General features: G+C 38.0%; 4 protein-coding genes across 21 annotated transcripts in view; 3 read left to right on the plus strand and 1 right to left on the minus strand.

Annotated features, from left to right (window-relative positions):
- Nucleotides 1-998: 998 nt before the first annotated feature.
- Nucleotides 999-97532, plus strand: GOLGB1 (golgin B1). Of its 16 annotated transcripts, none has more exons than XM_026494470.4 (22): nt 999-1155; nt 18798-18892; nt 19923-20075; nt 20282-20434; nt 29328-29456; nt 32036-32161; nt 34330-34452; nt 35504-35617; nt 37251-37653; nt 45034-45143; nt 49994-50108; nt 53796-53869; nt 56705-61893; nt 62917-64831; nt 77414-77592; nt 84987-85152; nt 85354-85491; nt 92733-92876; nt 93665-93762; nt 94256-94390; nt 95771-95876; nt 96143-97532. In XM_026494470.4, the coding sequence occupies exons 2-22, from the start codon at nt 18800-18802 to the stop codon at nt 96275-96277; spliced, it is 9798 nt and encodes a 3265-aa protein (XP_026350255.2). In that variant the 5' UTR covers nt 999-1155; nt 18798-18799; the 3' UTR covers nt 96278-97532. The 16 variants fall into 16 exon arrangements, with proteins under 16 accessions (XP_026350255.2, XP_026350293.2, XP_048071169.1 ...); XM_026494499.4 differs by having other exon boundaries at nt 1022-1155; nt 56864-61893; XM_044382477.3 differs by having other exon boundaries at nt 1022-1155; nt 34345-34452.
- Nucleotides 97533-98552: 1020 nt separating this feature from the next.
- On the plus strand, nt 98553-125134 carry HCLS1 (hematopoietic cell-specific Lyn substrate 1). Its single transcript, XM_026494521.4, has 15 exons — nt 98553-99098; nt 99422-99614; nt 102051-102134; nt 102747-102820; nt 113227-113356; nt 115425-115535; nt 117503-117557; nt 120418-120528; nt 121166-121221; nt 121783-121852; nt 122510-122721; nt 123293-123397; nt 123925-124153; nt 124291-124359; nt 124556-125134. The coding sequence occupies exons 3-15, from the start codon at nt 102051-102053 to the stop codon at nt 124690-124692; spliced, it is 1443 nt and encodes a 480-aa protein (XP_026350306.2). The 5' UTR covers nt 98553-99098; nt 99422-99614; the 3' UTR covers nt 124693-125134.
- A 957-nt stretch (nt 125135-126091) lies between these two features.
- Nucleotides 126092-145727, minus strand: FBXO40 (F-box protein 40). Of its 3 annotated transcripts, none has more exons than XM_026494535.4 (5): nt 145442-145727; nt 145220-145330; nt 134597-134629; nt 131823-133736; nt 126092-129372 (listed from the first exon to the last, which is right to left on the minus strand). In XM_026494535.4, exons 3-5 carry the CDS (start codon nt 134597-134599, stop codon nt 129157-129159), a joined length of 2133 nt encoding a protein of 710 aa, XP_026350320.1. In that variant the 5' UTR covers nt 134600-134629; nt 145220-145330; nt 145442-145727; the 3' UTR covers nt 126092-129156. The 3 variants fall into 3 exon arrangements, with proteins under 3 accessions (XP_026350320.1, XP_048071182.1, XP_044238451.1); XM_048215225.2 differs by having other exon boundaries at nt 145220-145360; nt 145442-145630; XM_044382516.3 differs by having other exon boundaries at nt 145049-145330; nt 145442-145552.
- Nucleotides 145728-179652: 33925 nt separating this feature from the next.
- POLQ (DNA polymerase theta) overlaps nt 179653-288358 on the plus strand; it is a 120153-nt gene continuing 11447 nt past the window's right edge. Inside the window, exons 1-27 of the mRNA XM_026494458.4 lie at nt 179653-180338; nt 180793-180972; nt 183026-183156; nt 184664-184820; nt 186953-187061; nt 189489-189708; nt 191708-191855; nt 193954-194100; nt 196718-196930; nt 199983-200125; nt 206193-206397; nt 206714-206856; nt 219969-220162; nt 221484-221608; nt 222877-223120; nt 233866-236972; nt 239629-239772; nt 240781-240977; nt 249747-249987; nt 255937-256130; nt 259837-259974; nt 261204-261378; nt 263970-264096; nt 264712-264830; nt 270201-270385; nt 272590-272701; nt 277176-277300. Coding sequence (XP_026350243.2) covers nt 180158-180338; nt 180793-180972; nt 183026-183156; nt 184664-184820; nt 186953-187061; nt 189489-189708; nt 191708-191855; nt 193954-194100; nt 196718-196930; nt 199983-200125; nt 206193-206397; nt 206714-206856; nt 219969-220162; nt 221484-221608; nt 222877-223120; nt 233866-236972; nt 239629-239772; nt 240781-240977; nt 249747-249987; nt 255937-256130; nt 259837-259974; nt 261204-261378; nt 263970-264096; nt 264712-264830; nt 270201-270385; nt 272590-272701; nt 277176-277300 — 7404 coding nt within the window. The 5' untranslated portion in view covers nt 179653-180157. The remainder of the gene's footprint in view (nt 180339-180792; nt 180973-183025; nt 183157-184663; nt 184821-186952; nt 187062-189488; nt 189709-191707; nt 191856-193953; nt 194101-196717; nt 196931-199982; nt 200126-206192; nt 206398-206713; nt 206857-219968; nt 220163-221483; nt 221609-222876; nt 223121-233865; nt 236973-239628; nt 239773-240780; nt 240978-249746; nt 249988-255936; nt 256131-259836; nt 259975-261203; nt 261379-263969; nt 264097-264711; nt 264831-270200; nt 270386-272589; nt 272702-277175; nt 277301-288358) is intronic.

Raw genomic sequence — 288358 nt, forward strand, 5'->3', positions numbered from 1 at the left:
GGTGATAATCATATGTACTTCATGGATTCAAAAGATACTGAGTGCTCTACTGTATACTGTTCTTGGAACTGGAGGTACAGCTGAGATGGAGAGACAAAAATTCCTGTCTTTAGGAAGTAATAATTTAATGAGGAGAGAGAAAATTAAGATAAATGAAATAAAGATGGCAAAGTGCTTAGGGAAAAAATAAGCAGAGAAAGGGTATGGTGCATGCAGGGGATTGCTATGAAAAGGTGAGTAGCCAGCGAAGGCCTTAATGAACTGATGTTTGAATCTCAAAGAGTTACGTAAGCATTAGGGTGAGGATGCATATAGTGGGCCAGCAATAAATTCAAACTAACAGTCTTATTGTCAAGAGTGCCTGAAGTCAAGGCAGCTGGCTTTCCCCACCCTTTCCTTAGGCCTTAGGGAGAGCATGCCTGATTTCGGTGACTCTTACTGGAGCTTCTCACTGACTCCCATTCCAGACCTGGGCCCTAAGTCTCACCTTTTGCTTAAGTCCCAGCTCAAACGCCACTTCCTCATTTCTAGTAGTAGTCACTATTCTCTCACTCATGTCCTTAGAGACATCTCTGATTCTCTTTCATAAAGCCGCCAGGTTCTAGTCCGAGTTCTAATCGCTATTTGTCTTTGGGTGACTTTAATCCGGTTCTCATTTTTCATCAGTAAAATGAAAAAATCATATGAGCTACCTACTTTCGGGCTCTTAATATTTTACGATTTTAAGAGCAAAACCCGTATCCCTCCACACTGTTTAACACCTGACCCACCGCAGAAGGCCCGCCCTCCCGGCATTTCCGGTTCTTCCGCCGATCTCCTTCCGGAACACTTGCTCACGTCTGACTCCGCCCCTCCTCCACTGTTTAGAGACCATTGGCTCTTTCTTTGAGGAAGCCGAGAATTTCCCGGCGTTGATTGGTTTCCGTCATTGTTGATGGGTTAGTTACAAACAAGGCGTGCCTGGTTTCCCTGGTAACGCTCTGCCGATAGCCCGGATTGGTTCGCGTCCTAATCCCATCTTCCGTCCCAACTGCGAGTGGTTGAGTCCCTTGACGGGGCACGGCGGTGGTAGGTGTCGCGGACGGGATTCCCGAGCTGACGTGGCTTAAATTTGGGAGGGGAGCAGCTGGTGCCTCCGGCCGCAGCCTCTTCCAGGTGAGTGAGGGATACTCCCCAACTTCTCCCTTCCTTGAGTCTTTTAACGGTCACCCCCTGCGCAGGGGCTGCCGAAGCGGCCACACTCGGGTCCCCTCCCTGCCCCTCCTCTTCCTGATTCAGTCCGGGATCCGGCCCTACACACGCCTCCCTTCACTTACCAGGCCTAGTTCTAGTTGCTCACAAGCAAGCTGGTCCCGTCGAAGGGCTTCGGAGTCTTCCTGCGCGGCCTCGGGGCACATATGCCCAGTCTGCCCCTGCTCAGGACGTTTCTTCTCCAGGAGCGACGTAGAGGTCTATCGGGTCAGACCTGTCCGCTCGGCCTTGTTCCCTGAGCGGCCTGCTCAGGCCGCCCTAGGTACGCAGTAGCTGACGTCGGAGAGAACCTGCCCGGCCCCTGCGCACAGGCTCTAAACAAACTTAGTGTCCGGAAAGGGAGGCGGGACCCAAAGGAATCAAAGCTCCTGAAGGCGTAGAGCCCAGAAACAGTGGAGTTATAACACAAAAAGGGGGCCTGTCAAACGATCCTGCTAATGAATTGCTGGTGAGATTCGGAGAGAGGAATGTTCTTGGCGATGCCATCAACACTAAAATCCCAGGTATCAGAGGTGGGCAGGCAGACAGAGGAAAGGGAATCCTGAAGAAAGTTCTGGAGGAAAAAGAACTTGATTTGATGGTGTGCAGGATATTTATGTGCTTAACCCGAGTGCTATGTAGGGGAATGGCAAGGGTGAGTCCCTTGACAAATGAGGAATATATTTGTCTGACTTATGTAAAGAGTTCCAGTTGGTCTATGGGAAAAGGACGGTTTAAGAGTAGAACAGAGATATTTAAAGTCACTGGATAAGTACTTTCACTTTTGGATAGTTGGAAGCTTTCCAAGCTTTTAAAGAATCTTAACAGTTCTTTGCAAGATGGCAGTGGAGTACTCCTTACAGAAAGGCTCGGAGGCCTTTCCAGAAACATGAAGTAATTAAATTTGTATGGTCAGAATGACTATGAATAGTCAAACCCAGTAAATGTTAACCTGGAAATGGCAGGATTTGGTCCTGGAATACATATAGGAAGAAGTTGAAGAGAACTAAAAAGTTGCAAACATTATACACTGATAGTTTCACAGCTTTTACTTTTCATCCCTGGACCATGGAATGAACATCTAATGCTTTCCTTTTCACTGCATTACATTTGTTTGACCATATCAGTAGTTCCCAAACATTTTTGCACACCTTATCAGTAAAACATTTTTGAGCAAGCATATCCCAGATATGTTATATTTAATTGTGGATAACGGTGTGCATAGTACAGTAAACATATACAAAAACATATTTAAAAGGATGAAAAAAAGTTCTTGCCTACTCTCTAGGACACTCCCAACCCAATTTGGGAATCACATAAAGTTGTTTACTTATTTTACAAGAAGGCTGTTTACATTTCTAAGGACCTTCAGGCTGGATGGGGGAACCTTTTTTTTTTTTTTTTTTTTTGAGGACCTCCATTCTGGGATAGAACTTCCTAAAAACCATCTTTACGAGATAATTCTTTCCCCTTCTGTTGGACTCTTAGAGGCCCTCTCCCTTTTCCCCCTTTGCATTAATGGATTAATTAAAAGAATATTGATTTTACTCATTTATAAAAATAGTAAATCATTCGTAAACTTCTTTTGGTTAAATACCGTTGGGAATGCATTTCATCACTGATCATTACATACCAGTCTGTTGTTAGGAACCACTATATAAAAGGAGGGTAGGCTCAATAATACTATATTTTAATTAAGCCATGTAAAAATGAGCAATATGTACTTTTGGTAAAATGAAATTCAATACAAAAGGATGTAATATAACAACAAAAATCTTTCTCCTCTAGCTACTGACCTTTTCCCCCATTCCCCACTTCCCAGATGTAAAGCGCTGTAGATCATTTCTTGTGTCTTCTTAAGAAACTTTCTGATCATACTCAAGCACTTATATATCCTCCTCCTTTTTCTCTCCCACAAGTGGAATCATGATACACATACTGTTCTCCCCCTTTCTTTTGCCATGTAAGATATTTTTCTCTATCCATAAGTATTAAACTACCTCATTCTTTTTTTTTTCAAATATCATCCCTTTTATTTTTTTAAAAAAGATTTTATTTATTTGTCAGAGAGAGAGCACACACAAGCAGGGGGAGCAGCAGGCAGAGAGAGAAGCAGGCTCCCCATTGAGCAGGGAGCCCGATGCAGGATTTGATCCCAGGACTCTGGGATCATGACCTGAGCCAAACGCAGGCACTTAATCAACTGAGCCACTCAGGCATCCCTAAACTACCTCATTCTTTTAAAAACCTATACAGCATTCCCTTGTGGAAATATCAAAATGTATTTAGCGTGTCCCCTATTGATAGACATTGGATTGTATTCAGTTATTAGCCATCACAAACACTGCTGTACATCCATGTACCTATATCCTTTTGTCCTTGTGTGAACCTATCTGTGGTATAAACGTGGGATTCTTTGAGCCATACCACTCTCAGTCATTTTAGTTTAGTTTATGTACTGCTCAAAAAAGAGTGCTTATAGAACTATAAGTATATATAAGTATATGAGTGTTCTCTTCTTTCAGCCCCAGTGAAGAATGTTGGGTGATGAGGTTACTGAGAAAATAAATTATCTTTGGTATATCTCCTCCAGCCAAGAAGCTTTGTGGAGCTCTGTGACTAGTCAAGTTAATCTCCCTTATGCTGTAGTTTACTCATCTTAAAACTGGGGATATTGATAGTACCTCCTTGTTGGGGTTGTTTTAATAATAAAAAAAGTAATGAGGATAGATTAAGTTTTTATACATAAAGCTATTGAAACAATACTTAGTGTATAGTGCTGTGTATATAAATTATAGCTACCATTTACTTTTAAATTTGTTAATGAGAGTAGTTTTTTGTGTCATGAAAATCAGCTTTTCATTTTGTAATTGTAAAATTGTGTCATAATATTGGATATGCTTTTCCCCTGCTATATAGCACCATTTCCTCTTAGCTCTTCAAACTGATTGAGAATCACATTGAGAATTAAGGAAAACTACAAAGGTTCAGCCAAGTACGCATTAAGTAAATTTGAGGAGTGGGTTGGAGATCTCACCGTTTCCCGTGTTGTTTCTATGGGAAAATGTGATTTAAATTCCAAAGCAAACAGATGTGCACCCAGGCATGCACTGTCTTCAGTTAGTTCCTTTATTTTGCCATGCCTTTTGTACTAAGTTCTCTGTGCTTAGGGATATGCCTTTTTTATGTTTTTGTGGCTCCTGGCATTATGTTCCTTGCCAAGTGGGTATTTTGAAAATAATTATTTATAGCAAGCAGTGAAGACTGTGAGAAAATAATACTTATTAAATTCCAGGTGCCACCTCATCATACAAGTGTTGAGATCCTGTGGCAGCGTTTGTGGAAGGTGTAGCCAGCATTGACTTTGGAAGATTGTTTTATTTGCCTAAGTGTTTTATTGAAGGTTGGCCTTGGCATGAAGCCCTTTATTTTTTTCTTTTCCCAGGTTGGTACTCATGATGCTGGTGCCTTATAAAACAGTAGCAAGACCTTTTTTTGTCTAACAGTCACATATATTCCTTACATGAATTTATTACTGTAAACATGAGTATTTTTCCCTTTACTAATTTTTATGTGTGCATTTGCCCATTTCTGTCCTATAGTGAGCCTAAACAGAAGGGGAGATCCATCCTCCTTCATTTAGCTTAAGCAGGCTAGTGTCTCTTTTGCCTTAGAGTTCTCAACCTTTGAACTACATAAAGCACTTAACTGTGCTTAAGATGCCCTTCCCAGTTACATTTCCATATTATTCCATTTATATCAACAGCTATAAAAATCACTCTTGAATCATGGAGTCATAATACTGGTCATCAGAGGGCTTCTTGTCAGTCTTCTTCATTTGAAGACGAGGAAACTCTAAAGTAACTTACCCAGCAGAGCACAGCCTCTTTCTGTGGAGCCAGGAACTGAAAGGTCAGTTCCTGGCTCCCGATTTGGTGCTCTTTCCACTATACTACCTACTTTCTCATGGACCTCTTGGATTATTGAATCAATCAATGAAAAAGTCCTTTTACTTTGACCTGAAATGGTACATCCTCAGTACTGATCTTTTTTCAGATATATATATTTTAAAACAGTTATGTGAGAAAAGTAACCCATTTTTCATTTGAAGAGCTTTTTATCTTATTCAGTAATGCTTATTTAGCAGAGACTTTGAAATGTATTAATTTCTCTGAGTGTCAGTTTTCCTTATCTTAAAATGGCGATAATACTGATTTTGCAGATTTTGCGAGGATCATGGAGAAATGTTTGTAAAGTGGTACATATTGCTCAGTAATTCTTACCATTAATATTATCATTGTCCTATGTTCATCTGTATGTGTCCTTCCTGTGCAGTAGTTATTGGTAGGATGCTGGTGGAGGCAAACACTCCTAGGGAGAATGAATCAGAATCTCATGCATGGTAGTGGTGGATACCAGTTGGGGGGGAGGGCGAGGAAGATGTAGTTTTAGTTTGAGAAAACATTCAGGATTTTAATTGTGTATTTGGAAAATGAAAAAAATACTTTCCCAATTGAAATTACAAAACCATAACAATGTTCTTGGCTAATGGTGATAGACAGAAAATTTTATTTAGGGCATACCACCTTGGATGTGTGTACATATGTGCATATGTTTGCCCACACATGATAGTTTTACATTTCTCTAAAGGGCCTATGGTTTTAAAATGGTTGAGAACATTGCCACAGTATCTGAAATCTCAGTACTTTTCTATTTAGCCCTAAAGGTAGTAGCTGTAGCAGTAGGATCCAAACTCCTTAGAGCAGAAAGTGTGAGTGCAAACAGCAGGGCTATGATAGAGGAGAGTATGGGGTTGGTTGGAGAATCTGAAGTGAAAATCATGGAAAATGGCCAGTGATTAAGGTATTTATAGGTCATGGTATGTGACCAGTCCAGGGGTTCAGTCCAGTAACTCCCTTATGGACAGCTCTAGCTGTTAATTGATTTTTTAAAGACCTTTTTATTGCAAAACAAAACTCAAGTACAAAAAAAACACACCAAAAATATATAATTTGATGAATTATTAGGAGGTGAGCAGTCTTGTCATAACTATAAGGTCAAGAAATGTACCTTTGTTAGTCATCTGAGAAACTCCTCCATGTGCTCTCTCCTTTTCATAGAAATTACATCCTTGTGGTTTCTCTCTGGTTTTATCATCCAGATGTGAATCTTGTCCCCTCCTTTCACCCTTTATAACTTGTTATCTCTTAAGTCTTTTCCTTACAATTTCTGTTGAAGAACTTAGACTTTTTGACCTGTGGAGTTTCCCCCATTTTGAGAATTTCAGCATATTCCCATCTCCTTTGCATTTCTTGCAAATTGACAGCTGGATCCAGAGGCTTCCTCAGACTGAGGTTTGATCTCCATCAAGACTATAGGTGGTGGTATATTCTTTTATCAGAAGGTTCATAATGTTTGGTTTTGTTCTTTTTATTGTTATCAGCTGTTGATGCCCAATGTCTACATCCTTGAATTCATAAGGAGATGTAAAATAGTAGACTAAATATTCCAATTCTACCATTTTGTTTTCATTTATTAGCTGGAATAATTTTATAAGGAGATAGACCCCATTTTCTACTATTTGGTTCCTGAATGGTAAAGTTAAAATAGAAAAGACCAGATAAATCCCTGACTTGGCTAGTTGTCAAGATACTCGAGTTAGATGATGACTAGTTTAATATTATGAACTTGTGGATTTAAATATTTTTCATGGGTTTCAATATATTGCAATTCATATTCCTCTTAGAAACTCACTTGTTCCTTTGGCCTGTGAGAACCAACTCAGTTTGGCTCCCAGGTCTCTTAACATGGCTCTAGTTAATTTTTGATAGCGTCCTTGCTCTTTTATATGACAAGATGTTTCAGGCTCATTTTGTACATTTCCTACTTCAGAACTGGAATTAGCCATTTCTCTAAGAAGCTCTGCTATTTAAAAAAAAATTTAATGGGAAATAGTATTGCAAGACCCCAATCGCACTAGAGATATTCATTGCTTCTCACTTTGTCATTATTTTTAAGCCTTTTCAGTGGACAGAGCTAGGAAAATAGATATACTAAAGTAAAAGTACCTTGTAAGTTCATACTGATACTTTCAATTCAAATTCAAGATCAATTTTTATCTTGAGATTCTTAATTTCTTCTGTTTTATACCTGTATTTCCTTTGTTCATACTGAAAATCTGATAGAATTACTGTGCCTGTTAATTGCTCTTTTACTTTATTTCCACATGACACACAATTGTCAAGGAATAACAGTACTGATAAAACCACCTTTGTTTTGCATATGTTATTCACATTCTTCCCAGTTTCTCTTTATAGTAGCCCTATGTATTGTTAGAGCATATAATCATTAAATATTATGTTCTCTCCATCCCAGTCTTAGTTCTACAAGTAACTATATATTTGGTGCTTATCACCAGTCTTTATGATGATGTTTCTTTTTTTTTTTTTTTAAGATTTATTTATTTATTTGAAAGAGAGAGAGAGCGTGAGAGCGAGAGAGAGTGCAAACAGAAGGAGAGGGTGAGGGAGAAGCAGACTCCCTCTGAGCAGGGAACCTGATGCAGAGCTCTATCTCAGGACCCTGAGATCATGACCTGACCCAAAGGCAGATGCTTAACTGACTGAGCCACCCAGGCACCCCATGATGATGTTTCTTTAGTCATTTTGGTTGTCTCAAGCTTTCTCTTTAATATGAGCCTTTGGAAAGGCTCATGAGAAAATTTTTCATGAATTTTCTTACTTGCTTTTAACATTCTCTTCTGTGCTTTTTATATCTGAAGGTCATTTTTACTGAAAATAAAATCCTTGGCTCACATTTTCTTTCCTTGAATATCTCAAATCTGTAACTCCAGTTTTTGGGTTTTTTTTTGTTTTTTTTCTGGCAAAAACATTGCTTTTGAAAAGTCTGAGGGTAGCCTTTTCTTTCTTTCTTTCTTTTTTCTTTTCTTTCTTTCTTTCTTTCTTTCTTTCTTTCTTTCTTTCTTTCTTTCTTTCTTTCTTTCTTTTTCATTTTACACATGATGTTTTGGCCTAAATCTCAAAGAATTATTTTTAACTCCATTAATTTTACTGGAATGTCTTTTTGATCATTCTGGGTTGATATTCTTTGCTACGTGGTGGGCTTTTTCTATATGTAGCTTCAAACTTCAGGAATTTAAAATTTCAGTTAAGTGTTCTTCAACTTTGGTTTTTTTGTGTGTTTTTTCTGTAACTTTGCTTTGGTTTTCTTCTTCAGGGAATTTGACTGGCCACATTGATTATCATCAATCTTTATCACTTTCTCCTGATTCCTTTTTTTATGGCCTACCTTTAAAAATTTTTTTAAGAAATAAATTATTAAGAATAATTTTAGGTTTATTATAGAAAATATGCAAAGATAGTTTAGAGTTCAGGATACTCCTGACCCAGTATTCCCTAATGTTAACATGTTACTAGCAAAGTGTGTTTGTCGAAACTAAGAAGCCAGTATTGATTCAGAGCTAAACTCCGTATTTTCTTCAAACTTCATTAGTTTCTCCATTAACTATTCCAAGATCAAATTGTAGGACATCCCATTGCATTTGGTTCATTTCTTTTTCTTTCTCTTTCTTTTTAAAAATTGAGATGATTATAGAGTCGTATGCAGCTGTAATAAAACAGAGATCCCTTGTATAGTTTGTTTTGTTTCCCTCAATAGTTAAAATTTTAGAAAACTATTGAATAATATCACAATGAGGATACTAACATTAATACATTCCCAGTTTTATTTGTATACATGTCTGTGTGTGTAAGTTCTGTACAATTTTATTACTTGTGTAGGTTCATGGACACCCCACACCACCACCACAGTTAAGATATTGAACAGTTCCAACACTACAAAGACCCCTTGTGTTGCTTTTTTTTTTTTTTTTTTAACTTTGACCACCTTCTACCCTCCTACCTCCAACACCTCCCTAAGTACTGGCAACCACTAATCTGTCTTCCATTTCTAAAATTTTGTGATTCCAAAAATATTATATAGGTATAGGACTGTATAGTATGTAACTTTCGGAAAATTGGCTTTTTTTTTTTTTATTCAGCGTAATTGGAGACCCATCTAATTTATTGGGCGTATCAGTAGTTTATTACTTTTTATTGCTGTGTAGTATTCTGTGGTATGTATATACCACAGTTTATTTAACCATTTTCTTGGTGAAGGACTTCTTTGATGATTACAGTTTTGGGTTCTTACAACCGAAGCTGCTATGAGCATTTATTTATAGGGTATTGTGTGAATTTAAGATTTCATTTCTCTGAGATAAAATTACTGGGTCATAAGGTAGTTGCATGTTTAGCTTATAGGTAATTTCTTTTTGATTTGTAAAATTATCCTTTATCTTAACTTTCTATTTTTCTTAAGGCATGATTTATTATGACTGTTTATTTTCCTGTTTTTTTTTTAATTTTTAGTTTCATCTTCTTTTCCAAAATGATTTTTTAAACATTTCAGTTACTTCTTGAGTTTCCTCTTCATTTCTGGGTTTTTCTACTGCAGGAGGTAAATTGATAAATTTATTTGTTTTATTTCAGATCAAAGAAAACATATACATGTGTTCAGCAAAGTTTGCAAGTAAATATGATACATATCTCTATCATATACCTACTGTTTGTGCTCTGCTGTTAGATGGTGTATAAAATTTATAGTTAGCTATTAATTTTTGTTAAGAATGTTTTAATATTGGAAGTAGATATTGTCATTGTTATTTTTGAGCTTTATTGAGCTATAATTGACAAAAATGTATATATTTAAGGTGTACAATGTAATATTTCACTATACATATACATTGTTAAATGATTACCTCAATCAAGCTAATTAAAAAATGGAGAATACCCATCACCTCACATAATTGCCCTTTTGTGAATGTGGTGAGAACATTTAAGATGTACTCTCTTAGCAAATTTCAGGTATACAATGCAGTGTTATTAAGTGTAATAACTATGCTATACATCAGATCTCCAGAATTTATTCTTCCTGCATAACTGAAAGTTTGTATCCTTTGACAAACCATCTCTTTATTTCCCTTACCCACTTTTCCCTGGCAACTGCCATTTTACTGTTTGCTTCTACAAGTTTGACTCTTTTAGATTCCAGCATAAGTGAGATCGTGCAGTATTAGTCTTTCTGTATCTGGCATTTATTTCACTTAGCATAATGTCCTCCAGGTTCATCCATGTTCTCTTAAATGACGATTTCATAATTTTTTTAGGGCTGAATGATATTCCATTGTGTATATACAACATATTTTCTTTATCTGTTCATCTATCAATGGACACTTAGGTGATTCTATGTTTTAGCTATTGTGAGTAATGCTGCAATGAACATGAGATTGCAGATATCTCTTTTAGATACTGCTTTCCTTTACTTGGGATATATACCCAAAAGTTGGATTGCTGGATCACATGGTAGTTCTATCTTTAATTTTTTGAGGAACCTCCAGACTGTTTTCTGTAATAGCTGTATCAATTTATATTCCCACCAACAGTGTACAAGTGTTCGTTTTTCTCACATCCTGGCCAATGTTTGTTATCTGTTGTGTTTTTGATAATAGCCATTCTAACAGGTATGATGTGATATTGTGGCTTTGATTTGTATTCCCCTGATGATTTTTGGTGTTGAGCATTTTTTTCACATACCTTTTGGCCATTTATATGTCTTCTTTGGGGAAATATCTGTCCAGTTCCTTTGCCCATTTTAAAGTAAGATTGTTTTCTTGCTATTGAGTTGTTTGAGTTTCTTATATATTTTGGATATTAATCCTTTAACAGATGTTTGCAAATATTTTCTCCCATTCTGTAGGTTGTCTCTTTATTCTGTTATTTCCTTTGCTGTTTTTTAGTTTGATGCAATCTCATTTGTCTTTTTTTTTTTTTTTTGCTTTTGTTGTGAGTAATTTTGAGGTTGGATCCAAGAAATTATGTCAAGATCAATGTCAAGAAGCTTTCCCCCATGCTTTCTTCTACTAGTTTTACAGTTTCAGGTCTTGCATTTAAGTCTTTAATACAGTTCGAGTTGATTTTTTTGTGTTGTATGAGATAAGAGTCCAGTTTCATTCTTCTGCATATGGATACAATTTTCTTAGCACCATTTATTAAAGGGACTATCCTTTCCTCATTGTATGTTCTTGGCAACGTTTTTGAAGATCAGTTGGCTGTAAATGTGTGGATTTATTTCTGGGCTCTTTATATTATTCCATTGCTCTGTATGACTGTTTTATGCAAATATCTTAATGTTTTATTACCATAGCTTTATGATATATATTTTTCCTATTTCATTTTATTTACTTTGAAAAAAATTTTTAATTAAAAAAATTTTAGGTAGTTAACATACAGTGCAATATTAATTTCTAGAGTAGAATTCAGTGATTCATCACTTACATACAACACCCAGTGCTCATCATAACAAGTGTCCTCCTTAATACCCATCACCCATCTAGCTATGGTATATTTTGAAATCAAAAGTGTGTTGCCTCCAGCTTTGTTCTTGCTCAAGATTGCTTTGTCCATTCTGGGTCTTTTGTGGTTCCATATGATTTAATTTTTTAAAAAATTTCTGTGGAAATAAAAGGCATTGGAATTTTGATAGAGATTGCATTGAGTCTGTAGATTGCTTTGAGTGTTATGGACTTTTAATGTTCAAGTCTGTGAACATGGATATCTTTCCATTTATATGTTTTTTCTGAATTCCTTTAATCAGTGTGTTATAATTTTCAGTGTATAGATCTTTTACCTCTTTAGTTAAATTTATTCCTAAGTACTTAATTTTTTAAAATGCTGTTACAGGTGGGATTATTTTCTTAATTTGGGAGGGATAGTTTGTTGTTAGTATATAGAAACATAATAATTTTTGTATATTGATTTTATATGCTGCAACTTTATTGAATTCATTTATTAGTTGTAATAATTTTTTTAAAGATTTATTTGAGAGAAAGAGAGAGAGAAGCGGGACAAACAAGCAGAGGGGCAGAGGGAGAGAAACTCAAGCAGACTCTGTGCTGAGTGCAGAGCCTGATGTGAGGCTTGATCCCACAACCCTGAGATCATGACCCGAGCCGAAATCAAGAGTTGGATGCCCAACCAGCACCCTGGCACCCCTAGTTGTAATAATTTTTTCATGGACTCTTTAGGGTTTCCTATTTGCATGGGATATATTTTTCCATCCCTTCACTTTCAGCCTTTCTGTAATCTTAGGGCCAAAGTGAGTCTCTTGTAGGCAGCATATAGTTGGATATTGTTTGTTTATTTATTTATTTTAAAGATTTTATTTATTTAGTTGAGAGAGAGTGAGTGAGAGAGAGCACAAGCAGGGGAAGTGGTAGAGGGAGAGGGAGAAGCAGGCTCCCTGCTGAGCAGGGAGCCCGATGCGGGGCTGGATCCTAGGACGCTTAAGGGACTGAGCCATCCAGTCGCCCCTGGATATTTTTTTTTTAATCCATTCACCACTCCATGTCTTTTTTTTGGATAATTTAATCCATTTAAATTTAAAGTAATTATTGAAAGGACTTACTATTGCCATGTTAATAGTTTTCTGACTACTTTGTGGGTCCTTTGTTCCTTTCTTCTCTTGCTTTCTTCCTGGGTTTTTCAACTTCCATGTATGGCTTTTCACATCTTATATCATTTTTAATGCCTTTCAGTCCTTTTGGTTGATTAGTAGGTTGTAGTTCTGAGTTATTTTGAGTATGGCTCTTTGATGCTTCCATTTTCTGTATGGATATTATTTTGCTCTTTTTCTTATAATAACTTTGTATGGAAATTGTGTTACTTTTCAGGTGCTCAATTTTATGTTGATTTAATGTTGCTGAATTTTTAGGAGATATATTTTAGATAGCTTTTCTAATTTTGCAGAGCTCCCTCTTACATTGTTTTCCAATGTTGGTTCAAAACGTGGCCACTGGATTTCTGAGATTTCCAGACTCTTTTTCTACTACCCCCAGCTCACTCTCTATCTGGGTTCTCCTTCATTCTTTGTTGACTCTGTCTTCCTGAATTTTGATTTTACTCTCAGTAGAGGACTGTTCTGAGAGAGAGCCCTGACTCTTCACTTTTGAGAGTTCATGGGGCCCAGAGTCTTTAGTCATTTCAGACCTTACAGGTTCCTTGCACTTAGGTGCTGTTGGAGTAAGGATATACCTCTTTTTCAGTTGCTGTTCTTTAATTGGCTCAGCACATTTTCCAGTGAATGAATACCCACTAGCTCTTTTGTGGTTCTCTTGGTATCCTGTCTGTCACATTCGTATAACTTCTGCAGGGGAGCATTATTTTACCTCTATCCCCTTAAGGTTTTTCACTGGGCCTGAGAATTAAATTTACATGGGACTGATTGACAGGGAAAGCATACAGATTTATTTAGTATAAATTTTAATTGACACTGGACCCCTCATAAGGAAATGAAGACCAAAAGAAACAGTTAGAGTGGAACACTTATATATTGAGTTGGACAGAGAGCAGTAAATTGTGATAATGATACAAGGAAAAGGGGTAGTTAATCATGGAGAAGTGACTAGGAATATAAGGATTCACATACAAGGTTTGTTTGTACAAATTCCTCTTGGCCTCAGCTTCCCACCCCTGGAGATAAGAATGTTACTTTCCTCCTAATATAGGGAGGACATCATCCATATGGGGTTTTATATCTTGCTTTCAGGAAGAAAAAGGGGAGCTCAGAGCATTCTTCTTGTACCTGCTGTTTTTCAAGTCCCTTTAACTCAAAATAATCTTTATGCCAAAATGGCATATTTGGGGTGGAACATTCTGACCCCCCCTTCACTTCCCTCTTCCTCCCACATGGACAACAATGACATGCAGATCTTGTGGCTATTGGTGGTTTGTCTATACCCATGTTTATTTTAGAGTTTGTGGGAAACTTTTTCACATAGTTTTTGTTTTTTTGTAAAGGCTGTATATAGGTTTTTGGTTTTGTTATTTAGTTGCTTTGTCAGTTTTTATGTGGGAATTCAGGAAGATCCACAGTCAGTGCTGCCTCCTACTCCCATCTTCTCAGAGTCCCATCAGTTGGGTGATTTTGTGTGTGTGTGTGTGTGTGTGTGTGTGTGTGCTTGTTCCTAATGTGGTCTGAAAAATCTGAAGATAAAGTCAATCTGTTTGATAAATTAGGTTCTGCTATGACTTTGATTAGTATAAATCTCTGTGCCTTATAAAGACTTTAGTTTTGGTGTTCATTTCCTTCATTAATGATTACTATAGAAAATTCAATCTCTGGAGCTGAAAAGAAAGTTTAGTCTACGTAATGGTGAGTTGTGATTTTTTTTTTAACTGACTATAATTATGAGTCTCACAGCTTGAATTAGTGGTTCTATGTGGTCCTATATACTTAAATGTGACCCTATGTTGTCTTTCTAGTAGATATCTATCTATCTATCTATCTATCTATCTATCTATCTATCCAGCCATCCATCCATCCATGGTCCTGTGTTGCCCTTGGAGGAGTGGTTTTCTTTTTCCTTTCCTGTTTCACACATCTTTTCTACATGTTATATGCTAGTTAGGTTATCCAAGATAACCTGTTTTAGAAACAAACTCCTCACCACTTCTTCCTTAATTAAGGACCATGATTGCCCTAAACATTATTACTACTCAGAGTAGAAGAAAACTTCAGCAGAAATTGATTTTATTCAAGTGCTTATTTTGTACAAGAGCTCTTATATTTCTGCCTGCTGAGGCTTTTAAAGGCCAAATAACATTTTATCATTAAACATAAAATTTAGCGTAATTACTGATACTACTGCTATGCACAGTACAGTTCTGTTTTGATTTTTCCTACCAAAGTATTAATTTCACTTTCAAAGAGTTTATGGACTAGCCATTGACACTGATCTGAATGAATAAATAAGTAAGTAATAAATAAGGGATGTGTGAGTGTGTGTGTGTGTGTGTGTGTGTGTGTGTGTATTTAGGTTGTCTTTTTCTTCTTTAATGAGTTTTGTTAGCTTGTGTCTTTTAAGGAATTGTCCCATTTCTACTATGTTGATGAATTTATGGGCGTAGAGTTATTTGTAGTGTTAAAATATTTTAATGGGTGTTAGATCTGTAGTGATGTTGCCATTCTCATAATTGGTATTGATAATTTGTGTCTTCTCTTTTTTTCTTGGTCAGCCTGACTAGAGATTTATCAATTTTTTTGATCTTTTCAAAAAACCAACTTTTAAAAAAAAAGTTTATATTTTAATTCCACTTAGCTAACGTAGTGTTATATTAGTTTCAGGTGTACAGTATAGGGATTAAACAATTCCTTACATCACCCAGTACTTATCACAGCAAGTGTACTCCTTAATCCCCATCACCTAATTAACCCATCACCCCCCACCTTGCCTCTGGTAACCATCAGTTTGTTCTCTATAATTAAGAGTCTCATTCTTTGTCTCTCTTTCTCCTCTTTGCTCATTTGTTTTATTTCTTAAATTCTACATAATAGTGATATCATATGGTGTTTGTCTTTCTCTGACTAACTTATTTCACTTAGCATTATACTCCCTAGCTCCATCCATGTCATTGCAAATGGCAAGATTCCATTCTTTTTTATGGCTGAATAATATTCTATTTTGTGTGTGTGTGTGTGTGTGTGTGTGTGTGTATCTCACATCTTCTTTATCCATTTATTAATTGATGGACACTTGGGCTGCTTTCATATCTTGGCTATTGTAAATAAACAAAGGGGTGCATGTATCATTTTGAATTAGTGATTTTATATCCTTTGGGTAAGTATCTAATAATGCAATTGCTGGATTGTAGGGCAGCTCTGTTTTTAACTTTTGAGGAACTTCCATACTGTTTTCCAGAGTGGCTGCATCAGATAGTATTCCACCAACAGCGCAAGAAGTTTTCTTGTGCTCCGCATCCTTGCCAACACCTGTTGTTTCTTGTGTTGTTGATTTTAACTGTTCTGACAAGTGGTACCTCATTGTGGTTTTGATTTGCATTTCCCTTATGGTAAGTAATGATGATCATCTTTCCATGTGTCTGTTGGCCATCTGTATGTCTTCTTTGGAGAAATGTCTCTTCATGTCTTCTGCCCATTTTTTAATTGGATTATTTGGTTTTTGGGTGTTGAGTTTAGTAACTTTTTTATATATTTTGGATACTAACCAAAATACATAACCTTTATTGGGTATGTCATCTGCAAGTATCGTCTCCCATTCTGCAAGCTGCTATTTAGTTTTGCTGTTGTTTCCTTTGTGTGCAGAAATTTTTTATTTTGATGCAGTCCCAATTGTTTATTTTTGCTTGTTTTCCCTTATCTCAGGAGACATATCTAGAAAAAAGTTGCTATGGCCAATGTCAAAGAGGTTACTGCCTATGTTCTCTTCTAGGATTTTTATGGTTTCAGGTCTTACATTTAAGTCTTTATTCCATTTTGAATTTATTTTTTTGTATGGTGTAAGAAAGTCCAGTTTGTTTGTTTCTTTCTTTCAAGATTTTTTTCCCCTTTCAAGATTTTATTTAGATTCAAGTTGTTAATATATAGTGCAGTATTAGTTTCAGGGATAGAATTTAGTGATTCATCATTTGCATATAACATACAAGTGCCCTCCTTAATGCCCATCATCCTTTCACACACATACTGTTCCAGTGTGTCATTTAAAGCCATTGTTTCCTTCTTGATTTTCTGTTTAGATGATCTGTCCATTGATGTAAGTGGGTTGTTAAAATCCCCTGCTATTATTGTATTATTATGGATTAGTTCTTTTATGTCTGTTATTGTTTATGTATTTGGGTGCTCCTTGGTGGGTGCATAAATATTTACAATTGTTATGTCTTCTTGTTGGATTGTCTTCTTTATTATTATATAGTGTCATTCATTGTCTCTTGCTACAGTCTTTGTTTTAAAGTCCACTTTGTCTGATATAACTATTTCCACTCCAGCTTTCTTTTGACATCCATTTGCATGACAAATATTTCTTCATTCCCTCACTTTCAGTCTGCATTTGTCTTTAGATCTGAAGTGAGTCTCTTACTGGCAGCATATAGATGGGTTTTATTTTTTCTATCCATTCTGTCACCTTGTGATTTTTGGTTGGAGCATTTAGTCAATGTACATTCAGAATAATTGTTGATAGATATGTATTTATTGACATTTTATTACTTGTTTTGTGGTTGTTTCTGGAGCTTTTCTATGATCCTTTCTTGTCTTTCTCTCTTTTATGGTTTGCTGATTTTCTTTAGTGATACGTTTGGATTTCTTTCTCTTTATTCTTTGCACATTTATTAGTGGTTTTTGATATAAGGTTACCATTAGGTTTGTATATAATCTCTTATTCATATAGCGGTCCATGTTAAGTTCTAGGTTGTTTAAGTTTGAGCCCATTCTCTAAGGACCAACTTTTGGTTTTACTGATTTTCTCTATTTTTCTATTTTCAATTCTATTAGTTTCTGCTCTGATCTTAATTTCTTTTTTGTCTGATTATATTTGTTTTAATTCACTCTTTTCTGATTTCGTACAGAAGCAGCATAGGTTGATGTAAATCCCTTTCCCTTCTTTCCTAATATGTAAATTTAATGCTGTACATTTGAACAAATATTGTATTTAAATTTTAGCAAAACCACATGGTTTATCAGGAAACCCTCCTGAAAAAAATGGGGCTCATGGGGGCACATTAAAAGAAAAAATTTGCTGTATCATGGGTTTATTTGACAAAGTAGGATGGAATAACATTCTGTCGGGGGAAGAATGTTAGAAGTTCATGTTTGTAAGAAGTAGGAAGATCGGTAGGAGAAGGAAGGGAAGAATGAAGGGGGGGGTAAACAGAAGGGGGAATGAACCATGAGAGACTGTGGACTCTGGGAAACAAACTGAGGGCTTCAGAGGGGAGGGGGGTGGGAGATGGGGATAGGCCGGTGATGGGTATTAAGGAGGGCACATATTGCATGGTGCAGTGGGTGTTATATGCAAATAATCATGGAACATTACATCAAAAACTAAGGATATACTGTATGGTGACTAACATAACATAATAAAAGATTATTTAAAAAAAAAAGAAGTTCATGTTTGTAAATGAAGTTATGATCAAAGAAAAAGTATTAAAGATAACTTTAAAAATATTATTTGCTTCTAAACAATTATATATCTGTATTTTATTTAGAAAATGTTAGTGGTGGGGCGCCTGGGTGGCACAGCGGTTGGGCGTCTGCCTTCGGCTCAGGGCGTGATCTCGGCGTTATGGGATCGAGCCCCATATCAGGCTCTTCTGCTATGAGCCTGCTTCTTCCTCTCCCACTCCGCCTGCTTGTGTTCCCTCTCTCGCTGGCTGTCTCTATCTCTGTCGAATAAATAAATAAAATCTTAAAAAAAAAAGAGAAAGAAAAGAAAATGTTAGTGGTGGTTATTAAAGTGCAATGCAGTTGCCACTGAAAAGAACACTGTGTGACTACATTGTACATACTCAAATGTGTTTTTAAAGACATCATCATGCTATTGTCTGTGTCTAATATATATCACCTGTACAGTTTATTTCACTTATAGATGATATAGTTACCAGTACAAGAGTAGCCTGTATCCATTTTACTGATTGTTATGTTTTCTTTTCTTGCAGAAATGCTGAGCCGATTGTCAGGATTAGCAAATGTTGTTTTGCATGAATTATCAGGAGATGACACTGATCAGAATATGAGGGCTTCCGTAGACCCTGTGAGTAGCTCTATTCTGGATTAAACTAATGACACATATATTCCGTGTTTTTTTGAGGGCAAGATTTTAAGATAGAGGGTTTTGAGCAGCCTCCATTTTGCTAGGTGGAAGAGAGGATTAAGAAAATATTGATACTGGGGTGCCTGGGTGGCGCAGCGATTAAGCGTCTGCCTTCGGCTCAGGGCGTGATCCCGGCGTTGTGGGATCGAGCCCCACATCAGGCTCCTCTGCTATGAGCCTGCTTCTTCCTCTCCCACTCCCCCTGCTTGTGTTCCCTCTCTCGCGGGCTGTCTCTATCTCTGTCGAATGAATAAATAAATAAAATCTTAAAAAAAAAAAAAGAAAGAAAAATATTGATACTTTATAAATGATCCTTCTCCTGTAAGTTTGTAGCCTATGAGCCACAGTGATGGGAATCAAGTCCTGGATGAGATTGGAAAGATCTTTCTCATTTGTCCTTTGAGCCTTCTTTAGTGCCAGATTGTTTTAACTTCTCCTCAGGTGTATATCCTGTTTCCTAGAAAAGGTTTGAATAATAAGTGGCAGAACTGGGGCACCTTTCAGGTTTGAAAATATGTTTGCTATTGTAAATTAATCTACAGTTCTCTTATAGTTTATATTATATTTTTTGATAGCTACATGAGGAATCAAAAGACGATCTTTAGTTTTCTGAAAGACGAGCAGTATTGCCTAGTGGTTAAGAAAATTTTATTCAACGTTCTTAAATTTAAATTTTGGGCTCTTCCACTTAATAGTTTGTTATCTTTGCTTCCTTTTATTTTTCTCTTTGGTAAAATTAGGATAATACCATAAATGAGATAATGTTTTATTTGTGAAATGCGTAACATTTCCAAAATACTCAATATATTTTAATGGCTATGATGATTATTATTGGATCAGAGTTGGAAAGATTTCCTAAGTATGGAAATGAGACGGGCAAAAGATAAGATGAAGTTGGAATGAAGAAACTCTTTTTTGGACACTAATATTTTTTCCCTGATGTATTGGCAACTTTTTGTCTAAATACTAGGCATTACCCCAAGAATCTGACATGGAATTTAACGATAGGGCACAAGAGGATGTTCTGGAGCGCCTGGCTTATGCTGAGCAGTTGGTGGTAGAGCTAAAAGAAATCATTAAAGAGAAGGACATTCAATTGCAACAAAAAGATGAAGTTCTACAGGTACCATGGTTTTTCTCCTTTCTTGCTAGGCATTTGGTAAAAGACAGTTACAACATTCACATAGATTTTTCTTTTCACTTAGATATTGGAGAGTGTGATTCTTATTTCCCTAATATTATAAAATGATGCCTATTGAAAATAACATTTGTTATATACTAGGTATGTGATAAATAAACATTTATGTATTTACTGTCGTTCTCTGACAGGAAGAAAGAAAAGCTGCTGATAACAAAATAAAAAAACTAAAACTTCATGCTAAGGCCAAATTAACTTCTTTGAATAAACACATAGAAGAAATGAAGGCACAAGGAGGGACTGTTTTGCCTACAGAACCTCAGTCAGAGGAGCAACTCTCCAAGGTATGGTAACGGATCGACCAAACATTTTCTGAGTGGAAAAGCCTCCCATGATAGCAGATCTTCACTAATCACAAAAATTTATGAAGCTAAAGTAGTACAGCACTAAATGCTGTCCTTTCTTATTGAGCTTGCAGTCTAGCTGGGCTCTGGGCCACACACAGAGAGAATCAAAGGCCACCAGAAAATGTAGAAAAGAAATGTGACCCTAGACTTTCAGAGAATTAAAAAAGGCTAACAGGACAAGTAAATACCTCAGTGAGGCATTTAGATAGGAGAGGCACATACTTTATGGAGGAATTTCATCTTTGGTTAGAAGATTAAACTAATGTTCTGTAAGGTTTCTGCCAGTTCTGAATTTTTTAATTCAGTGACTTGACACAGAATATCCTGTGTCATCATATGGCCCACATAGTAGCGGATTAAAGTTTCATGTGTTGTAACTGAATCATCTAGATTGCCTTGGGCTCCCTGTAAGGGGTGCTTTCTAGGTTTATGATTGCAACCAGCAAAATAATTTAAGGTTGGGGTTAGAGAAGTAAGGAAAGTTGGGCCTTCTGAGAAATAGAGTATTGTCCCAGTATTCATTTTCATTACTTTCCTATATGGTTAAATTCCAAATATTCACATTCAGTCAGCCATTTAGTGAATAAGAATCTCCAGTTTTTTGGAGTTTGGTATAGAATATATGGAGGCTGGCATATCACATGTGCACACTGCAGTTGGCCTAGACTTAACTGTGCATAAGAAATCTATTTTTTAAAAAATTATACCTTGTTTTACTCTTTGATTCACTAATATTCTTTTATTAAAATTTAAATTCAGTTAGCCTACATATAGCACATCATTAGTTTCAGATGTAGAGTTCAATAATTTGTCAGCTGCATATAACACCCAGTGCTCATCACATCACATGCCCTCCTTAATGCTCATTCACTAGTATTCTTATCTCAATGTTTTAAGTTCTTAGGAAATAAGGTTGTAATTGATTCTCTAGGCACAACAGTGGGGTCACTAGTTAGTTTCCTAGTAACTTGATTAGTCTTTCCTTTCTGGGCTTAATGCTCAGAAGACATTACTTTTCCTGCATTAATAACTTTATTTAACTTCTCAAAGCTTATTTTAGAAGGTTTTCTCATTCTTCTCAAATAACTTGTTCATCTTGATTCTTATCTTACTTCTTGGTTTTTCCTCTGGTAATTCTTCTTGTAGCTGTGGTACCAGCCTGTCTCTCCCCATGTTGCTTTGTTTCTTCTACCTTTCCCCCTACTATGATTTTTAAATTATCTATTTTATTTTATTTTATCTCTTTTTAAATTTAAATTCAGTTAGCCAACATATAGTATGTCATTAGTTTCAGATATAGAGTTCAGTAATTCATTTGTTGCTTATAACACCCAGTGCTCATCACATCACATGCCCTCTTTAATAACCATCACCCAATTAACTCATCTCCCCACCCACCTCCCCTCCAGCAACCCTCGGTTTGTTTCTTGTAGTTAAGAGTCTTTCATGGTTTGTCTCCCTCTCTGATAACTTCCCATTCAGTTTTCCCTCCCTTCCTCTATGATCCTCTGCGCTGTTTCTTATATTCCACATGAGTGAAATCATTTGATAATTCTCTTTCTCTAATTGACTTATTTCACTCAGCATAATACCCCCCCCCAAGTTCCATCCATCTTTTCTGATGGCTGAGTAATATTCCATTATATTCCATTGTATATGTATACCATATCCTTTATTCATTCATCTGTTGATTTACATCTTCTCTCCTTCCATAGTTTTGCTATTGTGGACATTGTTGCTATAAAACATTGGGGTGCATATGCCCCTTCAGATCATTACATTTGTATCTTTGGGGTAAATACCTAGTAGTGCAATTGCTGGGTTGTAGGGTAGCTCTATTTTTAACTTCTTGAGGAAACTCCATACTATTTTCCAGAGTGACTGTACCAACCTGCATTCCCACCAACAGTGTAAGAGGATTCCCCTTTCTCCACATCCTTGCCAACATTTGTTGTTTCCTGACTTGTTAATTTTAGCCATTCTGACCCATGTGAGGTGGTATCTCATTGTGGTTTTGATTTGTATTTCCCTGATGCTGAGTGATGTGGAGCATTTTTTCAAGTGTCTATTAGCCATTTGTATGTCCTCTTTGGAGAAATGTCTGTTCATGTCTTCTTTCCATATCTTGACTGGATTATTTGTTTTTTGGGTGTCGAGTTTGGTAAGTTCCCTATAAATCTTGGATATTAGCCCTTTATCTCATATGTCATTTGCAGATATTTTCTTCCATTTCTAGGTTGCCTTTTAGTTTTGTTGACTGTTTCCTTTGCTGTGCAGAAGCTTTTTATCTTGATGAAGTCCGGTAGTTCATTTTTGCTTTAGTTCCCCTTGCCTTTGGAGCCATGTTTAGCAAGAAGTTGCTGCAGCTGAGGTTGAAGAGGTTGCTGCCTGTGTTCTCTAGGATTTTGATGGATTCCTGTCTCGCATTTAGGTCTTTCATCCATTTTGTGTATGGTGTAAGAAAATGGTCCAGTTTCATTCTTTTGCATGTGGCTGTCCAATTTTCCCAACACTATTTATTCAAGAAACAGTCCTTTTTCCATTGACTATTCTTCCCTGCTTTGTCGAAGATTAGTTGACTGTAGAGTTGAAGGTCCATTTCTGGGTTCTTCATTCTGTCCCATTGATCTATGTGTCTGTTTTCGTGGCAGTACCAACTGTCTCGATGATTACAGCTTTGTAATTTAACTTGAAGTCTGACATTGTGATGCCACCAGGTTTGGTTTTCTTTTTCAGCATTCCGCTGGCTATTTGGGGTCTTTTCTGGTTCCATACAAATTTTAGGATTATTTGTTCCAGCTCTATGAAAAATGTCAATGGTATTTTGATAAGGATTGCATTGAATTTGTAGATTGCTCTGTGTAGCATAGATATTTTAACAATATTTATTCTTCCAATCCGTGAGCATGGAATGTTTTTCCATTTCTTTGTGTCTTCCTCAATTTCTTTCATAAGTATTCTATAGTTTTTAGCATACAGATGCTTTACCTCTTTGGTTAGGTTTATTTCTAAGTATCTTATTGTTTGGGGTACAATTGTAAATGGGATTGATTCCTTAATTTCTGTTTCTTTTGTCTCATTGTTAGTGTATAAAATGCAACTGATTTCTGTGCATTAATTTTATATCCTGCCACTTTGCTTAATTCTTGTATGAGTTGTAGCAATTTTGGGGTGGAGTCTTTTGGGTTTTCTACATGGAGTATCAGGTCATCTGCAAAGAGTGAGAGTTTGATGACTTCCTTGCCAATTTGGATGCCTTTTATTCCTTCTTGTTGTCTGATTGCTGAGGCTAGGACTTCTAGGACTGTGTTGAACAGCAGTGGTGATAGTGGACATCTCTGCTGTGTTCCTGACCTTAGGGGAAAAGCTGTCAGTTTTTCTCCATTGAGAATGATATTCACTGTGGGCTTTTCATATATGGTTTTTATGATATTGAGGTATGTTCCCTCTGTCCCTACATTGTGAAGCATTTTAATCAAGAAAGGATGCTGTACTTTCTCAAATGCTTTTTCTGCATCTATTGAGAAGATCATATGGTTCTTGTCCTTTTGTTTATTTATGTAGCGTATCACATTGATTTGTGGATGTTGAACCATGCTTGCAGCCCAGAAATAAATCCCACTTGGTCATGGTGAATAATCCTTTTAATGTACTGTTGGATCCTATTGGCTAGTATTTTGCTGAGAATTTTTGCATCCATCTTCATCAGGATTATTGGTCTTGTAATTCTCCCTTTTGGTGGGGTCTTTGTTTGGTTTTGGGATCAAGGTCATGCTGGCCTCATAGAAGGAGTTTGAGGTTTTCCTTCCATTTCTATTTTTTGAAACAGCTTCAGAAGAATAGGTATTTGTCTTTCTTTATATCTTTGGTAGAATTCCCCTGGGAAGCCATCTGGCCCTGGACTCTTGTTTGTTGGGAAATTTTTGATTACTGCTTCAGTTTCCTTTCTGGTTATGGGTCTGTTCAGATTTTCTGTTTCTTCCTGTTTCAGCTTGGGTAGTTTATATGTTTCTAGGAATGCATCCATTTCTTCCAGATTGCCTGATTTGTTGGCATGTAGTTGCTCATAATATGTTCTTAATAGTTGTTTGTATTTCTCTGGTGTTGGTTGTGATTTCTCCTCTTTCATTCATGATTTTATTTATTTGAGTCCTTTCTCTTTTCTTTTTGGTAAGTCTGGCCTGGGGTTTATCAGTCTTACTAATTTGAAGAACCAGCTCCTAGTCTTGTTGACCTGTTCTATTGTATTTTTGGTTTCTATATCATTTATTTCTACTCTGATCTTCCTTATTTCCATTCTCCTGCTGGGTTTAGGCTTTATTTGCTGTTCTTTCTCCAGCTTCTTTAGGTGTACAGTTAGGTTGTGTATTTGAGACCCTTCTTGTTTCTTGGGAAAGAATTTTTTCTTTTAATAGTTTTTTTAATAGTTGTGGTTTCATTTTCATTTGTTTCCATAAATTTTTTAAAATTCTTTAATTTCCTGGTTGACCCATTCATTCTTTAGTAGGATGCTCTTTAGCCTCCACGTATTTGAGTTCTTTCCAAATTTTCTCTTGTGATTGAGTTCCAGTTTCAGAGCATTGTGGTCTGAAAATATGCAGGGAATGATCCCAATCTTTTGGTACCAGTTGATATCTTATTTGTGACCAGTATATGATCTATTCTGGAGGACGTTCCATGTGCACTTGAGAAGAATGTCTATTCTGCTGCTTTAGGATGAAATGCTCTGAATATATATCTGTGAAGTCTATCTGGTCCAGTGTGTCATTCAGTGCTCTTGTTTCCTTGTTGATCTTCTGCTTAGATGATCTGTCCATTGCAGTGAGTGTGGTGTTAAAGGCCCCTACTATTATTGTATTATTATCAATTTGTTTCTTCAGTTTTGTTATTAATATAGCTTATATAATTGGCTATTCCCATGTTAGGGGCATAAATATTTACAATTGTTAGATCTTCTTTTTGGATAGTCCCTTTATTTTGATGAGCGTCCTTCCTCATCTCTAATTATTACAGTCTTTGGTTTAAAATCTAATTTGTCTGATATAAGGATTGCCATCCCAGCTTTCTTTTGATGTCCATTAGCATGATAAATGGTTTTCTACCCCCTCACTTTAAACCTGGAGGTGTCTTTGGGTCTAAAATGAGTCTCTTACAGATAGCATATGGATGGGTCTTGCTTTTTTATCCAATCTGATACTGTGTGTCTTTTGATTGGTCTGTTTACATTTACATTCAGAGTGACCTTTGAAAGATGAATTTAGTGCCATTGTATTACCTGTAAAGTCACTGTTTCTGTATATTGTCTCTGTTCCTTTCTTGTTTGTGTTACTTTTGGGCTTTCTTCACGTAAAGGATCCCTTTAATATTTCTTGTAGGGCTGGTTTGGTGATCACAAATTCTTTTAGTTTCTGTTTGTCCTGGAAGCTTTTTTTTTTTTTTTTTTTTTTTAAGATTTTACTTATTTATTTGACAGAGATAGAGACAGCCAGCGAGAGAGGGAACACAAGCAGGGGGAGTGGGAGAGGAAGAAGCAGGCTCATAGAGGAGGAGCCTGATGTGGGGCTCGATCCCATAACGCTGGGATCACGCCCTGAGCCAAAGGCAGATGCTTAACCGCTGTGCCACCCAGGAGCCCCATGTCCTGGAAGCTTTTTATCTCTCCTTCTATTTTGAATGACATCCTACCTGGATAAAGTATTCTTGGCTGCATATTTTTCCCATTTAGCACCCTAAATGTATCGTGCCAGTTCTTTCCGGCCTGCCAGGTCTCTATGGATAGGTCTGCAGCCAGTCTAATGTTTCTACCCTTGTAGGTACCTCTTTTCCCAAGCTGCTTTCAGGATTTTCTCTTTGTCTCTGAGATTTGCAAGTTTCACTATTATATTCAGAGTGTTAACCTATTTTTCCTGATTTTGAGGGGGGTTCTCTGTGCCTCCTGGACTTGGATGCCTGCTTGTTTCCCCAGATTAGGGAAGTTCTCTGCTATAATTTGCTTCAGTGTACCTTCTGCCCCTCTTTCTCTTTCTTCTTCCTCTAGAATCCCAATAATTCTAATATTGTTTCGCTTTATGGTATTGCTGATCTCTCGAATCCTCCCCTCATGGTCCAGTAATTGTTTATCTCACTTTTGCTTGGTTTCTTTATTCTCCATAATTTTATCTTCTGTATCACTTATTCTCTCTTCTGCCTCATTTATCCCTGCAGTAAGAGCCTCCATTGTTGGTTGTATCTCATCAATACCATTTTTTATTTCAACCCGATTAGATCTTAGTTCTTTTATTTCTCCAGAAAGGGATTCTCTAGTGTCTTCTATGCTTTTTTCAAGCCCAGCTGGTATCTTTATAATCGTTGTTCTGAATTCTAGCTCTGACATCTAACCAATATCCATATTTATCAAGCTTCTGTCAGTGATTACTGCCTTTTGTTCTTTTTTTCTGGCAATTTTTCCTTCTGGTCCTTTTGTCCAGAGAAGAATAGATGAATGAGAAAACAAAAAAGAAATAAAAAATAAAAATATCTACCATGACCCCAGTGAAATATACACTAGGTAATTGGGAGAGATCAGAAACCAAAAAAAAAAAAGGGGGGGGGGAGAGAGAATATAATCAAACAGGTAGACAGAACAGGGTGACACATGTGGTTCTGGTTGTATTTTGGTCTGTTTGTTGGAAGTCACTTGATCCCAAAATTGTAAATAAAGAAAAACATATATATACTAAAATAAAATTGAAAATAGTAAAAGGAAGTAAAAAATGAATATATCTATAAAATGTAAATGTAAAAATGAAAATTAAAAAACGATTTAAAGAGAGTTATTAAAGTAAGCTAGTTGAAAAGGAAAAAAAGAAAAAGAAAATTTTAAACTGAAAGACTAAAGAAAAAAACCTTGAATTTTATATACCGTTTTCCCCTAGTGCAGGAGTTTTTCAGTTCTGTGTGATCCGTAAACTTGGTTTTACCCTGTTGTTCCTGCTGGTCCTCTAGGGGATGGGCCTTTCACACTGATTCTCAGGTGTCTTTGCATGGGTAGAGTTGCACCACCCTTTGCCATGGGGCCAGGCTCAGTGTAAGCTGCTTTGGGTTGCTTTATGTGGCTTTTGCTCCCTGAAGGCTTTTCGTGCTGCTTTAGAGGGTGAAAAAAAAAAAAATGGTGGCACCTGGATCTCCAGCCCCAGAGTTGAAGATCGGGGACCCCACTCTTCAGTGCACCCTCATGGAAATGCAGTCAGTCCCTCTTGTGTGCGCCAAACTGCACAGATTCCTGTGGTGCACCTGTGCACCAGTCCGACCTGGGGAGCGGGTGGTGGTCTCACTGGGCTGGCTGCTTTCTGGGCTCTTGCTCCACAAGCGGTTGCCCCATTATGGGTGCACCCGCGCTGCTCCTCCCTGGGGACGAAGCAGGGTCTTGCAGCAGTTTTGCTGCTTGCTGCACCCCTGCTTGGAGAGCCACGGTTCAGTTTATGGCAACACCTTGCTGAGAGGCCACTCTGGGGCTCACTAATTGTAGCCAGCTTCCCTCCGCCAATGCTTGGGAACTCTGCTGCACTCAGGCACCCACGTTCTTTCAGTGATCCTAGGATCCTGAGGCCGCACTGTCCTATCTAAGATTTTGTCCCACTTTGTCACCTGAACACCTTTCAGGCAGGGACTTCCCTCACAGGAGCAGACTTCTAAAAGTTCCGATTTTGCACTCTGCTGCTATATCACTTGCCAGTAGCTGGCTTCCTGTGGCTCCCTCTCCCTTGGTTTATCTTCTGATATATCCCGATTCACTTCTCCACACCTGCTACCTTGCAGAAAGTGGTAGATATTCTATTTGTAGAACTGCAGCAGTTCTTTTCTTAGATCTCAGGTTGAATTCACAGATATTCAGAATGATTTGATAGATATCTAGCTGAAGTCAAGAGACCAGATGAAACGAGGGTCCTCTACTCTTTACCATTTTCCCTCCTCCTCTTAAATTATCTATTTTATACTCTGCTTTTTTTAAGGCCTGAGACCTTAAACAAATCAGCACTTAGAGCTTAATTTCCTCTCTCTGTTAAATAAGAGGGTCGAATTAAATGATTTCTCTGAGCAATTAGTCGTAGCAGCTTTATACTCTTATATACCCATTACAGAGCTACATATCCTCTGAAAAGTGTAGATGAGGGCAATCTTCAGATGCTTGACCAACTCTTATGTAGAAGAAAGTAAAAAATTATTTTGTATAGTTCTAATAAGCAGACTTGGTTCATTTGAGGGTGGTGAATTCAGTAGGGAGGAAGCATCTGGTTCAGTCTAAGGAAGAGCTTTTGGGGAAAAAAAATAGACTGGAAAGATTTGGATTTCCTCTTACTGGGTCTTGTATGATGTTTTGCTCCTCACTTAACAGCTCCTGTGCTTTCCTGAATTCTGTCCTCTGGTTCTTCAAGGCATTGGGACTAAGTTTTCTTTTCAGTTTTATTCCCGTGTGGTGCCGACTGGTTTTGTCCTCAGACTAAAAACCATGATAAAGGGAAACTTGGTATCATTTCTTCCAAGTATTGACTCCCTTCTAGTATCTTCCTGCTTTTGATTTCCCTCTAGCATTGTCTAGTAGCTATTTTTCTGTCTTGTTCAGAGTTGATAGCTGTTATCTGAGGGAGGATGAATCTAATAGGAGCTACTTGGCAATACTAAAATGGGAAAACTCTTAAAATTCCTTCCTGGTTCTTAGGTCAGGTGTTATTTCGTGCTCCCATTTATAAAACCATAATCAGATGGTTATATAGGGCAAGTTAGAGCAAAAGATCAAATATGTATTAATTATAGTTCTTTTAAGTAAATGATTTATCTCCTTCATTTTCAGCATGATAAGAGTTCTACAGAGGAAGAAACGGAAATAGAAAAGATAAAACATAAACTCCAGGAGAAGGAGGAACTAATAAGCTGTTTGCAAGCCCAACTTTCCCAGACACAGTTAGAGCAAACTACACAGGTAGGGGTGTTAAGTCACCTCATAGTCATTAGGTTGATGAATCACTAAGGCCTAATGAATTATTATATGACAAATACATTTTTCTAGATGGCCAACAGATGCTTATCTAAGTATGTATCAATTTACTTTCTTCTTCCCTTTCCTTCTCTCACCAACTTCCCTTTCTTCCTGCCTAAGTCTAGTAATTGGTGTTTGCCATTCTTGGTTGATATTTGTGGATACCCAATATACTCTTTTAATATATGGCTTCACATATTTTTATTTCAGAAGAGTTTTTCTTGAATTATATAGCTTGTGGTATTTGGTCTGTTTTCTTCTCTAGGGACTTCTGTATGTTCCTTCTTTGATTGATTATCTTTAATATTTGTCACTTACTTTCAGTTACTTTTTATTTCTTTCTTCATTTTAAGGTTTCTTCTTTTTTGTCCTTCACTTATGGCATTCTGTTTTGTGTTTATTTGTGTTCCTTCTTGTTTAGACTTCTTTTTCTGAAATTTTTTCTTATAGATCAAATTTTTCCTAATTTTAGCCAACTCATTTCTGATTTTTCTGATTCTGATTATGCTGTTTTTCTGTGTCTTGTATAATTTTCTTAATTTTTAAACACCTTTTGAGATAGATTACAGTTTTGATTTGTTTTTTGAAAATGCCTCTGGTCTGTTATTATCACCTTTAAGTATGTTGTTCTGCTTCTTAGCTTTTTTTTATAGTAACTTTGTATGAAATTTACTATAAATTATATAGTAATTCATACAATTAACTATAATTGTATAAATCATAAAATTTAATTATACAATATATAAATTATATTGTATAAATATAATACATATATTATTCCTTATTTTCATGGGCAATTTATTTTTCTAAACTTTTGGAAGGAGGCTTGGTTTAGGAAAACTTTTCTTTACTTAACAGACCTCTCTCTTCTGTTGTTTTTTTTTTTTTTTTGCATTGTGTCCAAAGATCTGGCAGCTGGATTTCAGAGATTTCCTGGTTTTCTTCCTCCTGCCCTTCACTTTGGCCTATACCAACATTGTCCAATAGTAATATAATGTAGGCCACATATATAGTTTAAAAATTTGTAGCAGAAACAGGTAAAATTAATTTTAACAATATATTTCATGTAATTCAATATATTCAAAATATACTTTTGAGATTAATTATTTTTGTGTTATTTTACTTTTTTTTTGCACTGCCTGCAATTTGGTGTGTATTTTTACATTAATTTGGATTATTAAATTCTCATTGGAAATACTTCTTCTTTGTTTAGATTTCATAAAATTTCCAGTTGAGAAAATAGATTCATATACTCAGATTGTTCCAGACATATTTAAAAGCTTTCCAATAACTGAACCAAGGGCTGAAACGTCATTTTTTAATGATCTACATAAGTATCAATTGTGACTCATGCTATCTGCATAAAGTATTCAAATAAATACATTACAATGTTACATGAATGTGTAGGAAAAAACATTCAAACGGAATGAATCCACTGACACTGACTACGTAGGCAGTGTGTTTATTGTAATACTAGGAACAGCATGCACACTTGTTACTTGTATAACAATTTAGGAGTATTTGACATTTTGCAATAAAGTGAAATATAGTTGTATTTAATGGGAAGATAATTTGTAGTTCAATTAATTAAAATTAAATAATATTAATAATTAAACTCCTCATTTGCATTAGGCATATTTCAAGCCCTCTGGATCCATATGTGGCTAGTTGATAATGAATTAAACAGCATGTGTACAGACCTTTTTCTTCTGTTTCTCTTATCTCTGTTCTGCATAATTTTTATTTCACTCCTAGAGGTTTCTTTTTTTTTTTTTAATGATTTTTTATTATATTATGTTAGTCACCATACAGTACATCCCCGGTTTCCGATGTAAGGCTCGATGATTCATTAGTTGTGTATAGAGGTTTCTTCTTATTTCTGGTCCATGTCTTAGAAGACAGGCCTGATGAGTCAGTTTTGAGAATTCAGAGGAGCTAAGTTGTTCTAGCCTTTTAGTCCTTTTTACTGTGGACCCCTTGCATTTAGCTGATATTGGAGAATGGGGAAGCCCTGCCAATTTAAGCTGCTGTTCTAAGATTGGCCAGCTGTGCTTTCCAGTAAGAACTTGTTGGCTGTTTGGGGGTTTTCCTGTTCTTAAGGCCATTAATGTTGCTCTGTTGCTGCCTGCTTCCTCTTTCATAGACCCTAATACCATGCAGGTCTTTTGCCTTTTGGTGGTTTGTTCCACCTGCTTGTATTTTGGGCTTTTGGGGACCACCTTCCTAATTTTATTATAAATATTGTCCATGGGTTTTTGGTTTTACTATTTAGTTGTACTGACTGTTTCTATGTGAGGATTCAGAGAAGTTGAAAAAGTGCTGCTATTGCTTCTGTCTTTCTCTGACAAATAATTCTGATAGTTACTTTTTAAAAACCCCAATGCATGCAGTTCCCTTTTGTGTTAGGTGCAAATTAGAAGGATATTGATAGGTATTTTGGGCAACTGAGAAAGGGAAGTCAGAGAATTAATAGTGTTAATTCTTTTGTTTAAATAAATAGTTTTTTCCTTCTATGCCTTCAGTTTGATAAGAGTTCAACAGAGATGGAAGAATTTTTAACAATGAAGCAACAGCTCCAAGAGAAGGAGGAACTCATTAGCACTCTGAAAGCCCAGCTCAGCCAGACACAGGCAGAGCAAGCTGCTCAGGTAGGTTGGAGGGTACCTCATAAGCATTAGAATAAAGAATCATGAAAGTCTAATGGTGACAAGCCAATTCAGACAGTCATTTTTTAAAACCTTAGTATATAAAAGTATAGTAGCTAGAATGTTATAGTAGAAATTAGAAGGGTATAGTAGTAGAAGAAATTAGAAGTGTTATTTACCTTGATGAATTTGCCATAACCTATTTTATGGCTGTTTCTTAGTTCTACAAGCCTGAAATTTGGTTTTAATAGCACACAGAAATTCAGTTTCTTAGGAGTGGACTCAGTGTTGTTTGAAAGAGACTGATACATAAACCAAAAGAAATACAAGTGATTAGGTCCATTCATTCCCTATAGTAAAACCTTAATAGGAAGTTAAATTATAATCAGAAGACTACTTGGTGGGTATATAATGAGAAAGTGGTATAAGTTACATGATTCAATATAAATGGCACTAGAATGTAATATCCCTCCTATCTATTTCTGACACCAGGACCGGACTGTTTGGCCTGGCATTCTCAACTCCTTCTGTCTTATTATTTTTCTAAATTTCCAGTTTGACTATCCACCTCTGTATTTTTCCTTTGAGGATGCTTTTGACTCACGAAACTTTTTTCCCCTGATGTATCTTTGCATGATAGCGAATCTTTCCCATTGAGTGCTTCATTTTTTGGTAACTTATGGTATTAATGATGTTTTCTGCTCATGGATGGCCTGCTGCTCTGTATACAGTTAAAATTATATATCTTGACATCCTTACTTTTACCTATTAGCTTTTATTGTGTCCTTTTTATGTACAAGCACTATATACAATGTATGATGGAGAAATACAAAATAAGATTTTTACCGAGTAGCTTAAAACATGGAAAGCCAAGAATATAAATATATTAACAGATTCATCATAATGCAAGCCATTCAGAATATGTGAATATAAGCATCAACACAAATGGAAAGTATTTTGAAAGGTGAAAGAGGTTACCATGAGTGTGACATCCAGGAAGGTACATGGAAAAATTAGGACTTAGGCAAAGCTGTGATGGATAGGTAATAATCTCAACAAGATGGTTGGAAGTATTCCATTTGTGGGAAACAGTCTGAGCAAAATCACAGAGAAAAAAAATAATATTGGTACATTTACGGGAAAGGATGTGTAGATGCATTTGGCTAATGAAGGATGCCAGTGCCTGTAAACTTGTAACACAGGATTCCAAATGCATAGTAATGTCAGAATTCAGATAATCAAAAAAATTGTGATGATTTTTTTACTACCTAGAAGGAGAGCCAAGGTCAATTCAAGGTGTTAAAAATTGAGAAATTAGCAATAGTTGAAGGACCAGTACAAAATGGGCAAGCTACGACCAGGTCAGCATGCTCAGCTATAGATCTTAAGGAAATAAATAAGCAGGCGTTCACAATGATACTAAACAGCTCACAGTCAATTTATTTCCATTTTACTCCATTAAGAGCCAGATATAAGTGAGGGTAATCTAGAAGCCCACAAGTAATGACAACTGAAAATAGCTGTTTGGGGAGATGGTATGGGTTTGAAAATATACCAGGTTCTTTGGTAGAAGCAGTTCTTTGAAGATAAGACTAGCCAATATCCCTGATGAATATGGATGCAGAAATTCTCAGTAAAATACTAGCAAAACGAAGCCAACAATACATTAATAAAAATCATTCACCATGATCAAGTGGAATTTATTCCAGCTGTAGAGAATTTTGAATAAAAGATCTATTAATTCGAAGTTTGACTTTATAGGGCATAGCAATTTCACTGAAAGTTTTAGACCCTGGATGTGCTATTAATGTGCCTAGGACTTAACAGAAATCTAATTTCACTTTGTAGGTTTAATATTCTAATCTCTGCAGAACTTTTAAAAATATATCTCTTGTATATTTAAACATTTCTAGTAATCATGCAAATATAATTTTAATCAAAATTTATATTTGGGCTGATTTCTGAGTTTGATAATAGGATTTCTCTTACATTTGGAAGTTACCGTCAGGCCTATCTCTCTTCCAACATTCTCATCCTTGACATTAAAAATTTAATTAAAATATATTGCCTATCAGTTCTCAGTGTCCATCTTTGGAGAATAGTGTGTGAGTTTTGTTTGTGCAATATTCGGGGAGTGTAACGTGTATAGTTTCTTTGGTGTGTGTCTTTAGTTGAGTTCCATGCAGCAGGTGGTCCGAGAGAAAGATGCCCGCTTTGAAACACAAGTTCGTCTTCATGAAGATGAGCTTCTTCAGTTAGTAACCCAGGCAGATGTGGAAACAGAGATGCAACAGGTGTGTTGCTAAAACTTAGTAGAATGACTGTCATTTGGTTAACATTTAATTAAATGATCACAGCCACTTTTCTACTCTCATACACTGTTCTCCACTTGGTCTTAGTGTGCTCCTTAATTGGCTTCTTTTTGGTGATCTTGTCTTCTGTTGCATATTAATTATTTATTTTTTCTTGTCCTTACCTTGCTTTTATGCTTCTAACGAGGTTGATGGTACTCAAAAGCTGGATTTAATTGGCAAATGTATGTGGTAGTCAGAAATAGGTTTCTCTTCAGTTTGCCAACTGTAGCTGTGTTAAAGACCTGATGCAAAGCTTCAAATCAATGAAGCCAGTTTTAAACTTTCAAAAAATTTAAGATGAAAAGGAATGATTTTGAAGCCATAAAGTCTTTTATTAAATTGAATATTCTTAAAAAAATAATTGAGTATATTTTGGAAATTGGCTTCATTGTTTTTATCATCTACTAACTCAAAGGTATTTGTTTTAGTGTGTTGTGCAGTGTGGTAACCAAAAGTGCTCCAGTGGTATTTCATGGTTGATCCGTTTAATTGTTTTTGAGAGAAAACTTCTTCCAAGTTCTAAGTAATCCTTCAGAATACACTTTTTGAAGTAGAATATTAATGTATACATGCATTACTGATTTATTTATCCCCCCGAGTGCATGTCCTGTGCATGAAGCTAGAAGAGAAATGGTTCTTGCCTACAGAGAATGTTCTCTTTGGTGAGTGAGATATACATGTACTTATATTACTTAGGTGTAGGACGTTGCCTATAGAATTTTAAAAGCAGATGTATCATTTTCTCTAATTATTAAAAAGACTCCCTAATTCAGGGGCTGGCTTGTGTCTCAGTTTAGTTGCTGTCAGTGTACTGGAGAAGGCATTTTTGGAGATTGTTTTTTGCTGCTGGATGGGGAGTATGGCATGCTGGTGTTCCACTCTTTAATCTGCCATCCTCAACATTCAGAAACCTTAAGTACACAAATCTACGTGATATTTTGAAAGGTAAACAGATAATGGTGCTCATTGGTTTAGCACATTTCCTTCTCAGAAATTAAGGGTGCTGCAGAGGAAGCTTGAAGAGCATGAAGAAGCCTTATTGGGCCGTGCTCAGGTCGTGGGCTTGCTGCAACAGGAGCTGACTACTGCCGAACAGAAAAACCAGGTACTGCCTTGTGATCTTTACTGTCCTGCCTTGGGAGTGGAGTATTCATTTCCACTTTATTTTTATTTATTTTTTAGAGAGGGAGAAACGGGGGTGGGAAGGGGCAGAAGGAGAGAGAAAGAGAGAATCTGAAGCAGGCTCCACACCCAGGGCAGAGTTTGACACAGCCTCGATCTCACAACCCTGAGATCATGATCTGAGCCGAAACCCAAGTCTGAGCCACCCAGGTGGCCCCATTTCCACTTTAGTTTCCCAGGCAGCATGTATAAAATCATAAGTCTTCTGAGAATTGCTGCCATTTATTCATTCTTTCAACAAATACCCTGTACTTAACTTGTGGTAATACAATGATGAGCAAAACAGATATAGTTCCTTCCCTGATGAAGCTTGTATTTCACAGCTTTCATTGTGGCCTTTTCTTTGTGCTTTTAGGTCTAGGGCCCTAGTTTCTCTAGAATGCCATACGGTCCTCTAGTGAGTTTCCTTTCTGTCAGTTTGCTCCTTTGCTCTCGTGAATAAAGAATGTGCTTTATGTACTATCCCTTGTTTGTTTTGGTCGATTCTCTGTTGGCTTGAAGTAATTCACCATGCAACATTCCCTGAATCTAAAGTGGTCAGACACTGATGTTCTAAAATCTTAAGTTCAAGTATCCCATCCCAGGGTGTAAATCATCCTGTCATTGACTTTCTCAGACTATCCTGACCTTCATTCACATTGAGATCCCTCAATCCTTTCACTTTGTTCCTCTGGTGTATTAGAGAGTTCTTTCTTGGCCTCTCTCCTTTCCCCATCTGCTATTGCCCCATGTTTGACCATTTGGACTATACTTCTATCAGCCCATGGATTCCTCGTGTCCTTGTCTTACCACATCCAAGTAGCCAAGTACTAATGTGGAATTGGAGCTACAGTCCACATCTCTGCTTTTTCGTCTGGGTGCTACATGCTGCTGAAAAAGTCAATCATCTCTTTCTTAATTTTCAGCTCTCCTTGAGGAGGACTTTTTGCATAGAAACATTTTCCCATATCTCCCATCCTAATAAAACCTATATTCTGATCCCAAGGCCCCTCTCTCACTGTCATTAGACAGTTGGGTTCAAATCTCAGTTGTGCCTCTTACTAGATAGTTATATATAAATAGTTACACCTATGTGACTTTTGGGAAATTTCCCTTCTTCTCTGCTCCTATTAATACCTTATAATTATCTCTCACATGGCCTCTACCATTTTTGTATTATAATTATCTGGTTAAGTGTGACCATCCCACTGAACTCTGAGTTCCATGAGGGCAGGGACTGCATTCATTCATTCATTATTTATTGAGCACCATGTACTCAGTATGACATGTATTGTGCTAGGTGCTGGAGAACAATGATGATAAAACAGACAAAGTCCCTTTCCTTAGTGAATTTATTTTGTAATGGGAGAGACAGAAAGTAAGAGATAATGGCACAAATAAATATGTACGAATATAAATTGTTAAAAGTATCAAGAAGTGAAAACAGGGTCTTACACAATTGTAGGTTAGGTCCTGAGTGTCTAGCCCCATGCTTCACCTAGAAGAGGCATCTCAGTATGCTTATTGAAATGAAAGAATGAATTTATGGCTCATGAGGTTTTGCATTTTTTTCTTAGATTCTTTCTCAGCAGTTACAGCAGATGGAAGCTGAGCATAATACTTTAAGGAACACTGTGGAAACAGAAAGACAAGAGTCCAAGATTCTGATGGAAAAGATGCAACTTGAGGTGGCGGAGAGAAAATTATCCTTCCATAACCTACAGGAAGAAATGCATCATCTTCTGGAACAGCTTGAGCAAGCAGGTCAAGCTCAGGCTGAACTACAGTCTCGGTACAGTGCTTTGGAGCAGAAGCACAAGGTGGAAATGGAAGAGAAGATCTCTCACATTTTGAGTCTTCAAAAGACTGAGCAAGAACTACATTCTGCCTGTGATGCTCTAAAGGAGGAAAATTCAAAGCTTGTCCAAGATATGAGTGAACAGGCAGTTCGTTCAGCCCAGGCCATTCAACAACTGGAAGGTCAGTATTTGACTTTCAAGTCCTCTTTTTTTTTTTATAATAATTTTTTATTATATTATGTTAGTCACCATACAGTCCATCCCTAGATTTTGATGTAAAGTTTCATGATTCATTACTTGCGTATAACACCCAGTACACCATGCAATACGTGCCCTCCTTAATACCCATCACTGGCCTATCCCATTCCCCCACTCCCCCACCCCTCTGAAGCCCTCAGTTTGTTTCCCAGAGTCCATAGTCTCTCATGGTTCATTCCCCCTTCTGTTTACCCCCCTTTCTTCTTCCCTTTCTTCTCCTACTGATCTTCCTATGTCTTATGTTCCATAAATGAGTGAAACCATATGATAATTGTCTTTCTCTGCTTGACTTATTTCGCTTATATTATCTCCTACAGTCCTGTCCATGTTGCTGCAAATGTTGTGCAATGGTTCGTTCTGATGGCTGAGTAATATTCCATTGTATACATGGACCACATCTTCTTAATCCAGTCATCTGTTGAAGGGCATCTTGGCTCCTTCCACAATTTAGCTATTGTGGAGAACGCTGCTATGAACGCTGGGGTGCATATGGCCCTTCTCTTCACTACGTCTGTATCGTTGGGGTAAATACCCAGTAGTGCAATAGCTGGGTCATAGGGTAGCTCTATTTTTAACTTCTTTTTTTTTTTTTTTTTAAAGATTTTATTTATTTATTTGACAGAGATAGAGACAGCCAGCGAGAGAGGAAACACAAGCAGGGGGAGCGGGAGAGGAAGAAGCAGGCTCATAGCGGAAGAGCCTGATGTGGGGCTCGATCCCATAACGCCGGGATCACGCCCTGAGCCGAAGGCAGGCACTTAACCGCTGTGCCACCCAGGCGCCCCTATTTTTAACTTCTTAAGGGACCTCCACACTGTTTTCCAAAGTGGATGTACCAACTTGCATTCCAACCAACAGTGTAAGAGGGATCCCCTTTCTCCACATCCTCTCCAACATTTGTTGTTTCCTGCCTTGTCAATTTTTCCATTCTAACTGGTGTAAGGTGGTATCTCAATGTCATTTTGATTTGAATTTCCCTGATGGCTAATGATTTTGAACATTTTTTCATGTGTCTGTTAGCCATTTGTATGTCTTCATTGGAAAAGTGTCTGTTCATATCTTCTGTCCGTTTCTTGATTTGATTATTTGTTTCCCATGTATTGAGTTTGAGAAGTTCTTTGTAGATCTTGGATACTAATCTTTTATCTGTAGTGTCATTTGCAAATATCTTCTCCCATTCTGTGGGCTGCCTCTTAGTTTTTTTGACTGTTTCCTTGGCTGTGCAGAAGCTTTTTATCTTGATGAAGTCCCACAAGTTCATTTTTTCTTTTGTTTCTCTTGCCTTTGGAGATGTGTCATGCCAAAAGATGCTGTGGCCGATGTCAAAGAGGTTGCAGCCTATGTTCTCCTCTATGATTTTGATGGATTCCTGTCTCACATCGAGGTCTTTCATCCATTTGGGGTTTATCTTTATGTATGGTGTGAGAGAGTGGTCAAGTGTCATTCTTTTGCATGTAGCTGACCAATTTTCCCAGCACCATTTATTGAAGAGACTGTCTTTTTTCCACTGGATGCTTTTTCCTGCTTTGTCAAAGATTAGTTGCCCAAAGAGCCAAGGATCCATTTCTGGGCTCTCTATTCTGTTCCGTTGGTCTATGTGTCTGTTTTTGTGCCAGTACCATGCTGTCTTTGTGATCACAACTTTAAAACAAATAGGCGTTTATCACAGAGAGAGAAATCTAGAAATAATATAGAACTGATACATTGGCTCTTTGATTCATCAGAGACCCACACTTCTATAATTTTTCTGCTTTTCTGTAGTATAGCTTGAAATCTGGCAATGTGATGCCCCCAGCTTTGTTTTTCCTTTTCAACAATTCCTTGGCAATTCGGGGCCTTTTCTGGTTCCACACAAATTTAAGGGCTGTTTGTTCCAGTTCTTTAAAAAATGTCATTGGTATTTTGATCGGGATGGCATTGGAAGTGTAGATTGCTCTGGGTAGCATAGACATTTTAACTATGTTTATTCTTCCGATATATGAGCATGGAATATTTTTCCATTTTTGTGTCTTCTTCAATGTCTTTCAAGAGTGATTTGTAGTTTCTAGAATATAGATCCTTTACCTCTCTGGTTAAGTTAATTCCAAGAGAGCGTATGATTTTTGGTGCTATTGTAAATGGAAGGGATTCCCTCATTTTTCTTTCTTCAGTCTCATTGTTCGTGTATAGAAATGCAACTGATTTCTGAGCATTGATTTTGTATCCCGCTATATTACTGAATTGCTCTATAACTTCTAGTAGTTTAGGGGTGGATTCTTTTGGGTTTTCCATATAGAGTATCATGTCATCTGCGAAGAGAGTTTGACTTCTTCTTTGCCAATTTGGATACCTTTTATCCCTTTTTGTTGTCTGATTGCTGTTGCAAAGACTTCTAGTACTATGTTGAATAATAATGGTGAGAGTGGGCATCCATGTCATGTTCCTGATCTTAAGGGAAAGGCTTTCAGTTTTTCACCATTGAGAATGATATTCACTGTAGGCTTTTCATAGATGGTTTTTATGAAATTGAGGAACGTACCCTCTATCCATACACTCTGAAGGGTTTTAATCAGGAAAGGATGCTGTATTTTGTCAAACGCTTTTTCTGCATCAATTGAGAGGATCATATGGTTCTTGACTCTTTTCTTGTTGATATGATCAATCACACTGATGGATTTGCGAATGTTGAACCACCCTTGCATCCCAGGGATGAATCCCACTTGGTCATGATGGATAATCCTTTTAATGCACGGCAAACCTACACCATGTTACGTCATAGTGCAATTCGCAAATATTAGATCCAAGGATACAGAATTGAAAGAGGCCAGGGCGAAGAGATTTCTCACGTACAGAGGCAAAAATATCAATATAACGTCAGACCTGTCTACACAGACCTGGAAAGAGAGAAAGGGTTGGCAGGGTATTTTTAAAGCTCTATCCGAGAAGAACATGCAGCCAAGGATCCTTTATCCAGCAAGTCTGTCATTCAGAATTGATGGAGAGATAAGGACCTTCCAGGATCAGCAGAAACTGACCGAATTTGCAACCACCAAACCAGCCCTACAGGAGATATTAAGGGGGGTTGTATAAAAGTTAAAAGGCCCCAAGAGTGACACAGAACAGAAATTTACAGTCTATAGAAACAAAGATTTCACAGGCAACATGACATCATTAAAGTCATATCTCTCAATGTGAATGGCCTAAATGCTCCCATAAAGTGCCACAGGGTTGCAGATTGGATAAAAAGACATGACCCATCCATTTGCTGTCTACAAGAGACTCATCTTGAACCTAAAGATACATCCAGACTGAAAGTGAAGGGATAGAATACTATTTTTCATGCCAGTGGACCTCAAAAGAAAGCTGGGGTAACAATTCTCATATCAGACAGACTAGATTTTTTTTTAAAAAATATTTTATTTATTTATTTGACAGGGAGAGATAGCCAGCGAGAGAGAGAACACAAGCAGGGGGAGTGGAAGAGGAAGAAGCAGGCTCCCAGCTGAGGAGCCTGATGCGGGGCTCAATCCCAGAATGTTGGGACCACGCCCTGAGCCAAAGGCAGATGCTTAACGACTGCACCACTGAGGCTCTCCAACAGATTAGATTTTAAACTAAAGACTGTAGTTAGAGATACAGAAGGACACTATATTATTCTTAAAGGATGGATCCAACAAGTGGATATGACAGTTATAAATATCTATGCCCCCAGTAGGGGAGCAGCTAGATACACAAGCCAGCTCTTAACCAGAATAAAGAGACATACAGATGATAATACATTAATAGTAGGGGACCTCAACACTCCACTATCAGCAATAGACAAATCACCTAAGCAGAAAATCAACAAAGAAACAAGAGCTTTGAATGACATACTGGCCCAGATGGACCTCATAGATATATACAGAACACTACACCCCAGAACAACAGAATACTCATTCTTTTCGAATGCACATGGAACTTTCTCCAGAATAGATCATATACTGGGTCACAAAACAGGTCTCAACCGATTCCAAAAGACTGAGATTATTCCCTGCATATTCTCAGACCACAATGCTTTGAAATTGGAACTCAATCACAAGGAAAAATTTGGAAGAAACTCAAACACTTGGAAACTAAGAACCACCCTGCTCAAGAATGGGTAAACCAGGTAATTAAAAATCAATTTAAACAATTTATGGAGACCAACAAGAATGAAAACACAATGGTCCAAAACCTATGGGACATTGCAAACGCAGTCCTAAGGGGAAAATACATAGCCATCCAAGCCTCCCTCAAAAGAATAGAAAAATCTAAAATGCAGTTTTTATATTCTCACCTGAGGAAGCTGGAGCTGGAACAGAACAGGCCTAACCCATGCACAAGAAAGCAGTTGATCAAGATTAGAGCAGAGATCAGTGAATTAGAAACCAGGAGCACGGGGGCGCCTGGGTGGCACAGTGGTTAAGCGTCTGCCTTCGGCTCAGGGCGTGATCCCGGCGTTCTGGGATCGAGCCCCACATCAGGCTCTTCCACTATGAGCCTCTCCCACTCCCCCTGCTTGTGTTCCCTCTCTCGCTGGCTGTCTCTATCTCTGTCAAATAAATAAATAAAATCTTTAAAAAAAAAAAAAAAAAAAAGAAACCAGGAGCACGGTAGAGCAGATCAACAGAACTAGAAGCTGGTTCTTTGAAAAGAATAAATAAGATCAATAAGCCACTGGCCAGACTTATTCAAAAGAATAGAGAAAGGACCCAAATTAATAAAATTATGAATGAAAGAGGAGAGGTCAGAACCAACACCAATGAAATAGGAAGGATCATTAGAAACTTTTATCAATAGCTTTATGCCAATAGATTAAATAACCTGGAAGAAATGGATGCCTTCCTGGAAACCTATAAACTACCAAGACTGAAACAGGAAGAAATTGATTATTTAAACGGACCGATTAATTATGAAGAGATTGAAGCAATGATCAAAAACCTCCCCCAAAACAAGAGTCCAGGACCTGACGAATTCTCCGGGAAATTCTACCAAACATTCAAAGAAGAAATAATACCTATTCTCCTGAAGCTGTTTCAAAAAATAGAAACAGAAGGAAAACTACCAAACTCATTCTAGTCAAGTATTACCTTGATCCCCAAACCAGGCAAAGACTCCATCAAAAAGGAGAATTACAGACCGATATCCCTGATGAATATGGACGCCAAAATTCTAAACGAGATCCTAGCTAATAGGATCCTTTTAAGTCCTCTTGTCTAGCACCTGAGTGACTCCTACTTCCAAATTGCTAGGATCTGTTAATGACATGATTTGCTCAAACCAACTGAATCAGTAGAAGAATTAAGAATTCATCTCTTCTGTACTCTTTGTCAAATCTCTTGTCTCTGGCTGAAGTTAGAATCTGGCTTAATATTATAGTTATCATTACGGTAATAAAAACTATGGCTAGTGATGTGTAATATATTAAAAAGAATGCTGTGTGAAACATGACTTCCATCTGAAGGGTTCAGTGACTAAAATGAGTAGGATTTGAATTAATTTTTGGAAAACTTGGGCTAGATCTAGGTACATAGGTAGGGAGACTGAATTGCTTGGAGTCATCTTTACTTCTAAAGATGGATTTGAATACTTTTCTTATAGGTGATAAGTTCTTTTTAAGGAAAACTTTTATCCTTTAGGAAGGTTTAGTGAAAACTAATTTTTAAGAAAAGTGTTAATATCGGGGCGCCTGGCTAGCTCAGTCGTTAAGCATCTGCCTTCAGCTCAGGGCATGATCCCAGAGTCTTGGGATCGAGCCCCACATCAGGTCCTCCACTGGGAGCCTGCTTCTTCCTCTCCCACTCCCCCTGTCTGTGTTCCCTCTCTTGCTGGCTGTCTCTCTCTCTCTGTCAAATAAATAAATAAAATCTTAAAAAAAAAGTGTTAATATCAAAGTAATACAGGGGTACCTCCGTGGCTCAGTTGGTTAAGCATCTGACTGCAAGTTGGTACAGCCACTTTGGCAAACAGTGTGGAGGTCCCTCAAAAAGTTAAAAATAGAGCTACCCTATGACCCAGCAATTGCACTACTGGGTATTTACCCGAGAGATACAGACGTAGTGAAGAGAAGGGCCATATGCACCCCAATGTTCATAGTAGCATTGTCCACAATAGCTAAACTGTGGAAGGAGTTGAGATGCCCTTCAACAGACAAATGGATGAAGATGTGGTCCATGTATACGATGGAATATTACTCAGCCATCAAAAAGAACGATTACCCAACCTTTGCAGCAACATGGATGGGACTGGAGGAGATTATGCTAAGTGAAATAAGTCAAACAGAGAAAGACAATTATATGGTTTCATTCATTTATGGAACATAAAAATAGCAGGGAGATCAGTAGGAGAAGGAAGGGAAGAATGAAGGGGGTGTAAACAGAAGGGGGAATGAACCATGAAAGACTGTGGTCTCTGGGAAACAAACTGAGGGTTTCAGAGGGGAGGAGGGGGATCGGCTAGCCCGGTGATGGGTATTAAGGAGGGCACACATTGCATGGAGCACTGGATGTTATACGCAAACAATGAATCATGGAACACTACATCAAAAACTAATGATGTACTATATGGCGACTTAACAGCGTAATAAAAAATTAAAACAATAACAAAAACATCTGACTCTTGGTTTCATCTCAGGTTCTGATCTCCTGGTTGTGGGATCAAGCCCGACATTGGGCACCACACTCAGTGTGTAGTCTGCTTGGGATTTTCTCTCTCCTCCCCCTCTACCCCTTCCCCACGAGAGTGCACATGCTCTCTCGCTCTCTCTCAAATAAATAAATCTTTAAAAAAATAGAGTAATGCATGCCTCTAATTTAATTTAATTCTAAGAGATTGGCATATATTTCAAGGAGTTAAGTTGAAGATCTGTATTGAGGAACTGAACATTAACCAGAAAGCCTTGAGGGGCATTACATGGAATTTTTACATGAGCACACTGTCCTCTTGACTTATGTACATGTTTAGAGTTGTGCTATATTATCTCAATGGGATTCATAATGCTTCAGTGAAGAGTGAAGAAAATAAAATTTAAAAATCCCAAAGGCATTTTCAAGGGGGAAAGGAAAAATGACTTTATGAAAAATTCTAAGCCTATTTTATTTTACCTTTTAAGAAAGTGGTTTACTGAGATGCCCTTTGGTCTTTCAGAGCATTTAAACAGTTGAAAACATGTTGTCATTAGTATCATAATTTTAATTAAGATAACTGACCTAGAGTGAGTGGTGTATCTCTAGAAGGTAATAAATAGATTATGAAGTTTCAGACTTGCACAGAGATCATTTCTATTTACTTACTTTCTTTTCCTTAGATCAACTCCAGCAAAAATCCAAAGAAATTAGCCAATTTCTAAGCAGACCAACCTTACAAAAACATGAAACAGCATCTCAGACTTCTCTCCCTGATACTCAGAATACACAGGTAATTAAATGTATACTTCTAATGAATATGATCTGTTTGTCTTTGCTGTATCATACTTGGGTGCTCTAATGAGAATTTATTCCAGAAAGTAATATAAGCTTTCTTTTATCCAGAAGGTAATATAAGTCTTTTCTGCTTGATAAGTTGCTTTTTTGGCAGTGATTCCATTTGAAAGGAATCATGAAAACCATGAATTTATGTCTCAACAATGATTAATGAGAAAATAATAGATAACAAGCACCATGATCTCAGGAGCCTTTCTGATTCTAAGGTCTTAGAATTCTGTTTTAAAAATAAATCAGGATAAAGAAAGTGGGGGTAAGCAGAAGGGGGAATGAAGCATGAGAGACTATGGACTATGAGAAACAAACTGAGGGCCTCAGAGGGGAGGGGGGTGGGGGAATGGGATAGACTGGTGATGGGTAGTAAGGAGGGCATGTATTCCATGGTGCTCTGGGTGTTATACGCAACTAATGAATCATCGAACTTTACATCAGAAACCAGGGATGTACTGTATGGTGACTAACAAAATATAATAAAAAAAAATTAAAAAAAAATAAAAATAAATCATTGCTTTTGATCGTATAATCAGTTTTCTCAGCTGAGAAGTCAGTTTTGTTTTTGGTAGACTGAAATTTGATCAGCTTTAATGCACACAATTCAGTCTAACCAGACTTAAAAGTCTATTATAGAAATTATAATCCTCCCATTAATTAACAGTAAAAACTTTAATTGCCAATTAGCTGTTGTTTGGTCAGTATATTCTCTTTTCGTTCTCTAAAAATTTCTGTGGGAAGCTAGATTATAATCACCGGAAGGCTGTTTATAGAGCATGATTATAAGAACAAGGAGAGTTCGTTTGGTGATCTTAATTGGCTAGTGTTAAGCGGGGATAACTGGATTTATTCATCCATTATAAGATTATACCATTCCAAACTGACAGACACTATGATCAGGAGAGTTCTGTGGTCCCTGGGTAGTACTGTGCACTGATAAAATTTTTTGCTTCCTCGTTTCTAGCATCTAGGCTTTCCAATCTCTTCTCAAAAGCACAGCTTTTTCCTCCAGTGTTAAAGAAAAATTTTCAGTAATTGCAAAAAAATTGAAAGAATTTGATACTGAACACCTATATATCCACTATCTAGATTCTATAAACATTTTACTCTATTTGCTTAATCAAATATCTATCTGTGTATCCATCCTCCAGTTCATCTTAATTTTTTATGTGTTTCACAGCAAGTTGTAGACATGAGAACCTTTTTCAGCATGCATATCATTGACTAAATTTAAATATTTATTAATAGTTCTTTTTCCTTTGAAGTAAGATTTACAAAACATGAAATGTATAAATATTAAGTGTACCATTCATTTAGTTTTGTCAAATGCATACACCTGTGTTACCCACATCCCTATCAAGATATATCACTATCACCCTACAAAGTATCCTCATACCCTTTCATAGCCAATCACATCCTAACCTTCTAGAGCTAACCAATGTTCTATTTTTTCACCATAGATTAATTTTGCCTGTTTTACAACATCATGTAAATGTTGTTGCTCTTTTGTGTAATATATATGCTCTTTTATGTAAAGCTTCTTACACTCAGCATGTTTTGAGTTTCATCCAGATTTTTGCATATATCATAATGTACTCTTTTATATTGCTGAGAAGTACTCCATTTCGCGAATATACTGCATTTTCCTTTTGCGTGATTGTGCTATAATTTACTGTTGATGAATTTTTTTCAAGTTTTGGCCATTATGAATTAAGCCGCTGTAAGCATTTTTGTGCAAGTATTTATGTGGACATATGTTTACATTTGTCTTCAGTAAATACTAGTTGAGGAATTGCTTGGCCATAGAGTATGTATTTAGCTTTATAAAAACTGACAGATCATTTCCCAAAGTCGTTGTATTATTTTATATTACCACCTAAAATATATGAGAATTCTAGTTGTTCCACATCTTCTTCAAGATTTCAGATAGTTTAAAAAAATTTTAGCCATTCTAATGGGTGCATGGTGGTATCTCATAATTTTAATTTGCATTTCCCTGATGACAAATGGTGTTGAACATTTTTTCTTGAGCGACTTAGCCATTTGTGTATCTTCTTTTGATGAAGTGTCTTTTCAAGTCATTCTTCCACTTAAAAATCAAATTCTTTGTCTTTTTATTATGAAGTAGTAGGGGTTCTTTATACATCCTGAATGGCAATTTATTTTCAGATCTGTTTGGTGACTGTTTTCTCCCACGCTATGGCTTGCCACCTGCTCATATTCTTCATGATGTCTTTTAATTAGCAGACATTTTATAATTCTGATGAAATCTAGTATTTATCATTTTTTATGGATGTCATTTTCTTTGTCCTAACTATGAAACCTTTGCTTAATGCCAAATCATGAAGAATTTTCTCTTCCGTTCTTCCACAAACTTTATGGTTTTACCTTCCCTAGTTAAGTCTCTGAACCTCAATAAATTTTTGTGTGTAGTGTAAGGTAAGGGTCAAGGTTTATTTGGGTTGTTGACAGTTTTGGGCTGTTACAAATAAAGCTTCTATGAATATTCTTATACAAATATTTGTTTGGACCTCTGCTCTCTTTACTCTCAGTAAGTACCTGGAAGTGGAATGCCTGGATCGTGTAGGTATTTAAGAGGTTTTAAGATACTGCCAGACGGTTATACGCAACTAATGAATCATCGAACTTTACATCAGAAACCAGGGATGTACTGTATGGTGACTAACATAAAATTAAAAAAAAAAAAAAAAAAAAAAAAAAAAGATACTGCCAGACTGTTCACGAAGTGGTTGTACCATTTTCCATTTCCCCCATCAATGTATGAGAGTTCCAGGGATAAGCCTCACTTGGTAATGATAAATTATCCTTCTATTTTGTTGAATTACATTTGTTAAAATTTTGTTTCAAAGTTTTGCATCTGGGTGCATGAGGAGTGTTTGTCTTTTGTAGTTTTTTGTAATTTCTTTACCTGGTTTTGTTGTATAAGTAATGCTGGCCTATTAGATGAATTGGGAAGTATTCCTTCCTTTTCAGTTTTTTGGGAAGATTTTGTGTAGACTGGGTATTATTTTTTCCTTAAATGCTTTGTGGAAATTCACCAATGAAGCCATGTAGTCCTGGAGTTGTCTTTGTGGGTGCAATTTTCTCTACTAATTCCATTTGTAGTTATATGGCTATTCAGGTTATCTATTTCTTATGTTTGGGAAAATTTTTGCCATTATTTCTTCAAATAATTTTTTTCTCTCCATTATGTCCTTGCTCTCCTATGGTACTCCAATTACAAATATATTGACACTTTTATTTTTCTCACAAGTTCCTGAGGTTCTGTTCACTCCCCCCCCCCCCCGCAAACTTCAGATTGGATTATTTCTTTTGATCTGTCTTCAAGTTCACCAAGACGTCTTCTTTCATCTAGATTCTACTATTAAGCATACCCATTGAATTTTTCATTTCAGGTGTTTTGGTTTTTAGTTCTAGAATTTCTGAGTAGTTCATTATTTTGTAGTTTCTTTGTACTACTAAGATTTCCTATCTTTTCATTCATTATAAGCATATTTTCCTTTATGTCCTGAACATACTTATAATAGCTTCTTCAAAATTCTTTTTTTCTAGTTCTAAAATCTGCATCATTTTGTGCTTGGTCTTTGTTGATTACGTTTTATCTTGAGAGTAGGTGACATTTCCTTGTTTAAATGTGTGATGAGTGATTTTGTATTGTAACCTGAATATTGTGAATGTTTTGTTCACAAGATTCTCTTCTGTTATTTCTAAAACTCTGAAGAGTTTTGATTACTTTTTAAAAGCCAGTAATTTAGATTCAAACCACAAACTTTGGCCTGTGGAAGGCAGCATTCAAAACTCAGTTATTTTTGCCTTAGCTCTTCTATTTTGAGTCAGCCCTGCAAATGCATAGTTCATTGTTCAGCCAGAGATTGGGCTAAGTTTATACATAGAATTTAGGGCTCCCTCTTGCTGAATTTTTTCTCCTTTCTTTGATTTTTCCTCTCATTGTATGGCAGCTGTGGTTCTCCCAAAGTCTGTCTTCTCATTTCCCAAGTTCTCATTCTGTGGCTTTTCTGTCAGTGTTTTACTTGCTCTGTATAATGCAAACTGGGAACTTCCCTCAGAATAAAAGTCATAGAATCCTTAAACTAATCTCTTGCCATTTCTTAAAACATTAAATGAAGATTTAGGACTGAGCTATAAAGACCCCCAAGGCTCAAAAATTCTACACTTTTATGAAGAATTATATAGAATTAATCCCCTTGGAGAAGAAAAACATAAAATGATATACAACTAAGGATGTGTCATAATTAGATATATACCTCACTAGCAAAACCAAATCAATATGGATGCGTAAATGAAGCACAAGATAATTTTTATTATCCTTGTAAAAAACAAAAACAGAATGGCTCTCCTTCCTTTCTTAAAGGTTACATGTTAACTTTTGTTCCTATTCTTCTTTGGGAGTCTCTCTTCATGTTTAGTCTCCTGTAAGAGAGTGACCTTATTAACAGGTGGCGTTAATCAAACTTTGTAATATTACTTATGGACCTGAAAATCTTTTTTCTTATGCAATAGACTTGAGATTTCTGTCTTTGTAATCCAGGCTGTATTTTTAAATTTGAAAGCCAATGAAGTAGAAGTTTGTGTGAAAGATTTTCTATCTTCTGATAAAAAGCCTTACTTTAAAGATGCAGGTAAGTAGATGCCATTTTTAAAGTATTTTCATGCTAGAGAACTTCTAGAAGACAAAAATGCCAGAGCCTGTGTGAGCATTAGTGTGAACGTTTTCACTGAGAATCATTAATTTGTTGTCTTTCCACAATTTAGGCAGTCACTGAGGAGAATATTGCCTTTTTGCAGAAGAAAGTGGTAGAACTAGAGAATGAAAAGAGAGCTTTGCTCCTTAGTTCCACAGAACTGGAAGAGCTGAGAGCTGAGAATGGTACGTATAAATGAAAACCATAATTCTCTGTCTTTTTAACCCACATGTGCCTCTACTTTTATCACTATATATATATATATATATATATATATATAGATCATGTAGATTTTCTGATTCTATGACAATGAAGATCTTAGCACAGCTGGTAGTTATTGAAGATAGGATTAATACACAATAAACAATTAAAGCACCATACCAGTGTTTATGTAAGTATAACATTTTGCATTATGGGCTATAAATGCTGCAGGATATCTGTATTATATTTATTTTGGAGTAGTCAGGGAATCTTTTCAGGAGCATGGCTTGAATAGGACCTTAATAAGATGACAGATTTTTAAATAGGCAAAATGAAGAAAGAAAGGACATTCCTGGTAATCAATATTGGGAATGAGGTAACAGATCAGTATAAATAAAAGTCCAAACGTAGAAAACACTTTGGGTCTTGCTCATGCTGTGTACTGCTTACAACTGTATCCCTTTCCTTTAAACAGGCTAATTCTTACTCATCTTTCAGGGCTCAACTAGAGTATTATCTTTTTCAGGAAGTTGACCCTGATTCCTGTCAGTTGGGTTAAATTTTTGTGCCTCTATAACATTCTTGAATTTGTTTAACATTATCTTAAAATCATCTGTTTATATTTTAAACTATAAGTTCTTCAGAGATAAGCCTTTCAGTGTAGGAACCATTTGTCTTTTTCATCTTTGCTTTACTTTTTATGAAGGACTAGTATAGTCCCTGGCAAATAGTGGCTGCCAAATAAAGTTTTATTGGATTGAACTAAAGTTAGCATTTTATTCTGGTAGACTGTGTGTGAATAGTTAGTAAAAATAAATACTTCCTTCCATTTATCATTTACTTCACAAGAACCTTGATGGTTTTAGTAATACATAGTTAATAGTGCATTAATGATCTATTTTTTCCTTGATAAACTGGACTATTATGCTTTATCTTCTAAGAGTGAGAATGAATTTGTACCATTTTTTAAACTCTAAAGACAGTATTTCTACCTTAATCATTTTTCAGTTCTGCTTAGCTCTAAATATTTAATATCTTTATTAGACTGTTCCCACCTTTGCTGATACATAACACCACAAATTCAGCTCATTATTCAACCCATTTAAAGCACTTCTTTGAGATACAGATGCAGTGAAGAGAAGGGACATATGCACCACAATGTTCATGGCAGCATTGTCCACAATAGCTAAATTGTGGAAGGAGTGAGATGCCCTTCAACAGATGACTGGATTAAGAAGATGTGGTCCATATATACAATGGAATATTACTCAGCCATCAGAAAGAACGATTACACAACATTTGCAGCAACATGGACAGAACTGGAGGAGATTATGCTAGTGAAATAAGTCAAGCAGAGAAAGACAATTATCATATGTTTTCACTCATTTATGGAACATAAGAAATAGGAAGATAAGTAGGAGAAGGAAGGGAAGAATGAAGGGGGGGTAAACAGAAGGGGGAATGAACCATGAGAGACTGTGGACTATGGGAAACAAACTGAGGGCTTCAGAGGGGAGGGGCATGGGGGATTGGGATAGGCCTGTGATGGGTATTAAGGAGGACACATATTGCATGGTGCACTGGGTGTTATACGCAAATAATGAATCATGGAACATTACATCAAAAACTAAGGATATACTGTATGGTGACTAACATAACATAATAAAAAATTATTATAAAAAAAAGTACATAAATGTGCATTTGTGTTGTAGAGTCAAAAAAAAAAAAAAAAGCACTTCTTTGAGACCTTATCCATGATGCTTATTTTGCAGTTTTGCGAACAGTGCCTATCAATGTCATGTAACTCATTATAGTCTAGAGGTGTTACATGAGTTTCATTCTCTTTGCATTTTCCTCCAGGGATCACTGGCCTTAAGATTTTCTGTGTTAGTTTTGTGTTTGGTCTCAGATTACTTTTGCTTTACGTGTCATATTCTATTCAACTCACCTTTTGTACTTCCATTTCTACTACTGTACCTCTTTCTCAAATAATCTTGTGAGGTGTCTGAATTCATTTGTTTCATGAATTGTTATCCATTCATTTAGCAGATTTCTGTGGTACCTATTCTAGTGCCAGGCAATAATCTAGTTGCTGTGGATACTGCCCTGAACATATTAGAGGGGAAGATGGTCCATAAACAGGTGTATAAATAAGATCATTTCAGAGAGTGATAAGTATTAGGATAAGAGTAAAATAGGTAAGTGCAGGGTATGCCTGGGGGAAGAGGAAAGCAGCATTAGGGTGGTCAGGGTAGGCCTCTCTGTTAACTTGAAACCTGAATGATGAAAAGGGCACAGCCATGCAAACAGGCTGAGCAAAGAGCATCCCAAGCAGAGAAAAAAAGCAGGGCAAATACAGTGAAGTCTGAATAAACTTGATTATGTTTGCACACAGAAGTAAGACCAGTATTTTGGGAGTAGAGTGAACAAAAGGGCAATGCAGAAGAGGAGTTTGTAGAATAAGTGGGATCAACTCATGAGAGCTCATGTAGGTCATGTTAAGACATCTAGATGTAGTGTACAAAATATGCTTTTTTCCCCATTAATATATCAGTCTTAGCTTCTCAGAAAGAGTATAAGCTTTTTGGGGGCATGTTAATAATCAGTATTTTTATCCTCCAAGGTACTATTACCCTTTTTATATATATGCATTAAAATAGAACATGGGGTAGAACTTGGAAGACTGGATTATGATCCCAGATATCCGTGAACTAGCTGTAGGTCATGTCATTCTTTGTTTCCTCACATGATCATTGAGGAGATTGGGTAGCTCTGTTCTAGTGCTGAAGTTTGCTGTCTATATGAATATATGTGAAAGAACATTGAAGACATTTAAGTGCTATATTAATGTAATATATATATATATTTAAGATTTATTTATTTTAGGGGCGCCTGGGTGGCACAGCGGTTAAGCGTCTGCCTTCGGCTCAGGGCGTGATCCTGGCGTTGTGGGATCGAGCCCCACATCAGGCTCCTCTGCTATGAGCCTGCTTCTTCCTCTCCCACTCCCCCTGCTTGTGTTCCCTCTCTCGCTGGCTGTCTCTGTCTCTGTCGAATAAATAAAATCTTTAAAAAAAAAAAAAAAAGATTTATTTATTTTAGAGAGAGAGGGAGAGAGCATGCGTGAGCAGGGGGAGGGGCAGAAGAAGAGGGAGAGAGAATCCTCAAGCAGACTCTGCACTGAGTGCAGAGCCCAACACAGGGCTCAATCTCAGGACCCTGAGATCATGACCTGAGCTGAAATCGAGAGTTGGCCACTTACCTGACTGAGCTACCAATGTAAGATGTATATTATGAACACAGTAGGGTTATGGAAAACCAAGGCAAATTTATTGCCCTAGGAGTCCCAAATAATGCCACAGAAATAGCTGCTACTTGGTACATGCTCTGGCGTCCTTCTCCTTTAAAGCCCTCCACTATTTATGTACTTCACTCAGATTAATTATTATCACCTAGCACTATTCTTTTTTTCCACTGTTCTGTCTTATATCTCATCTTCTCTTGCCACTTCTTTTTAATAACATAAATCTTTTATCTTCCCCAAACTATTTTATTTCTTTCCTCCTCTTGATTATTTCATGCATCTCAAATAGCCTCACACATAATCATGCCTCTGTTTTCTCAAACACTCTACATAAATCATCTAAGGATATTTATTTTGTGACTTTCAGAAAAACTATCTTCTCAGATTACTCTCTTGGAGGCTCAGAAAAGAAGTGGAGAGGCAGATAGAGAAGTCAGTGAGGTAAGTAATATGTTCTTAAAATAACCAGAATCTGAACTAGATCAAGAGGAGTTAGCTTCAAACCTAAACATTTCTGCAGTTTTCTAATGTTGACCGAGCATTATATTACCTAGAAAGTGAGATCTATTTAAGGAAGTCATAATGGTTATTATTTCCCATTTAGTCTCATTCATTTCTGAATATTTTGATTTTTTAAATTTGTCCTGAACCAAAATGCAAGTACAGTAGCCATTTATTTGAGATTTGATAATCCATTTCTCATACTGGTTTATTATTTATAACAAATTCTTTGCCCATCTCAGAAAAGTTCCTCAGTGAGATTAGATGAAATCTCTAGTTCCCCTCTACTAAATTGGCATAGGTTCATTTCGGATTGTATTAAAAAGGGAATTTTTGAAGATTGGGTTTTTTTATGACCTGAAAATTACTATAAGAAATGTGCGGTTCTTTAATATTCTGTTGATTTAAGATTATTGTTAGCTGTATTTTGTTTAACTGGCTTTATTCTTCCAGTCAAGATGTCCATGATAGAGTCATAAATGGACTTGAGGAATAATGTAACTTTTTAACAGAAGTATGTGCTACCAAAAAAAAAAAAGTATCTGCTTAGTTATTATATTAGAGTTCTTTAGAGAAACAAAATAGGGAGTATGTATATATGTAGAGAGAGATTTATTTTAAGGGAATCGGTTCATGTAATTGTGGAAGTTGGCAAATCCAAAAATCTATAGGGTAGGTAGGCCAGTAGGCTGGAGACCCAGGAAAGAGTTACAATTTCGAGTCTAAAGGCAGTCTGCTGGCAGAATTCCCTCTGTTTGGAGCTGGTCAGTCTTTTTCTTGGTTAAGGCCTTCAGCTGATTGGATGAGGCCCACTTATATTATGGAGGGTAATCTTCTCAGAGTGTACTGATTTAAATGTTAATCTCACCTAAAGAAAAGGCATCTGGAATAATGTTTGACCAATTATCTGGGTACTATGCCCTAGCCAACTTAACAATAAAATTACCACCACACTTATATTCAGTATCTTTTCTTGGGTCTACTAATGCTCTGTTCACAAAATTGGCAAAAGGAAACTAAATTTTGAAAGTTGTAGCATTATATGTAGCAGAGTAAAAATGAATCTTGTTAGGCAAGCAGGTGCCTAATATTTTAAGATGCTTAGCAGTAGTGTCTAGTGAAAATAACATAACTTAGATCAAAAAAGAACAGATAAGAAAGATGATAATCTCTTAAGAAAAAAGAAAAACAATACCAGAAGGGAGAACAAATAAACAGAGAACAATGGAAAAGAAAGGGGAAAAAACACACACAGAAATTGCAAAAGGAAGGGTACCTAAGATAATCCTTTGGGATAAAAGAAAGTGACTAGAAAAGGTTCATAGAATGTGTAAGCTTAGCCTAGATGAAAGGGGAAGACTAGTATTGGCAGAAAAAGTAATAGAGTGGCTGGAAAAGCAAAGTTCTTGGTTCTCTGTTCTTTCATTGTGGATAACATTGATTTTTCACTTGAGCCAAAAAGTTGATTGAATTCTGTAGATATCATAGGGACCTGCAGAGGGTATGACCAAGGGAAGGAGAGTGAGTGAAGTGGCATGACAAAAAAGAGGAAATAAGTATAATTAAGGTGAGAGAGAGAACAAAAAAGGAGTTATATTGAAGTCTTCTGGCGGAAGTGATACTTTGACTATATCAGGTCTTTAATGTGTATAGGGATGGATAAAATAGGAATGCGATACGAAGAAATTCTAAAGGAATTTTTTCTATGTGCTTAAATAGTGTGTTCAGTTTTAGTCTCCAGAAATTTGAGTATGAATAATGCAGAGAACAAAGAATTTTAAATGATTAAAAATAATGCTCATGAAAAATAATCTTTCTTAAAATAATTTTAAAATTCTTGCTCAGTGGCTGAGAATGTTATCAACATAATATCAAATACTCATTGAATACTTACTGAATACAGCTTTTGCTAGTAAATGGCAGAGCTAAGATGTGAATTTAGGCAGTTGGGTTGCAGAGCTTGTATTCTTGGCCGCTACATTATTTGACAGTCCTGTGGGGATTTTTTTTTTTTTCTCCTATCTAATTGGAATTTTTGCCTGGGGAAAAAATGGTGCTGTTGGCAAAGATGGAGATTTTATTGTGTACACTGTCCCCAAACTCATTTAGTAAAATTCTAATGAAATTTATCAGGAGATTCACTGATTTTTCCCCCAGGAAGACAATTATAGAAATAATGTATATGGGTTGAGCAGCCAAAGCAGTTGTCTTTGTACTAATAATAGTATTTTGTCAAACAAGTCTGTAATTTCATACTCAAGCCTCAGCAGAACTCCTTTTTTATTATTTGATCGTGGTAATTTATCTTAACCTACTTGTTTGATAATCTACTTATCTGGTAATGGCTATCTTATCTAATAGTTCCCGTTTCAATGGATAGTTTAAGAAAAAGAATTATAACTTCCTTTTTTGGTGTGGGGTGAAACAAAATTTAATGCATTTCCTGCCTCCCTTTTTATTTTTAAGTGGTTCTTAAGAGAAACGTAGGAATTTTAATCCAAAGAAATAGTTTCCCAAGTACAGGATATCTGGAAAAGGAGTTCCAGGTTACCATAGGTTTTATGAATGTGGTTTGACCTCAGTATATGATTGACAGGGTACCCTCAGAGGCCCCCAATTTGGGAAATAAAAACTGGTTTTAAAAGTATTTAGCAGTTTTATGGTAGGTTTGGACTAGTAAGTTGCAGGTTTTGAAAAATGCATGAAATATGGGTTTTTAGGAGGCTCTTTCTTAATAAGATGTCTGATTGAGGCTTTTCTTTTTTTAAAAAATAGATCAGCATGGTTGATATTACTGGGCTCAATAGGAGCAGCTCTTCTCCTGAGGAGAGTGGACAGGATGTCCTAGACAACACATTTTCTCAGAAACATAAAGAACTGTCAGTTTTATTGTTGGAAATGAAAGAAGCTCAAGAAGAAATTGCATTTCTTAAGTTGCAGCTCCAGGGGAAAAAGGCCGAAGGGGACCCTGAGGTCCCTGACCAGAAAGAAATGACGCAGACAGAGAGTGAAGGAGTACCTACAGTTTGCATGAAAATATTGCCTGAAGATACAGGGCAACAGTTTCCCTCAATGCCAGATGAAGAAAGCAGTCTTCCAACAGTTGAAAAAGAAGAGCAGATGAGTACTAAATGTCAAAATAGAACATCTGAGGAAATATCTTTAAATGACACAGGGATGGAATTAAAATCAACCAAGCAGGATGATGTTGATAAACCATCTTCTGCTGTACCAGGAATTTGTCAGTGTCACCAGGATGAGTTGGAAAGGCTAAAAAGACAAATTTCAGAGCTTGAGATAAGCTTTTGTAAAGCAGAAGAAACCTATGAGGAAAATTTAGATGAGAAAATTAAGGAAATCAGCAGCCTAACCCAGTTGATTGAAGAGTTTAGAAAAAATGCTGAAAACACCAACAGTGCATTCACTGCTTTGTCTGAAGAAAGAGACCAGCTTCTTTCTCAAGTGAAGGAACTTAGTGTGGTCACAGAACTGAGGGCTCAGGTACAACACCTGGAAGTGAACCTTGCAGAAGCAGAAAGGCAAAGACGACTTGACTATGAAAGTCAAACGACTCATCACAACTTGCTTACTGAACAGATCCACAGTCTCAGCATAGAAGCCAAATCTAAAGATGTGAAAATTGAGGTTTTACAGAATGAACTGGATGATATACAGCTTCAGTTTTCTGAGCAGAGTACACTGATAAAAAGCCTGCAAAGCCAGCTGCAGAAGAAGGAAAATGAAGTGCTTGAAGAGGCAGAACGTGTGAGGGATATCTCAAATAAGATGGAAGAACTTTCCCAGGCTCTTTCACAGAAGGAACTTGAAATAGCAAAAATGGATCAACTCTTATTAGAGAAGAAAAGAGATGTGGAAACCCTCCAACAAACCATCCTGGAGAAGGATCAGCAAGTGACAGAAATCAGCTTTAGTATGACTGAGAAAATGGTCCAGCTTAATGAAGAGAAGTTTTCTCTTGGGATTGAAATTAAGACTCTTAAAGAGCAGCTGAATTTATTATCCAGAGCTGAAGAGGCAAAAAAAGAGCAGGTGGAAGAAGATAAAGAAGTTGTTTCTGGCCTTAAACAGACTTATGATGAGCTGAGCCCAGCAGGGCTCCTAAGTAAAGAAGAGCTTCAGCATGAATTAGACCTTGTGAAGAAAGAAAGTGAACAGAGAAAGAGGAAGCTCCAGGCAGCTCTTATTAACAGAAAGGAGCTTCTACAGAAAGTCAGTAGATTAGAGGAGGAATTGGCCAAAGTGAAAGATGAATCTATGAAAGAGATCCCGCTCAATGAGTGTGAGAAGAGGGAAATGGAGGAAGATAAAGAAAGCAAAGAAGACTCAGAAAAATGTATGACTGCTAAGTGCCAAGAAATAGAAGTTTCTTTAAAACAGACAATATCTGAGAAAGAGGTGGAATTAGAGAATGTAAGGAAGGATTTAGAAGAAAAGGTAGCAGCTGAAGAACAGTTACAGGCTGTGATCAAACAGATGAATCAGAGCTTGCAAGAGAAGACAAACCAAATAGATTTGCTGCAAGCAGAAATCATTGAAAACCAAGCAGTTATCCAAAAATTAACCACAGGTAGCAAGGATGTAGGTGACGGAGACTCAGCAGCACCTGTAAAAGAAACAGTGGCAATTGGTCCACCTGATACAGGTAGTGGAGAACACTGGAAACCAGAACTGGAAGAAAAGATATTGGACCTAGAAAAAGAAAAGGAGCAACTTCAAAAGAAGCTACAGGAAGTGTTAACCTCTCGAAAGGCGATTCTACAGAAGGCACAGGAGAAAGAAAGACATCTTAGGGAGGAGCTAAAGCACCAGAAGGATGACTATAATCGCTTACAAGAACAGTTTGATGAGCAGAGCAAGGAAAATGAGAACATTGGAGACCGGCTAAGACAACTCCAGATTCAAGTAAAGGAGTCTATAGACAGAAAACTCCTGGGCATTGACCAGCAGGATCCAGGCTCTCCCACTCCAAGTTTAAAAGAACCTTTATTCAAAACCACGGAGCAGCAACCTGCTCAGATTGTTTCAGAGTCTGACTTGCTTTCTCATCCTAGAGATGCAGATGCTCTGCAGGGCAGTATTTCTGTTGCCCAGATTAAGACCCAGCTGAAAGAGATAGAGGCCAAGAAAGAGGAGTTGGAATTGAAGGTTAGTTCTGCAACAAGTGAGCTTACTAAAAAGTCAGAAGAGGTATTTCAGTTACAAGAGCAGATAAATAAACAAGGTTTGGAAATCCAAAGTCTGAGGACAGCATCCCATGAAGCTGAAGCCCATACAGAAAGCCTGAGGCAGAAATTAGAAAGCAGTCAGGTAGAAATTGCCAGATTAGAACATCTAAGAGAATTGCAGCCTGAACTAGATGAACTGCAAAAACTCATAGGCAAAAAGGAAGATGAAGTTAGATACCTTTCTGGACAGCTTAATGAGAAAGAAGAGGCCCTTACAAAAGTACAGACAGAGATAATGGAACAAGAGGATTTAATCAAGGCTCTGCATACACAGCTAGAAATGCAAGCCAAAGAACATGATGAGAAGATAAAGCAGTTACAGGTGGAACTTTGTGAAATGAAGCAAAAACCAGAAGAGACTGGAGAAGAAAGTAAAGCAAAGCAACAAATACAGAGGAAACTGCAAGCTGCCCTTATTTCCCGAAAAGAAGCACTAAAAGAAAACAAAGGTCTTCAAGAGGAGTTGTCTTTGGCCAGAGAGACCATTGAACATCTCACTAAGTCTCTGGCAGATGTGGAAAGCCAAGTTTCTACTCAAAATAAAGAAAAAGATATATTCTTAGGAAAGTTAGCTCTTCTCCAGGAAGAAAGAGACAAGCTCATTACAGAAATGGACAGATCCTTAATGGAAAATCAAAGTCTCAGTGGCTCTTGTGAAAGTCTGAAATTAGCTTTGGAGGATCTTACTGAAGACAAGGAAAATTTAGTGAAGGAAATTGAATCTTTGAAATGTTCTAAGATTGCAGAAAGCACTGAGTGGCAAGAGAAACACAAAGAGTTACAAAAAGAGTATGAAATTCTTCTGCAGTCCTACGAGAATGTCAGTAATGAGGCAGAAAGGATTCAGCATGTCGTGGAAACCGTGAGGCAGGAGAAACAAGAACTGTATGGCAAGTTAAGAAGCACAGAAGCAAACAAGAAAGAGGCAGAAAAGCAATTGCAGGAAGCTGAACAGGAGATGGAGGAAATGAAAGAAAAGATGAGAAAGTTTGCCAAATCTAAACAGCAGAAAATCCTAGAACTGGAAGAAGAGAATGACCGGCTTAGAGCAGAGGTACACTCTGGAGGAGGTACACCTAATGATGGTATGGAAGCACTTCTTTCTTCCAATTCCAGCTTGAAGGAGGAACTCGAAAGGGTCAAAACAGAATATAAAACCCTTTCTAAAGAGTTTGAGGCTTTAATGACTGAGAAGGACTCTCTAAGTGAAGAGGTTCAAGATTTAAAGCATCAGGTAGAAAGTAATGTGTCCAAACAAGCTAGCCTAGAGGCCACTGAGAAGCACGATAACCAAAGGGATATCATTGAAGGGGCAACACAGTCTGTCCCAGGTGAGTCTAATGAGCAAGACTCTCAGAACATGAACACTAGGCCTGAAGATTCAGAATCCATTCTGTCAGAGAACAGTGCGAAGAAGCCTGATGAAGGTGAGAATGTCAGCTCACATGATGAAATTAATAACTACCTTCAGCAGGTTGATCAGCTCAAAGAAAGAATTGCTGAGTTAGAGGAAGAGAAGCAGAAAGAAAGGGAATTTAGCCAGACTTTAGAAGATGAGAGAAGTGCTTTACTGAGTCAAATATCAGCAAAGGATGGTGAACTAAAATTGCTTCAGGAAGAAGTAACCAAAATAAACCTATCAAATCAGCAAATACAAGAAGAACTTGCCAGAGTTACCAAGCTAAAGGAGACAGCAGAAGAAGAGAAAGATGATTTGGAAGAGAGGCTTATGAATCAATTAGCAGAACTTAATGGAAGCATTGGGAATTACTATCAGGATGTTACAGATGCCCAAATAAAAAATGAGCTACTAGAATCTGAAATGCAGAACCTTAAAAAGTGTGTGAGTGAATTGGAAGAAGAAAAGCAGCAGTTAGTCAAGGAGAAAACTAAGGTGGAATCAGAAATACGAAAGGAGTATTTGGAGAAAATACAAGGTGCTCAGAAGGGACCTGGCAATAAAAGCCATGCAAAGGAACTTCAGGAGCTCTTAAAAGAAAAACAACAAGAAGTAAAGCAGTTGCAGAAGGACTGCATCAGGTACCAAGAGAAAATTAGTGCTCTGGAGAGAACTGTTAAGGCTCTAGAATTTGTTCAGACTGAGTCCCAAAAAGATTTGGAAATAACCAAAGAAAATCTGGCTCAAGCCACTGAACACCGCAAGAAGGCAGAATCAGAATTGGCTAGCTTCAAAGTAGTGCTAGATGATACTCAGAGTGAAGCAGCAAGGGTCCTAGCAGACAATCTCAAGTTGAAAAAGGAACTTCAGTCAAGCAAAGAATCAGTTAAAAGCCAAATGAAACAAAAGGATGAAGACCTGGAGCGAAGACTGGAGCAGGTAGAAGAGAAACACCTGAAAGAAAAGAAGAACATGCAAGAGAAACTGGATGCTTTGCGCAGAGAAAAAGTCCACTTGGAAGAGACATTTGGAGAGATTCAGATTACTTTGAACAAGAAGGACAAGGAAGTTAAGCAACTTCAGGAAAATTTGGATAGTACTGTGGCTCAGCTTGCAGCTTTCACGAAGAGCATGTCTTCCCTCCAGGATGATCGAGACAGGGTGATAGATGAAGCCAAGAAATGGGAGAGGAAATTCAGTGATGCTATTCAAACCAAAGAAGAAGAAATTAGACTCAAAGAGGAGAACTGCAGTGTTCTAAAGGATCAACTTAGGCAGATGTCCATGCACATGGAAGAATTGAAGATCAATATTTCCAGGTAAATGGGTAACTTTTTTTGCCCTTCTAAAAGTAACTGAAAGCAAAGAAAATCTCTACTTAAACTATTTTTATTCCCTTTAATATTATGGGAATAATTTTGGCTTAAATTTCCCTAGAAGCTACATTCTCTCTCACTTTTGACTCTCTCTTTTTTTGTCAATAACTTTTGGCTCATATTAAGGTGAAAAATCCATGTCTGCTTCTCTTTCCATCTTTCTGTTGAGAGCTCTCTTTGATTTCTCCCTTCCTTTTCATTTTTTTTCTTTTTCTTTTTTAGGTTATTTGTGCATCAGTGGATAGTTCTTTTTTTTTTTAAATTATGATATGTTAGTCATCATACAGTACATCATTAGCTTTTGATGTAGTGTTCCATGATTCATTGTTTGTGGATAACACACAGTGCTCCATGCAATACGTGCCCTCTTTAATACCCTCATTTCCACTACCTTTGTCTGGATTTTTACTGTGGTACTCCCAAATGATTGCTTTAGCCTCATAAATGATCTCCTCTTTTCTATTCCCCATATTCCACCTCAATTCATACTGCATGAGAGCTATTTTCCTCTAACTACAATTTTATATCATTTTTCAAGCACAAGAACTAACAGTGTACCCATACTGGGTACTTCTCCACTTTTAATAGGATTTTTCTGCTCTGAGACAGGCTTCCTCATTGTCTGTCATACCAAGATTATTCCTTTCAGGAGCTAGAGATGAGCTTGTCTGGAGCAAAGTAAAGCAAAATAGGAGAAAATATTGCTTTCTAGAGTGTGCAAAGTCATGTCACTAAAATAAGCAACATGGCTTTGGAGTTTTAGGACTTAAATACCCTTAGGTGCAATATACCTTTAATACAGAGCATCCAATAGAACTAATATCTCTTCGTTGAAAAGATGAGCACCTTTAATTATGAATACTGATTCATCTGTAGTTCTGAGTAATGTTGTCATATATGTTCCTTAGGCATCAAATAGTGTTCCTTTGAAATCTGTGATGAATGACCTCCTCTCTTTTTTTCCAGGCTTGAACATGACAAGCAGATTTGGGAGTCCAAGGCCCAGACAGAGGTTCAGCTTCAACAGAAGGTCTGTGATACTCTGCAGGGGGAAAACAAAGAGCTTTTGTCCCAGCTAGAAGAGACTCGACAACTATACCACAGTTCTCAGAATGAATTAGCAAAGTTGGAATCAGAGCTTAAGATTCTCAGAGACCAGTCGGCTGATTTAAATAACTCTTTAGAAAAATGTAAGGAAAATAAAGAAAACTTGGAAGGGATCATAAAGCGGCAAGAAGCTGATATCCAGAATTGTAAGTTCAGTTATGAACAGCTAGAGACGGATCTTCAAGCGTCCAGACAACTGACCAGCAGGCTGCATGAAGAAATAAACATGAAAGAGCAGAAGATTATAAGCCTGCTTTCTGCCAAGGAACAGGCAATCCAAGTAGCTGTTGCTGAACTGCATCAGCAGCATAATAAAGAAATTAAAGAATTGGAAAACCTGTTGTCCCAGGAGGAAGAGGAGAATATCGTCTTAGAAGAGGAGAACAAAAAGGCCGTTGACAAAACCAACCAGCTTATGGAGACACTGAAAGCCATCAAAAAGGAAAACTTGCAGCAGAAGGCTCAGTTGACTTCCTTCGTTAAATCCATGTCTTCTCTCCAGGATGACCGAGACCGCATCGTAGGCGACTACCAACAGCTGGAAGAGCGACATCTCTCCGTCATCCTGGAAAAAGATCAACTCATCCAAGACGCTGCTGCTGAGAATAACAAGCTTAAAGAAGAAATTCGATGCTTGCGAAGTCATATGGATGATCTCAATTCTGAGAATGCCAAACTCGATGCAGAACTCATCCAATATAGAGAAGACCTGAACCAAGTGATATCAAGAAAGGACTGCCAGCAAAAGCAACTCCTTGACACTCAACTTCAGCAGAATAAGGAGCTGAAAAGTGAATGTGCCAAATTGGAAGAAAAGCTGAAGGAGTCTGAGGAAGCAAAGGAGGATCTGCGGAGGTCCTCTCTTGCTCTAGAGGAGGAGAAACAAGGTTTGTCTAAAGAAATTGAGAGCTTAAAGTTGTCTGTATCCCAACTAAAGAGACAGCTGACAGCCTTGCAAGAAGAAGGAATGTTAGGAATATTTCAGGCCCAATTAAAAGTAAAAGAAGAAGAAGTACAGAAGTTAAGTACTACCCTTTCCTCCTCTCAGAAGAGAATTACAGAACTGGAAGAGGAATTGGTTCATGTTCAGAAGGAGGCTGCCAAGAAGGTGGGTGAAATTGAAGAGAAACTGAAGAAAGAATTGAAGCATCTTCATCATGATGCTGGGATAATGCGAAATGAAACAGAAACGGCAGAAGAAAGAGTGGCAGAGCTGGCAAGAGATCTGGTGGAGATGGAACAGAAATTACTCTCAGTCACCAAAGAAAATAAAGATCTCACAGCACAAATCCAGTCTTTTGGAAGGTCTATGAATTCCCTACAAAATAGCAGAGATCATGCCAATGAGGAGCTTGATGAACTGAAAAGGAAATACGATGCTAGTCTGAAGGAGCTGGCACAGCTAAGAGAAGAACAGGGCCTCTTAAGCATGGGGAGAGATGCTCTTGTCTCTAAAGTTGCTCTTTCGGTGAACTCCTCTGAGGATAACAGCTTTCCTCACCTCGAGAAACTTAACCAACAGCTTCTGTCCAAAGATGAGCAACTGCTTCACTTGTCCTCACAACTAGAAGATTCTTACAACCAAGTGCAGTCCTTTTCCAAGGCTATGGCCAGTCTACAGAATGAAAGAGATCACCTGTTGAATGAACTGGAGAAATTCCGCAAGTTGGAGGAGGGGAAGCAGAGATCTGCAGCCCAGCCTGCAACCAGCCCAGCTGAAGTCCAGAGTTTAAAGAAAGCTATGTCATCACTCCAAAATGACAGAGACCGACTAGTGAGTGTTTGGTTCTCTTTCTGATCTTTTGAGAGTTTTTGAGCCTTTCTTTAAAATTTTTCATTTCTGTAGAAAAGGATGAGCACATTCTGACACATATCACCTGGGCATTCTGGGACAATATTATACACCCCACAGGTGCTGTTTGGTCTTAGAGAAACACACAAACGTTATTTAAATTACTGTAAATCTGCCAATACCATTTAAAAATAATTATAGATTTTCTTTGCACAAAACCTCCATTGGTTATAAAAGGACTAAGAGATGGAGGTTGTTTTATATATTTTATACACACGTAAATATTTCCAGAATTTGTCATGGTTTAATTGAACGAAGGTATAGGGATCATTCAGGGCCTTCTTTTTTTTTTTTTTTTTTTTAAGATTTTATTTATTTATGTGACAGAGAGACAGCCAGCGAGAGAGGGAACACAGCAGGGGAGAAGGAGAGGAAGAAGCAGGCTCCCAGCCGAGGAGCCCTGGGCCGAAGGCAGACGCTTAACGACTGCGCTACCCAGGCGCCCCATTCAGGGCCTTCTTATAGTGACAGTTTAGCCTTAGGTCATCTGGTAGAATTAATGGTAGAGAGGGCTCGGCCTATCTCATGTATATGTCAACCCTAATTTGTCACAAAAAAAGTTAAATGTAAAAGGGGTTAATTTTAAAAAGTTTAATACCCAACTTTTTTTCAATCTGAGAGAAAGATAAGGAGGATCTCTCATGCTAAAATTTTGCTTTTGGTAGGATCCAGTAGTTTAACCCAGGTCTTTTTTCTTAAGAACTTCCAGGTTTTCAAGATTCAGAAGCAAAAACTGGAACTGTATGAGTCAAGCCAGGTTCTACTTTGTGAGGTTACTGTCTTTACTTTCGTGACAGTTCTTAACTCTGTCAAGGCCATGTGCTTAGGCCAAATAGGAAATAAATTGAGCCTCAAAAGGCTGGATTTTCCATTAAAAAGTGACCCATGTCCAGAATATGAAACTTCTAGTCTTTAAGATTATCCTGAATAAAAAGGTCATTGCCCCTAACTATAAAGTCTTGTTCTGATTTTTCTTTTTCTTTGTAGGCAATGTGTTCATTCATATTACACTTAATATCCAGGATTTATAGATAATTTTTTCACTTTTGTAATCTGAACAAAATCCCTCTTTTCAGCTGTGTTTTGACAGCAATATAATGTATACATATTGTTTATATCTTAAAAATAGTTTCAGTTCAGGGGCGCCTGGGTGGCACAGCGGTTAAGCGTCTGCCTTCGGCTCAGGGCATGATCCCGGCGTTATGGGATCGAGCCCCACATCAGGCTCCTCCGCTATGAGCCTGCTTCTTCCTCTCCCACTCCCCCTGCTTGTGTTCCCTCTCTTGCTGGCTGTCTCTCTGTCAAATAAATAAATAAAATCTTTAAAAAAAAAAGTTTCAGTTCAGCTGACTTTTCCTAGGAGCTAAACCTTTTTTTGTTGCTTTCAGAATGCAAATGCAAAAGGTTTTCATCAGGACAGTATATACCTCAAAGCTGTAGCTTATAGCATCCAGGACTTGATTATCTTCAAAGTCAAATTCTTTTTCCTGGAAGCTATTAGGTTAGGTTTTGAATTGACAAAGTTTCATTTAGTGAATTTCTTTACTCTTCTTATCTGTTCTAAACACTGGGGATGAAACTTGCTATCTCTCAACGCTTTCTATCTCTCAATCCCCATTCCACATTTTTGTCTGCTGGATATTTACAAGCCAAGTCAGCATGTTTTTACTTCTGTATTTCTATATCCCATAGTAATGTTCTTCTGTTCCCTAAGGCTCTTAACTGTCCATGATTTTATTTCATTTATCATCAAGGTGTGTCACTTTATTCCCAATGGGCCTTAATGATCTCTTTTCCTTTCCATCATCATCATCTTAGGCTAAGTTCTTAACACTGTACACTTAACTGTTGTGATACTGCTTCTCCCAGTTTGTCACCTTTCCAATATATTTTATATACCATCACTGAATAATCTGAAGCTCTGCTTCCTTATTACTGTACTGCTCAAAAACCTTTGAAAGTTGTATTATCTCTAGAATAGGCTTAGGATTCAAACCTCTTAGTCTGGCATTTGAGATGCTGTAATTTGTCCAGTTCCTCTTCCCAGCCTTCCTTGTTACTATTCCCCTACTCATACTCTTCATTGCAGCCAAACTGATCTACTCATTATGCAATAATCCTATCTAGTACTTCGCATTACCATCCTCTGAACCAAAATGTCCTCTCGATTTTCCTTTTTTGGGCAAATATTTCCCACTATTAAACATCACCCTGGAGTTCAAATTCTCTGGTTACATTTCTAGATCACTTAATTGTCTGTTACCTTCTGTACTTCTTTAGTACTTTCATTTGTCCCATATTGTCTCGATGTGTGTATGTATATACGTCTGTGTGTGTTAAGTGTCATGTCTTATACTTGTTCGGATTTCCTATGATTTTAACATAGGAGTAGTTAATTATATGGTAGATAATCAACCGTTGGTGGCCATTCTCTATTTTTATGGTTGTTGAAAGCACTATTTTTTTCTGTCTTGTAAAACTGTCGTGTAGGGGAGTTCTGGAAACATTTGCTTTTACATCTGCCATAAATGAAAGCCAAGGCAAGGTTATAAATCACATGAAGGCCTGACATTCTGACTTGGTGGTATTACATATGAGGTCTACTGCAGTCGGCGGAGGCCCTCCTGCATACTTTTGGAATGTATTGTTAACTGTCCATCAGTTCTTTTCCGCATATTTGTTCTTGGTCTGTGTTGTGGGCATTGAAGTTTATAGTCTTTCCATCACTGGCTGCATGTACAATAAATATGGGAGCTGTCTTAGGTCAACCACTATCAGTTGAAACATTCAGCTTAGGCCAGCAGTTTATCACCTCTGCCTGCTCCTTTCCCTCAGGACTACCCCAGAAATGATTTAGATCTGAAAGGGATTTAGCTTACTTTGGTTCTCTTCTTTACTTAGTTATTTAAGGGGAAGTTTCTCAAAGTCTGAGGGTCCAAGTGGCAGAGAATTAGCCCTGGGGATTCTACTACAGTGTCACAAACAACTCTGAAAACATTCTGGAGTTTTCATATCTGTTCGAACTTTCTTAGGACTTTCCCATAATCAAATACGTACTTGGGCAATTTCTACCTAAAGGATAGAAAGCAGATCTCCAGAGCTGCATGTATTTATCTATACTCATTTTGTTCTTTTTAAAAACAATTTGTTTTTAAATTCCAGTATAATTAATTTACAGTGTGACATTAGTTTCAGGTATACAATATAGTGATTCAACAATGCTGTATATTCTTCAGTGCTCATCAGGATAAGTTTACTGTTAATCTCCTTCTCCTGTTTCACCCATTTCCCACCCACCTCCCCTTTGGTAAACATCAGTTCTCTATATTTAAGAGTCTGCTTTTTTGCCTCTTTTTCTTTGATCATTTGTTTTGTTTCTTAAGTTCCACATATGAGTAAAATTATATGGTATTTGTCTTTCTCTGACTTACTCCACTTAGCATCATACACTTTAGACCCATAGAAGTTGTTGCGAATAGTGAGATTTCATTCTTTTTTATGGCTGAGTGATATTCCACATCTTTATCCATTCATCTGTTCATGTACACTTGGGTTGCTTCTATAGTTTAGCTATTGTAAATAATGCTGCTATAAACATAGGAATGCATATATCTTTTCTAGTCAGTGTTTTTGTATTTTTTGGGTAAATACCCAGTAGTAGAATTACTAGATCATATGGTAATTCTATTTTTAATTTTTTGAGGAAACTCCATATTGTTTTCCACAGTGGATACACCAGTTGCTTCTAGTTGCATTCTCATCAACAGTGCACGAGGGTTCCTTTTCCTCCATATCTTTGCCAACATTGTTGTTTCTCGTGTTTTTTATTTTAGCCATTCTGACAGGTGTGACGTGATATCTCATTGTGGTTTTGATTTGCATTTCTCCAATGATTAGTGATGTTGAGTATTTTTTCATGTGTCTGTTGGCCATTTGTATATCTTTTTTGGAAAAATGTCTGTTCATGACTGTCCCATTTTTAAATTGGATTTTTTTTTGGTGTTGAATTTTATAAATTCTTTCTCTATTTTAGATACTAACCCTTTAGTGGATATATCATTTACAAATACCTTCTCCCATTCAGTAGGTTGTCTTTTTTGTTGCTGTTGATTATTTCTTTTGCTGTGCAGAAAGTTTTTATTTTGATGTAGTCCCAATAGTTTATTTTTGCTTTTGTTTCCCTTGCTTCAGGAGACATATCTAGAAAAATGTTGCTAGGGCCAATGTCCAAGAAATTACTGCCTGTGCTCTCTTCTAGGATTTTTATGCTTTCAGGCCTCACAATTAGGTCTTTAATCCATTTAGTATTTATTTTTGTGTATGGTATAAGAAAGTGGTCCAGTTTCATTCTTTTGTATGTAGCTGTCCAGTTTCACGTTCCAGTCCCATTTCAACATTTGTTGAAGAGACTGTCTTTTTCCCTTTGCATATTCTTGCCTCATTTGTCGTACATTAATTGACCAATAATCATGGGTTTGTTTCTGGGCTCTCTGTTCTGTTCCAGTGATCTGTGTGTCTGTTTTTATGTTAGTACCATACTGTTTTGATTACTACAGCTTTGTAGTATAGCTTGAAATCTGGGATAGTGGTACCTCCAGTTTTGTTCCTTTTCAAGATTGCTTTGGCTATTCAAGATCTTTAGTGGTTCCACACAAATTTTAGGATTATTTTTTCTAGTTTTGTGAAAAATGCCGTTGGCATTTTGATAGGGATTGTGTTTGATTATGGGTTGCTTTGGGTAGTATTGACATTTTAACAACATTTGCTCTCATGAGCAATCCATGAGCATGTAATATCTTTCCATTTGTTTGTGTTATCTTTAATTTCTTTCACCAGTGTTTTATAGTTTTCAGAGTACAGGTCTTTCACCTCTTCGGTTAATTTTATTTCAGATATTTTATCATTTTTGGTTGTAATTGTAAATGGGATTGTTTTATTAATTTCTCTTTCTGTTGGTTCATTAAGTATATAGACATGCAACAGATTTCTGTATATTGATTTTTGTATCCTGCAACTTTGCTGAATTCATTTATCAGCTCTAGTAGTTTTTTGGTGGTGCCTTTAGGGTTTTCTATATAGTATCATGTCTTCTGCAAATAGTGGAAGTTTTACTTCTTTCTTACCAATTCGGATGCCTTTTATTTCTTTTTCTTATCTGATTGCTGTGGCTAGGACTTCTAGTACTATGTTGAATAAAAGTGGTGAGAAAGGAAATCCTTGTGTTGTTTCTGACTTCAGGGGAAAAGGTCTCAGTTTTTCCCACTGAGTATGATGTTAGCTGTGGGTCTTTCCTATAAGGCATTTATCATGTTGAGGGATGTTCCCTCTAAACCTACTTTGTTGAGGGTTTTTATCATGAATGGATACTGTACTTTGTCAAATGATTTTTGTCAAATGATTTTTCTTCATTTATTGAAAAGATCATATGGTTCTTATCCTTTCTCTTATTGATGCGATGTATCATGTTGATTCATTTGCAAATATTGAACCACCCTGCATTCCAGGAGTAAATTCTACTGGATCATGGTGAATGATTTTTTTAATGTATTGTCGGATTCAGTTTACCAATATTTTGTTGAGAATTTTTGCATCTATGTTCATCAGAGTGGTTGATCTGTAGGTCTCTTTTTTAGCAGTGTCTTCATCTGGTTTTGAAATCAGGGTTATGCTAACTTCATACAATGAATTTGGGAGCTTTCCTTCCACTTCTACTTTTTGGAATAGTTTGAGACAAACAGGATTAACTCTTCTTCAAATGCTTGGTAGAATTCACCTGTGAAGCCGTCTTGTTTGTTGGGAGTTTGTCAATTACTGATTCAATTTCATTGCTGGTTATCAGTCTGTTCAAGTTTTCTATTTCTTTGTGCTTCGGTTTTGGTAGGTTACATGTTTCTACGAATTTATCCATTTCTACTAGGTTGTCCAATTTGTAAAAATACAATTTTTCGTAATATTCTCTTATAATCTCTGTATTTCTGTGGTGTCATTTATTTCTCCTCTTTCATTTCTGATTTTGTTTGAGTCCTCTCTGTCTCTCTCTTTCTCTTTTTTGTAAGTCTAACCAACATTGTATCATTTTTGTTGATCTTTTCCAGAAACTAGCTCCTGGTTTCATTGATCTGTCCTATTGTATTTTTAGTTTCCATTTTGTTAATTTCTGCTCTAACTTATTATTTCCCTCTTTCTGCTGGTTTTGGGTTTTGTTCTTCTTTTTTCTAGCTCCTTTGGGTGTAAGATTTGGTTGTTTATTTGAGATTTTTCTTGCTTCTTGAGGTAGGCCTATATTGCTATAAACTTTCCTCTTAGAACCACTTTTGCTGCATCTCAAAGATTTTGGATTCTCATTTGTCTCTGTGTATTATTTGATTTCCTCTTCAATTTCTTAGCTGACCAATTCATTAGGCATGTTATATAATCTCCATGTATTTGTGTTCTTTCCAGATTTTTTCCTTGGGGTTGATTTCTAGTTTTATAGCATTGCCAGAAAAGGTACATGATATGACTTCTGTCATTTTGAATTTGTTGAGACTGGTTTTGTGGTCTAGCATGTGATCCTTTCTGGAGAATGTTCCATGTATACTTGAAAAGAATGTGTATTCCACTGTTTTAGGATGGAATGTTCTGAATATACCTGTTAGATACATCTGGTTCAGTGTGTCATTCAAAGCCACCATTTCCTTTTTCCTTGTTGATTTTCTGTTTGGATGATGTATCCATTGATTTCAGTGTGGTGAATTATCAATTCACTATCAATTACTTTATGTTTGTTGTGAGCTGCTTTGTCTATTTGGGAGCTTCCATGTTGGATGCATAAATATTTTACAGTTGTTACATATTGTTGGATTTTTCTCTTTATGATTATGTAATGTTCTTTGTTTCTTGTTACTGTCTTTATTTTAAAGTCTATTTTGTCCACTGTAAGTATTACTACCCTGGCTTTCTCTTAAAATACATTTGCATGATAAATGTTTCTTGATCCCTCTCATTTTCAATCTGCAGATGTCTTTAGGTTTGAAATGAATCTCTTGCAGACAGTATCTAGATGGGTCTTGCTTTTTTATCCATTCTGTCACCCTGTGTTTTTTGATGGGAAGGTTTAGTTCATTTAGATTCAAAGTAATTATTGATAGGTATGTATGTATTGCTATTTCGTTACTTGTTTTACTGTTGTTTTGTAGCTCTTCTCTGTTCCTTTTTTCTCTTGCTCTCCTCTCTCTTGATTTGCTGGCTTTCTTTAGTGATATACTTGGATTCCTTTTCTTTATTTTTTGTATATCTATTACCAGTTTCGTGATGTGCGGTTACCATTAGGTTTATTTTATTTTATTTTTTTATAATAATATTTTTTATTATATTATGTTAGTCACCATACGGTACATCCCTAGTTTTTGATGTAAAGTTCCATGATTCATTACTTGTGTATAACACCCAGTGCACCATGCAATATGTGCCCTCCTTAATACCCATCACCAGCCTATCCCATTCCCCCACCCCTTTCCCCTCTGAAGCCCTCAGTTTGTTCCCAGAGTCCATAGTCTCTCATGGTTCATTCCCCCTTCTGTTTACCCCCCCTTCTTCTTCCATTAGGTTTATTTTTAACATCTTATGCATATAACAGTCTGTATTAATTTGATTGTTGCTTAAGTTTGGACCCTTTCTAAAGGTACCAAAACTTATTCCTCTCCCCTCCATATTTTAGGTATAGTGTCATACTTTATGTATCTTTATTTTGTGAAACGCTTGACTGGTTTTTGTAGTTATACTTAATTTTACTGCTTTTGTGCTTCCTACTTTTCTTATTCCCATTTATGGTCTTTCCTTTCCACTTAAAGAATCCCCTTTAACATTTCTTGTAAGGCTGGTTTAATGGTGATGTATTTCTTTAACTTTTGTTTATCTGGGAAATTCTTTACCTGTCCTCCTATTTGGAATGACAGCCTTTCTGGATAGAGTATTGTTGGTTGCAGGTTTTTTGTTTTGTTTTTTTCTTTCAGCACTTTGAATATATCATGCCACTTGCTTGTGGCCTGCAAAGTTTCTGCTGAAAAATCAGCTGATAGCTTTATGGGCTTTCCCTTGTATGTACTGTCTTCTTTTCTCTTGCTGTTTTTAAAATTCTTTATCGTTACTTTTTTTTGCCATTTAATTACTGTGTGTCTTGGTGTGGACTTCCCTGGGTTGATTTTGTTGGGGGCTCTCTGCCTCCTGGATCTGGATTTATGTATCTTTCCCCAGTTTAGGGAATTTTTCAGCTACTGTTTCTTCAAATAAATTTTCTGCCCCCTTTTCTCTCTCCTCTTCTTCTGGGATCCATATAATGCAAATGTTACTTGTAGTGCCTCTCCCTCCCATGGACAGTCTCATGGCTCAGCGTGGTTCCCGACTGTGTCTCCACCCTTCCTGCCATTTTTGATGTGGTCTCTTCTCTATGTTTAACTGTGGAAAATTTGTTTTGCCAGTCTTTTGGTCATTTTCTGGGTTGTTTACACTGATGTGGTTTATCTAGTTGTATTCATCAGATGAGGTGAGATTAGGATCGTCTGACTCTGCCATCTTTCTCAGAAGTCCCCTATACTCATTTCATTCTGAAAGTGACTTGAAGTGACATATCTTGAAGTTGTTTTGAAGATAATATAATACAAGTAACTGGGAAGAAAGAGAAAATGAGGATAGGAGAGAAAAAGATTAAACCAGGAATAAATTTAGTGTCCCTAGGAGATATCACAATATCTTTTTAGAAAGATGGGTCATCAGTTTTTTTTCCAGTTTTCTGGCAGACATCAGAAATAAGGAACTAAAGAGCCATAGACATTAATTGCAGTGTCCGTATTTTAGGGAAAGGGAAGAAAGAAAAGCTATTTGTTTAATATAAGCATAGTTACTCTTTAGGTATTGAGGCCTGCAAGAAATTCCTTCTGTGCTTCCACAGAGAGGACTGTATGAAGTTGTAAAACACCCTTTACTTCTCTACAATAAATATAATTGTTTTATAGGGTTTACTTTGGCTGTTCCCTGCTGTAACAGCACAGCAAAAGAATTTTGTATAATTTCCTAAAGGTACTTATACAAATGGCTAAAATGCAGTCCCAGACACAGCTTTCTGATGATTTGGTCTATTTCAAGATTAACATTTAGAGTATCTGGATTAGAGGCGTGAATAAAGAATATATTTAGTGCATAAAAATATATTTTTTCTTTAAAATAAAACAAAAAATTGTTTTATTTTAATTTTTGTTTAAAAAATAAAGTTATATACACATATATGTCACTAAATTCTTCATGTTTGATGAGAAAAACAAATAGCACCTCCACTCTAACTCTGTTTCTTTTTCTCCCAAGGCAATTTGCTTTTAACTCTTATTATTTTGGTGTTTTCTCAGTGTCTACATGTCATACTTATAGTGCATCTTCAGTTTTCATTCTTTGCATTAGCTATTGACTTTCTTTTATGCTAACAGGGTTTAGTTCTCTTTCCTCCCTCTGCTTCCACAGTACATATGCACATATTCAATATAGAGCCTCTTCCCCATTCTCCTGATGTAATTTAAATTTTGGTTAACTCAATATTTGCGTTTATATCAATGTTTACATTTTTATGACTACAAATGAGAGCTGAAATGTGTTATTTTTATTTTCCTCAGCATCTTTTCTTCCCTTAGAGATAATAACTATGTTTTTGTTGTTGTTACTTAGTTTCCTTTGTATTTATCAATGTAATTTAACTCCAGATTTACTGCCATTTATCCACATCTCCTCTTAAAATGTTTATTCCTATCAATTTTGATTTTATGAAGAAAATTTGGAGTCTTTCTTATCCTTAGGATAGGATACTGTTTACATCCTAGGATATCTCCTTTTACATCTCTCCTATATAAGATCTCTTGTTTCTTGTATTCCTTGTTTTTCTCATCTTGGTTTTGTGTCATCATTTTGTTGAAAGAAACCATTTAGTAGCTCCATAAGAAAAGATACAGGGGAGGTAAAGTTATTGAAAATGTCTTTTCCCTCTCATATTTGATTGATAGTTTGGCTGGGTGTAGAATTCTAGGCTGAAAATAATTCCCTTGCAAAATTGTGAAGATATTTGGTCTGTTCCCTTTTAGTTTACATTGTGGTTCGGAAGTCTAAAGTTATTCTGTTTCCTGATCCTTTCAGTATGATCTGTTTCTTTATCTCTTTCTCTTTCTGTCTCTCTGTCTCTGTTTCTTTCTCTCTCATCTTTTTCTGGAAATGTATAGAATTTTTTAGTCCTGTGTATTCTGAAATTTCATGACAGTGTATTTTGATTTGGGTCTGTTTTCATTCATCATTGTGTCTAGTCCTTTGACTCTAACAAGTCATATTAATCAATTTTGGGAGATTCTTTTGAATTTCATTTTACTATTTTCCCTGTCCTTTTTCCCCGTTGTCTTTTTTTTTTTTTTTTTTTGAAAAGCATATCATGTGGATATATAGGACCTTCTGGATTGGTTCTATAATTTTCTTATCTTTTTTATTCTCTTTGCTATACTTTGGGAAGACTTTCTCACCTTTATCTTTAGAACCCATATTGAGGTTTTCATTTTTGCTGTCATGTTCCTAATTTCTAAGGATTTCTTTTTTTTTCTTTTTCTTGTCACATGGATATATGTTCTTAACTTATCTCTCCAAGAATAGTGGTGGTAATTTTGTTCTTTGATGTTTTCCCATAATGAATTTTTCTTTAATATTTTTTTCTGCTACAGTGTTTCTAATTTCTAATATTCTCTCTTAAATCTTCAAGTATATTCTATTCTTTCCCCTACTAAACTCTTTTGAATTACTTTTCTTCTAGTTCTTTTCATCCTAGCCTTAATGATAACCATTCTTCAGGTGAGGGTTAATCCTTGATTTACTCTTAATGTTTAAGGGTAAGGTCTAAAAAGCTTGTGGATGGGGCTTACCAACTGTGAAGTTGGTGATTGTAGGGTGATCTTGCTGAGCTTTTTTGCGTAGTCCCCATGTTGGTATCTTTAGTTCCTCTTGGGCTGGTCAGATTTTCTAGGGAAGACTTCTCATTTCCTGCATGGATGGTAAAGGCGTGGGTGCCAGCACTGTCCAAGTTGAGTATGGGAAAGTCTTCAAGCATTCAGGAGGCATGTATTGACTTGATCACCCTTGTTTTAGAGCAGTACCTTTACCTTCATTTGTGCCTGGTATTTCATGCTCCAGAGACACTTCTTTTACCTTCTCCGAAGAATAAAGCTCTAGTTGTCCATTAGAGTTAACAAAAGATGTGGAACTGAGGAGAGTACTTAGGGATGCAATTGTTTTTTAAGCAGCTTTCATCTAATCCTCCTTATTTCAGCTACCACCTTCTCCCTACCCCCATCACCATCTTCTCCAGAGGTACCTGGTGCTGTTAATTCCTGAGCCTTTTGAAGATTCTACAGAGTAAGTTCTATTGGTTCTTGGCTTCCCTTACTGCCAGCTTAAGATTTGGCTTTCCCAGATCTGTTAAGTCAGTTACCACTTATGCATCTGCTTTTTAGCTTCCAAAATTAATTTTGTTGCTGCTGACTCCTCTCTTGTTCTTCCTGTTCTTGTGTTTTGTGCTTATAAAATGATGCCTTTATTGTAGCTTTAGTTATGTTTCTAAGAGTGGGTGAAAGAGACATGTGTTCAAGGCCCCCTTTTAATCCACATGTCCTAACATTATTTCTTACTACCAAGCTTTTAATGAGTACTGGGGATAAAGAATTTGAAGACACACCTGGAATGTAAATAGGCAGTTTTGTTGATTAAAAGCAAGTCCATCGTTATTGTATTGTCATCATCATTGCCCTCACCATCACCACAATCACCATTAATTTTCTCATGTAATTCTCATAATCTAATGAGGAGTACCATGAGGGAGGTAAGGGAAATTAAGGTAAGAGAAATTTTATAGGTACAGGATATTAAGGCTTAGGGGTTGTAAGGAATATGCATAGGGTCATGGGTCATACAACCTGTGTGGGCAGGATGTTGAACCCCTAAGCCTAAGTACTTTTAAACCACTGGGCCTGGGCATTGCTGCCTTCTTTTTATAGTCAGCATCAGCTAAGCTAGATTAAGGTTGATATCCATATAAGAAAGTTTAAAAGCCTAAGCAGGGCACAGGGCTAAATAGGAAGTCAGTCTATCTTTACATTTCTTATTCTGGGGAGTTACCACCCACAGAGAAACTGTCCTTTAAGTCTGTCCTGTGTCTGAGCTTTAGATGTAGAGTCAACCTAGGACCTCAGGAGCGGGGGCCTGGTGTACTTGCCCAAAAGGTCAGGCCCTGTAGCCTTGATGGTGGCTCTGTGGGGTGATTCTCACCAGCCTGGCTGCCTTTGTTTCACCATTTTAGATATCTGTGTTGCAAATGTATATGTTAATGAACTTGTTAGGTGCTGACAGTCTGTTGTGGTGTCTGACTTACTTAGTAGGGAGCTGTTGATGACTTACAGCTGGGTCAATGAGATGTGCTGAATCACCCTTTTATTTTCCCTTTGGTTAAAGCTGAAGGAACTGAAGAATCTGCAGCAGCAGTACTTACAGATTAACCAAGAAATCACTGAATTACGTCCACTGAAGGCTCGACTTCAGGAGTATCAAGATAAGACAAAAAATTTTCAGATTATGCAAGAAGAGCTAAGGCAGGAAAATCTCTCCTGGCAGCATGAGCTGCATCAGCTCAGGTATGATAGTCCTTGCTTTTTGACCCTTTTCTTTTCCATTTTTTAAAAACTTTTTATTATAAAATAATTATAGTTTTATAAGAAGTTTCAAGAATAATACAGAGAGCTCCTGTGTACTTTCACCCAGTTTCCACCAATGTTAACATTTTACATTACTATAGTATACCAAAATCAGGAAATGACATGGGTGCAATTCAAAGACCTTTTTCAGATTTCATCAAATTTACCTTCACTCAAGTGTGTGTGTGTGTGTGTGTGTCTGTGTCTGTGTGTAGTTCTGTGCAACTTTATCATATGTGTAAATACATGTAATCATCATGACAACCAAGATATACAAGTGCTCCATTACCACAAAAAATGTCCCTTGTGCTACTAATTTATAGTCATAGTCTTCCCCCCATGTCACCATCCCTAACTCTGACAACCACTAATCTGTTCTCCATCTCTATCATTTTGCCATTTTTGAGAATTTTTTTAAAGTTTTTATTTAAATTCCAGTTAGTTAAGATACAGTGTTTTAAGTGGAATCCTACAGTATGTAACCTTTTGAAGTTAGCTTTATTCACACATCATAATGCCCTTGAGGTCCATCAACATTGTTCATGTATCAATAGTTCATTCTTTTTTATTGTTAAGTAATATTCCATGGTATGAGTGTATTGCTTTAGCCATTCACCCATGAGTGTTAGTTATGATTTTTAGCTATTATTAATAAAGCAGCTATAAACATTTGTGTATAGGTTTGTATGTGGACAATAAGTTTCCATTTCTCTGAGATGTTTGTCCAGGAGTACAAATGCTAGGCTGTGTGGTAAGTGTTTAGTTTTTCAAGAAACTGTAAAATTATATTCAAGAATGACTGTACCAGGGGCGCCTGGGTGGCTCAGTCATTAAGCGTCTGCCTTCAGCTCAGGGCGTGATGCTGGCATTCTGGGATCGAGCCCCACGTCAGGTTCTTCCGCTGGGAGCCTGCTTCTTCCTCTCCCACTCCTCCTGCTTGTGTTCCCTCTCTCGCTGGCTCTCTCTGTCAAATGAATAAATAAATCTTAAAAAAAAAAAAAAAAGAATGTACCATTTTATATTCCTACCAGCAATATATGAGTGATCCAGTTTCAATATCAAATGCTATATCCTTGTCAGCGTTTGATATTTTAACTGTATTTTAATTTTTTAATAGGTGTGTCATGCTGTCCCAGTGTGGTTTTAATTTGCATAATGGCTAATGTTGAATTTTTTTATTGCTTATTGATATCCATATGTCCTTTTTGATGAAATGTTTGTTCATGTGATTTATCCATTTTTTATTTAGGTTGTTAATTTTTTTACTGTTGAGTTTTGAGGGTTCTTTATATGTCTAGGTACGAGTTCTTTGTCAAATAGGTGGCTTGCAAGTATTTTCTCCATCTGCAGTTTATCTTTTCATTCTTCTCAATAAGGTCTTTTTAATTTTGATGAAATCCAATTTAATGATTATTTTTCTCTTTATGCAGATTCGATAATTTCTGTTGTTCTATCTTAAATATTCACTGATTCTTGATTCTTTCCTTCATCACTTCCATTCTGCTATTGAGCGCATTGAGTTTGCTTTTATTTTGGGTATTGTATTTTTCAGTTCTAAAACTTCCATTCAGTTCTTTATATCTTCTATTTCTTCACTGAGGTTTTCTCTATTTTTTTTAATTGAAAAATAGTTAACATACAGTGTTACATAAGTTTCATCTGTACAACATAATGATTCAGCAATTGTATGCATTATGCAGTGCCTACCACAATAAGTGTAGTTACCATCTGTCACCATACAAAGTAATTACAATATTATTGATTACATTTCCTGTGGTGAACTTTTCATTCCTGTGATTGATTTATTTTATAACTGAAAGTTTGTACCTCTTAATCCTCTCACCTGTTTTGCCCATCCTCCCACCTCCTCTCCTCTGTCAGTCACCAATTTGTTCTCTGTACTTGAGTCCACTTCTTTTTTTGTTTGTTTGTTGTTTTTCAGATTTTACATAGAAGTGAAATCATATGGTATTTGTCTTTTTCTGACTTATTTCACTTACCATAATACCTTCTAGGCCCATCCATGTTGTTGTGAATGGCAAAATTTCTTTCTTTTTTTAGTTGAGTAATATTTCTGTGTGTGTGCATGTCTGTATGTGTACACCAGATCTTCTTTATCCATTCATCTATCAGTGAACATTTGAGTTGCTTCTATATCTTGGCTACTATAAATCATGCTTCAGTGAACATAAGGATGCATATATCTTTTTGAATTAGTGTTTGATTTTCTTTGGGAAAATACCCAGTAGTGGAATTAGTGGGTTGTATGGTATTCTATTTTTAATTTTTTGAGGAACCTTCATACTGTTTTCCATAGTGGCTGCACCAGTTTACATTACCAGCAATAGTGTATGAGGATTCCTTTTTCTCCACATCTCACCAACACTTACTATTTCTTGTCTTTATGATTCTGACTGCTGTGGGGTGTCTTATTGTGGTTTTGATTCGCATTTCTCTGAAGATTATAATGCTGAACATTTTCATGTGTATGTTGTCTATCTGTGTATCTTTTTTGGAGAAATGTGAAGCTTTCTCTGTTTTTGTTTGTTTCCAGTGTGTTAGCAATTGCTGTTGAAGCATTTTTGTGGTGGCTGCTTTAATCCTTATATAATTCTATAACAGATGTAATTCAACATCTCTGTCATTTCAGTGTTGTAATCTGTTGATTTTCTTTTCTCGATCAAGTCATAACTTCCTGGCTTTTAGTATGATGAGTGATTTTCAGTTGTATCCCGAACATTTTGGAGATTATAAGACTCTCGATCTTATTTAAATCCTTAGCTTTAGTAGGCTTCCACTGATACTTTACTGCTGGATGGTGGGTGAAGTCCAGTGGGCTTCCTACTCAGCCTTCATTGATACCATAGGAGAGGAGGTGCCTTGATACTGCCAGGAAGAGGCAGAAGTCCAGGCTCCCCACCTGTACTCCACTGACACTGCATTTGAGGGGGAAGCAGGGCCTCATTACTGTTAGGTGAGAGCAGAAGTCCAAGCTCCATACATGGACTCCATTGATACCACTGGGGGGTTGTGGAGAAAGCATTTCATTATCACTGGGTCATGGTGAAAGTCCAGGGGCCCCACTCAATCCTCACTGATACTGTAGGAGGGTGGTTGAGGAGGGGTACCTTGTTACTCCTGGGTAGTGCCCAAAGTCCAAACTTCCCCGTTGGCCTCTTCTGATAATACGTCTGCAGGGACAGGGAGGAATGCTTTGTTACCTTGTTATAGGTGGAGGTAGATGTCCAGGCCCCACATGTTGTCTCCATTGACCCTACAGTGGGGTGTGGGTGGGAGCGATCAGAGTCACCTCTTTTCCACTGGGTGGTGGTGACAGTCCATGTACACTCTTGGTCTTTTCTGACACCACTCCAACTAAGGAACACCTAGTTATCTCCAAGCAAGGATGTAAGTGTAGTTTTCCACTAGGATTTTATTGTTTGGGGCGGGGGGAGGGTGCTGTGGTTTTTCCATAATGTTCATCTAGAACAGAGTGATTATTGTCATTAATATTTCTGTCTCACTAGGCTTCCCATTCCTGGTCTTTTGGCAAGCGGGAGCAGACTTTTTTTGGCACACATTGGTTTTTGGATCTTTCTTCACCCAATTTGGGATATCTAAAATTCAAAAAGAAAAACCAACAAATTCACTGTCTTGTCATTTCTCATGTCCTATGGTCCCTAGTTGGTCCAACTTCTTCTCTCCCTCTTTCTAAGTCTTCCTGTGTTTGTTTTTATACATAATTCCCAGAGTTTTTATCTATACTTAGTGGAAGAAATAAAGAGATACACAGGTATTCCATACTGTCTGGATCCAGAAATCCAAGCCCTTTTCTTTTAAAGACAAATAATAGCACTATATGGTATTATTAGAGCAGAAAAAATAAAATAGGAAGTGTAATTCTTGTTTTTTTATTTTTTAAATAAAATTGAAGTTTATTTCCTTCTGATATGAAAAAGTCTGGAGGAGGATAGTCTGGAGGAAGATGGTGTAATAGCTCCACAGCTCCTCTTTCTGCTCTACTATCAGCATGTTGCTTTTACCTCCTGCTCCAGGATGGTTGCTGGAGTGTTACCTGTTATATGGACATTCTACACAGAAGGAAAGAGAAATATAGGAGAAGATCACGACCCTTTTCTTTTAAGGAGACTTACTAGATGTTTCCACTTAGGATACGATCCTACTTAGGTCTCATTAGAAGAACTTAGTCACATACATCTAGCTACCAGGGGGGAGGCTGAGAAATCTGTCTTTATATAAACAGGCAGTGTGCCCAGGTTTAAAAACCAAGGTTCTGTTATTAAGGAGGAAGGGAGAAGAATGAATATGAGTATTGAAGAAGACTTTCAACACTCTCTGCCACCTGGTCTCTCAGTTCAATGACCTTTCCACTCCAGTGATGTTTTTTTTTAATTTCAATGTTTCTACCAAATTTGATTCAAAAAGAAAAGGCAAAGAATAAATGCTTAACAGTATGTAAAAACAGGTCCTATTGTTACAGCCTCACTGTTGGGACTTTATTGCTGTTTCAAACCCAAAACTTTCAAGGTTTGGTATAAAAAGGAGAATCTCTATGTTGGAAAGTGCTGCTGACCAAGCAGCACCTGCTTTGTCTCACCTGCTGCTACAGGGCAACCATAGGCAAGTGCATACAGAGAATACATGTGGAGTCTAGATTCCTCTCCCGCTTACAGAGGGGCTACCATGATGACAGATATCAATGTAATAAAATAATTATTGTAACATCCCTAAGACAGCTCTTTAATGTGCAGACACAAGTGATTTGTTCCTTCGTTGATCTTAGATGACATGCATTTCAAAATCAACCTTAAGCCAAATTTTTGGAGCAAAGCACTTTTTAGAATTTGATGATTTAAATTTTGTGCAATAAAATTACATCCAAAAAAATTTTCATATTTAACATCTTTATGGACTTTCTTGTAAGTGAAAATATATCAAACCTATTCCATGGAGTCAACAGCTTCCCTAGATAATATAAGTACACATTTTTAACCAAATGGTGATTGCAGGGAAGATTTAAAAAACGGAATTTTTGCTCTCTGGGAATACAGATTTCTTCTGTTTATTCTTTCTGGAATTGAACCTCAAGAAAAAAAGATGAATTGCTCCCTTTCAGCTTTATCTCCGGCCCCCCTTGCCCAGGGAATAGCTACCCCAACTTTATTCTGTTAGAATCTTTTAGAATCAGTTCATCATCAAGAGATCAGGGTTTCAGTGTGTCTTCCTCCAGGTGCATATTAATATTGACCATTGAATTTACAGACCTCCAAAGGTGACTGGAACCACATGGGAGCATCACCTTGATGTCTCCCCTATTATCTCCAGGTCACCTGGAACTACAAATATATTAAGTGTCCGGTTACCAGTATAAGCCTAAGAAGAGCTGCAAAGCTCTAAAGGCTTAATGTTGACACCTATTCCTCCTTAAATTTCCTCAAAGGGCATTCAGAAAGGATACTTTCTGTAGAGTTGACTCTTAGAGAAGAGAAAAAAATGATTTCTGGTGTATTGATTTTTTTCCCCCTCCCTCTCTCCCCGTTTACCTTTCTCTAAGCTTTTCTCTCTTTACCTCTACGTGTGAGCAATATTGAAGAAAAGTAAAATTATATTTCAAGTGAATGTGAGTAAATTAGGGGAAGGAAAGGAAGATATTTTACTTCACCTTGAGAAGGAAGAAGAAAATGAGGACACAGGTTTGATTCCCTGACTTTAAGACTAATTTCTTTAGCTGAATATCTTCAGGACCTGTGCCTGCTCTTGATCTACTTGGGGGAAATTAGCTTTTCAAACATGAAAAAGCTGGAACATCTTGTTCAGGCTTCTATTAGGCTCAGGATTGGCTTATTAGGAGAGCCTGGATTTATACCACAACCTTGGTCTTCCCCTTGTGGCTACTGGTTTGCTTATTCTGTTCTGGTTCCTGTGCTGTCTTACACAAGGCATAAGTGAGGTATTTCCCTCTTATGGCTGAGTTCTATGAAGTATCAGCTTTGTTCCTTAGGCCCTACTCTCCATTGAGCATCTCTTTCTACACCATGACCACCTTCCAGAAAAATGGCATCTTGAAGCTTTTTATGGAAGATTATGATCTTTCTTCTGCATTCCACTCTTAAATTGTTCTCTGTCATTTTTCACAGATATCAAAGGAAGTGTTGAAAATCCGGTGCCTTTTACATGTAGTGGCCTTGTAATAAAATTTTATTTTAGTTTCTAAGTTTGGGCTCTGCCTTTTTGAAAAAAGTTTTGACTATAATCCAACGCACTTTTTAGCAAAGCAGGTTTATTTCATAACAGGTATGTGCCATTTAGAAAAGAAGGAACCATTTTGCCTTACTTCTAGAGTAAAAGACAAAAACGTCAGATGCAATTCAAACAAAACCTTGTGCTATTGGAAAAAATAGAGACATGGGTACTATTTCAAAGTGAAGAGGTGCTGCAGGAATTTGGTTACAACCCTAATGAGTACTTTTAGACAGAGTATAGAGAGAAGTAGAACTAAAGAACGTGCCAGAGGCACAGGTTTTGCTAATGCTACAAAAAATGAGCTGGGGTCAAACAGAAACCCCCCTCTTGGCCAAATTTGGGGAGTAAATAGAAATAGCAGCAGCTCATATTTGTTGGGTGATTTTGATATGACAGGCTCTGTGTTTGGTGCATGACATATGGTGTCTCATTTAATCCTTAGAATAATCCTAAGGAATAGTTTTTTCCCATGTTACCAGTGAGGTGCCGAGAGATTAAGAAACTTTACTCAGGGTCTGATGCCTAGTTTATGATAGAACCAGCATTTGAACCCAGTTCCTTCAAGACTCTACAGTTGCTCTGGCTAGCATTGCATTTTCATAACTATGATGTTAGTCTGCATCTGGCACTACCTTTCTGAAGAATTACAGTGGTTTTCCACTGCTTACAGAATAACGTTTATCTAGCATGCTACTCGGTGCCCCACATGATCCAGCCTCACTTCTCCATCCCCATTTCTTACCCTGTCCACTTTATATACTGTCTGCTACAATTCCAAAATTCAGTATGTATGTGTGTATATATGTTCATTTTTTGTGACTTTTGTTTAGTATGTTCACAGAACCTGGAATGCTTTTGTGTGAAATCATCCTCAGCCCTGCCAGTTGAAATCCTTTTATTAGTTCAGCTTCATCATCTGGCTCTACAGTTCAATTTATAATATAATTTTTGCTCTGGTGATATATTTTCTTTACCACTTCTCTACAGCCCATAATACTGTGTTGGATATGTAATTATTCATCCGTGTCTCACAAGTATTTTTTTGCCTGAATATTTTACATGTTTTGTAGGATGGAAAAGAGCTCCTGGGAAGCCCAGGAGAGGAGAATGAAGGAGCAGTACCTTATAGCTATCTCAGATAAAGATCAGCAGCTCAGTCATCTGCAGAATCTTATGAGGGAATTGAGATCTCCTCCCTCCCAGACTGAGGCCCTCAAAGTACAGTACCAAAGACAGGTGAGTAATTTCAGTGCTCATTGCTACTCAGAGGTAACCACCACCCAGGAAGCATCAGCTTCCTACAAGCCAAATGCCCATCTGCCGCTCTTAGGCAGGCTGTCTTGTGACCTCCTATGAGGTGGACAGAGTTCATGGAGGGAAGGAATTAAGCATGAACAGCATTAGGAGGGAACTTCATCAGTGTTTGTACTCTGGCAGGCATCCCCGGAGACATCAGCATCCCTAGGTGGATCACAAAACCTAGTTTATGAGACAGACGTTCTTAGGACTCAGCTCAATGACAGCCTAAAGGAAATTCACCAAAAAGAATTAAGAATTCAGCAACTAAACAGCAAGGTAAGTGTTTCCTGCTAGACTGGAATTCAGTTTCTTATTTCTGTGACCAGAAGCCAGGAGGTAAGTAGAAGTTGATTAAGCCTAGGTTCTAGCTGTAGCGTATCTCAGGATACAGAAGATTTACTTTTCTTGGAGTCTGGGTTGCTTACCCCAAGGCACTGGACACAGGGCCATTTCTTTTTCCTCATCCTTGGAGCATCCTTGGGAATGATTTGGAGAAATCTGTTCAATAAGAATCTAAAAAATCCAACTCTTTTAGGAAGCCTTGCTCCCCAGCATTGTCTCCCTATCTGTTCCCATTGTTGGTAATATTAAGGTATCTCCCCACAAATCCTCCAACACCTTCCTCTCTGTTTCTCACCCGTGTGCAACAGGAAAATGTCTCAGGAAGGAAGAAGGAAACTTTTCAGAAGTGATTAGATAGCAGGGATAGGGTCACAGGGTGATGGGTATTGAGGAGGGCATGTGTTGTGATGAGCACTGGGTGTTATACTTAACCAATGAATGATTGAACACTATATCAAAAACTGTGTACTATACAGTGGCTAACTGAACATAAAAAAAAGATAGCAGAGTTAGAGGTGAGAGGTCTGCTCTTCATTCCATTTCATTTGTAGGCTTCCTCATTAGTATTTAATGTTCTGGAACTAAAGAAGCCAGCTTTTTCCCAAACCCCAGCCACACCAGTCCACACACTCTAAGGAAGCATACTGGGATAGATGAATGTATTTCTTTTTTTTCTTTTTTTTAATTTTTAATTTTTAAATTTTTAAAAAAAATTTATAAGATTTTTAAAAATATTTTTTATTTATTTGTGACAGAAAGAGAGGGCACACAAGCAGGGGGAGCAGTAGGCAGAGGGATAAGCAGACTCCCCACTGAGCAAGGAGCCCAATGTGAGACTCAGTCCCAGGACCCTGGGATCATGACCTGAGCTGAAGGGAGATGTTTAACCAACTGAGCAACCCAGGCGTCCCTTAATTTTTTTATTTTTAATGTTTGTTTTTTTAATTTAAATTCAGTTAACCAACACATAGTATGTATTAGTTTCAGATGTAGTGTTCAGCAATTCACCAGTTGTGTATAACACCCCTGGGATGTATTTCTGTAGGGAAAAGCCACCTTGCCATCTGGTCCCTAGAGCCAGTCTCACCAAGACAAGATTAAAGAAAATCATTCTGGGATGCCTTCTCATATCTCTCTTCTCTCTCATTCATTCTCTGGCTTCTCTTCCTCCTTCATCTGCCTCTCCTCTCCGCCCCCCCCGCCCCCGCCCCACCACCACTTATGAATCATTATACTCCTGTTGCTTTCTGACTATTACAGTTTTCTTGAGTGGCACCTCCCTAGTTCTGCCTTCTTCAGAGGCATCCAGCTAGGTAGTTCATGTTAGAATTAGAAGGGTTTTAAGAGATCATTTTGACTCTAGAGTACAAAGATTGGCTGTTAGGAGACCTGTGAATATCCAGATTGGTGTGTGTATGGATAGTTAGGCGATATCACAGATAGGGAAACTGAGGCCCAGAGGTATTAAGTAATTTGCCTAGGATGTTAGGAGGAGGTCATTCTGAGATAAATATGATAACGTATGTGGAAAAGCATAGTACCTAGCTTATGTAGAAGGTATTGATTAGATGTTAAATTCAATTGACATTCGATGTTAATTGACATTGAAGTATCAGGGACTGATAAGACTATTAACTTTGTTTTTTTTTTTTTAATTTTTTATTATATTATGTTAGTCACCATACAGTACATCCCCGGTTTCCGATGTAAGGCTCGATGATTCATTAGTTGTGTATAACACCCAGTGCACCATGCAATACGTGCCCTCCTTACTACCCATCACCAGCCTATCCCATTCCCCTACCCCCCTCCCCTCTGAGGCCCTCAGTTTGTTTCTCATAGTCCATAGTCTCTCATGTTTCATTCCCCCTTCTGATTACCCCCCCTTTCTTTATCCCTTTCTTCCCCTACCGATCATCCTAGTTCTTATGTTCCATAGATGAGAGAAATCATATGATAGTTGTCTTTCTCTGCTTGACTTATTTCACTTAGCATTATCTCCTCCAGTGCCATCCATGTTGTAGCAAATGTTGAGAACTCGTTCTTTCTGATTGCTGAGTAATATTCCATTGTATATATGGACCACAACTTCTTAATCCAGTCATCTGTTGAAGGGCATCTCGGCTCCTTCCACGATTTAGCTATTGTGGACAATGCTGCTATGAACATTGGGGTGCATATGGCCCTTCTCTTCACTACGTCTGTATCTTTGGGGTAAACACCCAGTAGTGCAATGGCTGGATCATAGGGTAGCTCAATTTTTAACTTTTTAAGGGACCTCCACACTGTTTTCCAGAGTGGCTGTACCAACTTGCATTCCCACCAACAATGTAGGAGGGATCCCCTTTCTCCACATCCTCTCCAACAATTATTGTTTCTTGCCTTGTCTATTTTTGCCATTCTAACTGGCGTAAGGTGGTATCTCAGTGTGGTTTTGATTTGAATTTCCTTGATGGCTAATGATTTTGAACATTTTTTCATGTGTCTGTTAGCCATTTGTATGTCTTCATTGGAAAAGTGTCTGTTCATATCTTCTGCCCATTTTTTGATTTGTTTATTTGTTTCTCGAATATTGAGTTTGAGAAGTTCTTTGTAGATCTTGGATACCAGTCCTTTATCTGTAGTGTCATTTGCAAATATATTCTCCCATTCCGTGGGCTGCCTTTTAGTTTTTCTGACTGTTTCCTTGGCTGTGCAGAAACTTTAAATCTTGATGAAGTCCCATAAATTCATTTTATCTTTTGTTTCTCTTGCCTTTGGGGATGTGTCATGAAAAAGGTTGCTTTGGCCGATGTCGTAGAGGTTGCTGCCTATGTTCTCCTCTAGAATTTTGATGGATTCCTGTCTCACATCGAGGTCTTTCATCCATTTGGAGTTTATTTTTGTGTATGGTGTGAGATAGTGGTCAAGTTTCATTCTTTTGCATGTAGCTGTCCAATTTTCCCAGCACCATTTATTGAAGAGACTGTCTTTTTCCCACCGGATGTTTTTTCCTGCTTTATCAAAGATTAGTTGCCCAAAGAGCCGAGGGTCCATTTCTGGGCTCTCTATTCTGTTCCATTGGTCTATGTGTCTGTTTTTGTGCCAGTACCATGCTGTCTTTGCATTTTTAAAAAATAAGTTGGTTGATCCAAATGAATGGGTAAAACTGTAGACCCTTTACTGGGGTAATTGGGAGTATTCAAGGGGCTCCAGAGCAGCTGCTATCCAGTTCTCATTCTTTCCATAAATTAGATTCCATGTCAACTGTTACATTTGCTCTCCTGAAAATCACTGTAAATTACTCTGGGCATTTGTCTTTCTAGGACAGTATTTTAACCTGAGATTTAGGACTGTTAGTAGATGATGAGGTCATTTTAGTGGGTAGCAACTAAAAAATTTTAATGTAAATTTTTTATTGAAGTAAAATATGTAAAAAGCATGCAGATCATAAATATAGCACACCTATGTAACCGGCACCCAGATCAAGGATCAGAACATATCAGAACTCCAGAAGTCCCTCGTGTCCTTTTCTGTTTATTACCACACCCTTAGAACTATAGATACATGGAATCATATCTTCTCTCTTATGTTACTTCATTTATTTTGTGAGATTCATCCGTGTTGTTGTAGATAGTATGATTTTTCCATTCTCATGCTATATAGCATTGCATTGTAGGCATATACCATAGTTTATTCTGCTGTTAAAGGACTTTGGGGTTTTTCCAGTTTGGGGCTATTGCAAGTAGTGCTTTTTACAAAACAAAATAAAAGAGATTAGAAATATGTAGGAATTATGTAATATATAGTAAAGAGTCTATCTTGTTTTGAGACACTTTAGTTTCACTTATATATATTTACATACTAGGTTCTGGGTCATAGTCAAAGTTATGTTTTCTTTAACAGCTTTATTGAGATATACTTCATATATCACTTAATCAAAGTATGAGAAATACTACTCTGGGTTACTGTCATTCTGGGTGAGAAAGAGTTCTTCCTTTAGAAATCAACTGTAGGGGCGCCTGGGTAGCGCAGTCATTGAGCGTCTGCCTTCGGCTCAGGGCGTGATCCCAGCGTTCCGGGATCAAGTCCCACATCGGGCTCCTCCACTGGGAGCCTGCTTCTTCCTCTCCCACTCCCCTGCTGTGTTCTCTCTCTCGCTGGCTGTCTCTCTGTCACATAAATAAATAAAATCTTTAAAAAAAAAAAAAAAGAAAAATCAACTGTAAAGAGGCATCTCTATCCCTAGTGTCATTCATTCATTCATTCATTCATTCATTCATTCATTCATCAAGCAAATAACTATTATTTGCCTTCTATTAGCTTGGCCATGTTAGAATACACAGTGGCCCCTCATGGAGCATATCATAATCTGATGAGCTTGGAGCCTCACTCTAGGAGGGTTCCAGCTAACTAGGAGAATTGCTTCTTGGGCCCTAGAATGGAATTGTAGTAGACGGGCTATCAGCATAGAATGCTCCTCTCCAAGCCCTAATTCTTTCCATGGATACTCAGGCTTTGTATATGTTTCTGCCAGCATGATTGAATGTTTGTATGTAATGCAAACTTAAAAACTTGTAACCTAAAACCTAAAGACAGGAGAGGAATGACTATTGATATAATGTCATCTAGATTATCCCCTCCTATTCTGTTTTTATAAGCATAGATACAGTGAAGGACAGCAGCTTATGAGCTAGAACAGAGGTCAGCAAACTCTTCCTTAAAGGCCCAATGGTAAATATTTTCAGTCTGTAGGCTACGCCACCTGTTACCACTGTTCAGCTCTGTGGTTGTGTCACAAAAGTAGCCGCAGATGGTACATAAACAGAGCGGTCATATTCCAATAAAACCTTATTTACAAGATAAAGCAGTAGACCCTGGATCATAGTTTGCCAACACCTAAACTATAGGGATCTATGTCTAATCTTAAATAGAATAACGCAAACAGTATAAAAGGTGGTTTTTATGAGGGTGGCTTATAAGCAATTAGATTTCTCCAGTTAAGAGGGTTTTGCTTCCAATAAGCTTTACAGATCTATCCTTTCTCCTCTAGATTTGTGAAAGAAAAAAAGTGTTGTGTTTTTCAATACTGAGAGATTGGGTTTTTGTTTTGGGGTTGTTTGTTTTTGTTTTTTTGGTACCATTTGGTGGCCAGGAAAATTAACTTCTTTTGTTAGGAGATCTTATTACTCTCTATCTCAGAACCCAGTAGTTGTCATTGTACCCAGTAGTTGTCATCTACCCCTGTCTTCAGATTAGTATTGCTTCTCAAACATTTATATTCTTTTCTTTACTAACTGCTCCTACTCACCCCAAAACCCATAACCTGCTTCACTTCCCTTTCTGAACCCTCAGTCGGGATGCCATCATGTAGGTAGAGTTCTAGACTTGGAATGAAGAACTATACTTGAGCCCTGGTCTGTCATCTGTTAGCCACATGATGTTGGGCAAGTCACTGCTCATTTCTTTTCTGTTTGTCATTTGTTTTGTTTGCTCTTCAGAGGTAAGGTTATTCATTGTGATTTTCCTTCTGGCTGTGCAAATATTTTTGTTATACCATGTGGATTTCTTTTTTTTTTTCCTTTAAAAATTTTATTTATTTACTTGAGTGAGAACAACAGTGAGAGAGAGTACGAGCAGGGGGGAGGGGTGGAGGGAGAGGGAGAAACAGACTTCCCAGGGAGAGCAGGGAGCCCGATGCCCCAGGACCCTGAGTTGAAGGGAGATGCTTCACCCCCTGAGCCACCCAGGTGCCCCCATGGGTATTTCTTATTCTAGTTTTCTGTATGCATCAAATGTCCTTCCCAGTCAGTCAGAGTATGTCTAGAAAAATGTATCTTCTCCTCTCTGAACATTGAGTCAACTTTTTTTTTAATTCTGGGAAACAAACTGAGGGCTTCAGAGGGGAGGGGGGTGGGGGAATGGGATAGGCTGGTGATGGGTAGTAAGGAGGGCATGTATTGCGTGGTGCACTGGGTGTTATACACAAGTAATGAATCATGAAACTTTACATCAAAAACCAGGGATGTACTGTATGGTGACTAACATAATAAAAAAATATTATTAAAAAAATTTAAATTCAGGTTAGTGAACATGTAGTATATTATTTGTTTCAGAGGTGGAATTTAGTGATTCATCACTAGTTGCGTTTAACACCCAGTGCTCATTACATCAATGCCCTTCTTAATGCCCATCACCCAGTTACCCCATCCCACCACCCATCTCCCCTCTAGCAATCCACATCAACTTTTTTACACAAATATTAACCCAGAATACTCAGGAAAATATTGAATATGCTTCCAGTTACACCAGTTTCCCTTCACATAATGCATACAGTCCTACAGTAGGTACTTCGGAGAGACATCTCTATGGTTGTTAATGTTTCCAGATGTTAATCATAACTAGAACTTGAAACTTGACAGCCTGCAGTGAGGTATTAGAATTCTAGTTCCAGGGGACTGAATTCAAATCACTGGATAGGAGCTAGAGTGGGTAAATTTTTTGCTCGATATAAAAATAACCTGTTTTTGACGTGGTGAAGAATGGCTTGGGCTGCTTCATCAAGAGGTGAACACCCTGGTGCTAGACATGTTACTCAGGTACTAGAGGAAGGTCCTGCTTTGAGCGACTACAATCCACATGTGAGAGTGCGTGCTGCACCCGGTGTAGTTTCTTACCTGTACACAGGCAATTTAGGATTTCTTCTGTTTCCCCCCACCACACATTACAATTTCTTTTTCTACTTTCCTGGTAACTTGTAACTCTCTATAGCATTGAAGAGTGTGTCCAGTACTATGGTTGTACAAATTTCTAGGTGACAGCTCTATCTCATATTGAGTTCTAAGGATGACAGTCGTTTGTTAGTAATTTCATCTTGGACCCACACTGCTGTCTTTCTTCTCTTACGTACCTAGGATAGTTTATACTCTCGGATTGCTTATGGGGTCCTGCTTTATGGTTTCCCAGTCAATGTATTAGGCACCACAAATAAAGTCTCCTAGTACTCCTCTAGAATTGTTTTCCTTTTCAGTTGAAAAATTCTGAGTTTCCCCACTTTGAAGGAACACACAATGCTGTTACCATTATTGAAGTAAAGGTCTTACATTAAAAACAATTAGAACTTTGAAACTTCAGAGACTCTTCCTAAGCACTGCTTGTCATGAAACAGATGGTGTTCACCCTCTCCTCTGTTTCAGTTCTCTCAACTGCTTGAAGAGAAAAATACCCTTTCAGTTCAGCTCTCCGATACCAGTCAGAGTCTTCGTGAGAACCAGCAGCACTACACTGACCTTTTTAATCACTGCACAGTCTTGGAGAAGCAGGTCCAGGAGCTGCAAGCGGTGAGCAAGAAGGCGGCGAGAGGCTGGGAAGAGGGTTAGGAAATTAAGCGCAGATGGTGAAACATAAAGAGCAGCATGGAAGAGGCTGGTGCTGTAGGCTGAAGATTAATTAGGTGTGATGGAGAAAAGTCAGAGGAGGAGAGTGTTTGCTGAGTTGGGAATAAGGCCTAGAAAAATCAGAGTGAAGGGATGAGAAGGGAAAACATCAGTGAAATGGTGGGAGAGAAATCAAAAAATGAATGGGAAACAGTGATGACTGAGGCTTTTGGAACTCTGACACTAGGACTGTGGATTTTGCTTCAAGAAATAAGAAAGCCGTAGGAAGATTTGGCCCTGAGAAACGAAATAGGTGGGGCTGTCGAGCAGGAGCGCACTACTGACGCGGAGGTGGGAGTGAGAATTGGTGTGGAGATGAATAGGACAGGGAAGGAGGAGAAGGTTTGGGAGGGGGAGTCAAACGAGGGAAGGATCAGAGTAGCTTCTGGAAAATCCATGAGCCTCTGCTAGAAGAAAGCCGATAAGCTTTTAAGTGGTCAGCCTTTCAACTTTTAGGAGGAGGGATTAAAAAATGAGAATCTGGGGAAAAAATCTAATCCAGAGTTTCAGGTAGGAGATTAATCTCCTAGAGCAGAAGATTCTCACTTCTGACTCTGCACTTGAAGAGGATGACCAGTGGAGCTGTTCCTCTCCGAGGTGGCTCATTCACTCTGGTGTTCAGTGTGTTCTCATTTTGCCCACGCAGTTTCTTAAGTGCTTTCATCACTGAATTACTAAACTTATTCTTCTAGGGGCCACTGAATATAGATGTTGCTCCAGGAGCTCCCCAGGAAAAGAGTGGAGCTCACGGGAAGAGTGATCCTGAAGAACTAAGGGAGCAACAGCCCAGGTGGGGGAGCAGCCCATAGCCCTAGTGTGCACTGTGTGTACAGAAACGGGCAGTCATCTCGTGGACCAGGGGCCCAGTGTGTGGATTTAATATGTCTTCTTATTGGCCTCACAGGACTGATGTGAGGATTAAATAGTAACAGTTTAATAAATTTGTAAGGTTGAAAAGTTTGTAAAACAAAAGCAGCACACCAGCATGTACACGCGCACACACACACAGACACAGACACACACCCACCACTAATCCTATGGTATTCAAATGAAAGATATGCAGTCAATCCCTAAAATCTCTTAAGGCATATTCTGCAGCTTCTTTCAACAACTATGCTTTTAAAATGTTCCTTTTTTAAAATTCTTTTCCTTTTTCAATTTTTTGTGTTTGTACAAACTTTTAGACATTTTCCTGCTTTATAACCTTATGAAGACTTTGAATCCCTTGTATCAGCAACTGTGTTCTGCATCTACTGATGCTGTTTTTGTCCTTTCATTTTAAGCTTTTCAGAAGCCCAGCAGCAGCTGTGCAACACTAAACAAGAGATGAACGAACTGAGGAAGCTGCTGGAAGAAGAACGAGACCAAAGAGTGGCCGCTGAGACTGCCCTTTCCGTGGCCGAGGAGCAGATCCAGCGGTAAAGGGCTGTGGGACATAGCCTCTGTTCACTTCTGATCCTTTCTGATTACACCGTGTACATTTCAGTGGCCAGGCTTGGGAGTCCTTGGGATCTGACTCCCATCTTGAGATGGGTGCTGCAGTGAGTTTGGGGTCAAGACAAGCCACATTAATCCAAGCTTAGCCCCTCCACGATGTTGTCTTTGGCCCTGGTGCAGAATGCAAGTTTAGGTAGCTGATCACGTGCTGCCTGCCTGGGCCCTGTACTGCCATTCTCATGTTAGAGCTTCATTCACATGTGCTCTGTGGTGTATGTGCAACTCAGTGCACTTGTTGTTTAAAAGTAGCCAAGTATCTCCCCAACATTTACAGGCATTTCATTTGTCCTTGGCCTAGCCTACAGAAGTTGACATACTGACCCACGTCCTGCCAGACTGTGCTGTCCCAGGTCACGGCTGCCCCCAAAAAGCTTACCATCTGGAGGAACAGACACAGAAGGTGCACTGTGTAGTCAGCCTGGCTCTCAGACGGAAACTGGCAGGATGGAGCGAGGCTGGGCTCCCTCAGTTTCTCCTTCCAGACTCACAAATCAGATTAAAGTGTTCTTTCTCGCCAGGAGAAAACTCTGTGACCTGCAAAGAGAGGTCAGGAGTGTTAGGCTAATGGACATCCCTGCATATTGGAGGAGTGAAGAGTTCCATCATCCCCAGCACAATTAAAAAGTGCATCCCTACAGGCCGATGTTTGATCAGATGGGCTGTGTTACTGCAGCCCCTTTGATGCAGTTCATGTTTTTGTGAGAAAACGATTGAGTGGATAAAGGTAGCTTCTTCATTAAATGGAGAAGTTCCAGTATTAAGCAAATCAGCAAAAAATGAAGAAAGTAGTAGAGGCTGCCAGTTTGGTTTAATTCTAAGAACCCCACAAAAATCTTTCTTGGACGCTTTTGCCTGTTAGCCTTTAGTAAATGAAAAAGAATTTAATGAGTTTCTCTAGTGTATTGGAAAAAAAGAACATGAGGTTTAGAGACAAACCTGGGTTTTGAATTCTGGCTCCCTCTTACTGTCCATGCCACCACGGGCAAGACATTTTACCTCTTTAAGCCTTACTTTGAAGATAGTAACACCAACCTCAAACCTGAGGATTAAATGTATGTACAGCACCCAATCCAAAATCTGATACATAGTAGGCATCCATTCCTAGTAGTTACCGTCACCGTTGCTGCTGCTGAAAGAAACCACTCGCCCACACCTGGCTTGTGTGGGGTCAGGAACTGTGGGAGCAGCCTTTGCTGCAAGTCTCTGGTGCCACATCACATGGCAAGATGATGGGGAAGACCTCACCTGAGCAGCTGCTCGTGCTGTGAACCAAGCCATGTCTCTTTTCTTTCTCAACACAGGTTGGAGCACAGTGAATGGGACTCTGCCCGGTCTCCCATCATTGGCTCCTGCGGCTCTCAGGAGCAGGCACTGTTAATAGATCTTACGAGCAGCACTTGTCGAAGGGTAAGAGCATAAAGAGCGGGGACTGTACTGTCACACAGGGCTGGCTGCATCGAGGGCAAGGGGTCAAGGAAAAGGAAGGTGGAAGTCCAGGCAGTGATGGATCTCAGAATGGAAGGATATGGAAGGTTGGAGGAACCTAGTGGAGCTGGCCAGGTGACCCTGAGGGGACTTTCTCTCAGGATGCCTCTTTCCTACAGTGTTTGGAGAAGGGAAAGGGACATATCCCTGTAGGATAAGATTCTCTGACTTTTACATTTTTCTTTCAGACCCGGAGTGGTGCTGGATGGAAGCGGGTCCTGCGTTCACTCTGTCATTCCCGGACACGAGTGCCACTGCTAGCAGCCATCTACTTCCTGATGGTTCATGTCCTGCTCATTCTGTGTTTCACAGGCCATCTATAAACTGAATTCTCACCTTTTCGACCACTCCCCTCAGAACTTGGAATTCCCTCACCTCTAACATCAAAACCATCAATTCTAGTGGAGTAGTCTTCCCACTTACAGGTCCTCTCTCCAACTCTCCACAGAAAGTGCCTGCACAAACAGAGGTGGATGTGAGCCCGGGGCAGATCTGCAGGGACCGGCGAGTCTGCTTTCTCCTACTGCCCAGGGCCTGAACACTTCTGCGTAATCTGAGGAGGGCCACACAGTTGGTCGCTGAGCCCGGGATTTGTTCCGATTTTTCAGGGCCCTGATTTTTTGTGGTCCTGTGAAAAATGCTGAGGAATGTCTCTCAGCTTAGAAGATGGTTGTAATAAACCCAATAATCCGTCGTCCAGTATCATTTCAGTTGATACTTTCTTTGCCTCGTTTACCTTACATTTCCTCCTGCTTCAGAGGGAAGGCGGACCTTCCATAAACGAAGTTCTGGGGAACAGTATCTCATAGGATAGCTGAGTAGGTCCCTTGCAAAATAGGGTGGGAGCTGAAGAACTCTCCAGGGGTTTTGGCTGCCGGATCACAGGGTAGGACAGCGTTTCCTTCCCTGGCTGTTCAGACATAGCTGGAGTTAGATTTGTGGTCCTGGACTGTAAGGATAGGATCCTGTTGCATATGCTCTTGAGCCCATGTATACTGAGGTAGTAAATGGCCCATGCCTTTCCTTCATTGAAAGGAAGAACTGGCTATGGACAGTGGGAATCAGATTCTTGCCATTCCTGTGTGGTCTGGCCATGCCTCGAATGTGGGCCCTAAAGCTGTGTATGCGGAGCTAGCCCTAGATGAGACGTTGACTCCCACTGGGGGGATCCGACTGGTCTGACGACCACCCCTGGCTTCTGGAGGTACGGAGCTAACTATTCCAGTTTCTCAGCCCATAGTCATCTGAGCCCATCTCTCATCAGAGAGCTGAGGAAAGTGGAGGGTGAATACAGAGAAGACAAAATAGCTAAATCTAAGCCTGAGCATGGCAGCCAGGATTGAATTCCATTTATGCCTGTTCTCGCCTCCCCTTCCCCCACCCTTACCTGCTGGTTATTTTCTCATTATGCACATGATGTGTCCTCTGCCTGCTCTTATCACCCAAAGAAGAGAGAAAACTGGTGGACTGATTGATATGCTGTGATCCTTTGTTCTGTGGCAACCAGATCTTGGTCATAGCAACCCAGGAACTTCCTGAACAACTGTAAAATAATAAAATTATTTTCAGAATCAGAAATTGTGGTGGTACGTGTGTGAATGGCTGTATACACAGTGCTTGTGTACAAGTGCTTGCATGCTGGGGAAGGAAGGTAGCTGGGGAAGGAGGGGGCGGGCAGCCAGGAATGGATTCAGGGGTAGTAACCCATTCAGGCTTCCTTCTCCCTGGCCAGCACCAGTTAATGGCTGCATGTGACATTCTGGTCTTAGCCCCTAGACTCTAGGGTGATGAGGTGGAATGAGGAAATTCATTCTAACACCAAGCCAAACAACCTGGGCCTTAGGGCCTGAGATTCATGCTGTTTGTGCCTGGGCCTGAGAGAATGCTTATCTGTGTATATTGAAAACATTAGGCCTCTAAGGATCCCTCTGGGTGGGAGTCGGGGACAGGGAAGTCTAATAGGGTATAGCAGAATAAACATTACTGTTATTTTTTATATTAAGTCACTGCTTAGGAAAAGCTAACTTACTTTATCGAACTTACTTAACTTAGAGTAAGTGGATTGAACCAAGGTTTTCCAGCTTCAAAGCCCATGCTATTTCTATGTTGTATGCCTTGCTGTCTCATTAGAAATGAACTTGGGACATTTGCTAAGGAGAGAGGGTTTCTTGGTGTCATCTCTGATTAAGTTCTGTGGTTTCTCTAGAGAATTGTATCTGGATGGTGTGTCACAATATCTGGTCTGATCATTCCCATTTTTGACACTGAATTAGGATTCCAAATGATCTAAAAAGATCTCCCCCCCCCCATGAATTTACTGTATCTTAAAATAATTCTGGTGCTGCCATAACAAGTAGGTCATGAAATAGGAGAGAGGAGTAAATACACTGCCACCGCCCCCCCACCAAACTGGCAGAGAATCCTTAAGAAGTGACTAAAGTCTTATTATTTCTAATGCAGAAATCACATTTTCTGTATCTTAGATCACTTTTATCTAGTCTCTGCTTGAGTCCATAGGGAAGTTAAAGCTGAGCTAATCAGGTCAGAACTCCACATCATCAGGGTTAGGAGAGACTAGGTCAGATACAATAACAAACACTCCCAAGTTTTAGTAGCTAAGACAGCAAAGATTACTGTTTAGTCCACTTGTGTTGTCATCATTCTCAGTTGGGGATCCTCTCACTTGGTGATCCAGGCTGTCAGTGGAGCCATTCGAGAACCACAGTGTGCCGTGGTGAACTGTGGGCAAAAGAGCATGCAAAGCTTGCACTGGTCTTAAAGTCTCCACCAGAAAGTGATGTATTGAGCTTCTCACATTTAATTGGCCAGAATAAGTCACCTGAGCAAGTCTGACTTCAAGAGGGAAGGGAGGGGCCGCAAATCTTGATGAACTGTAATACAAAACGTTGCAGAGCTTCCAACATCTGATACTATCTAGTTCTTTCAGACTTTCTTCTGCTAACTGGAACCAAATCTTTCTGCTAGTTAGCTCAGACTCCTCACTGTCCCCTAAACAATCTGAAACTCTCTCTCCATGTCTTGCCTTTCCCTGGTGACTTATTCTCCTCCATCATTCAACTGATCAATGTTTATTTGACTCTCTGTATGCAAATCCCAGGTTTAAGTGCTATGGGTAATGTAGAGGTGAGTTTCTTTTCAAATCTTACCCTTCAAAATCCACATAAAAACCACTTTACCCCTTAAGCCTTTCTTGATTACTTCACCCCATGCCAAATTACTTTCACCACAAATTCCTTTACCGTAACAAATGTAACCGCCTGCCTATTTAGAACATGAATACTGCTCTATACCTTCTTTTCTGTGTTTTCTGGTTGAATGTTTTACTTCGCTGACCAGATATAAATTCTAAGAGTAAGAGCAGCATTTTTTATAACTTCCCTGTGAGTCTCAGAGCCTTGCAAAAGACTAGACACAGAAGCATTCAATCTTTTTTTTTTTTTTTTAAGTGTCTAAGCAGAAGGAACTGACTCAAACTTCAGGAAGTAGCTGTGAGGACAGGGTGTCAGGAAATGACAGAAAACCTGAATACGGAACTACAGCAGCAGCTCAGAGTTTCTTGCTCTGAAGTGGCAGCACAGAGGGAGCCCAGCGACGACGTGAAAAGCTGGGAGCTTAGAGCAGACGCTCACACCACTGGAGGTGGGTACTCTGAGCCGTGGGAAAGTCGGGGAGCACAGGGCAAGAGCTGAATTCAGAGGAACCTATCTGGCTCTTAGTCCTTGGTGAGAGATGAAGTCATTGCTAATAGGCTCTTAAGCTTGTATGGCCAGAGGCCTGAGGGTGGGTGGGTGTGGGTAATGAGCATCCGGGGATGGAAACAGAAATGGGGGTATGGAGCCCAGGGCACAGGATTCAGCAGCCATCCAGGACTCCTAATTTCTGCTGACAATCTACAACCCCCTCCTAAGGCCTGTTGCTCCTAGGCACTGAGGTGGGAGGAGGACCACAGGATGAAGACAAAGTCTCCATCTTTGGAGTGCACACGGTCTGGCAGGGAGACAGCACTCACGTAGGAGTAGGAGTCCTTGTGGTAGAGCAGGAAGCAGTTGCTACTGTACACCAGTGCTGAGCACCAGCGCGGACGGAGGCCCGATGAAGGCACGGAGGCCCGATGAATGCACGATGGTTCAATTAGGGCTAGTTTCTGTGATTGTAGGATCACATAATCCCAGAATGTTAGAAATGAAGGGGACTGGATGGATTAGCTAGGTTAATGTCTTCATGTATTTCCCATTGGGGAAAATGGAGTATCAAAGATGTTCAATGTTTTACCAAATGAATATTTTGAATTGCTTTCCCTAGTACCTGACAAGTAAGTACATACCCTATGTTGATTCACTTACTGCTGTTCCCACAGGGGCTTAGTAACAGAGCTGTGGTGACCTTCTGACTCAAGGTCCATGTACTTTACTGATGCTATAGGGCAGTCTTGTGATGAGACCCCTGACTGTGCCTGAAATCCTGGGCACCATTCCTCACCAAGTTATTCCCCAGTGCCCTACCTCTAATAGCACCTCTCACTTTCCTATTTCTGGCCAGTAGCACAAGGACACCAAATAGTCTCTGTATCAGAAACTTCCCTTTGTTTCAAAAATACAAGAGGATGGGAGGTTTTTGGGTGAGTTCGGCTGAGGCCTCAGAGGAACAGCAGGAAAGAGGAGAGGACCATCTGTCCTTGTTGCTTCCTATTTGATCATGAATATTTCAGAAACTTCTTTCTAGTTTTCTGTGTGAAGTCATTTTGTTGAAAAGCAGCCCGGGAGCCAGGACCACAGACCTTGTCTACCTGCTCTCCCATTCATAATTGTGGCCCCATAAGGGAAGGCAGAGCTGTTTGGGGCAGGGACTCATCCCGCAGTGCAGCTGATTCAGTCAGTACTTCTCCACTCCTCTTTGCATCTCTTTAACCAACCTACCCCCAATTTCCTTGGGCTAGTTTCCAAGGGGATTTTCAAAGAGTGTGGAGAAAGATGGAGTTTTCGACTGGAAAGGAAAATGGGAGACTCTGACGGCCTGTATGGAGACACTATGGAGTCCTAGGCGCAGTTGTTAAGAGGAACTCATTTAGGAGACAGTGAAGAGCATACGAAAAGACACCTGTGGAATGAGGAGTCCAGGGGAGGATGGGTAGGGGAATTGCCAGCTAGCAAGTGGTATCAGGGTCAAGAAATCTCAGTGTTCCCCAGAGCAGATAAGCATTGTCTGTTGTTTCCTCTTCACATGGAGACCCAGGATCCCACAGATGCAGAGCAACTTGCTGCTTGTCATGCATAACTGGCAGGGCCAATGGAAACACTGGGGATGCCACAGTAGAATAACAATTTGGCTCCTCTTCATACTAGTGCTCTCTAAATATTTCTTTATTATTTACTTAGTTACTAAAAATCTAATAACCCCTAGTGTTCAAAATAAGGGATTCTTTACATGTTATTTTTTGAACTAGCTATCTTCCTTAGAAATATAATTGAACCGTTTTCAAAAATTAAGGAATAGGTGATTCATTCCCAGGAAGTAATGCTTCCATATGTTATTCAGGGTAGGAATTTCAGCTGACTGCCCTACTGACCTCATGTACCTGTTCAGTAGCTGCTCTTAGAGTGGAGATGGGACAGCAACTTGCACTGGAGTTGAGATTTCCTCAATAGAATTAGGCAGGTTGTAGAGAGGGGTGTAGGAGTCATATCTAGAAAACTGAGTGGGATGGTGCTATAATTCTAGGGATGCCCTAGTACCCCTCATTGATTGCCACTTCAAGCCACTGCCCAGCTAGACTTGTAACACAAATGAAGGATCCCAGCACTTTTGACACCCAGTTATTTAACATCACCTACACCCATGATGACTTCTCCCCAGACTCAGTAGGCCTAGGCCATGTTAGTTTATCTTGAATAAATCCTCCTCCCTGCTCCTGTAAGAGTATTTTCCTAAAACTTCCATCTGCTCTGCCTCAGCTTCTATTTTATTCCAGGAAAAAATAGCAAAACCATTGGATGGCTATACCATTGACTTCAGCATTCTTGTTTTCCCTCTTCTTGATTTTCTCCCCCTAATTATTCCCATCTCTGTCACCCTCAGATGTGGAAGTCTGTAGTAGGGCATGATGTATCTGTTACTGTGGAGACCCAGGGTGATGACTGGGACACAGACCCTGACTTTGTGGTGAGTTTGGGAGTAGCTTTGCTTGGAAAATCAATAAAAGATGGAGTTTGGGGGTTGAGGGAAAGGCATTTGGGCCAATCTGTCATCTTCGGGGGGCCTTAGAAAGGACAATCTGGGACTGAAATAGTCCTAATGGTGGAACTGACTGGTAGGACAGTTGGCTGTCATGAGTGGGGCATGTATGATAGTTGATGTTGAGGATGGAAGGGGACAGGTGCAAAGGAGTTTGACATTGTGATTGAGGGGCTATGACAAGCTATGGTGAAGGTGAGGTGCAGGTTAACCTGGGTCTCCTTTGGCCTGTGAGCCAGGATATGAGCTAGACCTGTGTAATTTGTGGGGATTCAGTAGTTGTAGAAGACCTGAAGGGAGCAAAAAGGGAGGTTTCAGAGCCCACCAGTTTAATATTAGCATGGTGGGGGAGCAGGTTGGGTAAATACAGGGAAGAGTCTGAGTAAAGATCCTGAGTAAAGACCCTGACTTTATTTTACAAAACGTAAAGAGGAGGCAGCAGATGCAGGAGACCCGGAGGGCATGTGTGTCAGCTGCATGGCCTCTCTCAATGTGGCACATCTCTTGCCATCACTTATTGCTGAATGCTGTCCTTTGCAGAATGACATCTCTGAGAAGGAGCAACGGTGGGGAGCCAAGACCATTGAGGGCTCTGGACGCACAGAGCATATCAAGTAGGTGCCAAAAGGACTGGGGATCTGGAAAAGGGTGTGGGAAGAGACTGAGGAAAACTTAGAAACTCGGGGGAAGGTGAGGGAAGAAGGAGGAGAGGAGGGAGTTAATGTCTATGTATCTTTGCGTTTTGCTTTTTTTCTCAAATCTGTCCCTGTGTGTCCCTATGTGTATCATTGTGTATTTCTGTTTCATGTCTCTCCTCTTATCCCACCAACCTTATTCTCTCTCTTATTTCTGACAGCTATGCTATTTCCCCGAGTGGGTCTATTATTAGGGATTCAGAGAGGAAGTGGCTCATATACTGAGGTTGTATCACTTCATACCCACATAAATATAAGTGTGTGTCTAGAATGTAGGTAACTTCAGATGGGCCAAGAAGGATTCAGTAAAACATGAAGGTAAATAACTCAAATATTGTAAGAAGAGGACAATATTAGGTCCCATACCTGGCCTGGATGATTTTTAAAATAAAAATTTGTATTTGATTACTTGACAGAAGCTGGAAACCATGAATGGTAATATGAAGAAAAGTGACACTTGGAAACCCTGTTGATTAAAACTATTTTAGTAATGGTGTTTAGGGGTCTTAAAAATCATAACCCAATATTTTATCAGAAATAAAAGCAACCCAACAAAACACTCATAGTGTAAGAGAGAAGGAGCTTTCAGATATATCCAAGGGTTTCTGTGGTATATAGTGTGTATTCACATTGAAAGATTCCCTCTTCTCCATGGGTTGTTCAGGAACATCTAACCAGGGCTGTCTGCTTTGAATTGTATCAGAATGTCAAATATGAATGGCAAGGTAGACACAATAAACAACATAACAAGAGCAAAAATTAACAATTACACACAAATTGGCAAAATTAATACAGCTTAAAACTCCATTTTAACTACCCACACACACTCTGGTAGTGTTTTTACCTCTTTTTCCCCTAGATTTAAAAAGTGTCAGTGGATGATCACACTGCACAAACAATGCACTATGAAAACATGGCATATGTTTATATAATTTGATGATATTCAATACTATGCATGGTTGTTTGATTAGATATAATGATTTATCTTATGTAAATGTAATGAATATTGTTCTTAAACAAACCAGGCAATTCTGGAAGACGTTGGAAAGATGAAAAAAAATGTAACAGGATCATGCAGGAAGTTTCCTGATGCTCCTTTGCAGGCTCATAGATTAAAAAATAAAAAAGATCCGTTCTTGAGTTTTCCTGAGTAAAGACTACTCAGCCCTAGTATCCTGAGAACTGTTAAGAGGAGGGTACAAATGCCCCTTGTACCTTTCCCCAACCAGTGCCTGTCTCGTGCATAGTAGGAGCAGAACATTTTAAGGAAGACTTCTAAATCTTTGCCATGATCTTATAGAAAGAGCTTGAGTTTGGATCTCAGATAGATTTAGGTTCAATGGACAGTGCAGCAGCTACGAGTGATGTGAATTTAGACATATAACGTCTCTGAATCTCAGTTTATTTGTTTATCAGGGTAATAATGGCTACCCTGCAGAATATGGTTAGAGTTCAATGGGCTAACATGTATCAAGTTTCTAGTGCAGTATTTAGCACCTCTTAAGCAGCTCAATAATATTTCTCTTCTTGTTAATATAGATTAGTTTAAATCAGATTTTCTTCCTAAAAACCTAGCATAAACTTGTAAAGAAATGACAGTCTTTCTTCTTCTAAGTGGTATTTACTTGGACTGTTGTGTTGCACAATTCAGTATATCCATTACCCTGACTGCTGACCCTTGGAATTGTAAAATGTAGTGACCTTGGATGTTACCTTATTAGCCTAACTGGATCTCTATATGATAGCATAAATGGTGGAGACATTTACACAAAAGCCCACTCCCCTCCCATTTGCCCACGCTACCAAGGTTTAAAAGCCCTGTCTCTGCTAGTAACTAGTCAGGTGACAGTGGACAGGTCCCTTTTCCTCTCTGATTCTCAGTTTGCCCACTGGGATCAAAAAGACTTCTAGAGGACCTTCCATTAGTAAGTTTCTAATATTCTGGGATTCTCTCTGGCTAGTGTGGGCTAAGCCAATTTTTAAGGTCAAATGGGAATCACTAAGGGCTTTGGAAAGGAGGGGGAAGTTGGAGAGGAGAACAGTAGCTGCAAAGCTGAGATCACTCAGAACAGGAAAAGGAAGTGATTGTGGTTCTCACTAATCTCACTACCTTCCCCCACACTGGAATCTTTCTTTTTAAAGTCTGCCTAAAGTATATTTAGTTTGGGGAGTGGCTTGGTAATTCAGTGAATAGCTCAAATGATAGTTTCCATCCCTCATCTTTTGTGTAGAGAAGTCCTGGGCCAGGCAGCTCCAAGCAACCCAGTGTTTCAGATAAAGCTGTTGTGAACATTTAGGTCCAAATCTTTTTGTTGACATATATTTTTATTTCTCTTGGGAAATACCTTGGTAGAATTGCTAAGTTATATAATAAGTGTGTATTTATTTTTTAAATAAATTACCAAACTGTTTTCTGAAAGGAATTTACCATTTTTTATTCCTACCAATAATGTATGGATATCAATTGCTCCACAATGTATGGTATTGTTAGTATTTTTAATTTTTACCACTCTTGTGAGTATGTGGTAATTTTAATTTGTATTTTCTGATGCCTAATTTTATTGAGCATCTTGCTATGTGTCATTCATGTATCTTCATATATCTTCATTTAAAGTGGCTGTTCAAATCTTTCCCTCACTTTTAAAGTAGATCTTTGTATTGTTATTGAGTTTAAGGGTTCTTTATATATTCTGGGTATGTGTTTTGTGAGATACGTGTTTTTACACATATTTTCTTCCAGCCTTTTTGTTTTATTAATGGCATCTTTTGAAGATCAGAAGATACTAATTCTAATGAAGTCTGATTTTTCAAAAAATATTTTTGACTAGCATTTTATGTACCTGAGAAACTTTTGCCTACTCCTTCAAATTGTGAAGATTTTCTCTTATATTTTATTCTCAAAGATTTATAGGTTTGGCTTCTACATTTAAATCTGTGGTCTCTTTCAAATTAGCTTTTAGTACAGTGTGAGGCAAAGATTGAGGTTCATTTTTGGGGGTCATGGATATTTTATTATTCCAACATCATTAAAAGACTGTTCTTTTGGGGCACCCAGGTGGCTCAGTTGGTTAAGTGTCTGACTTGATTTCAGCTCAGGTCATGATCTCAGTGTCATGAGATAGAGCCCCATTTTGGGCTCGTCCTGGGTTTGGAGCCTGCTTAAGATTCTCTCTCTCGGGGCGCCTGGGTGGCACAGCAGTTAAGCGTCTGCCTTCAGCTCAGGGCGTGATCCCGGCGTTATGGGATCGAGCCCCACATCAGGCTCTTCCGCTATGAGCCTGCTTCTTCCTCTCCCACTCCCCCTGCTTGTGTTCCCTCTCTCGCTGGCTGTCTCTATCTCTGTCGAATAAATAAATAAATAAAATCTTTAAAAAAAAAAAAAAGATTCTCTCTCTCCCTCTCCTTCTGCCGGTCCCCACTCCCCAAAAAAGACTGTTCTTTTTCCATTCACTTACCTAGCATCTTTGACCATGTATATACAGGTCTATTTCCAGACTATTTTTTTTAAATCTATATGTCAACCTTGAACTGTACCATACAGCACTGATTATTGTAGCTTTATGATATGTTATAAAGTCACATCATCCTCCAAATTTGTCTCCTTTAAAAAAAAAACTTTTCACTATACCAGGACTTTGCATTTCCACATACATTTTAGAATAAACTAGTCAATTACTACAAAAATGCCTGTTCATATTTTGGTTGAAATTGAATTGAATCTGTAGATCATTTTAGAGAAAATTATTAGCTTAGTGATCTGGAATTTTCCTGTCCATGAACATTTATTTATTTAGATCTTTAATTTTTTCAGAAATATTTTTCAATGTTCAGGTCTTGGACATATTTCGTTAAATTGATGCTAAAATATTTCATGTGATTTCATGTGACGGTAAGTGGTATTTGTTTTTAACTTAATTATTTCCAAATGTCCGTGGCTAATATAGTCATACCTCAGTGATATTGCAGGTTTGGTTCCAGATCCTCACAATAAAGTAAATATCATAATGAAGCAAGTCAAATTAACTTTTTTTTATTTCTCAGTGCATATAAAATTATGTTTACATTATATTGTAGTCTACTAAGTGTGCAGTAGCATTATGTCTAAAGAAAATATGAACATACCTTAATTTAAAAACACTTTATTGCTAAAAAATGCTAAGCATCATCTAAACATTCTGTGAGTCATAATCTTTGTGCTGGTGGAGGGTCTTGCCTCCAAGTTGATGGTTTCTGACTAATCAAGGTGATGGTTGCTAAAGTTGGGTGAATGTGGGTATTTCTGTGGCAAAATTTTCTGTGCCAAAATTAGAAGTTTGCTGCATCGATGACTCTTCCTTTCATCAGTGTAGCATGCAACACTGTTTAATAGCACTTTACCCATAGTAGAGCTTCTTTCAAAATTGGAGTCAGTCCTCTCAAAACCTGCCACTGCTTCATCATGTAAGTTTATGTCATATTCTAAATCCTTTGTTGTCATTTCAGTAGTCTTCGCAGCATCTTCACCGGGAGTACATTCCATCTCCAGAAACCACTTTCTTTGCTCGTCTGTAAGAAGCAACTCTTCATCCATTAAAGTTTTATCATGAGTTTGCTGTGATTCAGTTTTATCTTCAGGCTCCACTTCTAATTCTAGTTCTCTTGCTGTTTCCCCACATCTGTACTTACTTCTTCCCCTGGACTCTTGGACCCTCAAAAATCATCCATGAGGGCTGGATACAACTTCCTCTAAACTCCTGTTAATGTTGATATTTTGATCTCTCCCTGTGAATTACGAATGTTCTTAATGGCACCTAGAATGGTGAATCCTTTCCAGAAGGTTTTTAATGAACTTTGCCAAGATCCATCAGAGGAAGCACTATCTATGGCAGCTATAGCCTCACAAGATGTATTTCTTAACTAACAAGACTTGAATGAGAAATTACTCCTTGATTCGTGGGCAGCAGAATGGATGTTGTCTCAACAGGCATGAAAATGACATTAACCATGTAATCTCCATCAGATGTCTTGGGTGACCAGGTGCATTGTCAATGGGCAGTGGTATTTGGAAAAGAATCTTTCTTTCTGAGCAATAGGTCTCAACAGTGGACTTAAAATATTCAGTAAACCATGTTGTAAACAGACATGCTATCATCCAGGCTTTGTTGTTCCATTTATAGAGCACAGCAGAGTAGATTTAGCATAATTCTTCGGGGCTCAGGGATTAGGGGCTCAGAATGGTAAATGAGCACTGGCTTCAGCTTAAAATCTTCAGTTGCCTTAGCCCCTAACAAGAGAGTCACCCTGTCCTTTGAAGCTTTGAAGCCAAGCATTGACTTCTCCTCTCTAGCTATGAAAGTCCTAGATGCCATCTTCTTCCAACAGCAGGCTGTGTTGTCCACACTGAAAATCTGTTGTTTAGTATAGACACTGTCATGGATTATGTGAGCTAGATCTTCTGGAGAACTTGCTGCAGCTTCTCCATAAGAACCTGCTGCTTCCACTTGCACTTTCATGTTAGGGAGACGACTTCTTTCCTTAAGCCTCATGAACCCACCTCTGCTAGCTTCCAACTTTTCTTCTGCAGCTTCCTCACCTGTCTCAGCCTCCCTAGAATTGAAGAGAGTTAGGGCCCTGCTCTGGAATAGGCTTTGGCCTAAGGGAATGTGGTGGTTGGTTTGATCTTCTATCCAGACCACTCAGACTTTCTCCAAATCAGCAATAAGTCTGTTTCACTGTCTTATCATTCATATTTTCACTGGTGTCGCACTTTCGATTTCCTTTACAAACTTTTCCTTTGTATTTACAACTTGGCTCTTTGGTACAAGAGGCCTAGCTTTGGGCCTCTTGGCTTTTGACATGCCTTCCTCATGATGCTTAATCATTTCTAGCTTTTGATTTAAAGTGAGAGACATGTGATTCCTCCTTTCACTTGAACACTTAGAGGCCCTTGTAAGGTTATTAATTGACCTGATTTCAATATTGTTGTGTCTCAGTGAATATGGAGGCCTGAGGAGAGGGAGAGAGATGGGGAAATTGCTAGTTGGTGGAGCAACCAACATTTATGAATTAAGTTTGCCATCTTATATGGGTGCAATCCACGATGCCCCAAAACAATTACAATAGTAACATCAGAGATCACTGATCACAGATCACCATAGCAAGTATAATAATAATGAAAAACTTTGAAATATTGTGCAAATTATAAAACTGTGGCACAGAGACATGTGAGCAAATGGTGTTGGGAAAATGGTACCAATGGACTTGCTTAATGTAATGTTGCCACAAATGTTCAATTTGTTAAAAACACAGTATCTGCAAAGTGCAATAGAGTGAAGTGCTCCTAAAATAAGTTATGCCTGTATGTAGAAGTGAAATTGATTTTGATAGTGACCTTGTATCCTGTGAACTTGCCAAATATATTTACTAGGTCTAGTAACACATTTTGTAGATTCTTTAGGACTTTCTACATCTACGTTCATATCATCTGTGGATAAAATCTTAGTCTGTGTGGCTCACCTTTGTGCTTTTACTTTTGTAACAAAAACAAAAAGATCTGTTCCTTCTCTTAGCTCATCTTTAAGGTTCTGATTTTCACTTGGTTCCCGTAAACTGCATTGCTTTATCAATTCCTGGGTTTTTATTTTATTTTATTTTATTTTATATTTTTTTGTTTAACATTTCTGTTTAATGTTAACATTCAAAACCACTTAGATACAAAAAACACACCAAATACTTAGATACAGGAGTCCAGGTGAGAGCTTACATAATGGGATGAAGGATGGGACTGCTGAAAGGTGCTAAAAGGGTTGACATACTTTTATTTTATTTTATTTTATTTTAATTTAATTTTATTTTATTTTTTATTTTTTTGAAGGTTTCATTTTTATATCTTCGATTTTTTTTCTTTTATTTATTTATTTATTTATTTAATGTTTTTTTATTACATTACCTTTTATCCCTTTTTGTTGTCTGATTGCTGTTGCAAGGACTTCTAGTACTATGTTGAATAATAGTGGCAAGAGTGGGCATCCTTGTAGTGTTCCTGATCTTAAGGGAAAGGCTTCCAGCTTTTCCCCATTGAGAATGATATTTGCTGTAGGCTTTTCATAGATGGTTTTTATGAGATTGAGGAATGTACCCTCTATCCCTACACTCTGAAGGGTTTTAATCAAGAAAGGATGCTGTATTTTGTCAAATGCTTTTTCTGCATCTATTGAGAGAATCATATGATTTTTGAATTTTTCTTTCTGGATAAAATCTAAGACACCGATAGATTTGCGAATGTTCAACCACCCTTGCATCCCAGGGATGAATCCCACTTGGTCATGATGGATAATCCTTTTTAATGTACTGTTGGATCCTATTAGCTAGGATCTTGTTGAGGATTTTGGCATCCATATTCATTAGGGAAATCGGTCTGTAATTCTCCTTTTTTGATGGGGTCTTTGCCTGGTTTGGGGATCAAGGTAATGGCCCCAACATTTTTATTTAAATTGTATTATTTATTGGCATGATCCTCTGATTAGCCTTGCTGTCATCCATGAGGTGGAAATTCCTGAATCTCATTTTTAAATCCCTTTCAAAAACTTGTTTTAACTATGATATAGTTATGACCCATGTGGCTATCATTGGACTCATTAAAACTTTGTACATTTTCCTCACTTGAGAGTAATGCTTAGCTCCATTTTCTTCATTCTTCATCTGAATATTTTGGTTGGGAAATAACAGCTATTTACATGTTCTTGGAACCAATCGCTTTTTTGACACAGACATTTCTAAAGTGTCAGCGTTGTTGAACTAACAACACAGGCTCTCTGCCTGCACTGCTGCCAGAGGGTTTAGACCAGGCACAGGAACAGATGGTTCTTCCAGCACTTGGCTTGTTTCATCTGGTTCAAAGCCAGCTTTCTAAAATTAAGTGTGACTAAAGCTGAGAAGGCTTTTTAAAAAGACTTTTGGTGGGCTTATCCTACAAGGCCACCAGATGGATCTATTCTCCCATGAGAGAGGAGAATTTCTGCTGTGGTGTGACCATTTTACCTGTAACCAATGTATCTGGATTTCCGGAGCTAGTGAAGTCCCAGTAACATCAATGTCTCAATTCTCTAAACCTCTATTTCTTGCTGCAGGAAGTCAAATTTTTTATTAAGGATTCTCTTGCCCAAATATTACTAAGAAGAAATGCTTATAGGTGTCCAAGTATCAGTCCTGATTGTCACTCATTGATGCTAGTGCTGAACTATAACTTCATATCCTCAGGGCAAACAGATATGCTCTCTACCTTCATGTGAAGATGAAAGTGAAGAAAGACAGAGAACGCCTCCTTTTGGTGCTACATTCTCTTAGGAATAGAGGTGTCCCAAATGAAGTTTATTTGGGCCTTAATGTGTTATAACAATTAGTGATAAGAGTGAATTTTACTAGTTTTTTTTAAGTACCTGATAATGGCTTTATTTTTTCCTTATTCCTGGTACAGTTCCTTTTTTTATTTTAATTTTTTATTTAAATTCAATTTAGTTAACACAGAGTGTATTATTAGTTTCAGAGGTAGAATGTAGTGATTCATCAGTTGCATATAACACCCAGTGCTCATTCCATCAAGTGCCCTCCTTAATGCCCATCCCCCAGTTACCCCATCCCCCCACCCACCTCCCCTCCAACAACCCTCAGTTTGTTCCCTAGAGTTAAGAGTCTCTTATGGTTTGCCTCCTCTCTATTTTTATCTTATTTTATTTTTCCTTCCCTTCCCCTATGTTCTTCTGTTTTGTCTCTTAAATTCCACATATGAGTGAAATCATGTGATATTTGTCTTTCTCTGACTGACTTATTTCACTTGGCATAATACCCTCTAGTTCCATCCCTGTTATTGCAAATGGCAAGATTTCATTCTTTTTGATGGCTAATATTCCAGTGTGTGTGTGTGTGTGTGTGTGTGTGTGTGTGTGTGTAACATCTTCTTTATCCACTTACACTGTTGGTGGAAATGTAAACTGGTGCAGCCACTCAAGAAAACATTATGGAGGTTCCTCAAAAAGTTAAAAATAGAACTACCCTATGACCCAGCATTTGCACTACTATGTGTTTATCTAAAGGGTACAAACATAGTGATTTGAAGGGGCACATGCTCCCCAATGTTTATAGCAGCAATGTCCACAATACCCAAAATATGGAAAGAGCCCAAATGTCCATCAGAAGATGAATGGATTAGTTCTTATTAGCTTTTTTTTTTCCATATGAGTATAGTTGATACATAGTGTTACACTAGTTTCAGGTGTACAACTTAGTGATTTGACAAGTTTCTACATTATGCTATGTTCACCACAAGTGTAGCTACCATCTGTCCCATTACATCACTACTTTAATATCATTGACTATATTCCTTATGCTGTGACTATTATTCTTTTATTATTATGATTATGTTCAGTAAGGCAACATATAGTACATCATTATTTTTTTGATGTAGCGTTCAATGACTCATTAGTTGCACATAACACCCAGTGACTATTATTCTTATGATGTATTTATTCTGTAACTGGAAGCCTCCATCTTCCCCTTATCCATTTTGTCCAACCCCCATCCTCTCTGGCAATCATCAGTTTGTTCTCTGTGTTTATAGATCTGATTCTGCTTTTTGTTTGTTTTATTAGCTTTAGGAAGTATCAGATTTGGGGACAGAGGTGAAGGACATTCATTTTTGACAAGAATATACACAAAATAGTTAATGTATAGATAAATCTTCCAAAGCTACATTTTTCCTAACCATCATTGTTAATGACTCCCTAGTATGCCACTGAGAGATAATGTTGCAATTTACTTAACTATTCGCTGAGTATTGGCCATATAAATTGTTTCTTAGTTTTGCTATTATATACAGTGTGTCAGTACATAGTATTAGACCTTAAGCCTTGCCATGTTTAAAATTATTTCCTTGGGATAGACTCTCAGGACTAGAATGTGTGGGTAAAAGGGTATATAAATATTTTTGTGCTTCTTGAGAGAGAATATCTAACGCCAGAAAGAAAATAACTTACCAGTTACTAGAATATAATTGGAGTCACTGTCCTCTAATATTTAGGAGCATGAAAAATGAGGCAAATATCAGAAAGTTATTTAGTGGGCAAAATAATGGACTAAAGGAAATATTATTGGATTATGCAGAGTTTAAATCAGACTATGGTATGTAGGCCACATCAATCTCTTACTCCCAGTCCCAGTATTGATATACTTTGGGGGCTCAGATTATTGCTAAAAATAAACAACACATCTCAAGATTTCTATTTTTCTGGGAAGGAGAATTCTTTTACTTACTTGTGCTAGACGAGTCTCTCTCATGTGGTTACTTTCAGCATCCACCAACTGAGAAACAAAGTGTCAGAGGAGCATGACAGTCTCAAGAAGAAGGAGATGGAATCAGGGCCCAAAGCATCCCATGGGTATGGAGGTCGGTTTGGGGTGGAAAGAGACCGAATGGACAAGGTAAGATGAAAGGAAGATATTTGCTTAAAGACAAAAGATAGATTGATTCATTTATTGGAATTATGGTTTAAAATTTATTCAAAAGTACAGTATGATTTGGCCTTTAAAATAGAATGTCCACATATTATTTGTATCATTTTTTCCTGATTTCAACACATAAAATATAGATGGTGGAAAACAGGATTCAAAAATTTAAAAGGGGTGGCTCACAGTAGTCCCAACCACACTGTAACTCCTAGACTGAGGAGACAGCGTCACAATTAGAGAAGGAAAAAATATGTTTTAAAATCATTTACTGCTTTTAGGGGCGCCTGGGTAGCGTAGTCGTTAAGCGTCTGCCTTCGGCTCAAGGCGTGATCCCGGCGTTCCGGAATCGAGTCCCACATCAGGCTCTTCCGCTATGAGCCTGCTTCTTCCTCTCCCACTCTTCCTGCTTGTGTTCCCTCTCTCGCTGGCTGTCTCTCTGTCACATAAATGGATAAAATCTTTAAAAAATAAATAAATAAATATTAGTTTATTTACTAATTACTGCTTTTAAAGCTTTGTATATTATGTTGATGTTGCAACTTCTCATTATTTTCTTTACTGTGTACTTAGTGTTCTTTTTGTATATATATTATACCTTATGTGCACATATGAAAAATATTGATGTGAACTTATTAGATGCCTTCAAATATGAATATTGTTTTCCTTTATCCATTAGCTACTATAAAAGCATGATAAAAATGCTTGTATTATAAATCATAGTTTCCATTGATTTTCCTAACCTCAAAGATAGAGATATATGCCTATAACAAAAAAACATTTTATCTCCAAGGAGGAAAAAATATATCCAGTGAAAGCCGTTAGTTCCCCCTCAAGAAGGGTTTTGTTTTGTCATTGTGTTACATGCAACATAGGCTTATATTCTCCACAAAATTCCTAGGAAAAAACTAAAATAGATCAACATTCATTCATTCTTAAATTCACAAGCAAATTTGACCTACACAGACCTAAAGATATTGTAAAATGAGTTCTGGGAACTCATACAGGGCAGTGTTTCACATCAATCTCTGTACTGATAATGATTATCCCAGCATGAGCTTGGGAATACAGGAGGGAGGAGAAGCTTTTTAATTTCTTCTTAGTTGAGATTCTGCAAGGTATCATTATTTGGTTTGAAGTACTACCCAAGTTCCAGATTATTAAAGTATCTGTATCTAAATATTGCAAGAGAGATAGTTTTCAAAACCAAATAGAAAGTAAAACTATAGATGGAGGAAAATGTGGAGGGGAATAGGGAAGTTACATGCCCTCTTGAACTACTTGCAGTATTGTCTGCCAACCCCCTTTGGTGCAGAGTCAGTCACTGTTAAATATCAGGGCTAAATTGGCTCTTCTGAAATTTGATGGACACCCAGGCACAAAGATCCAGAACAAAAGCATCTGGCTGTTTTCGTGAAATACACGATCTCAGCTGCAGCATTAGTCAGTTCCTTTGATCTCTCTTCAGTAACTACCTCATTCTATTTTGACCCATAAATCCCTTGTTTTTAGCTTTTTGTTTCTGGTTCAAACACTGTTCTGTCTACCTCGTCTCTATCCCTGGGGTTCCCAGTCCATCCTATAGGAGTTTCCTGAATGATGAGTTCCTAATGGTATGAAAGAAGACTTAGGATGTGCCAGCCTCCAGAAAAAGTAACCTTGTTCTTCCCTTACCACATCCTGCTTGTGTGATACACTGGTGGAGGCTATGAGGCTGACCCAGAATGGAATTCCTGGTGTTCTTATATCCCAACCCATGTCTGTATCATTTTTTTTCCAAAACTTTATTTAAATTCAAGTGAGATCACATATAGTGTAGTATTAGGTTCAGGGGTAGAATGTGGTGATTCATTAGTTGCATGTAACACCCAGTGCTCCTTACATCAAGTACCCTCCTCAATGCCCATCACCCATTTACCCCATTCCTCACCTCCTCCCCTCCAGCAATGCTCAGTTTGTTCCCTATATTTAAGAGCCTCTTATGGTATCGTTTCATTTTTTATGGTCATTTTGTCTTTCACTCATTCCATCTGATTTTTCTTAGAGTGCCGTGGGCCATGAGTATGTTGCTGAGGTGGAGAAGCACTCTTCTCAGACTGATGCTGCCAAAGGCTTTGGGGGCAAATATGGAGTTGAGAAGGACAGAGCAGACAAGGTAAGTCTCTCCCTGTGCTACCCAGCTCAAATTATGTGGGATTTACCAACCCTCACCATTGAAGTTGGGTCTACGCTTCTCCTATGGAAAGACAGGGCTGTGGACTCAGAAGGGTCCTTCATGAGGATAGCCACCATAAACTTCCTTAGCAAGTTCCTTGGTGCCACTTGGCGAGGCCACATGCTGAGCTGAATAGTGTTCATTTAAATGAGACAAAGATTCTCAAACTCTGTTTAGATAAGGAATCCATCAAACCATTGATTTTTATTATAGCTTTGCACATGAAGAAAGAAGAGGGAAATTTCAAAGCTCTTTTGGCCAAACATCAAAACGTTATAATTATTTATGCCTTTCAGGAGAACACAGATGTTAGCTTAAGTATTACTATCACAGCAGCAAACAACCAAGTAAAACAACGAATTAGGGTTATAATGTTTTTAGAAGGTAAAGGTTACTTTTCACAGGATATAGTACCAAATCCCTGCAGTCCAGGGTTTTAAAGACTCCTTTGTGCAAAAAAAAGAAAAGAAAAGAAGTTTTTAAAAGAGAAGAAAAAGCACAGTACAATTAAAATTATAAAGTGGTCGGGAGAGTACTATTGATAACTCATTAATGTTCTCATTTCACACCTGAGTAAATCAGACTCCTTTAAAAAAATTATTTCTTTATTTTAGAGAGCGTGTGGGGTGGGGCAGAGAGAGAAGGTCCCAAACAGACTCCACACTGAGCCCAGAGCTCCAGCTCACGACCCTGAGATCGCGACCTGAGCTGAAACCAAGAGTCAGATGCCCAACCGACAGCACCACCCAGGCACCCTAGATCACTCTTTATTTTGTTTTTTATGGTGCAGAATAGTTTCTCTTCCCTTGTAACTGCAAACAGAGAGGACATTTTCTTCACAGCTAGCTGAGATTTTCTTTTTACCTGCAGTTGTTAATTAGGTGGGCCAGAATCCCTAAAGCTAAGTGTTAGAATGTTATTTGTGTTGGGGGGGGGGGCAGAAAAGTTCAAAATTACTGTAAGGAAAAGGAAAAACATAGAAGGTAATTTTTTAAGGCAGTAATGGAATATGGAGCATGGAATGTTCTCTAACCTTCCATCTTGCCCTTTGCCTGATTTCTCATTGTTCTTTCTTTCATCTGCCTCTTGAGATAATCACCTAAACAATCAGTGTGTCATGTAAATCAAGAAACAATACATACTAATAGCTCTTGAGATGCAAAATCTAGTCTTGCTTAGAGACCCATAGGTACTGAGCTAGATGGGGATGCAGCTGTGTGATGTTGGGTATTGGCCAACATATCCAGTCCTGGAGCAGCTAGGATCTCCCAGTTGCCTCTCATTCCATCAAAACACATCTCTGGGTTTCCACTGCCACTCAGGCAAAGAGAAGAGGCATAGTATAATTAAAGAGGAATGGGATAATATTTCTTACATGCGCAGAGTGCTTTATAGTTTACAAGGCACTTTTCTAGCTATTATCTCATTTTAGTTTCATGAGAGTTTGGAAGAAAAGCACTAATTTACCGACTGACACAACGCAAACACTTTATACACCTTGCCCCATTTAGTAGTACTCACAATATCCCAAACAGAAGGGTCATTTCTCCCACTTTATAATTGAGCAGGTTTACCTATTTTCACTTCATATTTGAGGAGACTGAGACTAAGTAACATAAAGAACAGGCCTAAAGTTAAACAACTATAAATAGGGAAAGTTGGGGTTGGGGTTGGGGTTTGAATCTAGAGCTATGACCATACAGAACCCATGCTCACAGCTTTGCAGCACCCTGCCGCTGCACCAGCCTGTCAGGTCAGAGTGCTCCTCTGTTTCTAGGTTAAACCACCATTCTCAGTCCTGAATTCTTGTAAACTAGCCTCTGGCCTGAGCTAGGGGTAAGGGTATGTGAGGCAGGGAAAAACTGTCAGCTCCAATTCTAATCAATCCACTCTCCTTTTCTGTGTAGTCGGCAGTTGGCTTCGATTACAAAGGAGAAGTGGAGAAACACGCATCTCAGAAAGGCAAGGACCCTGCACTTCAACCTCAGCAACCTGATTGACCTGTTGTGCTTACACTTCACCTCCCAGCAGCTGTCGCCAACTCCCTTTAGTTCCACGATGTTGTTCCCCACTATTTTATTTATTTTTATTTGGTTTTTTTTTTTTAAGATTTTATTTATTTGAGAGCAAGAGAGAGCATGAGGCGGGGTAGGGGGGAGGGCAGAGGGTGAGGGAGAAGCAGGCTCCCCTCTGAGCAGGGAGCCCAACGTGGGCTCAATCCCAGGACCCTGGATCATGACCTGAGCCGAAGGCAGATGCTTAACAAGCTGAGCCACCCATTTATTTTTAAATCCAAGCATGTACTTGCTTCTTTCTTTTTTATCTCTTTCTAGGAGATTGATCAAATTTTCTTTAGTTCCTCTTTCCCTCTAATGGATTGAAAATAAGGTATTCTACTCCTTTATTTTGGGAAGTAATCCCTAAGTTTTAACATTCATCTTTCACTTAAGTTTAAAATTAATCACTGTCTCTACCTAGTAATAAAGGAAATGTAGAATAAGTTAATTATGTTCCTTGTACATCCTACATTCTTAGTGCCAACTGGCCAATTGTTATTGCTCAGTATAAGGATTCCATGTGTTTTTAAACCCCACAAAAATGAATCATTATTATTATTTAGTGAATACTTATTTAAATTGACCAATGTATTTATCAAGTTCCTGGTGTATCACTGCTTATTGTATCTCACTGTTTCCTCCTTCCTTCGATTTCCTTCTTACTAAGGTGTATCCTTTGATAAATCTTCCTGTGAAAGCCTATGAAAGAACTCCCAGGCTTTGTCTGGAAAATACGTTTTGTTCCATCCTTCAGTGTTATTTTCCTTTCATCACTTTGAAGGTATTTCATCCTCTTTGGCATCTCTCTTGTGTAATCTACCATCATTCCTTTGTAGGTAACATGTTTTGTCTCTCTGTTCTGTTTGTTGTTGTTGTTGTTGTTTTTTCATGAAAGGCTTTCTTTTTGTCTCTGATATTTTCAAGTATCATCAGGATATATCTAGGTGTCGGATCTATTTCACTTATCCTACATGGGACTTATCGATCCTCTTCAACCTGAGAAATAACTTCCATTATGGAAAGTCTCAGGCATGTTTTCTTTGGATAGTGCCTCTCCTCCTTTCTCTTTTGTTCCTTTTTCTGGAACTCATATTGATGCATATTGAAACTTCTCATTCTCATTTGGATATCTCTCTCTTTTTTATTTTTTTAGAAGATTTATTTATTTATTTTAGAGATAGAATGCAGGGGTAAGGGGCAGAGGGAGAGGGAGAGAGGGTCTTTTTCTTTTTAAAAAAGATTTTATTTATTTGACAGAGAGAGACACAGCGAGAGAGGGAACACAAGCAGAGGGAGAGGGAGAAGCAGGCTTCCCGCTGAGCAGGGAGCCCGAAGCGGGGCTTGATCCCAGGACCCTGGGGTCATGACCTGAGCCGAAGGCAGAGGTTTAACAACTGAGCCACCCAGGAGCCCTTAAGAGACAGTCTTAAGCAGGGTCCACACCCAGAGCAGAGCCCGAGGCAGGGCTTGATCTCATGATCCTAAGATCATGACCTGAGCCGAAATCAAGAGTCAGATGCTTAACCAGCTGAGCCATCCAGGTTCCCCAGCCATATGGTCTATCTTGGTGAATGTTCTATGTGCATGAAAAAAGTATATTCTGCAGTTTTGGGATATAATGTTCTATAGATGTCAGTTAGGTTTTGTTAGTTGATAATGTTGTTTGGGCCTTCTATAATTTTAGATTCTTTTTGTCTAAACATTCTATCAATTAATGTAAGAGGAGTGTTAAATTTTCTATTTAGGATCACAGATTTTTCTATTTCTCTTCCCGTTTCTGTTAATTTTTACTTCATGAGTTTTGATTCTGTTAATAGGTTATACCAGCATACATATTCCTCATTAATGATGATTTGTTCTCTTATTATTGTGTTATATCTCTCTTGTCTCTTTAATGCATTTTCTATTGAGGTCTACTCTGTCTCATATACCTGCCATCTTTCTGATGCTTATTCTTTCCGTGCTATATATTTTTTCTAGATCAGCATTAATTTCTCAGCTTAGAATTCCTATGTAATATAAGTGGTATAGAACTGGATATTTGCATTCTACATATTGGAGTTTCCAAGTCCCATAGGTAAAATTTCCCCCTACCAAATGATGAACAAACTACAACCCCCCTCACCATTTCCCTAGACAAATGAGTAGGATTTTTCCAGAACTCTTTTATAGGAGTAGGCAGACTACAATTTCTTGTTCCCCAGTTCCCTGTTCTTGTATAAGAAAGCTGACCTTAGATCCTAATCTGTAGGTACTAAATTTGGGACTTAAAACACCTTTGGGTTTTCTGAGTCAGCTCATAAATACCCTCATCTCTACTGCTTTGATTAATCTATTTGTTTCTGGAGGCAGGATTTTTTTCTTATCTCTTGAGCTTCACTATTAAGAAAAAAATATTATTATATTTTAGCAGACATTTCTAAGTATTTATATGGGAGTAGAGACAGGCATAAATTTCGTATATATCTGCCTTTTTTCCCCTAAAAGTCTCTCTACACTTACCCCTTCCTTGAAGAAGGGAGATAATTGAAATGATCTTCTCATCTTGGGATGGAAGTAAAGGAGGAGAGGAAAGGAGTGAACAATGTTGAATTAAAGCTTACAAAAGATGGCTTAGGACGCTTTCTCTTTAATCCACCCGGATTCTATCCCTGCTGCCTTCCCAGGCTCCTATCCCTTTGCACCCATTCCTCCTGACTTCCCTCTTCCACAGCACCTTCCTGTGGGCTAAGGGTGGGCTCTTATGACTACTCCTTCCACCACAGATTACTCTCATGGCTTTGGAGGCCGCTACGGGATAGAGAAGGATAAACGGGACAAGGCAGCTCTGGGATATGACTACAAAGGAGAAACAGAGAAACACGAGTCCCAGAGAGGTGAGTTGGGTTGGAGAGGAGGGAGGTCACACAGTAGCATAGAGCCCTCCTTCCTTCGTTTCTGGAAGATGACAGAGAGGACCCAGAACACAGACGTGCAGATGTGCAGTGGAGGTGGTGATCTAAAGGGTAAGTGTATGTATGTGGGGGGGGGGAGAAACCAGGAGGATGGAGAGGAAAACAGCAAGATTAGGAGAAGGACAGAGGACGCCAAAAAGAAGGGGTCACTGAGAAAAGGGTAGAGACAGGCTGGGCGATGACAAGTGGGTGATTTGGCTATGAGTCTCACAGGCCCCTCTGCCTCACAAGGACAGAGAGGTCTCTCTTCCCTGGGACACATAGAGGATGGCTGGAAGGCTCTCCTTATTTTTTCCCATTTCTTCCTTTATATTCCTTCCTTTTCTGTCACTTCTCTTTTTACCTTTCCCTCTTCACATCTCTTTCCCGTCCATTCTCTCTCAGTCCTTTTCTGTCTCTTCCCATCCATGCTTCTCTCTATCCTCTGATTCTCATACTTCCTCGTCCATCTCTGTTTTCCACATTCCTGTCTTCTGGTCTTTCTTCCCTTGATTCCTCTACCTACACATTCCTGGCATTTTAACTCTTCTTATGACTCTCAAAACTTTTTGTCCTGCAGATTACGCCAAGGGCTTTGGTGGTCAGTATGGAATCCAGAAGGACCGAGTGGATAAGGTAAAGCACCAACACACCGATGTCTTTAGAAGAGGTCCCTAAGCTGCACCTGAAGTACATTGAGATAGGGAAAGCTAAGCATCCTGAGCTGTCATCCTACACTCCCCGTTGACTGCCTTCTGCGTCTACTGGGCAAGTCTTCTGCATCCTAAGCTTTAACTAAGGAGAATGGAGGGAGTCAGAGAGAGACAAACACATAAACTTCAGGGAAAGATGATGTTTGAAATTTCATTGATTGCTAGGCATTGCTTAACTCAATCTATAATCTCTTCCATTCCATTCACATCGGTTCTTCTTCATGCATTGGCTGAGGCCCTGCTGCATTCTAGGCAACTAGAGATTCTAGGTACACTGACCTTTCAAAAAGGAGAGCTGAACCCACCAGTTTAGAACTTCTCTACCCCTCTCTGCCACAAAATAACAATATTGGAATACCTTGTTTAACTATTGAGCATCAAATGGTCAGGGATACCTCCTATAAGGCCCTAAACCCCAATACTGACTTTGGGTCATTACCATTCCCTTCTCCTCCCCACACTGCATATACTCTTCTCCTTGCAGAGCGCTGTTGGCTTCAATGAAATGGAGGCTCCAACCACAGCTTATAAAAAGACAACACCTGTAGAAGCTGGTGAGTCTTAACAATTCCTTTTCTCTATGTTCCTCAACCACCTTTCCCTTCTCATTCTTTCTTATGCCTAGACTACGTCCTCCATGCCTTTGGCCACCTAGACTAGCTGAGATAGACTTGACCCTGCCCATATATTTCCAGATTCTCTCTCCTAAAACAAACAAACAAACAAACAAACAAAAAACCCCAAAAACAAAAAACTAGGTTAAGTGGATGGAGAGATAGAGTGACATTAGGAAGGAACTATAAGCGGAGAACACAGGGAGGGAGGGATAGGGAGCCATTTGAGAATAATACAGAAGGATAAGAGCTTGGGATGGGGGAGGAGAGGATGGATGGTGGTCAGAGAGCATACAGATTTAAGGAATGTAGATAGGGAAGGATGCTAGTTAGGGGAGCAAGGCTTATAACTCAAAAAGGACGAGAGTCTGAGATGGCATGGCCTGGCTATATGGAAGTCTGGGCTTTAGGGCTACATCCTCCTTCTATAATCCCCTTGTTCCTCCATTAGTACCTCTTTACCTTTCCTCTCGTGAGTTCCTCTCCGTCTGCTCTCTGCCTGGATATTTAACCAATTCCTTTTCTTCCTTCGAGTGCCATCACCCACCCCCACCCGTGACCCAAGATGATCCTAATTCTTCTTGCCTGTGTCTGCAGCTTCTAGTGGTGCCCGTGGATTAAAGGCAAAATTTGAGTCTATGGCTGAGGAGAAGAGGAAGCAGGAGGAAGAAGAAAAGGCACAGCAGATAGCCAGGCAGCAACAGGAGAGAAAGGCCCTGATAAAGATGAGCCATGAGACTCAGCAGCCAGTGGACACTGTGAGAGAGCCGCAGGTGTCAGCCCCATTGCCCAAGAAAATCTCTTCAGAGGTGAGTGCTTGCCTTCTGGGGTTCACGTCCAGGATTCCTTGCCCAGATAGGTGCTAAGGAGTCCAAATCATTGATAGAAAATAAGGCACACCATACAGTACATCATTAGCTTTTGATGTAGTGTTCCATGATTCATTGTCTGTGTATAACACCCAGTGCTCCATGCAGTATGTGCCCTCCTTAATACTGTATGGTGACTAACATATATAATAAAAAAAGAAAAAAAGAAAACAAAAGGAAAATAAGGCACAGGCCTCCCTGGTGTTAGGCAAAGTCTAAAACTGCTGTCTCTGTCTTCAGGAAGATTTCAGTCTGAGTGATTGGGCCTCATGTATATCAAAATGTTAGGAGGGAAAATCTCAGATTTACATAAACCAAGATTTGCATATTTGGCTGTGCAGCCAGTCATTGTTGCAGGAACAAGAGGAAGGAGCTAGCACTTCAGATTCGAGCCCATCTTGAGGGGTGATTGATTTGGATTAGCAGAGACAGGAAGGGGTGTTCCAGATCAGTATAAGAGAGAAGAGGGAGGTTTGCATACTTACAAGAGAGAATGCTTTATTCTCCCCAGGCCTGGCCTCCAGCAGGGAGCTGTCCATCATCAGAGCCTGGGCCTGTGAGAACCAGTAGGGAACACCCAGCACCTGCCCTGCCCTTGAGGCAGAATCCCCCAGAGGTAAGTAGAGCCCCAAAGATTCTCTGCCCCTTTCCCATCTCCTCATGTCTTAGGAAGGTGGGCTATATGAAGTGACCAACCATCCTGGTTTGTCTGGTACTGTCCTGGTCTTAGCACTGAAAGTCTTGCATTCTGAGGGCCACCCAATCCTGGGCAGAGCAGGACAGTTGGTCATCCTACCTGTGGAATTCCCAACAATGTGTTTTTGCTTCAATGTTTTCCTGGTCATTCAAGGAATCAGACTTGCTTTCCATTTCCCTTTCCTCACACCCTTTACATTTCCCTCCTATCACCTCTTGGTAGGTGTTTTGAGTAAGTGGGTATGGGAGGAGGTCGAGGAAAGAAGATGGATAAAAGTCTGGGTTCCTAGGAGACGCTATTAGATGGAGGCTAGGATAGAGGGTAGAAGTGGTAGGATGGTGATGGTGGGGGCGGGGGTGTCTTAGCAGTAGTCCTCCATTGGGAGGTTTTAGAGAGGCAGCTCCTGGTGGGTGGAAGTTGCTCTGATCCACACCGTCTTTTCTCAGGAGGAGGAGCCCCCAGCTTTGCCTCCCAGGACTCTGGAAGGCCTGCAGCTGGAGGAAGAGCCAGTGTATGAAGCAGAGCCTGAACCTGAGCCCAAGCCCGAGTCTGAGCCTGAGAATGACTATGAGGATGTTGGAGACATGGACAGATGTGAGGAGGATGGTGAACCAGATGGGGACTATGAAGATGTGCTCGAAACTGAGAATCCTTCTTGTCCCTCCACTATGGCTGGTGAGTGGTGGGGGAGAAACAGCTCCTGAATTGGGTCTAGTCCAGGGGAGGGCAAGAGGAAGAATTGCCCCGTTACCCACAAGGACAAGTTTTCCTTCTCCATGTTGGTGAGACTGTTTATATCTCTCATTATGCAGAATCATCTGGTTACCCAGCTGGGACTGGAGCAGGGATCTCAGCTGTAGCCCTGTATGATTACCAAGGAGGTAGGTTTGGAGTGGCCTGAGGGGTCTGGTGCCCGGAGGCCCTTACTACAAGAGAGGGAGATGGATTCTGGGGGCTAGGGAAGGACCAGCCCTGGCATCAAGAACAGCCCCTTTCCCTCCCTGAGGTTTACAGTGGGCACAGGAATGCAAGGGTTACTGTTTAACCATCCTAATCTTCCCTCAATTGCCTCCCCAGAGGGAAGTGACGAGATTTCCTTTGATCCTGATGACATCATCACTGACATTGAGATGGTGGACGAAGGCTGGTGGCGGGGACGTTGCCACGGGCACTTTGGACTCTTTCCTGCAAATTATGTCAAGCTCCTCCAGTAACTGGCCTTCCCTGTCTTCTGCACTATCACTTCCCATATCCAAAGTGGTTCTGCCTCCACCCATGCCCCATTCCTGCTCCAAGTGTCATGAGTTGCCTGATATTCTAGACAGATTTTCCCTCTCCACTAGGGGTTGGGGCAGAGACAGCATGAGGAAGGGGTCTCCTTCCCCTGTGTCCTCTCTACCGTAGATGAACTCATGGACATTTATCTTGTGGTCCTTCCTCCTTCCCCATGAATGCTCCCTCAAATACCCCAAGTTCTGCCTTGCTCCATTTGTGAGCTCTGAGCTTCCTGGTTTGCTTACAAGGGAAGGCATGTCTAGATTGCCTGGTTTGCCTGGCTGTGCTATTTGCCCACCTTTCTCTTATGTTGGAGATATTTTTTTAATCTCTCCGTTCAGTCTTAAATCAGAAATAAAGTGGGACTATGATTCATTTCTATGCTGAGGTAAATAGTACTTTTTATGCAGGCCTCAATGGCCCTACTCCTGTGGCTCCAATTCCCTTTCCCTCTTTCAGGCATATCTAGAAGACTCCCTCCTGCCACTGCCCATTGCCCTGTACCCTGGGTATCAAGGGTTGGGCCTTTTCCTTAGACTGTACTTAAACCCAATCCAAAACAGATTGACCTGGAAAATGGCAGTAAGGTGGGGAGCCGGGGAACCAAGAAGTGTCCATAATAAGGCAGTTCAACTTTTTTGGCTTCAGCAGTTGTGAGAGGCCAGCCACCTTCTGCCTGGGAATAATGACTACATTCTTTTAAGACATGATTCTTGAGGAAGAAACACAAATTGGGGGGTTGAAAGGAGGAAAAGGGAGATTTGGTCAATAAAAAAAAGACTAAAGCTAAAGGACTACAGGCTTCAATGAGGTGTTAAGAGGATATAGGGTCAGAGACAGTAGCCTCTACTAGAGAAAATTCAGGCTTCCTTATAGCTGGATGACTGAAACTGATGAGGAAATTTATGAACATTCTGTGTAGTCCAGGGCCAAGGCTGATAGGAAAAGAGGTGAATACATTTGCCTAGTTAGTAGTGGGCTAAAAGTGAATCACCAAGCAAATTATGGGGGTGAGAAAGAATGAGAGGCCCCAGACCATTGGGTCCAGCAAGGTCTGATAGGAGATCCTAGGCAAAATCAAAATAAAAGTCAGGGATATGGGGCAAAGATGAAGAAAACTGTGGGATCAAAGAGGAGCTAGAATTAGTGTCTGAGATCCATAATTGCTCTAGGACTTCATGAAGTTGGTGAGCTCCTCGCGTGACTAGAGCACTGCATCCCTCAGGCCGGTTCCTTGGTTTTTCTTTAAGACACGCGCTCTTTCGCAATGACCTCTTTGCCAGTGAGTCACAAATCTGTCTTTAGACCTAACTTACAAGACTCACCCAGGTAGCCTTCCAGAGTACAAAACAGCTTTTATTTCTGCTTCTAGAGACATTGGGATTTCCAGCATCCAGAGGCAAGTCACCAGAGATATACACAATCTCATTCTTCACTTCAGTTTGACTTGATATCACACATAGATCAGACTTTCACAGTGGTTTTCCTCTTACATCTCCAAGTCCCACATTACTTTTCACTTTTCCCTTCATTATAAGACAGAAACTTCCTTTATGCTTCAGTGCTACAGACTTCACCCCCCACGTCTGGCTGATCTCTACTCTGGGCTGACTTTCTTGGTGGTGATACTCAGTAAGGTATCTGTTCATAGACGCCTCCCTGTCCAGGCTCCTATTCCTATTCCTTTTTACTCCCCTCAGCTGCTTCTTAATCTGAGGCCATGTCTACCTGTCTTGCCTCTGTCAGGTAATTCTGCTGCTCACGCTACTCACCACGGCCTCATCTCACCAATACAGTCATTTTTCTGTCTGATCCACAGTCTCTCTAAAAGGCTTCCTTTTTTCTTCAACTGCCCTCTCACCATAAAATGTGCTTGTTTGTGTAGACCGGTGGACACCTGTAGTCCCCCGGTTTCCTGCAACATATTCAATTAGATATCTTGTAAAATGTGTTTGATGATGTTGATCAATATTGCTCCAAAGGCAGCAACTAGGAAAATAAAGATGCACTGCAAGTGTGCAGCCCACAGAGCTGTACAATGGCTGCCCTCTTGGACCCCGAGCTGCCCAGGTTGTGAAGGAAAACACTCTGCTCTCTTCCTTTCTCTATATTTCTCTTCCGCCCAAGAGCAGCCCCTGACTTTCATCTCCCTTGGTCAATAGCGCCCCTTTCTCTCTTCTAGTAAAAGAAGAAACCCAGAGTGGACTTCAGGAGATTTCTTCCTCCAGGTAGGAGGGAACTAGATTCAAAACACATGGGAACTGATACATGGAGAACTTTTTCTTTTTTCTCACTTCAGTGTTGTTTGCAGTAACTCATCTTCACTGAATAACATCATAGCTCACACTCTAGTTGTATTTTTAGAAAATGGTGCCTTATATACAAATGTGAAATATAAACCAAGCAAAAAGGATTAGGAAACACAGACTTACATTACTAACTAGTAACAAGTAGTGCATGATAATAAGAAGATGAGCGTGTTTCTACTCTGGGACTTGCTCTAATGCCGCCTTGACTCTTCTCACAAGTGTCCTGGACTTCATCTATACCAGCTCTGGACTATATTCAGAGAGAGACCCAGGCAACAATAAGCATCCAGATTGACTAGACTCTTTTTCATTTTGTTATCTGAATTCTTTGTTCTCTGTTTCCCCGTAATACCTGTCCTCCTATTCCCTTCTTTCTCACTTGCTTGAGGACTGCTGAGAAAATGGCACTGATTAAGGTGAGAGGGAAAGAAACACAAGATAAAATAGCTCAATATGCCCTGCTTCTGCTACATCTGGAGAGAGCTGAAAGGATATATATATTTTTGCACATGACTTAAGGACATAAAGCCACACCAAACAATCAACTCCATCTGGTTCCCAACTTAAAATCACATCTGCCTAAAACTTACCTACTAAATAAAGAAGAGCTACATAAAATCATAACCATTGTAGATCATTATGTAAGATTTTGCTGTACTAAAAAGCTTATCCTAAGTTACTGCCACTGGTATGACCTTGTTTAAGGTGGTTCTCAACCCAGAGTGATTTCACCCCCAGAGGGTATTTGGCAATGTCTGGAGACATTTTTGGTTGTTATAGCTGTGGGAGTGCTTCTGGTATCTATTGGATAGAGGCCAAAGATGCTGTTAAATATCCTATAACACACAGGACAGTCCCTTACAACAAAGAATTATTTAGTTCAAAATGTTAGTAGTTCTGAGAAACCCTGCTTTAGGGGATGGCAATTTCTATTACATAGATTACTCTTGGTTTCATGAATATTCACTGTTTGTTACCCAAAACCAATATATCACCCATTTCAGACAGACTGGAGTCATGAACAGTAATAGGTAGGAACAATTACAGGGAACTACTATGTTCAGGTGTGTTCCTTCCCATGGTCCTCCACCGGGTACTCAAGTGGTGTCTGGGACCTGGTGGCTGGTGCCACAGCAACTTCAGTGGGCCGTGTTTGGACTTTGCCAAATGTGTGGTCTCTCTGGGCATGCATTCTTGTATGACGCTGAAGTTGGTGTTAGTGTCTTGCAGTCATCTCAGCTAGCTCGGGCTGGTGACTATGCTATCCCTAATCCAGACTTAGAATATAATTTTAAGAAGAAAAGAACCTTGACTCTTAGGTCATTTTTGACATGTTTAAAAGCAGGCTTGTGGCTTTTGGTCTAATTTTCTCCATTAATGCAATGTCTCATTTGGACTCTTCCTCAGTTTGCAAGGCTGTCCTTCTATATGTTGCAAAGATTCTCCACAACAAACTCTGTGACCTCATTTCTGCCTCTCATTCTTTGGCCTGCAGTGCCCTTGATGCTGCTGTGCTCAGCCAAGGTCTCCATTTTTTTGGGCTGTGCTGTGCTTGGACTTCCTGGACTTACAGGTGGTGGAGTGACTAAAAGAAGACCTGGACTTAACCGTCAAGATAACCCCAGCTCCAGAACTGTCAAACCATGTGCCCTTCACCCTGGGTGCCCTGGGACGCACCTCAGTTCCCTACTCCTGCATTGCTTGCCTCCTCTATTTGAAAATGCTCATCAACGAAATCATTCTGCACCAAAGTACAGGCCTGTGCTGGTTATGGAATTGCACTGCTCTCGTCTCCTAAGACTTGGGCTCATCTTTCAAATGGCCTCAAGTTACCTATTTTCTCCTCAGATTGATTTGTTTTAGAAAAAAAAAAGTGGGGGGAAGGAAATAGGTTATCAGTATGGCCCTTATAGCAAGTGTACAAGCCATGGCTTAGGAGTTCTTGAACCTTGTGCAACTGCTCAGGTTTATGGCAGTGCACGTTCCAATACACTAGATAAGCATGTATGCAGTTTATAGAAGAAAGTCCTCAAAATCACTTTGTCCTACATTCAGTAACCTGGGGTGAATCCAAGAATGATGGCATCTGAACCTTTAGCAGGTGTGTCTTCCTCGTGGTCTGGCTCTAAAGGTGGTGACTAAGCTCTCTCGGGCCTGCTCCTGGAGCTGACACATGCTGGTCAAAAGAATTGGGTCAGTCTTATGCTCTACAACGTTGAAAGGACAGGACTTCAGGTGTTCAGACATGGAGGCAACTTCATTGAACTCCCAGCTCTTGATTTTGGAGAAGAGGCTGCTGAATTGCCAGATCTGTTAGGAAACATGGAAGTTCAAAGGTGAACACTGGGGCAAGACCCTCAGGTTGGCTTTATTTGAAGAGTTTAGGAAAATACCTTCCTGTTCTTCATGTTCTTAGCTTCCAGAGAGCATTTAGTGGCTGCTGTAGACATTTGTTAGCTCCTTCGTCAGCATCCAATTCCTAGTTCACCCTTCCAATTGATAATCTTCCCAGCCAGCCATGTAATTTTGTGGAAATGCCTACAGCAATCTGTATATTGACACATACCCACCCCCTCCCACCAGGAACAGTGATCAGTTCTAGAAAGACACATGGTTCAAATTAGGACAATTTGTCTCAATCGGACTCTACCCCAGGACTTTTGCTTGAGATATCAAGAAGCAGATTCTCTTTTTCCCTCTGTACTTGAACTGGGAAACTTCAGTCTTAGGAGCTGCTGGCAGCCCCCAGTGTCCACCAAGGGAGAACCATGTCTTAGAATGGAGCCACTAGAGAAGAAGTAGAGGTAAGAAATAGAAAATAAAAAGATCAAACTTTACCTGAGCCATTGCCTTTGGGTGAAAGTTCCCTTTATTACTTATGCCATTTTAAGTTGGTTTTCTGTTGCTTAAAACTAAAAGTATCCTAACTAAGAAGAGTCACACTAGAACAGAAACTTCAGGAGAAATCTCAGTGTCTGGTACAAAAACACCTTTTGGCCTTTCCACCTAGGATGTGGTGGCAAAGTCACTAGTTTTTAAATCTGGCTACGAGGGCAGGCATAACCTGATACCCTTTCAACCTGACACTTCACCCTCTGTTTCTTATCATTGTTCCTATGTAAGAAAATTGTTTCTGGGGATCTTAGAACTATTTCCATTTTTACTTTAAAAAGGCCATTTTAATATAAGCATCCTTTAGCTCCAACTAAATTCTCTTTTTTTCCTTTCTAAAAGGAAATTAGTTTTTCTCAAGATATTCAGGAATGGTTAGAAATCACTGAATTGGGAACAAACATGAGCCAAAAAATAATGGAATTTCTAATATGTAAATTGAATTTCTAATATGTAAATTATTTGCATCTGATTTTATAGAGGAAGATATTAGACAGTCCTAGGTCATACAAGGCAAGATCTCAGTCTTATTCATGTTTATCCCTAACATGTAAATGGGTGGTAGTCAGTGTTTATTTAACACATGGATGCAGGCCTGGATACATGAAGGAGAGTCTCATAATTGGTTTTTGAAGAAAACTGCTCAGGGAATAAATAATGGAAAACATATAAGATGTTTTAGACATAATCAGTGAAAATAGGTGTGAACAACTAACTCTCCAGTGCCAGTCTGCACACACCCACATTTTGGGAAGAAATTCAACAGTGAGATTATGGAATTATTGACCTTAATGGGTATCATTAATTTGTGGTTCATATTACCAACATATTTACCATGAGAAATGATGCTAAGGGCATCTCATATATGATGAATTAGGAGTTTCACTTTTGTATGGTATAAGGTAATAGAAATTATGATGCAGTTCAGCAAGATTAGGAAAAAGGAAAAAGATTTTTCCAAAGAGAAAGATTCTTTGATTTATACAGCAGAGTTTTTTGAGAAAGTAAACAGATATTTGAACCAGGAGAGATCAGTGAACCAAATTATTTTAGAATTTCAAAATGTCTTTAACAAAGGCAAAAACTGTTTTGCTATTTTTTAAATTAGTTGATATGGGACCAAGGAGAATTTGTTGACATACTGTATCAGACTCCAGGCAGCAAACAGATGGCACACTTAAATTGGGTAATTTGAAGAGAATTAAAAAAAATAACAATATGCAAATGTGTGGGCAGGTTGTAGGAAAGCCACAAGATATAATGCAGTATGGGGGCTAGTAACAATCTAGAGTGTTAATACCCTGGGCCTGAAAGGGAAGAAGAAAGGTCACTGGAACCAAGAATGAGTAATTGTGTGGAGTCACCTGATACAGTCACCTTCAGTGGAGGGACATGGCCAGTGCTAAGTATCAAGGGTGGGAGAATGCATGCAGAGAGGAAGCCAGAAGAATAGATTTATCAACTCATTCTTCCTCCCTCCCATTTCCCGCTGACACACTCCCATTAGATTAACCCAGCTGGAAGCTGGTGGGCAAGGTTGCTAATTGAGGCGGTCTGTAAAGATCAGCCTCCTGGGGGACTGATCACAGTGGATAGGGTTGGAGAATGAATCATGTGAACAAACGGAAGATATCCAGGACACATACACAGAGATAAACAGGTACTACCATCTGTATTGTCATTTATATGTCTATCGGTCTGTCTTCCCTACTAGACTGAACTCCTTGAGTTCAGGGATTATGTCTTCTTCCCAGGAACCTAGTACAATGCCAGTGCCTAGTACAGTGCTTGGCACATAGAAAGCTCTTACTAAATAATTGTTGAATGAATGAATGAATGAATGAATGAATGAATGAAGGTTTACTTGCCTCTCTGTGGACTCTCCAGGAGGTGCCTCCGTGAGAATACCTCTTCTTCTTCCACTGCAGGAGGACCATCCCTCTCTCTTGTAACAAAGTAGCACAGATATTTCTCATCAACACAGACACCTGGGAAAGCTGGGACAGGCTGATGCTGTCCAAGAACCCAGCAATGTATTGCAAAACCTCCAGGGGCAGGCTGGTTAGACAATTCTGGCTTTTCCCTCCATGGCCTGAGAGATGGTTGTTCTTCTTTCTCTCACTCAGCTCTGAAGCAACCTCTGGCTTAATGGCAAAGGTCTTGAGCTCCTGACTATAGATCACTTTTGCCTTTTGCCCTGGGGGACGGAAATGGTTTTGAATAAATGTACATCCCAAGTAGGCAAGAGGGCATCGATGCTGAAACCAGCCATTGAGACATGACTGAATGTCTGTGTGGACATTCTTGAAATGTAGGGGGAATTCATCCCTCCTGAAGAATTTGTTGCAAGTGAAAGTGAAGGCAGAGCTGCTCTTGTTGTGTCTCCTGGTCACACACTCACTGTGGAGTTCCACATGGAGCCCCCCTGGGTTGGCAGTGGTTAGGAGGTCAGCCAGCACTGTCCCAGAGGAGAACTGTTCTGGCTCAAAATTGTATGTCTGCGTAGCAAAATCCATGAACAGCCCATCAATGCTCCTGGATTCAGAGATGACATGACCTTTAAGCTCTCTTTCTAAAGCACACAAGAGGGTTGTCTTGATGAGATCTGATTTGGGTAGGTCTTCCACCATGATCCCTAAATCCGAAGTGTCTACTGCCTTGTGTTCACTTGGTTTACAACTCAACATGGCATCTCCAACACGAGCCCGCTTCCCACAGTAGCTCACAGGAACTTTGAAGGTGTAAACAGTCTTCACTTCCTGAGCCTCAAGGTTGCCATAAACAAAGTCCCGCTCCTTAGGTGTACAAGCAGGCATCTGACCAAAGTGGATAAGCATCCTCCCATTGTGCACCAGATACATATTATAGTCTTTTGCATCCACAGCTTTTTTCAATCTTTCTAGAACACCATCCTGCCAAGGGGCAAGCCCTGTTGTTTCCAGGGCTTCATGAAAATCCTGCTGCTTCTGGTTTTCCTGTGGTTCTTTCTCTTTGAGAGCCTCCTCTCCTACCATGTTATTGTCGCTAGAAATCTGTTCTTTCCCTGGGCTGTTCCCACTTGTGCTCTCACAGCCTACTGATGAGCTTGTTAAAGCAGAGGCTGCATGCTCTTTGCTGAATATGTTCTCCCACTTGTCAAACTTGGCCAGGTCCATCCCTTCTTTGGTTTTGGCTAACACCTCTCGTTCTTCTTGACTCAGTTCTGCCATCTCTCCATTAGTTGCTGATAGAGATCCACGTGGTACCAAACTGGCATCTGCTCCACCCACTGCTCCTTCCATTTCCTCCCAGCTGGCTTCACCATTCATAGTAGGTTCCTCCTCAGTGGGCTCTCTAGTTTCTGGGAAAAGTTCTACCATTTTCAGAGATCTGAAAAGGACCTTCTGGTCCTGGAGGGCCAGGGCTGTGTCCAAACACTCCTCACTGGGGGTCTCTTTCATGATGTTCTCATGAAGGGTTGTTTCGGAGTCCACATTTGGCCAGCGATTCCACTCCATGGAGCAGCAGACCACGCTGGCGGGGCATACTTGCAAGTGCTTGGCCAGCTTGTAGCGGGACATGGAAAGGGGGCAGCCGTATTCGGAGTTGAGGCAGGGAACCTCCTCTAGAGGGCAGAGGAGCTCATGCTCTGCCTCTTTGCACATGTGGAAGGTGGCACCACAGGACAGATGGCAGTTTATCACCAGACAGGAGACATCAGGCTCCACAGGAATGCGGCAGTGACGGTTGAAGCATTTCTCACAATGCCTGTGCTGCCCAGGTAGAGGCCTGCGTGCCCTGCCCTAGAGACACCAACAGCAAGGAGAAAGAGAAGACATATGGAGGAGAAGTTCTGTGCATGTCTGCGACTGCGTTTTAGACGACTTATTTCCTGTTTATACATGCTTGCTATAGGAACCTTGGATAATCTAGAAAATCATAGAGAAGAAAGCAAAAATCACTCATACTCCCACAACCCAGAAATAACTACCAACACTCTTTTCTTTATTTTCCAATAGTTTATTCTATGTATATAGTAGATGTGTTTAGAATAGAAAAAGAAAAAAGCTGAATGTAATGGACTACACTGTTGATAATTGTTCTGAGTTGTGGGTTATGGGTGATTTATATGACCCTGTTAATACTATGAATACAGTTCTGCATCCTGCTTTGTAACTATTGTAACATGAGACCACACTGTTTTATTGATTCTTTGCAAGCTGTCTTCTTAATGGTTGTGTAATATTCCAGAGGAGTGTGCTGTCATTCATTTAACCAGCTATCTACCCAGTGCTGGGAAGACAGGGGCCACGTGTACTTTTGTTCACTTCTGCATCTCCAGCACCTGGACCATCATAGGTACTCAATATGCTGAACGAAGGAACTGTCAGCCATTTAATATATTGCTGTATGTTTGGGTTTTTCATTTTTAAAGTTTTGCTAAAGATCTTTGCTCACAAATCTTTCTCAGCTCTCTGCTCTTCCCCTACTCCATGTCAATTTCTTCTAGGTTCTGCTCCAGCATCTCTGGTTTGGCCTAAAGTCAATAAATATCATCAAACCATAAGGGCAAATCTGCCAACTGTTTGGGCTACAGGTTAAATGAAGCTAGCCAGATTTGGACCCCTGAAAGATGAAGATCCAATCAGCACCTGGTACTTACCATAGCTTCCTAATTTCTTCTTGCTTTGTAAATCTAGGGGGAAATATGAAAATATGAATATGAATGATTAGTAAGAAAAGTATTTTGGTTATGTATATGAACAGAAGTCAAAGAGACTTTGCATACTCTTATTTAAATCCTTTCACCACCCTGGAGGTAAATGTCTTTGCCCCATTTTATAGTCTAGGAAATGGAAGCTGGAGAAGTTAAATGACTTGTCCAAGGTGATAGAGCTGCTAAACGACAGAATCATGAGCCACGCTAGCCCACACTTCTCACTGACCCACACTGCCCTCTGATGGGCATCTCACCAGACATGGGACGTGTACCTTCTGCTTCCTGTAACTTTTCTCCATTGTCTACCAACAATTATCCTGACATTCCACCCATCCATGAATCCCATCACTGCCGCATGCTTTTCTGACCCAAGTTAACCTTCTAGCTTTCTCTCCCACTACAGCTTCGTGCCTACAACCTGATATCTAGGTTGGTCTGGGGCATTGTACAAGTGTCTGTGATATGTCTACTATCTGTCCTTCACCATGGTGAATTCTGCTGTGCCATGGCTAGAGCAGGGGTCAGACCTCAAGGGCCCAGAAACGGGCCAAGTGGGGACTCCAGCAAGCAGAAGAGAAGATGCTCTGCCTTCAGGAAAATCTAGCTCCTTGGCTCTGGTCAATTGGTCCCATGTGGGAATATGTTGCCAGACCATCTGATTTTTCCAGAGAAACTGGGGATGCAGATTTTTGTGAGTGGTGGTATAATGTAGTGGTTAGGAGGCAGACTATGCAAGATTTAACCCAGCACTATGAGTCAGTAGTTGTGAAACTGAAAAAGTTGCTTACTGTCCTTGTTCATCATTTTCCTCATCTGTAAAGGGAGAATAATAGTACCTATCTCATAGTGCTGTTGTGGGGAGCAAATGATTTCAATACCTGAAACTCTTAGAATGGTATTTATCTCATAGACATAATCTAAGCATGTTTGCTATTATAAAATAAGTGTTTTATATTTAATTATACTGCAAAATTTTTGTTACATAATGTATCAAGGTAAAAATCCTTGGAATTTTGAAGTTGGCAACTAATTTAATTTTTCTAAGAAAAAAACCCTCTATTTGGGCCAAGGAAAAACATGTATGCGAGTTACACAGGATCTGCAGCTTGCCAATTTGCAGCACCTGGTCTAGAGAACTTGTAGCATAATGTCAGCACTGTGTTAGTCTGGGGTGGAGTGGGGTGGGGTGGGTGGGGTGCAGTTAGCACTCAAAAGTCAGAAAACGCAGTATTTTGAAATTTTATTTTACTTTAGGATTTATCAGTTCATTATGGGTGAATTTTCCTTCAACTTTTAAAAATTTCAAATTTACAGGAAAGGTGAAAGAACATATACAATGAACACCCATGTACTCGACCTATATCCAAAAGTTAACATTTTGCCACTTTTGCTTTCTCTCTCTCCCTCTCTCCACACACACGCGCGCGTACACACACACACACACACAATTTTTGCCAAACCACTAGAAAATAAATTGCTGTTATTATGACACCTCATCCCTAAGTACCTCAGCCTGTATTTTCTAAGACTAAAGACATTCTCCTTTGTAACTGCAATAACATAACACCTAAGAAAACTAAAAAATATTTTCTAATAGTATATAATATGCTGTCTGTGTTCAAATTTATCCAATTGTCCCAAAAATAATGTCTTCAACTTTTTTTTTTGTTAATTTTTAACTTTTGAGCCAGGATCCCTTTAAGGTCAATTTATTACATTTGGCTGGAAAATCTTTTTAAACTCTCTCAATTTGGAAAAGTCTCCCCAACATTTTTGTTTTTTTTCCAGAAGAGACAGCCTTAAGTCTCAAGGAAATTATATTCTGATTTGTTCATGTGTTCATTTGTTCATCCATTCCTTGAACAAATCTTTGTTGATTACCTGCACTGTGCCAGTAAGGGAGCCTAAGCACCACCTGGACTGCTTATTTAAGTAGTTCTTAAACACTTTTGCTCAGTAGAATCAGCTGTGATGCTAGTTAAATCTATAAATCTGCACTATAAAAATGGCAGCCACAGCCACATGTAACTATTTAAATTTAATCAAAATGGAATAAAATTAATAATTCAGTTCTTCAGTCATACTAGCTACATTTCAAGTTTCAGTTTCCACATATGGTTAGTAGCTATTCTATTGAACAACACAGCATAGAACATTTCCATCTGCATAGAAAGTTCTATCGGACAGCACTGCTATGCTGGCTGTGCCTCTGACTCAAGTGAGGGGTGTGTCTGGAATTCCCATCCTTAACACATTACCCATCTGATTCTTATGCACTGGGACTACTGAGTGTGAAAGACTGGTCACGGCAGAGAGCTCTATATCCCTAAGAGCCTGAATCAGGAGGCAAGTGTGAAATTGCAAGTGAGAACATCAAGCAGATTCAGGGCCCAGGAGAAGATAAATGAAGGTGTTAAAGCCAGAGAGGGAATTGAGCAGAGGGAAGGGCTGCGAGGGCAGGACTGAGATGGAGCAGAATAGGACTGGGCAAGAGGACATCTTTTGGATGCAAGAGGTCAGCTACTGGACCTTCTAACATACAACTGAACATTCAGTTAGGCTCCTGCTGTGTTCCAGTTTGATCACCCCCTGGGGGGGGGGGGTCCACTGTGGACTTACTGTGGAAATTTGTACATATGAGGCGAACACACCTGGCATTATTTGCGGCTCAATAAGGGACCATTTAGCACTGTGACTGGGGTGTTAACCAGCAGTGGAGGGATGGCATGGGAGGACCTAGAGCAAGAAACTGCTTTGTGGAGAGTGTGATGAAGCTGCAGGGGTAGAACTGAGCGTAGCGGAGCTAGGCAAGATGAGGCCAAGTGCGTTGCAAGGGAATCACAGCGTTTTTGTTTCTGGCTGGAGATGGGGAAAAAAGAGGAGTCAAATTTGATGCCAAGATTTTGAACCAGGAAGACAGAATATTGGGTGTAATTCTGAGAAAAATAGAAGTCTGAAGACAGAGTTGTTTGGAGGGGGGAGACAAGTCCCACAAGTTTAATACAAGTTGCTTAAGGTGATAACAGATCATGGGGATGGTAAGATGAGGGTAGAATGGAGAGATGCAGATTTGAGAATTACTTAAAAGTGGGAAAGGAAGCCATAACTGGGGAAAGAAGAACATGGAATAGGCATCTGAGCTAGGACGCACATAGCTGAGTATGACCACTTTCGAGACAGTAGGGAGAAGGAAAGCCAGAGGAGAGACCAGAGAGCGAAGAGTCAGAACCATGTGGCCTGATGTAAAGGAAAGGGTGAGCAATAGCCTTGACTGCTGCCTCAAGATTAAGAACAATGCTAACATTGCCACTGCTCATGGCAGGTCCCCAAAGAGCTCTTGCCAGAGCAAATGTGGCATTTCAGTTGTGCAATGGGACCCTTGCCATCCAAAATGTGGTATTTGCTTAGCGGGGAGAGGGAAGCCATTAAACACACATTCCAACATTAGCAGGACCTGTGCCCTGGCTGGCAGATTGTGCTCATCTGCTTCCTATTCATAAAAGACACTCATGAATAAAGTTGGAGTCTGGATGATTCAGAGTCCCCTACTGGTTTTTAGGTGGGAAAGAAGAGGCAGATTGCGAATGGAATACAGCTACGTGAAAGAAGCTACCAGCTACCAGCAGTAGGAATGCCCAACTTCATATTTGCCAACATGGTTCTGTCACAAAGTTGAGACTAGTTTCTGGGAAGAGAAAAGCAGGTCTAGCTGGTTCTGTGGGCTCTCTATGTGTGGCAAGAACTCTGCCCCAGCTGCAGGAGAGACAGCGGTGACGAACTCTAAGCCCAATAATTTCTTATCCTTCAGCATTATAAAGAATGGTTCTTAGGAACAGTGCTATTGAAACTGGAAACTTTTGTGGTGGAGCCCTGCTGCTCTCCGTGTCTTTGAAGTTATTTGAAAATATCCCTTTAAGAGAAAAGAAAAACAATGCGCACAGGCAACAAAGATGCTGTTTCTTTTGTTTGTTTTGTTTTTAATGATGCTATTTAAAGATCTTCTGCCCCTCTGGAGCTACACCAGATAAGTGACTTTGAGAGAGGACGTGTGCTGAGCAGAAAGACATAATAAGTGGAGACCACTCCTTGGAGAAATTTGACAGTGGAGGGGAGGAGAAAGATAAATATAGCCTAAGGGCACAAAAATCCTATCTGAACCTTTTGTTGTATTCTAAAGGAAATTGTTCCACTGAGATAAAGGACAATCCAAAATTCTTGATTGTCTATTTCTGGGTAAACAGTGTGACCATTGTCCTGGTTTGCCTGGGACTCTCTTGGTTTTAGTTTTGAAATTTCCAGATTCCAGGAAACCTCTTAGTCCCACACAAACTTGGATATTTGATTGATCATCTTAGGTTGTAGCCAGTTGGTCTTGCCCCAAGATGATCAAATTATGTATATCATTGATTATCTTGTTCTAATCTCCGTTTCAGTGCAGTGACTGGATCCTCATTCTCCACGGTGTTTGTCTGACTTTCCTACTTTGAGTGATTTTTCTACATTTTGGATGTCAGGGAGAAAAAGTAGTAAGATTTTAGTGCCTATCATGTTCTTTACATAACATCTCATTTAATCCTCACAATGGCCACTGAGACATGGATATTACCCTTTCCACTCACAGTGGAACACAAAGATGAGTAAGTTTATCGGGTTTAAAACTCTCCTCTTTGGCATATCATACTGTGTCCCTCAGAGACCCACAGAGACATGTGGTCTATCCCTGTGATTTGGGAAGAAAGCAAGCCCATGACTAGAGCCCATCGGGGAAAGCCTCTCTCCCTCCAGTTGGCACAGAAAGGAAGATACACCTATTATCTTTCCTGATTGTAGAGGAGCTGGATGGTCTTTATTCATAGGAAGTTCATAGGAAGAACTTTCACCCCCATGGTGATTGGTTTTTGTCCTCCTCTGGGCCACATTCCACACTGTGCCTCATCTGATTAGAGGAAATACGAAAAGTACCCAGGTCCCATAGCTTTGCACTGGAGGTAGTACATATATGAAAGTAAAGTTTTAAGGGTTAAAAGCTCTAATATAATACGGGTTTTGAGATTTAAACTAAAAAACCTACTAAATTAAAGCACGTACATTATTGAAACTCTTCACTGTGGAAAAGGTTGACAAAATTCTGTGCTTGAAACAAAATATTTTTATCCAGGTACCGTTTTCTCCTTTAGTTTCTATGCTCCTACATTCACGTTTAAATTCTTACTTCCTGTCTGAAAAGGCAATACTTTCCCTCCATTTTCTCCTTTAGTTTCTATGCTCCTACATTCACGTTTAAATTCTTACTTCCTGTCTGAAAAGGCAATACTTTCCCTCCTCTTAAAAATGAACTTCAATAAAGTCTGTGGTCAAAACACTCTCTGAAACACTCTCCCCAAAATATATTTTAGAGTCAAAACAATATAATTTAGATAGCAGTCAAAACAATATAATTTAGACCTAAATAGTTTTAAAAATCTACACAGAACTAGATTTTACTGGTTGTACTGGATGCAGTTTAAGTGGAATATGAGTAGATGGAAGGACCAGGTACGTGAGTTTAAGGGATGGATATTTCTTTACAGGAATAGGGGATAATTTAGAACCTGGCAAGGGGGAAACATTTGATGCAGGTTGTGGTGCTGTGTGGATCACTCAGAAAGTAGTAAGTTAATAAGAAAAGGCGAGTCAGCTAGAACAATGACCCTTAAAGTGTGGTACCCAGACCTACAGTGTCAGCATTACCTAGGAACTGGTTAGAAATATAAATTATTGGGCCCTACCAAATCAGACCTACTGAATCAGAACAACTACCTCCAACCAATGCTGTTGTAAACTCAAGTTTAAGAACCACTGAGCTAGAAGCTGGTTGATTTTGTGCTCCCAGTCACAAAGGAACTAGCACAAGGCCCTACACAGGAATAAGTTAAGCAGGAAGGCCTTGGGGAAAGACCTGAAAGGGCATTGGGCACTTCTGTCCATTTCTTTCCATCTCCACCATCACTGCCTGGGTCCAAGCACCAGTCTGGTGCAAAAGACCATAATCAGTCTCATCCCTCCCATCTGCTGCTCTGTAATCTATACTCACCAGCAGAAAGAGTGATTCAACAACTTTTTAAAAAATTTTAGTTAACATACAGTGCAATATTGGTTTCTGGAGTAGAATTCAGTGATTCATCGCTTACATACAACACCCAACGCTCATCACAACAAGTGCCCCCCTTAATACCCACCACCCATCCATCTAGCCCATCCCTCACCCACCTCCCTCCATCAACTCTCAGTTTGTTCTCTATCATTAAGAGTCTCTTATGGCTTGTTTCCCTCTCTTCTTTTTTTTCCCTTTAGAACCCAAATGTCCATCAACTGATGATTAGATAAAGAAGATGTGAGATAGATATATATATATGTGTGTGTGTGTCTATATATAGACACACAATGGAATATTACTCAGCCATCAAAAAATGAAATCCTGCCATTTGCAATAATGTGGATGGAGCTAGAACGTATTATGCTAAGCAAAATAAGTCAGTCTGAGAAGGACAAATACCATATGATCCCACTCATACGGGAATTTAAGAAAGATTTCAACAACTTTTAACACTAGGCCACTATTCCCACTATTCCAATGAATTCCCATCACAAGGAATGAACTTTGACACCCTTATCTTGGCCCATAAGGCCCTGCTTGAGTGTCCCCTTATGTGTGGGCCACTGCTGGCCTCCTTTACCTCACCTTTCCCTTGAGCACTTAGCTCTAGCATTGTCACTCACTCCTGTGTGGGCGTTTGTGCGTGTTCTTTCTGCCAAAATTCTCCCCTTGCTTTATTTGTGTTATGGGCTCCTTGCTCTTTAGATTGCAGTTTATATGTTACCTCCACAAGAGGCCTTATCTGACACCCCCAATATAAAATAAATTAATGAACACTCTCACGTGTTAGCTAAGTAATTTTTGACAAGTTAATCTCCCTAAAGCTAATTTATCCATCCATAAAGTGCAGTTCATAATAGCCCATAGGATTATGACAAATGAGATAAAGTAGGGAAAGGGTCACTCAGTTGTTCGTCCTTCCCCTATGAGGAAGGTCATTCTCATGGTCACCTCCATGTCCAGGTCTTTTTGTCTTCACATTGCATCACTCGTGCAGCTCTTGGCTGGCCTTGCTGTGTTCAGTTCTCCCTCACTCCAAAGTATCTTATATTCCACTGCCAGCTTAATAATCTTCAAACCCCATTTAAGAAAAAAGTCTTACCTTACTTCTTTAAGAACGTGAGTCCCCCTGAAACTGCCCCACACACACCACCTTGTATTCACCACATGCATTCCTTCAGCTCTTAGGAATTCAAGCAGTACTGCTCCAGGCTGGAGGACCTTTCAGATGCCACAAAAGCAGATTGAGGCATCTTTGTTTCCTAGGGGCAGATTTGTCATTTTTATTGTTTACCTACATATATTATTCTGTTCATTAAGGAAAAAAAGGTGTCAGTTGAAATTGGCTTCTCTCTTGCGATGGGCTGCAGAGTCAGTTCCCCCTAAGGAGGAAGTTGCTGGGATAGTGTGCTCAGGGATGAAAGCCATCAATGGGGCAGAAATTATCTGGCCAGGTGAGTGTGTTTAGGTGGGAAAAGAGCTCTGACTGGAATATCAAGGGAGGACAGAAATGCTCCCCAAGGAATGTACAAAATAGTTTCTGAGAGACTGAGAGAGTACAGCTAATGTGCGCCTAGCACTCCATGTTTATTCAATAGGACTGAAATGAATGAAATTGAATAGAACCCTAAAGAAAGTTTGAAAGAGCTCTGAGAGCAATTTAAAACAAATTTAGGAGGAAAGTGTAATGATGTCAAATGTATGCTAATTTGGGGCTTTTGTTTTTTTCTTTTTAGAGAGATAGAGTACACAAGCATGCAAATGTGGGAGGGAGAGAGAGAATCCCAATCAGGCTCCACGCTCAGCACAAGCCTGACCCTGACATGGGGCTCAATCCCAGGACCCTGAGATCATGACCTGAGTAGAAATCAAGAGTCCGAAGCTTAACCTACTGAGCCACCCAGGTGCCCCCGCCCCGGGGCTTTTTTTTTTTTTTTTTTTTTTGAAGAAAGAGAAATGTTTTTAATGTTATTAGGTGAATGTAGCTTTAACTGAATGGAAAAGACTTCTTTGGGCTTGAGTTGTAGTAGACATTCAGCTGCCAGAATCGTTTTCAAGAGGTTGTAGTACTTGTTCTAAATCCTTACAGTCATAAACCAGAAATCTGGATCACGCATGACCACAAATCCTTGCTCTGGAGCTCCTGAATCTTCAACGTGTATAGGAATCACCTGGGCAATCTTTTTAAAATGCAGATTCAGATCTGGTAGGACTGGGGTGGGGCCCAAGAGTCTTCCCGTATATAGCAACGCTCCAGGCAATGTTGATGGTCCAAGGACCTCCCTTTGAAAGGAAAGTGTCTAGTTTAAACTCTTCATTTCCTGGGAGAGAAACTGAGGCCCAGAGAAGTGAAGTGTCTTGTCCTTGCTTCTCACCTTGATGTAAGAGTGAGAATTCTTTGGAAACCACACGCCACACAGAGCTACCTGTGCGGCGGTGATGGCCAAGGGCATGTGGGCAGCTTAGATGGTGCCAAGGGCAAAAAAGGACAGAGCCCGGAAGAATGAGGAAGAGGTGGGGCCTGAGTGTCACCGGCCAACAAGGTCATGAGAAGGCATACAGCAGGTATATTTAAATCACTGACACAAGCAAAAGAGAATGGGATTAACAGATAATAGCTTTAACATTCTTTACTGTAATTTTAAAATTAGTTGGCCAAAGGGTTGATGTCAGAGAGATATTTTTAGGCAAGGGGCCCTTTCAGCACCCCTCACATGATGTCAGCAACTAACTATTTTGCCTCCTCATGTGGCTGGCCCTGGTGATAATTATTTATTCCTGAGCTTCAACTTCAGTGGAAGTGACAAGGTCAAAAGTTAAAGATCGGAGATATTCTTAAACTCTTAATCTGTTACCCAGCCAATCAGTTACTTTAATTATATACTGTTAAATTGTTCCCCTGCCAGGGATATTTAATTCTAAGGAAAGAAAACGTATAAAGTAAAATACTAAAGTAATCCCTTTGCCTCGAGATTTTACCACAACCAATTGGCTGATGATAATTCCCACATCTGGGTCCATAATCCTGGGCTTCTGGGCTATGATTCCAGCATTTTCATTATACCCTAGTTAATTCTCCTATCTTGTGCTTCTGTCATTAGTATCAGTATTTTAAATTACTGTTTTGTATTGACCAAGAAAGTGCTAATTAGCTAGATTATCAGGGGTAGCTGTGAGTCAGCCTGTCTGCATGGCTATCCTAAATCAATGTGCCCCAGTCTCACTAGGACAGCATCTCAGCATATACCTTGAAGACCTTGGTGTCATGGAAACCCTGACAAAATTAAATGAAATTAGGAAATTACACACAACGCATTGTGCCTAGCAAACCAGCAGTATGTGTAACCTAGACATCAACAGCACAGTTAAGAGATACGTCTGGAGGTTACAGAGGCAGGCAGGAAGGAATCCAGGAGTTAGGGTATCCGGGTAGGTCTCCTTTTACTTGGCATTGGTGGCTTTAGCCCGTAGACTGCAAAGTTCAGAGTGTACAGAATCCCTTTTGCTGCATAGGCCACTTCCTAGGATGTCCTTAGCTGAACTATGAACATTTAAGCGAGGCCCAGAGGGAAATAAAAAAATAAACACTGCCCCGTTATCGCAGACAATTTATTTGCTCATGAAACACTATGCGGTTATTTCAAAAACTAGAAATAATCTACATTTTAAAGCTTTCGATACCGCAAGTATCATTAATCATTTCCCTTTTGTCCTTCTGGATGTGCAAGCTTCAAGTTTGTAATAATTTTTGGTTTGCATGCAAAAGCCTATATAAGTCTTTCAACTTGTAAAATATTTTCACTCCTATTCCTTGGGTGCATTTTGGATTCAAGAGATTTGAGGAGGAGAAGTGCAGTTAGGGAATACTGTTAGAGAAAAACAAGTCTTAGGCTCTGTAGCCAGAGTTTAAGCAGTACATGCAGTGAATACAGCTGTGCTCCTTTAATCCAGTAGCGTGACACAGGGGATGGAATTTAAGGTACATAAAATGGTATGTATGCAAGAATGCCTTGCAGTTAACACAGCAAATGTTGATTGGTGAAAAGATCACAGCATCTGGACTTAAAAACTAGAGATCCTGGGTTCTAGCCCTTCCACCTATTTCCTCACCCCTTCCACCCTTCCCTAAGCCCCCATCACTACTGTGTAACTTTAGAGATCTCACACAGCCCCTTGGTTGGCCGTCAAAGAATGTAAACTGCCCGAAAACAGGTAATTTCCTCCTGCTCCAAGATTTTAGATTTAAAACAAGAGTTTACCTGTGGCTGGGTCTCCTTCTCAGAGCCCACCGCCTTCTCCACCACAGGTAACTAATTTGCTTAACAATCTTCTCGCTCAGAGCAAAAAGGCGTGCGCAGCTCAGCCTCTCTCTCCCCATCCACCACTCCAAACGTCTCCTTGGTTTGCCTGCTCACGTTTGAAAAGCTTACCTTAATGGCACGGGCTGAGTCAGCATCTGCGGCACCTGTGTCCCTTGACTGTGAGCAAGCCGATCGCAGGAAGTGGCTGGGGGAGCGTCAGCTGCAGCAGAGGACGGAGTTCTGTTGAGGAGGCAGGGGAAGCAGAGAAAACTTCAACAGAAATAGTTCAAGTGTTTCGAAGTTAAAAATAAAACTATATCACAAGGGGCAATGTGACCAGGCTCAGCTTACGATTTTTTCTTTCCCCCGTATTTATCAGCACTTGGTCTCCCCTGCAGGAGCCTTAAGCAGGGGAAGCAGGAAGGGAAGTGAGCTTTTATATCGAGAGGCTTTCTTTCCTTTGAGGAAGGGGGAAAATCCGTTTAAGAAGGATCAATTTTCAAGGCCAGAGTGGCCTCTCAGACTCCTGTGCGTGCAGTCAGCAGATCCAGCTGTGCTCACTGGGGCTGGTGGAGCGTTCGGGCCGCGCTGCGGCTCTAATTATAACCATGCTTTTCACCTAAACCCATCACTGGCTGAAGCAGCGACTTGTGCAAGCGACATGCGGTCCTGTTTCTGTTTCTCCTATTTCTTGTCATGACAAGTAAGTGGCTGTCCTCTCCTGGCCCTCTTCTCTCCCCCCGTGGCTGGGAAAGGGAGGGTTTGTACATCAGACATCAGGCACAGAGTGAAGTCCGCTGTGAGAGAATTAGAGGTGGTAGGACGCTTAGCTTTCACTACGTCCAGCTTCCTTTTTTACAGATGAGGAGTCACAGGTTTAGAGAAGTAAATTGTCCATCCAAGGTCACACAGCGGGCTAGTGGAGGAGCCGGAGGAAGACTCGGTTCTTTCTCTTTCTTATTAAAGCTTTATTTATTAATTTGAGAGAGAGAGAAGTAGAGAGTGGAGGGCTGTGCGGAGGGAGAGGGAGAGAGAGAATCCCAAGCAGACTCCCCGCTGAGCGCGGAGCCAACACCGGGCTCAGTCTCAGGACCCTGAGATCACGACCTGAGCAGAAACCGCCAACAGTCCGATGCGTAAGCGACTGCGCCAACCAGGCATCCTGACTCAGTTCTTTTAACTCTGAGTCGGATGCTCTTTTTTACCTCCTCTTCAAAGAAACTCTTTCTGCTATCTTTTGAGGAAAGAAAATATATAATCCTGGCTTTGCTAATCTATGTATGTGACCGAGTTACTTAGCCAATCTCTACCTCAGTTTTCTGGGTTGTGAGACGGGGATGATAATAGTTGGTGTGACTATGTGTTAATAAGCTAACACATTAACGCATTAATATATGTAAAGCACACGAATGATGCCCAGCACATACCAAGTGCTCACCAATGCTGTTATTTGAATATATGGACTGAAAACAGATGCTGAATTCTGGTGCAATTACAAACACTGAATTCTCCTTTCCCCTGGATTCTTCCATGCATATATGTCTATGTACGTAAGCTGCTTTGGGGTGAATAACTAGCAGTTGAAAATTGTGAAAATTTTACGTGTTGATCTTGTATCCTGAAACTTTGCTGAACTTGTTTATCAGTTCAAGTAGTTTTCTTATGGATTCCTTAGGATTTTCTATATACAGAATCATGCCATCTGTGAATAGAGATATTTTTACTTCTTCCTTTCTAATTCAGATGCCTTTTATTTCCTTTTCTTGCCTGATTGCACTACCTAGAACTTTCAGCACCATGTTGAACAAGAGTGGGGAGAGTAGCCATCCCAAATTTGTTCCCTGTTTTTGATCTTAGGAGAAAAGCATTCAGGATTTTGCCATTAAGTGTCTATTACCCATGGATTTTTTGTAAATGGCCTTTATCAAGTTGAAGAAGTTGGGAAGTTTGTCCTAGTTTGTTGAGTTGCCTTTTTCATGAAAGGGTAAGGAGTTTTGCCAAATTTTCTGTGCCTGTTAAGATGATCCTGTGGTTTTCCCCCTTTATTCTATTAATATAGTATATTACCTTAATTGATTTTTGTATGTTGAATCAACTTTGTATTCCTGGATCAACCCCTCTTGGTCTGGTATATAATCCTTTTTATATGTTGCTGGATTTGGTATTCTAGTATTTTCTGGAGGATTTTTGCATCTTTATTCATGAGGGATATTACTCTACAAATTTTTTTATGATGTCTTCATTCAGTTTTGGTATCAGGGTAATGTAGTCTCATAGAATGAGATAGGAAGAGTTCTCTTCTGGTTTTCTTTGGAGAGTTTGTGAAAGATTGCTATTAATTCTTTAAATGTTTGGCAGAATTTGGTAGTGAGGCAATCTAGGCGTGGACCTTTCTTTGTGGGAAGTTTTTGATTATTAACTCAATCTCTTTACATGTTAAAGCTCTATTCACAACATTTCTATTTCTTCTTGAGTCAAATTTGGTATTTTGTGTCTTCCTAGGAATTTGTCCATTTCATCTATCTAATTTGTTATACAAATTATAAAAATTACACAATTATTCATAATATTCCTTTACAGTGCTTTTTATTTCTGTAAGGTTGGTCGTTATATCTTATCTTTCATTTATGATTCTAGTAATTTGAGTCATCTTCTTTGTTTTTTGGGGTCAGTCAAGCTAAAGTTTTATCATTTTGTTGATCTTTTCAAAGAACTAGCTTTTTTTCCCTTTCAATTAAACTTTTTTTTAATATAGGTATAGTTGACACACAATGTTACATTAATTGCAGGTGTACAACCTAGTGATTTAACATCTGTATATGTCATGTTATATATGCTCAAGTGTAGCTACCATGTCTCACTGTACTAAGCTCTTACAGTAGCATTGACTATATTTCCTGTGCTGTGCCTTTTATTCCCATGACTTAGTCATTCCATCCCCGGAAATCTGTATCTCCCACTCCGCTTCCCCCATTTTGCCCATGCTCCTCCTCCCTCCCCTCTGGAAATCATCAGTTGGTTCTCTGTATTTAGAGGTCTTATTTGCTTTTTGTTTGTTTATTCATTTTGTTTTTTATATACCACATATAAGTGAAATCTTATGGTATTTGTCTTTTGCAACATGGATGGGCCTAAAGGGTATTATGCTAAATGAAATGTCAGATTGAGAAAGAACCAGCTTCTGATTTCATCGATTTGCTGTATTGTTTTTCCATTCTCTGTTTTATTTATTTCTGCTCTAGTCTTTGTTTCCTTCCTTCTGCTTGCCTTGGACTTAGTTTGCTTTTATTTTTCAAGTTTCTAAAGGTATAAGCTTATTGGTTAGAGGTCAAATCTATAGAGACTATAAAAGTTTCAGTGGTTGCTAGGGTTTAGAGGAGAGGGAGGGATAAATACAGAGATCACAGAGAATTTTTAGGGCAGTGAAATTATCCATATATGATACTATAATGATGGATACATGTCATTATACATTTGTCAAAATTCATATCATGTACAACACCAGGAGTAAGCCCTAATGTAAATTATAGACTTTAGCTGATGATGTGTCAATGTAGGTTCATCGGTTGTAACAAATATACCCTTCATGATGGTGGGGGAGGCTATGTATATGTGGGTGCAGGGAGTATGTGGGATTTCTGTGTACCTTCTGCTCAAATTTGCTGTGAACTAAAACTGCTCTAAAAAATAAAGACTATTTAAAAAATCAAAAGTAAAAAAAAAAAGACAAAAAGTCACAACCTAAAGGCCAATATCTCTCTCCTAGGTCTGCAGTCTTGCCCTGCAAAATCCCTCTGCAATGACCCAGAATGTGATAGGTAACAGAGATGTGCCAATCTGCTATGCTACCGTCTGTTAGTTTTCCTGAGTAAATATAAATCCAGTTATTATTATTGTTATATAATGTGTACTACCAGGTTATTCACATAATTTCTTCCATGATATATTAATTACTTAAAAATGTACTCTTTAATTTCTAAGTGGAGACAGAGTTGAAGTTTCCTCTAATTAAATTGCCTTATGATTAAAAAATGCTGCTTATATGTTATTGATTCATTTGAGTTGGTTAAGCCATGCCAGGTGGTCTAGTACAGGATCATCTTGTGCTTGAAAATAATGTGTATTCTCTACCAGTTGGATGAAGAAATCTACTTCATCTCTTAAGTCAAGTTTCTTAACTGTGTAGTTAAGAACCTTCTCTATGCATATGGAATTTTCATCTGTTTGACTTATCAGTTGTTAAGTGTTGTATTAAAATGTTCCATTATGATCGTATGTTGGTTAAGTTTCCCCCAAGAATTTTGTTAAATTTTCTTCATATGTCTTGGGAATATGCTGTTAAATATATACAAATACACAACTATTATATTTTTCAGGTTTATTGTTCCTTTTATCCTTGTCTAAGAAACTTTTACTTCTAACAAAGTGTTTTTCCTTAAAGTTTAACCTGATAGATATTAATATAATAATGCCAGGTTCCTTCTTATTTTAAAAAAAAGGTTATTGATTTGAGATTCCTTTTTTTAAACATAGACTTTTACAATTATAAATTTCTAAGTACTGATTTAATTTCATCTCATAAATTTTGGTATGTTGTATTTTTGTTTTCATTCATCTTTGAGTATCTCCTAATTTTCCTTGTGATTTTGTCTTTACCTATTGATTATTTAGGAGTGTGCTTTTTAATATCCATGTATTTGGGGATTTTGAGAATTTCCTGAATTTTCTTCTGCTATTAATTTTTATTTTCATTCCACTGAGTTTGGAGAACACACTTTATGCTTTCAATCCTCTTAAACTAATTATTTATGGCCTCAAAAATCTTTTTCTTTTATTTAATGTTTTTTTATTATATTATGTTAGTCACCATACAGTACATCCCTGGTTTCTGATGTAAAGTTGGATGATTCATTAGTTGCGTATAACACCCAGTGCACCCTGCAATATGTGCCCTCCTTACTACCCCTCACCAGTCTATCCCATTCCCCCACCCCCCTCCCCTCTGAAGCCCTCAGTTTATTTCCCAGAGTCCATAGTCTCTCAAAAACCTTTTATCCACAACATCTCCTATGTCCTTTATTCAATTTCTAGATACTTACATATTTTTCATTGAGAGGTATTTATTTTATTATGTTTTATTTCATTATTGATTTTGAAAAGTGCTATTAATTTTGTAGGTTGATCATGTACTGGAAAATTTGTTGAACAGTAATTATAAAAGTTTGACAGTTGATTTTGTCAATTTTCCTAGATGATCATTTCATCTTCAAAAATCTGTTTTCTTTCTTTCTATGCCAGTTCTTACTTTTCTTACTACTTATAGACTCATACTATATTAAAACTGATGGTGATTTCCCTTTAGATTTTGGCTGAAAATATCTTTTTGAATACCCCAGTCTCTAAATATTGGAAACAAAATATGAGTTTATATCCTGCTCCCATTAAAGGTGGATGACCAACCCTCAACCCTGCTGCTGACCCTCATTAAAAAAAAAAAAAAATCTAGGGGCGCCTGGGTGGCTCAGTCGTTGAGCGTCTGCCTTCGGCTCAGGGTGTGATCTTGGAGTCCTGGGATCGGGCCCCACATCAGGCTCCTCTGCTGGGAGCCTGCTTTTTCCTCTCCCATTCTCCCTGCTTGTGTTCCCTCTCTTGCTGGCTGTCTCTCTCTCTGTCAAATAAATAAATAAAATCTTTAAAAAAATGAAGATAGAAATATTATTCAGCTATAAAAAAGAATGAAATCTTGCCATTTGCAACAATATGGATGGAACTAGAGGGTATAATGCTAAGTGAAATAAGTCAGACAGAGACCAACCCAATATGGTTTCACTCATATGTGGAATTTAAAAAAACAAAGCAAACAAGCAAAGGGAAAATAATGAGAGAGAGAGAGAAACAGATTCTTAATTATAGAGAACAATCTGATGGTTACTAGAGGGAAGTGGGTAGAGGGATGGCTCAAATAGGTGATGGGGATTAAGGAGTGCATTTGATGTGATGAGCACAGGGTGATGTATGGAACTGTTAAATTACTATATTGTACACCTGAAACTAATAGAAGACTGTATGTTAACTAACTAGAGTTAAAATAAAACTTGAAATATTCGCCTCCAGGATTTTTATGGTTTCATGTCTCACATTTAGGTCGTTAATCTATTTTAAATTTCTTTTTGTGTATGGTGTAAGAAAGTGGTCCAGTTTCATTCTTGTGCATGTTGCTGTCCAGTTTTCCCAACACCATTTTTTGAAGAGACTATATTTTTCCCATTGGATATTCTTTCCTGTTTTGTTGGAGATTAATTACCTTATAGTTGTGGGTTCATTTCTGTGTTTTCTATTCTACGTGTCTGTTTTTGTGCCAGTACCATACTGTCTTGATCACTACAGCTTTGTAATATAACTTGAAGGCTGGAATTGTGATGCCTCTAGCTTTGTTTTTTCTTCCAATCCATGAGCATTCATGATCTCTACAACCTTCTAGTTGGCTTTAAAACAAGAAAATAGTTTATTCATTTATTTAGATAAGCCATGTATGGAAACACTACAAAATTGAAAACATCTTTGTTTTCCTTAATCAGATATATGATATTTTCCTTCTGCCTGACAGATGGCCTTTAACATGTCCTATAGTGAAGTTCTGCTGGTGATGGATTCTTTCAGCTTTTGTATGTCCAAAAGCATCTTTTCTATAATATAAAATTTAACATCTTAAACTGTGACATTTGCTAAACAGACAACATACAGTCCAATGAGATAGTTTACATTCTTTTGTTCATATTAAGACCTTGAAATCCAATGGATACTTTACACTTAATAGTGTATCTCTAGATGCTAAATTTTCATCATAATACTTAATGTGCTTTTAGAGTTCATAAAATTTAATTGAGAAAGAGGACTCAAGTTGTTTCAAGCATACTAAAAAGTTTACCAGTAACTGGATTGAGTATCTTTTTAAATTTAACCTTAAGTTTAATAAAATTAAAAATTCAGTAACTCAGTGGAACTTTCATGTGCTTGTCAGCCATGATGGGTAGTGGCTACCCTATTGAACAAGACAGCTTGAGAGAGTAATTGGGTGAGGAGCAAAGATTACAATTTTGTCTCCTGCACATGTTTGGCCTTTTTAATTTCAAGATTTGTCAATTTTACCTTCAAAACAGATCATTTTTTATTTTTATTTTTAAAGATTTTATTTATTTATTTGAGAGAGAGAGACAGAAAGAGAGAGCACAAGTGGGGAGGAGAGGGAGAAACAGGCTCTCGCTGAGCAGGGAGCCCAACGTGGGGCTCGATCCCAGGACCCTGGGATCATGACCTGAGCTAAAGACAGATGCTTAACTGACTGAGCCACCCAGATGCCCCAAAACAGATCATTGTTTAAACTGTAAAAAGTATTCAGCATATGTAGAAATAAAAAGCATTTTGAAATTAGCTGAGCTCGAGATGGTTCTACTCTTTGGAATCAGTTTAGCTAAATGAATCTGGCACTCTTGTTGAATAAGAATAAGTGATAAGTATATAAGCAAAATTTACTCATTGTGCTTCAATCTGGTATAGATTCCAATCCGTCATTGCCCTGGCACATATCAATTATCATGTAAAAAATCAAGTGCAGTGTCAAATCCAAAGCCTCAGAGGAAAGAGTTCAGTTCCCCAGAAACAGTGATAGCCTAACAATGTAAACCTTTAAAGTACATAAGCATTAAGCTAAGACTGCTGAAAACAACACCCTGAGGATTTACAGTAACACCTGGAAGTTCCTTCTAATGTGTGTATAACTAGCATCATGGAAGCTTTTTGTATTACCTGACTGTTTTATGGCTTTAAAGATTTAATGATCCAAGTGAAAACTGAATCTGTTTGCATCCCATTTTTTTATATTTAGGTAAGGTGAAATCTATTCTCATTTTCAAGGTAGAATTTTACATGTCCATACTTCTTCTTCTTTTTTTTTTAGATTTTATTTTTTTGAGAGAGAGAGAGAGAGAGAGAGAAAAAAAAAAACACAGAGGGAGAGTGAGAAGGAGAAGCAGGCTCCCCGCTGAGCAGAGAGCCCAATGTGGGACTCAATCTCAGAACCCTGGGATCATGACCTGAGCTGAAGGCATACGCTTAACTGACTAAGCCAACCAGGCGTCCAATGTGTCCATACTTCTTAAGCCACATTTAAAGAAATCATGTCTTAACTAATCCTGGATGTTGTCTCTTCATCATGTACATGAAACTCCAGTAGATTTAATAGACATCCATCATCTAGACAATAGACCCTTCACATGTTCTTCAAACCAAATTTGGGATCCTCAACATTTTCTGTGTCAATAAAATAAGGAGTGAAATTAGCAGATTCAATGAAGACTTGTGTTTTCCTTGTCACACTGGATATCTAGATGCCATTTGAATTGGGTTTAGAAGATGGGGAAGTACACATGTTTCTTGTCCTGAGTCTCTTGAGAGTAGAGGTGTAGAAGGGAGAAGGAGATCACGAAGAGACTGGCTGTTGACAGCAGAGTACCGCCAGTTGCCATGGTAGTGGTATCAGCTGGATTTGTGGCTGTCCAGGTATTTTGGGGGGAGTTACTTGAAAGTGTTACAACAGTTGTTTGATTTGAATAAATCTGTGTGGGTAGGAGCAGCGCCAGATGCAGCAGCCCCAGTCCCAGCCTGGCCACCATCACTCTGCCCAGGTCCGTTCCGTTGGCGTCAGTGTGCGGTGCACCTCACTGGATGCCAGAGTGAGTGGAGAACTGCTGGCTTGGGGCATGCCCAGGCAAGATCCCTAATCAACATCTTTTTTTTTTTAATTAATTTACTTATTTTAGAGAGAAAGAGAGGGCGGGGGGGGGGCCGGCAGAGACTGAGAGGGAAAGAAAATTTCAAGCAGACTCCCTGATGAGTACAGAGCTCCACATGGGCTGGATCCCACAATCCTGAGATCACAGACCTGAGCTGAAATCAAAGAGTCGGTCCTTTAACCAACTGAGCCACCCAGGCACCCCCTAATCAATGTCTTAATAGAAATTTTTATGGAACTTGACAAGATGGTTCCAAAATTGAGAAAAGAAATATCTAAAGATATCTGAGAAATTTCCTTTTTTTCATTTTTATTTTTAAAAGGAAGAAGAATGGACTAGACTGCCATTTAACATACTCTAAATATGAAATGCAGCAGTATTGCTGCCAAAAAGGTAACTTAGGACTACAACAGAATAGAGTATAGAAAAAAACACTAACGTAGATAGAAAGATGGCATTTCCAGGCAGTAGGAATAGAACAAGTGACCATTGGTATACAAGAAATTAAGTTACATTCTAATTCACAAACTTGAAAGCAATTACAGATAGATTCATTTATTTCTTAAGGTTTATATTGAAATAATAAAAGAATAAAAAACTTAAATGGTTAAAATGAATTGTACCAGACTAGAGAGAGTTGTAATATATATGGATTCATATACCTATTTCACTAAAAAAAAAAATTGTTGGGGTGCCTGGGTAGCTCAGTGGGTTAAGTGACTGACTCTTGATTTAGGCTGATGTCATGATCTCAGGGTCCTGAGATTAAGTCCTGAGTTGGCACTGGGAGTGGAGACTGCTTAAGATTATCTCTCTCCCTCTTTTTCTGCTCCTCCCCACCCATCCTCCCTCTCTAAAAAACAAAACAAAACAAAACAAAAAAACCATTGTTCAAAAACAATAAGAAAAAAAAATTCCATCATAAAATTCGGTCAAAGGTATAAAAAAATAATGTCTAGAAGGGAAGGTAAAAATGTTTAAAATGGTGAAAAATGCTCAACTTCACTAGTGATTCATAATGTGTAAATTAATACAATAATGAATTAATTTTTCTCCCAAAAGACTGGCAAAACTTTTAACTGTAAATCAAGCTTTGTTGATAAGTGGGGGAGTGCATGCCATTATTTATTATTAGTGGACGTGGAAAGTGGTACAAAATTTGAAAAGAAATTTAGTAATAGCTTTCATTTTAATATACTTCATACCATTAAACCCAGAATAATTACCACCAGGAATTGAAATTGCTCATCAATAGAAGACTGGTAAAATAGTCTTCTGTTTATCCATAGATTTGAATGGTACCCAATCACTTACATTTTTTAAAATTGTGGTGAAATACACACAATATAAAATTTACTATCATAATCATTTTTTCAGTGTACAGCTCAGTAGTGTTAAGTACATTCACATTGTGGTGAAACCAATCTCCAGACTGTCTTCATCTTGCAAAACCGAAACTTAGTACCCATTAAATAACAACTCCTCATTCCTCCCTCCGCCAGCTCTTGAGAGCCACTATTCTATATTCTGTTTGTATCAATCTGACTACTCTAGATGCTTCATGTAAGTGGAATCATATAGTATTTGTATTTTTGTGACCAGCCATATTTCATGTAGAGTAATGCCCTCACATTTCATCCATGTTATAGGATGTTTCAGAATTTCCTTCCTTTTTAAGACTGAATAATACTCCATTATAGGTCTTGGGGGGGTTTTGTTTATCCATGTACCTGCTGATGGACACTTGGGTTGCTTCTACATTTTGGCTATTGTGAATAATGCTGGTGTAAACATGGGTGTACAAATAGCTCTTTGTAACCCCATTTTCAGTTCTTTTGGGTAGAATTTCTGGATCATATGATAATTCTATTTTTAATTTTTGAGATATCACCATACTGTTTTCTGTAGTGGCTGTACCATTTTACATTCCATCCAATAGTACACAATGTTTCCAATTTCTCCACATTCTTGTCAGCACTTGTTATTTTCTCTTTGATTTTTGATAGTCGCCATCCTAATTGGTATGAGGTGGTATCTTGTGGTTTTGATTTGCATTTGCCTAACGATCAGCTATGTTGAGAATATTTTCATGTGCTTGTTGGCCATTAGTATATCTTCTTGGAGAAATGTCCTTTTATCATCAGATTTTGCTGTTGTTGCTCTTGCTGTTGTTGAGTTGTAGGAGTTCTTTATATATTCTGAATATTAACCCCTTATTAGAGATATGATTTACAAATATTTTCTCCAATTCGTAGGTTGCCCTTTTACTGTTGATTCTGTCCTGTGGTGCACAGTTTTTCATTTAGTTTCATTATAGTCTTACCTCTTACATTTAGATCTTTGATCCATTTTGAGTTAATTTCTGTATATGGTAAGGTTGGGGTCCGCATTCATTCTTTTGCATGTGTATATCCAGTTTTCCCCACACCATTTATTGAAGAGTTTGTCTTGTCATCCTTGTTAAAAATCAGCTGACCATATACATGTGAGACCATATTTCTGGGCTTTCTATTCTTTTTCATTGGTGTATGTCTGTCCTTATGCCAGTACCACACTGGTTTGATCACTGTAGTTTGCTTTGAAACCGTATGATTTCACTCATATGTGGAATTTAAGAAACAAAACAGATGAAAATAGGGGAGGGGAAGGAAAAATAAAATAAGATAAAAACAGAGAGGGAGGCAAATCATAGGAGACTCAACTCTAGAGAACAAACTGAGGGTTGCTAGAGGGGAGGTAGGTGGGGAGAATGGGCTAAATGGGTAATGGATATTAAGAAGGGCACTTAAGAAATCAGGGAGTGTGAGACTTTGTTCTCCAACTTTGTTCTTTTTTCAAGATTGTTTTGGCTATTTATGGTCCCTTGAGATTCCATATGAATTTTAGGATGGATTTTTGTATTTCTGCAAAACATACCATTGGACTTTGGATAGGGATTGCATTAAATCTGTAGATTGCTTTGGGAAGTATTGATATCTTAATATGAAGTCTTCCAATCCATGCTCACAGGATTTCTTTCCATGTACTTATATGCTCTAATCTCTTTCAGCAACATTTTGTAGTTTTTAGTTTACAAGTCGTTTGCTTCCTTGGTTAAGTTTATTCCTTAGTATTTTATTCTTTTTGATGCTATTGTAAGTGGAATTATGTTTCTTAATTTCCTTTTCATATTGTTCATTATATATAGAAACTCAAATAATTTTTGTACAGTCACATACTTTTTAAAAGGTAGACATTGTGAATACAGAAAAATCTCTAAGATACATTACTGAATAAAAACAAGTACATGTTTTAGAATTCAGTAAGATACAACTTATGAAAAAGAAATCTCTGTGTACATGTATATACTACCACTCTATAAATGAGGTTTTTTCACATTTGCCCAAAATGGTGGACCACAATATTCCTGTGTGATATTGTGATTTGTAATATATATTTTGGTCTTTGTCCATGGTTCCTGGCTCACAGCTCCCAAAACCCTTGGAATTTCATAACTGATAAGAGCAATGGGAACATCTTTTATTATAGTACTTGGTCTCTTGATCTCAGTTCTTGAAATTTATTCAGTCATAAAGGTGAAATGGGTGTCTTGATATTTATAAATGCCCCTTTCAACCACAATTGAGTTTATGTTAATAAGGTGGCTTTTGGAAAACCTCTAAAGACGGAGGCAGGAGGCTGTTTGCCAAGGGAACTCATACTGCTTGGAGGGTTAAAAGTTTCAGCCTTCCCCTGATTTGGGGAGATGGGAGAGGTTGAATCAATCACCAATAGGCAATGTTTTAATCAATCATGCCTATGAAATGAAGCCTCCATAAAAACCGAAAGGACAGGGTTTAGACAGCCTGCAGGTTGGTGAACCAGATGCAAGGACATGCTGCTGAGCCAGGCCCAAACAGATTCCAAACAGATAGAAGCTCCTTTGTTTGGAACCTTGCCCTATATATCTTGTCATCTGGCTATTAATTTGTATCCTTTAATATCCTTTGTAATTAACTGGTAATAATCTAATGAGTAAACTGGTTTCCTGAGTTCTGTGAGCCCCTCTGGCAAATTAATTGAATCTAAAGAGGAGGTCATAGGAAACTCTGACTTGGGGTCAGTTGGTCAAAGGAGAGGTGACAACCTGTACTTTTGATTGACATCTGAAGTGGGGGAAGTCTTGTGAGGCTGAGCCCTTAATTTGTGGAATCTGAGTGAGGCTGTCTCTGGGTTGAGAATGAACTGTAGGACACCCAGCTGGTATCTGGAGAATTTCCTGACATGGTTTTTCCCACCCATAAGAATTGGTGTCAGAATCATATTCTGTTTTGGAAAAGGGGCTTTCAGTCCTTATCTGCTTCAGTCTTTCTCTCCTAGAAAAACATTCCCACTTGCTCCATATCCTGTGTTTTCAGCTTATCTATCATAATTTAGTCAAGTGTGGGCCAGAGGCACTTGACCTTGATTATGAAATTTATAACTTCCTCTTTACAATGGGATGTTTTGTGAATAGGTTTTTGAAAAGAAGATATAACAATGAGTAGCTGTTTTATTTTATTTTTTTTAAGATTTTATTTATTTATTTGCGAGAGAGAGCGAGAGCACATGAGCAGGGGTGAGGGAGGGGCAGAGGGAGAGGGAGAGGGAGAAGCAGACTCCCTGTTTAGTGGGAAGCCCAACTCGGGGCTAGATCCCAGGACCTTGAGATCATCACCTGAGCCAAAGGCAGATGCTTAATGGACTGAGCCACCCAGGTGCCCCGAGTAGCTGTTATAAAACAAATGTAAAATACAGCTATAGCCCCATGTGAAGGGGGCAACAGTAGAGGAGGGAGGGCAAAGAAGAATTATAGTCACTGGGACCACCTATATTTGGTGGTATCAAGTTCATGCTGGAATCATTCATGTTGATAAAAGGGTCTGCCTGGGGATTCTCTGGGACCATTCTGTTATCAGGAGTGCTGACATCTGGGAAGGAAAACCTATATGAGAAAGGGGATACTGATGAAGTCATTCACTCCCTGGGAAACAGTGTTTTCAAGGGGCTTGGGTTTGCTGTAACACTCTCATACAAATGAGGTTAACCCAGAAGACTCTACCTCAGCTGGAAAGTGATTCACATTGTATATCATAGAAAAATACTACAGATGTGTTAGTCAAAAATGAGACTTTGGTAATATTAAGAGAAGTTATGTGTCAATATCTTTGTGACTCGGGGTAGGGGGATTTTTAAAAAAGAGATTGTTGAAACACAGTCTTTACATGAAAAGATGGATAAATTAGACAATTAAACTAGAGCAAATGCCCACAGATTTCTCATTAAGAACCAAGGAAGACTGACAGTGGAACAAAATCTTTTAAGTGCTAAAAGAAAAGAGCTGTCAACTTGGAATTCTATATCTATATCCAGAGAAAATATCCTTCAAGAATGAAGGTAAAAGTAAGCCATGTGTTCTCAACAAGGGCAATAATTGACCCCAAGAGGGAGAAATAGTTCTGTTGTTTTGTTTTGTGGGGAGCAGGGAGGCACAAAACATCTTAGAAAATGTAATGGTTTGTGGCCTCTACAGCTCAACCCTGCCCTACAAAATCTTATTTATTAGTATTTAATTTCCCTTATTAGCAGAAACTAAATTAAAGTACACTATAATCATATAAGCATGATATGTGTATTATATATTTGTATGCAATTAATTATTTACTTCAGTTTTCTCTTTGAAGGGGCAATAATGAAAAAAGGTTGAGCAACACAATAAACTATATAGAAAGGGCCTTAAAACGTTTTTGCGCCGTAGTTTAACAGTACTCTCTAGGGTGGAGTATGGGATTATGTTTGAAGAGGAACTTTAAATTTTTGCCTTATTTATCTCAGTATTGAATATTTTACATCAGAAACTTATTCTAGGGGCGCCTGGGTGGTTCAGTCAGTTAAGCGTCTGCCTTCGGCTCAGGTCATCATCCCAGGGTCCTGGGATCGAGTCCTTCATTGGGCTCCCTGCTCAGCGGGGAGCCTGCTTCTCCTTCTGCCTGCTTGTGAGCTCATATGTGCGCTCTCGCTCTCTCTCTGTGTCTCTCTCCCTGACATATAAATAAATAAAATTAAAAAAAAAAAAAAGAATGAAGGTAAAATGAGGACATTCTCAGATCAAGGGAAATACAAGACTCTGTGGCCAGTAGTCCTGCTCTATAGAAATGCTAAAGGTCTGAAACCAATATTGCACTATATGCCAACTAAAATTTAAATAAAAAATTTTAAAATAAAAAAATAAAAATGGTATGCTGAGTAAGCTATTATAAACAAAGAAAACTAAAAAAAAAAGAAAGAAAGAAAGAAAAAAAAAGGAAGAAAAAAGAAAGAAATGTTAAAGGAATTTCTTCAGACCAAAGGGAAATGGTACAGAGGGAACACTGGAACTTTAGGAATGAAGGAGGAGCCACAGAAATGATAAATATCTGGTTAAATATAATAGACTAGTTTTCTCTTCTTAAGTTATTTGAAATATATACAAATGCTGAAAGCAAAAATTATCACATTTTCTGGTGGGTTTTTATTTTGTTTTGTTTTTTAAATTTTGAAATAATTTCAGGAGCACAAAAGTTGCAAAAAAAACGTACAAGGTGATCCTGTTTATCTTTCCATCCAGCCTCTCTCAATGGTGACATCTTGCGTAACTGTAGCACACTGACAATACCAGGAAAATGACACTGGTACAATCCCTAAAGCTTACTCAGATTTCATTCACGCATTATTCAATTTGGACTGAGTGGTGGGTGGTCTATGATGCTTCTACCCAGTCTTCCCTTCTCCTTCACTAGGGCTCAGATTTGTGTTGTGGTCTGACAGCTCTTCCAGCCTTCCCCATTTTCTCCCACAGGCATTTCCCCTAATACAATCCTTGCAGGTTTAATCCTACTTGACATGTGCTGCTTAGAGGACCCAGACTAAGGCATCTTATTTTTGTGTGTATTATTAGTTAATCCATCCTGGACAATGGGATTCAGCCTGAGCCAGAAGCATTTGGGATTCATTTGACTGTTGTAACTGTCCCTCCTTCAAAGAGTGTCCTGGGCCCCCAGGAGAGGAGGTCAGGCTGAAGGAAGGCTCACTGTGATCAGCTTTGCTTGCTGTATCATGTCAATGCTGTAATCACTCATGTAGATAAAAAGGGTGGGTCTGGGAAGTTCCAGGGGCTCCTCTGTTCATCTGGGCACCAGAGGGCTGCATTGGCAAGTTTGTGGAATAGAGTTGAGTGGGGAGTGGAGAGTGAGGAGCTCATTCATTTCTTGGGATGCAGTGTATTGAAGGCCACTGGGCTTAATCCCAGGTCACTCACATACTACCTCTGTGAATTTAAAAATAAGTGACTTCACCTTCCTAAGCCTGTTTCCCCAGTTGGAAAATAATAATAACAACATCTCCCTCACAAGACTGTGGTGAAGATTCACTAAAAGCTTATCTGTAAACCACAAAGCTTGTTGCAATGTAATGCTCAAGGGATGGGAACTGCTGTTATTAAGAAAAGTAATTCAAACCATGTAACTGTACTGCTCAGAGCCCTTCTATGACTTCCCAGTGCAGGGGGAACAAATCCCACATCCTCAGTGACCCTGGCCGAGGGAGACTTACAGGAACAGGCAGTGCCTCTTGTCAACCTGGCAAAAACAGCCCTTGTCTCTAGTCCCTTCACTGAGTTCTGCACCTCTCAAACTTTAATAGGTATACAAATCACCCAGGGATCTTGTTAAAATACAGATTCTGATTCAATAGGTTTGGGGTAGGGCTTAAGGTCCTGCATTTCTAACAAGCTCCCAGATGATGCCGATGATACTGGTCTGTAAATAAGACTGAGCAAGCCTCTACATGGGCCTCTCTTTTGTTCTTTTGTATGCGCTCCCCCACTGGGCATGGAGTCTGCAATTCAAAAGTGTCATGACCATCTGGAATATGTGCCCACTTCTAAATCATACTCCATGTACCAGGGACCACACAATCTTCTACCACATGGCCCTGAGCCCACACGGTCCATTCCCTGAATTCATCTTCCTTAGGGGAGAACATGCTGTCTATGTGCACCCCTCCCTGGTCCAAGAGGTGATTGTGGGTCAAAGGGTTATCAACAGAGCCTGGACCTAGGCATGCAGATAGGGGTGAGAATGAGGGGGGGTGGCTAGCTCTCCCTCTACTGCCATGTTCTGTGGAACTTCAGAGAACTCAAGAACTCAAAATTTGAATCTCAACTTCTAGGAAGATATATCCATCAAGGTGGGCAGGTAGAACATATTTTACTTAACAGTTCGGTAGCTTAATTTACAATTTTTAAATACTTAGATACATGGTATGTGGGCCTTCATTTGTATTTTTATCTTGGCCTTGAAAATGGCACCTGCTGAGCTCTCCCCTCTTCTTCGATGTCTGTGTTCCGGCCACCCTAGGTTTCCTTCAATTCTTTGAGCAAGTCATGAGCTTCCTGTTTCCAGGTGTTTGCACCTGCCCATCTCACCATTATCTCCTACTTAACATTACTCATTACCCACTCCCTGTCTCTCTTAATTTAAACAACAGGAACATATAGAAGCTGACTTCTCTTAACAAACAACTTCACAGTGTTCCCTTAGCTCTTTCTCAGCACTATGTGCTTTTCCTTTTAAAAGAAATTACAATTTTATTTGCCCATTTATTTTTCTGTTCCTGCTTTATTGTCCCTTTATTTCACCTTTGGAAACAGTTGGCTATGAGGAGATGTGTCAGTGGGAGGAGAATACAAATTAATTTTGCTTTTGCTTGGAAAGGGTTTACAAGAGAGGGCAGGAGGGAGGGAGGGAGAGGCGGGGTAAGAGAGAGAGGCAGTTACTATGAAAAGTTGGACAACCTAGGGCAACATTTCTCCAAATGTGTTCTGAAGGCTTGTGGGGTCCCTGAGGTCTTTTCAGGGGGTTCCCAAGGTCAAATAATATAATACTATTAAGATGTTTACTTTTAACTGCGATTTTATCACAAATGTACAGTGGGATACATTTAGAAGAACTTCATGGGGCACCTGGGAGGCTCAGTCAGTTAAGCGTCTGACTCTTTATTTCAGCTCAGGTCATGATCTCAGGCTTGTGAGCTGGGGCTCGCAAGGTTGTGATCTCAGGGCTGGGCATGGAGCCAGCGTAAGATTTTTTTTTCTCCCTCTGTCCCTCCTCCCCCTAACAAAAAACAAAAAACAAAAAACAAAAAACAACCTTATATTTGGGCTCCTGGGTTGTTCCGTTGGTTAAGTGTCTGACTCAATCTGGCTTAGGTCATGATTTTAGGGTCATGAGATGCAGCCTTGCACAGGGTTCTGTGCTGGGCATGAAGCCTGTTGAAGATTCTCTCCCTCTTGCTCTGCCCCTCCCCCCGCTTGCTCTCTCTTAAAAAAAAAACAAAAACAAACCCAAAAACCATAAAAAATAGAAGAACTTCATAACTCCAACTTATTATTTGTAAGCCAATATTTTACAAATAACCAGTATGTGCTGTTACAAAACACGCATGGGTAAAAGTTCCACTCAAAGGACAGTGCAGACCAGTGGATTTTAATATGGTAGGTCATGCAGACCTCACTGATATAATTTCAAGTATCACATAGCAACTACTTTTTAAAAAAATTACCACTTGCAGAGATTGTCTGGTAGTTTCAAAGAATATCCACAATTATCACAAGGACTATTAGAATACTCCTTTCTTTTCTAACACCATAATTGCATAAAGCCAGATTTCAACATGATGTACATAAGGCTAGTTTCAACAAAAACAAGACGTCATAAAAGGTAAATGCAAAAGCAGAAGAGAATTGGTGGTTGTCAGAGAAGAAGTGGGCAGGGGGATGGGCAAATAGGTGAAGGGAATTAAGCATAAACTTCCAGTTATAAAATAAATAATTCGTGGACATGAAAAGTACAGCATAGGGAATTTAGTCAATAATATTGCAATAACATTGTATGATGTACACTTACAGCAGTGAGCATTAAGTAGTGTATAGAATTGTTGAATCACTATGTTGTATACCTGAAACTAATGTAACATTGTATGTCAACTATATCTCAAAAAAGAAAAAAAAAAGCAGAGGAGAATTCTGTCTTCTATTAAGCCAGATAATGCAGAACAATGACATTCTTCTTATTTTTTTTGTGGAAAATATAGTTAACTTGTAATGCATTTATCATTCTATTCTGAAATGAATAAATATTTTTTAATTTATCAATTGCAATTTCTAATGTGGTAAATGTCTGTAGATATAACCTACAGCAACAAAAGCTCTTTGGAGTTCTCAATAATTTTTAAGAATGTAAAGAGGTTGGTACCAAATGTTTGAAAAGCAATAATAGGGGATGGGCCAAGGGCTGAAAATTGAAGGAAAAGGACTGAAAAATAATTGAAGGAAAATTAAACTTAACGAGGCATCGGTTCTTTAATATAAACCTCAGAGTAAATGCAGTAATACAATTATGCAGTAACATACAATAATAATATTAGAATGTTATTCAGTATAATAATAGTCATAAAAATGATAACTTTTGGAGACGTTTTCTATGTATCAGATGTTTAAGTGCTTCATATGCATGTTTCATTGAATTCTAAACAAACACATGGGGGTAAAGTACAATCGTTAACATCTTCTTACAGATGAAGGGCATTAGGGTCTTAAAGTTTTGCCAGCTAAAGTAGCAGAACAAGGAGTGAATCAGGTCTCCCCAACTCCTATATGCACCATCTAAACCCCTGCCCACTGTCCCTGGAAGGGCATAGAGAATCTACAGTTTAAACTAGCATTTTAAACACAGAAGCGTATGTTTCAAATGGACTCAGGTGTTTTCCCAGGTCAGGGCTATGAAGAGCACAAAGCAGAATTGCCAGCAGGGCACTGCCTATACTCAGCAAATATTTATTACTTGTCTCCCACAACTGGTCACTTATCCAAGTCTGGTGATTCTGTAGTGAACAAAACACCAAAATTGCTGCCATGGTGGAGCTTGTGAGGGGTATTCTCATGAGGATTTGCCAAAGCCAGGCCAGCCTAGCCTGGGGAAGGATGGGAGCCCGGCAAAAGCACACGCCATCTGTAACAGGAATCTTACATTCGCCCCTAGACTTCATGAGGTAATTAGACCTTCTGATCTGACTTCTTTTCTCAATTTACAGCCTTCTCCTTGTTATCTCCCTCCAATGGGAATGGAGCTAAATGATTTGCATCCTTTAATCTTTCTCCTTTGATCTTTTGAATCTTCTGGACCAGTTAAACCCCACATTCCAGACCCCTATTGTTCTTCCTTCCACTCCCCTGCTTACCTATCACGAATCCCTTTGGAGAGCCCATTTTTAAGCCTGCTTGATGCTCTCTGAAAATTCAATTTTTTTAGTGTGTCCTCATGATGAAATTAAATGTAATTTTTGATACAATCAGACCCTTGTGATGAGGGAGCAGAAGGCAAGCTGAGGACAAAGCAGAAACTGACAGTCCGTGCCCCCCCCCCCCCCTTGGGATGTATGTGTCATTCCTCAGGCAATCCTGGCTGCCCTAAAGGAAAAAGAAATAGTTAACCTACAGAGACCACAATCCTGCAAGACTTGAATCCCCCTCAGTTTACAGATGTCCTAGAGATCTACAAGAACAAAGCATTTCTATCAATAACCTAGCTTCCAGAAGGAAATGTAGATACAATTAAATGTCCTTATAACCTGCAGCCTCCAGGAAGTGCCCAACTATCTTCCTGTTAATGCCTTACTAGAGGGGTAAACAACCTTAACTTGACGATGGCAAGGCCTCCGGTATCCTTGAGTCTTCTTTAACATAGGAAAGTATTTTCTCAACCTCCCTTTTTCCTTACCTCCCCCAGCCCCATAGTATGTAATGAGCCACCCCTCACAACCCGGGGCAGCAGCTCTTTTCTGCCCACGGGTCCTGTCCCCGTGCTTTAATAAAGCACCATTTTGCACCAAAGACGTCTCAAGAATTCTTTCTTGGTGGTCGGCTCCGGACTCTACCCCACTGAACCTCACCTATATTCCCCAGCCTCATCACTTGCACCACCCATACACCCCCTAATGTCCCACCCTTCATTCATTAATTTAGTCATTTGTTCACTCAATAATAGTGTGCTTAGAGACTAATATAACTGTTGCTGGAAATAGTCATTATTCTTTTTATACTCAAACTCTCTACTTTTGACTGACCCCTTGAGCTGGATCCTGGGCTCTTTTACCTTTTAATACCACCATCTCTTTACTTTTATACTTGCTTTGTTTAAAGGGATAGTTGTGTCTCTTTAACACAGCAATCTAATCTGAGAATTTTAATGTGGATTAAATCTGTTTATGTTTGATAGGATCATGACGAGTAATATGTTTGGACTGGTTTCTACTTCCTTTTTTTTTTTTAAGATTTTATTTATTTATTTGAAAGAGACAGATAGTGACAGAGATAGCGAGAGAGAGAGAGAGAGAGAGAGAGAGAGAGCGCGCGAGCGCATAAGCGGGGAGGAGAGGATGGAGCAGGCTCCCTGCTTAGCAAGGAGCCCGATGTAGGGCTCTATCCCAGGACCCCGGGATCATGACCTGAGCCGAAGACAGACGCTTAACTCCCTGAGCCACCCAGGCACCCCTGGTTTCTCCTTCCTTATTCTTATGGTTTTTTTTGTTTTTGTTTTTTTCATTTTTCCTGCCTTCTGTTGAAATGGTTACACTTTCTTCCCTCCCCCCTTCTTACAATGGTATGTAATTACATGCGAGGTTTAAAGTTACCATTAATTCTTTCACATGCATACTTGATTTTAAAAATTCGAAATTAATCCATTTCTCTGTCTTGCTCCCAAATATAATGCTCTTTCGATTTTTGACAGTGAATCCCACACCTTCGGGCTTTCATGTTATCTTTGTCTGCTATTTTAGATCAAACTTGCTTTTATGCCCCTGAAAGTAGTCATTATTATTTTTTGTCATAAATATTTATTTAGATTTAACCACATGTTTATCACATTCTTTGGTCACCATTGCTTCTCTCATCTTCCTTTTTTCTCTTGGACACAGTTTTATTCTTCCTGAAGTACAATCATTAGTAATTTTTTAGTGGTGGTCTATTAAGTGTAAACATTTTCAAATGTTCTTGGACTGAAACTATCATCGTCAATCCTGTATAATAAGTTAGGTGAGTGTAGACTCATTTATTTGAGAAGTCTGCTGGTAGTCAAATTTTTATTCCTTTATAGGTAATCTTTCTCTGCTCTCTAGTTGCTTTAAAAAGATTTGTGCTTTGTCCATAGTCTATGTGTTTACCTCTAAGTGTCTAGGTGAGATTTGTTTTTATTTATATTGTCCAAGTCTTGTTATATGTTTTCAATCTAAACACATTGAATTTCTTCAAGTATAGACATTTCTGAGCCATTATCTCTTTGCATATTGTCTTTTTTTTTCAACTATCTCTTTGCATATTGTCTTTCTTCCACTATCTCTACTAGCTTCTTTGGGAATTTTCATGAGATTTATATTAGACCTCATTCTGTTCTTCATATTTTTCAACTGCTGTTATCTTCCTTAACTTTCTGAACTGTAGCTTGTTTAGCCATAATGCTAAAAACCTGATATATACATTTTATCACTCTGGCTGATGCTTTTGTTGACCCTTAAGGGGAAGAGGATGTGATGATGCCCTACAGGATGACGGTGAAAATTCCATTTCAGAAGTTAGCAAGAAGAAAATTGTTGGCAGAGGTGAAAGCACAAAGCATGTGTTGAGAGGGTGGGAAATTGTCTGGTACCCTAGGGGCACAACCTTATCCCCTGAGTAGGTCCTGTTTTGGAAAATCGGAATGGCTCATTCTTCCTCAACCCCAAGATGGCTTTATTCCTGCTCTTTCTCTTCTTGGGCTGGGCAGAGATCTAAGACTTCTCCTTAAGTCTTGCTTGACAGGGTCCTTGTTCAAACATAGAGAAGTAATAGAAGGCAAAGATGTAAAAAAGAATTTTGGCAATTCCTCCAGGAATCAAAATTACCCACAAAGTTGGAGGGGTGCAGTAAAAGAAGGAAAAAGAGAGTGCAAATGTAGAAAAGGGCCAGAATGTATGTATCTAGGCTCCACTGGGCAAGCTGCTTACCTCTCAGGGTGGTTCTGAGGTTAAAGTTGTGTGCAACTGATGAATCGCTGAATTCTACCTCTGAAACTAATTATACAGTATATGTTAGGAGGTGTTAGAATTGCAAAGAAATGCAAACAGCTCAGTAGTTAAGGATTTAAGACAACAAGAGGAATGCAAAAACTAACAAGTCTCTACCAGGCTGAGAAACAGCCTAACTGTATCAGAGACAGTAAATTGGTGGTAAAACTCATAGTGCTGTTTCAAAAGTAAAGATAGAGCCCGAGTGTCCATCGACTGATTAATGGATAAAGAAGAGATGATATGTATTTACAATGGAATATTACTCAGCCTTAAAAAATGAAATTTTGCCATTTGCAACAACATGGATGGAGCTACAGTGTATTATGCTAAGTGAAATAAGTCAGAGAAAAACAAATACCATTTGATTTCACTCTTATATGGAATTTAAGAAAGAAAAGAGAAAAACATATGGGAAGGGGAAAAAGAGAAAAAGGAGGAAAACAAGCCATAAGAGACTCTTAACGATAGAGAATAAACTGAGGGTTGATGAAGGGAGGTGGGTGGGGGATGGGCTAGTGAATTTTTTTAAAAAGTAAAGATCAATTTAACATACATTCTTGAGTTGCTTCTGCAGGATTTAAATCCCTTTGAGCACTCAAACCCAAGACTATGTGCAGACTGAGAATTGATGGTGCTGACTCTTGCTAGCCCTTGTGACTTCAATCAACTAGGACCTTGACTCTGGTCAACTTTTGCCCCAATTCTATACTGACCTCTCCTTTGCCAAGCCCTTCATGAATATGCCTGCACCTTTAGCTTAAAACTTCCCCGATTCTAGACTTCATCAAGATAAAAAGCTTTTGCACAGCAAAGGAAATAGTTGACAAAACCAAAAGAACCTACAGAATGGGAGAAGATATTTGCAAATGTCTTATCAAGTGAAGGGCTAGTATCTAAGATCTATAAAGAACTTACCAAACTCAACACCCAAAAAATAAATAATCCAGTTAAGAAATGGGCAGAAGACATGAACAGACATTTCTCCAAAGAAGACATATAAATGGCCAACAGACACATGAAAAAAATGCCCCACATCACTTGTCATCAGGGAAACACAAACCAAAACCACAATGTGATACCACCTCACACCAGTCAGAATGGCTAAAATTAACCAGTTAGGAGATAACAAATGTTGGCAAGGATGTGGAGAATGGGGAACCTTCTTACACTGTTGGTGGGAATGCAAGCTGGTATAGTCACTCTGGAAAAGAGTATGAAGGTTCCTCAAAAAGCTGAAAAATAGAGCTACCCTATGACCCAGCAATTGCACTACTAGGTATTTATCTAAAGGATACAAACATAGTGATCCAAAGGGGCACATGCACCCCAATGTTTATAGCAGCAATGTCCACAATAGCCACACTATGGAAAGAGCTAAGATGTCCATCGATAGATGAATGGATATATATATATAGATATATATATATACACACACACACACACACACACACACACACACACACAATGGAATATTACTCAGCCATCAAAAAACTTTGAAGTCTTACCATTTGCAACGACATGGATGGAACTAGAGGGTATTATGCTAAGCGAGCGAAATAACTGAATCAGAGAAAGACAATTATCATATGATTTCACTCATATGTGGAATTTAAGAAACAAAACAGGATCATAAGGGAAGGGGGAAAAATAAGATGAAATCAGAGAGGGAAACAAACCACAGGGACTCGTAACTATAGGGAACAAACTGAGAGTTGCTGGAGGGGAGTTGGGTGAGGGGATGGGGTAACTGGGTGCTGGGCATTAAGGAGAGCACTTGATGTAATGAGCACTGGGTGTTATATGATGAATCACTGAACTCACTGAATTCTGAAACTAATAATATGCTATATGTTAATTAATTGAATTTAAATGAAACAATAAATAAATACTCTTACAAAGATGGGGAAAACAACAACAACAACAACAACCTTCCCCAATTCTGTTTTTCAGGGAGACACGGCTTTGGGCAATATCCCTAGTGTTCTCCTTTACTTGTTACAAGTAAAATCTTCCTTTTCCTATTCTTTGGTTGGCAAATCCAGTTTTGGGTGACAATTTCAGAGAGTTATAAGTGTTATGAAGGAAGTAAAGCAGAGGAAGGGAAAAGAGATTGCTGAGTCAGTGGATGAAATTTAGAAAGGGTGGTCAAGGAAGGCCTCTCTGAAAAGGGAACTTAGAAAGCAGGCGTTTGTTTAATAACTCTAGGGATTAATGTAATCTTTTTCCTTTCTCTCATTTATGAAAAAGATAAATGGGCTTCTATCAACCAAAATTTGAGAGACAACAAAATACTTTAGGAAAACCTTAAATCAATGTTTAAAGATGACCCTGAATAACTGAATGACTCAAAATTCTCAAGTTCAAACAGTTTACTGAAAATTTTTCTTTCTTTTTTTTTAAAAAGATTTTATTTATTTGACAGAGATAGAGACAGCCAGCGAGAGAGGGAACACAAGCAGGGGGAGTGGGAGAGGAAGAAGCAGGCTCATAGAGGAGGAGCCTGATGTGGGGCTCGATCCCAGAACGCCGGGATCACGCCCTGAGCCGAAGGCAGACGCTTAACCGCTGTGCCACCCAGGCGCCCCTACTGAAAATTTTTCTTAAAGGACACAGGAGAGTTTATGGGAAGAGAAAATTCCAAGATCCTATTGTGTCATCCCAGCTGCTAGAATATCCTTTTCCCAGGGAAGGAGAGAGGAAGGATTAAGTGACAGGGAGAATAGAGTGGAAAAGTATAATATACTTCTGATCGGAGATCTGAAGGAGAGAGACAAAGTATAATTGAACAGTATTTTAAATATAATATCTAATAATTTTCCAGATTAATTCAATACTTAGATTCTGGAAGCCTATGAAATCCCAGGAGAAGATAGTGGGAAAAAATCCTCATGTAGATGCATTATGAACTTCCAAGTGCTTAGTCACATGCCATACTTAACTGCAAGGAATGGAAAGAAATATAGTCTAAAATGTGGATTAAAGTGGGTATAGTTTTTTTGCTAGTATTCCCATCAAGAAGAGGAGGCAGTAAGAGACAGATGAGATTTCTTGTTTGTACTGATGGACTCTATTGTGTCTTGGCAGGTTCCAGTTTTTCCTCAATTTTCCCCTTTCACATCCAGCCTTCTTTCCCAACTGCCAGCCCTGCAAACCCGTAGTGACTTCAAATCTACCATCAGAAGCAGAGGTAAAAGCAGTCTTCCCCATATTCCACAATAAAGTCTAATATCTGTAATATATCTCTCATTTTGTATCATTCATACCATTCTGACTTCTCAGTCAAATTCTAATTGACAGTCTGTGTTTTGGATGACCATGGGCCTAGGTAAAATTTTGGAGTTTTGTAACTGTACCAGAAGATGTGAGAATAGCTATTAGGGATTAGCAATTGGTTGCAATATCCAAGGAAGAAAATTATAAAGAATTTACTCATTTCTGCTATTTTTCTGGCCTTTGTAGACATAGAAGTCTTTAAATGTAAGCAAATTAATGTAAAATGTAACAGCTCAGGGGCACCTGGGCGGCTCCATTGGTTAAGAGTGCGGTTAAGAGTGCGACTCTTGGTTTCGGCTCAGGTCATGACCTCGGGGTCTTGAGATGGAGCGTGACTCAGGCTCACACTCAGTGCGGAATCTGCTTGTTTCTCTCTCCCTCTCCCTTTGCCCCTCCCCACCTCTCTCAAATAAATAAATAAATCTTTAAAAAAAATGTAACAGCTGGGGCGCCTGGGTGGCACAGCGGTTAAGTGTCTGCCTTCGGCTCAGGGCGTGATCCCGGCGATCTGGGATCGAGCCCCACATCAGGCTCCTCCGCTATGAGCCTGCTTCTTCCTCTCCCACTCCACCTGCTTGTGTTCCCTCTCTCGCTGGCTGTCTCTATCTCTGTCAAATAAATAAATAAAATCTTAAAAAAAAATGTAACAGCTTGGCAGACATGGTTAAGATCAAAATGGCATGGCCAGCCAAATTATACTAAAGGGCTCCAATTTTTTTTTAAATTTTCTTCAACCTCTCTCTTTTTCTTACAGCCTACATTGACTCCATAAGCAGTCTGCCTCCAGTATAGAAGCACTACAAAGATGCATAATTTTTACCATTTCCACTGTTACCAAAAATCACCAATATTTCTTGAATGGAGTATGGCAATAGTTGTATAATCCATTTTCTTCCTTCTGCTTTTGCTCTTTACATTCCTTTCTTTTTCCCCCACATAAGACACGGGACCATCTTTTGAACACACAAACTGAAATGTGTTTTTCTTCCGCTCTTCAGTGATTTTCCAATGTCCAAAGAATAAAAGTCAAACAGTAGGGCTTTTAAGGCTATGCACGATCTGGCCCTTTTCTACTTCTCATGTCATCTTTTGCCAATTTCTCCCACCACTCTCCAACATGTTGGCCTTGTTTAAGTTTTCTAGAATTCTTCAAAGTCCTTTTAAAACCAGAGCCTTTGCTCACACTGGAATGTTCTTTTCTCCTCCAATATCTTCTAATGAATTTGTACTAATCCTTCAGGTTTCAGTTCAAACACTTCATCACAGAAGCTTTTCCTGGCGGGTTTCTGTTATATGCACTCATATATATGACCCTAAATTTTCTTTTCTTAGCACATAATGGAAAAACAACTGTTTCGTTTATGTGTGTCTGTGTGTATATACTTCTTTCCAAACACAAAGCATACATTTTTTTCTAGGTGACTTATGTCTGTGGAGTGTGTCTATGTGTTTTTGTTTTCCTACAAAATTTGTATCATAGTTCCTATTAAATTTTGTAGGACATTTTGTTCACTTTAATATCAAATATGAGAAGTTTTGCTGTATTTTGAGGTTAATTGCTCATGTGTCTAGCTCCAACTTTCCACTCTCAAACCTCTCTAAGGAAAAGGAGATACATGCCATCTGTACACATCAGCTCCATCTCTACCATAGTACACCCAGAGCAAACAGAATCAAGCATGAGAATTACTCATCTTATTGAAAATAGGCACAATGCATTATCTTTTTACCATGACATCATGTAGCTGATATCATGAACCTAAAAATTGCATTTGTCCCAGAATAAAATACAAAGGTAGAAAATGGCATTCTCATTGCTGTCATGGAACATCATAATCACATAACCATGAAACATCATAGATCCCAATGAATCTAACCCAGTAATGGGTTACCACGGACCATCAACATAAATCATTATAAAATCACCATGAAATTACTTTGAATCACCATGAGTCACATTGAGGACATCCAGGAATTGCCATATGCACCACTGAGCAATAGCTTTTATATAAAAATGCTTGAAAAGGTCAGGCATTGGGGGGAGGGTGGCAAATGTCTCTTCCAATCTCAAATTTATTCTCCTCTCTTTCCTTCCAACATACAAACTAACTTGCCCATAAGGCAGGGATAATGTCTTGTTTATCTTCTGATGCCTAGAACATATTATAGGCCTGCCAAAATATATTTTTTGGAGGGAGAAAGAATATAAATAGGAACAGAGATGTTCAGAAGTGTCAGTCTTGAAATCCTGGAACCATCATGGGTTCTTGAGCAAAGGAGAGATGAAATGGAAGAGGCATTGGGTCATTGGTATGTTTCACTACGATTTTTGGGAATGGACTGGGTTGAGGTTCCTCAACATGAGGTATGGTGTTGTGAAGATTAGGTCACTGTGTGTGGTAAGGGAGTGATTTTCTTTGGTGGTTGGAGACAAGTGTGGAATGGTGATCAGGGATGGAGAAGTAGGCAGTTTTTTAGATCTAGAATGGAAGACAACATAATAACTATACCAAAGAGGTATAAAGGCTAAAATCTTTGTATGTAATATTGAGTCAGTTTCATTCTTGTATGCCTTAACTAAAGACTTAAGCCCTTTATCACTGGCCCTTAAAAATCTCTAACTTTGTCCTCTACAATGCCCCTGTACACACCCGCCCTCTCCCCCCACCGCCTCTCTAAAGGCTTTCTATCTACAAAGAGAGGCAGAAGAATATAGTAGTTAAAATCTCTGGACTCAAGTAGAACCAATCACCTCATTGTTGAGTGATCATGAACAAGTCATGTCAGCTAGTTAAGGCTCGAATAAAACAGGATAATTGCCTCAGAGCAATCTATATTCATTCATTGAACAAATATTTATAGAGCACCTGCTATTTGCTAAACACTGTTCTAGGCAGTGGGAGTACATCAATGAACAAAATAACAAATTTGTCCATTTTGAACTTATGTTCTAGTGGAGAGCTGGAGCGGAAGAAGGCAAACAAGGCAGGACTTAAAGCAGTAAAGAAAGAGGCACAGAACCCAGCCCACAGAAAGTCCCCAGGAGTTACATGTAAGCATTTTCATTCAAGGCTACTGCCCAAAGTCCAAAAATCTTTCTCCGATAATACCAGCCCCATTCTCTATTATTTAAATTCGAATATTGTTCAGAGAAAACCTCAGGACTCTTAAGTACATGCAAGTTTAGCACTTCATCCCAAATGGTCTCATGAAATTATGCCGTGTTTGAATCCAAAGATGCTTACCTGAGCAAGTAACTTCTCTGGAACTTAGCTTCTTTTTCTTTAAATAGAAAAAATATATATTACTAATAAACTCTGTAAGTATTCTCCCTTTTAATTACTTAAATTGTTTCTTTTTTTCTATTCTCTTTTTTTTCCCTTGAAAATCTTGTTTACTTTATTGTTCTTTTCAAAGAACTATTTTTTTGATTGGTTGATCTCTATTGTCTCTTTATTTTTGCTTTATCAATTTTTCCTTATCTTATTCTTTCTCTAAACCTTAGGTTGGTCAGCTAGATTTAGAATCTTCCTTCTTTTCTATGATACATGTTTAAGGCTAAATCATGTTAAATATACCTCAGAGGAAGATCAATGATATCTATCAATTATTGGATGCTTATTACATGCCAAGTGTGGTGCTAGGCACTTCATATGTAATATAATTCTTACCACAAGCTGTGACAGAGGCATTTGTATGAATTCAATTTTAGAAAAGGAAAACTGAGGTTGAGAAAAGTTAATTTCACTGAAGGTCAAAGTGCTTCAGAAAAATGGTGGCTCTGGGTTCAAACCTAAGTCTGCCATTTATAGTGCCCTTCTAGTTTGCCTCTAGCTTAGCCAACTGGCCTGCTGTGTTGGGCTGAGCCATATAATTTTCATATTGAGTAGGGAACATGTTACCTTCTGTTATGGACTGAATGTGTCCCCTCCAAACTCATATGTTGAAATCCTCATCTTCAATGTGACAGTATTTGGAGGTGGGGGCCTTTGGGAGGAAATTAGATCATGGAGAACTCAAGAATGGGACTATTTATGAAAAGGCTCCCAGAGCTCTCTCTCTCTTTCTCTCTCTCTCTTTCTCTTTCTCTCTCTTTCTTTCTCTCTCTCTCTCTGTTATGTGAGGACATAACAAGAAATTAGCACTCTGCAACCCAGAAGAGGGCTCTCGTCAGAACCCAAACCTGCTGGCATTGGGCCTTGGACTTCCAGTATCCAGAACTGTGAGAAAAACAATCTCTGTTAGGTTTGTAGTTTGCTATAGCAGCCTGCACTGACTGAAACACCTACACCTCAACAATATGTCACTTGCCTTAGAAAATGGTCTAAACCAAGTCATAGCGTTCAGAGATTTTCCATCATGTTTGGAGTCTGGCGGATAATGAGATACTCATGACACTGTTGAACCAAAAGAAACACTCTTGCTTTGCCCTTGCAGGTGAGGTGATACGGAGAGGAATGTCTATGTGTCCTTGTCCTTTTGGGTTGTCATTGATGTAACCAAGTCTGTGCACACCATCAAAATGTGCAGTGTAGATGTGATCTTTGTAAATTGGTCCCACCTTAGGAAAGAATGAGATGAGATCCTGAAATATATTTATTTAGCAATTCATGCTCAAAAGATGGTATAACATATAATAAAAATTACACTTAAGGACACCTATGAATCACTTTAATGACCATTTTATTAACCTGAGAACTACAGGGAAGTGTAAGGTCCCCTTTATCATAAAAGAAGTCTTTCCATGGAGGATTCTGAGTTTATTAAAAATAAAATTTTACATTGTACATAGTGATTAAATGTAAGCAGAAAGGGAAGAGTAGAAAAGCAAATGAAGTGAAAATGGGGAGAGAGAATTAGGGAAAGAGGCAATGGGGAAATGCAAAAAGAAGACAGGAGCACAAATTCACCCCCACTAGGCCTGCATCTGCTACCCTACACCAAAGCAGCTGGCCATAAGCAAATCTTCCTTCATTTTTCCCGTGTGTTGCTGTTGATTTGGAGAAGATTTTGTCTAAATAAGAAAAGGGGCAGGGTTGAGAGTATCAAAGAAAAAACAAAGTAATATCTGGAGAAGACCTCAGAATCTATGAGGATTGATTTAAAAACTGTACACTCCAAGACTCAAATGGTAGGCCCAGAGAGCTTGTTTCGGTGTGATCTGACTCCCTGCCCTCATTCCTACCAAACCAATCAGGAGGTTGTCCCACTAGGGCTCCTTTGGATAACTTTTCCCCAACAGAGTACTCACCTCTTTCCCCACCTAATCAAAGGCTATTTCTACTCCAAAAATCACACCCTTAGGATTCCCGGTTTCACTGCTTATCCCTCTTCCTCATAGTGTCTGGTTGGTATTTACTACACAAGCGATTAACAGTATTGCCATATGAGAAGTGGGAGAACAGCCTATATATAAATTTGGAAGTTATAGGTTTGTGTACTATCATATTCTAGTAATTTAATCTCTTTCAGGTATTCACAGTTTAGTTTTACCACCTTTACTTTTATTTTTTTAAAGATTTTATTTATTTATTTGACAGAGAGAGAGACAGCCAGCGAGAGAGGGAACACAAGCAGGGGGAGTGGGAGAGGAAGAAGCAGGAAGCCCGACTAGGGGCAAAATCCCAGGACCCTGGGATCAGGCCCTGAGCTGAAGGCAGAGGCTTAAGGACTGAGCCACCCAGGCGCCCCAGTTTTACTACCTTTAAATTGACTTTCTGATGTTTTAACCTGGACGTTTGAGGTTATTTTAACTTTGCTTCGATCCCCATTCATAAGCAAGCTATTTCTACTAGTTCTTTGGGACACTGTGGAGAAAAAATCTTTTTCAGGTTTTTTTTTGTTGTTGTTGTTGATTTAAGCCTTTTATTAAAACTTTCTCATGGAAACCACCTGAATTCAAGTCTGTAGCTCCCCAAATTACACCAGGATTACACCAGGGGTTCTCAATTTCAGCAACGTTTTAGGAACATTTCGGGAGCTTTTAAGACATACCAGTGCCCGGGGTCTGTCCCAGACCAATGACATTGGAGTCTCTAGGAGTACAAGAGTAGGAGAGTAGTTGTAAAGCTCCCCAGGGGATTCTCAGGTGCAGGCACTGCACTTGTTCAGTTTAGAACCACTGAACTTCAAAGAGAAAATCCTCTTATTTAACATCTCCTTTATTCTGAGCACATTAGCTCCAATTAGCGCCACTTGCATCCCATTTCTGATCTTCTGAACCCTTTTCCGGTTCTTTCCTTTTATACAAATCACCTCCATTCATGTGAGAAGCACAGAATTTCTTCAGTTTGGGATTAGATGACTTTGTTTTAGTCAATTCACAAATGTAGTTTGAATAAATTTTATTTTTCTATATAGCCTCTGCAATTTCAATGGAAAAATCACTTTATTATTTGTGCAAACTTACTAAATAATCAGATGACATATTTGAATGTGCATCTATTGTTATTTGAGTTTCTTCTGCTTCTGTTTTCAGCAATATTAGGCTGAACACGAAACCACTTCTAGTACAGCACGCTTTTCTTAAAATTCTGGATGTTATGTACCAAATACATTTAAAAAAATTCATGACTGAATTGGTAAAAACCAAGGAATTCCTTGTAGGACAGAAATGTCAAATAATCAAACATTCTAAGAGTAGGTGAAGCACTAGAATCAAAGTTTTCCATAGTGATGTCTGCTGATCCCGGGTGGTCTCGAGTGTGGATTTTAATGGATTATGTATTCTGGGGGATAGGAGTCTGTGACTTCCAACAGGTGAGAGGTAAGATCTAAAAAATATAAAGCCAAAACCCAAGAAGGGCAGCACTCTGTAAGTAAAGCAGAGAAATATCTGATCAGCAGATTGAGATGGTAAGGCTGGAAGCTTGTCCAAATCTGGCTCTGGGTGTCTAAAATCATTTTACTACTTCTCTAGCTTTAAAAAACATTGACCCAGAGATTCAGCTTAAAGTGGCCCAGAATTGGTATGCCTCTCAGGTAACTGGAAGAGATACATCCAAATATTTTCCTTCTGGAAGATTTTATTTATTTATTTATTTATTTATTTATTTATTAAGTAAACGCTTATTTTTAAGTAAACACAGTGGAACTCAAACTCATGACTGGGAGATCAAGAGTCACATGTTCTACCAACTGTGCCAGCCAGACACCCCCTCTGGAAGATTTTAACTCAGACCTTGAAGAATTACCACAAATAAAATCCCAAGGAACACAAGCTCAGACACAATTAAAAGATGGGAAATACTTCTGGTGTATTAGCATTAATTATTACAATACCTGTTAGCATAACAGAATTTTAAAATATTTTTGAAAAGTAGCTTTCTTTTCTCTATTTTTCTGAGTTTTTTAAAAAATTAGAAACAGATGTTGAATGTTTGAAATGAATTGTAAATTTGAAAATATTCTCTAGGCTTTTTGCTGGGATGACATAAACTATTCCTTGCATTCCCTTCCTAATTATTTCCCTCATTTGATCATAATTCACATAATAAAAAATACTGTGAGATTTGCGAGAGGTTTTTTTTTGTTGTTTATTATTTTCCCTTAAAATGCTGGATTCACATTGGAAGCAATATTAGAACGCTTAAATATCACTTTCTTTGAATAGTAGTTATTAAGCGGAGAGCACTGTTTTTTTTAAATAATAATTTTTTATTATATTATGTTAGTTACCATACAGTACATCCCTAGTTTTTGATGTAAAGTTCCATGATTCATGACTTGTGTATAACACCCAGATGGAGGGCACTGTTCTAAACACTCTACACATATTGACTTATTTAGTGCTTATAATAACCATATAGTTTACTATTATTATCCCTATCGTATACACACAAAAAAGGAAGTACAAAGCAAGTTGCCCAAAATCATATAGCTAGTAAGTCTTCAAACGTAGACTGTTGGCTCCAGAATTTCACTCTTGACCTCTATGGTATACTGCATCTCAGGAAGTTCTTCCATGACTACAATGTAAATGAGGAGGCCTTCCACTTCTTTGATAGCACTGTTCATTTCTGCCTAAACATTAGTACAATTTGAAATTATTAATTTGTTTAATGTCTGTCTCCTTCTCTAGGTTCTTTCTCTTTGAGAGCAGAAATCATTTCATGCCATTTCCTCGCCATTTACCCAGATGGCTAGTACACAGAAGGTTCTCAACAAATGGTTGAGTGAATGAATGCAGGGAACTTGCATAAAAGAGAACGAGGAAAAATGCTTCCTTCATGGAGTAATGTCCCCATCTTGTGGAATTTTAGAATATTGCCATTAAAAAACATTTTTTAAGTAAGATAGGTTTTCGCAGAACTGATTCTCAAATGCTATGTCCCAGACTTATACTATATGTACTTGCACACATAAATCTGTAATAATTTTTTTTAATATCAATAGGTTAAGAAGAGTTACTTCCCTGAGCTACCTATTACGGGCAACTCATTTTATGAAGTTAGCAAATCCTGCTATTCGAACAAGAAATGGACAAAAAGAAAGTGCTTAGGCCAGGCTGATTATAAATGCAGGTTACACATACAGGGTTGTTCCTTCCGCCCTCCGCCCCTTGACCCAGGTGCAACTCGGCTTCTCTGACGCTAATCTACAAATGAGGTAAAAAGCTGGAGGTCTGAGACACCACCAGCGGAGCCGCTCCTTCCCCACGCTTCTATGGTTCTCAGGTTACTCTCACCACCGAGAACTCTATGGTTCCGGGGCGGGCTGGGAGGCCTGAGTTTGAAAGCCTAGGCGGGAAGATGGTGGCTGCACCTGTCACCAGGCCCGGTTTCTCTGGAGCGGGAGGACGCTGGGACTGTGGCTTTCCCTGAATCCCCGAGAAGAGTTCGCGATGAATGTCCTGCGCCGCAGTGGGAAACGGCGGCGTTCAGCATCAGGCTCGGACTCCTTCTCGGGAAGCGGCGTTGAAGGCAGTGACAGCCCCCTGCTCCCCTCGGGGCCCGTGCTGAGTCCGCCCCCGGGCCTGGGACGCTGCTTGAAGGACCGCGGCCGCCCGCCGGCCGCAGCTGCAGGTACTTGCAGGCACTCGGGTTGGGAGGGCGCGGGCGAGGTGGGCAGCTCTGCCCAGCTACGTGTGGGGAGGTGGAGTTTCAGCACAGAGCTTGCGTGTTTGCACAGCCCACTAGATTTCTACTCCCCTTCTCAGTTTGTGACTCTGGCCTATTGTGGCAGGTCACTTTCTGTTAGGACGTGGACGTGCAGATTGGGCGACAGCCTGGTAATAATATTCAGGTGGTTTGTGGGTCTTTCGACCTTTACAGAAACAACTTCGTAGTTGGCCAAATCTAATCACCTGTTTGGGGCTCTCCTTACAGATCCTTATGTTGGAAGTGCTTTATGTCAGGATATGCTTTATATAGCTTCAGCCCAACACCTAGGAGTTCCAAAACACAGTGGAAGACTAGCTACTGAAGTCATATGTTAGAATTAGGTTCAGCTATTAATTACTTTTTTCTTTCCTGAAAGGAGAATGCAAGCAGACAACTCCTGACGATCAAACAGACAAGTTGCTGTTGGCAAACTGGGGACTTCCTGTAGCCGTTCTGGAGAAATATCACAGTTTTGGTGTAAAAAAGATGTTTGAATGGCAGGCAGAGTGCCTTTTGCTTGGACAAGTCCTGGAAGGAAAGAATTTAGTCTATTCAGGTATTCAAATTTGTGCACATTAATTTCTGTACTACTTTATTTTTTTTTCACTTTTTTTTGTTTTTTTTTTTTGTTTTTGTTTTTCCACTTTTTTTTTAATGATTTTTTATTATATTATGTTAGTCACCATCTGTACTACTTTAAAGACATGAATATAAAGGATACCCTTGAGGTAGTTATGAAGTAGTTTAAAAGATAGTAGTTATGAGGTAGTTTAAAAAGTGAATGGAACAGAGCTTTATAACTAGAGAAAGTCTTAAAATATGAAAAGTGGAGTCTCATCATAAACATTTAAATCATGCAAATTCCATTATATTGGTGAGGGTGGGGAGTGAAAAAGCAGACAATTTAAAGAGAGCTATTCTGCTTGCCTTTCCTCTTAACAAACGTGTCCCAGGCTGAGAGTGCAAAGGAAATGTGAATCTGCTCTTCCCCTGGTTGATCTCAGTTGCTTTACAGTGTGTGAACTTTATACATTATGTATTTACAACTTGACCTTCTTGTACGGGGTTGTATACGCAAAACCATATGTAGTTTACCATGTAGAAGCCTTATATAGGCTGTCAGGGCAACTCTGACATTCATACTTTTTAACCTTTTTACTTACTGACTTTAGAACTTACATTTGGTAAGATGCACTTTCTTTGTAACAGTTTTTTCTGAAGTTGTGAGTCATCCAGATTTTTCATTATGGCTTCAGCAGATAGACAGTTATGATCAGGTATAATAAGTTCAGGCTGTGGAGTCAGATTGGTTGGGTTTGAAAACTATAACAGATAATGCCTGTGGTAATTAATAGAGCATGAGAGAATGCTTGGAACAGTTGTTGGCATATAGAAAGTACACAATAAATGCTAACTGGTGGCAGTGGTAGAATGGCCTGACCATTTCAACTGCTTAAACCAAAACTTGAATGTCATTCGTATTTCTGGTCACCAGCTTACATCAATTAATCACGAAGTCCAGTGTGTATTATCTCAAATATCTTGTGTGTGTGTTTTTTTTAAAGATTGATTTATTTATGAGAGAGAGAGAGAGAGAGAGTGCGCGCACATGAGAGAACCAGCGCGCGGGGAGGTGCAGAAGAAGAGGGAGAGGGGGAGAGAAGCAGACTCCTCCATGAGTGTGGAGCCTGACGGGGCTCAGTCTCACGACCTTGAGATCATGACCTGAGTGGGAATCAAGAGTCAAATGCCCCACCGACTGAGCCACCCTGATATCTTGATTCTGATTGCTCTCTGTTTTTAGGTACACTACCTAGTTTATTTTCCTCTTCCTTGTAGATTATGTTCACTGTCATCTTCTAGATTATGCAGTAGCCTTACGACTAGTTTATATTTTCTCTCTGGTTTTGTTCTGCCCCTGCATGCAAAGTGGTCTTTATGAAGTACAAATGTGATCTTGCCACTCCTTTTCATAAAACTCACTAGTCACTCTACATTGCTTTCGGGATAAATTCTAAATTCCTTACACGGTGGGATTATAAAATTCTTTTTCATGTGACATGTTCATATCTCTTCTCTTACTCCTCCTGTTTTATTTCAGGCTTACTGAATTACTGTCCTCTGAACTTTCCAGGCTTTCCTCTAGGCCTTTGCACATGGTATTTCTTTTGCTTGGCATTCTTTCCTCTTCCGTTCTCTTCTCAAAAGTTGTGTTACCTTTCCGTAAACTTCATTATAGCTCTTCTCTCTCAACTTCTATCATGGTTTGTACCACAATATGTTAAACTTGTTTGTCGCCTTCCTCAAAGCAGGGCTTTTAATCATTCAGTACTTAAAGGATCATTAGACACAAGCTAGGGACTCAATATTCATCATTTATTGTTCATAAAAGGATTTAATAATTCTGTGTTTTCAGTGTGAGGCTATCTAGAGCGCTGGTTTGAAGTCAGGGACATTAAGCAAATACAGTTTTCAGATGCTAGTAGGGGCCTTAATGATAGGCTAGTCTAAGGCTCTGTAATTACTGGATATGGTTTAAAACATTTATTAATTCAGTATGTCAAATATTACTTCTCTTTGTGATAATCTTGTGGAATAACATGTTTTAGCTCCTACGAGTGCTGGGAAGACTCTTGTTGCTGAATTACTTATGCTGAAGCGAGTTTTGGAAATGCGGAAGAAAGCTTTGTTTATTTTGCCCTTTGTCTCTGTGGCTAAAGAGAAGAAATACTATCTTCAGGTAATGTTCTTACACTAAGAACATTATTGTGATAAGACCTATTATTGGCAGCTGTGTTAATAAAAGTTTCTTTTATTGTATCTCAAAGTAGCTTTAAAAGTTGACCATTTGTGAAGAGAAACTTTTTTATTGCATAAAGGAGAAAGGGTCATCAAGTCAAAAGAGTAATTGAAAATTGTGTTAAAATTTATGAACTTTTCCTTAGGAAGTAAACAGAATACTTTAATTAGTATATAAACATATAAATTAAAAAACAACATTTTAACTGAATAGTAGGATTAGAGTGAAGCATGGAAAGGAAAGAGTATTTAAGGAAACATCCTATCCTAACTGAGGGCCATTTGGGAGTAGTTAGGGGAAGAAGAAGAGCCATTGGTGCTTAGGTAAAGCTTCAGGCCTGTGATCTGTTCTTCTGCAAAAATGAGTAACAACATTTTTCATTTGTATGATACTAACTGGTTTTTAAGGCATTTTTATAAATACAATGTTTCATTAAATAGAATACTTTTACTGTTGTGATTTTTGCAGTGAAAAAATGTGTTGGAATGCCAAGACTATTATACTGGTAATCCAAAAAATCTGGGTTCTAGTCCCAGTTTTGCCATTAACTATGTCTTCAGGCCAGGCACATAATCTCCTGGACCTCAGTATTTTCATTGGTAAAATGAGGATTTTAACCCTAATACTATGGGTTAACTCAATAACACGCAGAAACATTTTATTGAATGAACAGCTCTAAAGTTCTATGGTTCTATAAATCTTTTTAACAGTTATTTCAGAGGCCAAATAGCCAACAAAGCTGGTCCTACATGGTAACATCCTCTCAACTTAGACCAAAGTAACAAAATGATGAAAGGATCCTTTTTATTGAGAAGGTATGTTAGTTACAAGTTAAACTACCAAAAAAAAAAAAAAAAAAAAAAAAAAATTAACATCGAGGTCCCACTGCATTTGACTTTTGAAAAATTCTATTGTATAAAAAACTGTGGGATAATGAGATTTTTTTCATGAAGTATAAAATTGTTTCTTAAAGTGTTACATTTGCTTTTTAAAAAGAGCTAGTTTCTTGCATGTTTATTGGATTAAAAATTTAGTGCTTAAGGTAGATTTTTCCCAATTTTAATTTCTATAAGTAACTCTTAGAACTGCTTTATTAATGTGATCGTTAAAATGGCATACTTCTATTTGACTCTGTCTTAGCAGAAAATCTCTATTCTGAGTTTTGTCAGTTCTAAACTTCATATTTTTAGCATGTGATTCTATAAAAAAAAAGAAAAGAAAAAGAAAAAAGAGAAAGAAAGAAAGAAAGAAAGAAAGAAAGAAAGAAAGAAAGAAAGAAAGAAAAAGAAAGAAAGGAAAAAAACACAGTGTGTCCTGGCCAGGAACAACCAACAGTAATCTAATAAATATCTTTGGATACTTATGTCTGTATTCTGGGGTAGAACCAATCTACAAGTCACCGATTTCAAGTATTTTTACTTGTATTGTTCCTTTGTACTCAATTCAGAGTCTGTTTCAGGAAGTAGGAATAAATGTGGACGGTTATATGGGCAGTGCCTCTCCAAGAGGGCATTTCACTTCCTTGGATATTGCTGTCTGCACAATTGAGAGAGCCAATGGTCTGATCAATCGCCTCATAGAGGAAAATAAGATGGATCTATTAGGTAAGAAAAGTAGGAAATAAGCAAATATTTTCTGTTGCTGTTTTTTGATGGAGGGGAGCTGTTATGATTTCTATATGTCCCATTTTTTTTCTTACTGTCTGTTATCTACTTATGAAGTTGAGAATTGGCATCCGTAATGTTAAGGAACTCTGTGTTAAAAAAAAAAAAAGTTTTGTGTCCTGCTTGCTATTATTGATTATTTCCCAGTATGTTTGCATTTTACAAAGCACAGAGGATATCCTTGAGCCCTCAAGTCATTTCTCATTGCTTCTTTTCTGTCTAAACTTTACAGGGAATGGAAAGAAGCATGCTGGGGCTGGTTCTGCCATATCTGCAGTTAGTGTGTATGTGTATTCATTATCCTATTCTGGTGCTAGGATATCTAGATTTGGCCTTTACTCAGAGGTTACCATTTAGCAGGGAAATGGTATGGAGCTATAGAAGCTGAGACTGTATTTGAGTGTGGGACTCTGGGAACGTTTTCTACCTTAATGCCTTTTTTTTTTTTTTTTTTAACCACTTAGGAGAGTCTATGTAGAGGTAGCAACAGGAAGAGAATGGTCGTAGCATCAGCAGAAGCAGCAAGAATATCAGTTAGCTACTCACTGAGATCCTGGTGAACTCAGGTGGTAAAGTTGGGTAGGGTAGGAATGGGGAATGAAATCAAAGATTAATAAGACATGGCTCTGCTCTATAAAGCTTAGAGAAATCACATTCATCAGTTTGTATCAGAATTGTCTTATTACTTGTGACCCCATTGCATTTTAAATATCTCGAGGATTGCAATAGAATCTTATTAAATATATATCCAATATACCTAGCACAGTGCCTGACACAGATTTTTTTTTTGAATGACTGAGTGAATAAACTCTGAAATAACTTATCACGCCGTATGGTTTTTGAGATAGCTTACTGAAAAGGAAAAGAAACATCGTGTGCCGTTAGGAAATGGGTCTGACAAATGCATAAAGAAGATGTAGTCCATATATATAATGGAATATTTCTCAGCCATCAGAAAGGGTGAATACCCACCATTTGCATCGATGTGGATGGAACTGGAGGGTATTATGCTAAGTGAAATAAGTCAGGCAGAGAAAGACAATTATCATATGGTTTCACCTATATGTGGAACATAAGGAATAGCGTGGAGGACATTAGGAGAAGGGAAAAATGAAGAGGGGGAAATCAGAGGGGGAGATGAACCATGAGAGACTATGGACTCTGGGAAACAAACTGAGGGTTTCAGAGGGGAGAGGAGGGTGGGGGGATGGGCTAGGCCGGTGATGGGTATTAAGGAGGGCATGTATTAAAATGAGCACTGGGTGTTATAGGCAAACAATGAATCATGGAACACTACATCAAAAACTAATGAAGTACTGTATGGTGACTAACATAACATATTAATAATAAAAAAAAAGGAAATGGGTCTGAAAGATCTTGATTTAGGTGGGGAGGATTTGTCAGGGGGGATACTAGTGCCTGTGAAAAACCTGATCTTACGACTGTGTTTAAAGGAGGCATTGGTTGGTACTAAATTTTCAGTAATTCTTGAGCATTACTCCAAGTGCACAGACTGGTTTGATTCTCCAAGTAGTGGAGAAGAGGATTCTGGTATACAAAACATATTTCTGTTTTGTAGTAGGGTAACTCACTAGCCTATCATCATCAAACAAAAGCATCTCTTAAAATCATTTCTTTCTTCTTGATCTGATTTTGTTTTTCTAAGCAACTTTCCAACATCAATATGGTTGGTTGCCCTGGCTGTTTTCCCTCATAGAAAAGTTAATACACTGAGTAACTGTCCTAGATGAATTTGATATCTCATTGTACATATATTTCTACAAGGTTGCTGAAAAAGAAGTATGAGTAATGAGAGGCAGTTTCCTCTGAGTTAACTAATCATTGATTTTTGGATCCAGAATACATTATAGTAGGACCACTTATGATGTCTGAAGTGTCTTGAGAAAGGATTGTCCATTATGTGAAATCTGATTTTTGTTTTATGGTTAGAAATTTCTATCACCCGCAATATATTATAGTAATGACAGTTACTTACTATATAACAAAGTCTTTTAAAATTTTTCTTGAAATTGTGAAATTTTGTAAAACCTAGTTCTGGACAATCTCTTTAGGAATGGTGGTTGTGGATGAATTGCATATGCTGGGAGACTCTCACCGAGGGTATCTGCTGGAACTTTTGCTCACTAAGATTTGCTATATTACACACAAGTCAGCATCTTGGTGAGTACCTGAAATAACTGAGTTCCTGAGATTCTAAGCAGTGTTGAGAAAGTGTTTGCAAAAGTATATAGTAAGTATGAATTAAATAAATTAAAGGAGAGTAGTAATACCTATTTAGAACAAACTCATGTACAGCAGTTCATTTTTGTTCCAAAAGAAGTACTTAAGACTGAGTCATTTTAGATGATTTTGTAAACATTTTAAAATTTCTGATTGTTCACTACTTTTATGATAAAACTTTAAAAATCCAGTTTTTGTATTTGTCAGTTATACGTCATTCTACTTAAGCAGTCAAGGCTAATTTTGAAAAATAGCATTTCTTCATCCCCCCTTCCCAGAGGCAACTACTTTCAACTCTTACAGCTTTAAAAAAAAAATTTATTTACAGTGTTATCTCTAAATGTAGCCACTTGTTTTTAGTTTTACACATATATATTGACTACTTACTATGAAAGATGAAGATCTAGCTCTTCTTTAAAATCTTTACTCACCCAACCCAGTCTCCTCCCACCTGACCCCACAGTCTTTCTGTCCTCTCATCATCTTCCCATTCTCCAAATACTGTTATGTCATAATTTTGTTCAGATCAATATTTAGTGTTACACTGTTATAACTATGTAAATGCCTTTGCCAACTGAGTCATGTAGTATATTATGATTACTTTTACCTTCTAAATAACTTTTTGTTTTCTCTGAAATTAATAAATATCTTTTTTGTTTGATGGCTTGGTTTTCTATGTCCTTTTCACTGATTGATTCCCAGCCTCTTTCCCACTTATGTAAATCTCCATCCAATATGTTCTAACACATTTGCTATTTTACCAAATTCATCTTCTTGAAGTTTCTCCAAAAGCCTTCTGAGTTGTTCCAGTCTGGATAGGTGGGTAAACTATATATGTGCTGCATAGTACTTATTTTAGGATCTTTCTTTGTCATTCATTCCAATTGCTTTTTGCTTGAGTCAGAGTCCCCCTTTTTTGGATAACATATGTTTTTTTCTTGATTTACTTCCTCATTTTGGTGGGGAATTCTTCCATTAAGTTCCACTTTATTTTAGTGTACAGTCTATTCATATGATTTTTTTGAAAGTTTGCACGTCTGAAAATGCCTTACAGTTATTCATAGATTGTCCAGGTATAGACGTCAAGATTTTAAATATTTTTTCTTTAGAGTTTTTATGACATTACTTCATTCTCCTGTTACTTTTGAGAAATCCAATGCCATGTTTATCCTTTGTCCTTTGTATAAAATTTTTAAATTCTCTCTGGGAGTTTTTAGGGACTCCTTTTTTTCCTCAGTGTTGTGAAATTTCACACTGATGTGTCTTGGTGTTCCATTTTCGTTCATCGTGCTTGATGCTCAATAGATTCAATCTGGGAGCTCTTAGGTTTCAGTTTAGGGAGACTTAACAGCTCTTTTTCAGTATACTAGAAAATATGGAGATAATTGTCTATATACCAGATCAGCAGGGATATAGAAGATATGACTAATGCAATTAGCAAATTTGGTCTAATGGATGTATGCAGAAGAATTACCAAATAAAGGCAGAATATATGTTCTTTTCAGTGTACGTAGTAAAACTTCCCTATATGCTGGGCCATAAAGCAATATATTTTAAAGGATTTAAGTAGTTTGAAATATATTCTCTGAGAAATGGATTTATGTCCCCTGGAAATTGGGAAATACATTTTTACCCATTTTTGGGTCAAGTAATCACAGTAGAAGATGGAAGATAGTTTGAATTGAAAGTATATCTCCTAACAAAACTTGTGAAATGCAGCTAAAATTTAAAGGGGAATTGGTAGTATAAGATGCATGTATTACTGAAGAAGAGAGACTGAAAAATTAATGTATTATTCATCTCAAGAACTTCGAATAGTAAAGTAATGCCACAGAAAGTAGAAGGAAAGAAATAATAAAGACAAGAGCAAAAATTAATAAAAGAGAAAAGTCATTATCCAGAACATTCAAACAATTCTACAAATCAAGAAGAAAAAACCCAATATATCAAAGGGCAAGCACCTTCAACAGGCATTTATAAGATGGTGTCCAAATGGTCCATAAACATGAAATGATACTTAATTTCATTAGTAATCAAAGCAATGTAAACTACTTCAAAGAGATATTACCACACACTCTCCAAAATGGCTAACATTAAAAAGATTGGCAATACTAAGTAGTGACAAGATGTGGAACAATAAAACACACATGGATCATGGAGATACTTTAGTATGATCTCTTTGGAAAACAGTTTGACATCAATAAAATTGAGAAGATGATGTATAACCCAGTAATTTTACTTCTAGGTATATACCTTAAAAATGTATGGGTGTATGTACCCAAGGACATGACCAAGAATATTGTTAGCAGCACTCTTTGTAACTAATACTATGAATCTTTGAACATCATTTTCATTTGTTTTCCTCAGCCAGGCAAATTTAGCCGATCCTCTATCTAATGCTGTGCAGATTGTTGGCATGAGTGCTACTCTTCCTAATTTGGAGACTGTAGCTTCCTGGTTGAATGCTGAGCTCTACCACACCAACTTTCGTCCTGTACCACTGTTAGAGTCAGTAAAAATTGGGAATTCTATCTATGATTCTTCAATGAAGCTTGTGAGAGAATTTCAACCCAATCTACAAGTAAAGGTAAGTCAGTATTTGTTATATCACTACTCCCAGTACTTTGTGTTTGGGTGCATTTTCTAGAAGTTAACATTTTTTTGAGATATATAAATTAGGGATTGCAAAGTAGTTGAATGTGCTTTACATATCCATTAGAAGGATTATTAATATTAAGCTAATGGCTTCATCTTAATTGGTGGTGATGGTGAGAGAGGAAATATAGTTGTGCCTTCAATTTAAATGATTATCATTTCCAATAAGTGTAATAAAAGATAACATAAATAATAAAAAATAACTAATTTTGTAGATATTTCTTTTTAACTGGGAAAAGATTTTCTTATGGTTTAGTTTACACTAAGCAGTAACATAGAAAATTAAATTTTGTTAAGTAGTAGTTATATGGTAAAAGGGAAAAAACATCATTTTTGGAGTCAGACCTCCCTCTGATACATAATAGAGTTGCTTGATGTGGCTGACATTACTTGAATCACAAAACCTCTCTGAATATACTATCTTCATCTCTCCAGTGGGATGTAATACTTACTCTAGGAATGAAGGATGGTTTTAAAAAATTGGCATCTAAGAAGTGCTTGATAAATTATAGATTCCTTCATACACCCATAAATACACTTAAAAATTTTAGTTCACAATATTTTTTTAAGTCAGGTTTTCCATCCTGAGGTTAAAAAACTGACTCATCATCTGTGGAGTGGGACATCATCTCTTTTTGTGTAGAGCTGTGCCTCTGAGTATGGAAACAGCTGGAGCTGGGAATAGGTGTAAATTCATGTGTTTTCAGTCCTCTCCTAGATAGGCATTTGTAGCCTCTGTATGTCTGGCATGGAATCTTACTCAGTTGCTTTGCTCTGTACCCCAAATTTCACCAGACTGTGCCTTGCTTACCTCAGTAAATATGTAAACACATTCATTTACTCTCCTGTTCATCTTTTTCTGTTGCTATCTCTATGCCTCCATCCTGTTTGAATCACTTTCAAGTCTTACCTGGATTATTAAAATAGTCTCCTAATTGATCTCTCTGCTTCCCACCTTCTCCCTTTCAGTCTATGCTTAAATCAGGAGGTAGTGATCTATTTAACATGAACATCAGATCACGTAACCATTATGTTCCCACACTTGAAATGGTTCCTTGTTTCATTTAGAATGAAAGCCAGCCTCTTTTCCTGTTTTCCATTTTATTTTTCTTTTTATCACTTTTCAAAATTCTGTGTGTTTTACTTATCTTGTTTTTGTTATTATCTATCCCTTCCTACTGGCGTAGTAACATTCTGTGGGCAGAACTTTTTTTCTGCTTTATTCTTCATCCCCAGTACCTAGAACAATATCTGGTACATAGTAAATATTTGTTCATTGAGTGAATGGATGAATGAATTAATCAAGTTAAATACCCCTTCCAGTTTTGAGAATTCACTAAGCTACCACTGGGCATTTACATATGCTTTGTTCTGCCTGAAATTTTTCCACAATCTGCTAGTTACCTTCCATTGAAATAATGCCTCCCCTCCTTCATATATCAGCTAAATAATTTTTCCAGAGAAAACTTTGATTTTTTTTCTACCAAATTTATGTCAAATATGAGGCTGTGACACATCATAAAATTCTTTTATAGTAATCTAATAATAATTATATTAATAACTAATAATTATATTATTATTATTTTACATTTATTTGTTTTGTACTTAATATGTTTCCCCAATGAGACCTAACCTCCTTAAAGATAGGACCTTGACTTTCTTTTGCTTACCATTATATACCCATTGGCTGAGGGTTCGAAGTCAATAAATACTAGTTGAATTAATAGAAAATATTTCCTTTTCACCTTGCATTATAAGGAAGTTTCTTTTTTTCTCTTCTTGTTTTTTCTTTGCTATTGACTTTGTAACTGATATTTGTTTTGCCTTTCAGTAGAAAAAACCTTCCCCATGAAGCAAAATGTGTGACCTTAAACTGATGTGAAAATGTTTTGAAAGGACCATGAGCATAACTATGTCTCTTTCCTTTTTAGGGAGATGAGGACCATGTTGTTAGTTTATGTTATGAGACCATTTGTGATAACCATTCAGTATTACTTTTCTGTCCATCAAAGAAATGGTGTGAGAAGTTGGCAGATATCATTGCCCGTGAGTTTTATAATCGACACCATCAAGCCAAGGGTAAGTTACTGATGGAAATGAAAGCCTGTATACTCAGTACATTTGTTTGAAAGTAATGTTAATGATTATATAAATAAAGCGTGGCTCTTTTCTATCACTGCACCACCTGCCCGCTGGACACTCCTTTACAAAACTGTGCTTTTGTGACTAATCCTCTCCTTATCCTCATTATAGACAATGTATATATACACTCAGGCTAACCTTAAGATTTTTAAAATACTGGATTTATACAGGTACATACTAAGATTCTTCATCTAGGATCCATGAGCTTTGAGAGATTGATCTTTGAATCCCCTAAATTATATATAAAACTTCACATATACACATTTTTTCTGAAGAAATCAGACACATCTCTCTTTATATTTCCAAATTCTAAAAAAGAATCACACACATATTCATATGTATGTATATAAACACATGTATTTTAAAATCAGCTTTATTGAGGTATAATTTGTATATAATAAAATGTACCATTTAAAGTGTATACTTTAATGAATTTTAACAAAAGTATACACTTTAACTGCCACTATAATGAACCTACAGAACATTTCTATCACCCTAAAATGTAGTCTTTGCTCTTTAGCTATTAATCTCCTCTCTAATCTGAGCCCCATGCAACTGATCTGCTTTCTGTTACTTTAGATTAATTGTGCCTTTCCTAAGAATTTCATATAAATGAAGTCATATAGTATGTACGTGTGTTGTAGGTTTGGCTTCTTTCAGTATGGTATTTTTAAGATTCACCCAGGTTGTTAAGTTTATCAATTTGTTTTTTATCGCTGTGTAGTGATTTGGTGTATGGGTATAACCATTAGTATATATTTTACTGATTCTAGGATGAGCACTGTTCCCTCACCACTTTTACTAGCCTATGGTCCCTTGGGGTCCAAGACAAGAGTAGGGAAGACGGAAACCAACCAGTTCTGGTCACAGAATATTAGGATATTTTATGATTTCATTGGAATCCTGAGGACAGGTGATAGATACCTCAAGCTTAGCTCCAATAAGTAAACTTTGCTTGAAGTTTATATTTGATAGGCTCTGGCCCAACATTATAATATCTCTTTTATTTCTCTCCTAATTGATGTTTTCTATACTGTGCCATTTATATTCCTTACTTTGTACCATAATAACTTAAATTCCTTTAATAACCAAAAACATTATTATTATCTTCTTTGCTTGAGATTTATAGCAAGGGTTCCCAAATCCTAGTGCTTGGACTAGTCTGGGCTATGATGAAATTTTCAACAGAAAAATAAAGATAAGACAGTGCATTTTTTGAAAAGCTGAAGTTGAAATTCTGAAATTATCCCTACTAATTTTTTTAATGTTAAAATGACTTTCCTTTTGAAATAAAGGTGTTGATCAATGGTAGTTTTAAAAAATTTTTAAAATATCCTTAGCATAATAAAACGTTGGTAACCTCTGTGGGTCCTTAAAATTTTAAGAAAAGTTTACCTAAAATATTTTTTAAAATATATAAGGTATGTTAAAAATATATCTTATCAGAGGCTTATTAGTTCAGAAATCCAAAAGTTTGGGAAATTCTTTAAAGAAAACACAGTTCCTGCATCTAAGAAAGTTGAGGTCTTACTTAGTAGGGGAACAGTTTACACAGAGAGGCAAAAACAAAAGGTAATGGGTGATTAATTACCACATGGGTGGTAAAGAGGCTGGAAAAATTGTCACATAGAAATAGGCTCCTGGGTGGTTCTGACACTGCTGGCTGGTGGGACACACTTTGAACAAGGATTTTGATTTTTAAGCTCTGAATGGTAGTATCTATAATCCCTTCCTTCTTCAGCTGCGTCCTTTGATCACCTCTTGTGGGCTTGGTCTTACCCTAACATAGTGCTTCCTAAACTTTGGTGCACGTTAGAATCATCTGGGGAGATTTTAAAATTACTTGTATCCAGGTTGCATTACAATGTCTAGGAATAAGAGCCGGCATAAGTATTTTTAAAAAAGTACTACTAATTATTATAAATAATATGTTTAGAACTACTGCCCTAATATTTAGCTCTGTTATGACTTAGGCAGATAGCACATAAAGAGGTCCAGCCAGAGGTGAACGGTGTTGATGTTTTTTCTGTGACAGGATTGGTAAGATCATCTGAACTTCCGCCTGTGATACTGGAACAAAAGGGTCTCCTAGAAGTGATGGATCAGTTAAAACGTTCGCCTTCAGGACTCGACTCTGTATTACAAAAAACTATACCATGGGGGGTAGCATTTCATCATGCAGGTATCCATATTTATAATCTGTTATTATGAAATCCCCTCCAAAAATCCTCATAATTTCTTCATTTCTGTATTTGTGTGCATTTGATTTCTTGTCAACCACACCACTTTTAGATTTCATTTTAAGAAGTGTGCGATTAAGATTAAACAAGAATAAAACACATTTAGTTTACTTATCTGTATTTTATATATATACACACACACACACATATACACACACTAGATGAAGGCTTTTTTGTATCATTGGGGAAATGAATTCTAAAATTATTACCTTACTACACTTTGTTTCCTTAAAATTTAGGTTAGAGAAGTACTTGCTCCCCTAATTTTATGCTACTCTGAGTGTTCTCTTTTGTCTTACGGAGTATTGAAACATTCTTACAAATATATCAAAATCAAAATAATTTTAGAAATTATCCTATTGTATTTTGAGAGGGCTAGGAGTGTTTAAAAATCATTTGGTTGTCAAAATTGCAAGGATTATGCAGTCACTAAATTAAATAACTTCTCTTGGGGAGTGGTCTGTCCATGATCATATGTGCTAAGGGTATGGTTAGGAATATATAGTTTCTTCTGGACCAGTTTCTTGCACAATATACAAAAATAAATTCAAAATGGGTGAAAGACCTAAATGTGAGACAGAATGCCATCAAAATCCTAGAGGAGAACATAGGCAGTAACCTCTTTGATCTCGGCTGTAGCAACTTCTTACTAGACATGTCTCTGGAGGCAAGGGAAACAAAAGCAAAAATGAATTATTGGGACTTCATCAAGATAAAGAGCTTCTGTATAGCGAAGGAAGCAATCAACAAAACTAAAAGGCAACCTTTGGAATGGGAGAAGATATTTGCAAATGACGTATCTGATAAAGGATTAGTATCCAAAATCTAAAAAACTTATCCAACTCAACACCACCCCCCAAAAATAATCCAGTTAAGAAATGGGCAGAGACATGAACATTTTTCCAAAGAAGACATCCAGGTGGCTAACAGACACATGAAAAGATGCTCAACATCACTCATCATCAGGGAAATACAAATCAAAACCACAGTGAGATACCATCTCACACCTATCAGAATGGCTAAAACTAACAACACAGGAAACAACAGATGTTGGCAAGGATTCAGAGAATCCTTGCATTGTTGGTGGGAATGCAAACTGGAGCAGCCCTTCTGGAAAACAAGTATGGAGGTTCCTCAAAAAGTTAAAAATGGAACTGCCCTACAACCCAGCAATTGCACTGCTAGGTGCAAAGGATACCCAAAAGATACAAAAATACAGATTTGAAGGGGTACGTGCACCCTGATGTATATGGCAGCATTATCAACAACAGCCAAACTATAGAGAGAGCTCAAATGTCCATCAGCTGATGAATAGATAACACACACACACACACACACACACACACACACACACACTGAAATATTACTCAGCCATCAAAAAGAATGAACTCTTGCCATTTGCAATGATGTGGATGGAGGTAGAGGGTATTACACTAAGCAAAATAAGTCAGAGAAATACAAATACTGTATGATTTCACTCATGTGAAATTTAAGAAACAAAACAGATGAACATAGGGGAAAGGGAAAAAAGAAAAAAAGAGGGAAGAAACCAGAAGATACTCTTAGCTGTAGAGAACAAACTGAGGGTTGAGAGGGAGGTGGGTGGGGGATGGGCTAGATGGGTAGGGGTATTATGGAGGGCATTTGTTATGAGCACTGGGTGTGGTATGTGGGTGATGAATCACTAAATTCTCCTGAAACCAATATTACACTATATGTTAATTATAATTTAAATAAAAATTTGAAAAGAAAAAAATATATAGTTTCTAAAATTAGGAACTTAACCTTTCAATTTATTTAAAATTTTTATTATGTATGCATGAATACATTTTAAAATGTATGTGTATGTATAGAAACATACAGAAAAATATTTTTATTGTATATAATTTATGATGCATACTAATAAAATGACCCATCACCTAAATTACAAACTCAGTCCTTTTGATTTTTTAAATAAAATAAAAAATAAGCCAGGTAAGTATATATTCTTTATGCTGTCTTTCATTTACTCGTGTATTTATTCTTCAGCATTTATTTATGTCAAAACTGCCTGACCACTGTGTTGGATCGGCCCTGATGATAGAATGATGCATAGCCATAGCTCTACCCTTAGCGACTTCATTGTCTAGAACAAGAGTCAACAAACTATAGTCTGCTGGTCAAATCCAGCACACCATCTATTTTTGTAAATAAAGTTGTATTAGAACACAATCATGCCTGTTTGTTCTGTGGCTGCTTTCATGTAACAGTGGTAGGGTTGAGTAGTTGAAACAGAGACCATCTGTCCTGCAAAGCCTAAAATATTTACAGAAAAAGTTTGCCAACCCCTGGTCTGGAAGATGAGATAAATTATATTAGGGGTGGCAGATTATACTCTTAAAAAGAGAGACCATGGTGGCTTCTTTGTTTATAGTCATAATAATACCTTGAAAAAATCTTTAGAGGCTTGTAGTAGATTCCCAGATCCACTTGTAAGTGACCAAGTACAGTGTTTTTGTTATATTCATTAATTCACATATTCATTAGTAAATATATATTATTATAACTTCCTTTCATTAGGTCTTACTTTTGAAGAGAGGGATATCATTGAAGGAGCCTTCCGTCAAGGTCAGATTCGGGTTTTGGCAGCAACTTCTACTCTTTCATCTGGGGTGAATCTACCAGCACGTCGTGTAATTATTCGGACTCCTATTTTCAGTGGTCAACCTCTAGATATTCTTACTTATAAGCAGATGGTTGGTCGTGCTGGCAGGAAAGGGGTAGACACAGTAGGTAAGTGAGTTTGAATTTAATTGTAATCGCATTGATGAAAGACTGTCAGTCTACTTGAAATTTGACTAGTGCTTGGCAACTCATTTCTTATGCTGCATTTCTTTGTTATCCAAAGTATTTATGTCATGTTTTGATTTATTAATATTTACAGTGAATGTAAGTTATAATTTGCATATATCATCAACCATTGATTTTCTACTAATGTAGAATTAACATTTTATTTTGCATTATATACAGTGAAATGATTCAGTATTCTAGTCAAAATGACTTACCACATTAGCTAGAAGATGGTTTTTGATTTTCAGTATAATCTGTTTAGTTCTAATGAAGGGAGTCATTTTCACGGATTTTAGTTCTGCTTAGGTGATTGACCTAAGATTTCAAATAAGGATGCTGAGACCTGGGAAGTACTCTCACAGTTTGGGAATAGGAACTTTACATACCACCTTCTGTCTAAATTGGTGCTGATTCTGAAAACACCTTTTTAGTTTCTCGTGTCAACAAGTAATGATAACCTTACCACAAACCAGACAGAAGTTTTGTCTTAAGCGGTGAAGAAGAGGTTTGTTTAATTAAATAATCAAGATAGTGGCAAAATACCATTTCTAACCTGGCATACTATTCTGGGTGTGACGAAATTTTTGTGAGTCTTCTTATATTAAAGAAATTTCAGAGGAACATTCTCTGTCATTCCATTTTCTCTGGGATGTAGTTTATTGACTCCAATATTATATTATATGTTAAATAGTATATATGTAAAAATAAACAGACAATTCTGTGGCTGCTGGAAGAGAAATTAGAATATCTAGGAGAAAAGGGAAAGTCTTAATGGGAAATAAGTGGGATATTCTGGGCACAAAAAGCTGGATAGTATCCGAGGAAGTGACTTTTAAAATGACTTGACTTTGTCATCACAACTTCATTTCGACCATCAGGAAAGGGAGATGAGGAAGTAAAGGGCACAGCCTACCGTTTAAGGGCACTTCCTGGAAGTTGCACGAAATATTTCTCCTCACGTACAGTCAGCCAGAACTTACCACACAGTTATGTTCCTCAACTGCAAGGGAGGCCATATACCCAACTAACATGTAGCGGTTTTATTAAAGGAAAAGTGGAAGAATGGCTGGCTGTCTCAGCCCCAGTAAAAAATGACTCCTCTGTCTGTAATCCCTGAAGGGTCATTGGGCTGCCTCTCTTTTAAGCTCTAAAAATTCTAATGATTAAAAAAACTTCCATCTCATTGGATTTCCCCTATTATAGGCATCAAAGAAGTTTTTTTCTGCTTCTGTCTCTTACTTTACCTATAAAATATGTAGGTTATACGTGTTTAAAGAACGTTGGGGGAAGAGACTAAAACACTCCCTATTCTTACTTGCTTCCCTCTGCCCTTTCCTCAACTCTGATTTCTTAGTAGACTCACAGCTCTGGAGAGTGAAGTACAAGTTCATCTTACACAGCTGCTTTTCTTTTAGGGTTAGAGGGTCTTTAAGGTAATGCAGAAGCTAAGGAGGTTTTATTTGCCTTGCTACATTCTTAGCTTGTGCTTCTCTTTCTCATGGGGAAGAATAATGTGAAGGTTGGTGCCCTGGCCATATTATCAAGCATTTAAACAAAACTAAAATATGCCACAATAACCTTGTTTTCGAGGTCTTGGAAACTTCTGAGATTTTGACTTTGTATAATGCTCCATTTCAGGATGGCATATGGCTTGCTCAGAACTTCCAACAAGTGGGGAATGTGTGAATACAGTGTTTTATATCAATTACAAAGATATGCACACTTGGTCATGCTTTTTGGATTGTGTAGCATCTTTGTAACATTGCATTTTATAAATGATCTTAGTATTTCCTAGACAGCCAATGGTGTTTTATTTAGAAGATACTTTAATCTTTCTGTGGAATTTCTGGAACCTTCCAGTACTTTTATTTTATTTATTTATTTTATTTTATTTGATATTGATATTTTCATTTTTTTACATACACAGAAGCCTTTATAGAAAAACTGAAGATTCAAAGAACCAGTTAGATGTTAGGGAATTTATACCCTTTTCTTTTTTTTTAAAGATTTTATTTATTTATTTGACAGAGAGAGACAGCCAGTGAGAGACGGAACACAAGCAGGGGGAGTGGGAGAGGAAGAAGCAGGCTCATAGCGGAAGAGCCTGATGTGGGGCTCGATCCCATAACGCCGGGATCACGCCCTGAGCCGAAGGCAGACGCTTAACAACTGTGCCACCCAGGCGCCCCGGGACTTTATACCCTTTTAACAAAAGGTGATAGCATTGAGAAGTGACAAGGCAAATGAAAAGGGATTTGGGCTTCTAGGGGTGGTAAATTGTGGGAAGGTAAATACGTACTGGAAACTAATGGAAGTTACAGATTATTATTATTTTTTTAAGATTTTATTTATTCATTTGAGAGAGAGACAGCCAGCGAGAGAGGGAACAAACACAAGCAGGGGGAGTGGGAGAGGAAGAAGCAGGCTCCCACCAGAGGAGCCTGATGCGGGGCTCGATCCCAGAACACTGGGATCATGCCCTGAGCCGAAGGCAGACGCTTAAGGACTGAGCCACCTAGGCACCCCTATCTTTTTTTTTTTATTATTTAAATTCAATTAGCCAACAAATAGTACATCATTAGTTTCAGATGTAGTGTTCAATTAATCAGTTAAGGATTATTTAGAAAGGTTTATGCAGACCCATCTCAGCGCTCACTTTCTGTTCAGAGGTAAGTGATAAGGGGAACATTTTCACAAAGAGAAATTTATGTCTTGCTTCCAGGCAAGCAAGGTGAGGGCAAAGAGCTCTTTCTGCTTTCTAAGTGCCTTCGGGTCAAAATAATCCTTATGCCAAAGTGGCATGTTTTGGTGTGGCATATTCTGATCCCCTTCAATCCAAAGTTCAGGAAATGAAAACATCAGCAATAATTCTATGACCGTAGTAACTGCTATCATCTATTATCTTCTTTTTAAACAAGACAGTTGAAATTCTCTTTGGCAGGTATCTTAAGGAAATATGTTGTGATTTTGCAAATGTATGGTTTTTTGGTTATAGGTGAAAGTATCTTAGTTTGTAAGAACTCTGAAAAATCAAAAGGCATAGCTCTACTTCAGGGATCTCTAAAACCTGTTCGTAGCTGTTTGCGAAGACAGGAAGGAGAAGAAGTAACTGCGAGCATGATAAGAGCTATTCTGGAGGTAAGAAAGAGTTCACTAAATTACCATTTGCTCTTTTGTGCTTATAATATGATGGTAAAACTTAAATATGTGAAGAAAAATCTTAACTTTGTGTTTTGTTTTTTTAAGATTTTATTTATTTATTTGACAGAGAGATGGTGAGAGAGGGAACACAAGCAGGGGGAGTGGGAGAGGGAGAAGCAGTCTTTCCACTGAGCAGAGAGCCTGATGCGGGGCTTGATCCCAGGACCCTGGGATCATGACCTGAGCCAAAGGCAGATGCTTAACGACTGAGCCACCCAGCCGCCCCGAGCTTTATGTTTCCTTATGAAATTGTTTATAGTCTCCCCAAGTCTGAATCTCTTCCATTTATTTCCTGGAATTTAATACAATTAGTGCTATATCAGTACATTTCAAAACAGTGAATTAAAACCCAAATGCCAGAGGCGGAAAAAGATGGCAGAGGAGTAGGGGACCACTGAGTCGAGCTGGATATCTACCAGACCATCCTGTACACCCACGGAATCAGCCTGAGATGCAGGAAGATACATCTGGATCTCTACAAACGAACATCTCTAGCGCTGAGTATTGAGATACGAAGTGGGGAACTGTGAGTCTGTGCACAGATATCAGAAGATAAACGGAAGGCGGAGGGAGCCGCTGCACTTGGGCGCTGGGAGGCAGTAGCCACCTGCACTGGGGAGCGGGCTGGACTCGTGGACCAACACCCATGAGAAAGCAGACTGAGACCATGAGCCTGGGAACGCGCCTGCGACCAGACTGAAAACCGGAGCTCCGGGAGCGCACACTCGAATTAGACTGAAACTAGACTAAAACAAGGAGCTCAGGATTGCGCGTGACCTGACTGAAAACCGGCGCTCCACAGTGTGTGCGAACCACACTGAAACAGGGAGCTCGGGAGCGAGTGTGGGAACTGGGAGTGGCTGGTGGTGTTAGAAGCACAAAGGACAGAGACGTGCCGGCCCTGGGAGCGAGGATTGGGAGAGTGGCTGTGGGGCGCACAACCCAGGACGCTGTGGGGTTTTTAGCAGCACTGACGGAAACAGAGTTAAAGTGGCCAAGAGAGCTCAGAGGAGAGTGGACTGCACTCTCTCTGTTCTGAGACAGAGGCTAGGATGGGTCTACTGCTGCTCTGACTCTCAGAAGAGCCACAGAAAACCACCAGGGAAAGTTGCCAGAGAACAAAAGCCCGGAAATACCGGTTCACATTGTGCCCATCCCCATCCCCCCTCACAGGGGACAAGGTGACTCTACCCAAACAGGGTTGCCTAAGTATCAGCACGGCAGGTCCTCCCCCAGAAGGCAGGCTGAAAAATCAAGAAGCCCACATCCCTAAGGTCCCTATAAGATAAGTGCACACTGCCTGGCTCCTGGTCAACAATTTGGGCTCTGTGTACCCCGCAAACTCTCCTTATCAGAATGACGAGGAGGAGAAACCCTCAGCAAAGAAAGAAGACCGAGACTGTGGCCTCTGCCACAGAAATGATGGATATGGATATAGCCAAATTGTCAGAAATGGAGTTCAGAGTAACAATGGTCAAGGTGATGTGTAGACTTGGAAAAAATATTAACGAAAATATTAACGAGAATATAGAATCTCTAAGGGCAGAAATGAGAGCGAATCTGGTAGAATTTAAAAATGCTATGAATCAATTGCAGTCTAAACTAGACGCTCTGATGGCCAGGGTAAATGAGGCAGAAGAATGAATTAGTGAATTGGAGGATGGGATGGTAGAAGAGAAAGTTAAAACAGAAACTTGACTCAAAAAAATCCAATCTCAAGAATGTAGATCAGGGAGATTACTGACTCGATGAAACGTTCAAATGTCAGAATCATCGGCATCCCTGAGGGGGTGGAGAAAGAGAGAGGTGTAGAAGAGCTATTTGAACAAATTGTAGCTGAGAACTTCCCCAATCTGGCAAAGGAAACAAGCATTCGTGTCCAAGAGGCAGAGAGGACCCCTCCCAAAGTCAATGAGAGCAGACTTACACCATCTCATGTCATGGTACAATTCACAAATAATAGATCCAAGGACACAGTATTGAAAGCAGCCAGGGTGAAGAAATTCCTTATGTACAGAGGGAAAAATATCAGAATAACATCAGACCTGTCTACAGAGACCTGGCAGGCTAGGAAGGGTTGGCAGGGTATTTTCAAAGCTCTATCTGAGAATAACATGCAGCCAAGGATCCTTTATCCAGCAAGGCTGTCATTCAGAATTGATGGAGAAATATGGACCTTCCAGGATCGGCAGAAACTGACTGAATTCTTAACCACCAAACCAGCCCTATAGGAGATATTAAGGGGGGGTTCTATAAAAGTAAAAAGGCCCCAAGAGTGATACAGAACAGAAATTTACAATCTATAGAAACAAATATTTCACAGGCAACATGACATCATTGAAATGATACCTCTGAATAATCACTCTCAATGTGAATGGCCTAAATGCTCCCATAAAACACCACAGGGTTGCAGATTGGATAAAAAGACATGACCCATCCATTTGCTGTCTACAAGAGACTCATTTTGAACATAAAGATACATCCAGACTGAAAGTGAAGGGATGGAAAACCATTTTTCATGCCAGTGGACCTCAAAAGAAAGTTGGGGTAGCATTTCTCATATCAGACTGATTCGATTTTAAACTAAAGACTGTAGTTAGAGATACAGAAGGACACTCTATTATTCTTAAAGGATATATCCAACAAGTGGATATGACAATTATAAATATCTATGCCCCCAACAGGAGAGCAGCTAGATACACAAGCCAATGCTTAACCAGAATAAAGAGACATATAGATAATAATATGTTGATAGTAGGGGACCTCAACACTCCGCTCTCAGCAATAGACAGATCAGCTAACCAGAAAATCAACAAAGAAACAAGAGCTTTGAATGACATACTGGACCAGATGGACCTCATAGATATATACAGAACACTACACCCCAGAACAACAGAATACTCATTCTTTTTGAATGCACATGGAACTTTCTCCAGAATAGACCATGTTCTGGGACACAAAACAGGTCTCAACTGATACCAAAAGACTGAAATTATTCCCTGCATATTCTCAGACCACAACGCTTTGAAATTGGAACTCAACCACAAGTAAAAATTTGGAAGAAACTCAAACACTTGGAGACTAAGAACCATCTTGCTCAGGAATGATTCGCTAAAAGAGGAAATAAAAAATCAATTTAAACAATTCATGGAGACCAACGAGAATGAAAACACAATGGTCCAAAACCTATGGGATACTGCAAAGGCAGTCCTAAGGGGAAAATACATAGCCATCCAAGCCTCACTCAAAGAATAGAAAAATCTAAAATGCAGGTTTTATATTCTCACTTCAAGAAGCTGGAGCTGGAACAGAAGAACAGGCCTAACCCAGCACGAGAAGGCAGGTAATCAAGATTAGAGCAGAGATCAGTGAATTAGAAACCAGGAGCACAGTAGAGCAGATCAACAGAACTAGAAGTTCGTTCTTTGAAAGAATAAATAAGATCGATAAGCCACTGGCCAGACCTATTCAAAAGAATAGAGAAAAGACCCAAATTAATAAAATTATGAATGAAAGGGGAGATATCACGACCAACACCAAAGAAATAGAAACAATCATTAGAAACTATTATCAACGACTATATGCCAATAAAGTAAATAACCTGGAAGAAATGGATGCCTTCCTGGAAACCTATACACTACCAAGACTGAAACAGGAAGAAATTGATTATCTAAACCGATTAATCATGAAGAGATTGAATTAGTGATCAGAAAACTCCCAAAAAATAAGAGTCCAGGGCCTGATGGATTCCCTGGGGAATTCTACCAAACAGTCAAAGAACAAAGAAGAAATAATACCTATTCTCCTGAAGCTGTTTCAAAAAGTAGAAACAGAAGGAAAACTACCAAAGTCATTCTATGAGGCCAGTATTACCTTGATCCCCAAACCAGGCAAAGACGCCATCAAAAAGGAGAATTACAGACTGATATCCCTGATGAATATGGACACCAAAATTCTCAACAAGATCTTAGCTAATAGGATCCAACAGTACATTAAAAAGGATTATCCATCATTACCAAGTGGGATTCATCCCCGGGATGCAAGGGTGGGTCAACATTCGCAAATCGAACATTGTGATAGATCATATCAACAAGAAAAGAGTTGAGAACCATATGATCCTCTCAATAGATGCAGAAAAAGCGTTTGACAAAATACAGCATCCTTTCCTGATTAAAACCCTTCAGAGTGTAGGGATAGAGGGTACATTCCTCGATTTCATAAAAACCATCTATGAAAAGCCTACAGCAAATATCATTCTCAATGGGGAAAAGCTGGAAGCCTTTCCCTTAAGATCAGGAACACGACAAGGATGCCCACTCTCCCCATTATTATTCAACATAGTACTAGAAGTCCGTGCAACAGCAATCAGACAACAAAAAGCGATGAAAGGTATTTAAATTGGCAAAGAAGAAGTCAAACTGTCTCTCTTCGCAGATGACATGATACTCTATATGGAAAACCCAAAAGACTCCACTCTCAAATTACTAGAACTATAGACAATTTCTTTAATGTGAATTAAAAGATTTCTTACAAAAGGCAAAAAAAAAAAAAAAAATAAAACCCAAATACCGGATGAATCTTTTTATTTTTTAGATATACTTTATTATCTATGACCTGAGCTGAAATCAAGAGTTGGACTCTTAACCAACTGAGCCCCCAGGTGCCCCTATTTTCTGAATTTTTTAAAAAGATGACAAATGGACTGTAGTTCTTCCATCCAGATAATACCTATGATGTTAAAATAAAATCAAATTAGGGCGCCTGGATGGCTCAGTTGGTTAAGCAGTTGCCTTTGGCTCAGGTCACGATCTTGGGGTCCCGGGATCTAGTCCTGCATCAGGTCCCTGCTCAGTGGGGAGCCTGCTTCTTCCTCTCCTCTGCCGCTCCCCCTGCTTGTGCTTTCTCACTCTCTCTGTCAGATAAATATTTTTTTAAAAAATATAATAAAATTACAAATAGACATGATTAGAAGTTTCAAACGCCATGGAAAGATCTAAAGTGAGAAATAAAATGTTTTCCTCTGTGTCCTCAAAGGTAACCAACCTCCCTTTAAGTGTTTTGTGTCATCCAGAAAAGTTTTCTGTTCGTATAACAGGATGCCTTGCTTTTGGCTTCAGTACTGGTACTGGGGGTACTGGTACCTGTACTCATACTTTTTCTTCCCCTTAGCTCTCCATTTGAAAAAGAAAAAAAAAAGAAAGTAATTGGTAACATAGGTTTGGTAGGGATATAGAAAGTAGGCATTCTCATATACTGCTGAAACTCTTTTGGGAGAGCAACTTAGACATACCTACTAAGATTAAAAAACAAGCCCCAAAACAAAACACATAGCCATTTAACCAGTAGATTCACAGTTAAGAGTTTTACCTTGGGATGTATTTGTGAAATTAGATCAAATTAAATGTACAGGAATGTTTATTATAGCACTATTGGTAATAAGAAAAAACTGGGAACAACTGAAATACTATTAATACTAAATAAATCTTGGTAAAACTATGTTTTGTGGTCATTAAAAAGTGTAAGATAGCTCTGTGTAGGATGATTTGGTATGTTTCAATATGTATTAAATGGAGGAAGGCCGGGAAAAAATTAGTACATTTAATTAATTAGTATATTTAATATAGTTGTAGGAAGGTGATTTCCACAAGACACAACTAACTTCACTTTTTCTACACCCATTCCTGTGGGAATGGTGGGAAATATTCAATACTATCATTCCTGTATGCCCACATATTTCAGAGGGAAATATTGTTGTTAGTTCCTATATTTCAGATAGGTAGTGATTCATTTATTTTCATTTATGAGAAAATGTTGTATCTACTTTTAAGGAAATTTTTGATGTTGTCAGTATAGATGTTATCTATATGATGAGTGAGGATGGAAGAGTTAATTAAGAGTCTCTAAGATGCTGAGAGTATTTTAAGAGAACAAAATCACTTTTATATCACTTGGGCCTGAATGTCTTATTAAAAAGTTACAAAAAATTTCAAACCTTCTTTATCAGATAATAGTTGGTGGAGTAGCAAGTACATCACAAGATATGCAGACTTATGCTTCTTGCACATTTTTGGCTGCAAGTATGAAAGAAGGGAAGCTGGGAATTCAGAAGAACCAAAAATCTGTTCAACTTGGAGCAATTGAGGCCTGTGTCATGTGGCTGGTGGAAAACGAATTCATCCAAATTACTGAAGCTAGTGATGGAACTGAAGGTAAATGTGACTTCTTAGTTGCAGTTTACTCACTTTTTCATCTTTAGTGACTTAAGACTGCTTAGTAAAAGGAAATGGACTTTTCAAACACTATAAAAGGAAACTGGTTTTTCAAGTGGCATATGAACTCATTTTTAGTAAGTCAGTGGTGAATTTAGCAACATCAGACAATTAACATAGAATCTGCTCATAAATATCCATGCATTGGGCAAAATTTATCAGAGGCTAATAGGTTAATTACAGAATACAAGAAGACAATATTTTATTTTATTTTTAACATTTGTTTCATTATTTCCTTGTTTCCACCCCTAACTAGGAAAAGTGTATCATCCAACACATCTCGGTTCAGCAACTCTTTCTTCTTCACTTTCTCCAACTGATACTTTAGATATTTTTGCTGACCTCCAAAGAGCGATGAAGGGCTTTGTTTTAGAGAATGATCTGCATATTGTTTATCTGGTAAGTTCTGTTTTCTTCACTATTGTGTTTTTGAAAATGGAGAGAAAATATGAATATAGAATCCTGAACGTTAAAGATAGCCTAAGAGAAGGTCTTGTTTGTTTTCTTTGGTTAGGGTAGTAGTAGTGGGAATAGAGAATAAGTAAGAAGAGAGTTGTTTTAAAGTAATAAGCTAAATGTTACAGTGGCCTTTTAATTTATTTGCCTACCTATCAATTTCTCTAACCTCCTTTCGAAAAGGATTTGAGGTGCTTTATAAAAAACATTTTATAATGTGTAAGAGAATAGTAAAGGACCATTGAGATAACAGGAAATTGAAGATAAGATCATAATGTAAAACTCAAGCAAAAGTTGGTACATAAACATGCGTGTCTTTAAGTCAGGTACAGTTCCTGTTGCCAACTTTGGTTCTGAGTTTTCTAGCAACTGCAGCAAAGAGGAAAGCTTGATTAGTCTTAATATTGATAGGATAACAAAACAAAACAAATTAGGAAAAGTGGTACCTGGCTGGCTTAGTAGAGCATGTGACTCTTGATGGAACACTAGCAAGCAAAACAATGTATGCATATTGAAGTCTAAGATGGAGAAGATAGAAGATGGCAGAAAGTCTCTTTAAATAAATAATGACTAAAAATATCCCAAATATGGAGAAAGATATGGACATCTATGTACATGGAGCTAAAGGGGGCCCCAAACAGATATAACCCAGAGAGGACTTCATTGGGACACATTATTATCAAACTGTCAAAAATCAAAGAATGAGAATTTTGAAAGCAGCAAGAGAAAAGATGCTCGTCGTATACAAGGAAACTCATAAGGCTACTGGTGGATTTCTCAGCAGAAACTTTACAGGCCTGGATTGAATGGTATGATAAATTCAAAATATTGAAAAAAACCTGCCAATCAAGAATACTGTATGCAGCAGTGCTGCCCTTCAGAAACGAGTGAAAGACTTAGCCAAACAAAAGCTGAGGTTGTTCACCACCACTAGATGTGCTTTATAAGAAATGCTAAAGGGAGCTCTTTGTGCTGAAATGAAAGGATGCTAATTAACAATGTAAAAACACATGAATGTATAAAAAAATCATTGGTAAAGGTAAATTTCTAGTCAAATTCAGATTTCTGAATGTAATGGTAGTATGTAAATCACTTTTAATTCTATATACAAAAGCTAAAGAGAGACATATTAAAGTAACTATACCTAAGAGTTCTGTAGGAAGACTCAGAACTCACCTCCTCCATGGAACCCACAATATTACACCTATTAATAGAACAATTCCTCCTGAGGAAGAAATGTGGGCTGACTGAACAGCTACCGAACAACCAAAGACAGAACAGCAAAAGAACAACAAGAGAGATAGAGATATGGTAACAAAGGGAACCCCCATCCCCAATGCTGCAATGGGGAGGGATAGTATTGAGGGACCTGGGACAGATTCCTCTGTCCTTGTGCACAGAAAAACCATGGTTTAAAAGAGACAACTCTACAACTCTGCCAAGTGGTGGAGGAGCTGTGGGAAAGCTTTTCAGGTCAGAGAGACTAGAGAACAACATGGTTTATGTTCTCCTTGGAGGCCTGGACTGGAGCAGTGTCCAGACACTGTGGGGGGCATGTCTGGTTGTCTTGGTGGACTTGTGACTTCAGTGAGTCTAGGGTCCACAGACCCACCCCAACCTGAGATGCACTGGCATGCAGAAGAAAAGCCACAGTTCAGGGGGGGCTGTGGAACTGCAGAAATGCTCCCTCCTCTTACACCTTGAGGGTCCAGACCAGAGCTGGTTTGGCCACCATAAGGGGCAGGTTCGGCTGTCATAATTGGAGGGTTTTGACTCCATAACTGGTGGGTCAGATCATCAGAGGGCCTTTGTGACCTCAGTAAGCCCAGGGTCCTGAAGGCCACATCAGCCCCATTTGCACTGGGGCACAGAAGAAAAGCTACAGCTTTAAAGGGCTGAGGAACTGTGGGAGCATGCTTTCCCTCTCCACCTTAAAAGCTCAGATTGGAGCAGGGTCTGGCTCATGGTGAGCTTGCAACCTCAGCGAGTCTAGGGTCCACAAACCCATACCAGCTATCCTGTGGTGCTGGGGCACAGAAAAAAAAAGTTACAGTTTTGTGTTGTTGTTTTTTATTTTTTAAAATTTTAACTTTTTTTAACTTTTTTTTTTTTTTTAAGATTTTATTTATTTATTTGACAGAGAGAGAGACAGCCAGCGAGAGAGGGAACACAAGCAGGGGGAGTGGGAGAGGAAGAAGCAGGCTCACAGCAGAGGAGCCTGATGTGGGGCTCGATCCCACAACGCTGGGATCACGCCCTGAGCCGAAGGCAGACGCTTAACCGCTGTGCCACCCAGGCGCCCCATTTTTTTTTTTAACTTTAAAAAGTTTGTCTAGTTTTAATTTTTTTCCTTTTGGTTTTCTTTTTCTTTTTCATTTAATTTTTTTTCTTCTTTGGTTCTCTCTGTAAAAAGTCAAAATTTAAAAGAGTAACTAGCATATACATCCATAGCTCCAGCCAGCCAACAAAGTCATCAAGCACACAGTCTGTTTAGGGGTCACCATACACAAGACAATTCCTTCAACTTTAGGAGAAGTAGCAAGTCATTTCATCTAATCCATAGAAACAGACACAGAAAGTCAAGCAAAATGAGAAGACAGAAGTATATGCTTCAAAAGAAAGAACAAGAAAAAAACCTCCGTAAAAGAATTAAATGAAACAGATAAGCAATATGCCTTAAAAGAATTTAAATTAATGATTGTAAAAATACTCACTGGGCTGGAGAAAAGAATGAAAGAATTTAGTGAGACCTTCAATAAATGATAGAAAAATATTGAATGAATCAGAACTGAAGAATGCAATAACTGAAAAAACATGCTAGAGGGAATCAACAGATTAGAGCATACAGAAGAAAATATCAGTGGTCTGGAAGACAGGGTATTAGCATACAAGTTGAACAGCAAAAAGAGAAAAGATTTTTTAAAAAGGAGGATAGATTAAGAGATCTTTTGAACAACAACAAGCAAACAAACATTCACCTTATAGGGGTCCCAGAAGAAGAAGAAAGAAAGGTTAGAATACTTATTTGAAGAAATAATAACTGAAAGCCTCCTAACCTAGGGTGGGAACTAGACATCCAAGTCCAAGGAGCACAGAGAGTTCCAAATGAGATGAACTCAAGGAGGTCCACACTATAGCACATAATAATTACAATGTTGAGGGTTAAAGATAAAGAGAGAATCCTAAAAGCATCAAGAGAGAAACAAAGTTACCTCCATGGGAAAACCTGTAAGACTACCTGTTGATTTTTCAGCAGAAGCTTTGCAAGCCAGAAGGGAGTGGCATGATATATTCAAAGTACTGAAAGGAAAATCCTACAACCAAGAATATTCCACCTGGTAAGATTATCATTCAGATTTGAAGGAGAGACAAAGAGTTTCCCAGACAAGCAAGAGGTAAAGGAGTTTATCAAAACTAAAGTTGCCTTACAAGAAATAATACAGGGACTTCTTTAGGTAGAAAAGAAGTGGCCATATTTAGATATAAGAAAAATGTGAATAAAGAGTTATAAAATATGACAACATGTACATAAAATGTAGAGAAGAGAGTAGAAAGAGAAGAGGAAAAAGGAAAAAAAATGGCCACCAGATTAATATGGGCTATTTACTTAGTATATTGTATATGAACCTTATGGTAGCCACAAACCCAAAACCTATGATAGAGACACAAAAAATAAAGAGAAAGAAAACCAACAAAACATTATAGATATTCATCAATCACAAAGAGAGCAAGGGAAGAACAAAGAATTACAAAAACAACTGGAAAACCAACATTTTATATTAAGTGCAACAATTCTTTAAGTATATACCTATCAATAATTACTTTAAATGTAAATGGCCTAAAAAAATAAATGTAAATGGCCTAAATGCTCCAATCAAAAGACAGAGCAGTAGAATGGATTAAAAAACAAGACCAATCTATGTGCTGCCTTTTTAAAGGAGACTTACCTCAAACCTAAAGACACATATAGACTGAAAGAGAAGGGATGGCAAAACATTCACCATGTGAATAGAAGTGGAAAAAAAAAAAACCAGTGAACCAGTATTTATATCAGACAAAATAGACTTTAAAACAAAGACTGTAATGAGACAAAGAAAGGCATCACATAATGATAAAAGGATCAACCCAACAAGAGGATATAACAATTGTAAATATATGCTCAACACTGGAGCATCTAAATACATAAAGCAAATACTAATGGAGATGAAGAGAGAAATTGATGGTAATACAATTGTAGTGGGGGATTTTAATACTCCACTTGCTTCAATGGAGAGATCATCCAGACAGAAAATTAATAAGGAAACAGTGTCTTTGAATAAGACATTGGACCAGATGTTCAATATATGTATATAGAACATTCCATCCTAAATCAAAAGAATACACATTCTTATCAAGTGCACAGGGAACATTCTCCAGAATAGATCACGTGTTAGGCCATAAATCAAGCCTCAATAAATTTAAGACGATTGAAGTCATAGTATGCATCTTTTCTGACCACAACAGTATGAAACCAGAAATAAATCACAAGAAAAAAAAACTGGAAAAAACACAAACACATGGAGACTGAACAACATGATACTAAGCAGTCAATGGATCAATGAAGCAATCAAAGAAGAAACCAAAAAATACATAAAATACAATTGGAAATGGAAACACAATGGTCCAAAATCTCTGGACAGTGAAAGCAGCTCTAAGAGGAAAGTATATAGCAATACAGGCATTCCTGAAGAAGCAAAAAAAAAAAAAAAAAAAACAAAAAACAAAACCCAAAAAACAAAAACAAAAACAAAAAACCTCAAATAAATAATCTAACCGTATACCTAAAGGAACTACAAAAAAGAACAAATAAAGATTTTTTTTTAAAGATTTATTTATTTTAGAGAGAGTGTGAGCGAGCATGGGGAGGGGCAGAGGAAGAGAGAAACTTTAGTGGACTCCTTGCTGAGCTCAGAGCCTGATGTGGGGCTTGATCCCATGACCCTGAGATCATGACCTGAGCTAAAACCAAGAGTTAGACGCTTAACTGACTGCGCCTCCCAGGGATCCATTTTGTTTTGGTTTTGTTTTTAAGATAACTGTGGCAATTTTGGGGAGTCAGGTTATACACAGATTTTCAACTACATGAGCAGTTGTCTCTCCAACCCCATATTCTTTAAGCGTCATCTATGCTCCATGATCTAAGGACTGCAGAATGGATACTCTGTTAGCAGCCATGAAGACAGCATTTATCTTGTACATTTCCATCAGAGCTCATGGGTGACCAGGTGCATATTCTGCAGTAATTGGCAAGGAATCTTTTCTGAGTAGGTATCAACAGTGGGTTTAAAATACTCAGTAAATCATGTTGTGAACAGATGTGCTGTCATCTAGGCTTTCCTGTTCCATTTATTGAGCACAGAGTAGATTTAGCATACTTCTTAAGGGCCTTAGGATTTTTGGAATGGTAAATGAGCACTGCGTTCAAGTTCAAGTCTCTCATTGCATAATCCCCTAACAAGAGTCATCCTGTCCTTTGAAACCTTGAAGCCAGGCATTGACTCCTTTCTAGGTATGAAAGTCCTAAATGGCATCTTCTTCTACTAGAAGGCTATTTTGTCTACATTGAAAATCTGTTGTTAGTGTATTCATGTTTATTAATGATTTTAGCTAGATCTTCTGGGTAACTTGATGTAGCTTCTACATCAGCACTTGCTGCTTCACCTTGCACTTTTATGTTATGTTTAAGCTTCTTCCCTTAAACCTCATGAACCAACCTCTACTAGCTTCCAACGTCTCTTGGATAGCTTCCTCACCTCTCTCAGCCTTCGTAGAATAGAAGAGTTAGCTGGATTAGGCTTTGGCTTAAGGGAATGTTGTGGCTGTTTTGATCTTCTATCCAGAGCACTGAAACTTTCTCCACATCAGCAGTAAGGCTGTTTCACTTTCTTATCATTTGTGTGTTTCGTGGAGTAGTACTTTTAATTTAAAGGTTCAGGAACTTTTCCTTTGCAGTCACAGTTGGCCTGGCAAAAGAGGCCTAGCTTTCGGCCTGTCTCAGCTTTTGACATGCCTTCTTCACTAAGCTTAATCATTTCTAGCTTTTGATTTAAGAGACGTGGGACTCTTCCTTTCATTTGAACATGTGGAGGCCATTGTAGGGTTATTAACTGGCCTAATTTATATATCATTATGTCTCAGGGAGTAGGGAAACCCTAGGAGAGGGGGAGAGAGAGGGTAACAGCTGGTCAGTGGAGCAGTCGGAAGACACACGGTATTTATCAAGTTCACCATTTTATATGGGTATGGTTATTGATACCTTAAGACAATTACAGTAGTAACATCAAAGATCACTGATCATAGATCACCATAACAGATATAATAATGAAAAAGTTTGAAATACTGTGAGAATTACCAGATATGACCCAGAGACATGAAGTGAGCCAATACTGTTGGAAAAATGGTGCCAATAGATTTGCTCAATACAGGGCTGTCACAGACCTTTAATTTGTAAAAAAGACAGTATCTGTGAAGCACAATAAAGTGAAGCATATAAAACAAGATATTCCTGTATCTCTTTTCTTTTTTATAAATATTAGCAAGCACGTATGCATAGTCTTAGTCTACCTTCTTATACAGAAGATAGTATACTGTATACATTTTTTTGGTACCATCTTTTTTCTTAACAATATATCTTGGAAATCACTCTGTATCAGTTCATGGAGATTTTTAATTCTTTTTAAAAATATCTGTATAACTCCATTGTGTGTATACCAGTATTTATTCAATCAGTTCTCTGTTGATGGACGTTTGGGTTGTTTCCAATGTTTTGTTATGGCAAGTGATGCTACAGTGAATAACTTTGGTGCATATATTGTTTAGTTTTGATGAGGGTGTATCTTTAGGAAAGGCTCCCTAAGTACAATTGCTGGATAAGTTATAAAGGCATATATAATTTTGGTTTTGCAAAATAGCCCTCTGTAAGATTTGTATCATTTTCCAATTTTAACAGCACTATATGAGAATATTTTTCCACAAAGTGATGAATATATTGTCAAGCTTTTATACATTTTAGTGTAATTTTAATTTATATTTTTAAATTATGAATAAAATTGAACATTTTTTTCTATTTGTTAAAGGACAGTATGCTTTCCCCACCCCCATGAATTGTCCATGTCTTTTATTTTTCTTTTGTGTTTTGGTCTTTTTCCTAAGTTTTAAAGGTTGTTTTATATATTCGGGAGAGTAGTGCTTTGTGGTATAAGGTGAAAGTAATTTTCTTCTAGTTTTTTATGTGGCTTTGACTGTATTTATTGTGTATTTACCTCACATTTTAAAAAGTGTAGTTGAATTTGTGAACTTTTGTATCAATGAGAAATGCTTTTCTTGCTGTGAGATTACAAAGGAATACACTCGCATTTTATCCCTTTTTTGAATATATCCTTATGAGTATGCAGCGCTCTCTCATTATAGTTTGGACTTGCATTTCCTTAATGGCTAATGATGTTGAGCATCTTTTTATGTGTTTATTGATCATATGAATATCTTAGAAAAATATGCAGATCCTCTGCTATTTTTAATTTTTTTTTATTATTGAGATAAGTGTTCTTTATATATTCTGGATACAAGTCTTTTATCAGATATAGGATTTAGAAATATTTTCTTCCATTCTGTGTGTTTTTTCATGTTCTTGATGATGATTTTTGAAGCACAGAAGTTGTGAGTTTTGGTCAGTTTATCAATGTCTTTTCTTTTGGTGTTATATCTGGAAATCTGTGTTACTCAGTCTCACAAGGATGCACTCCTATGTTTTCTTCTAAGAGTTTTATAGTTTTATCTTACATTGACACATATGATCCACTTGGACTCTGTGACTGATGTAAGATGGGAATCTAACTTTATTCCTTTGCATGTACATATCCAGGTTTCCCTGCTCCATTTGTTGAAAATCTATTAATTGTCTTGTCATCCTTGTCAAAAATCAATTGACCATGAATGTGAGGGTTTATTTCTGGGTTTTCAATTCTGTTTCATTGATCTGTATTTATCCTTATGCTGATACTGTACTGTTTTGATCACCGTAGCTTGGTAGTAAGTTTTGAAATCAGGAAATGGGAGTCCTCTAACTTTGTGTTCTTTGAAAAAAGTTTTGACCGTTCTGGGTCACTTGCATTTCCTTATAAATTTAAGGAGCATCTTGCCAATTTCTGCAAAGAAGCCAGCTGAATTTTGATAGGGGCTGTGCAGAATTGGTAGGTCAATTTGGGAAATATTGTCATCTTACTCTTAAGTCTTCCAGTCCATGCAGATAGGCTTTTTCATTTATTTTGGTCTTTAATATCTTTCAAAAATTTTTTCAGTTTTCCGAATACAAGTTTCATATTTTTTTTGTTAAACTTATTGCTAAGCACTTTATTCTTTTTGATGCTATCATAAATGGAATTTATTTCTTAATCACGTTTACAGACTCTTTATTAAAGTTTATAGAAAAACTTATTTCTTGTATATTAATCTTGTATCCTGTAACCTATTAAACTTGTTCATTAATTTTAATAATATTTTTGTGCATTCCTCAGGATTTTCTATACATAAGATTATACCATCTGCAAGTAGAGATAGTTTTGCTTCTGCTTTCCAGTCTGGTTGTCTTTTATTTATTTTTCTTTCTCCTAATTGACCTGGTTAGAATCTCCAATAAAATATGGAATAGAAGTAGCAACAGCAAACATCTTTGTCTTGTTCCTTATCTTGGGGAAAAAGTATTCAGTTTTTCACCATCTTGGTGTTCATTGTGGGTTTTTTGAAGGTGGCCTTTATCAGGTTGAGGAAGTTCTTTTCTATTACTAGTTTGCTGAATGTTTTTATCATGAGAAGTTGTTAGATTTTGTCAGGTGTTTTTTCAGCATATGTTGAGATCATCATGTGGTTTTGTCCATTTTATTGATATATTGCATTAATTGATTTTCAGATATTAATCTTGGATTTTCTGGGTAAACCCCACTTGGTTATTTGTATAATATTTATCTGTTGCTAGATTTGGTTTGCTAGTATTTTACTGAGGATTGTTGTATCTATATTTATTAGATATATTGGTCCATAGTTCTCTTTTCTCATGATGACTTTGTATAGTTTTGAGGAAGAATTTGTGAAAGATTGCTGTTATTTCTTATTTAAACATTTGATAGATTTCACCAGTCAAGCCATTTGGGCCTGGACTTTTCTTTGGAGTAAATTTATTACTAATTCAAACTCTTTACTTATAATAGGTCCATTAATATCTCCTATTTTTTCCTGACTCAATTTTGGTAGTTTGTATGTTTTCAGGAATTTGTTCATCTAGATTATCTAATTTGTTGGTATTCAGCTCACATTATTTCCTTATAATCTCCCCTTTTTTCTCTGTACATTCAATAGTGGTGTCCCTTCTTCCATTTCTGACTTTAGTAATTTAAGAATCTCTCTTCATTTCTGGATCAGTCTAGCTAAAGGTTTTTCAATTTTTGTTGATCTTTTTAAAGCACTGTTAAAAAAAATGTTTAAACAAGGAGACCATTAGACTGAGGAGGCTCTAATGCCTTGGTAGTTTACACAAGCAAACCAAAACTTAAGCCAGAGGCAATGTACTCAAATCCAAGAAATTTAAACTTGAGAACAACTAATCACAAACAGCCAATGAGGCTTTCCCAAATAAGGTAAGTGCTTAAGCTATCCTGGAGAATGTTCCTTGTGTTCAAGAAGAATGTGCACTCTTGTTGGATGGAGTTCTATGGATGTCTGTTAGCTCTATTTGATTTAGAATGTTGTCTTAGAAGACTAAGTTCATCTGCTTAGTTGTCTATCCATTGTTGAAAGTTAGGGTATTTAAGTCTTCAACTGTTATTTTTGAATTGTCTGTTTCTCTCTTCATTTCTTTCAAGTTTTGTTCATGTATTTTGGCACCCTGTATGTATTTATAGTTGTTTATATATACTTGATGGATTGATCCTTTTATCATTATAGAATGTTCCCCTTATTTTTATTAACATTTTTTAACATTCTATTTTATGTGATTTTAGTTTGGCCACTCCAGCTTCATTATGGTTGTGGTTTGCATAATACTTTCCCTTTTCTCTTCCTTTTACTTTTGACCTATTTGTATTTTTGTATCTATATTGTGTCTCTTACAGACAATATATAATTGGATTCTTTTTTTTTTATGCAGCCTTTTAATCTACCTTTTGTTATTTAATCCATTCACATTTAATGTTATTGAGTAACATGGAGTAACATCTATGTGTTGTCTTTTTATTTTCTATATATCTTTTGTCCTTTCTGTTCTCCTGTACTTTTTTTTTTCTGATTTCTTTTGAATTAATTGGGTATTTCCTAGTATTACATTTTAATTTCTTTAATTAATTTCTCTCTCTCTCTCTCTCTCTTTTTGGAGTTATTCCCAGGGTTACTCAAGGGGTTACAATACAGCTTAAAATTTATACCAATTCAATTCCAGTGAGATATAGAAACATTATTCTTGCATAGTGCTATTCTTTTTTTGTGCTATTATTGTTATACATGTACATCTATAGGTGTTACCCAATAGAACATTGTTATTATGTAATCTTATATCTTTAAAGAAGGTGAGAGGAGAGAAAAACCTGTATTTATGCAGTTTGTTTTATTAAAATTCTTACAATTTCTGTTTTTCTTTATTTGTTCCTTGGATTTTAGTTACTGTCTCTTCTCATTTCCTTGCTCCCATACAGCTTTGCTCTGTTAACTCTAAACAGAGCAAAGAGAACTTTTATTTATGTAAAAAATGAATTTATTCAGGAATAGCAGAGGAATTACAATTTGGGACAAGGAAGCTATGGTGAACCATAAGGAAGTCTAATCTAAAGAGGGAAAGTCAGCTTTTATTAGGGTTTCAGAGGAAATTGGGGAGGATTGTTTTGAACAAGTTTATTGGTAAAGAACAAGAGTTTGAGGTTGTGGTGGATTTTGATTGGCTGCAAACAGAGGTTAGTGTGTTGTTGCTAGAGCAGGGAAGGATCTTCCTTTTTTTAAAGGCAGGAGATTAAATTCCAAAGTGAAAACTGTTCTCCCTTGTTGAAATAAATCTTCCTTCTTCCTCCTGCAATGAGTATGTGCATGAGCTTGCCCCCATTGGGGCTTCCCTCCTCCATGGTAAGGGGAGTTTCCTTTTTTTTTTTTTTTTTTAAAGATTTTATTTATTTATTTGACAGAGATAGAGACAGCCAGCAAGAGAGGGAACACAAGCAGGGGGAGTGGGAGAGGAAGAAACAGGCTCATAGCAGAGGAGCCTGATGTGGGGCTCGATCCCGTTAATGCTGGGATCACGCCCTGAGCCGAAGGCAGATGCTTAACCACTGTGCCACCCAGGCGCCCCAAGGGGAGTTTCCTTTATTTTCACAACTCCCACCTGTCACCTTGGGCTATTATTGTCAAATGTATTGCACTTTTATATGTTATATACTTTTTTTTTATACAGTTGCTTTTTAAATCAGTGAAGAGAAGAAAGAAGGGGAATATGTGATAATAATGTCTTTATAAGTATCTACATAATTACTTTTTTTGGCACTCTAGTTTTTTGTGTGTTGAATTAAAATACTGTTTTGGGTCACTTTTTTTCAACCTGAAGAATTTTCTTTAGTATTTCTGATAAAGCAAATCTGCTAGAAAAGAATTTTTTTTTAGTTTTTGTTTATCTGAGAATGTCTTTATTATGCCTTTATTTTAGAAAAATAGTTTCCTTTATGTAATATTCTTGGTTGACAAGTTTTTTTTTTTTTCTTTCAGCAGTTAGAATATGTCATTTCACCATGGAACACTACAACAAAACTAATTATGTACTGTATGGTGACTAACATAACATAATAAAAAATTTTTAAAAAAATTTAAACAAAAAATGATGCAAAAGAAAAAAAAAGAATACGTCATTTCACTGCATTCTAGACTTAATTGTTTTTGATGAAAAGTCAGCTCTTAATCTTATTGGGTTTCCCTTGTATATGATGTATTGTTTTTCTGCTGTGGCTTTCAAGATTTTCTCTTTTTTGTTTTTTTGCAATTTGACTATGATGACTATGGGTGTGGATCTTTCTGTGTTTAGCCTACTTGGGGTTCACGTTGTCTCTTGGATATGTAAGTTAATGTTTTTAATCAAATTTGAGAAGTTTTTAACATTCTTCATATGTTTTTTTCTATTGTTTTCTGCCTTCATCTGGTACTCTTGTTATGTATATATCATTGCACATAATAGTTTCCATATTTCTGAGTGTTTGTTAATTTTTCCTCCCCTTTTTTCTGCCTCTGATTGCATAGTATCTACTGATATAGCTTCATGTTTGCTCATTCTTCTGCCAGCTTGCATCTAGTCTTGAGCTCTATAGTGAATTATTTATTTTAGTTATTATACTCTTCACCTTCAGAATTTCCATTTGGCTTTTTTTTTTTTTTTTTATCATTTCTTTCTTTTTACCCTTATCCTTTACTTGGTGAGACATTGTCATTGTACCTTCCTTTACTTCATTTAGCATGTTTTTCTTTTGTTCTTTGACCATATTTGTCTACTTTGAAGTCTTTGACATTCCCAACATCTGGAACCTCTCAATGGTGTTTCTTTTGCAAGCTTTTTCTCTTGTGTTTGGGGCATACTTTCCTGTTTCTTTGCATGTCTCATAGTTTTTATTGTTGTTGTTGAACCCTGGATATTTTAGATAATATAGCATTTGTGAATATCGATTCCTCCTTTCCTTTCCTCCTCTTTCTCTTCTCCTGATTCTTCCTTGGAAATCAGAAAATACTTAAGATTATACTTAGCATTGGAATGTTGAGATTAAAAGTGTCTGTGATTAAAGTTCTTGGATTCTGTGAAATCCAGTTTGTATGCTCAGTGATCTCTTTTCTTGGGGTATGAGTTGTTTGTGAATAAATGAAATTTCCATATAAATGAGGTGTTGTCACATTTAGAATTTTTTCCAAATGCTGAGACATTTAGTTTAATATAAAGTTTACATTTATAGTTTTATTCCTTTTGCAATGCAATAATTCAGCTAATGAATGATGCTTCTTCCCTTTAGGTTACACCTATGTTTGAGGATTGGACTACTATTGATTGGTATCGATTTTTCTGTTTATGGGAAAAATTGCCAACTTCTATGAAACGGGTGGCAGAGCTAGTCGGAGTTGAAGAAGGGTTCTTGGCTCGCTGTGTGAAAGGAAAAGTCATAGCAAGAACTGAGAGACAGCATCGCCAGATGGCCATCCATAAAAGGTAAATACCAAGTGGCCTTGACTGTCCAGTATTTAACACAGTTTTGGATATATAGTAGATGTTCAGTTTATTATAGTCACTTTCATTATCATTAAAATCAAAGTTTTAGGGGTGCCTGGGTGCTTCAGTCAGTTAAGTGTCTGCCTTCCGCTCAGGTCATGATCCCAGGGTCCTGGGATTGAGCCCCACATTGGTCTTCCTGCTCAGTGGGGAGTCTGCATCTCCTTCTTCCTCTGCTTCTCCTCCCAGCTTGTGCTCTCTCTCTCTTTCTCTCTCTCAAATAAATAAAATCTTTAAAAAATAAGATCAAAGTTTTGGCTGAGTAAAATGTCACTTTCTTGTGTTTACTGAATTTATCAATATTTTAGTTTCTCCCTTAATACTTGTTTAGAAGCCATTATAGATGAAGACCTTTTAAAGTAGAACACTTAAGGGGCGCCCGGGTAACTCATTTGCTTAGGCGTCTGCCTTCAGCTTAGGTCATGATCTCAGGGTTCTGGGATCACGCCTCACGTCAGGCTCTCTGCTCAGCAGGGAGCCTGCTTCTCCCTCTCCCTGCCCCTCCCCCTGCTTGTGCTCTCTCTCTTTCTCTCTCACTCTGTCAAAATAAATAAAAATAAAATCTTTAAAAAAAATAAAGTAGAACATTTAATTATTTCCTTTACTTAAAGATGTGAATTAGAACTGATAACTTAGTGTAGCTTCATTTGAGGATATGGTTTGTATCATTATTATAAATGATTGATTATTACCATGGAAGAGCCAATTAAAAGATTCAGATGGGGAAATTGAATCATTTAGCTTCTTTGAAATATAATAAAATTATTTTTCTTGATGGTAGTCTCTAGTAAATTATTTACAACATAAGTGTAAATATTTTAAGGATTTATATAGTTGGATTATTTGTGGCACTATTACCATTCAAGTCAAAACTGGTTTTTATTTTCAAATTCTGTCATTTTTTGGATATATGAGTAGGTGATTATATAACTGTGTATCAAATGTTCTTTTAAATTTTTTGTGCCATTCTATTTCTTGAACCAAATCTTATTTCTTGAAATTAGTTAACAGTATTAAAATATGGAGGTCTTTTTGTTATATAAATATTAGTTCCTTGCTATGCTATAGTATTAATGTATGTCAGAATTTATTTGATAAATATTGAGCTCAGTCTTTGTCCACTAATCCTATATCCTATTAGGAATCTTCTCAGAGTGTTATAAATCTTCTCTTGGGTTTTTGCTTCTTTCTTGTTTCTCAGCATATGTTGTATCTTCACTGTAGACATCTCTTACCATACTTACGGTGATTTACTTTCCAGGTTTTTTACCAGTCTTGTGCTATTAGATTTAATCAGTGAAGTTCCCTTAAAGGAAATTAACCAGAAATACGGATGCAGTCGTGGACAGATTCAATCTTTACAACAGTCAGCTGCTGTTTATGCAGGTCAGTTAAACAAGGGCTTCCACATTTATTTGAGACTCTGTAGTTTGAGGTCGAGTTAAGATTACTTTTTTTTTTCAAATTTTGTCTTATTTTAGGCTTTTCTAAAAGCGAGGGGATCGTGGGAAGCCATAACTGTCATCATCAAACACCTAAAACTATGGCTTCTCTGGGTTCAGTTATCCTGCTCCAGAGGCTTGGCAGCTAGCGGAGGGTCTGGACATTAGTCCCCCTCTATTGCTTAGCAACTGCTGACCATCCTCCTTCCTGTTTATTTTTTTCCGTTTTCCCTGTTACAGGAAGAAATAGACACAAAATTATCAACAGTTTCCCTTTTCTCATCAACTTACTGATTAATATTTGTTATTGAGTAGGAGGATGGCAAATGGAGAGGGATTTCTGGATTTCTCTTGGACTGTTCTAAAGAACTCTTCTCTAGGGAAGCACTGGTCTCTCCTTGATAAAATTAAACTCCTATCTCTAAGCTAGGCAAACAGGGAAATTCTGGGTCTGATTTTACCAGGAAATCCTTATATGCCCTTAGGAAGGAAACCCTGAGCTGCTGGAGAGTGTGTGGATTATATGTGTAAGAGGTTTCATTATGAAGGGGTGTGCATATATGAGCATATTGAGGGAAAAATGGGGGGAGAAGGTTGTAAGAAGGGAGAGACTCTTCAACTCATTGGCATGAAAGATCTCAAATTGCCTGTAGGGCTAATGTTCTCATAGGGTCGTGATTTTCTTAATGACTTGGCATTGGCTATTCTGGCCTCTTTATTTCATGGGGGAATAGCTACTGAACTGGCCAACCTTTCTTTGAAGAAAATATCAATGGAGCTTCACTTTTTGTACTCCTTTCAGCACTTGAATATTTAAATCAGCCCTCTTATTTTTCTGTAGTTGAAAAGAGTCCCTCACCTGTTTTAAGAGTTCTCTCTTCCTTAAAAAAAAAAAAAAAAAAGAAAGTAAGGAAGAACGAGACAGAGGAATGTTTGTTTTGTGTTAACATGCTCTACCTCAGTTGTTTCAAATACCAAGTTCATGATTAAGAATAAATGAGATGACATTTAATATGTTTAGCCCATTTATTGACCAGTTAGCTAGGCCTTAACATGTGTCTACTATCCTGTTAACTTATACTTTGTGCCTCTTAAACTTCACAATTCTGCAGGTAAAAACAAACAACACAGCAAAACAAAAGTAAATCTAAAGAAATAGAGAATTATCTATAAAGAATTTTTAATTCAATAAATATTCTATGATTATTCTAGGGATGATTACAGTATTTTCCAACCGCCTGGGCTGGCACAACATGGAACTACTACTTTCTCAATTTCAGAAGCGTCTTACATTTGGCATCCAGAGGGAGCTGTGTGACCTGGTCCGGGTGTCCTTACTTAATGCGCAGAGAGCCAGGTTCCTCTATGCTTCTGGCTTTCTTACTGTGGCAGATCTTGCCAGAGCAGATATTGCAGAGGTGGAGACTGTTCTGAAAAATGCCGTTCCTTTTAAGAGGTAAGAAAGCCCCCCTGGGTAGTTATTAAATGAATGATCATGTCAATTTGTAAATAATAGATAGAAAATGTGCTAAAATATTTTTTCTTAGATAATATCATGACATACATGGTGTCAGTGGAAGAAAATGAGATTGCTTTTCCCCCCTTCAAATTACTGTCATTTTGTGTGTGTATGTATAATATTTTTTAGATTGAAGTATAGGTGACACACAATGTCATATTACTTTCAGCTGTGCAATATAGAGATTTGAAAAATCCGTATGTTATGCTCCACTCACCACAAGTGTAGTTACTATTTTTCACCATGAAATGCTATTAAATACTATTGACTGTATTCCTTATGCTGTGCATTTTATCCCCATGACTTAATCATTCAATAACTGAAAGCCTCTTTCTCCCATTCCCCTTCACTCATTTTGCGTATCTCCCTGCCCCTCCCCTCTTGCAATCATCACTGTGTTCTCTGTATTTATGGGACTATTTTTGCTTTTAGTCTGTTTTGTTTTTTAGATTCTACATGTAAGTGAAATCGTATGGTATTTGTCTTTCTCAGTCTGACTTATTTCACTTGGCATAATACCTTCTAGGTCTATCCATGTTGTCAAAAATGGCAAGATCTCATATTTTTTTATGGCAGAGTAATAGTCCATCATAGATAGATTGATTGATCTTTATAAATTTATCATCCATCGTATATATATTATCACATCTATATCCCTTCATCTACCCATGGACACTTGAGTTGCTCCCGTATCTTGGCTGTTGTAAATAATGCTGCAATAAACATAGACGTGCATGTATCTTTTCAAATTAGTGTTTTATTTTCTTTAGGTAAATACTCAGCAGCAGAATTACTGGATTGTATAGTATTTTTGTTTAAATTTTTTGGAAAACCTCAATGCTGTTTTCCACAGTGGCTGGTCCAGTTTATGTTCCTACCAACAGTGCACAAGGGTTCCTTTTTCTCCACATCTTCACCAACACTTGTTATTTCTTGTGTGTGTGTGTTTTATTCTAGGTGTTCTGATAGGTGTAAGGTGATATCTCATTGTGGTTTTGATTTGATTTCCTCAATGACTGGTGATGTCAAGTAACTTTTCATGTGTCTGTTTGCCATCTATATGTCTTCTTTGGAAAAATGTCTATTTAGGTCCTCCATCCATTTTTAAATGGATTATTATTATTATTTTTTGGTGTTTGAGTCATATAAATTCTTTATACTGTTAACCTGTTATTGGATATATCATTTGTGGATGTCTTCTCCCATTCAGTAGGTTACCTTTTTTTTCATTGAGTGTTTCATTCACTGTGCAAAAAAAAAGCTTTTTATTTTGATGTAGTCCCAAAAGTTTATTTTTGCTTTTGTTTCTCTAGTGAGAGGAGATACGTGTAGTAAGATGTTGCTAAGGCCAATGTCAAAGAAATTACTGCCTACATTTTCTTCTAGGAGTTTTATGGTTTTGGGTCTCACACTTAAGTCTTTAATAATCCATTTTGAGTTTTTGTATGGTGTAAGAAGTGATTCACTTTCATTCTTTTGCATGTAGATGTCTGATTTCCTCTGCATCATTTATTGAAGAGGCTGTCTTTTTCCCATTGCATATTCTTTTTTTTTTTTTTAAAGATTTTATTTATTTATTTGACAAGAGATAGAGACAGCCAGCGAGAGAGGGAACACAAGCAGGGGGAGTGGGAGAGGAAGAAGCAGGCTTCCCAGCGGAGGAGCCTGATGTGGGGCTCGATCCCAGAATGCTGGGATCACGCCCTGAGCCGAAGGCAGATGCTTAATGACTGAGCCACCCAGGCGCCCCCCATTGCATATTCTTGCCTCCTTTGTCATAGATTAATTGACTATATAAGCGTGGGTTTATTTCTGGGCTCTGTATTCTGTTTCATTGATCTATATGTCTGTTTTTGTGCCGGTACCACACTATTTTGATTACTACAGCTTTGTAGTTCATCTTGAAATCAAGATTGTGGTACCTCCAGCTTTGTTCTTCTCGAGATTGCTTTGGCTATTTAGGGTGTTTCGTGGTTCCATTCGAATTTTGGTAGTATTTGTTCAAGTTTTGTGAAAAATGCTGTTGATATTTTGATAGGGATTGTATTGAATCTGTAAATTGCCTGGGTAGTACGGACATTTTAACAATATTAATTCTTCCAATCCATGAGCATGGTAATCTCTTTCCATTTGTTTGTTTGTTTCCTTCATCAGTGTTTTATAGTTTTCAGAGTACAAGTTTTTTGGTGCAATTGTAAATGGTATTGTTTTCTTCTGTTTCTACTATGTTGTTATTAGTATAGAAATGCAACATATCTCTTTGTCTTAGTTTTGTATTCTACAATTCTACCTAAATTTACTGAATTCTAATAGCTTTTTGGTGGATCTTTAGGGTTTTTTATGTATAGTATCATATCATCTGCAAATAGTGATAGTTTTACTTCTTCTTTGACAGTTTAGATGTTTTGTATTTCTTTTTTTGGTCTGATTGCTGTGGCTAGGCTTTACAGCACTGTGTTGAATAAAAGTAAGGAGAGTGGGCATTCTTGTCTTGTTTCTGATCTTAGGGGAAAAGCTCTCAGTTTTTCACTATTGAGTATGATGTTAGCTGTGGATTTTTCACATATGGCCTTTATAATGTTGATGAGGTATGTTCTCTCTAAACTTTGTTGAGAGTTTTTCTCATGAACTCATGTTGAATTTTGTCAAATGCTTCTTCTGTGTCTATTGAGATGATCATATGATATTTGTCCTTTGTTTTGTTTATTTGGTGTATCATGTTGATTTGTGAATATTAAATTAACCTTGCATCCCCAGAGTAAATCCCATTCAGTCATGGTGGATGATCCTTTTAATGTATTGTTGAATGTTGTTTGCTAATATTTTGTTGAGGATTTTTGCATCTATATTCATCAGGGGCATTGGCCTGTAAGTTTATTTTTTTTTGTTAGTGCCTTTGGTTTTGGTATCAAGGTAACACTGGCTTTGTAGAATGTATTTGGAAGTTTTCCTTTCTCTTCTATTTTTTGGAATAGTTTGAGGAAAATAGGTATTTGCTGTTCTTTAAATGCTTGGTAGAACTTGTCTGTGAAGCCATTTGGTCGGGGACTTTTGTTCATTGGAGTGTTTTTGATTACCAATTCAATTTCATCACCAGTAATTGGTATGTTCAGCTGCTCTGTTTCTTCCTGATTCGGTTTGGGAAGATTGTATGTTTCTAGGAATTTATCCATTTCTTCTAGGTTGTCCAATTTGTTGACACATAATTTTTTGTAATATTCTCATAATTTTTTGTATTTCTGTGGTGTTGGTTATTAATTTCCCTCCTTCATTTCTGATCTTATTTGTGTCCTCTCTTTTTTCTTGATGAGTCTGGCTAAAGGTTTATCAATTTTATCTTTTCAGAGAACCAGTTCTTGGTTTCCTTTATCTTTTCTATAGTTTTTTAAATCTCTATTTCATTTATTTCTACTCTGATCTTAATTTCCTTCCCTCTACTAACCTTGGCCTTTGTTTGTTCTCCTTTTTCTAGTTCAAGTTTAGATTGTTTGAGATTTTTCTTATTTCTTGAGGTCGGCTTGTATCGCTATGAATTTCTCTCAGAATTGTTTTCATTGCATTCCAGAGATTTTGGATTGTCTTTTTATTTTCATTTGCCTTCATGTATCTTTTAATTTACTCTTTGACTTCTTCACTGGCCCATTGGGTGTTTAGTAGTTTGCTGTTTAGCCTCCATGTGTTTTTGTTTTTTTTTGTTTTTTTCTTGTGATTGATTTCTAGTTTTATACTGTTGTGGTTAGAAGAGATGCTTGATATGATTTTAATCTACTTATATTTACTGGGACTTGTCTTATGGTCTAATGTGTGGTCTATCCTGGAGAATGTTCCGTGTACATTTGAACTGAATGTGTGTTTTGTTGTTTTTATATGGAATGTTCTGCATGTGTATATTAAGTACATCTGGTCTTAATGTGTCATTTAAAGCCACTGTTCCCTTCTTTTTTTGTCTGCATGATCCTTTCTTTCTTTCTTTCTTTCTTTTTCTTTCTTTCTTTCTTTCTTTCTCTTTCTTTCTTTCTTTCTTTCTTTCTTTCTTTCTTTCTTTCTTTCAGATTTTATTTATTTGAGAGAGAGAGCATGAGCCGTGAAGTGGGGAGTGGCAGAGGGAGAGGGACAAGAGACTTGTTGCTGAGCAGGGAGCCCAACACAGGGCTCTAACCCAGAACCTCAGGATCACGACCTGAGCTGAAGGCAGACACTTAACTGACTGAGCCACCCAGGTACCCCTGGATCTTATTATTTTTTTTTTTAAGATTTTATTTATTTATTTGACAGAGATAGAGACAGCCAGCGAGAGAGGGAACACAAGCAGGGGGAGTGGGAGAGGAAGAAGCAGGCTCATAGCGGAGGAGCCTGATGTGGGGCTCGATCCCAGAACGCCAGGATCACGCCCTGAGCCGAAGGCAGGCGCTTAACCGCTGTGCCACCGAGGCACCCCTGGATCTTATTTTTTTAATCTATTCTACCACTCTTTATCTTTTGATGGGAGCATTAGACCTACTTGTATATTTCAAGTAATTATTGTTAGGTATGTATTTATTGCTCTTTTGTCAATTGTTTTCTGGTTGTTCTGTAGTTCTTCTCTGTTTCTTTCTTCCTCTTTCATTCTCTTCCTGTTGGTGACTTTCTGTCGTGTTATGTTGATTGTCTTTATTTTTTGTGTACCTATTACAGATTTTGGCTTTGTCTTTACCATGTTCATATATAACATTTTAAATATATAGCAGTCTGTATTAAGTCAATGGTCACTTAAGTTTGAACAAACTCTCAAAGAAAATTTCTTTCTCTCCCCTCCCCACATTTTATGTATATGTTATCATGTATCTTTTTATTAATAATTTCTTACTTTTGATTATGGCCTTTTCTTTTTCACTTAAAGAAGTCCCTTTAACATTTCTTGTAAGACTAGCTTAGTGATTTGAACTCCTTTAACTTTTGTTTTTCTGGTAAATTCTTTATCTCTCCTTCAGTTGTGAATGATAACCTTGCCACACCAAGAGTGTTCTTCATTGTAGGTTTTTTTTCCCTTCAGCTCTTTGAATATATCACACCACTCTATTGTGGCCTGCAATATTTCTGCTGAAAAATCTGCTGGTAGCCTTAAGTGGTTTCCCTTGTATATAACTTTTTCCTTCTCCTTGCTCTTTTTAGAATTTTCTCTTTATCTTTAACCTTTAACGTTTTAATTATATATGTTATGGTATGGAACTCCTTGGGTTCATCTTGCTTGAAACTCTGTATCCTTCCTGAACCTAGATGTCTGTTTTCTTCCCCCAGATTAAGGAAGTTTTCAGCTATTATTTCTTCAAATAAATTTTCTTCCCTTTTCTTTCTCTCTTCTCTTCTGGGACCTCCATAATGCGAATGTTTGTTTACTTGATGTCATCCTAGAGATTATATTTTGTATCTCTTTGTTGAAATTTTCACTGAGTTCTTCCACTCTTGTCTCCAGTCCAGTGAGCTTCCTTAAGATCATTACTTTAAACTTTATGAAGTGTATTTTTTCTGTTTCATTTAGTTCTTTTTCTAAGATTTTGTCTTGTTCTTTTGTTTGGAGCATATTCTTCTGTCTCCCCATTTTGCTTGATTTTCTATGTTTGTTCCTTTGAATTGAGTAGAACAGCTGCTTCTAAACTTGAAGGAAAGGTATTATGTATGGTCATTCCCGTGTAGTCTATGTGTGCCTAATAACTTTGGCTGGCTGGCTGGAACTGTGGCTGCCATGGGCATGGAGTCCCAGGCACTCCTTGTTTGGGCTGCCCTGGTAGCATGACTAGAGCTGAAGTGGGCTTGGGTCAGGTGGTCTCAGGGCTTTCTATGGAAAGGAAGGGTCTGGCAAGACAGCTACCACTGAAGTTGGTGCAGGCTGGGGCAGTCCCTGGGCTCTCTATACAGAGAGCACCCTGGTGGGATAGTTGAAGCTGAAGTGGGCAGGGGCCAGGACTTGAAGTTCAGGGTCTCTCTACCCACAGGGTTTGCTGGGACGACAGTTGAAGCTGAAGGGGGTGCACGCTAGGTGTTCTGGGGGGCTCCACACAAGATGCCCAGACAAAGTGGCTGGAACTAAGGTGGGTGTGGGTCAGGGGTTGTTGGAGCACTCTTTGCTGGAGGTGTATTAGCAAACTATCTGGAGCCAAAGTAGTATGGGCCTGGGTCTGGGGTGCTTTGCTCCTGTGTGCGCCACCTTGCTGAATCAGCTGGAGCTGTAGTGAGTACTGACCAGGGATGTCTTCCTGGTGGCCACCACACTGGTGCTGCCTCGGTGGGATGGCTGGGGCTGGTATGGGCTAAGGGTCTGGGGCTCACTGAGGTGGTAGGCCAGCTAGTGCACCCAGACCCTGCTTCTGTCTGTGCTATCAAGGTGCGAGGGAGCATAAACTGGTACTTGCTGCCCCTATGTCCCGAACAGGGTTCCAGCAGCGCCCCCCCAATCTTGTAAAGTTCTAGGTCTAGTTTCTTTATGTTCTAGTTGCTGTTTGTACTTCTGTATTATGCTAAGGCTGCTATTGCTGTGATTATGCATTTTCTGAATGCCTAGAACTTTATTGATCAAAAGTACTAATATCAGTAGTAGGACAAATCAACATCACATACCTCCTCTTCTGACACAGTGAGAAAGACACAGCATTACTCCTGGAGTATTCTTATCAAGAATGTCTAAAATAAATTTAGTTATAGGGAAACATTAGACAAACCTAAATTGGGAGATATTGTACAAAATAATTGGCTAGTATTCTTCAAAAATACCAAGGTCTTAAAAAAAAAAAAAGACCGAGGAACTGTTTCTAATTAAAGGAAGATAAAGAGACATGATGACTAGATGTACCACCTTTTTCTAGATTGGATTAGAAAAAGGACATAAGTGGAACAATTGGTGAAACTTGAATAAGGTGTGTAGATTAGATATAGCATTGTGTTAATGTTAATTTTCTCAATGGAAACTGGTGTCTGGCACCTGGCCACCCTTTCCTTTTAGTACTTGGTACTTAAGAGCCAGAAAACCCAGTTAGCATTTTGATTGTCTCAGTTTGCCATTAACAACAATTCACAATGAATTACCTAATGCATATGTATTTTCATATTGTTGGTGATGTTTCTTCAGAGTAAATTTCTGGATGTGGAATTTCAAAAGTTAAGTGCTTGTGTCACTTTATTAGATTCCAGATTGCCCTGCAGGTTACATTCTCACTAAGCTATTACCCCACAGCCTTGCCAACAGAACCCATTATTAGAGGTTTTCATTTTACCAGTCTGATAGGTGAGAAATTGTATCTCAGCCTGGTTTAGTGTGCATTTCTCCAATTGTGAGTGATGGTAGAGATGTTTTCATACATTTCAGGATTTTTTTTTTCCGTATCTTTGTGAATTATCTTGTTATGTCTTTTCATTATGTTTCTACTGGATTTGGTCTTTTCCCTCTCCTTTTAAAGAATCTTTTCAAAATTGATTAGAGTCTTTAGCTGTTTATTTTTATGTATATTGCAAATATTTTCTCAAAATTTATGAATTGTCTTTTGACTTATTGCATTGTTTTTGCTATGCAGAATTTTAATTTTTCTATTGATTTTTTTAAACTGTCTTTCTTTCTTTCTTTCTTTGTTTTTGCTTTGAATTATCAGAGTTAGAAAACTTTGTACTGAGGTTTAAAAGAAATTCATTCGTGTTTTCTTCTAGTATTTATAGATTTGTATTTAGATTCCTGATGCATATAAAATTTAATTTTGTGAATGGTGTGAAGTCTGGATCTAATTTCATCTTTTATCCAATGGCTTTCATTTATTTTAAAAAAAGACTATCTTTGCCTTAGTAATTTGAGATGCCATCTTTATCATATACTAAATATCTATAATTAGGTTTGTTTCTGGACTTTCTATTCTGCTTACTATTCTTTTTGTCAGTTCATGAGCAAGTACCATACTTTTAATTATAAAGGCTTTATATATGTTTTAATCTCTGATAGGGCACTTTCCCACATACTTTTTCAGTATTTTTCTGGCTATTCTTGTGTATTTTCCCATATGAAAGTTATAGTGTTGTTATTTTATTGGGATTAGATTGAAACTTAACTTAGAATTGACAACTTTATATTGGTTTATGAACCTATCCAAGGATAGGTAATATCTTTGAATTTAATGTAGTTTTGTGATTGTCAAGAGTTTTCAAAAGATTTCCTCATATAGGTTTTCAGAAGTTTTAGGTTTTGCTCACACAGGGTTTATACATTTCTCGTTAAAGTTATCCCTATTCAATCTTTAGTGTTATTTTAATTGATGGCTTTCTTCTACGATGTCTTTTACATCATTATTATTTGAGTATGTGAACACTGTTTTTGTATATTTTTTATCCTATTTTCAGAATTCTTTTATTGTTTGAATTACTTTTATCATTGGTTCTCTAGAATCTTCCAGGTATATTGTTATATCATCTGCAAGTAGCTATTTTACTTCTTTCTTAATAATTCATATGCTTTTAATTGATTTCTCTTAATTGTATTAGCTGATACCTCTAATATGTAGTAGTATTAGGGGTGGTAGTAATAGTGGGCATTTTTCTTTGTGATCTTAGTGGAAAGGCCTCTGGTGTTACTTTAGTAGGATACTGTCTTCAGGACTATGATGTGTGTGTATATATGTAGGTTTGTATGTATGTATTATCATTTTAAGAGTGTCCATCCATTGAAATTTCCCTGAATACTTTTATCATGATTGGATGCTCAGTTTTGTCAAAGGATTTTTTTAGCATTTATTGAGATATTGATAGGGTTTTTCTCCCCTGTTTCATTTATTAGCACAGTGCATTATATTAATAGATTTCCTAATATTGAATCAATTATATGTTCCAAAATAAATTTAATTTGGTTATCTTATTTTATTACATGATTTTGGATTCTGTTTGCTAATATCTAAAATGGTATACTTTTGCATTTTTATTTATAAATAATATTGGTCTGTAGTTTTCTTGCATTGTGTGTTTTTTGCACTATATTTAAGTTTTGGTATCAGTTTTGTTATCAGACTTGCTTCATGAAAGAGAATTATGAAGTGTTTTTTTGTTTTCAGTGCTTTGTAAAATTTATAGTCTTGGGACTGGTAGAAGGTTTGGCATGATTACTGTATGAAACCATCTTGAATGGTGACTTTCTATGGGTTCTTGATCACTTTGTTTATTTCTTCAGAAATTAGTCTCTAAGCTTTCTATCTCTGTGGGGTCAATTTTAGTAATCTGTATTTCCCTAGGAAATTACCATTTCATCTGGATTTTCAAATATATTTTTGTAGAGATTTGTAAATTAGTTTCTTAGGAATTTTAAGTATTTTTTCTGTTTCAATAGTTATTCCTCCTTTGTCATTTTCTATTTTATAAATTTCTACTTTGTTTTTTCTTGATTGGGTTAGCTAGTGGTTTATCTATTTTTTAAATTCTTTAAAAATCTAAGATTTGGGGCACCTGGGTGGCTCAGTTGTTAAGTGTCTGCCTTCAGCCCAGGGCATGATCCCAGTGCTCTGGGATCGAGCCCCACATCAGGCTCCTCCGCTTGGAGCCTGCTTCTTCCTCTCCCACTCCCCATGCTTGTGTTCCCTCTCTCGCTGACTGACTCTCTCTGTCAAATAAATAAATATAATCTTTAAAAAAAAAAGTTACTACTTTAAAAAAAATAAAAATCTAGGGTTTTTTTTAATTAGGTCTTTTTTAAAAAAATAATATACCTTATTAGTTTCTTTTTTTAATATTACGTTTTGTTCTTCCTGCTTTCTTCTTATTTTGTTGTAGCTTTTCTAATATTTTGGTGAACTAGGAATTTGTTGACTTATATTTTTATTGACAAATGCTGTGTTTTTAGTGTAGTACTATGAATTTAGTACTGTGAATTTTCCTGTGGTCTCTATTTTGAGTATAATCCACAGACTGTGATATGTAGAGATTTTGTTTTTATTTGTTAGAAATGATGTAATTTGCATATTTTCCCTTTTTTGGCCAGGTGGAAGTGCTTTTTGTTTTTTTATTTTGTTAAATGATTTCTAGTCTTATTACACTACAATCTAATAGTGTTGTTTATAACACATATACTCTATGGAACTCACTGATGTTTTCTATGTGACCTAATACATGATCAATACAAACTAGATGTGTTCTCTATTGTAAAGGTGAAATGTTTGAAATATATTCATAAAGTCTACTTCATTGGTTATGTTCATTAGGTCTTCTTTATTTTTATTCCCCTCCTCAACATTTCATTGGTCTTTTAATGAGAGTGGTTTACTAAAGTCTACTAATTGTTAGTATATTTCTCTCTGTCTCCTTGTATCTCTTGTCTTTGCTTCATTAAAATATTGCTTGTTATTTGGTGTATAAATACTCATAGTATATATGACTGGTAATGTTACCTTTATTATTTTTTTAGCAATAAATTTTACCCTTTTTTGTTTAATGCAAATTCCTCCTGATGCTTCATTTTGTACACAACTCTTATCATCAGTTGACATAGAATGCATTTTAACATTTATTTGTTTTCTGATTTCCCCAACTAGAATGTAAGCTCTAAGACAGCAGATATATTTCCCTCTCGTTCAATGCTATTTCTTCAGTTCCTAGAACAGATCAGATCAATGCTTAGTAAATATTTCTGTATGCATGAACGAAACAATGCATTAATTTATTTCTTTTCCTGCATCATTATATAGTGCCCGAAAGGCAGTGGATGAGGAAGAGGAAGCAGTTGAAGAACGTAGGAATATGCGAACTATTTGGGTGACTGGCAGAAAAGGTTTAACTGAAAGGGAAGCAGCAGCCCTTATTGTAGAAGAAGCCAAAATGATTCTGCAGCAGGACTTAGTTGAAATGGGAGTGCAATGGGATCCATATTCCCTTTTAAATTCTGATACACAGTCATCGACCAGCAGTGAGTCAGAAGTAAAGGAACAGAAATTTATACTCCAAACTAAGAGATCTTGTAAAAGATTAACATCAAAGAAAAAAAGTAACTCGATGCTTAGTGATTCTTCTGCTAAGCATTCACCACATACTGTGCAAGATTTACAGAAAAGTGGAGAGCATACAAATTCCTTTTATGATAAGTTACACAATGGGAATCAAGAATGCCAGGCACATTCCATTTCCAGAGCAAGAAAATGGGCTTCTTTGAATACAAGTAAAGAGAAGCTAAGAACCTCTCTGAATGAGGGAAAAACACGCACTAAAAAAGCTGTTCAGACTCTCTTATTTGATAAAACAAAAAAAGAAGCTCTGAGTTTCGGTTCAGAAAAGATGAGTACTGCCTCTGGATCTTGGACACATAGTAAACGGGTAAAACAGTCCAGACACAGTAGCCCTGTGAAAGACATTGGGATGTATAGAATTGATTTACAGGAACAGACTATGTCTAATCCTGTTTATTGTGAAGACACATTTTCCTTAAATGAGAAGAATGTAGAATTTAAAAGTCCAGAGCCTTTTGGTAAAAATGTATCTTTCTGTGCTGAGGGAAAATACAGCAAAGCATCATTCTCATCACAAAGAGAACAAAGTTCAAAGAATAAAACAAAAACTAATGATATTCTTGTGGAACGTTTTATCACACGATCCCAGAGTAAAAAAGTGAATTGTCAACCCACTAGTATGGTTAGTGAAAATGAAAGAGGATTCACTGTTGTTCAGTCAGAAAAAATAAACGAAGTCCTGATGGTACAAAATGACTCAAAAAACCGGAATGTTTATGTAAAACATGACACCCACTCAATTAACCAGTGCCCAGAAAAACAATCTGATAAGCAGACAAACACTTACACCAAACAGAAAGAAACAATAGAGAGACAAATACCCTGTGAGACAGGCAGTAGTTTTATGAATAGAGACTCAAATGTTATTTTCAAGTGTGGAAGTATGAAGTTTAATGGTGAGGAAAATAAATCAAATAATCTTCAGGTATCAGGAGATAATATAAGTAGCACCGAGATACTCAGATTACATCTCCCAACTGGAAAATCAGGAGGCCAACATGAGAATTTTCTAAATACCTCTAGAATACAGGAAAAAACAGACGCTTATGCAGCAAACAAAACTAAGAATAATTGTGTTTCTGACTTAGGTTTAGTTCCTTATGAATTCGAAGAAAGTTTTTACCTGGATACTCAGTCAGAGAAAATAATACAACAAATGGCAACTGAAAATGCCAAACAAGGAGCAAAGGATGCCAACCTGGCAACAGGGATGATGCAGAAGAGCTTAGACAATAAGAACTCGGTACACTCTTTTCAGAATGAGATTCATATTACTTTTCCTGGTGAACAACATTCTCCAGGAGTGACAAATACAGATCATTTGGAAGTTAAGACTGTAGATGCTATGAAACAAGGCACTGATTCACATGGGGTTGATATCCTGACTCCAGAAAGCTCAGTTTTTCATTCTCCAATACTCTTGAGGGAAAATGGCCCTTGTTTTAAAGGGAATGAACTTTCTGTCACCGACTCTCAATTAAATAGTTTTCTTCAAGGTTATCAAACACAAGAAGCTATGAAACCAGTTACACCTCTGGTTCCTCAAGAGAGAACTACCGCTGGTATAGAAGCAGAATGTCTGCCAGTTTCTGAAACAAGTTTGAATTTGAGTGATAGTTTACTATTTGACAGTTTCAGTGAAGACTACCTAGTAAAAGAACAACTACCTGATAAACAAGCGAAAGAACCCCTCTCTTCTGCACTAACATCAAACCATTTCAGTCATTCTATGGGTGTGCAACCAGAGGGACCAATTAGAAAATCAAATATGAATGAGAATCAAGATAATCAGCAACAGTTGACTTGCTTCAGTGATGAATCTATTATATTTTCAGAAATGGATTCTGCTCAGATGGTTGAAGCTTTGGACAATGTAGAAATATGTCCTGTCCAAGAGAAACAGAATACTGCGGTATCTCTTAGAGCATTAGAACTAAGTGATCCAACGACTGTAGGTAATGATTATCCACAAAGAGAAGTAATTGGAGGACATAAAGATGAAAGGTCTCAAAAACCCGAATTAACTGAGATAGGGGAAAATAATTCATTCTTATGGTCAGGGGCATCATTTGATTTAAGTCCAGGACTGCAGAGACTTTTAGACAAAGTGTCCAGTCCTCTAGAAAATGAAAAGCAAAAATTAACCACTCCAAACTTGTCTAGTTTGAAAGGAAAAAATACAGAATTAAATGACAAACAAAAAGCGATTTCAAATTTGGAGCCAAATCAAGTGCAGGGAATCTCATTTTCCCCTAATACTGAAGTAAAAAGCAAGATTGGGGCTCTGGAGACCAATGCCCTTCATGAAACGTCATCCCCCTTGCCTTGTAAAGAGAACTGTGTAGCTGATGATAATGGACTCATTCCTCCAACACCCATTCCAGCATCTGCTTCTAAGCTGGTATTTCCAAGTATTCTTGGAACATCTTCTGTAAAACTTCGGAAAACACATAGCGTTTTACAGCTTGATGAAAGTTACTCATTTGGCTCATCTTCAAATATTAAAAACAAAGATTTAAGTTCAGAGAGTAGAAATGGTTTAAAAGAGGATAGTCCTATTAGAGACACAAGTTTTTCACTGCAATTGTCACAGGATGGATCGCAGTTAACTCCAGCCTCGTTCAGCCCAGGAAGTTTGGCCATAATTGATGTAGCAAGTGACCAAACTCTCTTTCGAACATTCATTAAGGAGTGGCAGTGCAAAAAGCGATTTTCCATCTCACTGGCTTGTGAAAAGATCAGTAATTTGACATCTTCTAAAAGTGCTACTATTGGTGGTAGGTTTAAGCAAGGTAAGAATTTTTTAAAATTTTTCATATTTTCATGTTTATATGTAAAATAGTGGATTGGGATGGGCCTGAGCCTTTTCATTATTGGATATTAAATGTAATAAATTTTTCCAGAGTTTAATTAAAGTTTCTTCTATGTGGGTTTACCTGTAGCACAGCTTTATGGTTGAACGCAACTAGATTAATAATAGTTGCCATCTGGTATAAGGGATGGGTGACTCCAGGACATGTGGGTATGAGAGCCGAGCCCTGAGAAAAAAAAGCTCAAGCTGGGATACTGAACTAATGCAGACCACCAAGGCACTACTCATTCACTTGGCCCACGGTTGTAGCTGTGGTCTAATCAGGCTGTGTCTGCCTCTTTCTTCTTAAGCCACAGATCCCACCTAAACAGCCTTCCTAGAGTAGATCCCCACACTAGGTGGTCCAAAGGGAGTTCCAGACCAGTCTTTTCTCTCAGGACAAGGATATAGCAGCCAAGCTTATTGCTGCTGCAGCCACCACAGTTGTGGCTGGCTCCAGGGCCAGCACCAGAACACCGTTTGGCAGCTTGATCATTGGGTATATCAGGAATCCATCTCTCAAACAGCAGCTCTTTCTTCAGTGCTATTCTGGACTTTGCCCTGTGTCAGGCCATGGAGCTCTTCTATTTGATTGTTGCCTTCCTTATCCTTTTCACTTTATGAGGCTTCACACAGGTCACCTATCTGTCTCTGCTTCTTCAACTCCAGGCCATATCTGGTGCTAGAGTATGCTAAGATTTACCATTAAAAATCATATATATATATATATATATATATATATATATATATATATATATATACACACACATATTTGTGTGTATATATATGTGACTATATATAATATAGTAATATTAGAATATAAGTTTATAAAAACTAAAATATGTATTTTGAACAAGGATCGCCTTTTTTGGTATCTTAATGGTATAGCATCATGGTTTTTATTAATCATCAGTGCTCATGAATTACTTTCTATTAAATTGTAATATCCTTATTCACTTATATAATCACAAAAGTACATAGAAAAAAGGCACTATATTTTAATGTACATTAGCTACATGTTTCAGTACTTATCTCAAGTAGACTTGTATCTCCAACTGATGTTCATGAATTCTTTGCCAAAATGTTCACCCCACAGCCTCCTGGAGCCCTTCCAGGTTTTAAGAGACTTGAACCTTTTGTCAAATAATGCCATGTATGTATATTCCTGTCTTACTTCATGACAATAAGGATTTTGTACTATGGGAATAGCTGTCATCAGCTTGACAACCTATTGTGGAAAGCAAAGATTTGATTAGATTTCTTAAATCTCTGTATTTATGAATGAATTTGTTCATAAAAGTTTGAGTATTTCATCTTTAATTTATGGAACATGTGTTTTTTAATTTTTTCTTTTGAGTATAATTGACACACAATGATATATTAATTTCAGGTGTACAAAATAGTGATTGGATAAGTTTATATATTACACTATATTCACCATGAGTATAGCTACCATCTGTCCCCATACATTGCTATTAGGGTAATTGACTATGTTCTTTATGCTGTGCCTTTTATTCCCATGATTTATTCATTCCATAACCAGAAGCCCATATCTCCCACTTTCTTTCACCCATTTTGCTCAACCCCCCATTCTCCCCTTCCCTCTGGCAACCAACAGTTTATTCTCTGTATTTATAAGTCTGATTCTGCTTTTGGTTTATTCATTTGTGTTTTTGTTTTAGATTCTACATATGAAGTGTAATCATGGTATTTGTCTTTCTCAGTTTGATTTATTTCACTTAGCATAATACTCTCTATGTCCATGTTGTCTCATATAGCAAGTTCTCATCCCTTTTTATAGCACCATAATATTTCATTGTGTGTGTATACACACACACACACACACACACACACACACACACACACCACATCTTCCTTATTCATTTGTCTATCAATGGACACTTAGGTCATGGAGCACATGTGTTAATGACAAGTTTTATGTACTTTTTGTGTTGACTAGTACTTTCCATTTTTCATTCAACATACATAAAATTGAGCACATTCTCTGTGCTAGGGGTTAGAGGGATAAAATTGTTGACTTAAATTTAACAGATATGTGCCATTTATTTTCAAGGTACTGGGGATCTAATTGCAAATAAGATAGACTGGTTTTTGACTTGTATCTATAAAGTTGGAGATGCCTTATTTTAGAAAAAAATGTTGATTCCAGATACAAAATCATACCTGATTCTTCGCCAAGAAATAAGATGCTTGATTTCCTGAAGTTTTTAGTGTTAGGAATTGCTGAAGTCACTACAAAATTTTTGTAGCATTCAAATGGTCTTTATTTCTGTTTGAGTTATGGCGATTCAAAATGCAGCTTTTAAAAAATTTAGTTAATAACTATTTTAGCCATTATTATAGATCCATTTTAAGAAATCTTTGGTAAATTTTTCATAGTGACAGTTATCTTAATAGATGGGAAGCCTAGAAAGATCTTATATATACATAGAAATGACCATCCAAATAATGCATATTTTAGGGATCTGGACATTTTGCCAATCAAATAGTTCTTGTATTATCATTGTTATTTTTTAACATTCAGTTTAATGGCTTTATTTTGAGATTTTTAACTATTTCACTTTTGATTTACTTAGTTAACTCACCTCAGGAAACCCCTGTTAGAGATGATGGTGTTCCTGTTAAAGGTTGTGATGACATCCTGGTGGTTGGTCTGGCAGTATGCTGGGGTGGAAGAGATGCCTATTATTTTTCATTGCAGAAGGAACAAAAGCATCCTGGTAAGTTAATTGCTATTTAACTTAATCACCATATGATTTTAATATAATCTCTATTAGGATAGTGACCTATTGGTTGAGAATAATTTCCTGATACTTAGCTAGAATTTATCTTTAGGCTTAAAAAATTATTGGGGGGAGGGAATAATGGCTATTGTCTACATTAGTTCATATATTAAATAGAATGAATGTCTTAACCACAACATTTACTCCCATTTACTTATCACATGGGCTACTGATACAATCTTTTCTTCTTGAAGGCAGTAGAGACTTAGGGACTCCTTGGCCACCTTGAGAGTTTGCTTTTGAAGATTAGATCATAGCAGTCTTTTTTCAGACTTTTTTCATGTTATTGATTGGGTCTGGAACTTATCTAGAGACAGTGATGAGCTGAACATCAACTACAGTAGTTGAATCATACAGCCTTTGTAGATGTCTGTAGAACTGAGAGGATATGATCTGGAAATATCTTGTGATCTGGTTACAGTTGTTGCATTAGATTGTTGCATTAGCTGATAGATTGGTTTTAGACAGTAGCAAAATTAATAAGTAAACATTTTAAAGAATGCTGTGTAATACCTGTTCTTGAGTAAGCATGAAATATTTTCAGTTGTTTTGAGGGAAAATGTGTTATGTTAAATAGAAACTTGAGCTTCTATTTTTTTTAAGATCTAACATTATATGTTCACACTAAATCTTTTTAAAAAGGAGTTCATTTAAAATTCATTTCAAAATACCTTTTATGTCTTTAACTCCTTATTCTGAGAAATGTACATTTATTTTTAGGAATCTTGAAATTTAAAAATTTCACCTAAATAAATAAAGCCTTGATTTTTAGAATACGAAGCACTTCATCTGTGTAGCCAACATGACCTGAATAAGGTCATGCTGAATTATTGGTTCCATGGAGCTGGATCCTTAGACTTTTCAGTCTTTCCATTAGAGATTGCTCTAGAGATCAAATGAGTGCATGTAATTTTTGCCTTAAGACTTTTTGTTTGTTTTCTAAAGAAATTAGTTCCAGTTTGGTCCCACCTTCTCTGGATCCAAGCCTGACCGTGAAAGAGAGAATGTGGTACCTTCTATCCTGCTTTCAAGAGGAATCTGATAAAGAACGTTCTATTATCATCTATGACTTCATCCAGAGCTATAAAATTCTTCTTCTGTCTTGTGGTATCTCCCTGGAACAAAGTTATGAAGATCCTAAGGTTTCATGTCTTATTTAATTTTTACCATACTTAACAATTTTTTTTTAATGTGTAGTGTTAATTCTTAAATGACTTGGTATTTATTTAGCTCCAACAATGAGGCTTAAATTTTTTAGAGTAGTCACTCCTTTATCCAGTAATCTCATCTACCCAGAACAGAATGTGATGCACCAAATACCTCTGTGTAGATAAAAGCAGGTTCCACAAATTTGAAGCACTAAAGTTCATACCTTTCCTCAGAGATTTAAAAATTTTTTGATTTTGGTTATGTTTAAAGTTTTCTGTCTTAGTAAATTAGAAATGAAATGAGAACTGTCAGGTTTAAATATATGATAGCAGGATGTTTCAAATATCCATGAAGACAGAGGCAGAAAATAGGAAAAATGTGTAAACCTAAGACATTGAGAAGAATAGTAGGGCCATTTAACATAGGACAGATTACCTTACTAGCCTCTGAGAACTTTACTATTATAATAGCAAAGCATGATACACTTCTCATAATGATGATTCTGAGTTATTAAGGAAAGGGTAATTTATGTTATTGTAACATACACTTTACAGTATAATGCATTTTTATAAGACATTTATTTATGATACCATAGCTCTCAAAAGGGTATCATTTTCCACCTGTTGATACTGGTTACATGAGGCATATGGAATATTAATTTTGAATTTGTATGTGATACTACTTAGTTGTTATTAGCAATATAGTCAATAATAGGATAAATTTTGGTTTCTTAGTTTCTTTAGCTTTTGGGGGGAAAGATTTTCAAAGGCAGTATCAGATAAACTGAAGATACTCTCCTTTTCCATAGTTCAAGCTAGGCTTGTTTGACATATAAATTTCATGTAGTTTTTAAACTGACCTTTACTGGATATAAAAAGTTGTCACTGAATTTTGATGTTCCATACTAGTCAGCCTTCAAAAAAAAAAAAAAAAAATGAAATCTTGCCATTTGCAACGACATGGATGGAACTAGAGGGTATTATGCTAAGCAAAATAAGTTAATCAGAAAGACAGCTATCATATGATCTCACTCATATGTGGAATTTAATAAACAAAACAGAGGAACATAGGGGAAGGGAAGGAAAAATAAAGCAGTATGAAATCAGGGAGACAAACTGTAAGAGACTCTTAATCATAGGAAACAAACTGAGAGTTGCTGGAGGGGAGAGGGGTAGGGTGATGGGGTAACTGGATGATGGACATTAAGGAGGGTATGTGATGTAATGAGCACTGGGTTAAGACTGATGAATCAATGAACTCTACCTCTGAAACTGATAATACAGTATATGTTAATTAATTGAATTTAAATTAAAAAAACTCAAAAAAATTTGATGTTCCAGAGTCCAAAATGAGAATCTGGGTAATACCAGTTTCTCATTAAAACTACTATACCATCTCAGATTTATTATACCACTTTTTGCATAAACTACTTGAAATATTCCATAATTGGTTTTGTCAACCACAACACTTTTGATGTAAGAAGATAAACTATTAATTTTTAAAATCTCACTTTTATAAGAAACATTTGCCAACTTTTACATCAAACTACCTTATTCAGTATTCTCTAAAATGTTTCTGATCACCAATTTCTAATGTGGCGGGGGTCCCCACACCTCCAACAATTCCCTGGGTATCAGCTGATTATCCTACAATTCAACTCAATTCTGACACTGCCTACCTAGGTTGTTATGCTTCTGACCCACTAGCTATAAATCAAAGTTTCCCACCACCCCCTCCTTGGGTTCAATTAATTTGCTGGAGCAGCTCACAGAGCTCAGGAAACCAGTTTATTCCCTAGATTACTGTTTGTTTGTTTGTTTTACAAAAATATTAAAGGAAATGAATCAACAGCCGGATAAAGAATACATAGGGTGAGGTATGTAAGAAAGGGCATGGAGCTTCTGTATACTCTCCAAACATACCACTCTCCCTGCATTTCCATGTGTTCACCAACCTGGAAGTTCTCCAAACCCTGTCTTTTGGGTTTTTGTGGAGCCTTCATACATAGACATGATTGATTAAATCATTGGCCATTGGTGCAGCCTCCAGCCGCTCCCCCATCCTAGGAGGGTGGGACTGAAAGTTCCAACCCTCCAGTCACAGGGTTGGTTTTTCTGACAACCATCCCCCCATCCTTAGGTGACCTAAGGACATTACAAAAGCCACCTCATTAACATAACAGAAGACATCTTTTTGTCTCCCTCTCAGTTTAGCAAATTTCAAGGATTTTAGAAGTTCTGTGCTAGAAATGAGAACGAAGACCAAATACATATTTCTTATGAGTCACAATATCACAGTCCACCCCTGGTCTTCAAACACGGTTGTCATAACGTGATTATTATAGCAAAACAATAGTAAAAGTCCAAAGAAGTTGGCACATTACTAGAATCCCATTCAGTTCAGATGAAAATGTCTCCCAGGCTTCCATTCAATGTTGCCAGGTTCCAAAAGCAAGAGAAGTGTCAGCAATATATGGCTTCACCCTTTTAGGCATCTGGCTTAATTGAGCTAAGAGACAATATCATCTCTTGCTTAGAGCTTCTTTTGAGGTGTTAATGTTGGATTTTCCTCATTGCATAACACATTTATTCATTTCTTCACCTATAGCTACTATTTTTCCTTATATGCTTTTAACCTATGTGTTACAATTCCGAAGCAGTTGATGGGGCAGGTTGTGCCTTCACCCCATCTGGCATGATTATAGTTTCTTGCTTAGGAATCATCCATTTCCAGCCCTTATACTTCTACTCCTGATCCTGTGACCCCTGCATCAGCTAGGAGGAAAAAAGTTGAGGTGATATGGGGAAGAAAGTATACCAGCACCTTCCCCGTCCTTACCTCTCCAGATCCAAACAGAGAAATGTACCCAGTGGGAACACTCCTGTAGCCCCACTAATATTCATTCATGTTGAGTGGGGGCACATACTCATGAAGGCATATAAGCCAGCCCTTCCTGCCTTTATCTCCCTCCATTTTAGACAACTTATATTTTAATTGCCCATTCCAATTCTCTATCAGACTAGTACTGAGGATATCTCTTTGGCCATTGTTGAACATTATGGGCTATGAAGTGTGTTTTTTGGTCTGAAGAAATGATGGTCAGCCATCCAAACTGGTGCAGTATCTTCTGTTCTGGTTCTTTTATAGCACTCAGAGCATTTGCATCTACAATCAGGTAAGCAAAGCATGGTCCAGAGTCAATGTCTAGTCCTATCTGGACCCATTTGTACCTCTCCACGGCTACTAGCATTAGTCTCACCTGCCACCTATCTTCCTGGCCTTCCTACTGGGGAATCTGCCAAATAACCATCTGCAGTCTCTGACTCTCTTGTTGACAGATAGAATAGTTCATTTTAGCCTTCTGTGCCTCAGAGGGTACAAGAGGAATATGTCTAGATTCAGCCATCTCTGTATTGCTGCAGTGAACCATGTCCCCTCACTCATGGACCCAGGTGACCATCTCAAAGGGGCATGCAGGGAAATCTGCTTGATAATTTGAGTCACCTTCCAAACCTAGAAGGGAGTTCTTGTGAAAGGCATTAATGTGTCCTACTTTCATGCACCCCCAAATTTCCATAGGACAGTCCTGTAAGAGCATCCTGTTAGCAGGCCAGGTCTCCATTGCCGCCCTGACTGAATTTTGGCCAGGCTGTTGGGCATTATTCATGAGCCAATGAAAACCCAAACATAGGGCCTCTTCCCAGCTGTTCAATTCTTTCATCACCGCTAGGAAAACAGCATGTAACTCAGCACACCAGGATGATCTGTTTTCTTCTTTGAGTAGAATAACAACTTTCCAAAACAGGGTATTGTCCATCCAGTTTGGAACTGCATCCAGAAACCTAGCAGTTTTTTATCAGTCAGTCAAGAGCTGTTTATAGAGCACTGTCCAAGTGGCAATAGAATCCAGAAGCAGCTCCTCACATAATTCCGGAGTCAAGCCTAAGAGAAAAGAGGCTCCCTGCTCTTGAGTATCTCTTTTTTGATTCCCCAGGCAGCATGATCCTGTGTAACCTGTTAACATTTTATTATGGAACTCTACTGGGCACTGCCAACTCCATTAGAGCATTTCTCAGATATCACCCATGTTGTGTGGGTATTTCACGTTTCAAGATTATGTTATATCCTTTAGTCATAATCAATTAATAATGTCAAATAGAAAGGTCGTAAATATCTTCAAATGGAAATTCTCTTGTTTAAAGTCCCAGTAGTCATTTTTGGAAGGTGCTCACAAGCTCTTGCCATTAGCCCCAGTCTCCACATAGGGCTATTGCACAAAGAATTTGTCCCTACCAGCACTCAGGCTTCATTCCACACTGTGTGGGGTCAGGCAATCTTACTGGTTCGCACTGAGCATTTAACATTGCTTGAAGGGTAGGATTTATATGCCTTGAGTTTTACAATAGTAATGATGAGACACGTTCCTCTGTTAGACATAATGTCCATTTCCAAAATGCAGTCAGGTAAAGACCCAACCACCCCATCTAAAGCCTGTTCAAACATATCAATTTTCCTACAGACTTAATTTTCCTTTTCCTTAATTCCATCAACTCTTACATTTCTAACTATAACCTTCATTAGGACTTCATCAGTGTGTTTTGGTTTTACAGAACTAGGTAGTTAGAGGAAGTGTTCCCCAGCCAGGCATAACACTTACTACCATAACATATTTAGGTAAAGGAGATATCACTTTTTTTCCCCCGAGGTTTTATTTATTTATTTGAGAGAGAGCGAGAGAACACACAGGTGGGGGAAGGGGCAGAGGGAGAAGCAGATTCCCTGCTGAGCAGGGAGCCAGGGCTCCATCCAGGACCCCAGGGTCATGACCTGAGCCAAAAGGCAGATGCTTAACTGACTGAGCCACCCAGGTACCCCAAAGAGATACAACTTCTTTACATAATATCTGCTTAAACATTCCAGTTTGCATAATCCTATCAACCATTACATTTTTATGGTTCTCTTAATCTAACTGTAGCCCAAATCAGGGCTTTACCAATGGGTTTTAGTACCACAGTTCCTAGATCTCCCATCTGGTAGTCCTGGAAACTTTTCCACACCCTGACAGTTTTAGCTATTCTTGTCTGAAAGGCTTTGGGTCCCCAGGGAAGGGTTGAGCCAAGGGACCCTGACCCTTTTATCAGTCTTTAACTTGATTAATCTGCCTAACCACTGATTGCTGGTCAGGTTTCTCATTGTAATTTACGTCTTTAAGCTTTTTAAACTTCTCCAGATTATGGTAAATAGAGCAGTCTTGTCTGGGGCCCTTTAATGGTGGGGGCTAGAAGGGGGTTGCTTTCACCCACCCAACCTTTGGTGATGCTTTATTAAAATATTTTTTTAATCCATCAATACTCCTTGTATTCATCACGTTTCTTAATAACCATCTAAAAATTTCCATCCCGCTGGGGTGAGTCCTGAGACTCTTCCCTTTCTGTTTTCTCTTTCTCTTGCTCCTGTCAATATTTGCTTCATATTCACCATATTTCTTAATCTTTTATAAATTTCTACCTTTTTGGGAAGTCTCTTGACCTCCCGCTGCCTCTTCCCATTCTCTTGGCAATAAACCTAATGTCTTTATTACCATTTCTAAGGCCTATGAGAGGAAGCTAAGAAGGCAAATTTGATGAGGCTTTCCAAACTGTCCCTCGGTTTTGCGACAATAGGGTTATATGGGGTACCTGTGTGAAAGGGGCCACCTTAAACCACAGCATTTACTATGACCTGAGGTGAGTAATGGTTAGATTTCAGCAGGTAAATATCCCAGTTATTATAATGGGGTCCCATATGGCTTGCATATGAAGAATATCAGCTGTTTCACCTGGGGTGTTCCACTTGGCATTTATAAGAGAAGAGGGACAGTCTCCCTCTCAGGGTAAACAGAGTTTATAATGGTTTTTATCCTGTGCACCAGGCTAGCTGTTCCCATAGGAATAGCCATCCGTGTGTCTGGATCACATACACTCAACTTTGTACTGTAGTGAGCTCTGGGTCCTACATCAACCCTCTGCTCTTCCATTCTGCAGCATCCCAAACCAAACACTCCTAAATTACTCCCATAATCCATTTTAGTAAAGGTTCTGCAGGAAGCTGATGATAGTGATTCACAAAATGAAACAACTCTGTCATATCCTGTATACCCCTTGGTGTTTTTTGTTTTTGTTTTTGTTTTTTTAAAGATTTTATTTATTTATTTGACAGAGAGAGAGAGACAGCCAGAGAGAGAGGGAACATAAGCAGGGGGAGTGGGAGAGGAAGAAGCAGGCTCCCAGTGGAACAGAGAGCCTGACGCGGGGCTTGATCCCAGCACCCTGGGGTCACGCCCTGAGCCGAAGGGAGACACTTAACGACTGAGCCACCCAGGTGCCCCATATACCCCTTGGTTTTGATAGTTGCTAGGTATTGCCCTCCTATATTGATTACCTTATTGGTGACCAGAGGTCTTAGGGGTGCTTTGTGTTGTCCCTGCACAGTTGACTTTGAGGCTAGTGGCTAAAGCTCAGACAGACTTAAATCTGAGTTTGGTTTACCATCAAGGCCAGACCCAACACTTTCCTTTACTTTTATTGAGCTATCACAGATAACAGTAACCAAGAGTTTGTATGTTTAGTGTTCTTACTTTTTTTTCATTTACTTATATATCCAATGAGCCAACTCCTTGGGAGGTAGGTCTACCATTTCTAAATTGCATTAGTAACTTTTACCCTTAGTAATGGTAGTGTAGCTACAGTTTCATACATGGGTCACTGGGTAGGCATCCAGGGATCAAAGGATCATCATCCCCCACCCCTTTATCCTTTCTCTTTATAAACCATATGTTTCTGTGAGCCAGGCCCTTCTAGCAAGACTCACTTTTCTGATACCAAGTAAAGTTGTTCTGAGACCAATTCTGATGTGTTTGTAGGGTTTTTCCCATACCATCAAGCAGTGCTGGAGACAGCAGCTGGGTTTCCGACAATTCCACTCAATTCTGACACTACCTCCCTGGAGATAGCATCAGATTCCACAGGTTAAGCATCAGTGCCACAGTACTGCCTGCTATTTTGAGTCTTTCTCCTTGAAAGACTTGCTGTAAGCCCAAGTTAACACCTGTGCTTCTGACCAACTGACTACAGACTAGAGATTCTGAGGACTCTCCTCCAAGGACATCTGGCGAGGATGTCAGATGCCAGTTCTAAGTCCAGGTTCTTACCTGTACTTCTGACCAACTGACTATAAATGAGAGGCTCCTGTGACCTTTTCCCCCTTCGGATTCAATTAGACAGGTGGAGGGGAGCTTCCGGCACAACACCCTTGCCAGCACCTCTGTGTTCACCAGCCTCAAAGCTCTCCGAACCCTGTCATATTGGGATTTTCAGGAGCCTTCATTACATAGACACGGTTGATTAAATCATTGGCCATTGGTGATCGATTCAACCTCCAGGCACCTCCCAGCAGGTCAAAGGGCGAGACTGAAAGTTCCCACCCTGCAATCACAGGGTTGGTTCCTCTGGCAGCCAACCCCCATCCTTAGGTAACCTAGGGGCATTCCCAAAGCCACTTCATTAACATAACAAAAGATGCCTTTATCTCTCTCAGAGTTTAGGAAATTTCAAAGGTTTTCTGTGCTAGAAATGGGGAGAAAGATCAAATTTATATATATATATATTTTAAGATTTTATTTATTTATTTGACAGAGACAGCGAGAGAGCGAACACAAGCAGGGGATGTGAGAGAGGGAGAAGCAGCTTCCCGCCCAGCAGGGAGCCCAATGCGGGGCTCAGTCCGAGGACTGTGAGATCATGACCTGAGTCAGATGCTTAACTGCTGAGCCACCCGGCGCCGCCAAATTAATATTTCTTATTGTAATTCACCATATCACACTCCCCTATCAAACCACATTCTTAACCTACAGAAGAAGTCATTGAGTCATGTAATTGTCAGAATTATGAACAGGGCTTAGATTTCCTTATTCTAATTTAGTTTTGATCTGCTAGATCACCTAGTGTTAGAAACTACAGGAGATAAACCATAAAAGACTCTTAATCGAATGAAATAAACTGAGGGTTGCTGGAAGGGAGGGCGGTGGGGGATGGGATAACTGGGTGATGGACATTAAGGAGGGCATGTGATGTAATGAGCACTGCGTATTATTTAAGACTGATGAATCACTGAACTCTACCTCTGAAACAAATAATACAGTATATGTTAATTGAATTTAAATTAAAAAAAAAAGTCACACACAAAAGAAACTACAGGTCTTCTAATCTGGCAGGGAAGCTAAAAATAGCAATTAAATGATTTGTTGGATGGCTCTTTTGGCAGGCCCTTATCCTGAGGGGAAAGCCTAGAGGCTTTCTAAAACTGGTTATAAACTTTTAATGGTAAAACATTTATGTCTCACTTCTTATAATGCTAGAAAACTTTTTAAAAACCTAGAACTTATATAGGCCCGTCTTTATTATAGTAGCTTAGCCAAAATTAGTGGAGAAGATTCCATCTACATTTTCAGAAATATGGTTTTAATTATCTGAGAGGCACTTGGATTTCAAGCCCATTTCAGAATCAGATCAGCAGAAATGTTATAGCTATGGAAAACTTAAGTTTTCCTTCTTTGAAAACTGCTCTCACTAGTACCAAAAATGAGTCCTGGTATAATTTACAATTATCCTTTCCTTCTCCTCTCCTGGGAAGACCACTGAATTAGTATTAAGTGAAAATGAGTGAGATAAGAAATGAGCATTTTCTTCTTTTAAGTGTGCACAAATGTCTTTGAACCCATTTAGGTGGCGTGCTGGTTACTAGATCCCGATTCTAAGGAGCCAACTCTTCACAGCATAGTTTCTAGTTTTCTTCCTCATGAGCTTCCCCTCCTGGATGGGATAGAGACTGGACAAGGAATTCAGAGCCTGGGGCTGAATGTCAACACTGAGCATTCCGGGCGATACAGAGCGTCTGTAGAGTCGATTCTCACCTTCAATGCTATGAATCAACTCAATTCTTTGTTGAAGAAGGAAAACCTTAAAGGTAAAAACAACCTTGCCGGCATTTTTATGCTGTTACAGACTGGTGATAGTTCTGTATTTATCTACTTTTTATCCCAAGTCTTTATCGCTCTTTATCACACTTCTAATGCAAACTCTGTTTTTGGATTGTCTAGGACAGAGGTTAACAAACTTTCGGCAAAAGGCCAGACATTAAATAGTTTTGACTTTGCTGCCCAGGCAGTCTCAATCATAAATATTCAACTCTGCCATCACAGCACAAAAGCAGCCATAGATAATATGAAAATGAGTGTTCCAATAAAACTTTATTTATAAAAACAGACATCTGGCCCTTGTTTGGCTCTAGTTTGCATACCTCAGACTCTACTGTAATGAAGAGAATTAGTGGCATTTTATCACTTGTTGCTAATTTTATATTTGAACTTTATTCAATGATTTTTATTCACACTTAAAACCTAATCTGTCATGAAATTTAAAAAGTGACATATTTTCTTTTTAGAACTATAAATAGTTATTTTTGTAGCAAAGGATGAATATCCTTTGATTTTTTTTTTTTTCATCATGATAAATAGCATGGATTTATTGTGCAGTCTGCTGGCCCAGAGTGAGTACCTTGACTTTAGACAGCATATCATATGCTTATGGTAGAAATAATGAAGTGGAACAAAGTTGACTTCATTGTGAGAAGATTTAAACCATGAGTTTATTGCATGATTAATAAATACTAGATACAGCAGACTGATGAATTTGCACAGACCAGGTTTGACTGTGGGCTGTATCACTTATTAGCGAGAGACCTTGGGCAAGCTACTGACACTCTTTAAAATCTGTTTCTTATAATGTTATAAATATTAAATGAGAGTAAACTTAATGCAGTGTTTGCCAAAGTAGGGACTCATTACTATGTTAGATGATGATGATGCTTTTTACTGCTAGCATAAGCCCTCTGTGCTGATAGTAATGTTCTCCCCAGCATCACTGGGGTAGAATAATACAAAGATCAAACTGACTTGTTTGTTTATAGGAGACCTGCTTAAGCGATATTAATTAGCGGCTCTTGAACATGCACTGAAATATTTCAAACTCAGCTTCTCTAAGACCGTGTAGGCAGGCCAAGGAGTTGGAGTATATGGTACATATGCCACAGGACTGCTTCTATGTTTATGAGAGATAATGCTGAATGAACACAGCTGTCTTTCCCTCTCAGTTGGCCTCATCTGCCCTTAGGATAGGCGTCCTGAGTAATCTGTGTAGTTCCCAGACAGTAACGTTTGGTGATGGTGATATGGATTAGTCTGTAACTTTTTTTTTTTTTTTAAAGATTTTATTTATTTATTTGACAGAGAGAGAGACAACCAGCGAGAGAGAGAACACAAGCAGGGGGAGTGGGAGAGGAAGAAGCAGGCTCCCAGCGGAGCAGAGGAGCCAGATGCGGGGCTCAATCCCAGCACTCCGGGATCACACCCTGAGCCGAAGGCAGACGCTTAATGCCTGAGCCACCCAGGCACCCCCAGTCTGTAACTTTTTATGAACATTTTTTGCCCATTATCAGAATTAAAATCTTTCAATATCTTTGGGAGGGAACTTTTCCACTACTTAAAGAATTTTTCAACTACAGAAAAAGAAAACTATGGTTTTCCTTTCCAGAAAAGTATAAGAAACCCTCTAGATTTGTTATTTTTAACTTTTACAGTTTCAGTGTGCCTTGAAATCTTTTTTATGCAAATTTTCAAAAGTGGGTGGCCAGGAGATATTAAATGCCTTCTTGTACAGTGCAGAGGCTTTCTTATTCAAAGAGTCCATAGAATTGAAGCACACTGAGATAAAGTTTTTAGAGAGAACGTAAACAGGTGTCAAATTTTATTTGGAAATAATTATTTCAGGATGTGCTTGAAGGATCTATAGAATATTCATCTTTTTCTTTTCTCATTCTCTTGCCTGTTGGGTGGGTATGTTCTGGCAGCTGACTTCTCCCACTAGAGGTCTGATTTTTGTTTGGGTGTGACTAAATTTTAATAATAATGTGACTTTGCTTAGTGTGACTCAGGACTAAGTATCCTGGTCTCTTCACATGGATAATTAGGTTCTTTCCAGAGTGGTTTGAACATTGATGATTTTCTAGGGATGAAGTGAGTTGGTTTCTCTCTTTTTTAAAGTAGATCTCAGCTGTACAGATTTGTATTTGTCATAATCTTTCTTTCACGTACACTGTCATCATTGGTCCATGTATGGTCCTCTTAGTATTTATTATTATTTTAATATATAATACCTGTTAACTCACACTATTAATAGACATTTGTGTCTACCTATGTGCTCCTCCTTTCTTGCACATTCAAGTTTTGTTTATTGTTCCCTTTTTATTTTAAATTTTATTTTTTAATTAAAAAAATTTTAGCATATATATATGTATATATATAAGTCCAAACAATATATTATTTAGTTTTGCTTGTTTTTGAACTTTATAAAACACCTGTCACATTGGGACTTTTTTTACTCAGCATCATGTTAATAAGATTCATGTGTTTTATTTCAAGAATCTATAATTTATTAGTTTTCACTGCTTTGTAATATATAACTGTGCGAGTGTGCCAAAATTTATTTGTCCATTTTACTGTTGATGAATATTTGGGTTGTTTCTGTTCTTGCTTTATTTTGTTTAGTTTTTTTGTTTTTCTATAATAAGTAGTTCAGTAGACATATTCTCACACATATACATGTTTCCTAGTACCTGTGGGCAAGAATTTCTTTTGAGTGTGGTATTACTGTCATGAGAATGGAAATATTCAACTTTATAAGATAATGCTAAATTGTTTTCCAAAATGGTATATACGTTTACTCTCTAAACAGCAATGTGAAAGAAATATTGCTGATTCATATGGTCTCAACTTTGCCATCATCGGTTATAAAATGGCTGTAATTTTTCTTTCTTGTGCTTTGTTTTTGGTAACAAAACTATTCTAGTTTCATGGAATGAGTGATAAATATAACCTCTCTCTCTCTTTTTTTTTTTTTTTTGAGGAGGCGTTTATGTATCATGGAAATGATGTGTTCCTTGAAATTTTGGTAGAGTTTGCCTATAAACTGTTTCTTTGTGGAAATATTTTTAACCATTACTCTAATTTTTTAATAACTGTAAGATTATTGAATTATATCTTTATGTTTTGGTAAACTATATTTTTATTATATTATTGTTATAACATTACTATATATTCTTATAATGAACTATTTTTAAGGATTATCCCTTTCATCTAGATTTTCAAATTTATTGTCATTAAGTTATTGCTGATTTTTTAAATACATTTGTGGTTTATCTGTTATGTTATCTTTTTCTTTCACCGTATTTATTGTTTGATCTTACTGGAAGTTTACCCAATTTTTCAGTCTTTTCAAAGAACCAACTTCTGCCTTTGATTTTTCCTATTTTTATTTTTCTATTTTTTAAATTTTTGTCAACATTTATCTTTTTTCTTCTAGTTCTCCTGACTTTATTTTGCAGCCCTTTTTCTAAATTCAAAAGTATGACACTAAACTCATTAGTTTTCAAATCATTTTTTTCTTTTCTAATTTAGGTATTAAAGGCTGTAAATTTCCCTCAAAGCTCTACTTGCATTATGTCTTACAAATTTTGACATGTAATGTTTTCATTTTATCTTAAATATTTATTAACATTTTCTGTTATGACACTTTTGACTCATACTTTATTTAGAAGATTGCTTTTCAATTTCCAAATATTTGGAAATGTTTTATTTTGTATTTTTTAATATTTAAACTTAATTGTGACTAAAAAACGATTATGTAATACCCATTCTTTGAAATTTTTGAAGTTGCTTTGTGACCTAAATCCTGAACTGTGTGTAAACGTTCTATGTATACATAAGAGAATGTGTATTCTAGTTCTGGATGCAGAATTTTATAAATGTCTATAAGTCAAGGTTATTGTTTAAAACTTTTGTATCTAATTTTCACTGTAGTTCAATCAATTTTAACTATTAACTATATTTAAGCTATATATTTTGAGACCATTTTATTAGATGCATACATGTTTAAAATTGATTTATCTTCCTGATGAGTTAAACCTATCATTATGTTATGAGCAGCTCTACCACTAAGATAACTTTTAATTTTAGTTTGTTTTCCAGAATGGATGTGGCAGCATCAATTTTCTTTGAATATTTGCCTCATATTTTTTCTATTCTTTTTAACCTTTCTAGGTCCTTATGCTTTAGATGTGTGTTATAAACAAAGCATAGCTTATTCATTCATTTTTCAAACTTACCAATTTTTTAAATAATTTTACCAATTTATTATGATTATTGATATATTTGTACATTTTCCTACTGTTTTACTTTGTTTCTATTCATCTCTTTTAAATTTGTAAATAGTTCACTCATAGCTGTGCTCTGTATTCTATTTTAATGAATCTATATCTGTGATTCTTATGGGTCTACATCTGCCGTTTGTTGTTTTTGCTGAATATTCCTTGTATTTCCTTGCTGTCTTGTATTTTTCATAGTCTTTGTGAGTTCATGCAGGATTTGATCAGTGGAGCCCTTCAGGCCTAACTTGGGGAAAGCCTTCCTCAAGAAAGTTTTTGCTCCTTACCAAAGTACACCACATCCAAGGACCACAATAACCTCCCTTGAGAGTTTTGGTTCAGAACAGAAGTCTGAGAATTAGCTTCTCCTGTTGCTATTCTGAAGATCTATATCACCTCAACCTTTTGGCTGTGGGATTTCATTCCTATGACAATACTGCTCCTTCCTACTGCCTACAGATCCAGGCTTACTCCATGTCACTCTGCTGCTTTTACTGTTCTTATTCTGACCCTAGTTCCTGATTTTCTGGTCCCACATCCCATGAATTTCTGCTCGGGGTCCAGGCCTTTAAAGCCAGGTTCTGACTGCCTATTAATTCCTCCTAACTATTAAAGGCCAGTAGCTCTCATTTGCTTGTTTGTTCTTGGGGGCAAGGGGTGTCGTGGATGTCCCTGGACATTTCTCCTGCTGGTTGAGACCAGCAATGCCTCAAAGAATGTGTGTATGTGGAGCACGGGAGGGCGGGCCAGAGTTGTTCAGAGTCCTTGTGATCCATAGTACTGGAGGCTGAAGTCTTTGGTATGGATTTTTTTCTTAATGATTTAGGACACTATTTCCCAAAGTGCATTCTATGGACATGTACTTTTCGGGATGTTAATAAGTATTACATAAAATAAAGGGTTTTGTGGTAAAATAATTTCAGACTTTCAGTTAGTCATCGTTGCTTCAGGTCTTCTCACAGCCTTTACTAAATTAACAGGCATGATGAATATCCAAAAGCAGTATGTAAACACTGGAACTCACAGTACACAGTGTCTCTCAACTCCACCCTTTTCCTAGAGTATCTTTGAGACTAATATTCCAATGACCATACTGGAAAAACTGATATAGAATGACTGCTCTGTTGAGAAGTGTCAGCAGATAGAAAACTACTCTGATTCTTACTTCAGGAATCTTTTTCTTTACTCTTTGGTAAGAGCATTGGAAAATAAGAAACCTCCATTTTTAGTTCTTTGTGCAAGCATGCGTATCATGGAACCAGGAATATTGGAAATAATTTCTGGAGATTAACTCATTATAGTCAGTTTAGCAGATAAGATTGGCTCTCTTGCTCTTGCCAAGAGTAGAAGCAGAAACATTATCTTGGGAGAAAGGCAGCCTCTTGCAATCCAGACTATTCACAAGATTGCCAGTTTTTCTGTTCTCTATGTAGACAAAGGTAACAGTCTAGTGGTGAAGTAGGAAAGTAGGAAGTACTTTTATGCCTTTTCTTGTTGGTCTGAGAGTGCTGCTCAGGAGACTGGATCTTGAAAAATAGCTTGGGTAGCATCCCTGAATTTGCCTAGAAAAATCCCATGTGTAAACGTTTAGGTGGTGATGCTAATCTAGTCACTTAGCTGACGAATGGATGTTTTGGTTTTCTTTTTTTCTTCCAGATGTTTTCTGTAAAGTGGAAATGCCCTCTCAGTACTGCTTGGCCTTGCTAGAGCTAAATGGAATTGGCTTTAGTACTGCAGAATGTGAAAGCCAGAAACACATAATGCAAGCCAAGCTGGATGCAATCGAGACTCAGGCCTATGAACTAGCCGGACACAGTTTTTCCTTCACCAGTTCAGATGACATCGCTGAGGTTGTATCATGGGAATGAGGAGTTTTAGAGTTAAAAATTATTTGTGTGTGTATTTCCTAAATGTGTTTGCCTAAACGCCAAAGATCAGTTAAAAAAAATTTTAGTTATCAGAGTACTTTGGAGATAGAGTGTTCTAGCTTCTAATTTATAAGTTATATGTGTGTTTATGGAATAGCAAGGTAGTAAAGAAGCCTCCTAGAATGTATGCTCCATGAGATTTGCCTAGAACAGAGGAGTTACTCAGTAAATATTTGTTGAACAAAACATCCATAGTGGTCGTTATATAACAGTGTAGTTGTTTCTCCATGAAGTTAGTAATTTCATGAACTCTCACCCCTTCCTTACCCCAAAATCCTTTTTTGAAAAATAAAATTAGGTAGTTTTCTCAGTTGTTAATGAAAGAGGAATTTTGGGAATTGTTCGCCCTTTTAAACCTAAATAAGATTTTTATAAACTTAATATAAATTTGGATACACTTTACTCTTATTTGTATTTTCAAAGGTTGGCATTCTATTCTTTCCTCTCCCTGCACTTCACAAAGGGTGGTTGGTTTGTTGTAGAAGGGTTACAAAGACAGGTGCGTGACTTGATAGCATTGAAGTTCAGGTGTCTTGTAGATGCGATTCAGTAGTGTAGCATGTTGCGAAGATCACAGGCTTTCAAGGCAGACTTCGTGGGTTTGAATCCTATCTCCTCCACTTACTAACCCTGTAACCTTGGGGCAATACATCAACTCTTTGTATCTCAAGTTCTACATCAGTAAAATGTGTTATGATAGACATACCTCATAGAGTTGTTGTGAGGAATAAATGATGAATGTAAAACACTTAGAATAGTGCCCATCTCATAGTAAATGCTCAATAAATGTTATACATACTCAAGAAAAGATGCCCCTCTTTTAAGCCACAGGGTTGTATGTTTTAAAAAAATGAGAAATTTTGTTTCTCCTAATCAGAGGGTACATTTATATTAACTCAGTAGTGCCTTTTGTTTGTTTGTTTAATATTTTCTTTTGAGTTCTTTAGCTCAGAACTCCCCAGCCATTACTCAACTGACTGCACATGAAATTACTTAGGGACCTTATGAAAAACAGAGGATCTCTGAATTTCAGCACAAGTAGGCCTGGGGGAATCCATGCCCTCGTGATTCAGATACTAAAGCCATAGGCCTAGACCAAACTCTAGGCCAGAATAAAAGGCCTTTGATATTAATGGCTTGTTTTTAGGTCTTCATTTTAAAATGGAAGTTATATTTAAAATAATCTAATAGTTTCACACATTGACTATTTAAACCTTGGTGATTTTAAGTTGAATCTTTGAACTGGACAGGATATTACTAATCATCTAGAGCTGTCCTGTCCAATACAGGAGCCATTAGCCACTTGTGGCTATTTAATTTAAATTAATTAAGAAATAAAATATATCAATTCATTTCCTTAGTTGTGTTAACCACATTTGAAATGTTCAATTGCCACATGTGGCAAGTGGCTACCATAATGGGGAGTGCAAATGTAAAACAATTTCATTATTGCAAAAAGTTCTTTTAGATGGCACTTCCTTGGAGTGGGGATCAGCAAACTACAGCTTGTGGGCCAGATCTGGCCTGGCACCTGTTTTTGTAAATAAAATTTCATTGGAACATAGTCACACCTGTTCATTTACTTACTGTCTTTGTCTCCTTTTGGTCTATAATGGCACAGTTGAGAAGTTGTGACAGTAAAACCTGCAAAGTTGAAAATATCTGTTATCTGGACCTTTTGGGGAAAAGTTTGCTGATCCCTGCTCCAGAGGGAAGCATGAATTAGAGGAAAGAAAAAGGACTTTTGAGTTAGAGGACTATGGGTTCTAATTCTTACTTTTTCTATGTTATGGCCAAGTAATTTTAAGCAAGTTTCTCCAACTGGTGTAAACCTTTCAGATGTGTCACAGAATTGTTGTACATATGATATGAGATGACACATGTTAAAGCACCCAGCATGATGGCTGACATATAGTAAGTGCTCAATAAATATTAGTGCCTCTTGCACTCAGCCAGTTCACAGACAGATATATTCATTGAGACCTGGAGAGGTAATTTATATTGAGTTTTCACAATTCTGAAGGTTTCACTAAAAACAGAAATCTAAGATAAAGAGCTTATAAATATGTAACTTGAGATCTTTGAGTTGTCCTAATTATGGTAGGTCTCTCTTCCTGGGATTGTTGATTTATTGTTATTTTAAAAATAATTGTTCATTTTCTTATTGAGTTATTTGATTCTCTTTCCTATCCTGCCATTCATATTCTCTTTGATATCTGTACTAGAGTTGCCTGATAAAATACGGGACATTCAGCTAAATTTGAATTTCAGATAAACAGTGGACAATATTTTAATATAAGTATGCCCCATGCAGTTCAAATTTAACTAAGCATCTTATAATTTTATTTGTTATATATGACAACCCTGATCCCTACACATGTAACCCTGTATAACACAATTCTTCGGAAAAATAGTTACTGACGTCCATAGCAAGTTTCAGTATCTTTCATACCTAAGACTCCAGTTATTCCCATTACTAAAATTAGAACCAGATCTTTGTTTCTGTCATCACTGCTATTCTACAGAAGCACAGGCAGATCTTTCCTTCTACCCCTTGCCCAACTCGTGGCCAATATTCTTATATAATGCAAATGATCTTAATTTTTAGGATTATTAGTGGGAAAATAACCCAAGGTTCACTAAAGCCCACTCAAGGTATACAAATGAATGAATGGAGGTAGTAGATAGTATTCTGAATTGCCTGAGTTTTAAGCCCTGTAAATTGAGCTAGTGATTTTAGGTATACATGGAATATTCCTTCTGCCCCAGAACCTGGATCCCTGTCCTATGTAGGCTGAGTTTCTTCAGTAGGTACTTATTAGCTACTCTAGCTGTGATTATTGATTGCTACATTGGGTTGGCCAACTTTTCCTGACTTTTTGTGTCCAGGGTCTCACAGGGTCTACCCTTATGGTGGTGGAAGTAGATGGCTTTTTGGATCCCTTTCTACCTCAGTGTTCTTTGATTTTTGTGATATGATAGCCACAAGGGCTCCCATGTTGACCCTTGCTGAGGCTTAAATGATTGAGCAGCCATGTTGGTTACCACATTGAGGGGTATTTAGGAGAGTTCACAGTCCTCAGAGCAGCCTAAAGCCTCAATGTCAATAGCTTATTTATCACTTGTTCAGCACACAGAGTATACATTCTAGTGTTCTTGACTGTTTAAAAGCCTGTTATTGGTATTAATCTTAAAGTGCCTAATTTAGGGTATAGGTAGCTTACTTGATATACAAATTTTCGTTGTCATTATTTATTAAATGTGATAATGTAATTTAGTGTATTATAAAAAATTCTCCCAACCCATATTGAAATGTATGGATTTTCTCAAATAACTTTTTAAAATGTTTTGTGAATGACAGTGCTTGTGATTTGATTCTCTCTTTTTTTTTTTTTTTTTTAAGATTTTATTTATTTATTTGACAGAGAGAGACAGCGAGAGAGGGAACTCAAGAAAGGGGAGTGTGAGAGGGAGAAGCAGGCTTCCCGCTGAGCAGGGAGCCCGATGCGGGGCTCGATCCCAGGACTCTGGGATCATGACCTGAGCGGAAATCAGACGCTTAACGGCTGAGCCACCCAGGTGCCCCTGTGATTTGATTCTTGACTAAAGAAGCATTAATTTCTTGCAGGTTTTATTTTTGGAATTGAAGTTGCCACCAAATGGAGAAATAAAAAACCAAAACAACAAGAAAACTTTGGGTTCTACCAGAAGAGGGAATGACAATGGACGCAAGCTAAAGCTGGGAAAACAGTTCAGCACTAGTAAGGTGCTCTTTGGGACAGTTACAGGGCAGAATTTGAATTACTTTTAGCATCTTGGTGTCCTGGAAGAATGCTAATGAAGCCAAGATCCAGCATAGCCCACCATTTGAATGTAACCAGATAAAAACAAATTTGTTCGTGGTTTGGCTCCCTGCAAAAACTGCAGGGACATTCCATTGTGGAAAATCTGGACCATAATCTAATTTATCAGTTGTGTCCTTCCTATCATTAAAACAGTATAATGGTTTATGAACTCAGATCTATAGACATTATTTAATTATTGACATCTGGTACTCTTGGACTTGAAGTATAATATAATTTGTATAGTAGGAACATGAACAAAGGTGTGGAAGAATTAAAAAAGAAAAAAACCCAGCCATTACAAACAAAACATTTTTTTTTCAATTATAGGGCAAAATAGTTTTCCATGAGTTTAAGAATCTGATCTACTAATTTCAAAGTAAAAGTGCAAATTACAGTCCATGGAAATTGTATGCTTGGGAGAGAAGAGAGAAAGTGCTTATTGTTACATTTTTACTGAACAAATTTTCAAAGGAATAATAAGAGTAGAAAGTACCACCATAACAGCCATGGAGAGAGCAGTCCAAGTTGCCATTCTGTAGAATTTTGACCCTACTATCATTAACTAGTTATTAACTATCATTCCCTGCCCTAGGGAAGTTTACACAGTTTCATTCTGTAACAAAACTTTTTGTTTTATCTCATTGGCCTTCTAAGAACCTCACAAGTTCCTATTTCTTAGCAGTTTACCAGAACTCTGTAGCATGGAAATTTCAAATTTTTAAAGAGTAATGTCTTCTGACTTTCTTGATATGGAAATGATGAAAGTATTAGGGCAAAAGGAAAAAAAAAAACATGATGAGAAACTTCCAATCACTTGAGAATAGAGGAGGAAAATATAGACAAAGGAAAGACATGATACAGCTTCTTGGGTGGGGTGAGGCAAAGCAGTTATAGTACCTTGCTAAGTTGACATTGATTTTTTTTTTTAAGGTAGATCTAAATTGATATTACTCAGCATTAACATGTTTGCATTTTACCATCTATAGTTATTACAGTTCTATTATGATGGTGATTGCCAAAAACCCAAACAGTAATTTCAAGTTGTAGATATAGGAGTTAGCAAGTTTCACTCTGAGATTATATTATTTACCTAAAAGAGAGTCTAGTTTGCTATGGAATCTGATCTTACTTCATTATATTTCTTTGGCAGGATGTTTTAAATAAATTAAAGGCATTGCATCCTTTACCAGGCTTGATATTAGAGTGGAGAAGAATCACTAATGCTATTACCAAAGTGGTCTTTCCTCTGCAGCGGGAAAAGCGTCTGAATCCTTTTCTTGGAATGGAAAGAATCTATCCTGTATCACAATCACACACTGCTACAGGTAATGAGAAGTCTTAAATATGGATAATATCCGATTTTGAAAGAAAAACTTGTCATATATAATATTTGCTTAATGATGACTGGGGAATTCAAGTGTTGATCATTGGATTCTGTGAAGTTCCATAACCATTTATGAAACACTACATCCAAAATATAGATGGGTACTAGTTGCAGAGATGAGATTTAGTAAGATAGAATTCTGGCTTTCAAGTACTATATAGAGTAACTGGAATATCTGAAACTGTGCTTTGGATTAATATTTATTTGAGTCAGTGATCTTACCTAATTTCAGCCCTAGCCCTCTCCTGAACTTCTTAAGATTCTCTCCAAGTTGAATCTAAGTAATGTTGGGAGCATCTGTATAGTAGTTGAGTGTCTTGTTTTACTTAACCAGAAAAGAGCTATAGAGACTTTTGGGTGTCTCGTAGCGCTCTTGGGATAGGTATGAGTCATCTAGTAAGGAAAAAAGCATTCTTGTACTAGGCAGTGCAAAATGAAATGGTTGCCAAATGCACTGTGCATTGGAAGAAAGGGCAGCGTTAATTCTCACTGGGGAGACAGTTTAGGTTGGTGGTATAGAATGTGGGCTTTGATATCTGACTTTATCAATGTTTGAATCTTTATTCAAGGTTGTGCCTGAGGATCCTCGTGCATAAAGCACAGTGAGAATAGTCTTATTTCACCAGCGCATGCTGAGGATTAAATAGGCTAATACGTTTAAAGTGTTTAGAACAGTGCAGGGCACTTTGTGCGTAGCTCCTTACCAGCTCTTGCTGCTATTACAGAGGGAGGCACCACGACGAGCTGCTTTTTTCTGTGCTCATTTATTCCCTGTTCTAAACAAATTATTTTCCTTCTTTCTTATTTAGCTAACCTTTTAGTTTACCCTAGCCATTTCTTGCCCTGTTTAAATTTCATTTTGAGACATATACTAATGATGTGAATGATGTAATGATGTAAACTTACGTAAAATAAATCCTTATTGGGGAAAAAACAAGCTCAGAGTTTCTAAAGGTGTTGCATTTATCTGTTGCTTTTAAAGTAGAAAGAAAGTGGGGTGCCTGGGTGGCTCAGTCATTAAGCATCTGCCTTTGGCTCAGGGCCTGATTGGGATTGAGCCCGTCATCAGGCATCCTGTTCCGCTGGGAGCCTGCTTCTTCCTCTCCCACTCCCCCTGCTTGTAGTCCCTCTCTCGTTGGCTGTATCTCTTTCTGTCAAATAAATGAATAAAAAAATCTTAAAAAAAAATAAAGTAGAAAGAAAGTAGTCAATTCCTTTTTTTCGATTGGTTTTCACCATACTATGCCTACATTTAAAGAATATTTTAGAAATACAAACTTCCCTAAATATAGCAAAGCCATTTTATTATTAGAATTCATCTCTATGAAGCTACATTAATATTTTATAATTTTTGCCATCTTTTTGTCTGCCAGTGTTAGCCTCATTAATTCAAACAAGAGACCTGAATATTTAATATTATTATAGAAAAGATGACAGTGTGCTGAGGGAGCAAGAGACTTGGATTCCTTCTTCTTCTATTGGCTAGTTTTGTAACATTGAGCAGGCCATTAATAAGTATATTAATAAATATATTAATATCTGCCATTCATTGAGCACTAATTTTTCTTAAAAGCTAAATAACAAGGACATATATCAGGGGTTTGTTAGAAAAAGAATATCTGAGGTACTTAAAATGCCTGACTCATTAAAAGAAGATGAGATTATATATACTAGCTGTAGAGAGCCTGTTACAATGAAGAGTATGTTATAAAACAGAAGATTTTGTGTCACTATATACGTGTTGTAAAAACTGCAATAACAAAATCAATTACCCAGACTTTTTTTGAATAATGCTTATGTGTTTCAGAAAAATTCAACCAATAAGTAAACAAACTGTAAAATATTTGGGGGGAAATAAAGGCTATAAGCATTAAAACAAATAGCTTTCTCTTTCTTAGAAAGTTCATTCACCTCCTGATTCTAGACTCCAGCTTTGTCAGTGCTGTCATTGGTTCTCTTGATGAGTGAGGATGGTGATGCAGAAAAGCGGCCAGATGATGTCTAGAGAGTGATGTTCCAGTCACCACTTCTCACTACTCCATCTCCTACAGATTCGCTGGCTCCTTGGGTCCCTTTCAGCAGTCAGCTGCTCTGCTTCAGGTCTCTCTCTGTGTCGCGTGCATTCCTGGGTTTTGAAGGTTTTGACAATCATTTCTCCTAGGATTCATTTGATCAGTCTTTACTCATTAATGCCACTGCTGACACCGTATGGTGCTGACGTCTGATATTCATTGTAGCACAGGACCAGTTCAACTTGTCGAATTACTTCTTATCATGGGCTTGTTTTCTAGGGAGCTAGGTTAATGTAAAACATACTATTGTAGTTGACTCATATTTCACTTACGTGGGGATTGGACTTGTACTTATTTTATCATTGTTAGACACATGAACATAATGAAAAATATTTAGATATAAATTTATTTTAGTTTAGCAATAGAAAATGCATAATTCAGAAATGCCATTTCTGTGAAAATAAGTGTCAGATCCCTCCCAACCCCCTCAATTTGATGTCTTCATTCTGTTTGATTTTAGGACGAGTGACATTTACAGAACCAAATATTCAGAATGTGCCAAGAGATTTTGAGATCAAAATGCCAACAGTAGTAGGGGAAAGCCCACCTTCCCGAGCCCTAGGCAAAGGCCTACTTCCCATGAACAGGTAGATGCTATTTCTCTGTGTTTGTGTTAATATAGTTTTGTGAGTATGAATGGCTCAAGACCAGCCTATTGGACAAAATAATGAAGTTCGTTTAATTTTCTGTTCTGGGCATACACATTTCTATTCTAGGTATTATCCATTTAAAATTCTGAGTCTGTCTATAAAGAAGCTAGTTGATGGAGAAAGACTGAAAACCTGGGCTACTAGTTAAATCGATCAGCACGACGTACTTTTCTAACTCAAATGCTAAAGGAAAGAGTTTAACTATGTCAGGAATGTCTCCCCCTTCTGCCCTCCCCAAATTCACATGACGGGGAAAAAAGCATAGATAATTGATATTAGATATGGTCAGAAAGGTTTGTTAATTTGAGCTAAATGTCAGTAATTATTTCAGAAGCAGTTTGTGGCAAAAGCTATTACAGAAATGCCTTACTTACTGTTTAATTAGATGTTTGCTAAAAAAATCTAGTATCTTTGTTAAGCTTTAAAGTGAGTTTCAAATGGTAAAGTTTTTAAGTTTCTTAGATGGAACTGTTGGCTTTACTGAAAAATGAGACCTTTCTCATATATTTGAGACTGCTTCATGTCCAGCTGCTGATGTTGTTTGCATGACAGAGGAAGAGAGAAGAGTTGTGGCGTAAACTCTGGACACCAGGCGCAGATGGAGGAGAGAGCCTCAGACAGAGGAATGCCATTTTCAGTCAGCATGCGACATGCCTTTGTGCCTTTTCCAGGTATGTGGCTGATGTTTTTTTGAGCTTCTCATTGCTGTGGGAATGGTTTTCAAAGCACTGATAAATCCTGCATGATGAACAAGACTCAGAAGTATGCATTGATCTGTCCATCTTTCCTCTCTTTGGTGTAGCCTGTTTTTCCCCTTTGTGTTGCCAGGTTGTCAGTCATCATTGTCCTCATGATCTGCTCTGTGGAAAACTCCTGTGGTCTATGCTTATCAGCAGCAATCTGCTGAAACCATGTTTTCCAAGGTGATTGTAAACCTTTTTGCAAAGTCCAGTGGATTTCATTTGTCCTTGTACTCTTTGACTTCTGTACAGGATTTATACTGTTAATTAACCTGCACTTTCCTCAGTGTCTGTCCTCCCTTGATCTCTAAGGGCACAATTTTTTTGTCTCTCTGACTTGCTTTGCTCTTTTGCTTCTTTCTTCTCTGTGCAGCTGTTTCCTGTTGCAAGGGTAAGCCCCAGGGCTGCCCTCCTCCTGCCTGACCTCTCCTCCGCACTCTAGTCGCACACCTTTCGGGAAAGGTTGAACTCTATAAACTCTAGTCATGAGGCATTTGGAAGTCAGGATCTAACTCCCAAATCATCCCTACTATTTGTACACCCATTTGCTTCTTTATCTTCTGTCAACTGGCAGGTCTGGGTGAGTGCAGTTAACCATTTGAATTGATTCTAATTCTGTCAGAAACTTAATATTCTAAGGGGGAATTTAGGTCTATGACAGCGTCATCTGTTGGTAATTTTCTGTTTTGCTTTTTCAGTGTGAACTATCAGCACTCTATCATTGTAACTATTTTTAAGTGTTCAGCTCTCTGGCATTAAGTTCATTTGCATTGTTGTGCAACCATCACCACCATTATTGCCCAGAACTTTTTCATCTTCCACAACTGAAACTGTATCTATTGAACAGCACTTCTCCCCGCCTCGCTCCCCAGTCCCTGGCAGCCACCATTCCACTTTCTGTCTCTGTGAATTTGACTACTCCATGTATCTCATATAAGTGCAATTATACAGTATTTGTCTTTTTGTATCTGGCTTATTTCACTTAGCATCATGTCCTTAAGATTCATCCATGTTGTAGTATATGTCAGAATTTCCGTTCTTTTTAAGGCTGAATAATATTTGATTATATGTATATATTTTATCTATTCATCCATCAATTTATTCTTACCTAAACAATAAAATTGTGTTTAACATGACAGTATTTTATACTGCCTTTGCTTAAAATTTTTAAGTTCATTGAAATTAAACATATACGGATTAAATCTGAAAGTTTCTGTCACTTAATGTAGTGTTTAGTCCATTTACATCTAGAGTAATTATAGGCATATGGTTGGTTTAAGTCTACTATCTTGTTACTTGTGTTTTATTTATCCTGTTCTTTATTCTTTTTTAAAGCTTTAAGTGACTATTTTTTATTGTTCTTTTTATATCCTCAATTGCCTTATTAACTATCTTAGATTTTTTAGGGTTTACAATACGTATGTGTCCTGTCACAGACTACCTTCAAATTATCTAATACCACTTCATCTGTAAAGTTTTTTTTTTTCCATTTCCCCTCTTTTATAATAGATTTCATTCCTATGACTTATAAACTCTACATATAGTTATTATTTTTGCTTTGAACAGTCTATTATCTTTCAAAGAAATCAAGAAATAAAAAAGTGTTTTTCCTGTCTGTCCACTTTTTACCATTTCTGGCACTTTTCATTTCGTGGAGTAATTCAGGGAATTTTGAAGTACTTCCTCCAGAGTACTTCCTTTAAGGTTTCTTATAATGCGGTTCTACTGACAGTGATTTATCCCAGCATTCCCATGTCTCTAGATTTGTTTATTTTATCCTCACTTTTGAAAGATAACTTTATGTGACATAGATTTCTAGGTTCACAGTCCTTCTCTTTCAGCATTTTAAATATATATTTCCATTAGCTTCTGGTTTGCATTATTTCTGATGAGAAGTACACAACCATTTTTCTTGCTCCTCCTCCAAGCATAATAACTAACTTTTCCCTGGATGCTTTTTAAATTTTGTTATTCAGTTTTAGCAATCTGATTTGGGCAAGAGTCTTTGGGTAGTTTTTCATGCTTTGCTTCTGAGACTTTTGAATTTGCTGAATATCCTGAGTTGCCTTATTTTTTTTTAAATCTATGTGCTTATACTTTTCAGTAAATTTGAAACATTTTCAACCATCATTTCTCATATTTTTTATAAGATGTATTTGAGAGAGAGAGAGTGAGAGAGAGCGTACGTGCAAGCACGAGGGGGGAGGCAAAGGGAAAGAATCTTCAAGCCGACTCCCCTGCTCAGTGCAGAGCCCCACACAGGACTTGATCCCATGACTGATGAGATCATGACCTGAGCCGAAACCACGAGTGAGACACTTAAATGACTGAGCCACCCAGACGTTCCACTTGTAATATTTTTTGTTCATCTCTCCCTCTCCTCTCTCCTTTCTTCCTATTGCTCCAAATATACATATGTAATACCACTTGGTATTGCCCCACAGGTCACTGAAACTTTTTTCTTTTTTATCCCCCTTCCCTGTTTTTATTTTTTTTTTTTTAATTCTATGCTACATGTATATTTTCTATTGACTATTTAAAGTTTGTGGATTTCTCTTCTACGGTGTCTAATTGCTGTCACATCCTTCTAGTGAATTTTACATTTCAGATATTGTATTTTTAGCTTTAGAATTTTCATTTGATTTTTTTGGTCTAGTTTTTATTACCTATTGCAATTAACTATTACATCAGTATATTCATGTTTCTTTAAATTCCTGAACATTATCTGTGGTAGCTATTTAAAATTCCATCATCTCTGTAATTTTGGGGTCATTTTTCTATTAATTAAATATTCTCCTGGTCAGAGTTACATTTTCCTGGTTCTTCGTATATCTAGTTTTTTTTTTCTTTTTATTGTGTGCTAGACATTGGTTGCTACATTATTGACTCGGGATTTCGTAGTCTTCATTAATAACATTTTCTCCTAGCAGACAATTAATTTACTTTCACATAGGCTTGATCATTTTGTGACTTTTAAAGCTTTGTTAGCAAATATTTAGAGTGGCCTTTATTCTAGGGCTAGATTAGCCCTGATTGTAAGGTGTGGCCTTGTTGGGGTCTCTACTCGGTGCTCATGGTGTTAACAGGGTCTGTCCACTTGGTCTGGTCACAGCTTGAACATCTTTCAACATTCAAGAGGTTGTTGTTCAAGTAGCTGTTCAGCCGACAGCATGCGATGGTGGCTGCTTCTTTGGTAGCAGTGATTTTTTTAGTATTGATTCTTTGCCTGGTTCCCTGAACTTTCTCGCTCCTTTAGTATTTGGTCAAAAATCCAAAGGGATTACTGTGCATATTTGTGGTGCTCCTTTTATGTGCAGCTCCTTTCTCCAAATTTCTACAAATTTTAGCCTCCTCAGTAGGCACAAACTCTAGTCTCTGCTTCCTTAGCTCCGATCATAGTGCTTTGTTTCATCTCTCCTCCCCTGCAATGCGTTCTGGTAAATTCCTCCTTTCAGAAACCTGAGACAGTTGCATGGCTCACCTCATCTCCTCTCTCCTCCCCGCTTCGTAGAGATTGTAGTCCTGCACTGTCTATTCCAGCATCTGAAAATGCTTATTTCGTGTATTTTGCCAGTTTTTTTCTTATTTATGGCAGGAAGGCCATAAAAGTTGTGGTCCTTTGTTTTAAATTATTATATATTTTTGAATTGTATATTCATTCACATAGTTCAGAGATCAAAATATATAAAAGGTCTGTATAGAGAAGTTTTGCTTCCTTCCCTGTCCTAGCTATCCTATTGTCTACAGCTCTTCTAGATGACCTATATAAGTTTCTTATATATCCTTGTAGTATTTTTTATGCAGATGTAAGCAAATATGAATATGTAATATTTTCTTCCCCTATTCTTGCACAAAAATAAGGATTCCATATACATTGTTGTGTGCCTTTTTTCATTTAATGTTTTTACACTGGAGAGTTGTGATTATCATTAAATAAATTCGAACGTAAACCAGTCTAATCTCTGTGCAGGTCATCTGTGTAACAACCTGTGGGTTTGCTGAGTCACAGAGTAAACCTGATCAATTTTGATAGATACTGTTGAATTGCAGTGTAATGGGGGACAGTAACGATTTCGTTCCCATTAACAGTATGTGTTTCTTTCTCAGCCTTGCCACAGAATGTGCTGTCCAATTTCTGGATTTTTGCAATTTAAGTAGAGAAAAATTATTTCTTGCTCTAGTTTTAATTTGCATTTCTTTTATTGTGAATAAAGTTGAGCATTCTTTAGTATGTTTAAGGTTCTTTTGATTATTTCTCTGAACTGCTTGTCTATATTTTGTCTCGTTCTTGATTTGTAGCATGTCTTTTTTATAATATGGCAATGAGTCTGTGGTGATATCAGTTGCAAATATTTTCCCTCCTTTTTTTTTTTAGCCACGAACTTTTAAATTTTGTTTTTGCCATGCATATCTAATCCAGTAATTTCTATTACATATCCTTACATAGGTAAACTCTCCAAATCCTCTAAGTAGCTCTTCTCCACATATCAACCCCTTGATTGTTTCCTTTGAATGTTTTGTTGTCAAAGCAAAGCACATGTTTCTCTCTAGCCTACTTAATGTGCACATATTGCAAACCCGTTCATTCATTCATTCATTCATTCATTCAACAACCATTTAAGGGGCTATGAAGTACCAGAACTGTGCAAGGTTTTCTGTAGAATGCAAAGGAAAATTAAGTATCCCACCCCTAATGGCTCTGTGCTATGTGGGAGAGGCATAAGAGAACCGTTTTAGATTGTGTGTCAGGTGCTGCAGAAACACTCAGGAAAGCACTACCACAGTGGTTTAAGGGGCAGAGGTCAGAGGTGGCTTTACACATATTACATATACTTGAAAGCTAAACAGAAAAAAAAATGATCTAAGTTACAGAACTGAATTGCATCACATTGAGAGCAAGATTTTAACTTTTGGGCACATAATCTTATGGTTCTTTATTTTATTATTATTATGTTCAGTTAGCCAACATGTAGTACGTCATTAGTTTTTGATGTAGTGTTCAACGATTCATTAGTTGAGTGTAATACCCTGCACTCATCACAACACATGTCCTCCTTAATACCCATCACCCAATTACCCCATCCCCCTAACCCCCCTCCCTTCTGTAACCGTCAGTTTATTTCTTGGAGTCCAGAACCTCTCTTGGTTTGTCTCCCTCTCTGATTTCTTCCCCTTCAGTTTTCCCTTCCTTCCCCTAATCCTATGATTCTAAGTTAGAACTAAATTTCTGTCATCCTGCTCAATTATATAAAACCTGGACTTATCTTTGTACCAGCTTTTCTAAAATCATTTCTATTTCAGGTGGTTTAATATTAGCTGCTGATTACTCTCAACTTGAACTGAGGATCTTGGCTCATTTATCCCACGATCGTCGCCTCATTCAAGTATTAAACACTGGAGCTGATGTTTTCAGGAGTATTGCAGCTGAGTGGAAGATGATTGAGCCAGAGTCTGTTGGGGATGATCTGAGGCAACAAGCAAAGCAGGTGATCTTGGTGAACATGCTTACCATATGTGAGAATTTTAATGATTAAAAAATTTTAAAAATTGGCTTGATCATTTGCAGTTGAGGAATTATTTCGCCATCTGTGGATCTTTCAAACCACATTCACCGGAGCCTGTCTCATGGTATTCATTATACTTTCCTTCATAGAGTCAGTAGGAAGAATCAGATAGTCTGAGGCTACTTCGTGTGAGGAAAACCTTCTGCATTAGTGGTAGATATTGTGGTGGTGGTAGTTGTTATTTATGTGTATGTGTGTGTATTTTAAAAATGTCTTTCTAGTCTATAAATATATTTTCATCTTTTTATTTTTATAGGTGCTCTCCAAATGTATTGAAAAAAAATCACTGAGCTGTGGATTATAATTAATACACTGATAGTTTTTTAGTTTTTTGAGGTCATTGGTTAGCTAATCCACGTATGAAACTTTATACTGTCCTTGGACTTTTCAAGTGGGTCCATATTAGTTCCTACTCCTGCATGACTGTCAAGCACAGAGAAAGTCAAAGGCCATATTTACACCATTTCCTGGCCTCTGTTGACACTGATACTTTTTTTCACCACATGTTCTGTGGGAAATCTGATGCCATGACTCCCACCTTTAAGATCCTGCTGTGTTAGTTTTGCATTTATACTTCTAGTTACTCACGGCTGTAATTCTTGACTGGCTCATTAGGCATGAAACCCTTCTTCTCTCCATTGCCTGTTTAGCACCAGCACTTGTTCCTTCCACTCTTTCAAAAACCAACTTTGCCCTCTCTGTCTGTTTAATAATCTCTGGGGTCCTGCATTCAGCAAGAATTGAACCCTGGGTAAAATAGGGAATGTTCCAATATTTAATCTTCATAATAAACCCATGAAATAGGTATAATTATTATTCCCATTTTATATAGGAGTGAACTGAGGTGCTGGCAGTTAGTAATTTGCTTAGGGTCCTACAGCTATAAGTGGTGGAGCCAGGATAAGCTCAGAATGCCAGAACTTAGACATTCTGACTGTATAACCTGAACACTCATCCACTGATGGTATCTGCCTCTATTTCATAAGTTCTTACGTGATTTAATAGTATTTATGCCATACTAAGTCATCACGCACTGAACCATCTACTCCTTGGGTCTAGCTGAGATCTCAGCCAGTGCTATGTACTACCTGAGTTAAAAAAAAAAAAATAGGAGTCACAGTAAAATAAAATGTAGAAACACCAAAAAAAGAAAAGATAAAAGGAGGGAAAAAAATCTCTCTCAATGTATTAAAAAAGGGAAAGGACAAAAACTTCTGTTTAAGCATGTTAAAAGTAGTTTGGAACTCTGATAATCATTTTTTGCAAGTTATCTTTTAAAATTATATTTAATGACATTTATATGAGCTTGCTTTATGTCAGCCAGTTTCCTGAACACTTAGAAGTAATAACTTAGTAATCTTCACAATTCCATAATGCAGGTATTACTATCCTCATTTTGTGGATGAAGAAATCGAGGTACAAGACTTGAGATAGCTTGTGCAAGGTAATTTTGTAAATGTGGAACTAGGATTTAAACCCAGGCAATACTTATTAATAAATTACAGTTTCCTACTGACCTATTTAGACCATTTCCCTCCACTGCTCCCAAAATTTCCTCAGGAATTTGTTTAACCCAGTTGAATTCTGCAATTGTGGGATATCAGGTGGTGGTGAGGTGGAAAGCATATTTATCTCCAGTGAAATATTCCCTGTTATCCAACCACGAAGTCTCCTCTTCCTGCTCTGTCCTATGCAAGAGCCAGGAGAGGAATATTTATAAAGCTTCTCTTTCCTGACTCCTGGACACTTTTCTAAGCAGGAGTTAATGTGATATTTTAGGAGTAGAAAACTGCTCTGAAGACTACTGGATACATGACAAAGAGTCAGAAATAAATCTTCCCTTTTAAATAATTAGGATTAATTTCTTAAAACATACACATTCACATTTATTTCTGTTCTTCCCCTTCCTCCTCCAGCCCCGAAGGATTGTTAAAAGGCAGAAAAAAGATGTTCACTGGATATCAGGTTCTATGAATCTAACCTACCAAAAGTAGATCTAATCATTTCTTTGACACACTATGGAATAAAAAGTTTGCCAAATTTCAATCCTGATCAACTTTTTATATTTGCAATTTATGTAGTTATGACCTTTAATTTACTTACTGAATGTGATGACTCCTTTTTAGATTTGCTATGGAATCATTTATGGAATGGGTGCTAAATCTTTGGGAGAGCAGATGGGCATTAAAGAAAATGATGCTGCTTGCTACATTGATTCCTTTAAATCCAGATATACAGGTAAAGAAACCTTAAATATTAATTATCTTCTAGATACTATTCAACTCTCTTGCCATATTAATTGAAAAAAAATTAGTTTTACAAAATTTTCTGTTAACATTTCTATTAGAAGTTTTCACCAGGTATTGTTAATTAAATAACATCAACCTTATGATTATTTACTAAGATGGTCTTTTTTCATAATAGTAGGAACAGAAATGGAATAACAAAGTCCACATGATGTATATGCTACTTTGTCATTGTGAATATGCTATAAAATCTTGGAATTGTGCTATGCTTTAGGTTTAGATAGCTTTAATTTGAAACAGTAAACCATTGATTAAATGTACCAGAAACTATGAGAGAATAATTGCTGTTACAGAGTAATTTGAGTATTATTGTTTTAAATTATCTTTTGGCAATTTATTGAGGTGTAATTTACAAGCAGTAAAATTTACCCTTTTTTAAAAAAATTTTTTATTATGTTATGTTAGTCACCATAGTTTTTCCTTAGTTTTTGATGTAGTGTTCCATGATTAAAATTTACTCTGTTTAGATTTATATTTGTATAAGTTTTGACAAATGCACAGAGTCATATAACCTACACTACAGTCAAGATATGAAATCATTACCATATCATCCCAGAAAGTTATTTCATACCCTTCGTATCAGTCCTAAACAGAGTCCCCAAAAAGAAAACTTTATTCATACATGACATGATCTTATACATAGAAAATCATATGAATTCTACAAAAACAACTACTAGAACAAATAACTAAATTTAGAAATGTCCCACTGTACAAGGTTTGTTTTTTTTTAAGATTTTATTTATTTGAGAGAGAGAGAGAGTGAGAGAGAGAGCATACGAGTAGGGGAGCGGCGAGTGGGGCAGAGGGAAAGGCAAAAGCAGACTCCCTACTGAGAAAGGAGCCTCATGTGGGGCTGGATCCCAGCACCCTGAGATCATGACCTGATCCAAAGTCAACTGCTTAGCCCACTGAACCACCCAGGTGCCCCACCCCCCATACAAGGTTAATTTGTAAAAATCAGTTGCATTTTTGTATACTAGTAATTAGTGAGTTATGTTAACATCAAAATACATGAAATACATGGGATAAATTCAACAATATGTGCAAGGCTTTACTGAAAACTCTAAAACAATCCTGAGAGAAATTGAAGAATATTTAGATGAAGGTGAGGTTTACCACGTTAATTTATGAGAAGGCACAATATTATTGTGATGGCAGTTCTCTATAAATTGTTCTATAGATCCAATTTAATTCTAATCAAAATTCCATTAGACTTTTGTGTAGAATTTGACACACTGATTCTAAATTTATATGGAAATTCAAAGGGCCTGGAATAACTAGGAAGATTTTTTTGGGAAAAGTACAGTGCTGAGTACCAATACTCCCTGGATTCAAAACTTAATATAAAACTACAATAATCAACATAGGCATAAGGGTAGACATGGAAAACAGTGGGTCACAATAAAAGGTTCAGAAATAGACCTATACATATATGGTGGATTGATTTTTCAACAGAGTCGCCATGGTAATTAAATGGAGGAAAGATGGTCTTGTCAACAGTTGGTTCTAGAACAACTGGATACCAGTACAGGAAAAAAATGAACTTCAACTATCATCTAATACTATATTCAAAAGTTAGCTTGATATGGAACATAGATTTAAAAGTAAAAGCTAAAACCAAAAATCTTCCAGAAGAAAATAGGGGAAAAAGGTTTTGTGACATTAAGGTAGGCAAAGATTTCTTATGTGGTAATTATACTGAACTAAACATAAAAGATAAACATTGATAAAAGACACCATTAAGAAAATCTAAGGCAAGACACAAAAGAGAAGATATTTGTAGTTTCTATTGTCTAATGAACTTGCAGCCAGAATATATAAAAAACTCTTATAATCCAATGCTGAGAAGGCAAACAGTCCAATAAAATAAAGGTCAAAAGATTTGAACAGACACTTCACCAAAGAAAATATATGAATGACCACATCAAATGTTATCATCATTAGACATCAGGGAAAAGAAAACCACAAAGAGATACCATTACAAAAACACTAGAATGGCTAAAATTAAAAACATTGTATCTCTTTTACATTGCTGGTAGGGTTGTAAAATGGTACAACCACTTTGGAAAACACTATGACTCATATAGAGTGAAACACACAGTTAGTTATGTGATCCTGCAATTTTGCTATTGGGTATTCGTCCAAGAAAAATGAAAACGTGGATTATCCAAAGAAAGACTTGTATATGATGGTTATAGCAGTTTTATTCCTAACAACCAGATGTCTATGAACAGGATCATGGATAAACAAATTTTGGTGTATCTCTGCAATGGAATACTACTTAGCTAAAGAAAGCAAGCTCAAATGAGAACATACAATATAATTCAATTTTTATGAATTTTAAGAACATGAAAAACAAATATATAGTGTCATAAAGCAGATCAGTGAGAGTTTGAGGCTGTTAAGGGAGAACTGACTGTAAAGGTGATAAAAACGTTTCATATCTTGTAGTATACATTTGTTAAAATGTATCTGTTCACTTAAAGTGGGTTCCTTCTGTATGTAAATTTATAACTTGGGATTGAGTTTTTTAAAGTTTTTATGGAAATTCCAGTTAGTTAACATACAGTGTAATATTAGTTTCAGGTGTACAATACAGTGACTCAACACTTCCATACATCACCTGGTGGTCATCACAAGTGCCCTCCTTAATCCCTATCACCTATCTCACCCATCCCTCCCCCCTCACCTCCCCTCTGGTCACCATCAGTTTGTTCTCTATAGTTGAGTCTGTTTCCTGGTTTGCCCCCCCCCCCTTTGTTTGCTTTTTTAAAGTAGTTCTTTCAACCTCTGAATATTTGAGGGTCTCTGACAGGAATCAGTTAAGAGAATTTGTAGCGATATGGTCTCTTGTATCTCATCCTTTTCTTTGCTCTTCACTCAACAATATCACAGTAATTCTTAAACAGAAAAAGGTGAGAGCCTTATTGCTTTCTGAAGTTCTCATGCTGGTGGTTGAATATCACCAATAGCTTCAGTTGGCAGGGGTTTCGCCCCTTTATTTCACGCACAGTCTCCTCAAATGTCTCTCCTGTACCAGCCGCAAACAGAAATCGTCAAATGAGGGGTTTTAGTTAGGAGAAGTCAGTGTTTATTATTTAGGATAAGCAGAGCAGTGAGAAAGCAGAGATTGCACATTCATATGTGCAAAGATAGATCAGCACAGTCTCTATACCTGATTGTGTTTTAAATAACATCTCTAACTCAGAGACAGGAATGAGCAGTTGGCCCACCTAGAACAACAAACTCGCCCTGAAGATCTTTAAGACATAATTATGAACCTATATTGCAAAGGATGCATGCTGGTATAGGGAATATGAAAATGTTTGAATAGTATACTATACATAGTCTTTTTAAATTTTAAGAAGTGAGGGGCGCCTGGGTGGCACAGCGGTTAAGCGTCTGCCTTCAGCTCAGGGCGTGATCCTGGCGTTGTGGGATCGAGCCCCACATCAGGCTCCTCCACTATGAGCCTGCTTCTTCCTCTCCCACTCCCCCTGCTTATGTTCCCTCTCTCACTGGCTGTCTCTCTCTCTGTCGAATAAATAAAATCTTTAAAAAAAAAATTTTAAGAAGTGAGTTGTATATATTCATAATGAAGTATTTATTATTCGTGTACTAATTGCAACTAGGTCCTGTTTGGATTGTAGCTAAGATGCCGATGAGGAGCTGTCAGAATGTTTTAAGCCTGGAAGTGGTAAGACCAAAGAGTAAAAGAAGATTAACACAAAGAGCAGAAGAAGGCTGTGAAAAGTAACATGGAATAGTCTTAAGATCCTAGGTTTTAGTACCTGCTCTGTTGTTCTGGAGTTTAGTTTCATATTTTTTGTTGGTGATAGATTATGTCATTTCTTTTTTTTTTTAATAATATTTATTTTGTTATATTAGTCACCATACAGTGCATTCCCAGTTCTTGATGTAGTGTTCCATGATTCATTACTTGCATATAACACCCAGTGCACCGTGCAATATGTACCCTCCTTAATACCCATCACTGGCCCATCCCAATCCCCCACCCCCCTCCCCTCTGAAGCCCTCAGTTTGTTTCCCAGAATCCACAATCTCTCATGGTTCATTCCCCCTTCTGTTTACTGCCCCCTTCATTCTTCCCTTCCTTCTCTTACCGATCTTCCTGTTTCTTATATATTCCATAAATGAGTGAAACCTTATGACAATTGTCTTTCTCTGCTTATGCTAAGTGAAATAGCTTATGTCATTTCTAAAGTCCCTTTTGTTTCTAACTTTGAGTCTACAAAAAGTGAATGAAAGTTTATACGCAAAGTTTTGATGACGTGATACAGTGTTAAGAATCATGGTAGGGTTTTGGTATATTTTTCTATATTGAAGCTAGTGAATGAGCTTAAGAATGGACTTTGGTTATAATTAGTTTTGTATTTTCTTTGTAGGGATTAATCATTTCATGAGAGAGACAGTGAAGAATTGTAAAAGAGATGGGTTTGTCCAGACCATTTTGGGAAGGCGTAGATATTTACCAGGAATCAACGACAACAACCCTTACCATAAAGCTCACGTATGTTGAAATATCTCTGGATTTTTAACTTAATATTTTAATGACATATACTTTTTCCACAAAGACTAAACACTGCTAACTTTCCTTTTAGGGATCAGTAGCCTACTAATTAGACCTTCTGTTTCACTAAGGACTTTGAAGTGATGGCACATGCCTGTATTTGCTGAACACAGTTCTTAGGAGACTAATGTAAATATGGTTCACTTAATACTTCAAATACTTTAAAGATGTTCTGTTTCAGTAAACCAGTTTCTTATTAGTTTTGCTAATAAGTTATAAACTTAATTCTTAACATTTGCTAATTGTTCTTTGTTTCAGATATCATATACCATTTGTCATATCACACCAAATTGCCAATGTTTTCAGAGGTTAGCCAATCATTAAATGTGGTTCATTCATTCTACTTATTTATTTGTTTTAAAAAGTACTGGCTCAACAGAGGTTATAAGGATATCCAAAATATTGAAAAAGGCTATTTTTTTTAAAGGTTTTATTTATTTATTTGACAGAGATAGAGACAGCCAGCAAGGGAACACAAGCAGGGGGAGTGGGAGAGGAAGAAGCAGGCTCATAGCAGAAGAGCCTGATGTGGGGCTTGATCCCATAACGCCGGGATCACGCCCTGAGCCGAAGGCAGACGCTTAACCGCTGTGCCACCCAGGCGCCCCCCTGAAAAAGGCTATTTTTAACACCATTTTAAGTATTTATTGATGGTATGTGCTCAAATTATGATTAAAATCTCTGAAATCATTGGGATCCACAAAAGTATTCTATGTGTCTGAATATTTAAATTTCTATCATAGTCCACACCTTCCTATTTTAACTGCTTGTATTTTATCTTCTTCCATACTTTGATATGTCAGTGCCCACTACACATTGTATGTATTAAAAATACCCAGCCCCATACTGGTAAACTTCAGAGCACTAGTGCTCTTAGGGACTATGGAGGAATAGTTGGCTTTTGGTTATTTCTCACTCTATAGCCTCCCATATATACAGACATCAGATATATATCAAGCTTTTACCATATCTCAAAATGAGTTGTCACTTAGGGATAATTTTCTACTGGTCAGATGGAGCCAGCTAGTGGAAGGCTTTTAATGGCAGGCTGAAAAATTTAGACTTGATGTAACAGGAGTTTGTTTCCTGGAATTTACATTATGAAAAATGGCAGATAGAGTTATTAATGTAAATGAACCTTGTAAGTTTTTGAAAATCAGTATTTTTGCACCTAAAGAAGTGAGAGTAAGGCTTTTCATGCCAAATCCTTAGGAGTCACAGCTAACTGATTCATTATGTTGTTGCTGAGAAAAAAAGAAAATTCCAACTCTCTGAATTATGAATAAACATAACAGACTTAATTTTTGGTTTTGTTTTGGTTTGGCTTTACTTTTTGTTTAAACCTTTATGGTATTGAAAAATATACATAGGGAAAGTACAGGAAACAAATGTAAATTTCAGTAAATTATCACAGAGCTACACCTGTGTAACCACCACTCAAGTCAAATAGGATACTGTCAGCACCTCAGAAAGTCCCTTGATGGTTCCTAATCACTACCCACAGCCGGCCCAGAAATAATTGCTATCATCCTTTCTAAGCCTATAGTTTTATGTATTTTTGACCTCTCTCTACATCATCTGTATGTATTCTTGCGTCTAGCTTCTTTCACTCAAAATTGCATAGGTAAGTCATTCATGTTTCCCTTGGAGTACTTGTTTTACTATATTGTATTATAGTGTATTCTCTTATGTGGATATATCACAGTTTATCCATTTTCCATTGACGGGCATTTAGGTTACCAGTTTGGAGTTTTTTTGTTTTTTAAAAAATATTTATTTATTTATTTGAGAGAGAGCAAAAGAGAGAGAGAGAGAACATGAGAGAGAGAACATGAGCCAGGGGGAGGGACAGAGGCAGAGGCAAAAGCAGACTCCCCACTGAACAGAGAACCCGATGCGGAACTCAATCCCAGGACCCTGGGATTGTGGCCTGGGCTGCAGGCAGATGCTTCACCAACTGAGCCACCCAGGCGTCCCAATTTGGAGTTATTATGAATCTTGCTGGTTTGAAAATTCTTGTCCAGGGTCCTTGGTGTCCGTATGTTTCCATTTATGTTTGATAAAGAGCTAGACATAGAATTGCTGCTTCTTCAGTTTTAGTAGATAAAGCCAAATGGTTTCTTATGGTGGTTGTAGCATCGTCGTCTTATCAGAAGTGTGTGCAAGTTCTCACTGCTCTGTATTCTTGCCAACATTTGCTATTATGATGATATAATTTGATCTATTCTGGTGGGTTTAAAGTAGTATCTTGTTAGTTTTACTTTGCATTTTCTTGAATGCTAATGAGGTAAAGCAACTTAACAAATATTTATTAGTTATTTTTTCTTGGCAAAGTACTTTTTCAAGTTTTCTTGTTCAGCTTTTGTTGTTGAGTTGTCTTTTTCTTTTTTAAAGATTTTATTTATTTGAGAGAGAGAGTGTAAGAGAGAGCAAGTGTGAGAGCACAAACAGTGGGGGGAAGGGCAAAGGGAGAGGGAGAAGCAGACTTCCAGAGCAGGTAGCCGGATGTGGGGCTCTATTCCAGGACCCTGGGATGATGACCTGAGCTGAAGGTAGACACCTACCCAACTGAGCCACCCAACACCCCCTGTCTTTTTCTTATATGTAGAAGCTCAGTATTGATTACATGTTTGGAAAATATTCTCTTCCACACTGTGTCTGGCCTTTTCATTCTTATCAGTAACTTTAGATGAGGAGAGGAAATTAATTTGGTTTATTCGTAGAATTTTTATTTTAACATGTGCAGTAAAGGGTGCAAATCTTAAGTATAAAGCTGGAAGTTTTACATGTGTATACCCATATAACCACCGTCCCAGTACTGATAAAGAACTTTTCCAACACCCAGAAGGCTTCTTTATGTTCCCTCCAAATCAATACTATCCCTTCCCACCCCAGCACACACATAAAACTATAGGTTAGTTTTGTATGAATTTGAATTTTATTGAAGTGTAACTGTACCATAGGTACTCTTGGGTCTGAATTTTTCACTCAAATATAGATCTGTGAGATTCATTAGTGGCATCTGCAGCTATAGTGCATGTCTTTATTTAACTGACATTGTGGGGACATACCAACAGTTGGCAGACATTTGACTATTTCCAGGTTTTAGCTATCATTAATAAAGCTGCTAAACATTCTTTTTTTTTTAATAATTTTTATTTTGTTATGTTAGTCACCATACAGTACATCCCCAGTTTTTGATGTAGTGTTCCATGATTCATTATTTGTGTATAACACCTAGTGCACCATGCAATACGTGCCCTCCTTACTACCCATCACCGGCCTATCCCAATCTCCGACCCCCTCCCCTCTGAAGCCCTCTGGGAAACAAACTGAGGGCTTCTAAACATTCTTGAATGTGTCTTTTGGTGAACATATGCACCCAACTTCATTACCTTTAGAGTGGAATTGCTGAGTCATAGAATGAGCACATTTATACCTTTAGAATATACTGCCTGGTAGTTTTACAGAGTGGTTATCCCAGTTAACATTGCCATCAGCTCTGTTTATCTACATTTTTGCCATTGTTTGATATCATTGGTCTTTTTAATTCTAGCCATTCTGGTAACCTCACTGTGCTTTTAATTTGCCTTTCCCTGATGACTAGTGATGTTGAGCTCCTTTTTTTGTTTATTGACCATTTGGATATCTTCTTTTGTGGAGGGTCTATTTAAGTGTCTTTTTTTTTTTTTTTGAGTTGTAACCGATTTATGAGAGTCCTTTATATATTCCAGATATGAGCCCTTTGCTTATGTGGATTTATCAGTCTTTTGTATTATTGTTGTATTTTCCTTGATCTGTTTAACAAAGTTTTCTCTACCCCAATGTCAAGAAAATATTCTCTCAGGGGCGCCTGGGAGCACAGCGGTTAAGCGTCTGCCTTCGGCTCAGGGCGTGATCCCGGCGTTATGGGATCGAGCCCCACATCAGGCTCTTCTGCCATGAGCCTGCTTCTTCCTCTCCCACTCCCCCTGCTTGTGTTCCCTCTCTCGCTGGCTGTCTCTATCTCTGTCGAATAAATAAATAAAATCTTTAAAAAAAAAAAAAAGAAAATATTCTCTCAGAGCTTTTGATTTTGCCATATACATTTATATCTACAATTAACCAGGAACTGGTTTTTATGTATTCTGAGAGCCTGAGGGTCAAGGTCTTTCACCTCCCCACTGAAGGATATACATTTGTCGCTATTTATTGAAAAGACTGAGCTTTCCCCCCACTACTTTTCAGTGCCACCCTTGCCACAAATTATATTTCCAAATATGGATATGTCTGTTTTTGGACACATTATTTTTGTCTGTTATATCTGTTGATCCTTTAGACAGTGCCACACTGCCTTCGTGATGCAACTTTGTAAGATGTCTTTTCTTTCTTTTTTTATTACGTTAGTCACCATACAGTACATCCCTGGTTTCCGATGTAAAGTTCAATGATTCATTAGTTGCGTATAACACCCAGTGCACCATGCAATACGTGCCTTCCTTACTACCCATCACCAGTCTATCCCATTCCCCCACCCCCGTCCCCTCTGAAGCCCTCAGTTTGTTTCCCAGAGTCCATAGTCTCTCATGGTTCATTCCCCTTTCTGATTACCCCCCTTTCTTTATCCCTTTCTTCCCCTACCGATCTTCCTAGTTCTTATGTTCCATAGATGAGAGAAATCATATGATAATTGTCTTTCTCTGCTTGACTTATTTCACTTAGCATTATCTCCTCAGTGCCGTCCATGTTGCAGCAAATGTTGAGAATTCGTTCTTTCTGATAGCTGAGTAATATTCCATTGTATATATGGACCACAACTTCTTAATCCAGTCATCTGTTGAAGGGCATCTCGGTTCCTTCCACGATTTAGCTATTGTGGACAATGCTGCTATGAACATCGGGGTGCATATGGCCCTTCTCTTCACTACGTCTGTATCTTTGGGGTAAATACCCAATAGTGCAATGGCTGGGTCATAGGGTAGCTCAATTTTTAACTTTTTAAGGGACCTCCACACTGTTTTCCAGAGTGGCTGTACCAACTTGCATTCCCACCAACAATGTAGGAGGGATCCCCTTTCTCCACATCCTCTCCAACAATTGTTGTTTCTTGCCTTGTCTATTTTTGCCATTCTAACTGGCGTAAGGTGGTATCTCAGTGTGGTTTTGATTTGAATTTCCTTGATGGCTAATGATTTTGAACATTTTTTCATGTGTCTGTTAGCCATTTGTATGTCGTCATTGGAAAAGTGTCTGTTCATATCTTCTGCCCATTTTTTTATTTGTTTATTTGTTTCTCATGTATTGAGTTTGAAAGTTCTTTGTAGATTTTGGATACCGGTCTTTTATCTGTAGTGTCATTCGCAAATACCTTCTCCCATTCCGTGGGCTGCCTCTTAGTTTTTTTGACTGTTTCCTTGGATGTGCAGAAGCTTTTTATCTTGATGTAGTCCCACAAGTTCATTCTATCTTTTGTTTCTCTTGCCTTTGGAGATGTGTCATGAAAAAGGTTACTTTGGCCGATGTCATAGAGGTTGCTGCCTATGTTCTCCTCTAGGATTTTGATGGATTCCTGTCTCACATCGAGGTCTTTCATCCATTTGGAGTTTATCTTTGTGTATGGTGTGAGAGATCGGTCAAGTTTCATTCTTTTGCATGTAGCTGTCCAATTTTCCCAGCACCATTTATTGAAGAGACTGTCTTTTTTCCACCAGATGTTTTTTCCTGCTTTGTCAAAGATTAGTTGCCCAAAGAGCCGAGGGTCCATTTCTGGGTTCTCTATTCTGTTCCATTAGTCTATGTGTCTGTTTTTGTGCCAGTACCATGCTGTCTTTGTGATCACAGCTTTGTAGTACAGCTCGAAATCTGGCATTGTGATGCCCCCAGCTTTGTTTTTCCTTTTCAACAGTTCCTTGGCGATTCGGGGCCTTTTCTGGTTCCATACAAATTTAAGGACTATTTGTTCCAGTTCTTTGAAAAATGTCCTCGGTGTTTTGATTGGGATAGCATTGAAAGTGTAGATTGCTCTGGGTAGCATGGACATTTTCACTATGTTAATTCTTCTGATCCATGAGCATGGAATATTTTTCCATCTTTTTGTGTCTTAATGTCTTTCAAGAGTGATTTATAGTTTCTAGAATATAGGTCCTTTACGTCTCTGGTTAAGTTAATTCCAAGGTAACATATGGTTTTTGGTGCTATTGTAAATGGGTTGGATTCCCTAATTTCTCTTTCCTCGGGCTCGTTATTCGTGTATAGAAATGCAACTGATTTCTGAGCATTGATTTTGTATCCCGCCACATTACTGAATTGCTCTATAACTTCTAATAGTTTGGGAGTGGATTCTTTTGGCTTTTCCATATAAAGTATCATGTCATCTGCGAAGAGAGACATTTTGACTTCTTTGCCGATTTAGATACCTTTGATCCCTTTTTGTTGTCTGATTGCTGTTGCAAGGACTTCTAGTACTATGTTGAATAATAGTGGTGAGAGTGGGCATTCGTGTTCCTGATCTTACGGGAAAGGCTTCCAGCTTTTCCCCATTGAGAATGATATTTGCTGTAGGCTTTTCATGGATAGTTTTTATGAGATTGAGGAATGTACCCTCTATCCCTACACTCTGAAGGGTTTTAATCAGGAAAGGATGCTGTATTTTGTCAAATGCTTTTTCTGCATCTATTGAGAGAATCATATGATATTTGAATTTTTCTTTCTGGATAAAATCTAAGACTTCGATCGATTTGTGAATGTTCAACCACCCTTGCATCCCAGGGATGAATCCCACTCGGTCATGATGGATAATCCTTTTAATGTACTGTTGGATTCTATTAGTAAGGATCTTGTTGAGGATTTTGGCGTCCATATTCATTAGGGAAATCGGTGTATAATTCTCCTTTTTGATGGGGTCTTTGCCTGGTTTGGGGATCAAGGTTATATTGGCCTCATAGAATGAGTTTGGTAGCTTTCCTTCTGTTTCTATTTTTTGAAATAGCTTTAGGAGAATAGGTATTATTTCTTCTTTGAATGTTTGGTAGAATTCCCCAGGAAAACCATCCGGGCCTGGAGTTTTGTTTTTTAGAAGGTTGTTTATCACTGACTCAATCTCTTCATAATTATTTGGCCTGTTTAAAAAATCTTTTTCTTCCTGTTTCTGTCTTGGTAGTTTATAGGTTTCCAGGAAGGCCTCCATCTCTTCCAGATTGCTTAATTTATTGGCATAAAGCTCTTGATAAAAGTTTCTAATAATCCTTCCAATTTCATTGGTGTCGGTTGTGACCTCTCCTTTTTCATTCATAATTTTATTAATTTGGGTCCTTTCTCTATTCTTTTGGATAACTCTTGCCAGCGGTCTGTCAATTTTATTGATTCTCTCAAAGAACCGGCTTCTACTTCTGTTGATCTGCTCTACTGTACTCCTGGTTTCTAATTCATTGATTTCTGCTCTAATCTTGGTCAACGGCTTCCTCGTGCGTGGATTAGGCCTGTCCTTCTGTTCCTGTTCCAGCTTCTTGAGGTGAGAATATAAAAACTGCATTTTAGATTTTTCTATTCTTTTGAGTGAGGCTTGGATGGTTATGTATTTCCCCCTTAGGACTGCCTTTGCAGTATCCCATAGGTTTTGGACCATTGTGTTTTCATTCTCGTTGGTCTCCATAAATTGTTTAAATTGATTTTTGATTTCCTGGTTTATCAAATCAATCCTGAGCAGGATGGTTCTTAGTCTCCAAGTGTTTGAGTTTATTCCAAATTTTTCCTTGTGGTTGAGTTCCAATTTCAAAGCATTGTGGTCTGAGAATATGCAGGGAATAATTTCAGTCTTTTGGTATTGGTTGAGACCTGTTTTGTGACCTAGAACATGGTCTATTCTTGAGAATGTTCCATGGGCATTAGAATAGAATGAGTATTCTTTGGTTCTGGGGTATAGTGTTCTATATATATCTATGAGGTCCAACTCGTCGAGTATGGCATTCAAAGCCCTTGTTTCTTTGTCGATTTTTTGCATGGGTGTTCTATTTCTGATAGTGGAGTGTTAAGGTCCCCTCCTATTAATGTATTTTTATCTATATGTCTCTTTATTGTGGTTAAGAGTTGGCTTGTGTATCTTGCTGCTCCCCTGTTGGGGGCATATATATTTATAATTTTATATCCACTTGTTGGACATCCTTTAAGAATAATATAGTGCCCTTCTGTGTCTCTAACTATAGTCTTTAGTTTAAAATCCCATCTGTCTGATATGAGAATTGCTACCCCAGCTTTCTTTTGAGGTCCATTGGCGTGAAAGATGGTATTCCATCCCTTTACTTTCAGTCTGGATGTATCTTTAGGTTCAAAATGAGTCTCTTGTAGACAGCAAATGGATGGGTCATGTCTTTTTATCCAATTTGCAACCCTGTGGCATTTTATGGGAGCACATAGGCCGTTTACAGTGAGACTGAATATTGAGAGATATGATTTTAATGATGCCGTGTTGTCAGTACAGTTTTTGTTTCTGTCGATTGTGACTTTCTGTTCTGTATCACTCTTGGGGCCTTTTTACCTTTATAGAACCCCCCCCCCCTTAATATCTTCTGTAGGGCTGGTTTCGTGGTTATGAAATTGGTCAATGACTGGCGATTCTGGAAGGTCTTTATCTCTCCATCAATTCTGAATGACAGCCTTGCTGGATAAAGGATCCTTGGCTGCATGTTTTTCTCTGAAAGAGCTTTAAAAATGCTCCCCCAACCCTTTCTCTCATTCCAGGTCTGTGTAGACAGGTCTGACATAATTCTGATACCTTTGCCTTGGTATGTGAGAAATTTCTTTGCCCTCGCCGCTTTCAATACTGTATCCTTGGATCTAATATTTGCGAATTGCACTATGATGTGACGTGGCGTAGGTTTGTCATGGTTGAGCTTGGGAGGGGTCCTCTCTGCCTCTTGGACACGGATGTTTGTTTCCCTTGCTAGATTAGGGAAGTTTTCAGCTACAATTTGTTCAAATATCTCTTCTCGACCTCTGTTTTTCTCCACCCCCTCGGGGATGCCGATGATTCTGACATTGGAACGTTTCATTGAGCCAGTAATCTCCCATAACCTACATTCGTGGGCGTGGATTTTTTTAAGTCCAGATTCTATTTCAGTTTTCTCTTCTACTAACCCATCCTCCAGTTCGCTGATACGTTCTTCTGCCTCATTCACCCTGGCCGTCAGAGCCTTTAGTTTTGACTGCATTTGGCTCATAGAATTTTTAATTTCTGCCTGATTCGTTCTCATTTCTGCCCATAGAGATTCTATATTCTCATTAACATTTTCGTTAATACTTTTTCAAGTCTACACATCATCTTGACCATTGTTACTCTGAATTCCATTTCTGATAATTTGGTTATATCCATATCCATTAGTTCTATGGCAGAGGCCACAGACTCATTGTCTTGTCTTTGCTGGGGGGGATTTCTCCTTCTCGTCATTCTGATGAGAGGTTGTGGGGTTGTCCAGAGCCCAAATTATTGACCGGGACCCAGGCCGTGCGCCCTTGTTTTATAGGGATCTTAGGGATGTGGGCTTCTTGATTTTTCAGCCTGCCATCTGGGGGAGGGGCCTGCCACGCCGATACTCAGGCAACCCTGTTTTGGTAGAGTCTCCGTGTGCCCTGCGAGAGGGGATCGGGATGGGCACACTGTGAGCTGGTATTTCCAGGCTTTTGTTCTCTGGCGGCTTTCCCTGGCGGTTTGCTGTGCCCTTCTGAGAGTCAGAGCAGCAGTGGCCGAATCTCAGGCTCTGTCTCAGAATAGAGGGATTGCGGACCGTTCTCCACTGATGTTCTGGCCACTTTAACTCTGTTTCTGCTGGTGCTGCTCAACCCTGCAGCGTCCGGGGATGTGCGCCCCACACCCGGCGTCCCAGCCCTCACTTCCAGGGCTGGTGCGTCTCTGTCCTTTGTGTCTAACACTGCCAGCCGCCAGTCGACCCTGCATGCTCCCGGAGCTCCCGGTCTCAGTCTGGATCCAGTGAGCACACCGGAACTCCGTTTCAGTCTGGTGGCGCACGCTCCCCGGCTCACGGTCTCAGTCTGCTCTCTCATGGGTGCTGGTCCACGAGTCCGCCCGCTCCCCCGTGCAGGTGGCCACCGCTTCCCCGCGCCCAAACGCGGCGGCTCCCTCCCCCTTCCGTTTATCTTCCAATATCTGTGCGCGGTTTCACGGCTCCCCACTTCGTACCTCAATACTCAGCGCTGGAGATGTTCATTTGTAGAGATCCAGATGTATCTTCCTGCGTCTCGGGCTGATTCCGTCGATGTTCAGGCTGGTCTGGTACCTATCCAGCTCGACTCAGGGGACCGGCTGAAAAAGGGGTCCCCTACTCCTCCGCCATCTTAATTCTACTCCTTGTAAAATGTTTTGATACATGGTAAAGTAAGTCTTCTTACCTTGTTCTTTTGTTTTTCAAGAATATTTCTCTGTTCTTGGTTCTTTGCATTTCCGTATAAGTTATAGAAACAGCTTTGTGAATTTCTACACAAACACAAAATTCTGTTGGGAATTTTTTTGAGATTGCTTTGAGTTCCTAAATCAAGGTGGTTTTAATGGACATATTTATACCCTTGAGTTTTTTAATCCATGAACATTATGTATCTGTCCATTTATTTAGGTCTGTAGTTCTTAAATTCTCTCAATGTATAATTTTGGGGAAGAGATCGTATATGTTTTTTATTAAAGTTATAGCTAGGTATTTGAAAAGCTTTGATGCTGTTGCAAATGGTATCTTTTTTTAACTCTTTTTCTTTTTTTATATTTTCTAACCTTTTGCTGCTGGCCCATAGGAATATAATTGTTTTTATTTTTCTTTTGTCTAGAAGCCTTGTCAATATTACTTACTAATTCCAAAAATTTATCTGTAGGTACATTTAGATATTCTATCTTCACAATTATCATCTGCAAAGTAGTTTTATAACTATCTTTCCAAACTTTATTCCTTTTATTACTTTTGCTTGACTTACCAGCTAGGATGATGTTGAATGTAAGTAGTGATAGTGTCTTTGCCTCTT

Source organism: Ursus arctos, unplaced genomic scaffold (genome assembly GCF_023065955.2).
Source record: "Ursus arctos isolate Adak ecotype North America unplaced genomic scaffold, UrsArc2.0 scaffold_4, whole genome shotgun sequence".
In the NCBI taxonomy this organism is placed as follows: domain Eukaryota; kingdom Metazoa; phylum Chordata; class Mammalia; order Carnivora; family Ursidae; genus Ursus; species Ursus arctos.

Coding starts and splice junctions, on each gene's coding strand:
- GOLGB1 (XM_026494470.4), top strand. CDS start 18,800: ATGCTGAGCCGATTGTCAGGATTAGCAAATGTTGTTTTGCATGAATTA. Junction 32,162..34,329: donor AGGCAGAGCAAGCTGCTCAG/GTAGGTTGGAGG, acceptor GTGTGTCTTTAG/TTGAGTTCCATGCAGCAGGT. Junction 94,391..95,770: donor GCCGAGGAGCAGATCCAGCG/GTAAAGGGCTGT, acceptor TTCTCAACACAG/GTTGGAGCACAGTGAATGGG.
- HCLS1 (XM_026494521.4), top strand. CDS start 102,051: ATGTGGAAGTCTGTAGTAGGGCATGATGTATCTGTTACTGTGGAGACC. Junction 117,558..120,417: donor GAAACACGCATCTCAGAAAG/GCAAGGACCCTG, acceptor CTTCCACCACAG/ATTACTCTCATGGCTTTGGA. Junction 124,154..124,290: donor TTGTCCCTCCACTATGGCTG/GTGAGTGGTGGG, acceptor CTCATTATGCAG/AATCATCTGGTTACCCAGCT.
- FBXO40 (XM_026494535.4), bottom strand. Junction 129,373..131,822: donor CCTGGAGAGTCCACAGAGAG/GCAAGTAAACCT, acceptor GTTTCCTAACAG/ATCTGGCAATTCAGCAGCCT.